Below are 288358 nucleotides of genomic sequence, written 5' to 3'. Positions count from 1 at the left end.
AGCTAGGATTCTAAACATTATAAGGATTCCACAGGCTATGTTAAAATACCATGGCTAGTATTTGAAAGTCCTAGAAGTGGAAGACAAGAAAGCTAATCTGGTGTGGATCTTCCTCTTCCATCCTAAATCCCTGGAGAGTTGCTCAAGATACAGAGGTGAGCGACTCACAGGGGATTTAGGATGGAAGAGGAAGATCCACACCAGATTAGCTCCAAGGGGAGGGAGCTTGTTAAGGGGATTTAAAGTCTACTATTTTAATAACCCTTTGTAGCTCTTTGGAGCCTCTGTTTTCTTGAAGCTCAAAGTATTTTGCAAACATTAGCTCTTTAATCCTGCAAGCAGCCTTGCGAAGTGAGTAGGTGTGAATATCTTATCCCCACTTGAGAACCATGGATTTGAGGAGAAAGGAGTTCCAAATGGTAATGACTGCAGGGTGGGAGACAGGTTCCAGGGGATGGACTAAGTTAACTTGTCATTTTTTTTCTCATCATTCTACCAGAGGAGCAGTGGATGGTGAGAAAAGCATGAGCTCTGGAGCCAGTCAAATCTGGAGACAAGGTCTAGCTTGGCTTTTCTATAGCTATGAGACGTTGAGTAAGTCCTTCAACTTCCGTGAAATTCAGCTTTCCCTTGGGAAAGGGGTTAATGATACCTACCGTATCACCAACTTACAGGATGAGAATATAAATGTAATATGCATGTTAAAGACATTTGAATATTGAAATTCTTAATAAACATATTTAAACATTTTTAAAATTAAAACTCATCAGACATTTGGCACAATAGTCTGTGGGATTTTGTGTTCTGGGAGTGAAGCTCAAGACCCTTACCTTAGATCAAGAGTTGGAAGGAGGGCACAGCTGGGGATGGCTTTCCAGATTCAGGAACTAAGTCCTGGAGACTACACTGGACTGAGCTTGCTAGAGAAACCAGCCAATTACCATGAGCAGAGTTGTCTTGAGATAAAGATTTTAAAAAGCAGCTCAAATCCCACTATTTGGGGAAGGTATTAGGACTATATTCTACCTGGGGATCTTGGAAGGCTTGAGCAGGAAACCAACATCGTCATATCAGCAGTGTGAAGATAGTTCTGGTTCAGCATAGAGAACCAATGAGAGCAATGGTCTTGCAACCCATGGACAAGATAATCTACTGTGGTATGGAAAGAAAAATCTCAAAACATCTACTTACATTTTCTCAATACCATTCTTTTAAAAATTATTTTCGTGTATATATCCTAAAGGCAAATAATATATTTTTGTAGTATATTTATCTACCTAATAAGTGAAATATATTACATATATATGTAAATATTGGGAGTGTGTATTCAAATTTGTTATTGGTTGGGACACATAATTCAAAGTTCAGAGACCACTCACCAGATTAGAAGGGAAGAAATTAAATACAGAATCCCATTCAAAAGTTCTTGCTCCTTCCATCATCTTTCCCCACTGCCACAATGGTGCATATGAATGTCCTGGCCGAGCTCTCAAGATCACCAACAATGCTGAAAAGAGAGGCAAATGCCAGGTTCTTACTAGGCGGTGTTCCTAATTGGGAAATTTGAAATCACTGATGATCACAGAGCTGGGTGAATTGTAAACCTCTCAGGGAGGTAATACAAGTGTGGAGTGATCAGCCCCAGATTTGATGTGCAACTCACAGATCTAGAAAAATGCCAGAATAATCTGCTCCCATCCCACCTGTTTGGTTTCATAGTACTAACAATCTCAGCTGGGATCATGGACCACGAAGAAGCAAGACAAAAACACACAGGAGGGAAAATCCTGGGATTCTTTTTCCTGGGATGTAATATATATTTACAAATAAAATGCCTCAATGGAAAAAAAAAAAAAAGTTCTCCAAGGCATCTGAGAGAGCTAATGCAGGCCTCGATGGAACAGTGGTTTGTGTGGGAATAAGGAAGGAACAATATAAAGAACCTGAGAAAAGGAGAAGAAAGGGCTGAAATTGGTCATTTTTGGACATGAAGAGCAAGTGACTACAGAAGAAAGAAGTACAAACCTGACCGTGAAGTTTCAATCCTTGGCCAAGAGAAGACTGTGAAATTCAGCTTTCAAGTTTCCCTGACACCAAGGAAAATGAGGAAGGTCAGAGAGGATACTGGTTCAAAGAAAAGATTATGAAATCCCCTTTGGCCAAGTAGGATTTTGGGTAAAGACAAGAGAGACTAAGGAGTTGGAGATATAAGGCTGGGGCTTGGAAGAGATGTCTGGCTAAAGGTGGAGGAGCTAGATGCCTCCTACGGAGAGGAATCCCGGATAGAAAGAGGCGGCACAGCAGGAACCAGCTAAATGGGAAGAGGTGTTCTTATCCCTAACCAATATTCAATCTTAAGAGATCCCCCTGTCAGAGTGGTTCCTGAGGTCAGCTGCCATTTTGTGTGGTCTTTGGCGTCTGGCTAATAGTTTATTTCTACAAGTTAATGAACTCAGAGAATATCAGAATTTGAACGGCTCTTTAGAGACTATCTAGTTTATGGTTGACTTGGTTTAAGTGACTTTTTAACATCAGAGTCTTCATATATCCGTATGTGTCAGTTAGGGTTCTTAGCTGCAAACACAATTCATTCTTTCTAGTTTATGGTTGGCTTGGTTTAAGTGACTTTTTAACATCACAGTCTTCATATATCCGTATGTGTCAGTTAGGGTTCTTAGCTGCAAACACAATTCATTCTGGCTAATCTAAGCAGAAAATGGGGTTACCAAAAGTTAAGTAAAAGGATATCAGAGAATCCTTAAGAAGGCTAGAAAACAGATTCAAGGCTGTGCCCACAAAACAAAAATTTTCTTTCTGTTGTTACTCAGCAATAGAAAAAAATGAAGTATGATCCATGCTACAACATTGGTGAACCTTGAAAATATCATCCTAAATGAAAGAAGCCAGTCATGAAGGACCGCATACTGTATGATCTTATTTATATGAGATGTCCAAAATAGGCAAATAGGCAGAAAGATGATTCATAGTTACCTAGAGCTGGAGAGGAGAGTGGATAGAAAGCTGGGAGTTGGCAGCTACAGTATGAGATTTCTCTGGGAAGTAATAAAAATATTCTAAAATCCACTGTAATGATGAATATGCAACTCTGTCAATAGACTACAAAAAATTAGATTGTATCCTTGAAGTGGATTTATTGTATGGAATGCAAATGCATATCAATAAAGTTCTTTTTTTAAAAAAAAGAAAAACACACAATGAAAGGCTGTTGAAAAGGGGGTCATGACTGTCACTGCTACCAGTATCAAACAGAAAATGCTAAGAATTTAGCTTTAATGCAACCTCCACGATCACATCCCTGATGCCGGCTCTGCCTCAAAGACACTCAGCTGGGCAACCACCGGTACCCAAGAAAACCTCACATCTCTGCCACCACTTATGTAAGCACATGGGGTGTCTGAGACTATCTGATTTTCTCAAAATTCTCACTTTCAGTTTTTGTCCTGTGTGGACACATCCCACTGATGAAACCTAGAACGCACTGTGTGAATTAACCATAAAAGACTCTGAAAATTTTAGTTCGTATCACTGCACTTGGAATCAGGAGGATGTCTCAGGAGAAAGGCAACCATAGATACACAAACATCTAGTAGTAGAATATATTAGAGAACTTCAAAATAAAACTTAGTAGAACTTGATAGTTTTAACAGCCCCTCTAAGATGATTTTTTTTTTAACTCTAGAATTAAAAATGCAGCCAAGTAGAGCATGAGAAGAGGCTTCAGAGCCCACCAAACCTGGCTTTGAATTCCAGGGCTCCCAGCTATTTGATCTACATAGGTCACTTAATGTCACTGAGTCTCACCTGGAAAATGACAGCACCAAAGTCTACTTCGGATGATTATTTCCACCACTGAGATAATGAATGTTAAACAAATCTTGGTTTCTGCCAAGAGAAAAAAAACAATCTTATTGTATTTTTTCTGTTGATTTTTATCAGACTCAACTGTTTTCCTGATTTTCATGTTTTCATAATTTTTAAAAGATATGTTATTGATTTATTTTATTCCTACATTGAGCTTTTTCTTAATAGGTGCCCTCTTGTTTCTTGTAAGAGTTCTATAAGCTCAATTGTATAAAAATCACACAGAAAAAATGCAGGAAGTAAAACACTCCAAAATGTCACTATGATTGTCTCTGGTGTGTGAAAGTATGAACAACTCTTTTTTATTTCTTTCTGCTTTTATTACTTTCCATTTTCTTTTGTTCTTTCACAATAGTGAGCATGTACTACTTCTAAAATTAGCTACAAATAATCAAACAAAGAATAAAGCGAAGTTGAAAGCTCCAAGAGATTAGCATATAAAAGAAAAACTAACAGCAACTTCTCCATTAAGTAGCCACTGATGTGCAGAAGTGAGCTTTAATTAGTAGCCTATAACATCATGTGATGGACTAGCTCCAGTCTGATGCTAGACATCTTCTGATCGACTCATGCTGTCATGGCATTCCAGATACTACTCTGTTCAGAAACTAGGGGAACTCTTCACACATTTTCCAGGAGCTTTTAGGATTTAGCAAACTTTCAAGACTTTGTCTCTTAACACCTGGGGTCCAAGTCCCATGTTACTCATGGGTTATTTAGAGCAGGATGATAACTCTAATCCCCTGTATTCTTAGCACTCTCCTTCTCCCTTGTCAAATCTGACCCTCAGGGAACTCCTTTACCATAGACTGTAAATAACCAATCAATGTCTCCCATGCTAGATCCTTCAGGGATCCCCATGAACAGTGATACAACTCTCCTGATTCCAAGTACTGTGCCTTTTTTTTTTTTTTTTCTTTTTTTGAGATGGAGATCTTGCCCTCTCACCCAGGCTGGAGTGCAATGGCGTGATCTCGGCTCACTGGAACCTCTGCCTCCCAGGTTCAAGTGATTTTCCTACCTCAGCCTCCCGGGTACCTGGAATTACAGGTGCCCACCACCACACCCAGCTAATTTTTTGTATCTTTAGTAGAGACGGGGTTTCACCATGTTGGTCAGGCTGGTCTCAAACTCCTGACCTCATGATTTGCCCACCTCAGCATCCCAAAGTGCTGGGATTACAGGTGTGAGCTACCGCGCCTGGTCGTTTTGTGCCTTTTTGATGCACAGTCCTTTCTTAGTTTCTGATGGCCTCATTAGCAGATCTTCTTATGAATAATCATAAGAATATTTGATATTTAAGAATATTTAAGTAAGAATATGTAATAATCATGATGACCTTGATATTTGGGTAGTATTTGATGGTGCAAGGACCAGGATATGGAAGACTAAAGTTTTAGGAGCCAAAGTTATCTAAGTAGCCATAAAGGTCAAAACACTATACCACAATGTCATGGGGTAACTTCCCATGTTTCTATCTGACTTACACACAACTTCTCAGAAATACGTCTTGCTGTATTTGACCATGTCCTTGACCTTCTTGCTGTCTTCTCTTGACTCTATTTCCTTTAAGATTCACACTCCTTAGCATGTCAATGAAGTCCTTTCATGTCTGCTTCTCTTGCTCTATTTCCTGCTTCCTCTCAGTCTCATTTGTCTTCTCCTTCAACCACATCAACATTTTGGCCTTTGTCAGGTACACATACTCTTATCTCTCTACCTATGGCCACAGCTCCCTGTGCGTAAAATGCTTTTTCCTTCTTCTTCACACTCTGACTCACTCAATTCCAACTATTCTGGAAGACTTCCTGACTCCTCCAGAGACAGGCAGAGGCTCTCCTGTTTGTAACAAAAGCACAGAGGCTTCATTCAATAGTCAATCCACAGACATCTGTCTAGGGCCCTAGTGTAAATTCTGCACTGTGCTTCCATGATCCCTTGCGTATTTGTCTATTACAACAAGTGACACACTGGGTATTGTGTGTTTACCTGTCTTCCAGATACAGCCTGGTGACAGGCAGCCATGTGGAATGTTTGGTTAAGACAATGACACTGTTTCCTCTCTTCTCCAGATGCACCCAGCTAGTTACCCATGCCCTCTGTCTCTAAGTACAGCCCAGGACATGGAGAGCATGCTACCTCAGATCCAGCCTCACAGAGCCCTGGGGAAAGCCACACACCCCCATGCCCATCACCCATCACCCATCAGTCTTTCCCACATCCCTTGTGTGTTAGTGCAAACCATATGATTGGGTTTCTATCTCAGTTTCTCTATCAAGCACACTGCTTCCCTACTGCCACTGGACTCTAACTTGCCAGGTAGATCTTTCCAATTCACTTGCTCATGCCAGACTCTCACTGCAGCAAGAGAGCAGAAGTGAGCTTTTGTCTTGTTCCAGGTAGACCAAGGGGTGGCTGGGGTTCCGCTTGCCACATGTTGGGGATTAGGGGCCTCCCAAGTAATGTTGTAATTGCCTGCTCCAAGGGCTCTTTTGACTGTGCACTCAATGAAGCATCACACTGGAGCATGCTCATCTATCCTTCTCCACCCTGAACTGGGTGTTTCTCCAAAAGTAGCATGCCTCTTTGGACCACAGACTCTTAGGTATTTCTTCTGCCTAGGAAGGTTTACTGTCCCCTGGCTTCTATCCTGCCCAAGAAGCTTCCTTGCCCACAGCAACTTCACTAAACAAGTACAAATAAAAAGATTAAAGCTGAAGATTTTTTTTTTTTTTTTGAGACAGGGTCTCACTGTGTTGCTCTGGCCAGAGTGAAGTAGCTTCATAGACGCAACTGTAGCTCATTACAGCCTCAAACTCCTGGACTCAAGTGATTCTTCCACCTCAGCCTCCTGAGTAGCTGGGACTACAGGCACATGGCACCATGCCCAGCTCAAATTGAATATCTGTCATGTTCCAGGGAGAAGCCAAGATGACAGGAAAAGAGGGTGATTAAAATAGTCCCAGAGAAAGACTTCTATGGAGTTTATCTGAAGGAAAGGGGAGCATAAGAGGGGAGGAAGATGTAATTGGTATGAAAAGTTTAAGAGAGCAAAAATGTCAAGGTCTTTTCATGTTTAAATCTGTAAAAGGATTGTCCACACTAGTAAAGCATTTTATGAAAGATAATTATAGTATCTAATATTTATTGAGCACTTAGGATGTGCCAGGAATTCTGTTTAAGATAATTTTCTTATTTAATCCTTACAGCAGCGTTATGAAACAGGTTCTGTTTGTAACCCATCTTTTTAGAAGAAGAAATGGCTTAGAAAAATGAAGATGTGACCAGGCATGGTGGCTCACACCTGTAATCCTAGCACTCTGGGAGGCCGAGGCTAGTGGATCACTTGAGCCCAGGAGTTAGAGACCAGCCTGGGCAACATGACAAAACTCTGTCTCTACCAAAAAATACAAAAACTGAGGTGAGAGGGTCACCTGAGCCTGGGGTAATCGCACCACTGCAATCCAGCCTGGGTGACAGAGTGACATCCCGTCTCAAAAAATAAAAATAAAAATTAGAAAATATCTTCAGGTTAAAAAAAAGAAAAAAAGAAAAATTAAGATGTTGCCTTGCAATTAGTCATCAAAAAGCATAAATTCCAACTATCCATACTGACTTAAGAAAGAATTTTCTAAAGTAATGTTGAGTGAGAAAAGCCAGATTCAGATAAGTACATAAAATATGATCCCACATTAGATTATGAACTTAATAAACCTCTTATCTGTATGTATGTGTATATATTTAAGTACATAGTATACAGAGTAACATGCATACTAGGATTGTATTCAGAAAAGATTGAACCTTATGTATGTTCCTTTTATTTGATTATGCATGAATGAGATAGGAGAAAGTGATGGAAGGATCCACACTAATCTGTTGACTTCACTAGCTGGGAGACCAGAGACAGAATAGGGTAGGAAAAGAGAGCTTTGGGGTTATATACATTTGCATTCATTGGTCTTCTTATGACAAGCATATATTGGCTTCTAAATTTGAAACCACCCAATGAAATGGATGATTTATAATAAATACATATTTTTCCCAAAGTTACACGTTTTTCAGTTTGAACAGTAAAGAATGATCTATGCTCTGGTGATTCCCCTTCACCCAGAACTGCCCAAGATGGTTTGGAAATTCATAAAGCACCTTCAGAGTCCATTCACATCTGACATATTCTCAGCTTCACTGGCACATAAGGCCATTTATATTTTAATTTTAACTTTTTAGAGTTTATGTCTAAGGCCACACAACAGACACTAAGAGAGAAGACTAAATTGTGGCCCAGAGCTTTGGACTACAAATCTAGTGGTCTTGTGTTAACAGTGTAAAATTGTGTAATATAGAAACACCTTTTAAAATATCAATTTTTGGCCGGGTGCAGTGGCTCACACCCGTAATCCCAGCACTTTGGGAGGCAGAGGCGGGAGGATCACGAGGTCAGGAGATCGAGACCATCCTGGCCAACATGGTGAAACCTCGTCTCTACTAAAATAAAAAAAAAAAATTAGCCAGGTGTGGTGGTGCACGCCTGTAGTCCCAGCTACTCAGCAGGCTGAGGCAGGGGAATCCCTTGAACCCGGGAGGCGGAGGGTGCAGTGAGCTGAGATTGTGCCACTGCACTCCAGCCTGGCAACAGAGCAGAACTCCATCTCAAAAAATAAACAAACAAACAAACAAACAAATTTTTAAAATGGTAGCTGCACATGATGGCTCACACTTGTAATCCCAGCATTTTGGGAGGCCAAGGCGGGTGGATCACCTGAGGTCAGGAATTCAAGACCAGCCTGGCCAACATGGTGAAACCCTGTCTCTACTAAAAATACAAAAATTAGCTGGGTGTGGTGGCGAGTGCCTGTAATCCCAGCTACTCAGGAGGCTGAGTCAGGTGAATCACTTGAACCCAGTAGCAGAGGTTGCAGTGAGCCGAGATCACACCACTGCACTCCAACCTAGGCAACAGAGAGATTCCATCTCAATCAATCAATAAATAAATAAAAATAAAAAATAAAATAAAATGGTGCATGAATCAATCTAGTTAGCCCACTGAAAAGTTTTAGTTATATAAAATCTTAAGACATATCATTAGTAAAATTAACCCTTAATTTCCTCTTTGGCTATCACTAAGGCAAGATGTCATTAGTTACCCGGGTAGTGGATCCTTAATCACAGCCTCACACATACTCATTCACCAAACACTTGTTGAGCATCTAACATATGCCCAGCACTCAGTTAGGTGCTGGGTCAGCCTTATAAACTAAACAAACAAACTTCCCTCAGGCATTTGGCCAAGAGCTGTTAATACATGCCTCCAACATTTGTCCTTTTAAAATTAAAAAGGCTATTTAATTAAACATGAATGTTTAGTAACCATAAAAGACTTTTTAATTTCAGAATCATGAATCAGAAAATGCTGAAAAGAAACATGAGTTACAGAAACACAGACTATAAATGAGGGATGGTGACTAGAACTAGCATTTTGGAGTCCTCCTATGTGTGAGATACTTTATAGGTATTATTGTAATAAGTGCTACTGATAACCCTATATGGAAGAGATTATTAGTATTCAGCTTACGCTGGGGGGACTGTACTTTAGTGGGATGCAAAAGAGTTTTCCCAAGATCATAGAGGAACATTCGGAGCCAAGAGTTGATTGAGTATAGACTCATCAAACTATGGAAATCACGGATTGATTTTACTACTTGTCCCTGTTTGCAAAGAAGACTATTTATCTAAATGGCACATCAAGTGTACATGGCCAAGGTGAAATGGTGGTTGAGCATGTCTATCATCTGGGCCATGCATACCAAGTGAAGAAAAAGCAAGGGGGCCCCTTAGCCAGTGATCTACGGCACTTGCTGTAGATCATTTCCAACTAACTGGCTAAGTGACCTGCTTGCTTCTTCTTTACTTGTCTTCCTACAGCCTCCTGCAATGCAACAACTACAGGAGCTTCTTCACATTTAAGTCCTATCAGTTTCCTCCTCTGCTCAAAATGCTCGAGTGGCTTTCAATTTTATTGAGAATGTACACGACTTTATAGCGTCCTACGGGTTCTACATATGCTGCCCCCACCTCCTTGACCGCAGGTCCTACTGCTGTTCCTCTTACTCCTGACTGTGACCCTTTCATTGCATGAACTTGGGTGTCCTAAATGGCACATTTTTAAATTTTTAATTAAATTTTGTAATATATAATTACACATTCATATGCAGTTATAAACCTCCCTGCAGTTCCACAAACACGCCAGGCCTGCTCCAGCCCCGAGGCTTTGTGCTGGCTAGTCCCTCTGGCTAGAAGCTGTCCCCCAGGTATCCAAGTGGCTCACCTCCTTACCAACTTCAAGTCTTTGCTCCAATGTCATCTTCTCAGCAAGGTCCCCCCTGACCACTAAATTTAACCCCACTTACCCCCACTTAGCACTGGGTATCCCCGACTGCCATAATTTTCTCCAGGATCATGTGTCACCTCTGAATCTATTCACTGACATATTTCCATCACTGACAGAAGTGTCTGGCCCATAGCACACAGTCAATAAACACTTGCTAAATTGACGAATAAACCCTCTCCTCAACCCCATAAGAATGACCATTATTATTCCCATTTTAAAGCTTCAGAAGATCCAACTTCTATGTGCAAAGCCAACAACCAGAGAGTGACAGCTAGCACTCAAAACCACGGTGTTCCCTCATGGAGGAAGAGAGGAAAGAGGAGGAAGGAGGGGATATCTCTCTCATATTGGACTCTTTGTTCCACTGTCCCCACTAGCAACTCCAACCAGTGGGGCATTTGTCTTCTGCAGTGACATCAGGTAAATGGGTGGAGACATCCTCTGTCACTGCTTTTGGTCTCTAGGAGCCCAAGCTGGGAAACACAATGCAATCTGTTTTTATGAAAAGAAAGAAAAAAGAAGTGCTAATGATACATGAGAATAATATAGGGATGAGCCCAGAAATCGGAGTGTTTTGAGTCTTTCACGTGAAATGTTCCTTATATGTACTTAATGCCAATACAAAAATTAACACGTGTCATGAGAGAGGATCAGCTCTACCGGAAAAGTTCCTGATTGCCCAACACAAAGTGGCTATGGTTGGGACAGTCAAACTTCCCTGTCACCCTCTGACATCAAACACTTGCCTGGACAGTGAGTACTGAGCACTGACCACTCTAAGCTAAAAATCAGCACAGACTCCAGAGGTCATGCATGTGCTTGTCTGTTTACTGATTTATTTTTAAGCATGATTGTGTGTCTTCTCTTTTCTAGGCCCTGTACTAGGTCCTAAGAATACGGTATCGAAGCAGATTACTGCTTTCAGGAAATTGATGTTATAAAGGGAGACAGACACATAGATAATCGCAATGAAGACCAGATGAGCTTGGCTTGAGAAAGAGAGGGGAGTAAACAGCTGATGCATCCCAGCTCTAGAAGGTTTCTGAAGATGATATTTAATTTAGCAAGGTTCCCTTACCCTTAGGAGGACATGGGTTGGAAGGTCTTAAGAACTGCTACATTCATCTCCGAGGCTGAAACCTTTAAGAAGGGTATAAGGAGGCTCCTGCACTGCAGGTACCTCAAATGGATCTTTGAGAAGCAAGTGGTCTACAGGTACCTGTTGTGAACCAGGGGTTAATGATTAACTAGAGCCAAAGTGTCCACTCTGCCCTATCCTAAGCTCAAAGAATCCCTAACAACATTCGTATTTATTGGACTATGGACTAAGCCCTATGCTAGTTACTTTTCATTTATCACCTAATTTAATTGTTACAACCACTATTTCACAAATGAAGGAACCGAGGCTCATAGAAATGAAAGGCTTTATGCAAAAGCCTCAAAGCTAAAGACGAGATAAGAGTCCAGGATTTAGATCTCAAATCTAGTGCTCTTTGCTCAATACAAAGTCCTTCCTCCTCCCACTTAATGCTGACATTGCTCATAGACCTGCTCTTATTCTTAGCTCTGAAATAAATGTACTGGAGAACTTGGAGCAACACTTGCTGCTATGGGCTAAAAAGAAGACAGAATTTTGTGATTGGAGTGACTCAGGTTCAAATTCCAGCTCTCTTTAACTCCCACTTGCAACCTCAGAGAAGTTTTACTTCCCTAAAACCTGAGATTTTCCTTCTGGAAAACTGACATCTCTGTATTGTGAGGCTCCAGTGGAATAAAGTCTCTGTTATTTCTACGCTTAGTGGGCAGTCAACGTAAGTGAGCAGTGCCTTTCTCCTGGAGAACTTTATGCTAACTTGCTTCTCCAATGGGTCCCTTTTGGGAGACAAATGAAGATAGACAATGACCATATCCCAAACAGTTGTCATCACATCATTCTTTAGTTGGCTTTTGTTGTTGTTTTGGTAATAAATAGGGAAATCAAGCACTATTTTGAAGCTATTATCCTTGAAAACAAACTACAAACTTATTGTTAGAACATTCCTCACAATTTTCCCAGATATCTTGCTAATGGTCATGATAAACCCAAAAGGGACTGTAGACTGCTGCCCAATCCTGCCTGCAAATTAGGCTGATTTCTTTATTTCTTAACAGTTTGTCAGCCATCAGTTGCAAGCCATCCACTGCCATAGGTGCTTGCTTCTGAGTAATTACTAAGGGAATGTGATGATTTCCGGCATGAGAAGTATAGTGTGAGTCCCACTGTAATTACTATGGAATCCATGGGGTATAATTACCCAACTGGCTGCACAAGTGGCATCTGCTGGCACTGCCAGATCATTCTGTCTACTTGCTATGAAGCAGCAGTAGTCAAGCCTTTTTACTGCATAAACTTGAGTAGCCTGTGTTTTTTTTTAATTCAACTTTTTTTGAGATAATTGTAGATTCACATGTAATTGTGAGAAATAATACAGGTACATCCAATGTACCTTTTCAGGAGTTCCTCCCAATGGTAACATCTTGCAAAACTATAGTACAGTATCACAACTAGGATACTGACATTGATACAGTCAAGATACAGAACATTTCCAACATGACAAGGATCCTTCATGATGCCCTTTTGTAGCCATACCCATTTCCTTCTTGCCCCCAACCCCCATGCTCTGCCAACTACTAATCTGCTCTCCCTTTCCACAATTTTGTCATTTCAAGAATGTTAAATAAATAGAATAAACAGCATGTAAACTTTAGGGGTTGTCTTTTCCACTCAGCGTGATTCTCTGGAGATTCACCTACATTGCTGGATGTATTTGTATTTCCTTCATTTTTGTTGTTATAATCCTACAGTTCTCTGGTTTTGGGTGATTTATTTTATTTATTTATTTATTTATTTATTTATTTATTATTATTTTTTTGACGAAGTCTTGCTCTGTTGCCCAGGCTGGAGTGCAGTGGCACGATCTCGGCTCACTGTAACTTCTGCCTCCCAGGTTCAAGCCACTCTCCTGCCTCAGCATTCTGAGTAGTTGGGGACTACAGGCATGCACCACCACGCCCAGCTAATTTTTGTATTTTTAGTAGAGATGGGGTTTCGCCATGTTGACCAGGCTGGTCTTGAACTCCTGACCTCAGGTGATCCACCCACCTCAGCCTCCCAAAATGTTGGAATTACAGGCGTCAGCCCCCACACCCGGCCAGTGATTTTTTTTTCAGGCTCCTTTCTCTTTGTTGTTTAGGACAAAGATAATTTTACTTCTTCTTTTACACTTTGGATGTCCTTTGTTTCTTTTCTTTTTCTTGCCTAATTGCTCTGGCTAGGACTTCTAATATGAGCTGTTGAGAAATGATAGAATATTCTTATAAGGGATTGAATAAAGGTGGAAACTCCTGGAGGCTGATGGAGCCCTGGGGCTGGCTCCCACATCCGTAGCATTTGCCAAGCCTGATGAATATGACCATCATCTTGCTGCCTTGTGGTGTGTGAGTGACAGAAGCCTACAGTTCTGAGGAGTCTAATAGGAATCCATAAAGCTGGGCCCTCTGAGTCTACACCCTCATTGTAAAGATAAGCTGGAAGTCAACTTTACCTCCCTTGCCTCAGAAAGAACTACATGGAAAACTGCATCTCTCACACACTGGTACAGAGTGAAGTGGGGGCAATCTGCCATAAGAATTTACAATCTTAACAAATTTGGGAAGTTAGCGGGGAAGAAAGGAATCAACAATCACAAACCACCCATTCATGGCTGTTTGGCCTAAATTCATACTTACTTGGTGGTCTCAATAACCACAAGTAAAAGTTTATTTTTAAGCACCTATTTTAAAATTTATTTTAAAGCCAGTAGTGCCATCAGACACCTGACAAAAGCAAATACAAATCCTTTCTTCAAGAACTCATATTGTTCCAAATCTTAAAGAATTTACACAGATAAAGTTCCAAAGTAAATGAGCAAATCACAGTAAAAACTCACTAAATGTTTAAGCAATCCAGGCACCATGAATGAGAGTCTTCAGTAACAGGAGACAGCAGAATCAGACTTCAAGTACTAGAAGACAGAATATATAAAATAAATGTTATTTAATTATTTCAATTAAAAACAGGCTTGAAAATGTGTACATGTGATATTAAGACAATTTTTTAAAGAACAAAGCAGAACTTCTAGAAGTAAAAAATATAATAACAAATGACTGTAATATAGATTACACATATTATGTATTGAATTACATGTAACATATAATTTAATTTTGTATTGTATATTTTTTCAGAAAAAAGAGACTATTAAAAGTATAATAAAATGATAAGAGACTACAAATTTGGCTAGATAGTTATAAACGAACCAAATAGAACTTCTAGAAATAAAAAATACAGTCATTAAAATTAGATACTCAATGTATGCATTAAACATTAGATTTAAGAGAGCAGAAGAGAGAATTAGTGAACTGGAAAATGGACCTGGGAAATCACTCACAATGCATTCCACAAAGACAAAAAGTAAAAAATTATGAAAGAGGGGTTAGGGGATACAGATCATAGAGTGAGGGAGTTGTAAAGATTAGAGATAATGGATATAAAGTATCTAGCCTTTAATTGGCACCTGAAGATGGTCAAGAAATTGTAGCTATGATTATTATTCAAGTTTTGGAATGGTTTCAGAGAGTCATACCTCTTATGACATAGAGATTCACATATGTCCAAAAATGTTAAAAAAAAAAAAAAAAAAAAAGAAGAGAAAGATAGTTGTGAATGATTTTCTGAAAATAAAAAAAGAAACAAACAAAAAAAGGGCCCACTCAGACTTCAGTATTTCATAAAGGAGAATGCCATTTTAGTATTGAGACTTGTCTTCTGAGACTCTCTTTATTCATTCCCCATGCCTAACAAATCTGTTTGGTGGTTCAATAATTTATTTAATGGGCATTAGTAAGTCTGTCAGTCTGGTCTCAAAACGCACACACACACACACACACACACACACACACACACACACACACGCAAAACTAGATAGTCAATTCTTAACTCTCTTGTAACCAGAAAATTACATATGAACTTACATGGACCAATTTCTACATGGAGTTGTATTCAGTAACAGCTTTGACCTCTAAAATCCTTAAGAATTTATATGGACCTGTATTCTCAGTTTGTTTGTATGTTTTTACAAAGGAACCAATTCAAGGATTTGGAAGAATCAAACAAATAAAAACAAAATTCTCTCGACATCATTCACTACTCTCCATCTTTCTTATTCTTTCTTCTATTTTCCCCTGTTTCTCTCAGTGCTATGCTGTATTCATTTCTTCATCTTTATCTTTGCCCTTGGGCCACCCCATCCTGCCCCTTGACCAGCTGTGACTACCAGAATTTCTTTCACCACACACAGCCCATTTTGAACTGATCCATGATGACTAGAGATTCCCAAAGCTCCATGTTCCTGATCCTCTGTCATTCCCTTTAAAGGGCAGACACAGGGCCCCCAGTAAAGTGAAATTGTTTATATGATTCACCAGTTCTCATGTTGAATACAATCTTTACTTTGTTCTACCACAAAATCTAATCTACCATGTTAATTAAATAACCCACATACACCAGCAGCCATACAGACAGAACCACAGTTTCCAACATTCAGCACCATTCAAGTGCATCCCTGTGTAGCCTGTTAAGGGAAACTAAGGCTTACAATCCTAAAAGAAGGGGGAAGTTACCAGAGTTCTTGTGTAGGAGAAAGATATACATATCATTGTAAGACCAAAAAAGACTATTATGTGTACCATAAAAGTATACCATGAAATATAAACGTCCAAAAGGTATTCCAACCATTGCTACTTTGTGTGAATTCAAGAATGCTAGGAAATATTATGTCTAGGAATACCTGCAATTATAAAGGACAGTAATTATCCCTGCAACAGTCACCAGATGTTTCATCCTCAGAATTGCGAAAGTTCTTATTGCCACACTCAATTAGCTATGCAGTGACATGGATGCACTCCCTCATGTGTTTCCTTTCTCTGGGGTCACGCGTATGCTAAGGTGACCTAATATAAAGTGTGATTTTGGCACAAAAGCATCACACAGAACATGACCTAAATATCATATTCAAATGCAGTCACATATATTGAGAGTCTACTCACATTCAATCCTTACAACAGCTATGTGAGTTGCCTGCAGTTTTTTTTTTTATATATATATAAGTAAACCAAGGCTCTGACAGTCTAAGTAACTTGTCCCAACCCAGACATACAGTAAGTGTCCCTGAAACCTTAGACCTTGTCTCTCTGGCTTTAAATACTGTACTGTTTTGACTGACCAACCTGGAAATTAAAGCGGGAGAATTAGACTATCTACAAATAGGAAAATTGTGTAGTGTCAAGAGAACCATGCCATTGTGGTCAAGGTCATAGACCTGGGCTGGGTCAATTAGCTTTTCTCTTTCCCAGTGGTTTACACTTTAAATCCTGCCAGAGTTTAAGCAGATTAGTCACAATAGCAACTGAGTAGGAATTTGTGGATGGCTGACAAAATTAATCATTTCTCACGTGTATGTGCCATTTATGCATTTTAAATTTTCCTTTCATATTTACTATCTACATTAAACCTCCAAAATAAGATAAAATAGGTTTTACCATCCTTAATGTACAGATAAGGCTCAGAAGAAGAGTGTACTGTGACCACCCTGGGCCACATAAGTGGTAAGTGAAGGGGACTGGAACTAAAATCCAGGGTCTCTGACTGCAAGCTCAGTGCTCTTCCCACTGGTCCAGAATTGCCATGGATAAGCCCAGACTCTGCCTAGTGCTCAAAACATTGTTTCAAAGCCCAAAGCTTCGAAAGGCAATCTAGGAGAAGAAGACCATGCATTTATATCTTCCCAGTTGATTCCGTGTTGCTCTCCGTGGCCCTGGGGCTCATCTGACTTCCCATGCATTCCCTCCCACCAAAGAAATGCCAAATAAATGATGTCATTTAAATGCCCGATTTCTCAAGTAAGCAGTAAAGGCTGGAGCCCCATTCACACAGCACGTGTGGACATTTGGTGGTTGTCCTCGTCATCCCATGCTCCTTCCCCTCTTCCTAACTCTACATTGACTTCCATAGTAAGGTATTTTGAGTAGAATTAATGCTGAATGCAGACTCCATGAAAATATCATCAAAATAGCCAGTTGATAAGACAAAGCTGAGTATATTCTTATCAAAACAAGGGGAAACACTACCATAATAAAGTCTTAGTAGCATCACAGGACAAAGTTCAGATATTTATAAGATTTTGGAGTCTGACCTAAGATGAACTTTCAATGGGAGAGGCCTAATTAGGATTGGATAAGTATCACAATATAATACTTCAGGATTGGTAGACAATCAAAGGCTTCAAGCTATGATTCAAAAAGTCTTAGAGAGTAAACAGTCATTTGATGCTATTTATTAAAAATTTCAAGTGTGGTGTTTATATAAATTATTTTTGTTTATTTGTTTTGTTTCTTCGGTGGATACAGGGGAGAAAGTTCCTGAAATGAACAGTAAGTAATCTGCAACTTTTATCTTCCTGGGGAAGGGTTCCCTGGAGGAGTAATGCTACATTGATGAAGACAGTGGAATAGCAAAGTTATGTTAGTGAAGACAGTCAAATAGTAAAGTCAGGTTAATGTGGATAATAAGCTGTGTGAGTGTAGATGGATTCAGTCCTGAATCCCATTGCAATTCCCTGCAGTGTGCCCTGATTGACTTAAATGAATCAACATAGTCCATCCCCCTGGTCCCAGTGATTGACCCAGCAATTGGTGCAAGAAGCAATTGAGGCCAATGGAGCCTCATCATTCAGCTGTATGCAAGGCAGAGTTTCTAATATCTACTCAGTTTGAACCTGAGTCTGCAGCCCCACTAGTTGTTGGCAGCAACCTTGCAACCGTAATTTTAAGTCTTTGAAGAGGGCCAGTGTTAATGAAGAGAGGCTGAGAAGGAAGTGAGAGAAGCTTTGTTTCAGTCTAATCACTTGAGCCACCAAATCAAACCTTAAGCCAGCCCTACTGGGACAATATATATATTTCCTTTATAAACTAAGCCATTTAAAGATGAATCTTCTTTTATTTACAATGCATGGCATTCTAATAGATACAGAGCACATATGAGAATTTTTCACATTTCCTACATGTATGACTTTAGAAAAGTTATTTCTTTGCTACCAATCTTGTTTTCTACATCCATGAGTAACAGGATTCACCAATGAATTGGATTGTGAGAACCAAGATAATGTATGCCAAGTGCCCAATGCCTAGGACATAGCTGTTACTCAATAAATGGTAACCCTAGCCATGGCAACTCTGGCTATGACTCTGCAACTAACCAGCTAAGTGACCCAGGAAAGTCACTAATCCTATCTGGGAGGCTGATCATTTCTCTATAATGCTTCAGGATCTTTCGCTGGGTTTTGAATCCCCAACTAACTCTCACATTTCATTATTTTGTGCATTATCTTTCTACACACTAGAATAAATTAAACTGGAAATCCCCCTCCAGGCCCTGCCACATGATTCAGTAAGCCAGTCCTTGAGACATGATATATTGGCATTTGATACCAGCCTGGGTTCTTGGCTGTGAGAACAAACAGGGCACTGAGATAACTAACGCTTGATCACCACTGAGCAGATTCCAAGTAGCAGGTTGGATTTGGGAAGGTGGCTGAATAAATATTAGCCTTTATCACAGCTCAAACAACCCCAACTGCCAAACCGAAGAGTTCTTGGGAAGGAATTGTATTCCCTCTTCCGCTTTGGAGAACCAGAAATCACAATGTAATTTTGTCACACTGCCCAGCAGATAATTCTTTTCTAGCTAGTAAATAAAGGCAGGCACTGCCCTATGTGTTTAAAGGCATCGTATGCCTACATTTACTCTCTCTTTCAGATAAAGAGGAGTAGGGCTGGCTTAACAAGAGATACTTCCAAGAAACTGGAGGTGGGTTTTGCCTTTGACCAGTTGAGAACTTTGGTCATAGGAAGAATCCATCCAGTCTGAAGAATCTGAAGAATTATTCAAAGATACTGCAAAAAGCCACGTCCAAGAAAAAGAAGTTTCCAATTTCATGTTCATGGAGGAACTCCTTTTCAAATTCCAAAAGCTGTGTCAACACAACCAATGGGAGTTGGAGAGCCTAAGCAATCATCTGCGTGATTCAAGTTAAAAATATTTGTCCCTAAATCATTTAGTTGAGGCAAGAATAATCTTCTCTATGAATTAAATAAGCAATCACCTTAACTGTAATTAAAATATTATATTTGGACAGTGCTTTATACTTTTCAAAGTACTTTCACTTATTTCACAATTATCTCATTTTCTAGGAAGGTGAAGAGCAGAGAGGTGAAGAGACCTGTCCAAAGACACAACCATGAGATAGTAGCTGGGATCCAAGGGGTGGATGATGTGGCAGGAATGAGAGAGTGTTTAAAGTTATTTCTAACAGTCAGAGCCAGCATTAAGAGCCTAAGTGCCTGACATCTTGTCTCTCTAGTGCCATGCTGCATCTCACCTCTCTCCTCTAGAGGTGCCATATAGTCAATCACATTACGGACATCAAGGTTTATCAGCGGCACCCAGAAACTGACATCAGGGAGAAGATAATGAAGCAACTTAGTCACAGAAAGGAACTACTGTTTACTGAGCACTTTTTATATGCTGGGCCTCTTGCTAAGCCCTTTAAATATATTAGTGTATTTCATACTGTCAATAGGTTGATGAGGTAGAAATTATTATCTTAATTTAAGCCTTTGCAGGCTCAGGAGAATTTGGTGACTCTGCATCTTCAGTACAATGCTGAGGGTATCATTGCTCTCCAACTTCCAGTTAAAGGTCTCACACTTCCCAACAGGAGCTTGACTAATTAGTAAGGCCAGTTTCTCGCTGGGTCCCTCTCATATGCACCTTTTGGTTGTTGGAATCAGCTGCATCCTGAGCAGTAAGGATGCTGAGGCCACTGAGGAAAGGAGTATCTTTGCCTGCCCAAGTATCTAAGTGGAAGGTCTTGCCCTCGGGGGTACAAGTGGAAGCAGCACAGCTTAAACTCTCTAATGTGATCAACCGAACGTTTGGTGTCAAAATCCAATTTATGGATACCACCTCCAACTTCAAAGGCAAAAGAGCTTATGGTTGGTTCCTGGTTATTTGTTTAAATATTTAGATGTGTATTGCAAATCTCCTATACCTCTTTTTGCCACTAAATCTCCTGTTATCCCTTTCTCCATCCCTCTGCCATACTTCTTGCTAATGTTATCTTCATTTTCTTACTTCCCACTCACTGTTTAGCCCATGTTAATCTAATTTCAGACATAACTCTACCAGCCCGGTGCTCTCCAAGTTCACTGGTAAACTTCCTAATTGGCTAATTCAGTTGGCCCTTTCCATTGGTATCTTCTGGGCCTTTCTGCAGCATAGACGCTGCTAATCAACCTTCCTGAGTTTCTTACTGTCATTAGCTTCCATCCCACGAGCTCTCTCTGGAATTCACTCTTGGTTCTTATTCCTTCTTCACTTATTTTTAATCTCTTTTTTCTGTGATGACCCCTTAAATGCCAGAGTTTCTTAGGTTGTGTGCCTTGTCCTGCTCACTCTTGTTTCTACCCAGTCTCATAGAGCTACCATGCCGTCTAGAAGTTTCGCTTACCACCCGTCTGCGGCGGCCCTGTAGATGTTTCTTAGTTTCGTTTGGTTTGGGTTTTTGTTTTTTTTTTCCTGAGACAGATTCTCACTCTGTCACCCAGGCTAGAGTGCAGTGGTGCGATCTCAGCTCACAGCAACATCTGCTTCCAGGCTCAAGCGAGTCTCCTGCCTCAGCCTCCCGAGTAGCTGGGAATACAGGTGTGTGCCACCATGTCTGGCTAATTTTTGTATTTTTAATACGGGGGGGGGGGGGGGGGCTTCACCACATTGGCCAGGCTGGTCTTGAACTCCTGACCTGAAGTGATCCACCCGTCTCAGCCTCCCAAAGTGCTGGGATTACAAGCCCAGCCTATAGACGTTTATCTCCTTCACAAACTTTTTCATGTGCTCCAGGTGCCCCTCAAAATGCCCTCAACTTCCATATGTTTCATATTAAACTCCTCATGATTGTCCAAGATCTGTTCCTCCTCCTGTGATCTCACTCTCCATGAGCACAATCCACCCACCCACTTTCCCAAGCCAGACCCTTGGGAGTCGTTCTTAATATCCTTTTTCCCCTCAGTGCCTGGTCTGCTGCCACATACAATCAATTATCAAGTTTTCCATATTTTTTCCTCTTAAATGTGTCTATAATTGGTCCTCTTTTCCACATTATATCTGTCCCCATCATGACTTGAAACCTCATCATTTTTGCCTAAATCAATATGACAACCTTCTAAATGAAACTGGAGCCTCTATCCTCTGTTCACTTCAACTCCATCATTCACACAACATCTAGAGTGATTCAAGCATCTAGATATATTTTGAACACACATTATGTGATAGGCATTTTTTCAGTACCAGAAAAAATATATATACGCACATACATACATATATACATATATGTTATCTTTCTCTATATTTCTTTCTAAATATTTTCTATGTATCAAATATTTTCCATATATATTTCCCTCTAAACATGTATTTTGTATATAGTTAAATGTTTTTCTCTATATTTTTTCTATATATATATAACTGTTTTCTATATATATTTCCTCTCTCTATATATATGTGTGTGTGTGTATATGTATATATTCTCAAGAGAGAAAAATATATATTTTTTTGAGAGAGGGAGAATGTCCCGGTTTCATTGATTTATGTTCTATGGATCTATCTGGAGTGAAAATTTAACCATGCAACACCCTTCTAAGATGTTAGTCAAGGCCTTCCATCCTCTCTTCTCTTCCATGTTCCGCATCTCCCCCATCAATGCTACCTGCTTGACACTTAACTCCAGTTTCCTGAACAAACTGTGGTATTTTATAATACCATGTCTTTTCTCATATTACCTCGCCTTCCTCATCACCTCTTCCCAATGACCCTTTAAGTTTCAGTCCAGTTATCATCTCATTTGAGGAGCTGTTACAGTAACAATGCTATGTGATTATCAAAACTATTATATTTTCCTCTTTCTAGGCACATAAGAAGACTACATTTCCCAGCATCCCTTGCAATTGAGCTCACGTGATTAGCTCTAGCCAAGAGGTGGCAAGCAGAAGATACTTGAGTCTCTTCCTGGTGAAATAGAATGAAAGCACTGAACACAGATGTGAAGTCTCTGTGCTTTTACTTCCGTCACTGTGGTGAATTGGCATCCATATGTTGAAATGACATCACAAGACAGAAACAATTAGGGTCACTGAGTCACTGCAAGAAAGAGAGCTGCCCTGGAGAGTCATCTAGAATCACAGCAATCTTCTGTATATTCAAGAAACAAAGCTTTGTTTGTACTGAGATTGGAGGTTGTTATTGCAGCAGAGTACAGCCTATCCTAACCAATACAGAAAATATAGTAGGCAAAATAAGGGCACCCAAAAAAATGCTCATTTCCTAATCTCCAGGACCTGTAAACAAGTTATATCATATGGCAAAGACAAATCAAAGTTGCAGATGGAATTAAGGTTGCTAATCAGCTAATCTGGAGATGGAGAGATTGTTCTAGATTATCTGAGTAAACCCTATGTAATTACAAAGGATCTTAAAAGCAGAAGAGAGAATCAAAAGAATCAGAAAGATGGCAGTATGAGTGGGACTTGGCCCAATGTTGCTGGCTTTGAAGATGAAGGAATGAGGCCATGAGTCATCGAGTATGGTAGCCTCTATAAGCAGGAAAAGGCAAGGAAATGGTTCTACCCTAGAATGTTCAGAAAGGAATGCACCCTACCAACACCAGTCTTTGCCTGGGTAAGGTATATGTTCCACTCCTAAGCTATAGAACTATAAATAATAAATCTGTGTTGTTTTAAGCCACTAAGTTTGGGATAATTTGTTGCAGCACTAATAGAAGACTAATACAGAGGCATTTGTAGACCTCAGGCTCATTCAAGAATTCTCATCTGTTTCCCCATAATGCTCTAAATATATTTTATTAATGTACTTCCCATATCATATCTTGATTATCTCTGTGTGTATGTGTCATTTTCTTCCCTAGAGTGAAAGTTTTCTTGAGGGCAAGAATTAAGTCTTCTTCACTTTTATATCCTTAGCAATAATCTCAGAGACAATCTCCTTGAACAAATCCATGTGCAATACCATATAAAAAGTGTTGCGGTTGCAATATATGCACAGCGGTATAAGAGCAGAAGGAGAGAATATTCTACCTGGTAGGGAGTAAAGAGGCTTCTTAGAAGAGTTAACAATGGGGCTTGTTGTGAAGCCCACAGAGAACAGAAATCACTGTGAAAAGCCTTCAAGCAGGTGAGGTGGAGACTGAAATGCACTAAAGTGTCATGCTCTGTTCTAAAATGGACAATTGCTACTCAGCCCCTATAGATAATTACTTTGCACAAAGGCACAGTTGACTAATCTACTGCTTTTTCAAGATAGGCTGAGAATCTGGACTCTTATGTGAAATGTAAGAAACAAGGTAAAACACTGTGAAAACACACATGCACACACAAACACATACACACACACAAACCTCGTAAGTTTTTGGGCAAGATTTAGCACAATTCCTAAAATAGATCTCTAGGTGAAGAAAACTGAGAGTGCTATTCTAGGGAGAGGGATCAGAATACACAAAAGGACAATGCTGTAAACGACAAAAGAAGGCATGCTCAGGGAAGAGTTGAGGAACCTCAACTCCTAGTCTCAACTGGCCTAGGCTGCCTGGGGAGAAGCAGAAAGAGCTGAGCCTGGTGAGGTTGGCAGGAGTCCCGAACCACGTGCTGCAGATCTCGAATTTCATCATGTGAGCAGTAGATTTTGGGGTCATGAAAAGGTGTTAAGGAGACAAACAGTAAGATTTGTGTCCTGGAATAATCATTCTGGCAATAGGTGGAGGAGAGAACGAGGTAAGGGACCACATGGAAGTGGAGAATGAGAACAGAATTGTAACATGCATTTTTTTTTAATATGCAGCACCAAGTAATACCTTTCTATGGGAACAGCCCAGAATGCTTGTTCAAAACACCAAAAAACACTGTAATAGTCTTTCCAAGTGAGATGAATTCCAATGCCACACTGGCATCATGGGCCACAGCAAGTCTGCAGCCTAATGCAGGAGCTCATTACTAGGTTTGAAAGAGGGAGAGAAAGAGCAAGAGAGAGGGTGAGGGACAGAGAGAAAATGCGCATATGTGGATGTGTTTGTGTGTCCCACAAACTCACTTTTCAGGCCCAGAGTGTCTCATAATCCTTTTGGATGGGAGTCAGTTTTGGACCATAAATCACAAGGGTCATCATTTCTGTAGGGAGATGTTTGCAATGGGTCTTGGGTTAGAAGGAATGTAAATTTTCTGGAAAAAGATGAATAAGCATTTCTCCTCTGGTTATTCATGTAGAGTGCATGGTCCCTCTCCCTCCTGAAATAAAACAGGACTGTCAACTTCACATGCTTCACTCTAGGTTTCTGGGAAGTGTAACGTATCAGGGCCCAGGGAGATATGCCCCCCAGCTGCCTCTCCCTATATGATCCTTGACAATTGGCTATTCTGAGGCACAGATTGTCGGGCACAGGAGAGCAAATCTGAACCACATAGAGCTCAGTGTGATAGGAGAAAGGACCACTTTAGCCACGTGCCTCTCCAGCCAGGACATCCTGAGGCAGAGGGGATGAATGGGTAGAAAGTGAGAGGTTTCAGACATGAGAAGGCGTAAATGTTCTTAAAGCAGACGTTGGCCTAGGGGCTCCAGACCCAGCTCTGCTATTGCTAGCTGTGAGCCTCCAGGCAAGTTACTTGTCTCTGTGTTCAGAAGTCTTCATACATAAGACAACGAACTGAACTGGTTCAGCTTAGAGATTCATTCCATTGGGAAATCTCTATAATCAATGAACCGACCAACCAGCCAGTCAATCAAACCAATGCACAGTCAGTGAGCACTCCCTGAGAGCTGGGCTCTGGCTGAGTGCTAGAATTGTGCTTGGACATTAAATCCAGGGCCTTACCTCAAAGAGCTTTCACTCCAGTGCCTAAGACAGACCAAGCAATGCCTTACAGTTGTCAAAAGTGGCAACAGACACATGGAAAAGGGAAGGGATTGGAAAAAAGAAGTTATTAACATTGTCTGAAGAGTAGAGAAGGGAAAGCCTGGGAAGACTTTCTCAGGGAGGAAAGATATGAACTGGACTTCGAAGGACTAAGCAGAATGACCAGCATAAACAAAACCTGCAGAGAGAAGAGTGCTGAATGTGTAAAATAAGGGAAGATGCCAGCTGTAGCTCGAGCATTCGAGGGGATGCTCCCCTCCAGGGCTGCCCCTTCCAGCCCCACGTGTCCTCACAGTGTCCACTCAGCTGGGGGAGAGTGCACGGAAGAGGAGGCCATAGGAGCTTTCTATGCTGGATTTGGGGACAGCATGTGAGGCAAAAAGAAGGAGTGAGCATAGAGAGCAAAGCCTCTTCTGGTGTCACTACTGAGGGGAATTTTTTTTTTTTTTAGTTCTTTTTTTTTTTTCTCAGGCAGGGTCTGTCTCTGCCACTTGGGCTAGAGTGCAGTGGCACAATCTCAGCTCACTGCAACCTTCGCCTCCTGGGCCCAAGCCTCCTCCCACCTCAGACTCCCAAGTAGCTGGAACTATAGGCCCGTGCCACCACGCCTGGCTAATTTTTGTATTTTTTGTAGAGATGAGGTTTCACCGTGTTGCCCAGGCTGGTCTCAAACTCCTGAGCTCAAGTGATCCACCTGCCTCTGCCTCCCAAAGTGCTGGTATTACAAGTGTGAGCCACCATGCCTGACCGGTCCTCTCCTTTTTAAAAAATTTATTTAATTTCATCCCATTCATGTCCATGCATATACATACATTTATTTGACTTCATAGGTGCAATTTTTTCTTTTTTGGCTTGGCTCCCCAGTCTCCCCTCTTCTCCCCTCTATCACTGTCTCTCATCTCCACAGTCCCTCCCCGAGAGATAACACATCAACAACCCTATCAGACAGGCTCATTGCAGGAAACAGATGGTGTGGTGCACTCAGACAGCGCTCAAGGAGATTTTAATAAAGAGACAATTTTCAAAGTGAGCGCAGGTTAAGAAAAACTAGCAAAAGATGCTGAAGCCACAGCAAATCGCCCTTTAGACCTGAAGGGCCAAAGATAAAGATTATACAACAGGAAGAGAGTGGTCATATGGAGGCCCCCCCGATCTGGAGCTGTGGACTTCAGTAAAGGAGAGGCAGCTACCCGGTGCCACCGTCACTGGCAGGAAGGAGTAAGAGGAAAACACCCTTTTCCCATGCCCTTCCCTCCTTCTCATCTCCTACTGGTAATTCCATTCATGAAACCAACCAGAAACCAAAAGGTATATTGGGCTGTGAATGCAGCACATAAAGGTCAGGTTCCAGGCACACCACCGGCTGGGGCAGGGCAGGGAGTGAATTTGGGAGGCAAAAAGAAAATATCCAACACAACCTATGTGCATTCTTCTTTGGATTTCTTTAGATACCTGTATATTCATATATATATATATATATATATATATTCATATATGTCATACATCATATTTTTATTGTTGTTTTACAAAAAAAAGCAGCATATTACACATTTGCTTATCTTACTTTTCTCATTCACCAATAGCTCACAGACAACTCCTCCAAGTTATCTTATAAAGCTTCATTCACTCTTTTATATTCTTTTAAATCGCTGCAAAATATCCCCTAAGATGAATGTATGATACGTTATTTGGAAATTACCTTATTTGCCAGTTTTTGTGACACTACAAACAGTGGTTTAAGAGTATATTTAAGAGTACATGTATGTGTATTTTTAGTAAAAAATGTCAGAATGCAAGAATACCATAACTTTTTTTTTCAAGTGCTCAAGAAGAACAGACAAGAGGAGGAACCAAGAGCCTAGCACCTGCACTCATGGTCACCTGCTCTAGGAGGCCACCTCATCCCCCATACTGTCATTGCTCATTATCTAGCACCCGTCGTTCACACCCCCACCCCATCCCAAAGACCATGAACTTTCAGAGGTTACAGATTGTGTCTGACCCATGTATGGGCCTCTGCCATCTAGCATAGAACCTGACATATATTAGGCTTTTGATGTTTATTAAATAAAAGAATAAATAAAGCCAAAGAAGTTGCCCAGAACTTTCTGGTTTTCTACTCTGCCTTCCCAGAGTGGGGAAAGCAGCAGGGACTCAGGACTGAGTCTCTGTGTCAGAACAAACAGCTTGCTTTTTGGTGGGACCTTCTCCATGCTCCACTTCTCAGGTCCTGAACTGGACAGATAAGGTATCAATGGTGAAGAGCCACTCAGACATGGAGGAAGGACATGAACTCACCATACAGCATAGACTAGATGCTTCTCAGATACACAGTGGCTGCCTCATTTACTCTCAGGAGGGGAAAAGAAAAGCAAGACTCTGGCTCTGAAAAACCTTTGGAAAGAAGTCTTAGAACAGAACATATTTCCCAGTAACAAAAAAACAGGCTTTCTCTCAGGGCCATGGACTCAAATCCTTCCGTTTGGGTCCATGGCTCCCTCCCTCCCTCCAGATCACCCCATGTAGAGTAGGCCTGTCGTGTCTGTCCCCTAGTGGGGGTGGTTTTTGGCAAAAGTCATTCTTCTCAGAGTTAATGCTTTCAGAAGAAACAAAAAGAAATGACAAAAGTAACAATGATGTCTCTGCTCTTCCAAAAACACAAACAAAAAAAGTTGTTTTCAGTGTTCCTATTAGTATGTGTTTCCTTTTTTTTTTTTTTTTTTTTTTAGCATTCTGATATTTGTCTTTCTGGTGTCTCCAGAAAACCTGCCTCCATTGTGTTCTTCCAGAAAATGTATTTGTCCTTATCCAAAACTGTCAGCAGATTTCTCAGTAGGGCTGAGTTGTTGCCACTGTGATGCGTGGGACTAAGTGAAAACAGATCTTCGCTAAGGGACTGACTTTTGATGGACTAACTCACAGACTGGGATGTGGCCTCCACCACTCTGTGCCCCTGAGATCCCAAGAAAGACAGAAAAAGAGGAGTGACTGCGTGGAACAGGCAATATTGGCAAACACTGGTCAGAGATGATGCCCTTGTGGAGCCAGGCTGTCTAGTGGGGGTTGGCTTAGTCCCTTTGGGCTGCTATGACAAAAATACCATAAACTGAGTGGCTTATAAATGACAGAAATTCTCACAGTTCTGCAGGTTGGGAAGTCAAGATCAAGGTGCCAGCAGATTTGGGGTCTGGTGAAGGCCTGCTTCCTCGTTTATAGATGGTGCCTTCTCACGAGTGGAAGGGGTGAAAGGGGCAAGAGTGGAAGAGATAACGGAGCTCTCTGGGACCTCTTATAAGATACTAATCTTAGTCATTAAGCCTTTACCTCATGACCTAATCACCTCCAGAAAGCCTCACCTCCTAATACCATCACACTGGGGTTTAGGTGTCAACATATGAATTTTAGGGAATACATTCAGTCTGTAGCAGGGGTGGTACATGTGTTTGAAGGTGTGAGGGTAGGGTGTGCTAAATAGCATGGATGGTTCATCCAAGTGGCTTCAAGCAGAAAAGTCAGAGGAAACATCTGGAATCTGATCAATCAGGGAGACCAGGGGAATAACCGGGGAAGACCAACTTCTAGCCCAGAGTTTCTCAACATCGGCACTTCCACGTTTTGGACTGTAACCTAATCTCAGAATCCCATCACTTTTCCCATATTTTTTTGTTAGAAGGAAATCACCATGTCCAGTCCGTTCTCAAGGAGAGGAATTTACACAAAGCTTGAATACCAGGAAGCGGGGATCACTGCGAGCCATTTCAGAAGCTGCCAACCCCAAGGAATTATCAGAGTACCCTGATCTTCAGAACCATTGCCACCAGGAAAAATAGACTCTTTTGTGTTAATGTGTGGACTATGCAGGCAACTACGCAGACTGGCTGCACAAAGAAGAGTTACAGAGTCTTGTTTCTCCGATGTTATCTGTTTATTCGATAACTGTATTTCGAGGTTTATTCGTACGCCTTCACCCTCCCTGGCTTACCTCCATCATGTAATGATCTGTTTACTCACCTGGCTCTCCTGTTTGGCAGTGTCTCATTCACCTCCATATGCCCAGTGGCCAGCTCAGGCCTTAAAATAGAGTTGGTGCTCAGGGTCTGCTGTAAATGAAACTCAATGTACATTTGCCATCTATTGTTCCAGTAAGGAGATGGAACTACCACTTTTCCCATTGGACACAACTTTTTTTAATAAGAAAATTTCCTACTAGAAATAGTGGTATTGGACATCAGCTGGGTGGGGTTCAAACAGAGGAAGGAACTGAACCCTAAGTTGGACACACTTGGCTCAGCCCTTTCTGAATAGAACAAAGAGAATATAAATCCCTGAAGATGAATGCCTCCATTACTGGGATAACCTCTACTCCTAATGGTGTAAAAAGAATATTAAGTGGTCTTGTTTTGTTTTACTTTGCGTTTTTGGAGGAAGTTCTTCTACCCTTGGAGTTTTAAGTAATGCTAGAAAACAATCTCTGTGAAGAATGAGTTTTCCCCATTGCAGTAGATACTTGCACTGACCACCTCAGCCTTCATTTTCACCATTTTCATAAATGAAGAGGTTGGAGACCCAATTTGATGCATTCATTTGTTGAAAAAAAGAAGTAAGGCAGAGGCCATCGCCTTGACTTCTGGTTGTCACTACTGCTTGGAAAAGTTGTGTTTTTCTTGCAGCACACTGCACTGTTCATTTTCCAGGGTCCTGTGTACAGACAAACAGTGGTGGTAGTGCCGGCTTCCTGATCTGACTTCCTGATCCATGAATTACAGCTTGGAGTATCCATCCTCCTGCTCCCTGCTGTCCAGGGGTTGCAATGGTGGTGTCTTCCATTCAAAATCTACCCAGTGCTAGTGGCACACTCAGAAGTAGTAGCTCCCCTGGTAGGTCAGTTCTGTATTTCTTGGAAAGCACCCAAGAAGCCTGTCCTATTCAGCCTTTACAACTATTTTATAAGCATGCAGTTATCAATATTAAACTCTATCCTGCTTAAAATTCCCAGAGTGTTTTCTCTTTCCCTCATTAAAACTTATTGCTATGTATTTAGTCATCTGAAGTCCAGCATTTTAAAGCCTTCTCTCTTGAACTCAAAGCCATTAACTTGCCACTGTCTCTTACTTACACATATATTTAAAGAATGCTAAGAAGTGCAGAGTTTCAGTTGACAGACCAGCACCATTGCTAACTTACTTTCTTGGGGCCTGACTGCCTGATTTGTGAATAATTCTCTTTTGGGCATTCGTACACTTCTACCAGGTTTTCTGTGCCTGAAAGGCAGGGTAGAGATTGTGATGGACTCCAAACTTTAGGGCCATCTCCAACATATGTTTCTGCTGATGTACAAGCATCCTGGAGAACCTGATCTCATACCCCAGGGGGTCCATCAGCCACTCTGTTCTGCCCATGCAGAGAACTGTGTGTAGCTCCACTCTCGGTGTAGGAAGGCATATTGGTTCATTCTTGCCCTGCTATAAAGAAATACCTGAGCCTGGGTAATTTAAAAAGAAAAGAGGTTTAATTGGCTCATGGTCCTGCAGGCATGCAGGATACATGATGCTAGCATTTTCTCAGCTTCTAGGGAAGCCTCAGGAAACTTACAATCATGGAAGAAGGTGAAGGGGAAGCCAGCACCTCACATGGCCAGAGTAGGAGAAAGAAAGAGATGGGGGAGATGCTGCACACTTTTAAACCACCAGATCTTGTGAGAACTCACTCACGGTCATGAGAACAGCACCAAACGGATGGTGCTAAAACATTCATGAAGGATCCACTCCCAAGATCCAATCACATCCCACTAGGCCCAACCTCCAGCACTGGGGATTACAATTCAGCATGAGATTTGGGTGGGGCACAGATCAAAACCACACCAGAAGGAATCTGTCCTGATTAGAGAAAGCAGCTAAATCAATCAGAGCGCACAATCCAATCTCCATTTTTACTGGAAAACAAAGTGTGTCCCAAGTTTCTCGTTGGAAAATACTAAGAATGGACATAAAATTGGGTTATTCTAGGGAGTCAGCAACTCCTAGAGAAAGAACCAGGCAAACCTAAGTTTCAGGCCAGACTCTACCACCTAGAAGAAATGCAACCTCCTGTATGTCCTTCAACCTCTGAGCTCATTTACTCCTTTACAAAATGGAGCTACTACTCTGCTGAGGTAGTGAAAAAATCAAATAAAATAATCTTTCTGACTCCTAGAATCATACCCTCTTTCTGTCAAATCCATCCTGGAAGAATGTAACCCATCATCAGCCTGGATTTTTATAACATGTAAGAATTGGAAAGGACCGGCATGATGCCTTGGCAGAGTTGCCAGGCAATAAATATGTATTAAACTAATGAATTAATCATCAAAAAATGTAATTTAATAATTGTACAACCCCCTGTGAAACTCAAAGTCTTGGGGCAACTCGCCAAAATCGTGTGACTACTTGGTGACAGGACCAGGGATCAACATATAAGCCTCGATTTCCAATCAGTATTTCCTGCTCTGACTCATACTTTATAAAGCCGTAACATTTTCCAAAATGATTTGTAGGCAAAATAGCACTGATTTATGAAAAGTAAATCATAAATTACACTCAAATACTAATTTCTCGGCATCTGAGACCCATTTTACATGGAGCAGGAATTCAGATTTCCTATTGAAAATCACTTCAGGGACCAAGGATTACGGAGCTTATTTCCCAAAAGCACATGTTCCCCCAACTTTAAATAAGATGCTGAGAATGAAGCAAAGGGGAAAACACTGGATGCTGGAATGTGGGGGGCGGGGTGGGGGGAGAAAAGGCCTTTTGTGGTGAGTACTCTAATAGTTCTTTAGAAACTGTCTCCTTTCGGGAAGTGAGAAGAGTCAATCTGAGATCTGGACAAGGACATCCTTAGCGATAGAAAAATATTATGAGTCGGCAACCTGAACTGCCATGATTCACAGCAGAAAGTCCCATTGAAAGCAGCTCTGCAAACACTCTAAAGGAGAAACTGCCAGGTTCAGAGAGGGGGCAACTTTAGAGAAAACTGCCATTGATTTAAGTGAAAACAGTCCAGAACTTTAGGAATAATAGAATCATTGGACTGGCTTATTTCTCTGGTCTGTACTTCATAGAGATCTTCTCCCCGCAACTCCCACGGCAGATTCTCCCTGTGGATGAATTAGGCTGAGTGAGGAGAACAGGATTCTTGCCCATAATTTTTTCAACATATCTAGTTAATTTATCTGTTGATACCACTGTATTATGGCAGTTAAAACACTGCAACACTAGAACAAGCTGGAACAGACTTCATGCATTCATAAAAGCCATGTGAAGACCACATGCAGGAGGCGGTGGGAGAACCGGTCCAGATAAGAAAATGGATGTGAATATTTGCAATTCTTTGCTTAAAGCTGAACACTGAGTGCTTTGGCTGCAGAATCATAAACATTGCAATGGAATTTGGGAATTATCACCTTGTAGAAGCCTTGAGATGGAGATGGCTCAGACAGGTGAATGGCCAAAGCAAATGGGATAAACATCATTTTGTGTTCCTGCTAGGAGGACCCCCATTGACGGAGAGGACATTTGTCACATTCCTCAGCTCTGATTCTACCCATTTTGAATCCATGTTCCTCTAGATCTTTTAGGGAGAAATCAGAGACATTTAGTCACCCTCTGGCTAAAAACCTGAATTTCTCATTTTCTTAGCAGGTAACCTGGATGGATGTCACAAGGCATGGTTTGAAGCTGGAATCAGTGAGTTCCTAGGTTTGTGAGCTTGGGTACAAATCTAAACCTCTCTTCAGATTCCTCATCTGCAAAATGATTGTAATAATCACTCACAGACTTCAAGGAGAGAATGCAGAAATGTTTCTACAACTCAATAGGGAAGCTGTGAATCACAGCTCAGATTCTTCAAACTTGTGTAATATATAAACTTTTTCATATGGAAAAAAAACCTCATAGAACCCTAGAAAGTGACCTCAGACGTGAGACACAGTCTCCATCCACTTCAGGATCTGCAAACTGAAACAAGGACTATCTTGTTTTATGCATTTAAAATAAGTCTTTCCATTTCAAATTATTAACCAACATTTTTAAAAGTAGTTGTTAATGTATAATAGGCAAAATGAGATTAAAGATTGTTATCAAAATAAAAATGTAAATTTTTGAAACTTTGTAACATGTGGCTCTCTGAGAATGGATCATGATAATCCTTGTTTGAGAAACACCGACATAGCAATTAAGAACTGAGATGCAGAAATCAGGATTTTAATCCTGGATTTGCTGTTTACTAGCTGTGTGGTTTGGGGCAGGGAATGTAATCTCTCTAAAGCCTCAACTTCCCATTTTAGATTACCAGGTCCAAGAGTACTGATTAAAGGTGAGAAAACCTCCTGGAATTATATTCTGTGAACAAAATCATGAGAGGAAGAAATTCTAGTCCAGGGGTCTTATAGCAGAAGGTCAGATCTAGCTGTGCAAGCTCCAACAAAGCCCTGGCCCTCACTGAGCCTCAGTTTCCTCTTGGAGAAAATCAAGTGGTAATCTCTGACAAGCTTATCTACCTTGCAGAGCTGCCAGGAGGTCAAAGTGTTTATGCGAAGAAGCCTGCTATGCAAACAGGGAAGCACCACGCAGCCTTGACCACTGCAGCCTTGAACAAAACTTCTCCTGGAAACAGGGGTGCTTAACACTGCTCAAGGCTTAGAAACCACCATTCGTATCTCGCAAATAGAATCCATCTTGAGGTTAGAGTTCTGGTTTATGATCCTCTGTTTCTGGTGCCAGAAATGAGCTCAGCTGAAAGTGCCATTTAACTACCCAGTGCTGGGGTGGGTTTGCTATCAAGGTCCTTTTTATCAGTCAGCTGGCTGTGAAAAGCCAGATACATACTTAAATACACCCATTACCCAGAAGGCCCAGGGGTTCTGCTTCCCAAGGCTCTGGCAAAGCCCACCCTTCTCTGGACGAGGGCAAAATGCTGACAAAGCCGTGAATGAATTCTCTTCTCCCTCCATGGCCGCCGTGCAAACCACTGCACAAAGAAGAAATAAAAGAGAAGCAAGGACAGCCCTAAGTGGTTTACTTGTTCCTTCTCTAACCTTCTTCCACTTACCTTATCATTTTCCACCCCATCACAGAGTCACATGTGACGAGGAATTAGGGCCCATCCAATAGAGCCCAAAGCAGTCTGTTTCCAATGTTCCAGAAATGATCAGGGTACACATTTGATGGATAGTCACCAAATATTTAAGCCCATGCTAGCTAAGGTATTTTCCTATAGGCCAGGAGCTGGGCTGGGGCTTTTTTTGTTTGTTTGTTTTGGGGTTTTTTGAGCTGGGCCGGGGCTTTTGTTTTTTTGTTTTTTTGTTTTGTTTGAGACAGGGTCTCCCTCTGGTTGCCCTGGTTGGAGTGCAGTGGTGCCATCTCGGCCCATTGCAGCCTTGACCTCCTGGGCTCAGCAGATCCTCCCACCTCAGCTTCCCAAGTAGCTGGGACTATTGACACACACCACTGTGCCTGGCTAATTATTTGTATTTTTAGTGGAGACGGGGTTTCGCTATTTTGCCCAGGCTGGCCTCGAACTCCTGGACTCAAGCAATCTGCCTGCTTTGACCTTCCAGAGTGCTAGGATTACAGGGGTGAGCCACCACAGCTGGCCTGGGCTGGGGCTTTGATGCAACATTATGCCTATTTCATCTTTACAATCATCATGAAATATTAGAATTATTATTCCCATTTCACAGCCAAGGAGTAGAGGAGAAACTGATACTCTTGCATAGGCCCTCCCAAATATCACTGTCTGGGTCTACATCCTCTGTTCTGGCTTTTATCACTGTGACTGTGGCTACTCAGAGGGTCCCTAGATAGTGGAAGGATTTTCTTATCCCAGCATCACCCCCAAACAACTGTGTGTCCTTGAACTCTTGCCTTAGCTCTGAGCCACAATTTCCTCCTGTTTAACTTCTGCCTGCATTTAATGTGGTTATGGGCCTTAACTGAGATAATATATATGTAGTCTCTGTATCCCATCAGGCACTGAACACCTGGGAAGATTGTCACTAAAGTCATAGTAAACATGGTAAGCTCTCCACTCAGACTCTAAGTCACAGTATGAAAGAGGCAGGCACCCCACTGATGATGGGGTAGAACTGATGGGATGCCCAGTGGGTGACCAGTTTCAGGATTCCAGCCTGACCACATCCACTGGCCTAACAGAGGACAAATTTGAGTCCAGAATGTAATAATGGTCCACCAAGGTCACATGAGCCATGATGTAGGGTTCATGCATCTCTCCAGCTGGTGTACCTTCTAACCTGTGGGACTCGGGTGCTAGCTCTTTGAATCTCAGTCTCTTTTTACCTACTAAAATAGGGCGAGTAATTGCTACCTTACAGGGCTGTTGTAAAGATTAAGTAGAAGAAAGCATGCGAACACACTGGCACAGTGCCCAGCATGTTGGGGAAGTTCCATGGGTGTTTGTTCCTTCATGTATTGGTCCTGAAAGCTTGGTTAGGTTTGCACACATTCATGCAGCTGCTGTTCACAAAGCAGGATTTCACAAGGGCATAGAACAAGTAGGGCTTCCCTTCCCATGTGTAGATCTGTGGGAATGCTTTCATCATCAGAAATGCTGCTGAAAAGAACCTCCTAAGAAAAGTCTTAAGAGAACAGTCACCAGAGTGTCTGACCCCAGAAGTGTAAGACACCTAGGAACACTGCCTACTTTAACAAACTGCTTAAACACCAGATCAGGCTATGATCCATAACCAAGTTTCAGATGAATGGTGTCTTGGTGCATTTGGGCTGTTATAACAAAATACCTTAGACTAAGTAGCTTACTTATAAAAAATAGAAATTTATTTCCCAGAGTTCTGAAGGCTGGGAAGTTCAAGATCAGTGTGGCAGCATGGGCAGGTTCTGATGAGGGCCCACTTTCTGAGTCATAGGTGGTAGCTTCTCATTTTGTCCTCATGTGGTGGAAGAGACAAATGAGCTCACATTGGCTACTTCTACAAGGGCATTAATCCCATTCATGAGTGCTCCACCCTCATGATCTGATCACCCCCTAAAGGCCCCACCTTTTATTACTATTGCCGTGGGATTTAAGATTTCAACATATGAATTTAGGAGGGCCAAAAACATTCAGACCACTGCAGATGGTTAAGCAACAGCACTTTCAAAAGGGAATTTTGCCATTGCCAGGAGCTGCTACCTTGATGCAGACCCAGGTCTCACCGTCTGGCCCAGCGGCTACCAATTGTCCCTTGTCCCAGGCGCAGAACAGACAGCCAGCCAGCGAGACAAATTGACTGACCTGAGGAGGTAATGCCATCATTAAGTCCAGGGAGAGATCCTCCTGAGGAGGTTTGGGGAAGCCATATTTGCATCTCTGCTCTTACTCTTCTCGATTTCCAGCCAAATTTTATGAGTTCAGAGGGCAGGCCAAACTTCACAGCATGTGAAGAACACAATTGTACTTCCTGATCCTCAGAATGAAGATTGTGACTGTGATTCCAAGTTTCACAAGTTGCTCTTAGTACTCTGAATTTGGTTCACTCACATGTTTGAACACAAACTTAGGGGGTAAAAATAAACATGCCAGAGGATCTCAGGAGATTAATAACATACTGTAGAAGAGATAAAAATAAATAAATAAATAACCACAGCAAGAGATAAAGAGGAGGTGGCATTTGAGATGAAGCATTGAAAAGTGGGTAAAATTTGGAAATATAGAAATAGAAGGGAAGTATACTCTAGGACAATGAAACAACATTAACAAAAACATGGAGGCAGAACACTCAAAAGATTTTAAAGAGTAAGGAGTCTTGATGTATATGGACTGTGAAGCATGTCCTATGTATAGACAACCTTGCTGTACCCTTGTCCATGTAAGACAGCCCATTTATGGCAGAGGATCAGTGAGAACCAGAGTCTGGCAGACACTTCCAGTGCTCACCCATATTTAGCTTGCTTTTTCTTCTGGGCACAAGAAAGGACTCTATTTCCCCACCACTCCTGTAGCTAGGCAGCATCGTCTAATTCTAACCAATGCATTGTGTGCAGAAATGGTAAATGTTAATTCCTGGCCAAAGCAATTGCCAAATCGTAATCTCCAGGACCTCTTCTCCTGTCGTTTCAACTGAACAGGTTGTATTTTCCAAATAGTTTAGCTCCAGGACAGAGGAAGCTGCTCACACATGGACCACTGAATCACTACTTGGAGAGCCAGTGGCTTTGAAAGTCTCCTAGATCTTCAGTAAACTTTTTGCAAGCAAGACATAAACCTCTGGTGTTAAGCCATTAAGGAATGTTTGTTATGGCCACATAACCTAGTTTATCCTGACTAATATAAAGAGTTTCTAAAAAGTGCCCATGAGTCTTATGAAGACCATACTGGACCCACTATGTTTACTTGTTCCTCAGAGAATACAAATCTTAAGCATCATTATGACCAGAGAAAGATACAACTATCCCACTTGTACCAGGCCTCTGGTATACATAGATACCTTCCTAGTTCTAGGCAGATTCTGTTCAAGATAGCAACACTACCAAGGGCTTTGTGGCTTCATTTTAAAGCAATGATGAAAGAAGATATTGTTGACAATCTCTAAAGCTACACTGAGATTTGAATAACTCGAACGATGACCTCATAGCAGCTTTGCATGGTAATAATTACTAGTAAATTACTGAGATTCCAACATGTTAGTGGACATCTTTCAACCTTGGCCTTACACTAATCCTGCAACATCTGGATTATTATCTCCAATTTGCATATAAGAAAACAGGCCAGAGAAGAGATACGACTTGCTTAAGTTCACCTAAGTCATTTAGAGGAGAGTTACGAGTCAAACCCAGATATATCTGACACCAAACCCAAGCTCTTTTTACGAAGCTAATCTGTCTCTTAAAGCTCACAAGAAGGATAGGTAAAAATAGAATCTTACCTAGAATTGTTCATCTTTACTCTAACAAGAAAAATAAAAAATAAAAGAAGTGTTGCAGGGACAGATAGTGCTTGCTAAATCTTCATTTCCTCCTCTGCATTACCCAATTTCTCCAGCAAATAGTCTGAGGCCATATAGCTAGTTTTGGCCAATGAACTAAGAGCAGAAATGACATTTGTTCTTTGCAGGTTGAGGTAGTTAAAAGTCAGTGTGTTTCTTCTGTCTTCTTTGCCTCCGCTTACCTGACATGACACATAATCCAGTTGGCACATCTATAGGACAGAAGAGGACCTCTGGACCGTCCTGATATTGTATGTGAGAAATAAGTCCCATTATATTAAGCCAGGTGCAACTGTCTTTTAGAGACCTATATTATTGTTGTTGCTGTTTTTTACTTACTGGACTAGAGGTTAACAGAACACAATTAATCTTAACGGTTCATTACATATTTTGATCCTTAGTTTTTGCACGACTCACTTTTACTTATTTTAGTAGCCATTTAGTTATTTTTTTAAATGTATGCATTCACATTTAAAACCACCTCTAACAACTAAAATTAGAACTTCCATAATAACCATCTAACTCCATGGTTCCTCTACAAACTCTTTCTCCTCTCTTCTCTCACACAGAGTAACCATCACCCTAAATCCTATATTCTTCATTCCCTTGATTCTCTTAGTATATGGTTTTATTGTATCTATGTGTATTCCTAAAAAGTATGTGTACTTATTAGATTTTGTTTCTAAACTTATAAAAGTAGTGTCATGTCATAATTATTTGAAATCTAATTATATTTAATATTACATTACTAAGACGTATCACTTTATTTATTTTGACTTGTATACATTAAACTTTATTCCTTTTCTTTTCTTAGACATGTCCTGATGAATCTCCTTTCCAAGTCTTAAGTAAATTTATTTAGTTGCCTATACACTTACTATCAGAGGAGCAAAATCTAGAAATACTGCAGGCAAATATGAAGTGGCACAGGACTGACATTTAGACTGGCTTGTGAATGCAAGCTTTATTCTTTCTGAGACTGAATTTGGGGCACAGTTTCCTCCACTACAAAATTGCCACATTTATGCTATCCTTACTGGACTATGGCAAGGATTCAACAAAACAGAGAATGAACAAAGCATTTTATGAATTCTAATATGTCCCATAAACACTATTATGAGTAAGAAGACTCTTTCAATCTGCTTTTTAAAGCACGCGCGCGCACACACACACACACACACACACACTCTGTTCCCTTTTGCAACTAAAATCAACAAATTCAAGCTTATATCCATATTTCTGTTCTGGCTGCCCCATGAGCAATCATCACCAGAATAACTAGCAAATTGGAATCATCCCTCTTCTCTGCCAGATGTCTCCCCCCTCTTCTTGCTCTTTGGCAATTCAGATGATATTCATTATCCATCTTCGAACAAACTGCAGGTGAAGAAGATTTGGAGCTGGATGTCTTTTACTTGACACACTCACTTTTTTTCCCAGTGTGTATGCGTGTAGATGGGATATTGTTTGCATGAGCCATGGTTTTGCTCCGTACAGGATGACTTCCTGCCATAAGTTCTTCTTACAACAGTTGAAAGATAAAGGGCTTTGGAGACAACCAACCTGGGTTTTTATCCAACAGTGGCAGTTACAGGTTTATCTCAAAAGAGGTGCATACATTCTTTGAGTCTCTGTTCTCCCATCTGCAAAACGTATTTATAAAAATTAAATCAGATAATGCAAGTTGAGTGCTAAGAACTGGCCCTGAAGAAAAGTAGATGCTCATCTAAGTGCTAGTTTTCTTGATTATTATTGTTACTACTGTTTTGATGGAAAGTCTCCCTCTGTCGTCCAGGCTGGAGTGCAGTGGCACAATTTTGGCTCACTGCAACCTCTGCCTCCTGGGCTCAAGTGATCCTCCCACCTCAGCCCAAGTAGTTGGGACTACAGGTGCATGCCAGTACCCCTGGCTAATTTTTGTTTGTTTGTTTGTTTGTTTTTTTGTAGAGGCTAGGTTTCGGCATTTTGCCCACGCTGGTCTCCAACTCCTGAGCTCAAACAATCCTTCTGCCTTGGCCTCCCAAAGTACTGGGATTACTACAGAGAGGCGTGAGCCACCACACCCAGCCTAGTTTTCTTTTTTATTTCCATTTCCTTGGTAGTCAGTTTTCTTAGAGACATTTTGGTATAGGAGCAGTGTTACAGTATGATTTAAAATACCTGAGAGAAATTACATGACTTAGCAAAACAATATGATACAATGGCAGAATCCACATCAGAAGAAAAATCACTTCAGATCTAAGAAAGGTTTTGGCTCACTAGATGTTTGTGTTGGCAGAAGTAGAAACGGACAATTTCTTTCCTGTTCCTAGAGCAGAAGCACACAGGGGACTGACACTGCATCTCCTGGATAGTCAAGCTTGGTCAGTGATATCCAGTAGGCAAGACCTTGGTGGAGAGAACACCTTACCAAGTCAACATTCGTGATACTCCAGGAAAAGAAGTCAGCTTCAGATTAAAAGGAGACACTTGTTTTTGTTTGTTTGTTTTTTGGGACACAGTCTCACTCTGTGGCCCAGGCTGGAGTGCAATAGCGTGATCTTGGCTCAATGCAACTTCCACCTCCTGGGTTCAAGCAATTATCCTGCCTCAGGGTCCTGAGTAGCTAGGATTACAGGTGTGCACCACCACACCCAGCAAATGTGTGTGTGTGTGTTTTTAGTAGCGATGGCCATGTTGGCCAGGCTGGTCTCGAACTCCTGACCTCAGGTGATCTGCCCATCTTGACCTCCCAAAGTGCTGGGATTACAGGTGTGAGCCACCACACCTGGCCAAAAGAGGACACATTTTTAAATGCAGGAAAGGAGATGCTACAAGAGAAGGTAGCTCAGATAGAAGGAAGATTGCTTCAGGCTGGGAATGGTGGCTCATGCCTGTAATCCCAGCTCTTTGGGAGGCTAAGGCAGGGGGATCACTTGAGGTCAGGAGTTTGAGACCAGCCTGGCCAACATGGCAAAACCCTGTCTCTACTAAAACACAAAAGTTAGCTGGGCATGGTGGTGTGCACCTGTAATCTCAGCTACTCAGGAGGCTGAGGCATGAGAATCACTTAAACCTGGGAGGCGGAGGTTGCAGTGAACAGAAGAGAACTGCCAAAGATGAGAGAACAGATTAGATGGGTGGGGCCCATGCAAGGATGGCTTGAGCTTCTGAATTCTAAGCCAGGATCTGTGCCACCAGTCTGTAGAGTGACCCAGGTGAGTTTCAAACAGTGGCTTAGGGGAAAGAAAAGTAGGTCAGTAGGTGGGGTTCTTTCAGTCATGGGAAAAAATCGGGCTATAGCTACACAATGTCCAATATGGTAGCACTAGCCACCTGTGGTTATTTTCATTAAAAGTAATTGAAATGTAGAAATTAAAACCTCAGTTCTTCAGTCACACGAGCCACACCTCAAGTGCTCAGTAGCCATGTGTGCTAATGGCCACCATATTGGACAGCACAGACAGAGAATATTCCACTCATCCCAGAAAGTTCTATTAGAGAGAATAGAGCATCAACAAGCCCAGGGCACAAGCCTGAAGCAGGTGCTGGATGCAAATAGTGTCAGCACTGAAAAGGAGCACCTGAGGCAATGCAGCTGTTACCTGAAGCTGCCCTAGCCAAGCCACATTGGGTCATGTGTAGACCCCATAAGGAAAGTCTGTGTGTTAAACAGAAAAGTGAAGGAAGGAGATGCAGATATTATACTTTCACCTCTGCAACAAGCCACCAAGCAGTCCATCCCCAGAGCATCAGTCACCCAAAGGAGATACTTTGTTTCAGTGCTTCACCCATAACTTTCAGAGGAGAACTTTGGCCTCCCCAGCGGGTCAATGTTGGAAGCTGCAGAATAATGGTGGATCTTCCAGCTATGAATGTTTTAGATCTCCACTACATATTCACATTCACCTGGGCATTTTTCTTAGTCATTGCTTGTAGTGAGAGAAACAGTCTTAATATTTTTTGTTCTTGTTACTGATGAGACCAACATCTTAGGGTGCCTGTGTACCAGAATTACTCCCAGCCTAATTCCTGGTCTACATGAAGAGAAATGACAACTCAGCCTTGTAAATAATTTTCCACAGCAATGCTACCCCAGGAGCATTTCTACATAGTTGTCATTACTACCAAATACCTATTCTCCCTTCAGAGCCATCCACAATTTTTCAGCTGTGGGATGGCAGAGCTTGAAAGGGCTTTAAGACTAATTTGGTCAGAACACTTCATTTTCAAAGGGGTAAATCTGGGAACTGGATTTACCAGCCAGTAAGGCCAGAGTTAGATGCCAGGTCTAAGTCCCTTATTAATCTCTTACAGTGCTGATGTTAGAAGAACACAAATATCTACTTGGAGATTCTCCTTCTCATCTTCAAAACTAGATTAGAATGAAAGCCAAAGATAGAAGAGGTGAGAATAGCTAGAGCTCACGGGCCACCCAAACTCAGCACCCTCAATTGAACTGGCCAAAAGCTGCTTTTTCAGTCCAACTGAACAAGCTTCCAGGGGGTTCCTTCTGCATGTGCTGAGGATACAGGATAAACTAGATGCAGTTGCTGCCTGTGAGGATCTTAAAATCCGGTAAAAATAGAAATATACAAGTGCCTCTCTCCTCCCCTTACCTGGCACACATACAAGACTCTGTTTTGATTATGGATATTTATGGGCCAGCAAGAATCTGAGAAAACATTTTTCCATTTTGCATTAGGGTTTGACATCAGACTGCAAGACTAGGGTGAGAGGCCTCCAGGCAGAGTAAAAAGGAGATTTCAGTTCTTGGCAGTTCTGCACTGTTCAGCCTTGTCAGTTACTTCACTTCCAGGGTTGTTGGATTTAGCAAATGCAAATACACAGCCCAGTTAAATTCAAACTTTTCAGATAAATAGTGAAACTTTTTTTATATAAGTATGTCCCAAATATTCTACGGAACATACTTATACAAAAAAATTATGTTTTGTTTATCTGAAATTCAAAGTTAACTTTATGTCCTGCTTTTTTTTTTTTTTTTTTTTTTTTTGGAGACAGAGTCTCACTGTGCTGCCCAGACTGCAGTGCAGTGGCATGATCTCAGCTCACTGCAACCTTTGCTTCCTGGGTTCAAGTGATTCTCCTGCCTCAGCCTCCTGAGTAGCTGGGATTACAGGCACATGCCACCTCGCATGGCTAATTTTCGGTATTTTTACTAGAGATGGGGTTTCACCATGTTGGCCAGGCTAGTTTTGAACTCCTGACCTCAGGTGATCCGTCCACCTCAGCCTTCCAAAGTGCTGGGATTACAGGCATGAGCCACCATGCCCAGCCTGTGTCCTGCATTTTTTACCTGGCAATCCTATTCAATTTCTCTTAGTCTGTTTATTTACCTGTAAAATGGGGATATGAAAACCCTTGCCTGTATAATGAGAATTAAATTAGCTAGGGTATGGGAAACCCTGGCATATAGCACATAATTAATATATAATAGCCCTCTCACTTTTCTAATGATTCACAACATACATCAAATAGGAAAATGAACATGGACAAATGGCTTTCTGGGAACTAGATCAGCCAGGTTTGTAAGAGAAAACAGAAATCCTTTGGCCCAGCTCCTTCACCTACGTGGGGCTCTCCAGTAAAATCTGGAGTGTGCGCATAGAAATGAATGCCAAGGTATATACTGACTGCCTAGAGTAGTATATGAGGGTCTAGATATGAACATGGAGGTGAGACTGCTGTACCAAAAAGAATAGTACTTAAATCGTTGCCTTAAGCCTCTGCTGTGAAAAATCAACCCCCTGGCAACTTGGTGACACCAAAAGATCAGAAACGAAGGGACGAAGAAATGATAAACAGGGCAAAGATGGGAAATAAAATGGTAGGTCCTGGAGACTACTATTCCTACAGAGATAGGCAGTGAACCAAGGGAAGGAGATCTGGTCTGAAGGGAGTATATCTGGGTTGTGCCCTTCTCAAACTCTGCCACAAAAACTTTGATCAGCAAAACTCACAAAGAAGTTTGGGTTCATGCCCATCTTGAGAGATGGATAAGTGTTGTAGAGAGAGCTGGAGCTGCAGAGGAGGGAGAGGTGCTGTCCTTCCTGCCCCTGAGGGACTTTGGTTCTGTGAGCTCATACCATGATGGCAGAATGTGCACAAGTCAGTGTCACAGCTTATACTGAGTTACCAGGCAAAACAAAAGGCCACACTCCTATGTTTCAGATGCGGCCCACCAGTTAACATTTTGGAAAGTGGGAGTTGTATTTTATCAGGTCTGTGTTGTCTTCTTGGGGTCGTGTTCTTTTTACAATAGGTATTGATGTATCTTTCTCGAGTACCCAAGGTCATATACTACATAAAGGCACAATGCCAGCTGGAATAAAATTCTGAGATATGATCAATTCAATCTCTACCTGAAAAACATCAGGCTGGTGGTCACATTTTTGTCTTGAAATCCATTCTGTAATAGTAAGCAGAATTAAAGAAAAGAAGTAGGTGGGAGACATGGAAGAAGGGCTCCTGTTCCCATTTCTGAAAAGCTGCCACTGGAACAAACCTAAAGTTGTAAGAATCATGACTTAAGGCTGCACTTCTCGAAACGTGATCTGAAGACCCCTAAGGTCCCCAAGACCCTTTTTGGGGTTCCATGAGGTCAAAATAATTTTATAACAATACCTGGGAATTATTTACCTTTTTAAACTCTCCATGGGTATTTACCTTTTTAAACTTCCATGGGTGTACAGAGGTTTCTTGAGATTACATGCCACACCTGCAACGATCTAAAAAGGCTACTAAAATACTCCCCACTTTTCCCACTTTATATCATGTAAGAACCCCGTTGTCTTCTATTAAGCTAGGTATTAAAGAGAGCTGCAAAAATGCAAAGCCATCATTCCCACCAAATATTTTTAAGACTCCACTGTTATTTTTTATAAAAGTTTTTATTTATGTTAACATACAATGAACTTATTAATTTTATTCTTAACTGAATTAATATTTTTCTAGATTTCTTAGTTTTAATTTCTAATCAGGTAAATATCAGTAACTATATATCCACAAAAAAACAGAGATGTTTGGGGGCCTCAAGGTTTTTAAGAGTATAAAGGAGTTCAGGGACTAATAAGCTTGATAATCCCTAGTTTAGGGGAAATAAAAAAGTGCATGTAATTTATAAAGAAAATTGGATTGATCTTACCGAGTTGCAGAATGCATTTGTTGGAATTGTTCTGGGTGAACAGGAGGGATGAAAATAAGACTTGTATGTGAAAGATCAACATGTGGATTTCAGCCCAGTAAGAACTTTCCAGTGGTCAGAGCTAAGCAAAGACAAGAGGGATGTTTTTTAACAAGGAGTGAGCTTCCTATCCCTGAAAGTATGTAAGCAGAGTCTGGCAAACCATCTGGCAGAGATGTTGCAGAGAGGAAGCTAAATGGCAAAGAAAGCTGGCATAGGGGTAGGACAGAATGTCTAAAGGGCTTTAAAGATTCCTTACAACCTAATATCTAGGTAAGGAAAGACCTAAACTGATTTTTATAGACGTCAAAAGCCAAGCTTTGTTGGCCCAGTACTAACCAGAGAGTGGCTCCCTTGTCAATACACGGCACTAAAAAGAATGATTCTCACAAGCTGCCTTGTAATAACCCCTCGCGTTTGCAGAGGGCTTTGCAGATGGCAAAATTCTTCATTTGCTTTATTTAATGTGATTCTCTCAACTGCCCCATGAGTTAGATCACAGAGGAGGCTCCAAGAGGCAATGTGTGAATTGTCCAAAAGACACAGCTGGTAAGTGACAGATCCTCCTGGCATCAAGCACTGGTATTCTTTCCAGTGTACCTCAGCTGCCTCCATACTGGCCCAGCTCTGACATCTCTCACTCCTCATGTGGCGTATGTGTAATGGAACTGTTTACCTCGCTTGGCTCTTGCCAAGGTACCTAATGCAATGCTGTTGGTCATGTAGAGGAGTCTCTTACCCCAGCCCTACCACCACCCTAGTAAATTCCTTCCTAGGGAAACACTGGACTTTTGAGAAGCCTGAACTGTTCAACTCTCCCCAGGCATGCTAATGAGTTGTTTTAAGCAGTGTGTGAGTTTCATGTTCAGGAAACCCAGGAGCTCAATGATCATAGCTCAAGTGTACGGAAAGCGAGGTGCCACCCATCTCTCTGCAGACTGCTCTCTACTCACATGTTACCACCTCTTCTGAGTGGCACTTCCACGTGCCTGCAGCCATGCCTCCTTGGGCAGAGATCCCATCAGATTTTACAAGCCACGCAGGGTCAGGCTTGGTGAAAACGTGAATGGGAATGCCCAGAACAATAAAGGCAGCAGGCGGTTTTCCTTGGGAGACGGGGGAGAGCCAAGCCACGTGCTGGCAGCGACGGGGCACCCATGGGGAAGCCACGAGCAGGACAGTAGCTGACACCAGTAACTGGGACTAACTGGGACAGACCTATTGGGATTAGCCCACAGCTTATAAAGACAATTTTTGAAGAAATACTTTGGTTCTGATGACTTTCAAATAGCTCCAGACTGGATTACCAGGATGTGATCCAAGCGAGTAGTAACCATTCTAGAGCAGGGTGCATACAGTTTTTCTGTAAAGGACCAGATAGTAAATATTTTAGGCTTTGCGGGCGCAGTGGTCTTTGTTGCAACTACTCAACTCTGCCACTGTTGGATGAAAGCAGCAGTCAGCAATATGTTAATGAATGAGCCCAGCTGCTTTCCAGTGAGATTTTATTTATAGATACTGAAATTTGAATTTTATATAATTTTTACATGCCACAAAATAGTATTCTCTATTTTTTTTAACTATTTAAAATTATAAAAACCATTCTTAGCTCATAGGTTGCAGAAAAACAGATGAGCTAGGTTTGGCCTGTGGGCTGTAGTTTCTCAGCCTCTGTTTTGTGGCAATGGTTCTCAAACTATAAGTGGTCCTCTTTACTACGGTAAATGGGCCATTGTTTAAAAAATATTTTTAAGCTTTCTCTGTTAAATACTTCTGCAAATTTATATCAAAATTGATCACTATAAAAGGGGAAAAAAGAAAAACAAAAGCTATAAAATGTAAGTCCACTGATGAAATTGCTACCATTATTTCTAATGCACGTTCTCAAGGTAAGAACTTATGTCACTAGGGACTGGACTCACACTTAGAGTGAACCTGTAAATCTAACGTAACTGCTTTCTTGATCTGAAATCAATGACCACATCAGTTATGTACATTATCATCTAGCATGTTGAAGTGCTTAAGGTTTTTGGTTTGCATACAGAGGCAAACAACTCCCCTTCCTGTCTTGTTTACCTGTTCTAAGCAAATCTTTTGTTGCCTGCATCATGGGTTGGCAAAGCCATACTCAATTAAGAGCCATAAGGCTACCATGACAACTATTATGAAAAAGTATTTCTCTGCTTCTACCCCAAGTCTTTCAGTCCCCTTGAAATTTCCACCCACTCACATGGGAGGCCTCATGTGCATCGTACAGGGCTCTGTGGTCTGCTCTTTGCTTCCCTGCCTGCGCTGGTGCCTAGGTCCAGACATCAATCACAGCTTCTATCATTGCCATACCCATGACAGCATGATGCTTGTTCTTCCTTCCTTTCTGGAGATGGCCATTCTGTTCTGCTCTTATGCCACAATGTCCATGCTGCTCTGTACTGTTTCTGACTTGTCTACCAGCCTTCTCAAGCACAGAAAGCCATACACACTAATGCCCTGTGGCTCATTCTCCTGTAGGAATCATAGAAGACCAGTCCTCGGCGTTTTTACTCCCTTGTACTTCAGCTCCATCTGCCTAGGAGGCAGGCTGCCCCAGAAGTGATCTAAGTGGCAGAGCCCAAGCTGTGACCAAACTCCTCAGACTACTCAATGTGTACAAAGCTTGGATGGCCTACTCTATCCTTTCTGATGGTACATTCTTCCACAGGAAGCTCTGGGATTCCTTGTGATAAAATACCTAGTTGGACCCCAAAGGCATGCCCAGGCATTTCTAAATATACTTGAGTGACTATAACTGAGGATAATGCAGGAGTCCACTCAGGACATTGGATTATCCCAGTGGCAAAGAGATCATTTGGTTTGTAAGCTTCCTTATTGGATCCCAGGGAGCACTTACTGGTATACAGAGAGATCTGTGGGGAACAGCAGGCTTGATATTATTTAATCAAAATTTCAACGTATAATTTACATACAATAAAATGCATTCTTTTTAAGTGTACAGTTTGATGTGTTTTGACAAGATGCATACACCTACATACCTAGTAGTCACAACCCCAATCAAGATAAAAAAAAAACTTCCAACAACCCAGAAAGCTTCTCATGCCCCTTTGCAGTCGGTTTCTACCTTCAGTCCCAGCCCATGAAACTAAGGATCTGATTTCTCAGCTCTAGAGTTTAAGGTAAATGGAATCATAGATTCCATTTTTCAGCTTTTTCCAACTTTTTTCCATTTTCCATTTTCCAACTTTTTTCAGCTCTAGAGTTTAAGGTAAATGGAATCATAGATCATCTACTGTATTGTGTAAAGTTTTTTTCACTCAGCATGGTTTTCAGATCCATTCATGTTCTTGCTTCCATCAGTAGTTTGTTTCTTTTCATGTTGAAGAGAATTTCATTTGTATGAATATATCACAATCTGTTTACTTATGTAACAGTTGATTGACATTTGAATAGTTTCCACTTTGGGGGTCCTATGAATAAAATTGCTGTGCATATTCATTTACAAGTCTGAGGTAAGAATATGTATTTCTTTCTTTTTAGATAAAAACCTAGGAGTGGAATTGCTGAGTTTTATGGTAAATGTATGTTCAACTTTATAGAAGAATTGCCAGAGTTTTTCAATGTTCTTTTACCATTTTACATTTCTACCAGCGATGTCTGAGAATTCTGATTGCTCCAAATATCTCACCAACACTTAATATTGTCAGTCCTTTTAGCTTTAGCCATTATAGTGGATATGTAGTGGTATCTCACTGAAATTTTAATTTGCATTTATCTGATGGTTAATGTTGCTATGTGCTTATTAGTTATTCCTATATCTTTTGTGAATTGTTTCTCAAAATTGTTTGCACTTTAAAAAAAATCAGAACTATTTGTCTTCTTACTACTGAGTTGTAAGATGGGTAGGTAGATAGGTAGAAAGACAGGCAGGTAGATACACACACATACACACATACACATCCTGGATATAATGCTTAATTTTTTATGTCAACTTGACCAGATTATGGGCCACATATTTGGCTAAATGATTTCTGGATGTGTCTTTGAGGATGTTTTTGGATGAGATTAGCATTTGAGTTGGACTCTGTAAAGCAGATTGCCCTTTCCAATGTAGGTGGGCACCATCCAATCCACTGAGCACTGAATAGAACAAAAGGCATAGGAGGCCGGGCATGGTGCCTCACGCCTGTAATCCCAGCACTTTGGGAGGCCGAGGTGGGTGGATCACAAGGTCAGGAGTTCAAGACCAGCCTGGCCAAGATGGTGAAACCCCATCTCCACTAAAAATACAAAAATTAGCCAGGCATGGAGGCAGACGCCAGCAAGCCCAGCTACTTGGGAGGCTGAGGCAGAGAATTGCTTGAACCCCAGAGGCGGCGGTTGCAGTGATCCAAGATTTTGGCACTGCACTCCACCCTGGGCAACAGAGTGAGACTCCGTCTCAAAAAAAAAAAGGCAGAGGAAAAGAGAATTTGCTCATTCTGCCTGACTGATTGAGCTGAGACATTGGTCTTAACCTGCCCTTGGACTACGACTTACACCACCAGATTCTTTGCTTCATAAGCCTTCAGACTCATACTGAACTACGTCACCAACTTTCCCGGGTTTCCAGCTTGCAGACAGCAGACTGTGGGGCTACTCAGACTCCATAATCACAGGAGCCAATTCCTCATAATAAATCTCAGAATAACAAATAGTGTATATTATTAGACATATCTATATCTTTATCTGTATCTGCATTTTATTGCTTCTGTTTCTCTAGAGAACCCTGACAAATACATTGGATATAGGTCCTTCATCAGATGTATGTCATATGATTTTTTTTCTAGTATGTGGCTTGTGTTGTCATTTTTAAATGGTGTCTTATAAAGGACAAAAGATTTTAATTTTGATGACATAAATATTTTTTCTTTATGGTTAATGCTTTTTTTGTCTAAGAAATAGTTGCCTACACCAGTGTTGAGAGGGTTTCTCTTATTATTTTTTTCTAAAAGATTTAAAGCTTCACCTCTTATGTCTATGATCTATTTTACATTAATTTGTATTTGTTGTGTGACATAAAGACCAAGGATTTTTTTCATTTTATTCAATTGTTTTAGTCCAATTTATTGAAAAGATTATCTTCTCCTCACTGAATTGCCTTGCTTCCTTTGTTGAAATCAATCAACGATGTATTCTGAACTGCCTAGTCTATTTCATTGATCCTTATGTCTATCCTTATGCCAATATCATATGATCCTGATTATAACTCTATATTAAGTCTTAAAATGAGGTAGAAGATATTCTTCAGCTTTCTCTTTCTCAAAATTGTTTTGGCTAATCTAAGTTATTACATTTTCAAATGATTACATTGGATCAATAGATCAGTTTTAGGAGAATTAAAATCTTACGTCAATTTTTAAAAATAAGGAACACGGTATTTTTTTATATATCTTCTTTAATTTCTATCAGCAATGCCTACTAGTGTTGAATGTAGAAGTCATGTACATATTTTGCTATATTTGTTATTTTATTCTTATAGTTATTGTTATATATTTATAAAAGACTGTATAAGATTGAACAGTAGTGGTAATATCTTTGCCTTATTTCTCATCTTAGAGGAAAAAAATCTAATCTTTCACCATCAATTATTATGTAAGTAGGAGGTTTTTATACATGGTCATTATCAGATTAAGGAAGTACCTTCTATTCCTAGTTTGCTGAGAGGTTTTTTTTTTTTTCATTACAAATGAGTTTTGAATTTTGTCAAATATTTCTTCTGCAAATATTGAAAAAAATTCTCTTTTCCCTTTATTCTGTTAATATGTTAAACGTCTTTACTTGATTTTTGAACTTTAAAGCAATATTATGTTCCTGAAATAAGTCCCACTGGGATATATTGTACTATACTTGTTACATATTGCTTGTTGAATTCAATGTCCTAATACTTTGCTAAGAATTTTTGTGTCTGTGTCTATTAGGAATATTATATAAGGTGCCTGACACTGAAATGAGATTTTCAGTGCTAAAGCTGGGATAAGGCCCAGGAAAACCTAGATTTTTGGTCATCCTAGATATTAGTCTCAAAATACCAGTCCCTTTTCTCATTATATGTTTGACTGGTTTTGGTATCAAGACAATGCTGGACTTATAAAACAAGTTAGAAAGCCTTCCTTTACCTCTTATTTAAAGCATTTTGTACAATTGATATTTTTTTCCTCAATTGTTTGATGGAATTCACTAGAAAAAGCCATTTCTGCCCAGACTTTTCAGATTTTTAATCACTATTTTAATTTTTAGTAAATGTAGGGCTATTTATATTTTCTATTTCTTCTAGTTTCATTTCAGGTAACATGTGAATGGTAGGCATAATGATCGCTTCCCAAAGATGTTAACATCCTGATCTCCAGTACCTGAGAATGTGCTATGTTACATGGCAAAGGGAAATAAAATTGCAGATTAAATTAAAGTTGCTAATGAACTGAATTTGAGATGGCTAAATGTTCCTGGATTATCTGAGTAGGCCCAATTCAATCACAAGTGTTCTTACAAATGAAAGAGGAAAACAAAAGAGAGAAAACCAGAGAGACGGCAGCAAGAAAAAGACAGCTCAATATTGCTGGCTTTGACTATGGAGAAATTGGGCCATGAGGCAAAGAATATAGGTGGCCTCTAGAAGCTGGAAAAGGCAAGGAAGAAAGTAGACTCTTCCCTAGAACCACAAGAAGGAATGCAGGCCTGCTGATACCCTGATTTTAACCAAGTGAGGAACAGTTCAGATTTCAGATCTTCAGAACTCTAAGATAATAAATCTGAATACTGTTTTAAGCCATTAAGTTTGTCATAATTCATTACAACAGTAAAAACTTAATTTGGTGCATTATTAAAGAAATTTATCTGTTCTATGTAAGGTGACAGATTTATTTCTATAAAATGGTTTATAATACAAATTTACTGGTATGAATGTTTGTAGAAACTGTACAGTCTTTTTTATTCCTGATATTATTTGTCTTCCTATTTTTACCTTGATCATTTATGCTTAAAGTTTATTAATTTTCTTGATCTTTTCAAAGAACAATCTTTTGTCTATGCTTACACCATTTCTATTTTATTTATTTCTGTTCTTGCCTTTATTATTTCCTTCCTTCAACTTATTTTGGGTTAATTTTACTCTTCTTTTTCTGGCTTCATAAAATGGAAGTTTAGTTCATTGGTGTAGACTGTTGAAGACAAATCATGATCTCTCATGTTTCTGCACATCTTGCAAGAAGCAGCACTGACTGCCTTGGTTCTACACTATCTTTTTGAAAATAAACGTAGGGAAAACCACCTTGAAAGATAAAGATAGCGAATCCCACCAGAGCAAAAGGCAGGTGTGTCCACTGTTCAATGTAATAAATATAATGTCTCCTTCTGGGGCAAAGTCAGAGAGGCTACTGTCCATTATAAAAGATCCATGTTTCCTGAACTTGAGGTTCTTCTCCTATAACACAACCCACTGCATATTTAGATGTCATTTGGCCCTCTTATTATCACCCTCTGTGAATTGGGATTCAGGGAATCAGTATCAATGCTGGTACTCTAGCTATTGCTCTTGCTGTATATAATCAAGTCCTTTGTCTCTGACCCAGGAGTCTCATGTCTTCTGCCACCATTCAGGAAACTGTGCCAGCTAATTTGTTAGCTTGCAAGTAAAAAAAAAAATCTCAGAACTTTCACAGAACTTACAGAGCTTTCTTCTTCTTTAATATAAACGTTTAAAACTATGAATTTCCCTACAGGTATTGCCTTAGCTGTATCCCACAAACGTTGTTTTTTAAATTATAATTCAGTTCAACACATTTTCTAATTTCTTTGTGATTTCTTTATTGACCCAAGAGTTATCTATAAGCATGTTACTTTTTTTTTAATTGGAGAATTTTCTAGATATCTTCCTGTTACTCATTGATAATTTAATTTTGTTGAGTACAGAAAATATTCTGTAGGATTGAAATCACTTTATATTTATTGAGACTCATTTTGTTGCCCAAAATGTGGCCTGAATCAGTGAACGTTCAATGTGTAATTAAAGGGAAAGTGTATTCTTCCATTGTTGAGTGTAATGTTCTATGAGTTTTATCTACACAAGTTTATAGTGTTGTTTAGTATTTTATAATGTAACTAATTTTTTCATGTATCTCACCAATTACTTAGATAGGAGTATTTAATACTAAAATAACTATGACTCATACTTTTAAAAATTCTATAAGTTTTTGCTTCATAAAGTTCTGTAATTAGGTGCATATACATTTGCAAATATTAGCTCTTCCTGACAAATTTACTCTTTTATCATTATGAAACATTCCTTTTAATCTTTGGTAATATTCTATGGCTTTTTATACTTAGAGTGTGCATGGCACATTTTTTTCATCAATGTCCTTGAGTTAGATTTTGTCCTTCATTAGAATCAAGAGACAGGAAAGAATCGACCAAATCACAGTGGTTCCATAGCCCTTTCTGAGATTTCTCACATGACAAAGCAACCTACTATGTTTTCTTGAGAAGCTGTGTTCAGCTCAATAAGCTGCCATCTTATATTCGCTTTTTATCTTTCTATATCTCATTTCCCTTTCTTCCCTCACTTTTGCTTCCCTGAGATGACAATTCCCAAGAATACATCATTATATGATCTTTGCCTCTGACTCAATCTCCTAAGAAATCCAAATCAATTTCATAGGACCTAAGTTGGGTACACAGTAGATGCTCAGTTGTTCCCTCTCTTCTGTCTTGGTCACATATTTCTTTCTTCTTACACCTCACAGGTTTTTGTGAGGCTCAGTTGAGATAATACATGAAGAAGTATTCTGTGAGTTATTTTTGGGAATAGCAATTATGCTGTGTAAAGCATCATTACAAATTAATTGACCCAATTGGGCTAACCAATCAAGGTGCTTTGCTTTCACATGGTGGACAGGTATCTTTGTTCTTATTCACTGTGAAGAAATGATTGATGTCACTGTTTTTTTTTTTTTTTTTTTACTAGTTGGGCTACCTTGGGAAAGTGGCTTTTCTATTCTAAGCCCTAGTTTCCTCATGTTTAAAATGAGGTAATAAAATCTAACTCATCTCATTGTTACAAGGTTTTAATACAATCATGGGTGTGAACTTGCTTTGTAAATTCTTAAGAGCTATGAAAATGAAAGGAATTATTGTTATTACCAGAAATATAGAAGCTCAATAAATACTTGTTGAATAAATGACTGCTTCTGAAACATAGGACACTAATCCAAATAGTGCCCAGGGTCTTGATGTAAATTAGTCACGCATCCTGATTCTCAATTTATAAATCTCCCTGAGAATTTAAGGAAAGAAAATGGGAAGTAGAGGCCTTATTCTTTGTGAATGCATTTACCATTGCTTCTCTGGATATTGCAAGTGAAGTTCAAATATAAGGTAGCAATAACAATGTTTTTGGAGTGGCAAAATATAATAGAGCCATCTATTGAGTAGGAATAGGAGTGAGTTGTCAACCACTTCATGAATTCCTACTTATAATAACTTATATTTGTTGTTTTTGTACCTTTTGTATCATTTATATTGATGTATCATTTACTTTGCCCAAGAATCCTTTAGGGTAGGTATGAATTTCCTCATTTTCAGTTAAAGAAACAGAGATTTAAAGAAGCCTGGCAACTTCCATCAAATGCCAAAGCTAATAGTTTTTGTGGAACCGATATTTGAAACAAAATCTGTCTTGTTCCCAATATGTACTTGTTTCTCTATATGAGGCTGTATCTGAAAGTATCTAGTCTCTTTTACAACTTTTCTGTTCCTTTTCAAATTGTGCTTTCCAAAATGTGCTTGACAAAAGTAAATTCCTAGAACCCGAGGACAACTACAAAACCAAAATTTAAAAAGACACATGGATTACCCATCAACCAATGGCTCTCAAGGAAAAAATAAAGCATTTTCTTATAGTGTTTGCCCATTTCCATGGTATAAATATTTCCACTGTGGCTGATTGAAGCTACTGGGCTGTCATCACTGAGTGCAAAGTTAGAAAGCGATGCACGCAACTGTTACAACTGGTACCTGCTGGTTCTAGCACACTACTGCTATCAGGTATGAGCTCAGCACTCTATGAAGTACTATGGGGGTAAGCAAAAAATAATGACAGTCTTTGTCTAGCATTTATTTGGAAGGCAAAATGCCTACTTAATAGGGCATTCTTTCATCCCCTTTTATAGCTAGGGAAAAAGGTAGAAGTGTACAGATAAAATCTAAATAGTAATATCTAAGTAATAATAGTAAATATAAATAGTAATAGTAAAATCTAACTAGTAACAGCAATAGTAAATAGTAATAGTAAAATCTAAGTAGTAGTATCAATATTGCTTCCTCTGGGGAAGCAATAGAGTACTACAAATCAAATTGTAAAGATTTTCATAATTTTGACCCAGTAATTCCACCTGTAGGAATTTATCTAACCAACTAATCCAACTAAAGCAAAAACTAACTATTGGAGGCATTCCTTGCAGTGTTATTTACAAAAGCAAACAAACAAATAAAACACTACAAACTGTCTCAATATCCAACAACAGGTAATGATTACTTTAAGCTTTTGTGGTGAACAGAATAATGACCTTCTCAAACATGTCCATGTCCTAATCCCCAAAATCTGTGAATATGTTACATAACATGACAAGAGGAACTTTGCAGAGATAATTAAAGTTATGAACTTTAAAATAGAGAGATTATCGGCCAGGCACGGTGGCTCATGCCTGTAATCCCAGCACTTCGGGAGGCCAAGCTGGGCGGATCATGAGGTCAGAAGATCGAGACCATCCTGGCTAACACGGTGAAACCCCGTCTCTACTAAAAAATACAAAAAATTAGCCAGGCATGGTGGCGGGCGCCTGTAGTCCCAGCTACTTGGGAGGCTGAGGCAGGAGAATGGTGTTTGGGCGCGGTGGCTCACGCCTGTAATCCCAGCACTTTGGGAGGCCGAGGCGGGCAGATCACGAGGTCAGGAGATCGAGACCATCCTGGCTAACACAGTGAAACCCCGTCTCTACTAAAAATACAAAAAAGTTAGCCGGGCGTGATGGCGGGCACCTGTAGTCCTAGCTACATGGGAGGCTGAGGTAGGAGAATAGCGTGAACCCGGGAGGGGGAGCTTGCAGTGAGCCGAGATCGCGCCACTGAACTCCCGCCTGGGCGACAGAGCGAGATTCCGTCTCAAAAAAAAAAAAAAGAACAAAAAAAAACAAAAACAGAGAGATTGTCCTGGGATTATCCAGATAGACCCAATCTAATATGTGAGACCTTAAAAGCAGAAAATTTTCTCTGGCTGGAGCAGACAAATATGTCAGAGGAGAAACGGGAGGGATTCCAAGTAGGAAGAATTTGATGTACCATTGCTGGTTTTGAGGTGTAGGGACCTGCATGCAAGAACCAGAATGAAGCCACTAGTTCAGGGCTGGCTCCAGCTGACAACTAGAAAGGACACAGTGGACCTCAACTCTACAACAGCACACAACTGAATTCTGCTATAATCTGAATACACATGGAAGCAAATTCCCTCCCAGGGCCTTCAGATAAGAACCCGAGCCACTGACACTTGCTCTCAGCCTTGATAGGTCCAGATTTCTGACCAATAGAACTGTGAGACACTACATTTAAGTTGCTTTAAACCACTAAATTTATGGTAATAATTCTTACAGCAGCAATAGGAACCTAATACAGTACCATTCATCCATTGTAAAGATCTTGTAGTAATACAGAGAGCTCTTTGTGATATGATGGTAAGTGAAAAAACAAAGATTACTACATGAAACCGTTATGACCTCTCACACGAAAAATATATGCACATGGAGAGCAAAACAAAAGGAGAATACACAAAGATGGAAATAATTAGAATTTGGAGTGGGATACTTCTTTCCTTATGGGTCTAAGCACCATTGCTTTGAAGAACTTGCATAGGTCTCCCTGCCCAGAGGATTTTCATTTTTTTTCCCAGAGAACTGGCATTCCTCAAGAGGACCGAGGCATTTCAGAGCTGCAGCTGAATCACTGACATCATCTCTCCATGTGCAGAAACAATGACAGAATCAATGGAGAGAATCTGCTCAATGCTACATTGTTCTATGATCTTTTCTTTCTTAAACCTATGGCACCTGCTATCACCCAGCAAACACAGGTGCCAAATAAGTCTACAAGTTCAAATGAATATGAAAGGAAAAATTGGAAGAGGATGATCAGGTTGCTCTTGGCAATTCTTTTCTTCATTTGCAGCTGTGATTTTTCTAGTGTCTGCGGATTATGTTGTGTGACCCAGCAGCTTGCCTTGGAATCCTGATTGCCACACAAACACTGGTGAGGTCCTTCACCCTGGAATGGTGGATGCAAACTGTTTTGGGAATGTTATGTTCCCAGGTGAATAGAATTGAGTCTAATAAAAGGGAAATTTTTCTTTACACAAAATAGTTGAAAGATCACATGTGCTTATTGGTACAGTATATCCAAAATGAGGAAGCCAAATACTGTCTGCTACTGGGATCCAGTGCAGGCTTCCTGGAAGTGGCCAGTTACACTTCCAAACCACACTTTGAAGTGATGTCAGCAAATCACTCATATCCAGAATAGCGTAGTCAGGAAAGTAAAAATTAACAACTTATGATGGGCAAGGCACTATTCCCGGTACTTGGCTTATTGCATTGACACCCCCATTGTACTGATGAAAAAACTCACGCCTGTAATCCCAGCACTTTGGGAGGCCGAGATGGGTGGATCATCTGAGGTCAGGAGTTCAAGACCAGCCTGGCCAACATGGTGAAACTCTGTCTCTACTAAAAATACAAAAATTAGCCAGGCATAGTGGTGGGCGCTTGTAATTCCAGCTACTCAGGGGGCTGAGGCAGGAGAATTGCTTGAGCCCAGGAGGTGGAGATTGCGGTGAGCCAATATCACACCACTGCACTCCAGCCTGGGTGACGAGAGCGAAACTCTGTCTCAAAAAAAAAGGGGCCGGGTGCGGTGGCTCACACCTGTAATCCCAGAACTTTGGGAGGCTGAGGCGGGCAGATCACCTGAGATTGGAAGTTCGAAACCAGACTGACCAACATGGAGAAACCCTGTCTCTATTAAAAATACAAAATTAGCCAGGCATGGTGGTGGCATGCCTGTAATCCCAGCTACTCCAGAGACTGAGCCAGGAGAATCGCTTAAACCCTGGAGGTGGAGGTTGCAGTGAGCCAAGGTCATGCCACTGCACTCCAGCCTGGGCAACAAGAGTGAAACTCCTTTTCAAAAAAAAAAAAAACAACAAAAAACAAACAAACAAAAAAACCAGAGAGAGAAAAAAGAAAGAAAAAGCTGAGACATAGAGAAGTGACTTAGCCAGTCACTCACAGCTTTCTTCACAGGGTTCTGTCTCTGTCTGGTATTTCCATTGCATTATGTTACTTTTCAAGTGAGGGGCCAGGAAATCAAGTCATCTAAGACATGATTCAGCACATGGGGGATGCTTAATGTGGAGAAAGGACACCAAAAAGTCACAGAAAGTGGCCTCAGATTTTAGAAGGGCTGTAACAAGGAGAAACAGGCAGAACTCTTCTGTGTGGCTCTAGAAAACTAATAATGATTGGGTGATAGGGCTGGGGAAGTAGAAGTAATGAGAAAGAAAAATACCTCCTAGCAATGACAGCTAATCAAAAATGCAAGCAGTGAAGGCCTGAGTTCCCAGTTGGTGGCTGGGTCAGTCAAGCAGAGACTGCACCTGCAGCTCTTAGGGCTGCCTCATAGGAGGTGGATTTCTGTGTTAAGTAAGAGGCTTTTCCCACCTCAAAGATGCTGTGAGCTGGCAATTTGTGATTCCTCATTATTTCTATAATTTAAAGGAAAGAAAAGTAACATTTCTTAAGATCTGCTTTATTTCGAGTAACATGCCAGAATCTCATTGTATGTCATCACTTCTCATCCTCACTATACCTGACTCTTACCTTGCCAGATGAGTGGCAAGGCAGACCTCACTCATCTCTATGTCTACAGATTTAAGTGAATTGCAATCAATATTTGCAATGCCTATTTCGATGGCAAGTGTCAAACAAAGAGAATTGAGCACTGAAGCAATGGTTCTTTTCACCAGCTTTCCTAAATGACCTGTGTCCTGGCTGATGCTCAATGCAGAGCCATTCTCTCTTCCAAGAGAACATCTGCTGAACCCAGCAGGGGGACAAAGAGAGGGAGAGAAAGAAGCCAAGATGTAAGAATTATTTTTTTCTAATCTGGGGGATAGAGATATTGAAGTTTTCTTTTTGTTTGTGTTTTGAGAATTTGTATTTTATTTTTGTTTGTGTGTCAATTAATTGATTGCCCAAGATAGGAGTCATCTTCCCCAATAGGCAGGTCATGCTCTGGCCCAAAGGACACAGAGGGATACAGAGTTACAGAATTTCCATGACAATTCTGCTCTCTCTGGCAGGCTGTCAGACCCTTAGCCTGGTTCCCCTTCCTGTCTTCAGCCTGCAGATGCAGCCAGATGGCCAAAGAAAATGGAGAGAAAGCATCTGTGTAGAAAACACTTCTGTCCAAATGTGCAGAGTCATGCGAAAGCAGAGAATGGGGACAGACAGAAAAGAAAGGGAGAGGTAGAAAGAGAGGAGAAAGAGAGAAACTATAGTAGTGGGAAGACAGGGAGAGAAAAGAATGAGATGGCAATGGGAAGGGAGGAGAGAGCAACAGGAGATAAACAAGGATGCCAACCACAGAAGGGGCTAGGGATCAAATGGACAGGGAGAAGCATGGAAATCAAGATAAGGGGAAACCCAAACTAGTAGGAAGTGACAACAGGAGTCTTTGAGGAGAGCCAGGGCTCTGGAAATTAAGGGGAGGTACAGCAGAAAATTTAGAGGAAAGAGGAAGAAGCAAAAGAAACTTACCGAGTGCATGTCACAGGTACTATCTTACTTTATCCTCACTCTAGTCCCATGTGGTAGAGAAAACAAGGCACAGTTATTAAGTCTTGTGTTCAAAATTAGACTACACAGTAGGAACATGAACCAGGGAGTTGGAATTCCAAGTCCAGACTCTGCCACTCCACTGCCCTCCTTCCAAGCATTCTTTCAGGGAGAGGAACCAGTGAAAACCTGAACTCTTGGGAAGGACCCATGTCTCAGTCTGTCCACCAATCCTCCCCCTTAAGTCCAGGATTTCTCCCTGGGACCAGATGGACCTGCCACAAAGGCTGGTGTGAAGAGGTTCTCCTAGCATTTCACTTCTAGGCACCCTTCACCAGAGCTTTCAACTTCTCCATTTAAACCCAGCACCTGATGAGAAAAGCATTACAAGTGAGCAGACTGCTTGCTTCATTTTGCACCTGAGCAGTCCAATTCCTGTTTAGTCAAAGTGGCAAGCATTACTGGCCACTGAGTTTTATCCTGGCCTTTGTCCTCAACTCAATAAGTCATTTTGTCTAAGCTGGGGACCCCCTTGCTCATGCAAGAGGGTGAGATTGCTACATGGGTACCTCCTTTTATTGAGCATCTGCTAAGTGCCTGGCATGGTCTCATTTAAAACTCAGAAGTTTCTTGTAAGGTATTCACTGTTATTTTCTACACTTTAGATATCAGATAAGAAATTAAGGCTTAGAAAGTTCAAATTACCTGCCCAGGGGGCTTATCATCCAAATGGAGTGATCCCTCCATGTTACTCTAAATTGGACAAAGCAGTAGAGGGTAACTGCTTTTACCTGATGAGCAGATTCTAAAGGATTTACGCAAAGAACAGTTGTATTCCTTTCCATCGTTGTCCATTAATAAGCCTCATTGAGTTCTTTCCCTCCGTTGGAATGGAACACTCAGATTGGTCTCATAACTTTTCCAGACACTCTCCCTAGATAGTAAGTCTTCCAGTCTCTTTAGTTTACAAAACAGTGTTTTGTTTTTTGTTTGTTTGTTTTGAGATGGAGTCTCACTCTGTCACCCAGGCTGCAGTGCAATGGTGTGACCTCGTCTCACTGCAACCTCTACCTCCTGGATTCAAGTGATTCTCCTGCCTCAGCCTCCCAAGCAGCTGGGATTATAGGCGCATGCCACCAAGCCCAGCTAATTTTTGTATTTTTAGTAGAGACTGGGTTTCGCCATGTTAGCCCGGCCGGTCTTGAACTCCTGACCTCAAGCAAAACTCTCATTTTAATAATTAAAAAGTTTTATTTAGAATAATAACCAACTTTACAGCCAAGTCTAATGTAAAATCTCTCCCCTCTACCTGAAGTTCAGGCCTGCTTCTGCAGAGGACACCTATAATGGGAAAGGGACACAGTTGCCTTCTCTTGTCATTCTGGCACCAGGCAAGGGGACTTCAGCCCTATCATTTCTACACCAGTGGAAGTCACATACCGGCCTCCCATTGAAGGAACACACACTGTGCCGTCCACGGGCTATCTCTGAAGCCACGCTTATTGGCTGAGGTCTACAATGCCAGCAGTCTCTTAGCATATGCTGCATGGATGACCCCTGGCTTTAAGATACTTGATGCCTATTACCTACCCAGCACAGAGACTGAAGAGTTCTACTTTCACATCTGTTGTATAAGCACTGAAAAGTACTGAAAGACATCCAGCTTTGAAGACATGACATTCATGACTGTAACAATATTATCCATTAGGCAAGTCTGTCATGATTCTACTTAATAAAAATTAGAGCTCATGACCAAATAAGAGCTGGCATATTCCTCCATAGGAAGATACATGTATGGACCACTTGATAAGAGCACTGATTCAAGGCCCAGAGGATCAAGATAAATTTCTTACTAATTCTCAGGCCCCGAGACAGGCCTGAGAATTAACAAGAAATTGGTTGTACTCATTCCAGCGCTTTCCAGGACAAAGATCACTTCAGCCAATGGACCTCAAGGATTATGGCCCCAGTCTCAGGGCTAGCCACATTGGGTGTTGAGGTTGCGGGGAATGAATGCATCAGGCTATCTTAGCTAAAGAAAATATCTTAAAATCACCCATCCAACCATCCTTGCTCTCCGATGTCATGCTCAACAAGTAGACTTCTGATTATTTACTTATCCATCATCTCATTCCAAAACAGTAGTCAGCAATATGGCTGACCAAAAAAAAAAAATTTTTTTTTCAAAGAGCACAACAATGTGTTTCATTCTGCAGTGGTAACTTAGGTAAGCTGGAACTAGATTTCTCAGAATCCCCTTCACTGTATGGTTCCAGGAGAAATTTGACCAGAAGAGGAACTTGCATGGGATGTGGAAGCCCAAGGTGAAGCAGCAGCTATCAATTTCAGAGGTTAGTCATCACCAGATACGCTAGCAAACAGGTGCCCCGAAGACACCCACCCATTCTTACTCTCCTTGGCTAAGCATCCACCTCTTTTGCATCTTGTGGCCCCAGGCTCACCAAAGATGTTTGGCTGCAGATGCACAGAGGTGGTGGCTGCATAGAGGCAACAGTTCCCATCACCCACACCACACTCACAGCATACATAAGACAGAGGTGGTTAGCCAGATAACAGGAATACCATGACTGGAGAAAAACACAGGGTTCCAAGTTTATGAAAACACAGAAAGAAGAGCCATTCTTGATTAGATGTAGAATGCCATAGATATTTTTCAGAGTATTCAGAGGAAAAAGACTTTAGGAATACTGAAATGGGCTGAAAGCATATATCCCCCCATCTCTGAATTCATATTCTGAAATCTAATCCCTAATATGATGGTATCAGGAGATGGGGCCTTTGGGAGGCGATTAGGTGATGAGGGTGGAGCCCTCATGAATGGGAGCAGTTCCATTATAAAAGAATCTCCAGTGTGATCCCTCACCCCTTCTACTGTGTGAGGACATGGGGACACAGAGAGAAGATGACAAGGAAACGGGTCCTCACCAGACACCCAATCTGTTGGTGTCTTGATCTTGGACTTCCCAGCCTCCAGAACTATCAGAAATAAATTTCTGTTGTTTACAAGCCACATAGTTATGGTCTTTTGTTAAAGAAGTCTGAATGGACTCAGGAAAATGCTATTTATAACCGTTCTAGTATTTGGAGTGAATTGTGAGCAGATGCATTAGTAAAGCTGCCAATTTGCTAAAGTTAATAATAAAGATCCTAACACAAAGGCAGTGTACACACAATATAATAAGAATGATGAGGCTCACAGAGGAGGGCCAACCAGCTTTGTGCAACAAAGAAGGAAAACTTGCATGCAACCTGTATAAATTCTAAACATCTAGGCTTACCTGGTTAAGACTTTTTATCCATCCCTTACTGAGGAAGAATTTGGAAAACAGTATTTAAACCTCATTTTAAAAATGATGCACATATGTCTATCACGTGCAAGAAGAAGCACAATGCAGTGACTAGCTGCATGGATTCTCGGGCAGATTTCCTGGGTTCAGAGGCCACCTCTGCCACTCATGAGCTATGTAAAATCAAATGCTCTGTGCCTCAGTTTCCTCATCTGCAAAATGAGGACATAATATTCATATCTCATAGAGACGTTTTGAAGATTAAGTTAATATCTATAAAGCACTTGGGAGAGTTCTTGGCAAGTAGCAAGTGCTATATAGGTCTGTTTGTTCTAGACAAACGTATTTAGTTTTCATTCCACAGTGTGAATCCAACCTTCCTCATGACAACGTTGCTTCTGTCTTCCCAGGTGTAGTTAGAGCCTCTTCTCCACCTCCACACCTAAGATTGTTACAAAGAGGTTTTGCCCTACTCACAATTACTTGCAGGGGATGGCGCTGAGGAAAAGCAAACCCAGGAGAGCAACCACCTTACACAATTCTGCTTTGTAAGTGCTGATCCCCATCCTTCTTGGTTGGAGTTAAGTTCAAGTGGAAATACTAAGTATCTCCAAATAATCTCTCTGGATGTTCTGCCAAGGCCTAGTTTATAAGATCTCTTCTTTTGTCCTGCTAGTATGTTCCACAACTTGCTCCCACACAGTTAGCAGGTATTGCCGGCACATTGCTGCCACTTGCTGTCTATCTCCCTGCCTGTTCCCCTGGGAATCTCAGTAAATCAATCCACCTTCCCTTTCCTGCTGTGAGGCATGGGCAGACTACTCCTCTTGGCTTGGGAATATCTGTCTTCACTTTATATTCTGTCACCCAGGCTGGGATGCATTGTTGCGATCTTAGTTCACTGTAACCTCAAACTCCAGGGCTCAAGCATCCTCCAGCCTCAGCCTCCTGAGTAGCTGGGACAAAAAGTGTGAGCCACTGCCCCCAGGCTGTTTTCACTTTATGATCCCATCCTTGTTGCCTTAACATCCTTTCTCTGTCACCATAGCAGAAGATGCTATGCCTTCCAAGCCGCAAGGATGCTCGCCCACCACCTTGGTCTCTCTGATTTGTATTAAGTTCTGCAGGAAAGTGCAGAGGTGGTTAAGCCATAATGAATGTGTAATCAGAGAGGCCCTGCCCTTCCCTCAGCCCACCACCCCTTGGCAAGCCCACTACCATGGCACTGTGCACCCACAGTGGTATTTGGAAAGAAAGGGGAAGAAGGAGGGGATGCAGGTCACATTTTCACTCATCTCCTTGTCACAGAAAAGCAGCTGGAGGTTGTCAGAGTTCCCATGTGACAACTTTAATTTTACAAATTTGCTAAAATCACACTCTGACATGTACTCATTTGCAAGTTTGAGATGCCCTCTTCATGGCACTGCTCTTCTCAGAGCCCTAATTGATGAAGACACTTGGTCCTAGATGAATTCACTGAGCACCTACTTCACCAAGCCTTGACATGGCACTGTGGAGATGGGCACAGAACAACCACAGGACAACCTGTTCGATGCTATAGGGTGGTGCCCAGCATGATGGGAAGTGGAAGGAGCCAGTGTCTGCTGGATTCAGGGGGGGCTTCCCAGTTGGGGCAGCAGATGAAGGTACCCAAGGGGCTTCCAAGAAGAGATTCCCAGGAGGCTGGTGGATCTATCAGCTTGCTGCTCCATGAAGAGGTCTTGGCTGGATAGAAAGATGAGGGAGTTATCTGCATGATGATAGCCATTGGAATTAGAGGAACTGAAGGCCTGGGCAACTTTAGTCAAAATGAGAGGAGAAGATGGCTGGGCATGGGGGTTGTTGGGGGAGATCCTTGAGTCCAAACACAATAGTGCCCAAGAGATGTCTGTGGAGTGATCACGGGCATGCTTGACAATGGTCGGAAGGAGAGCTCACAGGGGAAGCCAAGGCCCTGCTGGGTGTCTCATCACTTCTCATGAGCCCAGCCTGGGACAGGACATGGCCTATTCCCCTCAGGCTGCCCTGTAGCCAGCCCCTTTCCCTGGGCAGTGACAATGGCTCGGAGCCAGGCACCCCCATTAGCTCTCCCTGCACTCCCTTTTCAGATTCTCCACCATCTAAAAATGTACTGTCCGTCACACACACACACACACACACACACACACACACACACACACACAGAGTTTGGCCTCGGGTTTGGCCCTGTGACAGGAACCTCTGTACCTTGATCCCTGCGCTCCAGTGGAGCTCAGAGCTCAGCTCTTCCCAGAACTTCAGAGAGAAAAAGAACAATTTCACCCCAAGCCACCCCTTGAGACTTAATTCCTTGTCACAGAAAAGAGAAAGAGCAGGCTCAGGCTCTCTAGGGAGTCTGTTCTCCCACCCACCCCGCCAGGCTGTGGCCCCCAGGGGTAGGAAACTTCACCATTTATCCCTGGATCCCCAGGGTTCAACAGGAATGCTCAATGGATGCGAAGTAGGAGCTCTCTGCTATTGGTAACCACAGTGATAGAACGATACAAATTGTGAGCTTCACAGACAATGAGGATGTGGGAATTGGGGAACTATGCCCCGTTCCCCAATAAAATGACTTTTTTTTTTTCCTGGAGTGACTTTGGAGATACATTTGCAGTATGTGACACTTAAAACAGAACACTCGAAGAGTATAAATATTAACACACACCTGCCTTTCCAAGGACATAAAATAGCTTTTAGAATGACACAAAGCCTCCTTTCTGTGCATATTTTGCTCCATAGAGAGCTTCCTAAATGAGCTGATGAATCGAGGTCCAGATATTCTGTCATGTGGCTTAACCACCTTTTTATTTTTTTCTTCCATCTACCCTGATTAAAGCTGAAACATTCCAGGGAAACTTGCTTTCCAAAACTTACACTTCTCCAGAGAGGCAGCTTGCTTTCAAATCCACTGTAAAGCTTGCTTTCAAATCCACTGTAAAGATATCACTTAAAAAATAAAATAAAATAAAATTGAACCAAACGCTCCTGGCGTCTAATCTGACTACAAATTGAAAACTATACTGGTGTTTACGTGGTTTTGGATTTTATTAGGAAAGAGTTGCCCAGCATTAAAAACATGATGTTTAGCTGGAATGGAATTCCAACTCCCCATCTTTCTAGACTCTGGGGAAATGAGAACACCCTGTTTATGCTCTGGGCTGCCATAGGCTCATTCAAGGAGGAGGTGCCTAATGAGGGGGCCCCAGTGAGAATCACAGCTGCCATAAATTTGACATCATGAATTTACATACATAAAACCTAGGTGGTTTCCTACAACCCCTGTTACATAGATATTATCAATCCCACTGTACAGATAAGGAAACTGAGGCTCAGATAAACTAAGTTTCTTGCCTAATAAGACCACATAGGCAGTAAGCAAGGGAAAAAGAATTTACATCTCAATTTGTCTTCACTCATTTGTTAGATGCTTTGATTCATGCAAATTGCTCAGTGGTTCTCAGCTGTGGGGAAGAGGTAAGATTTTGCTTCCTCAGGGGACATTTGACCATGTCGGCAGATATCTATGATTTTTATAACGTCAGGGTTGGGGGGTGAGTTGCAGGTGCTACTGACATTTAATAGGTAGAGGCCAGGTATTAAGCTAAATAACATACGTTGTAGGCCGGGCGCAGTGGCTCACGTCTGTAATCCCAGCACTTTGAGAGGCAGAGGCAGGTGGATTGCTTGAGCTCAGGAGTTCAAGACCAGCCTGGGCAACATGGCGAAACCCTGTCTCTACAAAAAAATAGAAAAATTAGCTAGGCATGGTGGTGTGTGTCTGTAGTCCCAGCTACTCAGGAGGGTGAGGCAGGAGAATTGCTTGACCCCAGGAGGCAGAAGTTGCAGTGAGCCGAGATAGCGAGATAGCGCCACTGCACTCGAGCCTGGACAACGGAGTGAAACCCTGTCTCAAAAATAAATAAATCTCATACATTGTGAAGGATAGTCCCCTACAACAAAGTATCTGGCCCTAAATGTTAATAGTACCAAAACTGGAACCCTGAACATCACTGAACTCTAAGTGCCAGATGAACTTCCCAATGTGTGATTTTTTTTTAATTTTTATTTTTAAAGTTCCAGGGTACATGTGCAGGAGTGATATTTACTTATTTATTTATCTATTTTTTTTTTTTAGGCAGAGTCTCTGTCACCCAGGCTGGAGTGCAATGGCACAATCTCAGCTCACTGCAACCTCTGCCCCCTGGGTTCAAGCGATTCTCCTGCCTCAGCCTCCTGAGTAGCTGGGATTACAGGTGTGCGCCACCATGTCTGGCTAATTTTTCTATTTTTAGTAGAGATGGGGTTTCACCATGTTGGCCAGGCTGGTCTCGAACCCCTGACCTCAAGTGATCTGCCCCCCTCAGCCTCCCAAAGTGCTGGGATTGTAGGCGTGAGCCACTGCGCCCAGCCTAGGAGTGATATTTTTGAAGGACACATACCGATTCTTGTTCTCACAGTCACACCAAGAAAATGAGAATTGCTTGATTGTAGACAAGTTCTGTCATCAATGGAAAACATTACTTACATTTCCTTAAAAATTGTTTAAGGCAGAGGTGGTTAATTTAGATTAAAATATTTTAAGTAGAAATAATTAGAAAATGTTATTTTCCTTTCTCTGTATCAGGACAGAAACTTATAATTCTGGCGACAATGTCATAGATGTCACAGAGCTTAGCCCCAAAGGGTAAGACTGCCCTCTGGAAATTTTCTGGGGAGACCCCTTGAGGGGCAATGAGAAGTCAGGACCACTGATTCACAGTGTCACATTGAGGATGTCTGCAACTGAGTGAGAGAGGGTGAAAGTTTTCAAATGCTTCTTACTGGGATCACCTTTCAGAGGTCCCTGAAGCCAGAGCTTGATGAATTTGGGTATTTTGCAGGAGTGGGGTTGAGTGATTTATTTTAAAAAAGTGAGTAAGAATAGAATCATTGGAACCACATCCAAGAAGTTTCCAGAAATAAGAGATGTAAACAACAGGTGAGGAGCCAATAAATCATGGAAGTGGATAGAAAGGGAGAGAGAGGCAAGAATGAAACAAGAGCTTGATGTGAACATGGCCGAGGCTTGTTGTGTGCTGATTTTAGAGGCACCAGGTGAGATAAACATCAGATGAATAAAAGATAATCCTGCTTTGACTCTGCAGAAGGGTCTAGCAGGTGTCCTCCCTAAAACCCTGGCCTTCTCTGTAATCTGAAGGAGAAAGATCACCACAGTATGAGGCAGAATCCTCATACTGAACACAGAATCAAAGAACAAAGCGTGGCATTGTTCTTTGCCACGCTGCCCAGGGGTATTAGTTCATTTTCATACTGCTATGAAGAAATACCCGAGACTGGGTAATCAATAAAGAAAAAGAGGTCTAATGAATTCACAGTTCCACATGGCTGGGGAGGCCTCACAATCATGGCGGAAGGCAAAGGAAGAGAAAAGGCATGTCTGACATGGCGGCAGGCAAGACAGCATGTGCAGAGGAACTGCCCTTTATAAAAACATCAGATCTCATGAGACTTATTCACTATCATGAGAACAGCATGGGAAAAAACCCACCCCCATGATTCAATTACCTCCCACTGGGTCCCTCCCATGACATGTGGGGATTATGGAAGCTACAGTTCAAGATGAGATTTGGATGGGGACACAGCCAAACCATATCACCAGGCATGGTCATTATAGGGAGAAATGCACCCACGTGTTCACACTCACACAGCTTTGGTGAGCACTCCAGCTGTGAAAAGGTCAGTCTTCAGCTTCATGCCTACCCGTGTGGAGGCCATGTACTGAATGCAGGCCTCTGAATGCAATACCGAATCAACACTGAACTGAATGCAATACTGAAAGGACATGATGTGTCAGAGGCCGTGCATGCACAGACTCAACAAGGTGCACTCCAACCCACGCAGGGCTTGCAGACCCTGGGCAGCAGCCAGTCTGTGCCACACTGTACTTAGCCTGTGCTCTCCAATTTCATCATTTCTGGCTCAAACTGGGCCTGCAATTTTCATTTCTTTATAGGCTTAAGTAATCTATTGCAAATGTCACCAGCAGGCTGTAACGCATTCTTGCCGAGGAAACTGTTCTTTTTCTTCAGCAACTTTCTGGTGGAGGATTTGCTGGGCCGGGCAACTGTTTTACATTAGCTATAATGGTGTTTACATTGGATGCACCGATGTTTAAATCATTGGACATATTTGTTACTAGTAGGAAGGCAGTGGCATTGTTTAGTCCAAGTATGTGGGGTGGGGGAAATTTCTATTAGTATTGATAATATTTTACAAGAGGCCTTGTAGGAATGTTTATAATAATAGCAATGCTGTTTATCTTAACGGGATTATAATGAAGCAACTTTAATTGTATTCATATTAAACATATCAATGTTAGAACTGATGTAATATGTTTAGCATGAATATGAAGGTTGCTAAGTTGGGGGGTTTTGAGATAGAATTAAAGGGCCAGGAAGACAATGGGACATATGGAAAGCATTTCGGGGGTTTCTGTTCTTGTCTAACAAGAAGGATTAGTGTGTTTGCAAAAATACAGTATAAGATGTACGGTGGGTTGTGATGCTAGCATCTGTTTTCCTTACGATAGAGTTCTCTTGGCTTGTGTGTGTGCATGCGCATTTGCTCTCCATTCACCGCATTCTCCCAAAGCCCAAATGTCAGGGATACTTTAGATGCTTTGCAGCTGGCTGACGCACCCAGAGCTGTTTCAAAATGGATTTTGTTATGGCGTATGAGTCCTACATTGTGCATGGGCGGTTATCGAGTGTGATATAGTGTGCACAAGAATGTTCCCAATTCCCTCCTTGCCGTATCCATCAATCTGGCTCTATTAGGGTTGGCAGGATAATGGCTGGACTGAGGCTCTGGACTTTATCTTCAGCTGAAAGAAGTGTCCTAATTATCGACTCATCAGTGCTACCCCAACTCCTGGCTCTGGGAGACCACTGCCAGCTCAGGCCCAGAAATTCTAAATCCTCACAGTCACCAGCCAGGCACATGAAGACTGAGATGCAAGATTATGTCCAGCCCAGCTGAGGAATCACAGCCCTAACAAATCTTGGAAATCAATCTGACTATCCAGTTAGAGGCATTGCTCCAATTTAACCCATCAAGGCTGAGTTTCCTGATTCTTCCCTTCCAGCCCAGTTCAATTCTCCCTGGGTCCCAATGACTTCCTGAAGCTGTATGGGAGAGGCTGGGACCTAGCTCAGGCATGTCAGAAGCCCTGGTTTTCTGTAACATGGGAATAATAACTGCACCACCTCCTTTCTAAGTCCATTGGGAGGATTAAATGAGGGACCACACCTAGCAGAGTAGCTGAAACACATCATGCACTTATTACAGTACTCCCCCATAATCCTCAGAAGATATGTTCCAAGACCCCCAGTGGATGACTGAAACCTGTATATACTGTGCACACATTTCTTTTTCCTCCTTCACAATTATACAGATAGAAGTCCTGTTTTTACCGTAGATCTTAGCAACCTCAACATACAATTTTTTTTCTTTCTCTATTGAGAACTTTCAGCATTTCCCTTAAAGGAAGTTCTTTACAGCTTCTCTTTGTCATATCCAAATTGCCAACATCACTTGCCCTTTGGGGACATTATTAAGTAAAATAAGGTTTGCATGAACCCAAGCACTGTGATGCCTCAACAGGTGATCTGATAACAAATACAGCTCCTAAGTGGCTCATAGCAGGGTAGTGTCCATACCATGTATATGCTGGACAAAGGGATGATTTGCATCCCAGGCAGGACAGAACAGGATGGCATGAAATTTCATCACACTACTCTGAACAGTGCACAATTTAAAACTTACCAATTGCCTATTTCTGGAATTTTCCATTTAATATTTTCAGACTCAGGTAGCCAAAATTGCAGAAAGCAAAACTATGGAAAAGAAGGGACTACTATATTGGCTAAATTAGAAAATGTAGTGGAGCGTCATGGTTTTATAGGAAATGAGTGGTTTAGTTGATGGAGACATCACTAATCTCTAGTAGAACACTCAAATAAAATTTATAAAGAATTTCTCCTTTGCAAAATACTTTTCATCAATATTGTCCTATATGCTTGTATGCTTATCATTGTTTTTGTCTCTATCTCATTTTATTTTTATCTTTTTTGAGACGGAATCTCGCTCTGTCACCCAGTTTGCAGTGCAGTGGCATGATCTCGGCTCACTGCAACCTCCGCCTCCCAGGTTCAAGCAATTCTTCTGCCTCAGCCTCCCAAGTAGCTGGGACTACAGGCAAGTGCCACCACATCTGGCTAATTTTTGTATTTTTAGTAGAGACAGGGTTTCACCATACTGGCCAGGCTGGTCTTGAACTCATGACCTCGTGATCCACCTGCCTTGGCCTCCCAAAGTGCTGGGATTACAGGCGTGAGCCACCATGCCCAGCTACTTTTATTTTTTAAATGGGAGTTCACTATGAACTCCCAGGCTGGTTCACTATGCACAGCTGGTCTTGGACTCCTAGCCTCAAGTGATCCTCCCAACTTGGCCTCCCAAAGTGCTGGAATTATAGGCATAAGTGACCATGCCGGATCCTTTTCCCCATTTTATCGATGAAGAAGCTAAGCCTCAGATAGATGAAATGATTTGCCCACCTGCTTATAGATGATTTTTCTGAATTCCTATGTGCTGGCTACTCAAGCTTTAAGGGATAAGGGTCCCCATCCTACTGTGGTTAACAATTGGCTGACACAGGATTGGACACACAGGTTCTCTAGCTCTATGTGTCATTCCCTTTCTAAGCCACCATGCTGCTTCCCTTCCAGAAAGCACCCCATAGGTATGCAAATGTGGGAGGGGTTTAGGGTGGAGCACATGCATAAATAACTACAGCAGACCCTCGAACAACATGGGTTTAAACTGCATAGGTCCACTTACATGTGGATTTTCTTCTACCTCTGCCATCTCTAAGACAGCAAGATCAACCCCTTCTCTTCCTTCTCTTCCCCAGCCTAATTAATATGAAGACATTGAGAATAAATACATTTATGATGATCCACTTCCACTTAAGAAATAAATACATTCTCTTCTTTATGATCCTTTTTTTTTTTTTTTTTTTTGAGACTGAGTATTGCTCTGTCACTCAGGCTGGAGTACAGTGGCACAATCTTGGTTCACTGCAACTTCTGCCTCCTGGGTTCAGGCGAGCACGTCTGGCTAATTTTTGCATTTTTAATGGAGATGGGGTTTCACCATGTTGGCCAGGCTGGTATTGAGCTCCTGTCCTCAAGTAATACACTTTGGACTGCAAAAGTGCTAGGATTACAGGAGTGAGCCACCAGGCCCAGCCTCTTCTTTATGATTCTTAATAACATTTTATTTTCTCTAGCTTACTTTGGAATTAAGAATGTGATATATAATAATGTAACATACAAAATAGATATTAATTTACTGATTAAGTTACCAAAAAGGCTTCTGGTCAATAGTAGGCTATTAGCAGTTAAGTTTTTAGAGACTCAAAAATTATATGGGAATTTTCAACTGTGTGGCGATTCGGTGCCCCTAGCCTCTGTGTTGTTCAAAGGTCAACGATATAATGTAAAGAACTTAGGAGCCATGAGAGATGATGTGGTGAGATCTGAGAAAAGGAAGAGATAACAGCCAGGGATGCAAATGCCTCATGGAGGAGATGGAATTTCAGCTGTGCTTGGGAAATCAATAGGATTCAAACATGCAAAGGGAGAGAAGGGCATTCTAGGAAGAGGGAACAGAGTGAGCAAAGGTATAGGGACAGGAAAGCAGTAGGAACATGAGAGGTATTGCAGGTGGTTGCCTTTGAACCCCAGTGATGGGTATGGAAAGAGATGGAGTGTCAGGTCCCACTGAGTCCTGGATGTGTGGCAGATCAAAGCAAGCTGAGGAATTTGGTTTTGCTCTTTAAGAAATTGAGAGCTGGCCGGGCGCAGTGGCTCACGCCTGTAATCCCAGCACTTTGGGAGGCCGAGGCGGGTGGATCACGAGGTCAGGAGTTCAAGACCAGCCTGGCCAAGATGATGAAACCCCATCTCTACTAAAAAAAAAATTAGCTGGGCGTGGTGGCATGCGCCTGTAATCCCAGCTACTCTGGAGACTGAGGCAGAGAATTGCTTAAACTTGGAGGGGCGGAGCTTGCAGTGAGCCGAGATCGCGCCACTGCACTCCAGCCTGGGCAACAGAGCAAGACTCCATCGAAAAAAAAAAAAGAAAAAAGAAAAAAAAAGAAACGGAGAGCCAAGAAAGGTTTTAGAGTAGGAGCATGACTTCCATGATTAGAGCTATGTTTTCAGAAAATTAAACTGAAAGCTTTGAATGAAGTGCATGGGAGGAAGAAGGGCAGCCTGACCAATGGCACAGTCATCCAGGCAAAGGTAATGGAGGCCTAACAAGGTTGACAGGGGTAGAAAGGGGCAGAGAATATGCATTCCAGGGAGATGAGAAAAGAAAACTGTGACCACAGATGACTGCTCCCTTGCTCCTTGGAGTCTCGGAGGGGCATTGGCTGCAGCTCTAATGAGAGAGGCTGAAGGAGCAAGCAATGTGTCAGCAAGCTTCAGCCCAAGCATGTTTTCCAAGCATTTCTGTATCTCACTTGGATCTATGCTTTGGAGATTGTATTAGTTTTCTAGGGCTGCCATAACAAAATATCATCAACTGGATGGCTTAAACAATGGTAATTATTTTCTCACAGCGCTGGAGGCTACAAGTCTGAGAACAAGGTGTCGGCAAGGTTGCTTCATTCTGTGACCTCTCTCTGTGGCTTGTAGATAGCTGTTGCTATGGTTTTTATTTGTATACCTCTCCCACCCCCAATTCATATGCTGAAATCCTAATTTTCAAGGTGATGGTATTTGGAAGTGGAGACTTTGGAAAGTGACTAGGTTATGAGGGTGGAGCCCTTGTGAATGGGATTAGTGCCCTTGTAAAAGAGGCTCCAGAGAGACTTCTCATCCTTTCTACTACATGAAGCCACAGCAAGAAGGTGTTGTCAGTGAACTAGAAAGTGGGCCCTCACGAGACACTGAATCTGCTGATGCCTTGATCTTGGACTTCCCAGCCTCCAGAAATGTGAGAAATAAATTTCTGCTGTAAATACCAGTCTATGGTATTTTGTTATAGCAGCCCAAAGGGACCAAGATAGCCATCTTCTTCCTATGTCTTCACACGGTCTTCCCTTTGTACCTGTGTCCAAATTCTCTCTTCTTGTAAGGACACCAATCATATTGAATTGGAGCCCACCCTAATGGACTTATTTTAACTTAATTACCTCTTTAAAGACTCTGTCTCCAAATACAGTCACATTCTGAGAAACTGAGGGTTAGGGCTTCAACATATAAATGTTAGGGGGCCACCATTCAACCTATAACAGAGGAGTTTACAGTTCCATCCTCAACATAGTTCATTTCATATAAACCCACCCCAAGCTAGAGTAAAATAAAGCAACTTCCCAGGCTTTCCTCAATGGCTTAAGGACTCATCTACCAGCAGCAGGAAGAGATAGTAGTAGACAGAAAGTGGGCTCCAGAGCCAGACTGCCTGGGTTCCAATCTCAGCTATTCCATTTATTAACTATGTGACTCTTCAAGGATTACTTTTCTTTCTTTGCCCAAGTTTTCTCATCTGTGAAATGGGATTAATAGTAATAGTCATCTCATAAGTTTGTTATGAGGATTAACTGGGTAAATACAGTTGACTTTCAGTATCCATTGGTTCTGTATCCCCGGATTGAACCATCTGCAGATCAAAAATATTTGAAAAAAAGTAAATAAAAAAATACAACAATTAAAAAAAAAGAACAAGTATTTACATGGCATGTACATTGCATTAGGTATTGTAAGTAATCTAGAGATGATTTACAGTATCCTGGAGGATGTGCATAGGTTGTATGCAAATACTACATCATCTTATACCAGGGATTTGAGCATCCATGAATTTTGGTATCCTCGGGGGGATCCTAGAACCAATCCCCCATGGATACCAAGGTACAACTGTGTATGTAAAGATCTTAGGTGGTGCCTGTTACATAATGTGAGAAAACATTTAAAATGGTCCATTTTCAAGGCATGATAAATGTAAGTACTGGCAGCCAGCCTGCGAATGTGACAAACCAAATGGCTCATGCACCTAGGAGGTCACAATAAGCAAACAGAATGTAGAGGAGGGGTCAGTCCATAAAAGGGAAAAAAGTTTTGTTATTGTGAAATCAAAACTTAAGCGGGAAAGGGGATGGGGTCTAACCTTACAAGGGGTGTAATGAAACTTAGGCAACATCCAGGAAAATTGTAACCCCATAGTACTCAACCAATAAGGAACTGGGGGAGGGACTTGCATGCTAAAAGATAAATTATCTTCTGTAGCTGCCTGTGTGTGCCTGTCTACCAGACACCCGATCTTGCAAGACTATTATTAAAAGTCTCACTTTTGCTGTTCTTTGTGCCTCTAAGTCCATTCTTTGGGTTTCTCACAATAATAAGTGCTAAACACAGGCCAATTATGACATGCATTGATATTCCAGATCCCAGCTGGCATGAGGACAGTAGGCAACTGAAGGCAATAGGCCAGGAAGGATTGTGCCAAGGTGACATGAGATCCAGAAGTTTTCATCAGCATTTTACAAAGTCCAAAGGAATGTGTTCATTTATCCTCCAAAAGGCTGCATGGGCAAAAAAAAAGAAAAAAGAAAAAAAAAGAAAGCCAAAGTCTTTGCCTTGGAGGACATTGGGGAGCATTACTCAACACATTTTTGGTGCTAAATAGCCCTGACCAGGCCCTGGGCAGAAGGAGAGGGCTGGGTACTGATCAGGGTTTCACAGAGCAGGGGAAGCCTGAACAAGTTACTGAGAAGCAGAAAGGCCTGAGATGTGACCATGAAGTTTATTAATACAAACCCACACTGAGCCAGGGGAGCAGGCAGTGAGTGACTACGTTGCGTATCAAGTCAAATCCTGCCTTGTATGGATGTCCTCTCAGGGCCAGGACTAGGGAAACCAGGGTGAGACACTGGATTCAGGCACAAAATTTAAAGGAGTGCCAAAACTCAGTAATCAAGATAAAATAATCTTGTAATGCAGTGCTTTTAAAAATACAAATTGCCAGGCGCAGTGGCTCACGCCTGTAATCCCAGCACTTTGGGAGGCCGGGTGGGCAGATCACGAAGTCAAGAGGTCAAGGCCATCCTGGCCAACATGGTGAAACTCTGTCTCTATTAAACATACAAAAATTAGCTGGGCATGGTGGTGCGCGCCTGTAGTCCCAACTACTTGGGAGGCTGAGGCAGGAGAATCACTTGAACCCAGGAGGCAGAGGTTGCAGTGAGGCGAGATCGTGCCACTGCACTCTAGCCTGGCAACAGAGTGAGACTCCATTTCAAAAAATAAAAAATAAAAATAAATTTTTAAAAATGTAAATAAAAAAATTAAAGCAAAAAATCAGATGAAGAAAATATCAAAATTTTAAACAAAGACAAGATCTAACTCTGTATTTGCATAATGGCCTTATAGCCTAACCCTAATCCTGGGCCTGAATCCCCAAATTATTTCATGAGTCCAGGCTTGCTCTCTGTGATTGTGAGCTAAGTCTTTGCCTCAAGTTGCTTGCTCCTTATCTCAGGGCAGAAACGGTCTTGCTGTTTCTGAGCTATGTAGCTTGAAGAATTTGTTTGGCCTCACCTGTAAAATAGGCCTAGCAGGACATACAAGATTATAGTAGTGCTTAAGATAAAAGAGCCTCGGTACGCTCCTATTTCAGTGTCTGGAAGATAGTTAGCACTCAAAGAATGCTTGCTGGAGGTGAGGAAGGGCAGACGATATAGATAAAAAATAATTGTAGTTAAAGTTTATTGAACCCTTATAATGGGCCAGGCAAGTATTAGGTGCTAAACAAGTATTACTTCATTTACTAAAAGATAATTAAGATACAAAAAAAAATGATCATTAATGAACAGAGGGACTTTGCTGCTGTGGGATACTGATATGGTTTGGCTGTATCCCCACCCAAATCTCATCTTGAATTGTAGCTCCCATAATTCCCACATGTAGTGGGAGGGACCCATGGGAGATAATTGAATAATGGGGGCAGGTCTTTCCAGTGCTGTTATCGTGATAGTGAATAAGTCTCATGAGATCTGATGGTTTTATAAAGGGCAGTTCCCCTGCACACACTCTCTTGTCTGCCACCATGTAAGATGTGTCTTTTTTCCTCCCTTGTCTTCCGCCATGATTGTGAGGCCTCCCCAGCCATGTGGAACTGAGTCTATTAAACCTCATTCCTTTATAAATTACCTAGTCTTAGTTATGTCTTTATTAGCAGTGTGAGAACAGACTAATAGAGACACAAAGGAGTTGCATCAACATAGCCTAGGAATTTGGGATCAATTCCCAGAGCAACTGGCATTGATTGGAGCTAAAGTGTGAAGTGGCTAGGAGAAGACAGGGCAATAGGGAGGAAGGATGTTCGGAAATGAAAAACATGCCAGAAGTCCAGGCCAAGAGGTATAAAGTGCATCAAATCAGCCTGAAGCTCTAGTTAGCTCTCAGGTGAAAGGAACTCTGAGTGATGTGATTGATTTTTAAAGTAAAATCAACCATCATTCACTAAATATTATTTGTCTGGTGGTCAAACTCTTTTCAAAAACTGGATCTGTGGAGCAACAGTCATGCAACAGGCCCTTGCTGGTGAGGGGATGGGAAGTTGCCTCCAGGAAAGGTTTCTGATGTTTGGAAATGAGCAAAGTCAGGAGTGGATTGCATGAGATGAGATAATCAGCAATTGATTGGCAGGGTGCTTGTCTGTGGTGCTTGTCTGCTCTGAGCACAGAAAGGACCTGCTGGCCCCCTGGGCTGGGTGGGACATTTTCATACACTTCAACTCTGAGCCACTAAGAGGTCACCAGCTGTCCATGACTGAGCATGGCAGGAGTGCGGCAGAAAGACATCAGTTTGGATTCAGGTGATGGGAAACTGCTTTGCTGAGAAAATTGGCCTTGAAGAATGAAACATGCAGCTAAGTGGAGATGTGGGAGAGTTTGGAAGGGTTCGGAAGAACCCTGGGTAAGTAGCCAGCCAGAGGCAGCTTATTTCCCTGAGTCGGTCAGGACTCAGGACTTGGGGCCAGAGAGATCTGGGCTAGAATTCCAGCTCTACAATTTACTCACTGCTGGTCTGCTTGCAACCTCAGTTGTCTTATATGCAAAATGAGCAAAATAAGTTGATTTTTTTTTTTAGTATTAAATGAGATCAAGTGAAAAATGCCTAGAACCCAGTCGGTCAATACTCCCTACCCACGGCTGCACGTAGGAATCACCTGGGGAATTTTTAAAATACCAACCCGGGCCCAGTCCCAGAGAATCTAATGGAATTGGTATGGGGTGGGGCTTGAAAGGCATTAAAAAACAAACAAACAAACAAACAAAAAACTTCCCAGATGTTTATTTCATTCGGCCAGGATTGATTAGTCTATCTAACACTGCTAATTAAATCAGTTCCCTTGTCCTACCTCTAACTTTCTAAGATCCCTTAGAAGGGTCTCTCCTGTGCCTATGAAAACCAGAGTGCCTTTCAGACTTTGACATTTTTAAAGATCTAGGGGTTTTGTTAAAATGCAGATTCTGATTCAGTAGGTGCAAAATAGGGCCTGAGGTTCTCCAGTTCTAACAAGCTGCCAGGTGATACCAATATTAAGAGATTATGAGACTTTGCTATTTTATATAGTTTTTTGGCCATGGCATGGTGCTTTTATTAAGACAAGTGATTCTCCCTAGCATGTCAGCGTGATAAAGAATTTTGTAATGTACTTAAGTAAGTCCTTTCAAAATTATGATCTTTCTATTCTTGTCTCTTGATTTTCTTTTTTTTTGAGACGGAGCCTTGCTCTGTCACCCAGGCTGGAGAGCAGTGGCCGGATCTTGGCTCACTGCAAGCTCCACCTCCTGGGTTCACGCCATTCTCCTGCCTCGGCCTCCTGAGTAGCTGGGACTACAGGCACCCGCCACCACGCCTGGCTAATTTTTTTGTATTTTTAGTAGAGACAGGGTTTCACCGTGTTAGCCAGGATGGTCTCGATCTCCTGACCTCGTGATCTGCCCGCCTCAGCCTCCCAAAGTCCTGGGATTATAGGCGTGAGCCACTGCACCCAGCCCTTGTCTCTTGATTTTGTAGCTGTGAAGTCTTGGATCAGGTGCCTGATGGGGAGTCAGAAGACCCAGACTTGCTGTCTGCAGTGTGTATCTTGGGGAAGTTGTTTTACCTCATCTGTAAAATGAGCTTAATTATCATTTACATCATAAGGTCATTGTGAGGCTTAAGATAAAAAATGTTAAATAGATGCAATACATTTTTTTTTAATGGATAAAAGAAGGCCTGGGTGCAGTGGTTCATGCCTGTAATCCCAGCACTTTGGGAGGCTGAGGTGGGCAGATCACTTGAGGCCAGGAGTTCAGGACCAGCCTGGCTAACATGAAGAAACCTCGTCTTTACTAAAAACATAAAAATTAGCCAGGCGTGGTGGCACTTGCCTGTAATCCCACCTACTCAGGAGGCTGAGGCACAAGAATCACTTGAACCCGGGAGGCGGAGGTTGCAGTGACCTGAGATGGAGGCACTGCACTCCTGCCTGGGTGACAGAGTGAGATCTGTCTCAAAAATACATAAATTAATTTATGAATTAATTAAAATTTAAAAAGATAAAAGAGCTTGAAAGTGCTAGAGCACCTAGTTCACTGCCTGGAACGTAGCACTCAAGAAATGTTTGTTGGAACCAGAAAAATAATTTTAGGTCAGTTTTAGTGATGCTCACACATCGTGTGTAGGCATTAAGTGGGGGAAATTGACGTCCAAATTCAGTGGACATCTTCACAAAAGACACAGTATAATAATAATGCAGGCATTTAACTTTGACCTTAAGAGGAGAAAAGATGTCTACCGAAAACCAGCGTAAATGGACCCTCCAGATCCAACAAATTTCTATAAAATTGGAGTACCATTTAATGGATGAAAGAGATGAGGATCCAAGAAATTTTGTAACATGCCCAGTGTTGCACACTCAGAATATGAAGGAGAGCTGGGACGGTGGCCAAGAAAGAAGCCTGGGCATTACACCTGAGGGTCAGAACCACAGCTGGGTCCTCACAGGAGTGGCATGGTACTCCGTATGGGGTGGGACATGCTGCCTCCCTCTACGATAGCTGCTAATTCTAAAAGCTGGTATGGGGTGAAGTGTGGTACATACGAGGGAGCTTCGGAGGGGCAACACACAAAGTGGGGTTTAGCCCTAGGTTGTGGGCTAAACCACTACTGGCCAACACTGCAGGCTCTGCACAGCATGGCGATGATGGCCATGCTTCCAGTTGAGTCTTCCCGGAGAATCTCACTTGATGCCTGTTTTCTTAGCATAACTGTTAGTAGCTCACACTTTTGCTATCAAACATGTCCTGATCTGTGTATAAACCTAAAAGATTGCTCTAATGATAGCACCTTTCAGGCAGAAGACATTGATCTATGATTTTTCTCCTCCACCAGCAAATATCTTCATAAGCTTCCTAAAGGCCAGGCCTGTGTGTCCTCTCTCTGTTTTCCTGGTGCGACTGGCCCAAGTTCTGATGCAGAGTAGGCACACTAGAAATATTTGTTAAATGGTACTATATCAAGTAAGCCAAACAAATTCCCTGGTGCAGAGTTCACCTTCACTATGCCCTCCATAAAGTCATTAATTCTAAATCTCTGACTCTTCCAAGGAAAAGGACAACTGTCCTCAGAGCCACCGTGCTGTGTGTGAGTCAGAGGGGAAGGCAGAAGTGAAAGCAAGACAGAAAGCAAAGAGGTCATCCTTGCTGCACTGGGGCGGAACAACTGCAGAATAGGGACATGAATCCCCTCTTTCTACTGCAAGGGGAAACCCTGGCCTTGTTTCTCAGACCACCACAGCAGCCCAGAGCCCCCTGCACAAAGTGTGTCACATTCACCATCAGCCACTTAGCTGAGAAAACTGCTCTAAGTGCCCTAAGTGTAGCCAAGAGGCAATGGCAGGTTCCTAGGTGAGGAAGAGGACCAGTTGGCATCATTCTGTGTGAAGTCTGACCTTTCTAGATCTTGCTTTCATTCCCCTCGAGTACTCCCCTTGTGTTTGTTGTCTGTTCCTTAGGGAAAGTCCTTCCAGGTTGCTGTCTCTGCAACCTGATGGGAGCGTGCCTCACTCCCTTGCATCACCATTACATTGCTTTCCCCTCCCCAGCTTCTCATAAAGGCCACCTTTCCTTACATCAGTCATTATCAAACTTTAGTGTGTGAGGAGCACCTGGAGAGCCTATTAAATGCAGATTGCTGGGCCTCTCTATCCCTAGATTTCTGATTCAGCAGGTCTGGGGTGGAACCCAGGAATATGCTTCTCTAACGAGTTCCCAAGTGATGTTGATGCTGTTGGTCTGGGGAACAGACTTTGAGAACCAGGGCCCTGGAATCCTCTTCAGGAAAAATACCTCTCCTAGCTGCTGGGCCATTTCCTAAGCAGCAACCTTCCACCTGGCTGTTTCTGTAATCAACTGGGGAGCTTGAACACAACCCATACCCAGTCTACAAGCCATCAGCAGCCTTAGGGACTGCTCATACAATTCCAAAGTGCAGGCAAGGTAAAAAAGCACCGCTCTGCAGCCTGCCTTCCCAAACTTGATCTTCTTCGGCCCTTCTGCCAATCACAGCTGCCCCTCTAACCAGAAATGAGCAAGCCCACTTTCTCTTCCATGTGTTCTCACCTCATTGAAAAATCCGTTAGGATTACATTAATCTTCTTGGGGTAGGGGGTAAGGACTGGTAAGATTACAATTTGTGACACCATCAAACAATTTTCTTCAAATGCCCTTTCAACATTTTTTTTAAAGACACGTTCTCATTCTGTCACCCAAGGTGGAGTGCAGTGGCACAATCAGAGCTCATTGCAGCCTCAATCTCCCAAACAATCCTTCCACCTCAGCCTCCCAAGTAGATGGGACCACAGGTACACGCCACCACACCCAGCTAAGTTTTTTATTATTATTATTTTTAGTAGAATCGAGGTCTTGCAATGTTGCCTAGGCTGGTCTTGAACTCCTGAGCTCAAGCAACCCTCCTGCCTCGGTTTCCTAAACTGCTGGGATTACAGGTGTGACCCACCATACACCCAGCCAATGTTCAACTTTTTTTTAAGGGGGATGAAAAAAACAATTATTTTCTTTTAATACAAATTATATTCAATAAAAGAGTCTCCTGATAATTCACTCCCAAGACCAAAAGAGATTCTATGTTCATTTAAAAAAAGAAAAGAAAAGAAAAAAAAGAGGGGAGGACCAGGAAAGGTGGCCCTCACTTGTAGTCCCAGCACATTGCAAGGCCTCAGTGAGAGGACTGCTTGAGCCCAGAAGTTGGAGGCTGCAGTGAACTATGATTGTCCCACTGCTCTCTAGCCTGGGTGAGAAAGCAAGACCCAGTCTCTAAAAAAAGAAAGACATTTCCTATTTTTCTGTGGTTCTGAAACTACCTCCAGTTGTCTTTTGTGATTTTCTGAAGCAAAGTAACTTTTTGAGAGAATTACTAAAGGGCTTAAATTGAGATAATGAAATGAATCACTAAGATAAAGAACACTACATCAACAAACTCTTTGATTCCAGAGTCTCAGCTGACTGCTTTTGCCTGAGCATGTCAAAAAAATATATGCAGCTATGCAGCTGAAATAGGCAATTGCTAGCAGGGCCTTTTTTTTTTTTTTTTTAAACTTCCACTCAAAGACGTTTTGTCTTGGGTGAGAAAAGGACCAATTTACATTTTGCCAATTAAGTAAAGTGTTGCACCCAGATTTCTAAATAAATGACCTCCATATTTCCAATTCATGCCCAGGAAATTTGGCCCATGGATTGGTGCCCTGGGAGGTGGTCCAGCTGGCCTTCCCTTCAACCTTTGTTGGCTTCCAAGTCATTCACTCCATAACAAGCATTCACAGAGATGGATTCGATAACTGTCTGCTCACCAGAGGAGTGGAAGTTAAAAAAAAAAAAAAAAAAAGGCCCTGCCAGCAATTGCCTATTTCAGCTGCATAGCTGTATCTTTTTTTTTTTTTTTTTTGGGCAAAAGAAGCCATTTGTATATAATCATATTTACAGGAAGTTTAAGAACAGGAGACTTACTCTGCAGTGATTGAAGTCCAAACAGGGGTTATGGGGAGTGGAGTGTTGACTGGGAGGGGGCATAAGAGAGCCTTTGAGGGTATTGGGAGTGTTCGATACCTTGATCTGGTGGTAGGAATGTGAGTGTATTCATATGTGAAAATTCAAATTTAACTCAAAAAAGTAAAATAAAACAAAACCAGCGATTATTTTTAAAGCTACTCTAAACAGAATTTTTACAAGTCCATGTTCTAGAATGTTCACAGCACCTTTGTTCATAAGAGCTCCAAACCAGAAGCAACCAGCTGTCTATCAATTAAAGAACAAATAAATTGCAGTATATTCATACAATAGAATATTTTAACAGCAATAACGAATGAAATCATGATTAAATCAGGTTAAGATGACCTGATGGCCAGGTGCGGTGGCTCATGCCTATAATCCCAGCACTTTGGGAAGCTGAGGCAGGCAAGTCACCTGAGGTCAGGAGCTCAAGACCAGCCTGGCCATCACGGTGAAACCCCGTCTCTACTAAAAATAAAAAAAAAAAAAGAAAAAAAAAAAAATTTAGCCAGGCATAGTGGCTCATGCCCGTAAACTCAGCTACTCAGGAGACTGAGGCAGGAGGACTGCTTGAACCCAGGACAGACAGGCTGCAGTGAGCCAAGATCACGCCACTGCACTCCAGCCTGGGCAATAGAGTGAGACTCTATCTCAAAAAAACAAAACAAAACAAAACACACACCAAAAAACAAACAAAAAACAAGATGACGTGGTTATGAGACAGTGATCTCCTGCAAAGTAGGGCATGTGTCTTGGTCATCTCTGTTCTCAAGTTACACATGGGGCCTCAAACTAGGAAGGGGCCTAATAAATATATATCAGGTTTATGAATAAACTAAATTTTAAATAAACAGAAGGGATGGCCTATTTTTTTTCTCCCTAGAGAAATAGCAATTAGAGGTGAACCATCTAGTTCTGTAACATTTCAAGGGTAATTGCTTGTCATATCTGCAACAAATAGGAAAGATGAAAGTGAACAAGAGACAGAAGTGGGACTACTGGTGACAATTTTCTTCTCTTTTCAAAGGAATGCATTTCCCAAATTCTAAAAGACATACTGGTGACTCAGACATTGTCTATGTCCCATAATACTAAACTCTGAGATACAAAGTATTATTTTACTTTTCTTTGGCAAACTGTCCAGATATTTTCAAATATCCAGATGTTCTTCCTGAAATGACCCAAACAATGCTGTATCTTTGTCACACTGTATTAAGATATTTGGTATTATGGAGACAGAGCTTGGATTGAGTTGTAAATTCAGTAAAGATGGAGCCAAGAGCAGAAACTTTGATCTACTCACAGTACCCTAAACAATGCCTGAGAGATATGGCCCAGAGATGAATCCAGAAGATAGAGCTGAGATGTATGAAGTTATCAAAACCCAGCCATTCTGGAGTGCTCCCTGGTCAGCATGCTTCCACTGATCACCCAGTTATGTGGTGAAGGAGTCATCCTCCCTCATTATTCTAGCCCTTCTTGGACACGATGGATAACCAGCAACCTTTCCCAAAACATGCTAAGCATTTCACACCTCTAACCCTGAGCTTATGCTAACTCCATTGCTTAAAAGGCCTTTTCCCAATTCCTATCCAGCCTATTCTTTCTATCTCAATTCCCCAGATGCCCCTACCTAGAAGTGTTCTTTTTTTTTCCTCTTTCTCAATCTCCTCTCTCTGTCCAAATCCTTCCAAGAGTCAGCTCAAACGCCTGCTCCCTAACAAAAGTGATGTTGAGCTACCCAGATGCCAAGTTGTTCCAACAGTCTCTGCTTCTTATAGGGGTCACATGGCATTTTCTACAATTTAGCGTAACTTTTTATGTGTATCTTACTGCCTTCTACAAATAATAAGGGCTTTAAGGGCAGAATCTATATCTTACATATATTTGTGTTCTCAAAGAAAATCACAGTCAAATAAAATACTGGTTGATTGAATGTGATGATTCTTACTTATGACCTGTGGCCATAATCAGGAAGTCTTAAGTTTGAGGGAACAGTGGAACGAGTTCTGGATTAGGAGTCAGGCCAACCTGATTCCACACTGGATCTGCAACCTCCTAGCTCTTTGTCTTTAGACAAGTTCCCTCAACCCTCTGGGCCTCAGTTTCCCCATCTGTTAATTAAGAGTTGAACTAGAGTTAGTGTCCCCAGAACTGATGTAACAGAATAGAGAGGCTCAATTATGTCAACATTTTCCTTTTCTATTTGGGGCTAGAGATGAGTAATTACTTTGGGATATACCTTCTTTGTTCAGGGAAATGAACCTTCAGTATGCAAATTTCACAGAGATGGAAGTTACAACAAAATTTATTGTGCCTTTTTGACTTTGAACAAAGATGGCACTCCTTGAGAAACTTATTGCCAAAACAGATCCAGTCTTCTAGAAGGAGATGGATCAATTTGCATAAATAAGCCAGGGCCAAGATAGGCGTGGTGGCAGGCACCTGTAATCCCAGCTACTCAGGAGGCTGAAGCAGGAAAATTGCTTAAACCCAGGAGGTGGGGGCTGCACTGAGCCAAGATTGCACCACTGCACTCCAGCCTGGGTGACAGAGTGAGACTCTGTCTCAAAAAAAAAAAAAAAAAAAAAAAAAAAAAAGAATCCAAAAAAGAATCCAGGCTTCCCAAAATTTAAGGTAGGGAAGACCTGTTGGAGTGGGCAGGATGGCCTCAGCCATGACCTGATGGCAAGGTAGAACAACTTGATTCCTCAAATGAAATCATCTTTAGAGTAATAAGGTGTCCACGCCATGAGCAGAGAGGCTCAGCAGAAGAACCTAAGTGTCTATGGGAAGGGCTGGTCTTGTCCTGGTGTGCTCTCAGTGCAGGGAGCTCCCCTGGACCCAGAGCCCCAGACATAGCTGTTCTGCTTTGGGGAACAATGACTGAGCATGAAAGAATCAGAACAAAAAGACTAGTAAAAGCAGAAGTCACCTTGAAAGGGACTTAGGATGGGACTAACAATGGCATGCCAGAATGGGCAGGCCGGTATTCTCAAGAGCAACTTGGAGGCAGGGAAATACAGTGCAGCAATGGTCCTGGGTAGGCACAGTGCTCCTGGATAATTCCAGGGAATGGGACTCTCTGCTAACAGGGCATTTGGGGCTTAAGCAATCAGCTGAAGAACTAGGAAAGATCTGATTATAATCTACTGACTAGGCAACACATGGTAGTTCATGCCTGTAATCCCAGAACTTTGGGAGGCCGAGGCAGGTGGATCACCTGAGGTCAGGAGTTTGAAGCCAGCCTGGGCAACATGGCAGAACCCCCTCGCTACTAAAAATACAAAAATTACCTGGGCATGGTGGCAGGTGCCTGTAATCCCAGCTACCCAGGAGGCTGAAGCATGAGAATCACTTGAACCCAGGAGGCAAGGATTGCAGTGAGCCAAGATCGCCCCACTGCACTCCAGCCTGGGCAACAAAGCAAGGCTCCATCTCAAATAATAATAATGATAATAACAATAATCTATTGGCTAAATATTGGCTTAATATAAAACTCAGATCTGTGTGCTACTCTGTCTCACCTCAGAACAAAAATTCCATTGTCAAATAACTTTTATAATCATAGTTAACTACCTGCTCCTCTTAGAGATCTACCACAGATTTGAGGCATTTGAAAGTCTGAGAACTCTTACAGTAAAGACACCTGTTTAACTTTATTTGAAGTCAGCATTCCAGAAATTTATTTGAACTTAGAGGTCTCCATCATATCCCTGCCCCTTTTCTCATGTAATCCTCAGAATCCTGTAGAACTTGGTTCCCTGGAACACACTTCACAAAATATTAGACAGGGGGATGGCTAAAAGACTTTTTAATGTAACCTAATAAGGATTCTGGGTTCTAGTTTTAAAATTTTTTAAAGGAATGCTAATGCTACAGAAAACCCTTCCTTCTAGTCCCCATTGTGTATTTCTGGAGCAAACGGCAGTGTCAACAGCAGAGAGAATTGAGCTAGAGTCTGAAATGGCACCTGGGAAATGCTTTCAAGGCATGAGTTTGGAAGCCCAAAAGGAAACCTAAATGATGGCAAAGGCAGCACCTCCACCTGAAGCAGTGAGTGGTTGTTCTCAGAACCCATGAGAAGCAGGTCCCCAACAGCTCCCAACCCACACCTTCAGGAGTAGAGTGCTATTCCTACACAGCTCCTGGACCCTGGCCAACGGAAGACAAAGAATTACTTTCTAGATACAAAGATGATTTCCTCCGTAACATTTCTTGGGTGTTTTTGTTTTGAGAAGCAGAGTCTCATTCTGTCTCCCAGGCTGGAGTGCAGTGGTGCCATCTCAGCTCACTGCAACCTTCTCCTTCCAGGTTCAAGCGATTCTTGTGCCTCAGCCTCCCTAGTAGCTGGGATTACAGGCCTGAGCCACCACTGCCTGGCTAATTTTTGTAGTTTTACTAGAGACAGGGTTTCGTCATCTTGGCCAGGCTGGTCTCAAACTCCTGGCCTCCAGCGATCCACCCGTCTTGGTCTCCCAAAGTGCTCAGATTACAGGTGTGAGCCACCACTCCGGCCCTAAGTAAGATTTCTTCTATGTAATCAGTGTTTCTTGTCATGTTGTGGAGTACCTGCAAGTCCTTGAAGATTCCCATTGGAACACAAATTGTTCTTTATTTGCCAGACAAACAATTCACCAAGTATTGATCATTCTATTGCATATTCATGTTACCTCAAAAGGCTAATGAGCTTTTGAGATTTGGGCTTTTAATTTTAAGCCCTTAACTGGAGGTATTGATGAGCAACTATCAGAAATCTCTTGATTTGCATGTTCCCCCATTTCTTGCCCCCATTTCTCTACATTGCAGTCGCAGCATGACGCTTTCCTGAGAAATTGATTCTCTCCCACTCCAACTAGGGGATGTTGATGGGATGGTGGTTCCCAGTTTGCTTGTAACAACAGGGTCTGGTTAAAACAAGATTGGCGGCTTCCTAAAGAGTCTTGGCTCTTCCCTATCCTACAAGTGACTGCAGGGCTGACTTATTTCTACATCCCCAATATCCTTCCTGGCCTGATATGTAAAGGCCCTTGGTCAATGTTTAGTGAACAAAAAAGGGTTTTATCCAGCTGAGACATGAACTCAGGGAAAGGCAAGGACATTTTTTCTAGAACTGGGGACAGGAAAGCCTTTTAGAACTGAGCAGCCAATCAGAGAATACCTATCAGCCAGACTAAGAAGCTGAGTAACTGGAGAATTGAACTTGAGCTGCTTCAGCCATGCTCCGGCTCAGATAAGGGTTTCTTCCCAAGCCTGGGGTAAGGCTGAGACTCTCACTGGGAGTCAAGAGGCTCCAGCTGTCAGGAAAGGAAGGTTGTACTATCAGGAAGCCAGGCAGTGCCTGACATTGAAAGGGGTCCCTCTTAAGGGTGAGTCACCTACAGATTTTTCTATGGGCTCTTTGAGCTCTAAAGCTCAAAGTCCTCTGCCTGTCTGCTGAGAGGGGCTTCCTGACCTTTCTCCCTTCATCCATTCTCTCTCCCCTCTTTCTCTGTTACCTCCTTGACCATACAATGGCAGGTTACAAAAAAGCCGCAAATTCCAAGCTATATGTAGCATAGAGTGGCTGTTTGTCCCAAAATACCACGTCGCTGACTACAGCAAACACAAATTACAAGCTTTATCTAATCACCGTTATGTGACCAGTCATTTTTGGTTTCCAAAAATGACAGCGAGTGGCGTGCTTCTGCAGCTGGTGGTGGCACCCACTTGGGTTTCAGATCTCAAGTGCACACAGATGCGCATGGAGCCCAGCATTCCAAGTGACCAATTCAGAAAGGGAAATAGGAGAGGGAAGAGAGGAAGTACAACTCGCCAGATACACAGACACCACTGCTTTGGACCTCACAAATAAATTATTTAAAATCATCCAATTGCTTTGCCACTGTACCAAAGAGTATGAACACTCATCTGCCAGGCACGCAGTTGAGTAAGGGAGAGCTAATACCAAAGTGGTCATCCAAAGGCTGCGCAGAGACTGGAGAAAATAAAGCTTGTTTGGAAATCATTGATTTAATTTGGGGTTTGGAGTTGTTTGCTTCCTTTCCTTTTCTTTTTGCCAAGAATAGATGGCAGTGGTATCAAGGAAGTGGTGCTAGGCTTGGCTGGAGTCTGGAACCTGGGTTGTCTTAGGACCGTGATCCTAGCACATCAGCCCACTTCTCCGAGTGGCCTTGTGAACAGCGTAGGCTGATCATATCACCCTCCTCCCCGAGTTGATGGGATGGGAAGATGAGGGTGCATGTGAAAGTGGGAGCCATACATGTGGCCCAAAGTGGCCTGGATACGAGGAATTTAACCACGTGCTAGGAGCTAGTTCTCTTTCTACATCATTTCATCATAACCATTCTGACTGCTTCTTACATGTATGTGGGCTTTCAATCGCTAGGAAGAGGCAGAGAGGAGCCCGTGACGAACTTGGCCTGTGATTCAGATTGTCAAATACCACCAGTCAAAATAAACCGGTCTTCTGCCTAGATTCCAGGGCACATGTGCACATGCAGAAGGCATTCCTCTGTAAGTTTTAAATAGCCCAAAGATGTGCTCGAGTGGGACTCTCTGTCAAAATATAAAAGCATTTAGGAAAACAAGGTCCTTTAAATACCTACATTCCTTCATATCAGATAGAAATCGCATAAGACCTCTGTTTCCAGGGGATCTGACTTGCCAGGGCCAGCAGAGGAAAGAAGAAGGATGGACAACTGCACTGCGCTGAAAGTAATAACAATGAAACATGAACGGTCCGAACTCAAGCTGACTTTCACTTCCCTAAACTATAAATAAATCAGCATTTTTTTTTCTTTACTTCAAATCCACGTTTGTCACCTCCCATCCATGGGTACTTTAAGAGAAAGAACTGGAATTTCAGCATTTATCTGTGTAATGCTAGAAAACTCAACTCTCCCCCTCCCCCTGAAAAGAGAGGAGGTTGAGCTGTGGAGGCTTCCTTTAAGCTCTAGCATTTGCTTCTATTGAAGCCACTTCTTTGGCCAGTGGGTTGGAATACGTGGGACATCTATTCCATCTAATTGGTATTGTTCCTTTGTGTCCTATGACACAAAGTGACATCGCTGTCCTTACCTGTCATCATACCTCTTGGAAGCAAATTAATTTCTCACACCTCACATTTATATCAGTGGTATAGTTAACTTCACATCGTCATTTCTCAGACTGTGCCACGCTGAAAAGGGGACAGGACCTCTGGAGCTGAGTCAACCTATGCACCAGCTACAGTACTGATGTCTAACCCCAAAGCAGCTGCTAACAGAAATAACAGTAACAACAACAAACTAGCAATTGTGGGGTCCCTACTGTGTTACACATTTGTACCTAAGGGTTTTGCATCCCTTATTTCATGTCATCTTCAGAACAATCTTCTGATGGAGGTGTTTCTATTTCCATTTTGTCAACGATCAAACCGAGATTTAGAGATAAACTAATTTGCCCAAAACATTTCTGTTTCTTCGGACTGCTAGGAAACTCAAGGTCAAATGTGGTCAAATACAAGTGCACAGGGGTTCGTACTTGTGTTTCTGTCATTTCTGACTCCACTTTTTTTCTCCAGTCCCTAACTTTCCTATTTTATTCCTTCTCATTTTATGATTTCTACTTTTTCCTGTAGTTGTAAAGCAATTTCAAATACTTTTTGGAAAAGAGAGAGATGTAAATAAATGAATGAGATACAGCCATATTCATGTTACCTCAAAAGGCTAATGAGCTTTTGAGATTTGGGCTTTTAATTTTAAGCCCTTAACTGGGGGTATTGAGGAGCAACTATCAGAAATCTCTTGATTTGCATGTCCCCCATTTCTTGCCCCCATTTCTCTATATTGTAGTTGCAGCACCACGCTTTCCTGGGAAACTGATTCTCTCCCACTCCAACTAAGGAATGTTGATGGCATGGTGGTTCCCAGTTTGGTTGTAACAACGCGGTCTGGTTAGAACAAGATTGGCAGCTTTGTGAAGAGTCTTGGCTCTTCTCTAGCCTACAAGTGACTGCAGGGCTGACTTATTTCTACATCCCCAATATCCTTCCTGGTAGTGGCAGAACCAAGATGAGAACCCCATTCTCAGATGCCTGAGTCGGCTACATCACATGTTACCTTGCTCTGGAGTGGACTACTTGCTTGGTGGATGTGCATTTGCAATAGTGAAAAGTCCACAGGATGCCAAAAGGAGACTCCTAATCTGAAAATACCATAGGTCATGTGGGTTCTGGCTGAGGACAGGGTGGGAGTGAGGCACAGGTGGAAATCAGACATGAAATCCTCCTATGGAAGAACTTAGCTCTTTTGGTGAGAGGTTCAAAGATTGGATACCCAAGAGTACAGTCCTCGAGGGAGCGAACCAAGAATAGCTCCTAAATTTTGGTAGAGGCCACCCTTAACATGGCTCAAGGAACTGACAGTTTCTAGCCTCTGTTTAGGAACACAGCCATGACTTTCAGAAGGCTTCAGCCAAAAGGTAGCTCTGCACCTACCTAAAAAATCCATAAGAGCCTGAAAAGAACCATGGACCACCCACAGTGTTACAAGAGCTTCACAAAGGGGCAGAGAACAAAAGAAAAGGACAATAATCTACAACATCCTTGAGTGTCAGTCAGAAACAGCTATGCACATGTAAAGAGACAGAGGAATCCATTTCAAACACATCCACATTTGGAGGGAGCTTAAGAAGTTCAAATGAAGCTACAAATTGTGATTGGGAGAAAATAAAAAGGAAATGAAAATTAGCTGCTGATATTGTGGCAGACATTACGCTGAATGTTTCAGATGCCTTTTTCTCTCATTTAATTAGAATGACCCCCTTCTGAGAGAGATGTAAGGAAATGATTGAGCGACAGGCAGGCAGTGGCAGAGCCAAGATAACAACTCCACCTGAGGTGGGCTGTGCTACCCCTATGTGGTTAAGAAGGGAATTAGGCTCTGGGGGGTTACTCAGCCTGGACAAGCTAGCCGGTGGTAGGATGGGGCTCATCCCTAGACATATCCAATTGTAAAGCCCAGCTCTTTCCATCCAACCACACCACTTAGAACAAACTGCTCCAGGCCATTCTATCCTGACCCACCCAATAATGGAGGCAAGCTTATGTAGGCCCTAACCCAAATATCAAATGATCTCCTTTTAGAACTGCACAGATTAATCTAAAACTCTTAAGAAAAATAAATGCATGAGAACACACGCACAAAAATAATGCTAAAAAAAGCAATAATAGAAGCAGACCATATCACAAAGCAACAATAATAAAAATGTATAATACTTACAGAGTAAAGAACATAAATTTTTATAACGGAAAAAGTCCATGGCATAATTTAGCATGTGATTAAGTCAGCATCAAAACTAACTGGGATAATTAACACATATAAGTACTTATTTTATGTAACTGGATCACAATTTAGAGATAAATTAATTTAGATTACAGCTTATATAAAAAACTCCAAATGGGTTGAAAATGAACGATTATAATGAGCCACAGAAATAACAGAACTGAATATTTAATCATAATTTTAGACGAATATTTGGTAAATAGCAAATAAATAGTGTGTCAAAAGAACAAAAAATTCAACCCTCTAACAACTTCCTGTGAATAAAATGTAACTCTCTTTAATGAAAACAAGTGCCACTGAAGCAAAAAGAGAAACTGTTTTCAAAAACATGGCACAGATAGTTTGACTTAGTGTCTGTGATGTATAAACAGCCAGTATAATTAGGACCCAAGTTGGTAAATATCAATTAACACAAGGACAGTCCTGTAGAAGAAATATATACATTTTAATCCAGAAAATAAAAATGCAAAGTGTAAGGAAGCACTATTTGATACATACTTTCTGGTAGCCCTGTATTTTTTTAGTTTGTTAAACTATTTTCAAAAAATAGTTTAATAAAATATGGAGAACAAACAAGTCTAAAGAGCTAATGTACAACATGAGGACTATAGGCAATAAAATTGTACTTATGTGGAATCCATGCTAAGTGAGTAGATTTTAGCTGCACTTATCATAAAAACAAAACAAAAACAATAGGTAACTATGGGAGATAATGAGTATGTGAATTTGCTTCACTATAGTAACCTTTTTGCTATGTGTATTGCATAACATGTTGTATACCTTAAATAAACATAATATAATTTATTTTTAAAGGATAAAAATAAAAAGTACCAGTCTGGGCAACACGGTGAAATCTCATCTCTAGGAAAAATACAAAAATTAGTAGGGCGTGGTGGCACACTCTTGTAGATCCAGCTACTCAGGAGGCCATTTAATAAACTATTAAAATGAGTCAACTATTGAAATGGGAAGATCACTTGAGCCCAGGAGGTTGAAGCTGCAGTGAGCCATGATCGGGCCACTGTACCCCAGCCTGGGCAACAGAGCAAGACCTTGTCAAAAAAAAAAGAAAGAAAGAAAGAAAGGAAAAGAAAGGACAAGAAAGGAAAAGAAAGGAAAGAAAGGAAAAGAAAAGAAAGAAAAGAAAGAAAGAAAAAGAGAGAAACAAAAGAAAGAAAATAAAGAAAGAAAATTAAAGAAAAAAAAGCAGCTAGATTCTTAAAAAAAAAAAAGTGTAATTATATGTAACAAAATCCTTGACACTCTGTGTACTCTTTGAGCCAGTAAATGGATCCTAGAAATGCATCCAAAAGAAATAATCCAAAAGAATAACATGTTTATACACACAAAATGTTCTTTGTAACATTATCTAAATGAGTAAAAAAGAAAAAAAAAGTTCAAATTAATGACCGACAAGAGTGTAATGGTGAAATAATTGCGGTATAACGACCAGATGGAATATTAGGCAGACATTATAAGATGATGTAACAATATCATGCAGGGAAAAGAGGAGACTTCACAAAGATGAATGTGGACTAAGGTTGCAAGTACACATGTATGTGTGCAAATGGCAGAGAACTGGCAGAGGCCGCACAAAATGGAAAGTTTTACAAAGAAAGAATACGATGAATACTTCCCATATTCTGAATTCCCGTCATCATTGTTCTAATGAAGGTTTAGCCATGACTTAAAATCTGGTTAAACTAAAGCATTGTTGAGCACCAGTGGGATGTAGCAATGTGACTGCAGGTACTTCAGAATGCTCTTAAGAACTCACTGGACCTTGCTGCCCAGGAATACAGTCCACCTCGAATACAGGCAAGAGCACTGCTCCTGGGACAGGAAGATAAGACGGCTTTAAAGGCTCTCAGCCCCTTTTGGAATATGTGTGGGTATTCGTTTTTCAGGGCTGCTGTGACAGAGTTCCACGACTGGATGGCTTAAACCATGAACATGTATTCTCTGTCAATTCTGAAGGCTTGAACCCAGCCACTGATATTCTTTGCTGGAATTGCCTTGAAGAGGAGGTATGAGGATTGACTTAATAAATAATCTCAATGAGGACTTTTAAAGGAGCTCTCTGACTTGGGGGTTGAGAGCTATTGAGTTCTATGATGCTCTATTAAGCCCCTTGGTGCTCTGGCCTCAGCAACATTGAAATAAAATGATCATGGAATTCCCCAAGACTTATAGCTCCCATGACTGATTCTATCCCCCCTTAGCTTTTTGGACTTTGGAGGCTACAGTGTGGGGGAAAAGGTGGCAGAGAGGCATCAGTGTGGGCCAGCATCAGCAGAGGCAGAAACAAAAGTGGGGCATACCCACATTTGGAAAGCCTAGAGTGTTCAGCAGAAACACAGCATTGTTTAAGGGTGACAAAGAAATATTAAAGTCAACTCAAGAATGTTTTAGACAAACTTGAAAAGGCTTCCAGAAGGATATTCTTTTTTCTTTTTTGAGACAGAGTCTCACTCTGTTGCCCAGGCTGGAGTGCAGCGGTGCGATCTCGACTCACTGCAACCTCTGCCTCCCTGGTTCAAGCAATTCTCCTGCCTCAGCCTCCCGAGTAGCTGGGATTACAGGCCCACACCACCATGCCCAGCTAATTTTTTTTATATTTTTAGTAGAGACGGGGTTTCACTATATTGGCCAGGCTCATCTCAAACTCCTGACCTCAGGTGATCTGCCCGCCTCGGGCTCCCAGAGTGCTAGGATTACAGGTGGGAGCCACTGTACCTGGCCTAGAAGGAGATTCTTGAGCTCCAATGGAAATAAAGTTCTTACACTATCTATATAGTTTCTTTTTTCTTTTTTCTGATGAGATGAAATCTGAACTCTATTGCATGCTTTCATGACTTATCCTCAGCCAGTCCCTCTAGGCTCATATTTCCCTAAAACCTGGGCACTAGCTTGACATTCCCTAAATGGATCTCATGACTTAGCACGTCCACGGCTTTGTACATGCTCTCTTTCCTGCTGGGGTGCCTCTCTGACTTCCGTGCCTACAGAAGGGAGAGCTGCTGAGGCCCTGAGCATCTAAGGCCCCAGCTCACATGCCATCCCAAAGAGCCCTCTGTTACACTTCATTATGATCACTTTCTGTATTTTCTTCATTTGTTTATTAAAGTCATTTGATTATTTATTCAGCCATTAAATATTTATTGACTGCTGACTATGGGCCAGGGACTGTGTATAACATGCAATGGCTGGAGACAATGAGCGGATGGATTGTTCTGTGAATTCTCAGGTGGAAGAGTGTTTGAGCTTGTGCATAAAGGGCCAAAGGACCTAACTTGGGTTCCAGGGAAGTAAAACAAAGGACAGTTACAGATGCCATGCCCACATTCCATGGCAGGGAGACTTTGAGGGTCCTGTGTCATGATAGCATGATAGCCGCTGGTTCCCTGGTCAGTCTTCCCTTTCTGCACGGACCACTGCAGCCGAGATACACAGAGGCCCTCGTTGGGATGGGAGGCTCACATCCTCAGCACTGAGTCCAGGAACGGAACAGAAGGCATCTCTGGGCCCAGCCTGTCCCCATCTGCAATAGTGGCCACACCAGGTGGCCTAAACAGGAACACAAAACCTCTGGGAGCAACCTCCTTATCCTCCCATGGGAAGCCCCCCTATATATCCCTTACTAAGGGATTCCAGAGCACCCACTGCTCTGCCTTTTCACATCAGGCAAGTGTCACAATGTGGCTGTGGCAGGTTCCCTTTCCTGAACCCAGTTCCATGTTACAGACAGCTCAGGTCCAAAAGCACCAGGGAAAATTACTCATTCCTTAGCCTTGTCAGGCCCCTCTGTGTTTCTGTTAGATTAGAAGAACTTTTATTTCCTCCTTGCCCCTCTATTTTTGATAGCATATACTTCCTCTATTTGCTGCCCCAATAGTTCAAGCCACCTCCACCCCCACATATCACTTCCACAAGAGAAATAAGCAGAGGTAAATGCACCACTTCTTCCTCAGGTCCCCACAGGGCTCTGCCCTTCCTCCCACTATCACAAATCTCCAGCTCTTGGGATTGTCAGGGCCCCTTGGGACTGTGAGCTTCCCAGGACAAGGCCGCTGCCTGCTTTATTTCTGTCCTATAAGCAGAGCGCGGTGCATAGTAGATATGTGTTTATTAGATATCAATAGGATATAATGAAAGTTGGCTATGCCTTTGTGTTTTGATACTTACCTTGATTTCTTAAAGTGTCTCTGGGTGAATATGCATGGAAAAAGTATGTCCTACATATTCTGTTGCCGTTTTTCCTAAGCTGCAGAATTTCCTATCTCTAGACCTATGTTCGGATGAATGAACTGTTGCACAATAATGATGACAATAATAATAATTTTAAAAAGAATCACAGAAAGGCAAGCCTGGAACATCTCTTAGAAATCAGCTCAATAAAGCCCTATGACCAGATGGATCTTTACACCAGAGGTCTTGTAGTAAGTTTCCGGTAGACATGGGAAGAAAGTGCAAATCTCCAGTCCCTCAGGCACAGCCCTCCCTCCACACACCTCCTCTTTATGTAATCCTCTGTGCAGGATGTGCAGCATATATAGGGGCTGGGTGGGGTGGAGGGGCTTTAGCTGGATGCTCAGCCAAACCAAGAGGTAAGGCCTGCGTACAAGGCCCTTGCAACTTCTTTTATGGAGGGACCATCACTGAAGTAATGCTGACACCCACTCTGGGTCCAGCTCACTGTATATTTGCCTATCTGGTGGCTCCTAGCACAAACTTTCCCTCTGCACTGACCTTCTTCCTTGAAAAGCTCTCCTCCTCCCTCAAAGGACTGAGCCAATGTCAAGGCCACGTTTGCTACTCAGTTCTTGCTCTGGAGAGGCTCTCTGCCTAGGCTTAGGGTACAGTCCCTCTATACCTTCTGACCTACAGGCTCAGCAGTGCCCAGATTCACCAGTGATTCTATGCAGGATGCATGCTATTACCATTAGGACCAAATGTTTGCAAAAGACATCTGACAAAATGTCAGGAGCACATTATCAGAAGGCTTGGTTTTGACAGCCTCTTTGCTTCACTGCCCCAGGGCCACCCCAAGTGAGTGCTTCCTTCTGCCCAAGGAGGCAGAAAGAAACCTGAAGTTCCTGAGGGGAGTTTAGCCACAAATGCAGGAGGAACACTTTCTTCACTGATATTTCAAGATGATTTCACAATCAGTAAACCACCAGCCACATGCAATCACTGGTTGAGAAGCAAAAAGTGCAAGAGTTTGGATTGGAGGAGCATGTATGTGTGAGCATGTGTGTGTGCATATTAAAACACAAAGTAACAGAATTTGAAAGAAATTCAGACAGCCAACAAAATTCCTTGTGATGGCAGTATGGGTTTAGGCCAAAAGAACATGTCTGGGGTAGGGAGAAGAGAGGCTTGTTCAAGTCAAGAGCTTTTGTTAAAATCATCAGATATGAAAAAAGATATCCCCCATGCAAGCACAAAATGTCATATGCAAGCACAAAATGTTATATGCAGGCACAGAATTGTGTTTCTTAAACACAAATAAGTAAATTAATTAATAAGTAAATTAAATAAGTAAAAAATTTGTAAAAAATAAAAAAATTGTAAAAAAAAATAAGTAAATTAAATTAAAGGAAACTCTGGGAATGGTACTGTTATCACCTTCTACATTTAATACTTTTGGGTGCTATGATGTCACAAATTGAAAGAGAAAGATTTTACCAAGGCAACAAGACCATAATTAACAAAGAGTTTTTTTATTTGTTTGCTTATTTATATCAACTCTTTGCTAAAGGAAAAAATATACTTCTAAAGTAGAATTGCAAATAAAATATAGAACACTCAGACACAATTTGAATTTCAGATATACAACAGATATTCTTAAGTATGTCCCAAATATTGCATGGGATATACTTATACTAAAAATAAATAAATAAATAAATAAATAAGACTTTGTTGTGTATCTAAAATTCAAATTTAAATGAGAGTGCTGCATTTTCACTTGCTGAATCTGGCAACCTTATTGACAGGCCTCCAGCCAGTACACGAGTACTTTATTTTGGAAGAATGCAACAATCTCCACCCCTCCCTCAACATTCACAGAACGCCAGCCTGGAAGCTTATCCAGTTCAGTGTTCTCATTATTTTATTTATTTATTTAGCCAGAGTCTTGCTCTGTCACCAGGCTGGAGTGCAGTGGTGCGATCTCAGCTTACTGCAACCTCCACCTCCTGCGTTCAAGCAATTCTCCTGCCACAGCCTCCCGAGTATCTGGGACTACAGGTGCGCCCCACCACACCCAGCTAATTTTTGTATTTTTAGTAGAGATGGGGTTTCACCATGTTGGCCAGGATGGTCTTGATCTCTTGACCTTGTGATCTGCCCACCTCGGACTTCCAAAGTGTTGGGATTATAGGTGTGAGCCACTGCGCCCGGCCAGTGTCTTCATCTTATAGATTAAAAAAACTGAAGTCAGAGAGAAGTAACTTGCTCAAAGTCACACAAGGATTCAGTGGTACAATAAGAATAAAAACTCTCTCATTGCCCCAGTTGGGTTTGCCGTGAATGACAAAGAGGCCCAAGTTACTGTAAGAGCCTTCACCCAGGATGATTCAAAGTTCAAAGAACTCCAGAGTTGGATATAGGTGGATACAGATCCAAGGTGCTTGGGCCTATTCACTTGAAAGTGTTAGTTAAAAGTTCAGGAATCATGAATTGCAATAATGAAATAATACATGAAATCCACCGTATAAAATAAATTAAAACTGTAACTGCTTTGGTTGAATCAAGGTTAGGGTGCAGGCCTCTTGGCCCTCTCTTTCTCTACTAAAGCATCCCAAAATTATCTTCATGGGTTGTCTTGAGTTTCATCAAGTATCATGGAACCACCACTAATGTGATAGAACAAGCAGCAGCTTTGGATACGGAAACTCAAATACTAACTTCTCTGAGTCTCAATTTCCTCATCACTCAGAGAAAATAACAATTACTAATATCACCATGAAATGGCATGCAATAATATATAAGTGCTCTGGATGCTGCAGTGCAAGGTAGCAGCAGGAGTTCATCCAGGTGTTTACTTTTGTGCAAATGAAAAAGAATTATTCAATTCTACTGAGAAACCAATTTCTCTTTCATTTTTTATTATTACTCTTCTTGATCTTAAGGGTGAACTACAACAGGTCCACTGAAGCTTCTGGTAACGGATTCTAAAGTGCTGAGCAGTCAGATTACGACCAAAGCGTCTGTGAAGGCTACTCAGGGAGAAAAAGTTACAGCAAATCTTTGGCCTTCTTTCCAGGTAGCTGGGACTACATTCCTTGCCCAGAAACCTCAGTTGCTGTAACCCCTGGAACCTCCAGTATCTCAGAAGAGGCTGGGAAAAGTCTAAAGCTCTTGGTTTCTGGGCAGACATTTGGATGTCCTAAAAACACCTGATATATAACTGAAGTCTGGGCCTGCTCTAAGGTTACCCTCTGGCCAATCTGTCAGGGGTGGGCTTGCCCAGAGCCATGTCAGAAGTTCCGTGCTTGCTGCAATTATCTCCTCCCCAGATCACCATCTGGCCATGCTCTCCTTTTGCACTGCCCCATGTTGAGATCTTATGGACATTTTCCTCCTTCATTTCAATTCAACATTTGTCATCCCCAAGTAGTCTAGATCCTAGGTTCTTGCCTCCTAGAAAAACAACCCATGGCCCTAGGGAAAACCTGAGAAGCAGGAACCTGGGGGAGTTGACACGGACTCATAGGTAGACTCTTTGTGCATCCTCTGTAAGTCAAGTCTCCTCTTTGATCTTTGGTTTCTATGAAAGAGTATAGACTCTCAAGGAGATTGGGGGAACTGAAAGATGATGGGCAAATACAGAATGACCTGTAAAACACCACTCAGATGTGAGATGTATATTTCTACCAGTAGTGCTGGGCTTTAATCAACTCTGTATTCTCCCATCCTTATGCCTAATACAAAATAACTGATCAATAAACACTTGGTCCTATTAAAGTGAATTCCTGATACTCTTCAGAAGAAAGCATTTATCGGCATACACAAAAAAATTATTGGCATTTCAAATCTTCTGCCTGTTTGATACTTTGAATAATGAGATCCATCCCCTTGCAAGAGCCTAGGAGACACGTTCTTCTAAATGGAGGGTTTACCTGGTTAGAAGTCCTTCTCTGGTGCTGGTTTTCTGGTACACGTGAGTAAAACATGAAGGACTGTATTTTACTTGGCAGCATAAATGATAAGGACAGGACCAGTGTAGCTCAGTCTTCAGTGTGACTGGGAGGAGCTGTAAATGTGCATGGATTTATTCCTCCTCAACAGATCAATTAGCCAAACTTTGTCATGCTGAGAAGCAAATAAATAAATCTAGAAGCCTCTATTGAAAACATGATGCCCTGGTCCCTTAAGTCTTAAACGTCTAATGAAGCCATTCCTTATATACAAAGAATCCTTAAGTGTTATTCTCAGAGGAACATTTGCACTCAAGGGCAAGTATAAATAATACTGCTTTGGCATTTAAAATTTTCCAGTGCACCAAGGACCCAAAGATCTGCTCTTTATAGACATACTTTTAGACGTGGGATGGAAGCGTTCACGAGGAAACTTTAAGGCAGGGCCATGTGAGATAACTATTTGCAAATTCCTCGAATTTTGAGGTTGAGGAACTAGACTGGCAAGAAATATCACTCCTTTAGAAAAAGTTGTGAAAGAAAAGGAGAAATAAAGAACATGGAGAAACCTTGGTCTTGTGCAAGCATTGCAATTTGAGACTCCTCTTAAACTGTGCTAAGGGGGTCTGTATTCCCCTAGTTCCATCTGACAGGCCTGGAGTATCACCCCATTCTCTCCAGAGATCCCAGGCTAATCCTGAACAAAAGACACTTGACCTAGAACTGAAAGCCTGTCCAGGACCACTGCTGGCAATGCCGCCTCCTTGCATTTTTCTTAGAGTTTGGAGAGAGTTTTCTCATCCATGAGGCTCAATTGCTTCTCTCTGTCACCCTGGGAAAAAATATATTACCATGCCCATACCACCAAAAAGAAGACCAGCCATAGCCTGCCTGTGCAAGAAGTGGGGAAAAGCCCATTTGCAATTATGAAATAATATTTAAACTACTAGGGATAAACGGAGTGAAGAAATTTCCTGTCACATTTATGCTTTTGGAAAACAGACTTTCCAGAGAGTAAGCAGAACCAAAACTAAGTATTAATTGCCTAATAGCCACAGTTTTAACTGGATGGAATTTAATGAGTTGCCCAAATTGAGCATGCCTTTTTTTAGGCAAAAGGACTGAAAATTGTTATTTTGATTTGTTTTTCTCAACCAATTCTAGTCTTTTCATTAATCTTTATTAATGGGATGGGTAGGAAATGGAAAGCAAAGAGGATGCTTAAATTCCTTAGAATTAGAGAAATGTGACATGTAAATAAAAGTTCCCCCACTATCCATCTCAACTCCTAATAAAGTCTGTCTTGTTTAGGCAATAGAGTCATTTTTCTCTATTAAGCCGGGCTGCATCGAAAATGTCAGCATGGAATTAGAGCCACTGTGGGCAAAGCTGCATTGTGAGTACCTGCAAATAAACTGCTTTGACCTCAGGTGCTTTTTCTTCTACTTAGAATAGAATGGAGAGGCTGTGCCATTTGCTGTACCAATGTGGGCACGTATTCATGGTGTACACTTCCCCAGAACTTCAGAATAACTGAAGTGCTTACCCAACCCCTGGTTTTACAGATGAGGAAATGTGACTTCAGAGGGTGGAAGGTCTTGACTAGGGTCATTCAGACCATGGCAACTGTGGGCCAGAATTTAAGGCTGCACTTCTAGCTCATATTGTGGTGTGTATGGTGTGGGGGGTGTGTGTGTGTGAGTGTCAAGGTGAGGCTGAAGCCAGAAAAGGATTCCTTAGGGGGTGACACCTAAGCTGGGTGTCAAATGGTGAGCAGGAATTACAAAGGTAGGGCAGGGTCGGGGTAGGAAATTTACTGCAAGAGAATAGCAGTGGCAAAGAGTGAGAAGGCTAGGGTTTGAAAGAATTCCAAGTTCAATTTGGAAATGACTAGAGATTGGGAGGGAGGAGGGCAGGAGCCAGATCATAAACCTTCACATGTATTCTAACCACCTCTACCTCCTTCATGCGAGCTTCTGGCTCCTGAAGAGTGTAGACAAATCCCCACCAGCTGTCTATCCTCATGCTGGGAAACTCACTGCCCTGTCCCTTGGAGTCAGCTGCCTCCTGGCACCAACACCTCTCAGATCTCTAGCTCCATCTGAACCAAATCTCCTTCTTGAGGTCTCCACCCACTTCTCTCCATCTGCTCTTTTGTAGGAGAAGGACACGCTACCAGATATCTAGGGGCAAAGAGGACAGGGAAGAGAAAAAGAAGAAAATGGGGAGGGAGACACTGGGGAGACCAGTGGGGCAAGAAGGAGGTCTGTGCACTCCCATCTGGTTAAGTGACTCACACCTTGGAGGAGCGGTCCCAGCAGACACTGGTGACCCTCTTCCCCTTCAACATTTTCCTTACTCACCAGCAGGGTGGGAGCCAAGGTAACCAAATAAGCTTCAGGCCTATCAAAACTGACGTGGGGAGCAAGACTGAAGTTTGTGGGATTCTTTTCCAGGCTTGTCGGCTGCTCCAACTCAGCCCTATAATACTGCCTTCCACCCCCACGCCAATGCAAGCAAGATGGTCACAACACACTAAGATATGTGTTCAGTACTTGTATCATTGGGTTTGTGTTACTGGTGAAAGATACAAGGAGCTCTCTAGAGTTGATGGCTGCTTCAGAGTGTGACCCTTTATAGAAGCAAAAATAGTCCTGTCCTCATACGTGAATAACAGCACTGTCTTTTTTCACTGTCTTCAATAATTTGAAAAATTTGAGTGGAAGACATTTGATTGCTTTGGAAGAAACAGTTACAAAATACCTGTAATTGCACTGGCTTCATCCATTGCTAGAGGGGGCTAGTGCTGGCTCTCAAAAGCTCAATGTGCCTATCTCTTCTCAACTTAATGGTGAATGATGTCAACTTAGTCGCTTGAAGACAGCCACGATAGGAGCATTTACACCATGGGTGTAAAATGGCAAATACTTCAAATCATTTTTGGAGGGTTGGGGAAGGGTGGGAGGGTATGAGCCATCATGACATTTGTTTCATCTCACTCCTGGGCAGAAGTACACAAAGCCAACACTCAGAACAGAAAACTAAATTCTTTGCACAGATGAAGTGCAGAATTATATTACTCTGGAAGGAACTAAAAAGTAAGAAACACCACACCTTTAATGAGCACTCTTCTGATGACTTTAGAACAAACACAAATCTTTTTTTTTTTTTTCCTTTTGGTCCAGGACAGGGATTCTTTCCAGAGTACAATGATAAGAGAGACCTGAATTTAGAATCAGAAACCATGGGGTTATGTCTGAGCTTTACTATTGATTAGATAAATGTGCTCTGCGTTAGTCTTTTTGTTTTTGTTTTTTTTGAGTTGGAGTCTCACTTTGCTGTCCAGGCTGGAATGCAATGGTGCGATCTCAGCTCACTGCAACCTCCACCTCCTGGGTTCAAGGGATTCTCCTGCCTCAGCCTCCTGTAGCTGAGATTACAAGCATGCACCACCACGCCCATCTAATTTTGTATTTTTAGTAGAGACGGGGTTTCACCATGTTGGTCAGGCTGGTCTCGAACTCCTGACCTCAGGTGATCCGCCTGCCTCGGCCTCCCAAAGTGCTAGGATTACAGGCGTGAGCAACCGCACCCAGCCTGGTTTAATCTTTGAATCTTAGTTTCTACATCTCTAAAAATGAGGTTGACAAACGACTTCCCACTTTATGAGACTAGAACTAAATAATAGACATGAAATATAGAGCTCTAAGAAAACATCAGATAATAAGATGAATCACAGAAGCTGGAAAATGTGAGAACCATCTCACAAACCAAATGAAGAGCTCCTCTCTTAAGGGGAATTGCATTCCTCCAGCTGGATTTAACATTTCTCCATTATTAACCTGGTACTTTCATCTGCATGAGCTGTTGTAATCTGGGCCAGTTCCACAGAAGAGCTGTGAAACAGTCTTGGGCAGGTGAAGAGGCTGCATCACCCTCCTTGCCCTCTCTGCTGGTGATGCTGGTGATGACTCTCTTAGGCACCATCACAGCCTGATGTTGGCAAGGATGGCAGCTCTAGAAACTTCCAGCTGCAACATGCTTAATCACTGGGGACTCTTTAGATTCATTAAGAAACAAATCTAACTGTGCTGTGAACACATTTTCTTTCTCTAAGATCTCTAGAGAAAGAAGTGTCTGTTGCAGTGTTCCGGTTTTACTGCTGCATAGCAAATCAGTCCAACACTTAGTGACTTGGAATAACCATTTTTATACGCTAATTCGGTGGGTTACAGATTTGCAAAGGGAACAGGTTTTACCCTATTCCTCAATGTCTGAAACCTCTTCTGGGAAAACTCAAAGACTAGGGAAGAGAAAGCAGACAGGGACTGGAGGCATCTGTAAGTATATTCACTCACGTATCTGGCTTCCAGGAGGGACCTCATTCCACAGCTGAGGTTGTCATCCAGAGAACCTGCACATGGCCTCTCTGTGTGGCCTGGGCTTCCCCACAGCATGGCAGCCTCAGGCTTCTTCAGTGTCAGCTCTGAGCTCCAAAGGCAAATGTTGCAGCCACAAAGGCAGAAGCCCCCTCCAATCCCTATTCCTGATCTTGATGACCTAGCCTCAGAAGTCACTCAGTGTCACTTTCACAGCATTCTGTTTCTTCCAAGCAAGCTGGGAGCCCTGCCCAGGTTCAAGAGGAGAGAATTAGACTCCACTTCTTGATGGGAAAGTGCCAAGGTTCCAGAAAAACATGTGGAATGGGTGGTATTATTGCTGCCATTCTTGGAAAATACAGTCTCCCACAAGTAGCAGCAGATATTTCTCACTTGAGGCCTTCACCTTTCTACCCATATAAAGAGGATAGATACAGCTGCTATGTCTGGCCCAGGCCTTTTTCACAGAGGTTTGCTCTTTTCTAAGCCCAAGATTGGATCAGGTAAATTATTCCTTCATGTTTTTCCCATTAAAAACATTTTGTAAGCACCCTGGGGGCCAAAGTCAGGACTTGCTTATCTGGAGCCTCCCATCTATATGCTGCTCCTGGCACAGAACAGGACTCAGAATTATTGAATGGGATTATTAGGTTATTCAGATTCTTATAGAATACAATGATGATTTGAATTAGCATTTATATAGTGCTTATTAATGCAGGTACTGTTGTGTTTAGAGATATTAACTCATTTAATCCTCCAAGGAGCATTAAGAGGTGGGAGCTGATATTATCCCCATTTTACAGACAAAAAAGTCAAAGCAGACAGGTTTAATGACTTGTCCAACATCAGGTAACTAATGTTAAATTATGTTTTGACTAAAGCTGCCTCCTTACATATTTTAAGTTCAGCGCAAAGGTTTCTCCATATATCCTGGACTGTACAGAACTGGATGTGGGCTGGGCACGGTGGCTCACACCTGTAATTCCAGCACTTTGGGGAGGCCAAGGCACGCAGATCACGAGGTCAAGAGTTTGAGACCAGCCCGACCAACGTGGTGAAACCCCATCTCTCCTAAAAATACAAATATTAGCTGGGTGTGGTGGCGGGCACCTTTAATTCTAGCTACTCAGGAGGCTGAGATAGGAGACTCGCTTGAACCAGGCAGTTGGAGGTTGCAGTGAGCCACCTGAGTAGCTAGAATTAAAGGTCGCGCCACTGTACTCTAGCCTAGGCGACAGGGCAAGACTCCATCTCAAAAAACAAACAAACAAAAACGGATGTGTAAACAGACTGTAACCTATTCTTGTACTAATTAACTAATTACAGAGTTTCAGCCAATCCAAGGCAGCCAATTGTTTAAACTGTGTTCAAATAAGACAAGACATCCAGCTGTAACCCATCCAGCTGTTTCTGTACCTTACTTCCATTTTCTGTGCATGACTTTCCTTCTTCTGTCCATAAATATTATCCAACGATGGGGCAGCTCCAGAGTTACTCTGAACTTATTCTGGTTCTGGGAACTTCTCGATTCATGAATTCTTCTTTGCTCAATTAAACTATGCTAAATTTAATTTGTCTAAAGTTTTTCTTTCAACAGATAGCATCAGAAGTGGGGTTTGAAGTAGAACTTCCAGCGACCCCTGAGAGCATCCAGTGACCAAGCGAGGTGCTCACTGGGCCCACTGTGTCCATCGCTCTCTCACAGCAGCTGGGAATGGTAAGTTCTCTCTTGGATTTTGAGGCGTCACAGATTTGTGTTTTGAGCTATTTGAGTTTGTTTGAGCAAATTTTGTATCCAAACCGGGTTCAGTATTCCCAGCAGAAATTGGCCTGGCTCTAGAATGAGATTGGATCTGGTAATTAACTAGATTGGATCCAGTTAGAGGCCTAGGTGTCTGACTCGGTCACACAAAAACTAGTAGTAAATGACAATCCTGCAGAAAATGCCTTGGGAACTCTAGCATTCAGAAATTTGCAGAGATTTTGTCTCCATACATCCCAAACTGTACATAACTGAATGTGTAAACCTAAGTGTCCATCAGTGAATAAATGAATCAAAAAATATATACAGGCCGGGTGCGGTGGCTCATGCCTGTAATCCTAGCACTTTGAGAGGCCGAGGGGGGCAGATCACAAGGTCAGGAGATCAAGACCATCCTGGCCAACATGGTGAAACTCCATCTCTACTAAAAATACAAAAATTAGCTGGGTATGATGGTGCATGCCTGTAATCCCAGCTACTCAGGAGGCTGAGGCAGGAGAATCGCTTGAACCAGGGAGTCGGAGGTTGCGGTGAGCCGAGATCGCACCACTGCATTCCAGCCTGGTGACAGAGTGGGACTCTGTCTTAAAAAGTATATACATACACATATATATATCTTTCTAATATATATTAAGATATATACTAATATGGCTTTGGCCTGGTAGTTTGGGAAGGCAAGCAATGAAGGCACTGACTCATTTTATCTTCACAGTCACCCCTCAAGGCCAGAACTATTAATATTCCCATTTTGCTAATATGGGAAGTGAGGCATACTGAGTTTTAAGTAAGTTTTTCAAAGTCACACATAAAGTAACCTATTCTTGTACGAATTATAGTTTCAGCCTATTCAAGGCAGCCAACTGTTTAAGCTGTGTTCAAATAAGGCAGACATCCAGCTGTAACCAATCCTTTTTCTTGTGTGCTTAGGTAGGAATGAATTATTGGCTAAGTTGATCAAAGGGATCTGAAAGCCAAAGCCAAGATTCAATGTAAAAATAATGAGACAGCCAGGTGGGAAGGAGTCCTCAGAGAAACTCCAGCCAGCCTGCACACTGGGAGGAGTGCACACTGAGTTGGAGCCACAGAAGTTCACACGGTTTACAGCCAGGAGGAGCCTGGCCCCTCCTCTTCCTGTATGGAACCTGGGATTCAAACTGCAAGGCAGGAAGTGCACCAGCAGGGACTCTGGCTTTGCTGAGGGCCCGTTTCCCATTCTTTCCCTTTTCACCCAGTAAAACCCTGCCTTACTCACCCTTCAAATTGTCTGCAGGCCTAATCTTTTGTGGCCATGAAACAAGAACCCCATCTTTAGCTGAGCTAAGGAAAAGTTCCACAACAATAGGACCCTTAATTTTTGAAGAACTGAGCTCTCCATCTTCCAGCTATAGAAGCAGAAAACACAAAGTTGGCAAAATCTTAATAAAGATAATTTAAAATTACAGTAGAACTTTCCAAATGAACAACACTGCACTTTAAGAAAGGCATTTAAAAGTGAGGGCTCCTGAAATTAGGCTTATCCAGGAATGCCTAGTGATGGGCAGAAGCTTCTAAAAAGATTCTAATATTTTTATTATCTTTTTAAAAAGGCTTTTTGAAAGGCAAATAGAAAGCTTAAGCAATTAATTGATAAGAAAAATTGAATCTGCTAACTTTTTGGCTTAGTTTCTATTCTGCCCTGAAGGTGAAAAGAAAGTTGGCTGTAGTATTTACAAAAGGCAGGCCCTCAGGTAAAGAGGGCTTAATTATTTTTCAGAGCTATCCATGCTGAGTTCAGGCATAGAGAATGCTTTCCCTGCCCTATTCTTTAATGGGTTTCACCCTGAACTCTGTAATTTTAGCTAAGAAACAGACACTAAGTTTAAAAGTCCACCTATTGAACTAAGTTGGTCTCCAAAATACATCTTTCTGGCACTTAGCTAGCTATTTTAAAACCATTTTATATTTTAAAAAATACATCTATAAAGGAAATCTTAGATTTTAAGATTGACTCCTCTGTGCACTGGGAAGAGAGGGAGGACTGAGTCACTAGAAACTGTGAAAGGTAGATTAGATTTACATAACATGTGTTACCTATAAGGTGATTTTCCTGGCCATTTTAACTGGGCCCTTACCTACACTCTCCTTTGTTGATTTGAGCAAATGATGGTATAATGATTAGGCCTGAAGTCTCTGTGCTTTTGAGATACACGTTTTCTCCTTTGTTTCACCTAAAAGGCATCCGTTTAGAAGTGTAAATGTAGGGTTACATAACTAACAATTACTTAGGACAATGAAATAGGTAATTGGGAAATGGATAGTCTGAATAGAGGAAAGAAAAATTATTTGTAAACTGGCCAATGCAAAACCTTCATGAAAGCTTTAAGATGTGCTTCTGTGTGTCTGTATATCTGTGTGTCTATATATGTTATGTTCATGTGATATTTCTATGTGCTCTAAAATGATACTTGGTAGATAAAGCTAGTTTTAAAATTGTTGGTATAATAAAATAGGAATATCTCCAGAATTGTCAGTATTAAATATAATTCAAACATTTTTGCCTGGATCTACTGATCAGACAGGTTTACGCTGTCTCTAATACATGTTTTAAGGCAACAAAACTGCTGCTTCTATAATATTTTTGATACTTGCTTGATTTATCTGTAAGCTAAAGCTATAAGGGCTGGCTGTTGGGCTCCCCTGAAGGTTTGCACACATCTTACTGGGAGCTTACATAAGTATTTGGTTTTGAGCCTCTGGATACTGGGGCCTGGTCAAGTGGCTATTGTGGGCTTGGGGACACATCCTGTGTTGTCAATGCCTGGGCCACCAGCTCCAATGCAGAGCCAGGCCCAATATGGCCCAGCTTTGCTTCTTGGTTATACTAGGAAGAGTCAGATCCTCCAGGCATTCTCTTTACAGCTCCATCCAGTGTTCTGACCTCTACACCTGCTGTGTAAATTCAGGATTCAGAAGGTCCCTGCCTTTCGTAGCTGTCCCGGGTGCCATGTGGTATTTGAGACTCAGTATGACTGTAGAAGACATTAGGTAGTGTACCTGTGTCATAGTTTGAAGATTCTTTTCAGTAATTTAAAAATCTTAAAGACACATTATGTTAAATTAAGTAACAGATAATCATAAAATGTTTGAGTCATTTCTAAGTTATTATAAAATACTAAAACACTAATTATTAAACATAAGCTTAAGTTTCTATACTTCATCTTATTTTACATCGTATAGAAAAGCTAAATATATTTAGATCTGTTAGTAAATAAAAAAAATTGAGGAAACATATCTCTTTTATTTTTTGAAATGAGAGTCTTGTGTTGCCCAAGCTGGTCTTGAGTTTCTGGCCTCAAGTGATCCTCCTGCCTTGGCTTCCCAAAGTGCTGGGATTACAGATGTGAACCACCATGCTCAGCTGGGAACATATCTTTCTAAAAATTTATGAAATGGTTTTTATCTATAAATACTGATATAAAACAGTTCAGATTACTTCCTAGGTTTTTCACTGGAAATTAGGGTTACTAAGGGTTGAAACTGTAGTTAATTTTAATTGTAATAGTTAATTGTAGTTAAAAGTACGAGATAAAAAAGAAACAATTCGGTATACGGAGCATATTAAGTGAGATACGGACAGAAAGAGGGACACAACAGAGGCAGGTAAGAGCTGCTGCCCTGCCGTAGCCATGACTGTGGTGAACTTGCCCACCAGAAGAATATGAAAAAGCAGAGTGACTTGGTTAAGGGGAAAGCACCAAGATGATGGGCTTTCTGTTGCCTCCTGCAAGCAGAGGGACTTGGAGACCATTCAGCAGAAGCAGAAAAAGGCAAATGAGAAGGAGAACCCAGGCCGGGCATGGTGGCTCACGCCTGTAATCCCAGCACTTTGGGAGGGCGAGGCAAGTGGATTACCTGAGGTCAGGAGTTCAAGACCAGCCTGGCCAACATGGCAAAACCTCATCTCTACTAAAAATACAAAAAAAAATTAGCCAGGTATGGTGGCACACGCCTGTAATCCCAGCTACTTCGGAGGCTGAGGCAGGGGAATCACTGGAACCCAGGAGGTGGAGGTTGCAGTGAGCTGACATCATGCCACTGCATTCCAGCCTGGGGAACAGGGCGAGATTCCATCTCAAAAATAAAAATAAAAAAGGAGAAGGAGGACCCAAGTAGATTTGTGGCTTTGTGTCCAGCCCTCTTGCCGTTTGCCAGTGTGCCTGAAGCCAGTCCAACCGTACTCACATTTCCTCCTGTAGTGCTCACAGGTACCAGCACCGATGGCATTCCCTTTGCCCTGAGCCTGCAGGGCATCTCTTTTGTGCTTCCTTCCCCTGAGGTAGCCTCTCTCCCCCCGGGCCACTCCTCAGGGTCAAGTGGTCTTCCCTTCCCAGTGTTTTTTATTCCTGTGGGGCTCACTCCAAAGTATGAAAAGTCACATTGTAATTCAAATAAATAAATAAAGTGAGATGGGTGTTTTTTGGTGAAGAACGTTATAAAAAAGACATGAGGATGAGTATGTTGTCAAACAAAAAGTAATTTTGTCTCTTTTTGAGGTTATGTAAAAGTTGTTTCAAAATGAAGGAAAATATGCTATAGATAAAACTAAATGAATATAAATGTTGGGGAAAGAAGATAAAAAGAATTATACAAGAGATTATAATCTTATAAGATTGTAAGATATTATGTAAGAGGTTAAAAGAGATTATTTTATAAAATACAAGGTATCCATTGTATGGAAATCTTATTTTTGTGTTCAAAAGCTGGCTGAGATTAGATGTATTTGTTTATGAGGGTTTTTTTTTGTTTTTTTTTAAGAGATGGGATCTTGCTCTGTCACCCAGGCTGGAATGCAGTGGTGTAACCTTAGCTCACTGCTGCCTCCAACTCCTGGGCTTGAGGGATTTTCCTGCTGCAACCTCCTGAGTACCTAGAACTACAGGTGTATGCCACCACTCCTGGCTAATTTATTTTAATTATTTTTTTATCATTATTATTTTTGTAGACATAAGGGTCTTGCTACATTACCCAGACTGGTCTCAAACTCTTGGCCTCAAGTGATCCTCCTGCCTCAGCCTCCCAAAGTGCTGGGATTACAAGTGTGAGACACCATACCCACCCTCTGTTTATAAAACTTTCTTAAAATTAATTTTAGTATTGATAATACACTAATACAAAAGTAAAATTTGATTTTCTTCTTTGAAGAAGGAGTTTGTGAAGTATTAATATGCGAGAGAGCAAAAGAAATATTCTTCACCCTTTAAGTAAACTGCAAAAAAAAAAAAAAAAACAGGGAAGAGAAGGAGAGACAGATTGTGTTTCATGCTGTCTTTATTAGGTCTTTTGATTATTTGGAAAACTGACCCTCCTCTCCATCAAAGAATAAACGTTTTTGCTTTTTAAAACCTTTTAATGGCCAGGTGTGGTGGCTCACACCTGTAATCTCAGCACTTTGGAAGGCCGAGGTGGGCAGATCACGAGGTCAGGAGATAGAGACCGTCCTGGCCAACATGGTGAAACCCCGTCTCTACTAAAAATACAAAAAAATTAGCTGGGCATGGTGTCACGTGCCTGTAGTCCCAGCAACTCAGGAGGCTGAGGCAGGAGAATTGCTTGAACCTGAGAGGCGGAGGTTGCAGTGAGCTGAGATTGCACCACTGCACTCCAGCCTGGGTGACAGAGTTTGTCTCAAATAAAATAAAATTCTGATATATTATCAGTCATAATTGTGCTTATTATGTTAAATTATTGTAAGCCACACAAATAAGCAAATTTTCTTGTCAATTGCATCTTTAACCACGACCATTTTAAGTCTTGTCCACAGTTAATTGCTTAATGCTTACGCATTTTCTGAAAGCTCTTCACAAGCAAGTAAAATTCTAAAGTATTGTATCTTTAAGCAGGTCGGCTCCTGGAAAGGATGGAAAGGACGCTGACAAAAACTCTTAAATACAGATTTCTGATTACTTTAGGATCATTTGGACAAAGAAAGAATTCCCAGAACTCTAATGAAAAGATTGACTGGTTTATAAAACTGCTAACTCAAGCAAGATATTAATTAAATGCCAAAGAAATACTTTGCCAGATTTTCATGTTAAAGCAGCCAGTACCAAAATTATTAAGATATGCAATTTGAATGAGCTCCACAGTCCAAGGCAAATTACCTATGATAACCCATTTAATAAGCAATGCTATGTACCTGAATTGAAGAAACAAAGTTGGTATTTAAGAGGATATAAATCCAATGTTAAGCATGGATTAAGTGCAAATCATTCTTTGCTCAATTAAACCCTGTTAAATTTGTCTAGTTTCTCTTTTAACACTAATAAGTAGCCAAGCCAGGATTTCAACCTGGTGGTCTGGTACCTAAAACCCACTCTCTTAACCACTATACCATAGTGTCCCTGAGTTATTAGGAGCACCTGTTAAATACACAGGCTGTTAAGAGTCCAGTGGTGATTATGTCACCTTCTTGCACTTATTTAAGTTCTTGCCCCTTTCTGAGTGTCCCTGTCTTCATCTGTAATGCCAAGGAGATGAACTAGATTTTTAGGGACCCCCCAGTCCTCCTGTGTGTGCTCTATCTTCACAAGTGGACTAAACCAAAAACTAAACCTTTTATGATGCAAGCTTTTATTGTCTGTTAGGAAGAACTTAATGGAGGCTTTCAAAGGTTATTGAGGACCGAACGTCCTGGGCCAAAAAGCTGTAAACTAGAATACAACATTCATTTCAAGTCATTCATCCTAGGAATGTATGCTGAGCACCAACTGGTGCTAGATTCGGTGTTATCCACTGGATATCACAGTGCATAGGAGCCACACAGGACCTTCCTCATGGAGCAAATAGCCTGGGGGTAAGAGTCAGGCTAAGGGTGGGACCCACCAAACAGACTGAGGAACTACACGGAGATGAATGTGATGCTTGGGATGCCATGAGCAAGCATAGCGACAGGATCTGGCCTTATGAGAAGGATCAAAAGGACATGATTTTTATTTTGTGATCATGGCCGGCTCTGAGAGTTTGTTCTCTAGGACTGCTGAGGGCTCTGCATCAGAGACACAATGTTTTAGGCCACACTGTCTTTTATTGCCATTATATGTTTGCCCAACCTACTCTTATTGCCCGAGTAGCAATGAGAATAGGGCAAATGACCTCAGGGTGATATTTGGATCCCTGCTTCTCATTTCATCAACACTGCAAAACCCACATGACAGCCAGGAACACAACAGAAGGACTGCAAGTGCTTTCCCCCACAGAGCGGCCATGACCAGGCGGCTTTCCACTCAAAAAGGGACCAAAAGAGGAGTGGGCAGAGCTGACCAGGTGGGCCTGCAATAGGGAAGCAGCAGACAGGAAGACGCTACAAATTGGAGCACTCCAGCATGAGCTGCCTGGAGTTGGTTCTAATGTGGCCTGACTGCCCCATCAAAAGATGATGAGGGGAGTTGGTGAAATGTAAACGCCTTCCATTTGTTCCACTCAGGGTGCTATTAGGAGCACACGGAAAGAATTTTGGTGTCAGATTTTTATCCAAAAAGCCTCACTTGGATAACGGGATATTCCGCTTACATAACTTGCTTCTGATAGGACTTCCCTCATATTTTCTTAAGCTCTCCTACTTCAAGCCTCACTCACAAAAGCAAGCTTGTCCAACCCATGGCCCACGGGCCACACATGCAGCCCAACACAAATTTGTAAACTCTTAAAATATTATGAGATGTTTTTGTGATTTTTTGTTGTTGTTGTTTTTAGCTCATCAGCTATGAGTAGTGTTAGTGCTTTTTTTGTGTGTGGACCAAGACAACTCTTATTCCAATGTGGTCCAGGGAAGCCAAACAATTGGACACTCCTGCACAAAAGCAAAGCTTTAGTTTCTTTTTTTCATCCTTTCTGTCTTTCATTTTCACAACAATGGCAGCAACTCCATGTTAAGCTCCCACTGGGTGGAGATGACTCCCAACTCTCAGTACTTCTCAACAACCCTTTGACATCAGTCATCCTTCTCCCCTCATAGCTGAGGCTGCAAAGATTCAGTGACCCAACTGTCATGCATCTGGGTAGGGGTCAACTGAGCAAGGATCTTCCTGAAGCCACAGGCGCCTACCAGCCCCCAAATGCTGTTTTCCACCCCCATCATAAGTGCTACAGAAACTTGAAGACACTAGAATCTTTATGGTTCTCCTGAGCTGATTCAATTTATAGTTCCTGGCCAGGCGTGGTAGCTCATGCCTGTAATCCCAGCACTTTGGGAGGCCAAGGCAGGTGATCACCTGCGCCCAGGTGTTTGAGACAGCCTAGGCAACATGGCGAAACATTTCCTAGCTGGGCTTGGTGGCGGCACATGCCTGTAATTCCAGCTACTCGGAGGCTGAGGCAAGAGAATCACTTGAGCCCAGGAGGCGGAGGTTGCAGTGAGCCGAGATGGCGCCACTGCACTCCAGCCTGGGTGACACAGCGAGAGTTGGTCTCAAAAAAAAAAAAAAAAAGTATAGTTCCTATGTTTAGTCACTCACTACTGATGTTGTTTTTTGTTTTTGTTTGTTTTGAGACTGAGTCTCACTCTGTTGCCCAGGCTGGAGTGCAGTGGCATGATCTTGGCTCACTGCAACCTCCCCCTCCCAGGTTCAAGTGATTCTCCTGCCTCAGGCTCCCAAGTAGCTGGGATTACAGGTGCCCGCCACCATGCCCAGCTACTTTTTGTATTTTTAGTAGAAACAGGGTTTTGCCATGTTGGCCAGGCTGGTCTCAAACTCCTGACCTCAAGTGATCCGCCCACCTCGGCCTCCCAAAGTGCTGGGATTACAGGTGTGAGCCACTGCGCCCAGCCTACAAATGTTTTAACATTGGTTTGAGGACACTTTTAAGTAGTCTTACAGCTTCTCTAAAACTTTTGAATTTTCCCCCAAAAAAGTAATTTTTCTAAGTTTAACTTGGGGCCAGAGTTTAGTTGTTGCTGTTATTTAATATATAGTGGGCTTTTTAACTGATTATCTTGTTGTTTTATTTAGTATCATGAAGAACTTGCTACATCTACTTCAAGGGAATAAAATTATACCAGAATAGATTTATGGAAAATGAAAACAGGAACTGGCAAAGTCAATGCTATTTCACAACTATTTGCTAAAAGAGTTTGCAACACTCGGATTTAGTTGCTTTTTTTATGTGTTTTTTTTCTTTTCTTTTTTTTTTTGTTCTGCTTCAGATGAATGGTTAGTCTGAAATTAAAACATTTTGAATTTGCTAGAATGCTACGTGCCCAACCCAGAGGAGGAGGAGAACTCTAAAAAAATTCAAGTATTCGAAAGCTGCATCTTGCATGAGGCCTGCCCTGCTCCCATTTCTCCTGAATTGGGAAGCTGATTTCTCTGCAACATTCAACCAGCTTGCATTGCCTCTTTAGAGAACAGAAAGAACAATATCTCCTTTTAAAGAGAAGCCACCCCTGCTATCGTATACGGGCTAACCTCTGCTTGTTAATCTATGAACAAACGCTGGTGAACCTCTGGGCAAGCTGAAACATCTCTGAACTTCAGTATCCTCACTTCTTTGACATTTCAGTGTCAAAGAGTTTTAAACTCTGCAGAGCCCAGTGAATGTGAGTAATTGTTACAACTGTCAACACAATTATAATGGAGAATATAACTTAATGTACAGGCACAACTCTAAATGCACCTCCCATGTTTAAATAAAATATTTTCAAAAAAGTAATTCTAATCCTGTCCTGGCAAACACATCATCTATGGTAAGAGTTCATTTTTATGTGTGAATTCAGGAATTTGTGATGACTCAGTCAAGGGCTTGGCTTAAACTGGCCTTTGGTACTGAAGAAAAATAAAAAACTCTCTTTGTCATTCCTTCATTCATTCAACAAACCTACAGTGCCTTTCACAAAGAAGTTTAAGCAAAGCTTTCAGATAAGAAAGGGCTTAAGCATTTTAGAAGCACCATTTATGCAGGCTTTTCACATGATTATTCAGAATAGCTGAGAAACTGCAAACCGTTGAGAGCATAGAAAGGTACATGTTCACTTTATAAATAATTTTGATTCCTTCATTAAAGCGAGTTCCAGGGATTATCCTCATTCACCTTTCTTTCTTTTTTTAATAGAGATGGGGTCTCGCTGTGTTGCCCAGGCTGATCTTGTCTTTAACTCTTGGGCTCAAGTGAGCCTCCCACCTCAGCTTCCCAAAGGGCTAGGATTACAGGTGTGAGCCACCGTACCTGGCGTCATTCACCTTTTAATCCTTTTAGGTCTGCATGAAGAGTTTAAAATTGTAAAGCACATTTTTAAGTTACCTACAATAGTCACCTGTAACTTATCTATCTTATTGTAGACTTTCTCCAATTCTTTGAAAGTAGTAACACTTTACAATAAATGGAGGTGCAGTAGAGGGCAGGACATCAAAGACACACACAAGCCATTTGGGGTGAAGGTGCCTGAAGGCAACCGATTCTCCCCCTTAGCAATGGCCTCTGATTTCTGGAGGGTCTCCCTTTGTTTTCCTGTGGATTAAATCTTAAAAGATTAGGTTCCCTACCAGCCTCCCCCAACTTATTCAGCCAGTAACCTGTGCAGTCTGTAACTCTTAAGAGGTTATTTGGGGGCCAGGCATGGTGGCTCACGCCTGTAATCCCAACACTTCGGGAGGCTGAGGTGGGTGGATCACTAGGTCAGGAGATCAAGACCACCCTGGCCAACATGGTGAAACCCTGTCTCTGCTAAAAAAAAAAAAAGTACAAAAAATCAGCCAAGCAGGGTAGCACACGCCTGTAGTCCCAGCTACTTGGGAGGCTGAGGCACGGGAATCACTTGAACGCAGGAGAGGTTGCGCCACTGTACTCCAGCCTGGCAGCCTGGCGACAGAGCAAGACTCCGTCTTAAAAAAAAAAAAAAAAAAAGAAGATACTTGGTATTTTTCTTGAACCACATGAAGCTTTCTCTTCTCAACCAGGCCTCTCCCCATCCTTGTCTGCCTCCTGGGGTAAGGAATGGGATACACTGGGTGGTGCTTCCCAGCAAGCAGGTGCTGACATATCCTGCTCTTCAGGTGGCCACCTCAGAGGTCAGGAGGAGCCTCCTCCTTGTAAGGACATCGAGAATTACCAAGCAGAGAGAAGTGAGGTAACCAGCGCAAAGGGAATGCAATTTTCTAGATTTCTAGGTTTCAGCTGGGAAACAACAAGGTGCAGGAGAAAACGAGCACACACTCTTTGGGATTATATAGCAGGGTGCTTTATACTGAGCATGTCATTTCACAGCTCAAGCCTCTTAACCTCTGTAAGTCTCAGTTTCTACATCTGTAAAATGGGGATGGTAGTCATTCCTACAAGTTTATTGGGAAAACTAAATGAAGTAAACACTGTCTGTAAAGTAACAAGCACTGTATCTGTACAGAATAGTGGGCCTATGAATCATGGGTAACACCATAGCCCGTTGTAGTCTCAGTCGTAAATACCAATGCAGGCATGAGCCACTAGTGTCTCCCAAAGCAGAGGGGACAATAGGACATGAGCCCACTGTCCAGCGAGCCTCTTATTGTTGCCTTTTTCTGGCACCTCTCTGCCTCTCTTCCCAACTCTGAAGCTCGTTCTAGGCATCATCTGCCTCCCACACAAAGAATCTTCTCCATGTCTTCATTCTGCCTTTCTCTGCAAGTCCTTGTCTGAAAGTTACCAAAGACACCCAATCTTACCTTCAGTGAGCCCCACTCACAACTCCCCGTGGGTGCCCTAGCTCAAGCCCCCTTCATCTCTGTCCTGTGCTGCAATACTGCCTCTTCTCTGATCTCATTGCCTTTACCCCTTCTCTTATCCCAAACTCTTCATCTCTACAATCCACAGAGTTTATCAAGCCTCTCATTTATAATTTCTGAAATGGAGTACACATACCATGTGGGGTGGTCAACCTGATCCATTGAATACAGAAAGACAACCTTACGTTATCATCTCCATTGTGTTGTGTTGTATTGTATTGTATCGCATTGTATTGTATCGTTTTTGTTTGTTTGTTTTTGTAGAGATGGGGTCCCACTGTGTTGCCCAGGCTGGTCTCAAGCAACACTCTTGGGCTCAAGCAAGCCTCCAGCCTCAGCATCCCAAAGTGCTGGGATTACGGTCATGATCAACCACACCCAGCCTCACCTCCATTTTAAAGATGGGGAAACTGAAACTGGGCAAAGTAGTCCCAGCTACTTACGAAGCTAAGGCAGAAGGATTGCTTGAGCCCAGAAGTTCGAGGCTATAGTTTTCCATGATTGCACCTGTGGATAGCCACTGAACTCCAGCCTGGGCAACATAATGAGACTCCCATCTCTTTAAAAAAAAAAAAAAAAAAAAAAAAAAAGGTGGAGAAACTGAGGCATGGCTATGTTAAGTAATTTGCCTGTGGTCACACAGCTGTTAAATATCTGAGTTTGTGCTATTAGAGTTATTCTGGTATCACAATACCACAATACGTATGCATAACTTATTAACAAATATGCACAAATGGGGATGAGGTGCTCCAAATATATATTTTGTTAGAGTTGTGTGATTTTAAAAGTTTGGATTAAATTTAAATTCCTTATCTTGGCTGAGCGTAGTGGCTCATGCCTGTAAATCCAACACTCTGGGAGGCCAAGGCAGGAGGATCACTTGAGTTCAGGAGTTCAAGACCAGTCTGGGCAACTTGGGAAGACCTTGCCTCTACAAAAAATCAACAAGTTACCTGGGCATGGAGGTGCATGCCTGTAGTCCCAGCTACTTGGGAGGCTAAGGTTGGGAGATCGCTTGAGCCCAGAAGATGGAGGCTGCAATGAGTGGTGATCACACCAGTGCACTTCAGGCTGGGCAAAAGAGCGAGACCCTGTCTCAAAAAAATAAAAAAATAATAAAAAATAAAAATCTTTATCCTGGTCTTCCTGGGTTATTAATATGTTCTGACTACTGCCTACCTCTCACTCTTCTAGCAACTTTCCTCCCCTTACAGAAGCTTCATGCCTCCAGGCCTTTCCTGGTGCTGTTATCTCTACCCAGATGCCCTTCCCTCAGGTGAGCTCAAGTGAGATTTGAACTGAAAGGGGAATTCTGTGCTTTAACGGGAAACTCTATATTGTCTAGAGAACACCTTCTAAGTTGCCTGATTCTGATTCCAAGGGAGCTATTTTACAACTCTGGAAATTGTAGATAACTGATAGAGATGCAAAATAATTCTTGTTTAGGGACATGTAAATTCTGTTTTATCCACAAAGGTTTCCATTGATTCCTCTTCCACTGTAAAGGAAACTAGTTTTGTTTTCATTTGCATATTCATTTCAATATTCCTCATGTATACATGTGCTAGTTCTTCAGATTCTCCTTTGAACTGGTTATAATACCTGCCTCATTCTCTAATTAATAAGTTAAATAAAATATTTAACATGCGTTTAATTTCTACCTGTGTGAAAATCATGATGTTAGGCCAAGAATTGTAGCTCACACCTGTAATCCCAGCACTTTGGGAGGCTGAGGTGAGAGGATTGCTTGAGGCCAGGAGTTTGAGATCAGTATGGGCAACATAATGAGTCCCCATCTGTATTTTTAAATAAAAAGAAGAAGAAAAAAGAAAGTCACGATGTTCTCCTTGTTTGGAAATAATTCTTTAACAGACTGAGGTCTGACCCAGAGCCCATGATCTCTGCTCTCCTCCCCTTCATGCAGGAAGCCTTCAGTGAAAACCCACATAGTGTCGGACCCTGTGTTGGGTGATAGGGATCTTCGATGAGTCTGGCATGGTTTCTGCTACCAGACAACTCCCACACAGGAGGCATATGGGGAGGCATAATGACACAGACTGTTTGCCTGGATAAAGGGAGACAGAAGCTGGGAGCAAAGTGAGAAGTCCCCATCCCCAGTTGGGAACACAGAAGGAGTTTCCTGAGAATCAAGGTAATAATTAATATAATGAGTTAATCGCATTACAACAAATTCTAAAACTCTATTCAAAACTATTGGCCGAAATACAATTTTATGTTGAATATTACTTGAATTAAGTGAACTAAACCTTGGCAACATCTGGTTTCTTATGAGATATGTTAGTAATAATACTTGACCTGCACAGTATTTAAAATAATGCTGTATCCTATTCCAAAGAACATACTTCAGGGTTTCCAAATCCCATGGGCAGAACTGATTAGTTGCAGTTATTTAAACAATGTCAATCATCAAACAGCCATCCTCATAAAAAGGAAAATGCATGCATATATAACAATGGATCCAGAAGGCTTTTCTGGACACCAGGCAAAAGGAATGACAGCATATATTTGTCTCTCCACCAAGAAAACCCATTTTATTCATCTTTGTATTTCTTGCCCAATTCATTTGTTCATTCATTCATCCATCCATTCATTAATTCTAAAGTCTGCACCACTGGGGTCTATAGAAACTTGAGGGGATATAATGATGAAAGAAAGGTATAGTTCTTGTCCTCAAAAGGTTTACAGTCTTCTCACAGGGATGGGGTCAGGGCCCAAATATAAATACCCAGAATGCAATTCAATCGTGTTATAAATAGGTTAAATTCAAAGTGCTATGGGAATAAAGATAATAACTTATGAGATAGGAGTGGCCCATGATGAGGCAGATAAATTGTTTCTACCCAGGGGAAGACACAAGACTAGGCTAAGCTTGAAAAATCTGAAACGACAGGTCACTCCTACTTTTAGGAGTATATATGTCATTAAAAGGATAATTGTTATTAAAGACTGTCATTAAAATATAATTTTTGGAGGATTAGAAACATGACTTTTCTAAAAAGAAAAAAAAAAACAGAAGGCAGGCAGGACACACAGTGGCTCACTCCTGTAATTTCAGCACTCTGGGAAGCTAAGGCTGGTGGATCCCTTGACTCCAAGAATTCAAGACCAGCTGGGGTAACATAGTGAAACCCCATCTCTGCTTTAAGAAGCAAAACAAAACAAAACATGACTTTTCTATTTATATTAAAAACAAAACACACACACACACACACACAAACAAGTATCAAAGATTTTAATCAACTCTTCAATTAATAAGACATTAAAACCAGTTCAAATGAGAATTTAAGGAGCTAGGTATATGTGGGCAATGTAATTGTATTAGTCCGTTCTCACGCTGCTAATGAAGACATACCCGAGACTAGGTCATTTATAAAGGAAAGAGGTTTAAATGACTCACAGTTCAGCATGGTTGCAGAGGCCTCACCATCATGGCAGACTGCAAAGGAAGAGCAAAGGCACGACTTATATGGCAGCAGGCAAGACAGCATGTGCAGGGAACTGCCCTTTTTAAAACCATTGATTCACTATCATGAGAACAGTATGGGAAAAACCCACCACCATGATTCAATTACCTCCCACCAGGTCCCTTCCACGACTTGTGGGAATTATGGGAGCTACAATTCAAGATGAGATTTGACGGGGGACACAGCCAAAACATACCAGTAATTAAACAAAACTCACGGAGTTCACACTGCCTGAATTGACCTCCATGGTATTTCAACAAAGCGAGCAGTAGATTCATTGAGTTTGGGCTTTTTGGGGTCAGTTATAGCAACAGTGGTGGAACTAGCAGAATAAGCTGCTGTGCCAAATCTCACTAAGCTGCCTCCTCCCCAGAGCTTTGAGAAGACACAACCTGCATAGATGAGGAAGAGGCAGGTGTTTTTAGGAAACATAAAGACACTCGTTATGACAGACAGGAGATTGGAGGATGGGGGAGATGGGTGGAGCACTATGGAGAAGTGTATGAGTTGTGTTAAGAAGCATGCAGATTCTCAATTCTGGACTTGGATGAAAGCAAAGATACTCCCAGAGGGGTTTTAACCAGAGAGACACATGGTCAATTCTGCATATTAGCAGGACCATGTTGAGGAACAGATCAGAGCTGGAAGATTAGAATCAGAGGCTCAACGGGAGACATGAGAACAATTCAGAGCAGAATGATGAAGGATTACGTGTTTCAGAGAAATACTGAGGTAGCAGCATTCAGAGTCGGTAACCAGTTCATACAGGGAGTGAAAGAGCAGAAAAGTTGAGAATCTTGCTCGGTTTTCTAATGTGGGTGTCTGAACAAGGTGATGCCATTTAAAAAAAAAACAGGCACTGGTTTAGGGAAACGGGTTAAAGATTATGAATTTAGTTCTATGTATAGTGAGCATAACTGGGCTGAGAAATTTCAGTGAACTGGATGGGACCCAGAAGGTCCACTGGGTCTTTGTTTTCATGGTGAAACTACCTTAGAATAACTTGTTCTTGAAAGTATTTGTAGAAGCAATGCATCTGAGGATCTCACCACAACAATTCTGGCATAATTGAAGCTTCCACCACTATTCTAGTAAGTTATTTATGAATAATTGAATATCTACTGTGTGTCAGGCCTATGCTGGGATGCAGAGGTGAGCAACAAGTTCTTTGTCCTCTAAAAGCTCATAGTATCTGAGCCTGAGTTAACAAGAGTAGGTAAGAATGGGGGTTGGGTTGGGGGATGAAAGTCACAGAAAAGAAGAGCCCACCCATCTCCTGGGTAACAGGTAACCACCTTCTCCAGGGATACAAGGTCAGCAGGCCACACAGGTTATGTGCTGCCTTCATCTGATACAAGAAGTCACTCACAGGAGGAAGAGGAGAAAGTAACTAAAAATAACGTGGTTTCTGATTTGAGTATATTGCAACATTCTTTGGGTTGTTTTAAGGAACAAGTGCCTATGTTCTTTCAGGAAGAACTTGGAAATCAGCAAGCATGGGTGATTTGAGTCATTAAATGTTTGAAGCCTAATCCAGGCTTCTAGAAATCCTTCAGACACTGCTCCTACCTAAGCGGAAAACAGAACTTAATTTTCTTCTCCCCTCTCTCTTCTTCTCCTGCCCTAATTCTCTCTCTCATATTTTCTTGTCTCTCTTTCTAGAATGCAGTTGCTAAGAAATAAGTTTATTTCATCCCTTTGCTCTCCAGTCAATGGCACAATGTCACCAAAGTTGCAGGTTTAATATCAAAACTCTTTTTTGTGTGTGTGTGCCATCCAACCAGCTTCATGTTCATCTTCAGCTGCTGAACCCGTCGAAGTCTAGCCAAGCTGATAGGTCAAGTCATTATTATTATTTTTTTTTTTTTTTGAGATGGAGTCTCGCCCTGTCACCCAGGCTGGAGTGCAATGGCGCGATCTCAGCTCACTGCAACCTCCACCTCCCGGGTTCAAGTGATTCTCCTGCCTCAGTCTCCCGAGTAGCTGGGACTACAGGTGTATATCATCACGCCCAGCTAATTTTTTGTATCTTTAGTAGAGACAGGGTTTCACCATGTTGTCCAGGTTGGTCTCGAACTCCTGACCTCATGACCCGGCCACCTGAGCCTCCCAAAATGCTGGGATTACAGGCATGAGCCACTGCACCTGGCCAGTGTCTCAGCTCTTTTAGAGTCTACCCATCTTCTTCAGAAGCCCTTATTATAAGGGGATAAGACTCCCCAATTACCCATCTTTCCATCTTTCAAAAGTTGTCTTATCCATGAAGCCTCTTCCCAAATGGACCTGATCCCTCTTCCTTGAAGCTCACATAGTGCTTGACATCCATCTTTCTCTCTTTCTGCTTTTATAACGATGACCTATATGGACAGTAACCTTCACTGTTGCATTCCTAGTGCCTGGCATAGTTACAGGAACATTCTTCGGCAGATGGAGGAATTTGTCCACTATATCCTCAGTTCCTATCACAGTGCTAACTAGCAGGCTCTTAACAGCAAACAAATACATGAACGTAAACTCTTCTTTTCCCCCACAATCAACAGGTAGGAAGGATTAGATGAGTTATTACTCTATGGTTCTCCTTATTTCCCCGGACCCTTGCACTCAGCTTAGTTTACTATTTTGCACATGGTTAGTACTGGGTACACATTCCAAAAATCATTTTGGTGAGGAATTCTCAGTTTCTTTGCAACTTTTACATAAATCTAAAACTATTCCAAAATACAAATTGAGTAAGACAATTAATTTGATCTTCCTTGGGAGTTGATTTTCTACCAGTGAACCACTGGAACTCTTGGCAAGTTCTTTTTTATAGCTCTTTCCATTGAGAACTCTACCTTTCATTTAACAAATAAATTTAATTGAAAAACATTTGTATAGCACTTATTATGTACCAAGGACCATTCTGGGTCTTTTCTAAATATCTTTCATTGACTCCTCATAATAATCCTATGGCAGTAGTAACCCCTTTCTACAAATGAAGAAAGTGAGGCATACAGAAGTTAGGTAATAGTCATCAGGAGACATAAAACAGCACAAAGTCTGTTCATCACAGGCTGTAATTCCTTTTCTGGGACTTCTTTTTTCATAAGCTGAGGAATGGCTTCATTTCCATTTGGTCTGAACAAGACAGTGTATGGGATTCTGTCACTGGAGAAACCTTGAACAAGGGCAACATTGTATAGCTCAGAGAGAGAGGCTACCAGGTTTGCTTTCCCTGGACACGTCAAGGAAGAAAGAATGATCTTTCTTTCCATTCTTCTGTATATGAAACCAGCTTCATGTTCATCTTCAGCAGCTGAACCCAAGTCAAAGTCTAGCCAAGCTGACAGGTCAAGTCACTACTTTATTCTTTTTTTTTTTTTTTTTTGACGGAGTCTTGCTCTGTCACCCAGGCTGGAGTGCCGTGGCACAATCTTGGCTCACTGCAACCTCCACCTCCCGGGTTCAAGCAATTCTCCTGCCTCAGCTCCCCTAGCAGCTGGGATTACAGGCACCTGCCACCATGCCAGGCTAATTTGTGTATTTTTAGTAGAGACGGGGTTTCACCATATTGTCCAGGCTGGTCTCAAACTCCTGACCTCAGGTGATCCACCTGCCTTGGCCTCCCAAAGTGTTGGTGAGCCTCCAGGCCCAGCCATCACTACTTTATTCTTGCTGGTAAGATTGAGAGATGATTCATTTTTATACCACATATACTACATGTTTTTCTAATTTTCTGGGTTAGCTTGTCCATTCCCAGATGTTTTCACTACCTCCTCTATGCTGGCCACTCTCCCCAAACTCTGTCTCCAGGCTTCTCTTCTGAGATCCAGGCCTGCATATCCCTCTGCCTTGTACAGTGAGGGACCACCATCTCCTGGCCACTTAAGCTATCCCTGTGGTCACCCACGCTGCCTTTGTAGCCTTATCCCCTGCCCCTTCACAGACTCTCTTTCCTGTTACATCACCTCATCTGCAAGGTTCAGATGCCTCTCTTTCCAACCTGTAGCCTATGATCTTCCTTCTCTTCTTCCTGAAGTAAATTCTACACCTTGGTCCATCTGGTGGGTTTCTACTCTTTTATAGCTTATTCCAAATATCTTCTTCTCTTAGAAACCTAGGTTGCAGATAAGTTGCTTTGCTGTTGCCTGACATTGACTGTCAAGTTCACCAATTCCCAATGCCACAAGCTTACTTACAAGTCTGGTCTAAAATGAATTTGTTAGCCAAACATGGTGGCGTGTGCCTGTAGTCCCAAATACTCAGGAGGCTGAGGTGGGAGGATCACTTGAGCCCAGGAGGTCGAGGCTGCAGTGAGCCAAAATTGTGCCACTGCACTCACTCCTGGGCAACAAAGCAAGACCCTGTCTCTAAAAATAAAAATTAGGCCAGGCACAGTGGCTCACACCTGTAATCTCAGCACTTTGGGAGGCTGAGGGAGGTGAATCTCCTGAGGTCAGGCGTTTGAGACCAGCCTAGCCAAGTGATATAGCCCCATCTCTACTAAAAATACAAAAAATTAGCTGGGTATGGTGGCCGGTGCCTGTAATCCCAGCTACTTGGGAGGCTGAGGCAGGAGAATCGCTTGAACCTGGGAGGCAGAGGTTGCAGCGAGCCGAGATCACGCCACTGTACTCTAGCCTGGGCAACAGGCTAATTAATTAATTAAAATTATATTAAATTTAAAAATAAAATTAATCTTAACTTTTCTCAAGAGCTATTTTAATGGACAACTAAACTGCACAGTCTTAAATATATAATTAGATGAGTTCTGACAAACACAAACACTCATGAAGTAAATAGCTCAATCAAGAATTAGAATATTATCATCAGCCCAGAACATTCTCTCATGCCTCTTCTTCCAGTCAATCCCCACCCCACCCCATAAGTAATTATTGTTCCAGTACCTCTCACCAAAGCCTCAACTTGTTTGACCTCAATTTTATATAAATGGAATCATGCAATATTCTTTTCTTCGTTTTGGTTTGGCTTCTTTCACTCAACATGTTTTTCGAGTTTGATCCACGTTGTTTTCTATCTCGGTAGTTTCTTCTTTTTCACTGCTGAGCAGTATTCCATGGTATGAAGATACTGTATCCTGAGTTGGTTTGTCCATGCTCCTGCTGATGGACATTTGGCTTGTTTCCAGTTTCATGCTACTGTGAATAAAGCTGCTGAAAATACTCTTTTACACATCTTTTGTGAGCATATGTTTTTACTTTTCTTAGGTAAACATCCCCTGAAATTGTCTGACCCTCCTACTACCAACTCATCAAACTCATTTTCTATCTCAAATGTTTTCATTGTTTCTCCATGGCTTAAAGTTGCGGTCCAAGTTTTCCTTTTTTTTTTTTTTTTTTTTTTTTTTTTGAGGCAGAGTTTCACTCTTTTTGCCCAAGCTGAAGTACAATGGCACAATCTTGGCTCACTGCAACCTCTGCCTCCTGGGTACAAGTGATTCTCCTGCCTCAGCCTGCCGAGTAGCTGGGATTACAGGTGCACACCACGATGCCCGGCTAATTTTTTACATTTTTAATAGAAACGGGGTTTCATCATGTTGGCCAGGCTGGTCTCGAACTCCTGACCTCAGACGATCCACCTGCCTCGACTTCCCAAAGTGCTGGGATTACAGGCATGAGCCACCGCACCCGACCCAGTCGAAGTTTTTAAGGACCACCCTTTCAATAAAACCATGAGGGAGCCCTAATGAACCCCAACACTCAGAGGAGCCAAGAGATTTTCCCAAGGTCGTTACCCAAGGGACAAAAAAGGACTGGAAGGTAGAGTTTCTGAGCCCAAGCCTACCTCTTTCCCTTCTGGGAAGAATAATGCTGCCAAAAGGTGGGTGTTTTGGGAGCAGCATCAGCTCAATTCCACCTTTGGCAGCTCCTTCAGATTTGCCCACTTTTTTGCTTTTCCTCCCACCAGTATTTCAGAGCCCTCAGGCCATCCTAACAGTGCAGGTTCTACAAAGGGCAAGAACTCCAAGTCCAACATCCATTTATCTGCTTTGTCTTCTTCTTGCTACCCCTGCAAGTAGATACTGACTGGTTTGCTACAGATATTCCGGCATTCTTTGATAATCCTGCCCTGGAGGAGAGGGGCTAGATATTTGAGCCATTCAACTGTAATTCACACGGTGCCAGAATCAATCCAAAGGAAACCTTTGAGTATCTATTTTATACCAGATACAGGGACACAAAGATGGCCAAGGTCTAGTCATGAGCTTCAGGGCACACATGGCCCAGTGAAGGCAAATAGATGAGGAAATACTGCAAACAAGACAGGTCTTGGCACTAGCTGTTAATGGTGAAGGGAGACTTCTTTCCTGGAGGAGTTAAGACTGGAAGTTTTCTTGGAGGTGACAGCATTTGTGGTAATCCTTGAAAGTTGATTTATTAAATTTCTACACTTGGAGATAGAATAGTGTGAGCAAAATCCTAGAGATGGAAGAGTTCAGAAAAGATAATGAAGGCAGTGCCAGGAGAGTGTGGCTGGAGTTGATCATTCAAGTCAATAGTGGGAGGCAGAGGGGTGAGGTTGGCAACTGACTCGGACCAGGCCACTGAGAGTCCCAAATGCTGCCTCCATACAGCTTGACTTTTCCTGATGGGGATCATTAGGCAGATCCATGCTTTAGAAAGATGCTGGAGAGTTGAGAAGCTGGGGTTTAGAGGAGAAAAAAGGAGTGAAGTGTCCCCAAAAGAAAGGTTCAGGTGAGAGATGACATAGGCTTAGATGACAGAAACCATGGTGAAAAAGGCACAAAGGCACTTTTCCCAGCAGAGAAAAAGTGAGGTTTTCAAGGACAGGTGTTAGCAAAGCAGGAAAGAAAATGACTCTAAGGCTGGGCACTATAGGTGGCAACCTCAAGGACAGAAGTCCTCACCATAGAAAGTGGTAGCATCGGACAAGCTTGAGATAAGCGGTGATGGAGATTTGGTCAGGGCCTGCCCTGAGGAAACTTGTACAAGCGTGGGAGGTGAGCACACTTCTTCACTGGCCCCAAAGCAGCAGGCCTGGCAAAGCCAGCTAGAATGTTTTATTTGTTGGTTGGTTGGTTTTTGAGAAAGAGTCCCACTTTGTCACCCAGGCTGGAGTGTAGTGGCATGATCTTGGCTCACTACAGCCTTCGCCTCCTGGGTTCAAGCGATTCTCCTGCCTCAGCTTCCCAAGTAGCTGGGATTACAGGCACGGGCCACCACGCCCGGCTAATTTTTGTATTTTTAGTAGAGATGAGGTTTCGCCATGATGGCCAGGCTGGTCTCGAACTCCTGTCCTCAAGTGATCTGCCTGCCTCAGACTCCCAAAGCACTGGGATTATAGGCATGAGCCACCGTGCCCAGCCTCTGTTTTTATGTTTGTTTGGTTTTTAAGCCTGTTTTGGGCAAACAGTACCTCAGACTCCTGAGAGCCGAAATAAAGGGAGTCTCTCTTGAGGGTCAATCAACCACTGAAACAAAAAAATTGGGAGGAAATATTCTTCCCCTCCTCACCACCCCTCTTCTAGCAGAGAAGGTGACAGCTGGAGAGTAGGGAAACCCAAGTTCAAAAGTCACCATTTAACTATGAGATCTTGAAAAAGTCGCTTTCCACTTTCTCTATGATCCTCGGTTTCCTTATCTGTGTAATGCCTGCCTAAGTGTCCTCACAGGCTTATTAGGAGGATCAAGTGAAAATGCAGGTGAATGCAGTTTCAGAGTATAGAGTGCTACTCAAATATAACATACTCTCTTTCTCATTATTATACTGCTATTATTATATGCTGCCTGCCAGGAGGGGAGAGTTAATTACCTGACCATCTCTTTAACTACGCCAGCACCCAGAAAAGTTAAAACTACCTTTTTTTAATCCTGTTTTGCCCAAGAAAATTTAAATGCACTTCTGTGCCCACAGCACTCCCGCAAGTATGGTGAATGTTCCTAAAACCCACCGGACTTTCTGTAACAAGTGTGTCAAGCACCAGTCCCACAAAGTGACACAGAATGAGATGGGCAAAGATTCTCTGTATGCCCAGGGAAAGAAGTGCTATAATAGGAAGCCAAGTGGCTATTGCGGGCAGACTGAGCCCATTTTCAGGAAAAAGGCTAAAACTACAAAGAAGATTGTGCTGAGGCTTGAGTGCATTGAGCCCAACTGCAGATCTACAAAAGTGCTGGCCATTAAGAGATACAAGGATTTTGAACTGGGAGGAGGTACAAAGACAAAGGGCCAAGCGATCCGGTTCTAAGTGTCATCTTTTGTTTTATGATGAAGACAATAAAACTTTGAGTGTATGTTCACTTCAAAAAAACAATAACAGAAAATTTAAATGTCTAGTGTCTATTGACCGGAAAGAATGACATGTTTTATTGCATTTTTCTCAGTAGCACTTATCCATGAAAAAGAACCATGTCCCTTGGCTTGAGGGTTTTAAGCAAGACTTACTTTTTTTCCTCTTAAAGAACTTCTAAGGATTTCTGCAAACACCAAATCACCCTTGAATTCTTTTATTTCCTATTGATTATCCACACAAAAAAAAATAATTCTGGCTAGTATAATAATAGGCTATACCATTCTGGAGAACATGGAGGATTCATTCAGATGAACATTACTAGAGGATCCAGATAGAGCATGGAACATGAAGCCAAAGGAACCTCATAGGCTCCCCCATCTCATCCTTTGATAGGGGCTCATGCCTCAAGGGGCATTCTGATGGAAGAGGGCTTTTCGTATCAAGGGAGACCACTTCTCATGGAGAAGGAAAACCAGACTATGTGCTGGGGGTGGAAAGTTGTCGGCCGTGTCTGTAACATGGATCTGTGGAACACATACACCCTCCACCATTACCACTGCTAAAGAGACCGTATGGCCCATTCTCAGGGGAACTAAACAAGGTTCTCACATTCCACGAGTTTGTAGAGTCCCTCGGAGTTATTACAAGGCAAGCTGTTGACCATATATAGCACTGCTCAAAAGGGCCTTATTTGTGGGAATTTTCTGTTTAATTGTATTTTCGATCAACAAGAATGTGACTTCATTACTTCAGCATCAATTCAATAAGATTTTTCTGCCTCTTCGTGTCAGATACACTGCCATTAGCCCTGCCCTATACAGCCCTGCCTGCTGCACAGTGCTTACGGCCCAGTGTCTTAGAATGACTGAGTTGAAGAGCAAGATGTGACTATTGAGAGATTTCACAATTTGGAATGCTGTACCTCTAACATGTTTTTTTTTTTTCCACTTGTTTGTTTTTGTAACTCATGGTTACTCTTTTTCCAATCCAGAATGAAATAGAAATTGAGAAATAATCAGGTTAACTCAACCCATGCAGACAGAGAAGCTGGTCAATGAGAACTCCCAACTGCACATGGAGCTGAGACGTTCTGTCCTGCTGCCCACGGTGGTTAGATTAACCTAAACCCATCAGAAAGCTAACCATCCTTAGCCAGCTCAACAAAGACTTCAGCTTGCAACATAGGAAAATGCAGAGCAAAAAATACTATGATAAAAAGAGTTTGGGAGAGATTCAAGGAAAAAAAATGTAAAGAGAGCATTGAGGAAACAGGCTTGAAATCCACATGAAGGACACACAAGGGAATCCTTTTCAAGGCTGAATTGGTGACTAGACCAATTTTACCCTCCCTTAGAAAAACTGGCATTGATTAGTGAGTGTGACTGTATGGGCTATTTGGAGCTTTAGTTTTCATTCCAAGAAACTGGCAGCGTCTCTCACCACGGATCTCCCCAAATTGATGGATGGTAGCAATTATGTAGAGCTATTTGTGTAATGTGTTGTAATAGCAGCACACGTTGGCTGTCACTTTGACCCAGACAGCCCCTTGCCCAACTATAAAGAAACCCCATCACAGAGCCGCCTTCAACAAGAAGCCAAGGAAAAAAAAAAAAATCTTCATCCCACCCCGCCTCTCAAGGAAATAGAAATTTTTAAAGCCTTCGAGAAAACAATGCCCCGTTGGTAGGAAGAGTTAAAATTGGACTTTGTGGTTTATCAGTCCATCTGAGCATGTATATTTCTGCTCATTCCTAGAGCAAACAAAGGTTATTAAAGACTAAAGAAACTTCTTCCACTCAATGGATGTTTAATGACTCTTCACATTAAGGCGACATCATTGGTCCACATCATTGGTCTTGTCTGCAGGGGCATGCAAAGGTGAAACAGAGCCTTGGTGCTCAGGAAGCAAAGTGCCTGGTGCCCTTAAGATGAGAACAGCAATAATAATCACACCTTTCATGTACCGTGTACCAGGCATTGTACCAAGTGCTCCAACACATGATCCCTTATAACACTCGGATAGGACCATCTCCCTTCCTGGGCCCTTGACTCTTCTCACTGATCTTTTTGTTTGTTTTTATTTTTGAGAGAGGGCCTCACTCTGTCTTCCAGGCTGGAGGGCAGTGGCACCATCTCTGCTTACTGCAAACTCACAGCCTCATGGGCTCAGGTGATTCTTCTACTTCAGCCTCTTGAGTAGGTGGGACCACAGGCAGGCACCATCATGCCTGGATAATTTTTCATGTTTTTGGTAGAGACAGGGTTTTGCCATGTTGCCCAGGCTGGTCTCGAACTCCTGGACTCAAGAGATCCACCCACCTCAACCTCCAAAAGTACTGGAATTACAGGCGTGAACCACACACCCAGCCTCTCACTGATCTCTTTACTCTTCCCTGAACACTGGATGTGCTCCTGCCTCGGGATCTGGCACTGTTTTCTCCAAGGACCATTCTTTCCCCAGATATCCAGGTCTCACTCCCTCACTGCATGCAGGTTTCTGCTCCAATATCACCGTATCTGGCAAGCCTTCTCTTGATCACTGCAGGTAAACTAGCAATGTTGTCACCTCACCCCACTTATTTGTCTTCGGTGACCTTGTCACTCCTAACAAATTAGATATCCATTTGAAATTGATCTGGAATCAGGTAGTGGTAATGGTTGCACAACTTTGTGATATACTAAAAACCTCTGAATTACACACTTTCAGAGGGTAGAATTTATAGTATGTGAAGTCTATCTCAACATAGCTGTTTAATAAAATAGAATAAAAGTTGCTGCCATCTTTCTCCCCTGCTGGGAGACAAATAAGAGTTGTTTTTGTTATGTTTTATTTATTTATTTTTTTAAACAAGTTCTCACCCTGTCATCCAGGCTGGAGTACAGTAGTGATATCTTAGCTCATTGCAACCTCCACCTCCCAGGCTCAAGCAATCCTTTCACTTCAGCCTCCCAAGTAACTGAAACTACAGGTGCATACTACCACTCCCAGCAATTTTTTGTAGAAATGGGTTTTGCCGTGTTGCCCAGGCTGGTCTCAAACTCCTGGACTCAAGTGTTACCTGCCCACCTTGGCCTCCAAATGTGCTGGAATTACAGGCGTGAGCCACCATGCCCAGCCTGTCCTAGCTATTTTCTTGAGGTCTAGAGAATCATGAACACAAAGCAGGCACTCAATAAACATTTGCTGAATGAATAAACATGTGAGAAGAAACCTTGAAAACTAAAACAACATTAATTAGCTGCAAGGATGTTAGTGTTTTTATTCCACAGATAATGATAGGTTTCTTCTAGAAGACAGAGCAAGATAACTTCTGGCACAGTTTGTCTGCTTCTCAAATAATTAGTTGGGCTTCTAGACTTTCTTCTTTTTTTCTCTCTATTTTTTTTTTAGTCAACTGCAATGTCATCAAGCTGAGAGAACTAAAAAGAACACTTCATCACATAAATAGAATCAGGGATAAAAAAACCTTATGATCATTTCATTAGATGCTAAAAATTTAAATAAAATGCAACATTGCTTTATGATAAAAGCTGTCAACAAACAGCATATAGAAGGAACATCTCAACACAATAAAGACCATATAGGACAAGCCTACGGCTAATACACTGAATGGCAAAAAACTGAAAGCACTTCCACTAAGATCTGGACCAAGACAAGGATTCCCACTTTCACTGCTTTTATTTAACATAGTACTAGAAGTCCTAGCCAGAGTAATTTGGCAAGAGAAATAAATAAAGGGCATCCAAATTGGAAAGGAGAAAGTCGGATTATCCTTGTTTGCAGATGACACAATCTTATATTTACAAAAACCTTTAGGCTCCACCAAAAACCCTTAGAACTGATAAATGAATTTAGTGAAGTTACAGGACACAAAATCAACATACAAAAATCGATAGTGTTGCCATACACTAACAGCAATCAATCTGAAAAAGAAATCAGGAAAGCAATACAATTTGCAGTCAACACACACACACCCTAGGAATACATTTAACCAAAAAAGTAAAAGATCTCTCACTGATGAGAGAAATTGAAAAGGACAGAAAAAAATGGAAAGATATCCTACATTCATGAATTGAAAGAATTAATATTGATAAAATGTCTGTACTACCCAAAACAATCTACAGATTTAATATAATCTCTATTAAAATACTGGTGACATTTTTTACAGAAATAAAACAAATAATCCTAAAATTTATGTTGAACTAGGAAAGACCTCAAATAGCTAAACCAATCCTGAGCAAAGAGAACAAACCTGGAGGCATCATACTATCTGATTTCAAGTTATACTACAAAGCTATAATAACCAACACAGCATGGTACTGGCATAAAAACAGACACATAGATCAATGAAACAGGGTAGAGAAACAATAAACAAATCCACACACAGTCAACTAATTTTTGACAAAGGCACCAAGAACATACACCGGGGAAATGACAGTGTCCTTAATAAATAGCTCTGGAAAAACTGGATACTCATATGCAGAAGAATGAAACTAGATTTCTATCTTCCACCATACACAAAAATCAACTCAAAATTGATTAGACTTAAATGTAAGACCCAAAAGTATGAAACTATTAGAAGAAAACATTAGAGAAATGCTATAGGACCTTTGTCTGGGCAAAGATTTTTTTGGTGTAAGGCCTCAAAAGCACAGACAACAAAAGCAAAAATAGACAAATGGAACTAAATCAGCTAAAAAGCTTCTCCATAGCAAAGAAAACACTTAACAAAGTAAAGAGACAACCTACAGAATGGTAGAAAATATTTGCAAACTATCCATCTGACAAGAGATTAATAACCAGAATATATAAGAAACTAAAACACCTCAATAGCAGAAAAACAAATAATCTTCCTTAAACATGGGCAAAAGACCTGAATAGACATTTCTCAAAAGAAGAAATATAAATGGAAGCTGGAAGTGGTAGTGTGTGCCTGTAGTCCCAGCTACTTGGGAGGCTGAGGTGGATTACTTGAGCCCAAGAGTTTGAGGCTAGCCTGGGAAACATAGCAAGACCCCATCAAGAAGGAAAAGGAGAAAGGGTAGGGTAGGGGGAAGGGGAGAAGAAGAAAAAGGAGGAGGAGGAGGAGAAATATAAATGGCTTACAGGTATATTTTAAAATGCTCAACATCACTAATCATCAGGGAAATGCAAATCAAAACCACAGTGTGATATCATCTCGCCCAGTTAGAATGGCTATTATCAAAAAGACAAATAATAACAAGTGCTGGTGAGGATGCAGAAAAGGGGAATGCTAAGACACTATTGATGGCAAAGTAGAACAGCCATTATGAAAAACAGTATGGGGGTTCCCCCAAAAAACTAAAAATAGAACTACCATATGATTCAGCAATGCCACTGCTGGATATATCTCCAAAAGAAAGAGAATCAGTATGTCAAAGAGATATCTGCACCCCCCTATGTTTACTGCAGCACTATTCATAACCACCAAGATATGAGATCAACCCAAGCATCCATCAACAGATGAATGAAGAAAATATGGTACATATACACAATGGTGTATTATTCAGCCTTAAAAAAAAAAAAAAAACTGTCATTTACAGCAACATGGATAGAACTAGAGGTGATTATGTTAAGTGAAATAAGCCAGGCACAGAAAAACAAATATTGTGTGTTCTCACTCATATGTATGAGCTAAAGAACAAAAAATGGATCTAATGGATGTAGAGAGAACAGTAATTACCAGAGACTGGAAAGGGAAGCTGGGATGGGGAGGAGGAAGAGAAGTTGGTTAATGGGTACAGATATACAGTCAGATTGAAAGAATAAGTTCTAGCATTTGATATTACAGTAAGGAAATTAGAGTTAGCAGTTATTTATTATATATTTCAGAATAGCTAGAAGAAAATAATTATAATGTTCTCAATACAAAGAAAAGATAAATGTTGACTAAGTGCTGTGGCTCACACCTATAATCCCAGCACTTTGGGAGGCTGAAGCAGGAGGATCACTTGAGCCCAGCAGTTCAAGATCAGCCTGGGCAAAATAAGGAAACCCTGTCTCTACAAATAGTTTTAAAAAATTTGCCAGATGTGGTAGCATATGCCTGTGGTCCCAGCTACTTGGGAGGCTGAGGTGAGAGAATTGCCTGATCCCAGGAGGTAGAGGCTGCAGTGATCATGCCACTGCACTCAAGCCTGGGAGACAGAGTGAGACCTTGTCTTAAAACAAAAACGAAAAGATAAATGTTTGATGTGATAGATATCCTAATTACCTTTGATTATTATACATTGTATACATGTATCCAAATGTTACATGTACCCCAGAAATATGTACAATTATGATACGTCAATAAAAGATAAAAATAAACAAGGAACACTTAACTGACAGACATTTCTTGATTCATACACTGGCTCTGCCAATTATAGTGTATGACCTCAAGTGAAATCACTTATTTCTTTGAAACTCAGTTCCTGGATTTATAAAATGGAGATTAAAACATCTCACTGGGTCCTTATGAGGATGGAATAACAGAATGTACATGGAATAGTCTAGCACTTCTAGATATATAACAGCCAGCCAAGAAATGTCCAGATATCTGCCAAAACATCAGTGACAGATCTTAAGGGGACTCAAACTACAGTTTTTCAGTAGCCTCAAAAAAATAAAATTCATTTCTCAAGAATTGTAAACCTGGATTTCAAAGCAATTAGAAAATGCAATGACTGCCCTTCCACAGGATGTCTGGTTACATCCCACTTCACCTCCCCGTCTTCCATCTTCGTGAATGCTGATTTTTCTACTCTGACTGCTGACTTCCCCTTCCACGCCAAGGATATCACTTAGCACAACAGAGTGGGGACACAGAGTGCTGGTTTTCCAGCCAGACAGGCCTAGGTATGAGCCTGAGATCTGCCTCATTGTAACCTTGAACAAGAAGCTTAGTCACTCAATTTTCAGTTTCCTTATCTAGTCAATAAGAATCATGTATCATGTGCAATTCTCTCACGCACATGCTTTCCCTCTCTATCTTTATCTCTCTCTGTTTCTGTAGTTGAGCTAAAGTGAATGAAGTAACAGACATGCAAATACAATACATATTACTAATAATATAAGTACCTCTGTCCCCTACTCCACTCACTGGATGTCAGCTTTGAGAACTGTTCAGAAATGCATTATTGCATTCATTCAATCATTTAATATTTAATGAGCACCTACTCTGTGCCAGATGTCAGGTTTTTTTTTTTGAGACGGAGCCTCGCTCAGTCGCCCAGGCTGGAGTGCAGTGGTGTGATCTCGGCTAACTACAAGCTCCGCCTCCCCCCGCTTCATGCCATTCTCCTGCCTCAGCCTCAGATGTCAGGCTTTGAGGAAACAGGTTTACAAGATGGATGCAATCATTTGTTCATTCCCCTATGGAGCAGACTCTGCAGGTCCTCAGGTGAAAGAACTCTCTATACTGCCCTCACACCACATTTCAAAAGAAGCGGTAAGATCCAGCTCTTTAAAGAGCAAGTAGCCCACTAGTACTACTTCTTTTTCTTCTCCAAGGTCCCAGGATTCTAGGAATTTGAATTCCTGGAAAGAGAAGTCTTTTGTCTGTCTCCTTGGTCACACAAATAAGCTAAGGCAAACCATCTCTCTAGCTCCCAAGAGATCAGGATTCCTTGAAAAGATGAAATCTGGGCCGGGCGCGGTGACTCATGCCTGTAATCCCAGCACTTTGGGAAGTCGAGGCGGGTGGGTCACGAAGTCAGGAGATCGAGACCATCCTGGCTAATATGGTGAAACCCCATCTCTACTAAAAATACAAAAAATTAGCCTGGCACAGTGGCGGGCGCCTGTAGTCCCAGCTAGCCCGGAGGCTGAGGCAGGAGAATGGCGTGAACCCGGGAGGCGGAGCTTGCAGTGAGCCGAGATTGCGCCACTGCACTACAGCCTGGGCGACAGAGCGAGACTCGGAAAGGGAAAGGGAAAGGGAAAGGGAAAGGGAAAGGGAAAGGGAAAGGGAAAGGGAAAGGGAAAGGGAAAGAAAAGAAAAGAAAGAAAAGAGAAGACAGGACCCCAGTAGAGGGAGCTTCAAAGGATCACCAGAATGATCAGACTCCCTATTCACACTTGGAAACACTTCTTAGCTATTATTAGGAAGAGAAAGGACCTTCATGGATATACCATCTTCATGAACTTTCTTTGCAGCACTGAGGTTTTCTTTTCAAAAAGGAAGTTTCTCTTTCTTCCATGGACCAATAGCCTTTTTGAAAACAAAAGTATTAATCCTCATGGACAGGAAGACAATTTTAAGTTTTGGAGTGCGACAGGCAGGGTTTGACTCCCTGGCTCTCCTTGAAGAAAAAAAAAAAGCCTATGCAAACATCAGGGAACTTTATTTTATTGCTTGCCTTAATTACAATTTAGTGAGAGGAACACATCCTTCTTTCCAGGAGACACTGCCTACCCAGAGCTTGGAAAAGAAACAGAGTCCCCCTCTGGCCTTTGTCATCAACTTTTTGCCTCTTTAGCATTTTTTTTGTTTGGTTTGGTTTGGTTTTTGGGGTTTTTTTTTCAGACGGGATCAGCTCTGTCATCCAGACTGGAGTGCAATGGCGTGATCATGGCTCACTGCAGCCTTGACCTCCCAGACTCAAGCAATCCTTCCACCTCAGCCCCCCCAAGTAGCTGGAACTACAGGCATGCGCCACCACACCTGGCCAAGTTTTTTAATTTTTTGAAGAGACAGGGTCTCCCTATGTTGCCCAGGCTGGTCTCAAATTCCCGGGCTCAAGTGATCCTCCCACCTCGGCCTCCAAAACTGCTGAAATTACAGGCATGAGCTACTACGCCTGGCCCATTTTTAGCCTTGGAAAGATGACTTTCCAGGCTGTCACAATTCCCCGCTGCTAGGTACCATTGTGTATCTATAAATTTAGATGCTTAGATCTGCTTTCACAGTTTGTGCTCACAATGTCTGGATATAACATTTGCTACATAGATAAATTTCTCTCTTAAAAACATTGGATGCTTTCATATCTAATAAATTATTTTACAATGCATCACCAATTGCATTATCTCATTTAATTCTTGTCGCAATTTTGTGAGGTAGGTATAATCCTTATTACAGAGGAAGAAACCAAGACTAAGCAATTTTATAGGGAGTTAGATGAAGATCCAAATCCAGGTCCTCAGATTTCAAGTTCAGCATTTTTCATCGACTCCACAGCTGTCTTACAAAATTTTTCTAAAGCTCTCTTGGAAATTAAATATACGTATATAAATAAATATATATATATAATATATATATAATAAACACATATAACACTGCGCTTATTTTATGGGCAATAATAAAATTAGAAACCAATGCACAGTTTAGCCACAGTGAAACAGAGAATAGAGCTCACTTCTTTTCTCTACCTAGCCGTTTTGCCATAATCTGGAAGATTTAAAGCAGTTTTAATGCACTGAACTTTCTTTAGACTGCTCAGTCTTTATCTGGTGATGCAGAATAAATTCTGTTTTCTACATTTATAAGCGAATCACTGCAAGGCCCAGAGAGTTGGCTGGGGAGTGAAATGATCTGGGGCTCCAACAATAGCCAGGACCACCCTTGAAGGGTGAGGGTCCATGAGGAGTGCCAGTAGAGACACCGAATTCCACTGTGTTACAAGGGTATTAGCACATATATACTCTTTCTTCATGGTTTTTGGCATTAGGTAGCTTCTGGAAAGTTGTATGAAGTCACACGTTTATCAAGTCACTCAGTAAGTAGCTATAACAGGGATCATCCTTTGGGGGAAAATACAGAATTGTCTTTTTCTCCCCTTCTCAACCCACATATCATTGCTCATGATTTTCCCTCTTTCTGCCCAGAAGCATATATTCCTTATTAAATAAAAAAATAAATTAATTAATTAAACTTCATTGAAAGGAAAATATGGCTTTCTACATTCCATTACCTATCAAAACTCAAGTCTAGTGGACTTGGGATTGAGAGTTTCCTACAAGCTATAAGTTAAAGGAGAAGAAACAGAAAATGCTCACAAGACAAAAATAAAGGAAGATGAGGAAGAAGGAGGTCAAATGTCACCTCCAACTCCCTGTAAAATTAAAAGCCATAGATGGGAGAAGAAGTAAAGGATAATACCAAAACTCTTAATATAGCTGTGAACTCCAAATGCTGGCATAGCAGACAAGTTTTAGAAATGGTTGACATTGGTGCTTTGGACAAGGGACTTGCTCTCAGACACATTTTGGAAAAAAGAAGATCCTGAGACCGAAGGGCAGAAACAGCTCTGATAGAGTTTAGATTTGGAATAAGCCAAGTACATATCTAATTGACTGTGAGTTAATCCAGATGAAAGTGTTTTAAACCAGAGAGACAGAGTTTCCCTTAACCGGCAAACTTCTCCTCCCCACCCATCCCCCAGGGAATGGGAGTGGAAGTTCCATTGCAAAATAAGGTCATTTATCGATAAACACAGAATTTATTTTTTTTAAACTGGGACACTTCTGAGGGTGAAAGGGGGCGCTATTAATAATTTCTCCAGAATAGCAAGCATAAATCAGAACTGTCCCAAGCAAACTAGTTAGTACGATCTCCCCAACAATAGAAAACAAAAATGCCTCCTTTTGTGTCTTAGTTGTAAAGTGTAAATATCTACCCCCACTCATTTAGTGTCTCTCCTGGACAAAACACAGTGGGAGAAGGGTAGCCTCTCTAGGGAACACTAGCCCTCTACCCTGCTTTGCAGAATGTGGTAGCCAAACTGCAGGGATGGCTGGAGGGAAGTCACATCCTCAGGCTCTCCGATGGTAAAGGGCAGTGGGAATGCGGGAAGATGGAGACCCCTGCCCACTGGGATAAGGATGTCAGGAAAGGTGCTGAGAAAAAAGGTACCCCAGAGACAGGGGGATCTTGAAATTGTGGAAATAAGAATATTAGAATGGAGGTGAAAATATTTCAGGATGAAAGAAGAGTATAAGCAGAAATGTGAACGGGGGGTCCATGGATATGAACAGGGCACTGCAAGGCATTTATTCTGGCAGCACAGCTGTGTGCAGCAGACACTGGTAATGACCATTCCTACTGCCATTTCCTTCTTCCTTTCACAGAAAACCCAACTTTGTTCTGAGTGACAATGGTCCCAGCTAAAGATATGTGGATCTTCCCGGCTCCATAGTACTCTGGCCGATGAGATCTGGCAGAAGTTCTTGTCCAGGACACTCTTTCCAAAAGCCCTGCTATGAGAAAGCCCTTTACCCATCACTCTTCACCTTTATTTTAGCCCAGGCAGAAGCCATGCCTGGAAGTGCAGAAGCCATCTCATCTTCTGTGAAGAAAGTTATAGTCTGTGAATGGCAGACCAGGAAAATAAAAGGAACCAGGGTTGCTGGTGGCGTACACATGCTGCCATACTAGCCCTAAACTGTCTACCTTGAACTTCCTGTTGCATGAGACGAATATATTCCTTAATTGTTTGTTCCACTGTCGGTGGGACTTTCTGTTATTTTCAGGCAACATAGTTTTAACTAAATAGATGTAAAACGGATGTAAGGCCAGTTGCAAATCAAATAGTGAGGGCCTTGAATACCAAGCCACTGGTCTGTGGAGTGTCTTATATATCACAAATGATAAGTTTGAAAAAAATAAACAGTAGACAAATAGAAATGCTAAGAATCTGAGGACATTGTTATTAAGATTTGTTTTCCATTGTTTGTTTTTGTTTATTGCAAATAGCTGGGGTGGTCAATATAGTCCTTAAAGTCAGCGGCCAATCAAAACCTTCAGAAATACTTGAGTTTGTGACTATTAAATTTTTTTAATTCTAGCATTAACTGAGCACACATTGTGGGCTCGTTTCCACAGTAAAATGAACATTTTATGTCACTACTCTTAAAATGCAAAAGGTTGACATCTGTTCCCATTCTGAAGTATCTTTCTCTGTTGGCTCCTGAATTTCCTGAAATGCATGATTATAGCAGAGTAAAACAGATTTTTCAATTATTATATTCCTGGTTTGAAAAGTTTAACGAGGTTTACATACTCAGGAAGTCAATGTTTGTATACCCTACCAAGATTCAGCTCGGAGAAAAGCATCACCCACAAAGTTCAAAGCTGATAAACAGCAGTAATCAGGCATCTCATAACCGAACCATCTAACTCAAACTGCAACATCTGCTGAAGAGTCTAGAGGAATTTGCTGAGAATGGGCTTATCAACAACCTCTCTGAACACTCCTTTTCTTCTTACTTCCCAAATACACCATGGTCAAGGCTCAGAAGCAAGAATTAACAAAAAAAAAAAATTTTTTTTTTTTTTTTTTTTTTTTTGAGACTGGGTCTTGCTCTGTCTCCCAGGTTGGAGTGCAGCGGTGTGATCACAGCTCATTGTAGTCTCCATCTTCTGGGTTCAAGTGATCCTCCCACCTCAGCCTTCCGAGTAGCTGGGACACTACAGGTGTGCACCTCCATGCCTGGCTAATTTTATTTTTAGTAGAGGCTAGGTCTTGCTATGTTGCCCGGGCTTGTCTCAAACTCCTGAGCTCAAGCAATGCTACCAGCCTTGGCTTCCCAAAGGGTTGGGATTACAGGTGTTAGCCACCGCACCCAGTCAAAGAAAAGAATTTCAAGGAGAAGGAAACACCATGCCCACTGCTACCCTAGTGCCACATCCCACGGCTAAAGGGCATAATCTGCTGTCCAACATGCGCAGCACCATGAAGTGATGTAGACGGCCATTCGTGCATGCCGAGTCTACAGCATTGCCTCCAGATGATCCTTGCAAATTTCAGAGTAAGTGTGGCATGCAGTTGAGGACATACACTCAGAACTGAATTGCCTTGGTCTCAATTCCAGTTCTGCAATTTATTAGCCGTTTTGACCTTGACGATAACAACAATGTCAACCTCACAGGGTTGTAAAGATTAAATAAATTAGCACATGTATAATGTTTGGAAAAGTCCCTGATACATAGTAAATATTTCAAAATATGAGAAGATTAAAGTGGAGCAGTTCTAGGGAAGCTTGGGATGGAGCCCAGAGGTTTGTCTGTTAGGATTTTCCCCCTTGACCCTCCTCCAAGAGGCCCAGCCCCAAAATTTACTCCTGTCTTAGGGAAGTCTCTCACTTAAGTTAACCAGCTATTAGGAAGCCTCTGTGTGTGGTGAGCGGTGATGACTATTTAAGCCTCTGCTATGTTTTTATTTTTGTGAATTCCCTCAACCAATATTCTGTGGTTTTCTACTCCAATCCCCGATCCTAGTTTACTGAGAAGTGATTGTAGCTTTTTCCACTTTCCAACCTAAATTAGTATCATTTAATGTTCTTTAAATAATTCAGAACTATGGTGATAAAAAAAAAGCAAGCATTTCAATAATGCTACATTTCACGATTAAAATTCAACAGGCACACACTTGTATTTAAAACCTCTTCCATAGTATATCTGAAATCTGTGACAGCTTTTCCTGCTCAATATTTAAAAACAGTTTTATCTCCCTTTGAAAGAAAGCTTCCCTAAGGACCAGCTATTCACTGCCAATGTCAAAACAGGTGAAATATGGAAATAGCTCCCACCAGCAACATGTTTTCTCAACATGTTTGCTACACAGCAAAGTGTAGCAAAAAAAAAAAAAAAAAAGGATTGAAAATAAAAAAACCTGGACTTTGCAGACCATTGTTTCCTCTATTTACGATTTGTTATGCAACTTCGCATTCGAAATTTTCTGTCTCCGAAACTCAGTTTTTCTATTTTAAAATGAGGGGCTTAAATTAGAATGATGGTCTTTTCTTACTCCTTCTTTCTTGCCTTCCTGCCTCCCTCTCCTACCTCCTTTTCCTTTCTTCTTTCCTTTTCTTCCTCACATTCCTCCTCCTCTCCCTCCTGCTTCTTTTCCTTTCTTCCCTTTTTCTTTCTTTCAATAGTAGAGACCCCTCCCTCCCCAAAATCCACTGGAGTCACAGTGGATAAGAGTCCTGAAGAAAGCTAGCTCTCCAGGAAAGCCAGCATTTGCTTATGTTAGAGGGCACGAGTTTGGGGAAAGCAGTCCCTCACTCTATGTTTCCGGCCATCTGATGTTTTCTCTCCTTCTGAACACAAGCACGCACAATTCACTCGCATGTTTGGGAAAGAAAGCACTTGCATTCTACACTCAGAGCTGAGAGTAAAAGAGCACAGATCTTAAGATGTATTTGGACACAATGAAATGTGTATGAGTGGGTAGTGTGTGTGTGTATGCTTTGTGGTTATCATCAAGCAAATCCATTACAAGCCAACAAACATTTGCAAACTTTTTTTAGCCTTCGTGATTCTGTTCTCAAACCATTGGCTTATTTGTGGAACTCACTAGTATCTTCATTAGAGCGAAGCACTTCAAAACTGTGTTTTAGGCTTCTCCATCAGCCTTGAGAACAAGAGAGTAAACACAGCATCACTTATCACTTTGGCAAGCTCAACAAACACCATTTCAGAGTGTTAACAGCCCTTAATAAGGACTCTCACTGGTGTTAGTTAAACAAACAGCATTAAGTTGAGAAAAGCAATCAGCGGCCTGATCTCAGTATTGACTGATTGTTATCAGGCTTGGCCTCAGCTGGCTTGGTGCGGTGCGCACGCCTGTCCCAGCACACTGATGAGAGCTGGTGTTATTGGCCGCCTGGGAGGCGGAGGCCTTATTATTAAAACGCTCAGCTGAAACTTGCGGTTGTCAACAGACCTTTGTGTCACTTTCAAATGCCAGAGGTCATCTTGGAAATGGAATTTGAAGATTTAAACATTGGCATGTCTGGAATATTTTCATGACTTACTACATCAGTGGGGCAGAAGTTTTAGAAAAATCCACGACCCTTAGTGACTGTACCTGTGAATTTGTCTCCTTAGAGGGGAGGAAAAGGGTGTATGATCATAGGAAGGACAAGAAGTATTTTAAATGCTTACAGGCAAATAAGGATGTCATTTTAGAGTTGGATCTACTTTCAAAGCTGGGCTACCACTAGCTCTGTTTTAAACAACCTAGAATTTAAACATGTAATGATTTAAACTGTCCATGTTCCCCTTTCCCCACAACTAATGAAACCCCACTCACTTTTCCCAATTTCACCCACAAAACCACTCACCTAGGAAGTTTTCTCCTCACTCCACCTTCCCCGAACTCCAGAAGAAAATTATATTTTATCCTCTAAACTTCTACAATGCAAACATTAGCAGGCTAAGAGTCACTGAGATGCTTGTAAAAAATGCAGGTGCCTCTAATCCAAAGACTGGCAATCCCGGCTCCATATTTCAATCACTTGGGGACAATTGAATAACAAAACAAAAAGACAAAATCTCTCCAGGTGAATCCTATAGCCCAACAGAGTTCAGAACAACTACTCCTGCCCAGAGAGATTCTCATTCTGTTTACCTGGGGTAGGGCTCCAAAATTTTCTTTTCTTTTTTTTTTTGGAGACAGAGTCTCACTCTGCTGCCCAGGCTGGAGTGCAATGGTGTGCTCTGCTCACTGCAACCTCCGCCTCCCAGTGTGTCCGGAATTGGTGGGTTCTTGGTCTCACTGACTTCAAGAATGAAGCCGCGGACCCTCGCTGTGAGTGTTACAGTTCTTAAATGGGGCGTGTCCAGAGTTTGTTCCTTCTGATTTTGGATGTGTTCGGAGTTTCTTCCTTCTGGTGGGTTCATGGTCTCGCTGGCTCTGGAGTGAAGCTGCAGACCTTCGTGGTGAGTGTTACAGCTCATAAAAACGATGTTAACTCAAAGAATGAGCAGCACCAAGACTTCTTGCAAAGAGCGAAAGAACATAGCTCCCACAGCCTGGAAAGAGACCCCAGCCGGTTGCCACTGCTAGGTCTGGCAGCCTGCTTTTATTCTCTTATCTGCACCGCCCACCACCACCCCCCCATCCTGATGATTGGGCCATTTTACAGAGAGCCGATTGGTCCATTTTACAGAGAGCTGATTGGTCCATTTTGACAGGGTGCTGATTGGTGCATTTACAATCCCTGAGCTAGACACAAAAGCTCTCCACGTTCCCACTAGATTAGCTAGATACAGAGTGTGGACACAAAGGTTCTCCAAGTCCCCACCAGAGTAGCTAGATACAGAGTGTCAATTGGTGCATTCACAAACCCTGAGCTAGACACAAAGTGCTGACTGGTGTGTTTACAAACCTTGAGCTAGCTACAGAGTGCCCATTGGTGTATTTACAATCCCCTAGCTAGACATAAAGATTCTCCAAGTCCCCACCAGACTCAGGAGCCCAGCTGGCTTCACCCAGTGGATCTCACACCGGGGCCGCCGGTGGAGCTGCCTGCCAGTCCCGCGCCGTGCACCCGCACTCCTCAGCCCTTGGGCAGTGATGGGACCAGGGGCCGTGGAGCAGGGGGCGGCGCTCGTCGGGGAGGCTCAGGCTGTGCAGGAACCAACGGCGCGAGGTGGGGTGGGGGGAGACTCAGGCATGGCGGGCTGCAGGTCGCAAGCCCTGCCCCGCGGGGAGGCAGCTAAGGCCCGGCGAGAAATCGAGCGCAGTGCCGGTGGGCCAGCACTGCTGGTGGACCCGGCGCACCCTCCGCAGCTGCTGGCCTGGGTGCTAAGCCCCTCACTTCCCGGGGCTGGCAGGGCCGGCCGGCCGCTCCCAGTGTGGGGCCCGCTGAGCCCACGCCCACCCGGAACTCGCGCTGGCCTGCAAGCACCGCGCGCAGCCCCGGTTCCCGCCGGCGCCTCTCCCTCCACACCTCCGGGCAAGCTGACGGAGCCGGCTCCGGCCTTGGCCAGCCCAGAAAGGGGCTCCCACAGTGCAGCGGCGGGCTGAAGGGCTCCTCAAGTGCCGCCAAAGTGGGAGCCCAGGTAGAGGAGGTGCCGAGAGCGAGCGAGGGCTACGAGGACTGCCAGCATGCTGTCACCTCTCACCAGGTTCAAGAGATTCTCGTACCTCAGCCTCCTGAGTAGCTGAGACTGCAGGCGTGAGCCACCATGCCTGGCTAATTTTTGTATTTTTAGTAGAGACGGGGTTTCACCATGTTGGCCAGGCTGGTCTCCAACTCCTGACCTCAAATGATCCACCCACCTTGGCCTCCCAAAGTGCTGGGATTATAGGTGTGAGCCACTGTGCCTGGCCGAGAATTTTAATTCTTAACCAGCATCTTGGAGCAGAGATTCTCAGTCCACATTTGAGCAATGCTGCCATGCCCTTTGGGTGCTAAATGGGGCCTGATAACTATCACATTAACATTGCTTTATAAGGAGCATACATTCTGGAAACTGGGGGTCCTTTAGTCTTCTAACCATTACGATGCCTTTTGCATATATAAGAATGGAGGTAGAAGCTCAGGTATAGATTAATTGATCTACTTCATAAAAAAGAGTGCCAAATGTGTGGGAATGGGGGAGGGAAGTGGATACTGTAATGGAAGAAACTGAGGCCAGCAAAGCTGAGGAAAAGGGAAAGCAGGAAACTCATGACTCTAGCACATGGCCATGTCCTAGAACCAACCTTGAATGATGAAAATGTTGCAGGGGAATGTTGTAAATTGTTTGCTAAGGTGTGCAAAGTAATCTTCCTCCATCTCCCTTTAGAACTCTTGAGTAAAGAGAGGTGCTGGAAGCCTTCTCTACATTGGCAGGGGTGGGAAAAGGGAGGAGGGCCTGAAGAAGTAGAGCAAGGCAATGAAGGACAGCTCACATCTGGCTCACATGTGTGGGCTTCGTCTTCTAACACAGCCTGTTACACAAAACAGGTGTTCAACAAGTATTTGTGAAACAAATAAAATAACTACTAGGAAAAAAGCTCACAAGGAAGACTGTGGTTCTTACCACTGCAAAAGACTGACAGGGATCGAAACAGAAATATCCTTATCAGTTTGCAAATGCAAATCCTGACCTTCTCAACCTCAAGCTAGCACAATGTGCAAATGTTTGCCAAGAAAGAGCTGGCAAGTTTATAGCTTACAGAGTCAAAGAACTATCCGTGTGACATAAGGTAGGCTTTGGGTGTTTGGCTGTTACTGCTTTGGAAAAGTTGGGTGGTGGGGGGAATAAAGGGGGCCTTCAGAATACTGGCAGAACAGTTCCCATGTGCCCTTCGATACTGATGTGCACAGCAGTGGTCTTAAAGCAACTGAAGCAGGAGACATCCATGTGACACCCAGCTGGCTGAGTGAAATTTTGCCCTGAGTTCCATGTGTTTTAAGCCAAAGTCACAGACTTTGCCTGGGGGTCCTACTTACAATTCAGATTCACACAGCTCAACAGCAACTCTTCTGCAAATTATTTTACTTTGATGGAAGCTATATGTATTTCTAAGCCAACAGAATTCTCTTTAATGACTTTAGAAACAAATTTACTTGGACTAGGACTGACTCATAGGGAGACCTAGGGAAGAGTCAGGAGCAAATACCTCTTTCTCTAAGGCTCTTGAGGTAGATATTGCTTTGTTTTCTTCAGCCTAGCATCCTTAACGCCATTGAAGAACGGCTCGTCTCCAGTCTGTGTCATCCCAGCCATCTACCAACATCCCCTTCCTCATCACAGAGTTGGTCATGTGACTCCAGATTAGCCAATCTCGGTGCTCTATGCCTCTAGCAACAGTGATTGGTCCAGGTGTAAGTTGTGTAATCTAAGCAAGGCCAATCAAAATCTTCCCTGGATTGATAATAAATGGGCATTGGGAATTAATAAGCTGGAAAACATGTGAATCTGGAGCTGTGGGTGGCCACAGCCTGTCTACAGGATACAGCCAATACCCACAGGGACTCTGAACTAAGGGGTGAAGAGAAGCTGGGTCCTGATATCACTGTTGGAATCCCTGAATCCAGCTGCACCTAAAGTTGGTCTTGCTGAGTAAATAAAATTTTATTTATTAGTTTATGTTTAGGTTAGTTTTAAGTTGAGTTTTGTTACTTAAGAGTGAAAATGTTGTAATGAATATAATGTGTTTATATTTCAGTAAACTTCATGTAGCAAAACGGGATAATAACTGCAATTATTTATTGAATGCCCATTTGGAGTTAAGGCCTGTACTAAGACATTGACAGCATCTCTCATGTGAACATTCCACGGAACAAATGAAGTCACCTGAGACTCAGAGAGGTTGCTTGACTTTGACAAAAATCACTGAGCTAATCAAAGGAGGAGTGGGGATCCTAATCTAAATTTCAATTTACGTTGACTGCACTCTCTGCTTCCAAAGGAAGAGTGTATAGGGAGCAACACCTCTTTTGTGTTAATTAGCAAGATGTCAACACTTCCCTCCAAAGCTCAGGGCCACAGAATGACTTTTGTCCTACACAAGGCTCCGAGCTTCCAACCGGGCTCCTGAGGGTGGCAGAACCCAGCTCAAAACTCTGGCAGCAACAAAGCCTCCCTAGTGGTTGTTTGGGCTGCCTGTGCCACATGCCAGGGAATCAGTGGAGACATGCTCTGCAACTGACACTCATGGGCCTGAAAGCTGGAGGAAACACAAACACTAAGGCAGTGCATTTCATCCAGGACCTGCCACCTTCTTGGTCCATGGTGAGCTCTTTCAAGCTGAAGTGGGGGAGTCAAGGAGCAGGATGGCTGTGATATATCAGTAACAGGAGTGGAACATATCCAAGACTGTCTCTGCACCCATTCTTGACTAACTTTGCTCATCCTCCTACACCTTCTCCTGCAGTTCCCTTGGAAGTAGCAGGGGAATAACATCCTACATTCCCAAACCCCATTAATGAAAGTGTCCTTTATTTGAATGTAAATTCCCATTCTAATTGTAAAAAAATGCATGATTTCTCTTATTAAAATCCCCATGCCAAGTTTTGAAAAATGCATGGATGTAGCCCTGCACTGCCATTGATTGTCTATGTGACATGGGCAAGTCACATGGTCTCTCTGAGCCTCAGTTACCTCTTCTGAAAATGGAAATCATGCTGCCTACCTGAAGATATCTTAAGAATGAAACAAGGTGATGTGCCATTGCTCCTTCTGCTGCGTGGCATGCAGCAGATGCTCCCTCATTGTAAATAATGGCAAGGTTTCCTGCGTGTTCATGGGAACACAGTTAATGCATGCCAGGCCCTGTCTCCTCTGCTGAATCTTGAATTGCTGCCTATTAAATAGCCAGCTTCTTCCAAATGAGGCCGGAAGTAATTCATAGCTTTTCCCATTTTCCATATTTAATGACTCTGGAATCCCCACAAGTGGTCCTGGCCTGGTTAGATGAGGCAGAGCTACCCCAGGGTCACATAATCACTGTGATGCTAAGGTTAACTATGGGTTAATCGTGGTGCTATCATGATACAACAAGAAATATATTGGATACCATGTAGAGAAGTCTCAGGGCTCAGGCACTGCCTCTCTGCCTCCAGCTGAATCCCCAGAACCACAAGTAGGGTGTAGCTGATAAGGAGATTAGGGACCCTAAACACTTTCTAAGATCGAAGCCTTCTTTGCTTCACTTTCCATTCTGTTAAGGTCTAGAGGTGTATACCACATATGCACGGCTAGGAAGGAGTGGTCACCCAGGCTCTAGACCAAGCTTTTCCAACTTGGGGCCCATGGGCCGCATGCAGCCCAAGATGGCTTTGAATGCAGCCCAACACAAATTCATAAACTTTCCTAAAATACTATGAGATTTTTTTTGCAAAATTTTTTTTTTAGCCCATCAGCTATCATTACTGTTAGTGTGTTTTATGTGAGGCCCAAGACAATTTTTCTTCTTCCAATGTGGCCCAGAGAAGCCAAAAGATTGGACATCCCTGGTCTAGATGATCACAGGTGCACTGAAGTGAAGAAAAAAAAATTGTGTTCTAGAGGTGCCCCATTGTTCCTTGTGTGGATTAATGTAATATTGTAAAATATATATTTAATCTTCCATCCTGTTACTGGCATACAACTCCTAAAATCCTTGGAATCTGCACAGCGATGTTTTTGTATGCTAATGAGTTGACTGATGGCTTGTAGGCCCTAGGTAACTTCAGAATGAGGGCTAGTCACCAAGACATGATTAGAGGGTTAGGACTTTCAGCCCCACCCACAACCTCTGGGGCGAGGAGAAGGGCCGAAGGTCAAGTTGATCACCAATGGCCAATGGTTTAATCAATCAATCATGCCTACATAATAAAGCCTCCATAAAAATCTGAAAGGGCGGAGTTCAGAGAGCTTCTGGATAGCTGAACGCATGGAGGTTCCTGGAGGGTGGTACACTCAGAGAGGGCATGGAAGCTCCGTGCCCTTTCCCCCATGCCTTGACCTATGCATCTCTTCATCCGTATCCTTTGTAATACCCATTATAACTGATATGGTTGGGCTGTGTCCCCACCCAAATCTCAATTTGTAATAATCGCCACGTTTCATGGGAGGGACCTGGTAGGAGGTAATTGAATCATGGGGGCTGGTTTTTCCCATTCTGTTCTCATGATAATGAATAAGTCTCATGAGAGCTGATGGTTTTATAAAGGGCAGTTCCCCTGCACATGCTGTCTCTCTTGCCTGCCACCATGCAAGACATGTCTTGCTTCCCCTTCACTTTCTGCCATGATTGTGACACCTCCCCAGCCATGTGGAACTGAACCATGAGTCCATTAAACCTCTTTCCTTTATAGATTACCAAGTCTCAGGTATGTCTTTATTAGCAGCATGAAAACGAACTAATACAATAATAAACCAGTAAATGTTAAGTGTTTCCTTGAGTTCTGTAAGCTCTGCTCCAGTAAATTAATCACACACAAAAAGGGGTTCAGGGGATCCCTGACTTATAGACGGTCAGTCAGAAGCACAAATAAAACAACCTGGGGCTTTTGACTGGTATCATAAGTTAGGGGCAGTCACGTGGGACTGAGCCCTCAACCTGTGGCATCTGACGCTACCTCCAGGTAGGTAACATCAGAATTGAATTGGATTGGAGGGTACCCAGCTGGTGTCTGCTACAGAACTGACTGCTTGTTGGTGAGGAGAAATCCCCACAGAGTTGGTCACAGGAGTCTTCAGTGGTGATTATTGTTGAGTGAGAGAATTGAAAAAACACTTTGACTTTTTCAGTTTTTTTCTACTCACAATAAGGAAGGTAGCAGTACTGGGAGTCCTCCCAATAAGTATTTCACCAAGATAGAAAAGCATCAAGGAGGCCAGGTGTGGTGGTTCACACCTGTAATCCCAGCACTTTGGGAGGCCGAGGCAGGTGAATCACCTGAGGTCGGGAGTTCAAGACCAGCCTGGCCAACATGGTGAAACCCCATCTCTACTAAAAATACAAAAATTAGCTGGGCATGGTGGCACGTGCCTGTAATCCCAGCTACTTGGGAGGCTGAGACAGGAGAATCATTTGAACCGGGAGGCGGAGGTTGCAGTGAGCCAAGATCATGCCATTGCACTCTAGCCTTGGTGACAGAGTGAGACTCCATCTCAAAAAAAAAAAAAAAAAAAGAAAAGCATCAAGGATAGCAATTTTCAATCTTTCATATATGCTGTGAATCACCCAGGGATCTTGTTAAAATGCAGATTCTCTGGTTCAGTTGGTCCGAGGTTAGGCCTGAGAATCAGCATTTCTAATAAGCTCTCAGTGATGCTGATGCTTCTGGCTTAGGAATTATGTTTTGAGTAGCAGGATTTGAGGACATAGGAAGTACACAGTAGCTGAGCACAATGGCATGTACCTGTAGTCCCAGCTGCTGGAAAAGCTGTGGTGGAAGGATCACTTGAGCCCAGGAGTTCTGGGCTGTAGTGTGCTGTGCCCATGAAGTGCCCACACTAAGTTCAGCATCAATACAGTGACTTCCTGGGAGTGGGGCATCACAGGTTGCCTAAGGAGGGGCAAATGGGCCCAGATCAGAAATGAATCAGGTCAAAACTCCCATGCTGATCAGTAGCGGCATCACACCTGTAAATAACCACTGCCCTCCAGCGTAGGCAACATAATGGCATAGCCCTGTCTCTAAAATGAATAATAATAATAGTAATAATAAAAGGAAGGTCACAGTAAATGCTTGCTAAGGAATTAGCAATAGATAAATTGCTCAATGAACATACAAATGAATAAAATAGGGAGAAGGCACCCAGCTGGTGTCTGCTACTGCTGTAGCAAGATGAAAATGCTATTATCCGAGGCTAGACTGAGGTTAGAGACTATGCTTCCAGCCTCCTATATTTGACATTTATTCCTCCAACTGTTCTTTTTGATTTTGTTATCTCTCTCTCATCAGTGTCAGGGCAATGAGAAGATCAAAGTCACTATATCCGGTGTACCTCCTGAGCTTCAATGTCCATATCTGTAAAATGGGAATAATACTGTCTATCTTGCAGTTGTTGCAAAACTAAATGGCTCGTAAGAGGAATTTAAGAAATGGTTGCTACTGGATATTTTCAAATTAATTAACTTGAAGAGACAACAGATGCCTCTCCTCCACGTAGAAGGAACAGAGAAAAAAAACTGTTACTTATATCTATGTGCTAGCACTGTGCTAAGTGCCTGAATAAATTGTTGAATAAATTGTTTTATAAATTGTTTTGCTTGTAAAGCCTTTTGAAGTCCATAGTGTTATGTCAGTTTCACAGTTGGGGAAACTGAGCCTTAGTAAGAATAAGAGACTTTTTCATCTGAGGTCACAAGGCTGAGTAAGTGGCGGGGACCAGTTGTGTCTGATTCCAAAACCACACTCTTTCCCCACATCCTGCCTCTCCTCCATGCCCTAGTAGTGGGCAGCCTGCCCCTTTGAACACAGTCGTCCACAGTCAAAGGCTCTGGGTATTAGCTGTTAAGGCTCCAGTTCCGACCCACGTCCAGGGCTCATTCCTTGGCTGTGAAGCAGACAGCCTGTTTACATGACACAGGTCTGGGATGGCAAAGTCCTCAGTGCCTGTTTGTCTGTTTTTGCCTTCTCCCCTACTCAGACCTTTGGTGAGTCAGTTATGGTCAAATTCAGGGACAGTTTGTGCCGCGCTCACTCCAATTTATGGGGAAGGTGTCTTAAGCCCTGAAGTTCAGTGGGTGAAAGTGTCAAAGTAGACAGACAGATGACCTCTCACCTCCTTGCAGAAGGGAGGTGTTTGTTGAGCAAAGCATTCAAGAGCATCTTCTTCCCAAACAGGCCTGAATCACCAGCCCCATTTTCCAACCACAGATGTTTTCTCACTCATAGCCAGGTTCCAAGTGGGACAGGATCTGCTGGATTGAGCTCTAGAAGAGACAGAGAGGAAAGAAATGTGAATCTGACATGTTGTTTTCACCACTATAAACCCAGCTCCTTGGCCCATATCCCAGTCCTGCCTCAGAATTCCCCCTCCTACGGTAGAGACAGCTAACTGCTTCCCTTCCATAGTGTAGAACTGTCACTGGGAAGTAGCTGCCATGTCGGTGATTACATTTCCCAGCACCTCTTGCTTCTCGTGAGTGGTCATGTGACCACTTTACACCAATGAGCATAAGCGATGTGTCTCACTCCTGGTCCAAGGCATTCCTTCTCCAACCTGTCTTTTCACATCTTAGGTGAGAAAGAAGCCACAGGAAGAAGGAGGCAGGGTTTCTGACTCACCGTGTGAAAGGTTTCCTGGCAACCAGGAACATCCATATCAACAGCTTGGTGAGTGAAAAATAGTGTTTTATTACTTTAAGGTCACTGCAACTTTTGGACTTGTTCATTAGAGCAGCTACCATTGCTCTCATTAGTATACCCAGGATAGAGATAGGAGCATCGACGCTGACTGGACTCTCGGCACTGGGTGCAGTGCACTGTGCTCAGAACTTCATCACCATCATCTCATGGAACCTTCATGTAATTTTGGCGGTAATCACCCTCCCCATTGTAAACTACAGAAACCTTCGCTCCAGAATGTTAAATTATTTGTTCCAGATCACATGGTTAGGAAGTGGCAGACATAAGATTCAAACAAATTTCTGTCTGACAACAGTTGCAGGAAGTTCTCCCTTTTACACTCTGGTCTGAGTGACAGAGTGAGACCCTGCCTCCAAAAAAAATGAAGGAAGGAAGGAAGGAAGGAAAGAGAGAGAGAAAGGAAGAGAGAAAGAGAGGAAGAGAGAAAGAAAGAAAAGAAAAGGAAGGAAGGAAGGCAGAAATGAAGGAAGGAAGGAAGAAAAAGAGAAAGAGAAAGAAAGGAAGGAAGGAAGAAGGAAAGAAAGGAAAGAAAGAAAGAAAGAAAGAAAGAAAGAAAGAAAGAAAGAAAGAAAGAAAGGAAAAGAAAAGAAAAGAAAGAGAGAGAAAGAAAGACTGCCTAAACCCTCTCACCCAGGTGTGGTACAGACCCCAAAGAAATAGCAGCAGGTTTGGTTGAAGCACCTTTAGAGTAATCAATGTCTTTTTAAAGTGTGTCTTAAACTTGCTGTTGGCAAGTCATAGTGAAATAGAGTTCCAATAAATTTCCCAACTGGGGTGACTCAAAACTATTGAAATTAAATTTGCAAAGATGGTCACATTGCAAGATGTGAATTATGCTGTACTTAGATCCAGCTCACCGAGTACAACTTTAGAGGGCACCTATGACACTGGAGACAACCTTGTACTCAAGTGGAAACATAGTGAGCTTGGAGCAAGAAGCCAGGGCTCTGAGACCTAACACCATGGCTTACTGACTTTGTTACATGTAACTAAGACACACTGGTTACATGTCAAGACACAACATCTCAGAGATGCAGCACCCCGGTTTCTGAACAGGGGTTGGAGTGGAATGGGGAGGTGCTTCTCTATCTTTCTCCCAATGTTGTCAGATTTCCTTGTCTTTTTCATCTTTATGCTCAGACCTCAGCCTCTTTTTTTTTTTTTAATTTTACTTTAAGTTCTGGGATACACGTGCTAAACGTGCAGGTTTGTTACCTCGGTATTCATGTGCCATGGTGGTTTGCTGCACCTATCAACCCGTCATCTAGGTTTTAAGCTCTACTTGCATTAGGTATTTGTCCTGATGTTCTCCCTCCCCTTTCCCCCAACTCCCCGACAGGCCCCAGTATGTGATGTTCCCCTCCCTGTGTCCATGTGTTCTCATTGTTCAGCTCCCATTTATGAGTGAGAACATGTGGTGTTTGGTTTCCTGTTCCTGTGTTAGTTTGCTGGACCTCAGTCTCTTATACCTGAACTATTGCAACAGACCCTGGGAGTAGGGACAGTGTGGTACCAGAGCCACACACCCCTCCTCATTATATCCAGTGAGATCACACTCCTATTGAAACCCAAGAGTTCCCTTCTATCCTCAGGATAAATCCAAGCTCCTCAAATTGCCATTCAAAGTATTCTATGATACAACCTTGACCTTCATTTCTGTTGGATATACCATGACTCCAATTCTTCACCCTATACTGGATCCCATTGGCAAGTCCCACATTTCCCGGGTACCTTCCTGCCATTTCCTGACTTTAACTCCTCCAATGTGCTCTTATCCTAATTGTTATAAATTCAAACTCTACTCACCTTTCAAGGCTGATGTTGGTACAGCCACTTCTAGAAAGCCTGATGTTCACAACTACGATTTCCATTTCTCTCTTAAGAGCTCAGGCGGCAGGTTTTATTGGACTCTGATCCCTTTGAAACTTGTTGTTCATTATTTGATCCCATTTCTTATCTCCTCTCCCAGCTCCTTAGGAAAAAATGACTCCACCTCCTTCATCTTTTAAATTTTCCAGTACCTATAATGATTCTTGGTGCAAAGTCAGCCTTTGGTAAGTTTACTAAGTTAACTCAAAATCATGAGTCAAGGAAAGACTCAGAAAAGGCAGTTGATAAGAGGAGGTGTTAGAGGAAGCCATGCTGTAGTAACAAGTAAACCCTGACATTAATGACTTAACACAATAAAAGGTTACCTCTTACTCTCCTCACAGTCTTTCATGAGCTCGCAGCTTTGCTTAGCAGAGCTCTTCCAGTCAGTGTCAGAGGGATCCAGTCTCCTTCCATCCATTGAGGGAAGCACTCTACCATTCCAAGTGCTTTACTTGTAGCTGTACAGATAAAGCAGAGAAATCTTGGAAGACTGCACATGATATTTTATGGCCAAGTTGGAATTGGTGTACGTTCTTACTACTTGAAGTGTTGTCCATAAAACCAGCAGCACTGGTATTAACTAAGAGCTTATTGAAGTGCAGAATCATGGGCCTCACCCAAAACCTACTGAATCAGAATCTGCATTTCAACAAGATCCCTGAGTGATGGGATGACTCATTATACACACTGTAGCGTGAGAACCACTAGTGGACATCATTTCTGTGCACATTCCATTGGCAAGAACTCCAGCGCAAGCCCCAACCTAACTGCAAAGAAGGCTGGAGAATTTATCCCGTCCTAATACCTAGAAAGAGGACAAAATTTTGCCTGCCATAGACTGCCACAAGCAGCATTTAAAATGGAACAAATCCAGTTCCTCTTCCAAGTCAAGAAAGTCATACAACTCTAAACCTCATCTCCCTGCTATGCAATATCAGGGAGGTTGGAGTGTCTGTGCTGGCTGAATAAGGGACAGGCTGTTTCAAGATGGTGGACTGCAGCAGAAGGCAGGGACTTTAAATATGTATGTAAAGAGATGGAAGCCAGGTGAAAAGGCATATTAAACAACCTGTTAGCCAACAAAGTTGAAAGAACATTTAAACCATGTACTCTGAAGAAAAGAGCTCCCCTCTGCTCCCACCAATAAGTCATCCAACCAAGACATAGGCCTTAAGGAGACACAGAAGCAAAGCCAGACCAATGCACTGCTAATTTTCTGTGAAGTTTTTACCTGTTTGATCCAACTGTTTTCATTATTTCCAGTGGTCATTGTTCCTGGTTCTCATTAGTTGAAATTTTTTTTCATTATTCTGTGAGTATGTTTTTTTTCCAGAACACAAGGATTTGAGGTTCACATACTTTCATCTTTTCTTTATGATTGGTTAATTAACCAGCACTGAGTGGGGAGTAAGGAATAGAGGAAACTTTTAAAAATCCCTTTTCATGTAAATGTATAGGGCACTTAACAAGGAACTTGGAGGTCCTTGGTAATATTTGTACTTGATGGTGTTTTACTTGGAAAATATTGTTAACCCAGCTCTGATCTTAAGTTTTAAAGCATTTCAATAAAATAAAAAGAGAACACATTATATTTCATAATACAAATTAGCTTCATCTTGCATGTGCCAGGCATGGAAAAGAACAACCCTGAAGCGATCAAAATTTCCCCATTAGTACTGACCATCTAACTTTTATAGCAGACCATCACTTCTCCAAACAATGTTGTATGTTTGTTTTTAAACCACCGGGAAATAAATGATTTATAAACTCAATAAGAGAAGAAAACGAATGTATAAAAAATACATATCCCGGAAAGAATTTCTAGTGCCGAGTGTAAATTGGCACTTCATGTCTATTCATAAGATTTAAAATTAGGTGTCAATGTGGTGTTATATAATTCACTTGTGAGCTGCATGGGTGAATGGGTAATGTACATGTGTATGCCATCAGTCATGGGATAATTTCTGTGTTGTTAGAGGATCATATATCTTTTCTCTTTCTATTGCTGTCATTTGTGGCTAATGACACAACTGTCTTAGCCACAGTTAGAACTGTCTTAAAGAACTGTCTCTTTCCTCCATTGGCTTCAACAACTGGGGTGATGACTTCTAAACTTTCTCTCCAGAATCTACCTCACTCCTGAGCTCCTTACTTACATAACCAATTCAGTAGTGGACAGCTCTGTTTCCAGAGGACCTCAAATGTGCATGTGTTAAAAGTAACTGTCCATCTTCTCCCAAAACCTTTCATTCCTTCTTGTAGTATTCCTAAGAATGTAGGAATTCAAGTATTTGCTGAGGGAGATGAGGCATCATTCTTTCTTTTCCTCATTTTCATTTCCACAGAATTAATAGAACCCTTTATATACATTTATGTTTACCACATCCCACTCCCCCAAAAATCTTGAAGTAGCTATTTAAAAAATCTACAATACAATACAATGAAAACAGTCTTTAAAAGTAATGGGAATGGCAAAATTAAGTTAGAATAGTTGCATGAAGCCAGAGGAAGACTGATTCTCCCCAGGTAGAGTAGGAAGTTGGGACACAAATTAACTTGAGTTTTCCACAGGCTAAGTTGGAAACACTTATCAGGGATGTGTGATTCATAATGTCTGTCAGATTAAAAGAAATTCCAGCTGCTCAAGAGGAGCATGATTTTATTACATAACAAAAGCAGTGCCAGCAGAAGTGCGAGGTATGGACTTTCATACAAGATGACCTGGGTCAAATGAACCTCCTCGGCTGCATGCCTTGTCTATTTAACAATAAGATAGTTGACAATGGACTTAGGTAAACACCTTAATAATTTTTTTTTTTTTTTTGAGACAAGATCTCACTCTGTCATCCAGGCTGAAGTGCAGTGACATGATCTCGGCTCACTGCAACCTCTGCCTCCCAGGCTCGAGCAGTCCTCCCACCTCAGCCTCCAGAGTAGCTGAGCTGGGACTACAAGAATGTGCCACGATGCCCAGCTAATTTTTGTATTTTTTAGTAGATATGGGGTCTCACTACGTTGCCCAGGCTGATCGTGAACTCCTAAGCTCAAGTGATCCTCCCACCTTGGCCTCCCAAAGTCCAAGTATTACAGGCGTAAGCCACCATGCCAGCCCTTAGTGAATACCTTAGTTAACTTTCTCTTGAGGACTACCTGGAAAAGACAGTGGAGGTGGGCAAAGAACTACCTTACTTCCACTGTCTCTCCTACTTCTCTGAGTATGCAATTCTAGTGAGCATCCTAAAGTGAAATGTCAATCAAATATAAATCACGTTTACTGAATAAGGGTCCTCTGTGGTCTGCCTTCTGTCTCGTCTCCTGCCCCGTAACCACCACACCATCCACACTTGCTGTTCCTTTCACTGCTTATGTCTTGGCTGTTCCCCCTACAAAGCATACTCTTATACTGTTTCTCTGCCTCATATTCTTAGTCATCTTATGTAACCCAATACTCATTTCTTCTGTGAATCTTTCTCTGACTCCAGTATTGGAAGCTCTCTCCTTCAGGTTCCTACCCTCCATGTACATTTTTTTTGCCATAGCATTTGTTTATAGGGTATTAAGATTTCTTGTTTAGTGGCTGTTACCACATATAACAAGTAAATGTTTCTGTGGGTTGAGAAACTGTGAGTGTTGGTTACCTAGGTGCCACTGGCTCACGGTCTCTCATGAGGTTGCAGTCAAGGTGTGGGTTGGGGCAGTGGTGTCATCTGAAGACTCAGCTGGATGAGGATCTGCATTTGAGCTCACCACATATGGTTATTGGCAGGTCTTAGAAAACTCATTCCCCAGCTCACTCACATAAGCCTCTCCAGAGGGCTCCCTCAGGACTGGGGAGTGAACAATCCAAGCAACAGAAAGAACACTCTACGAAGAAGCCACAATTTTTATAACCTAGTCTTGAAAATGACATCCCATCACTTCTGCTGTATCCTATTCATTAGAAGCAACTCTCTAAATTGAGCCCACACTTAAGAGGAAGAGATCACACAAGAGTGAGAGTAACAGGAGGTGGGGAATCATTGGGGGTCATCTCAGAGGCTGCCTACCATGATCTCCTAAGCAATCCTGCAAATTCAGTCTCATAACTTGCATTTGCAGATAGAACACTGAGGCTTAGTGAACCAAAGCAACTTAGCAGGTGATTAGGTCTGTAGGACTCTCCAGTTTACCTTTCACTGGTCCATGATATATCTTTGTCTCAATGCCTAGCATGGTGCAAATCATGTAACAGGCATTCTAAAAATCAGAGATCATGGATAGCCCACAGATCTTTGAGAGTGGACCTTCAGAGAGTGTTAAAATTTATTTAAGTTCAAGTCCCTTTAGAAGCCATATATCCTCTCCACAGTCTCCTTCACTCCTTATTGTCTTACCCGGGCATAATTCACCCAATTACACTGACTGTCTGGCCCCTGAAGTCATTTGAGTTTGGGTTCCTGCTATAAGTAATTGGTGACAGAAGTGAGGTTTGTCATTCTTCATCCCCTATCCATTCATTCAACCAGCAAATATTTCTTGAATGCTTACTATCAGCTAGGCAGTATGTTAGCCAACTGTGGGGAGAGACTAAACTATTCAATGCAAACAGGTCCATAATTCAGGAAACTTGGTGTGTATGGATCAGCATATGGATGCTTTTTACTTTCTTGTATGTTCAAAAATTTCTATAATATAAAGGTAAAATCAAAAGTGATCCATAAAATTTCTAAGCCATGTTGTGAAAGGAAGGGGTAAATACTGGGAAAATACCTTGTTGAATCCCACAATACTTCTTGAAGGAAGTTTTAATATTTCAGTTTACAGATGAAGAAACAAGTTGATTGAGGCTAGAAGGTTCTGGAGCTGAGATTCATAGCCACATCTGTTTGGATCAAAGCCAAGCATTTTCCCCCACTGAACCACACTGCTAAACACATACAAATGTTATCTCCGCATCTCAAATCTTAAGGCTGCACTGGATTCTGGAAACCAACGAGGTTGCTTTCATGACCACCTAACAAGTGACTCTCAGTCTTCACTGTCCCTTGCTTAACATTTCGCCCAGTTACCTGTGGTGTCTCCCCTATGTTAAGCACATAATGTATGCCAGGCACTGGGCCTTGATATCAATTCACCTTCACAAGCCTCCTCATTGGTATTTTTACCTCCCTTGTCCAGAGAGGAAAAGAGGCTCAGAGAGATGAAGTCATACATCAAGTCATATAGCTAGACAGGGTGGAATTCAGATTTGAATCAAGGGCAGCTGGATCACAAAATGATTGTTCTTTCTGTTAACAGGACTGTCATTTTAGAACCTATGAATAGGGAAAAAACAGAAAATACAAAACTCTAGGCTAGCCATGTGGTAGCTGATTCCTGCTGATTACCAATTAGACCCTCCCCAGATTGTTTGCCCTCTCCAGTCACAGACTTCACATCTACAAAAGAGAGACCTGGTTTCAATATCCCTTAAGGTGGGATTTTCAAACCATAAGTCAGACCCATCAAAAAGTAATCAGATCAATGGAGTCACCACAAACATTTTTTTATGAAACAAAAGGAACAAGGCTGGGCGTGGTGGCTGACACCTGTAATCCCAGAACTTTGGGAAGCCAAGGCGGGCGGATCATCTGAGGTCAAGAGATCGAGACCATCTTGGCCAACATGGTGAAACCCTGTCTTTACTAAAAATACAAAAAATAGCTGGGTGTGGTGGCATGTGCCTGTAGTCCCAACTACTCGGTAGGCTGAGGCAGGAGAATCGCTTGAACCCAGGAGGCAGAGGTTGCAGTGAGCCGAGATCGTACCATTGCACTCCAGTCTGGTGACAGAGTGAGACTCTGTCTCAGAAAAAAAAAAAAAAAAAAAAAGGAAGAAAAGAAAAACCATCATAGTAAAAATGAGTATTGAGTTTTTTTTATGACAAGTATACATACACACACGTGTGTACCTTTGTGTATGTGTGTATGTGCATTGGGTCATGCTGTAAGATCAAGTTCTCACTGTGGATTACTGTCAAGATTTTGAAAGTTACTGCATTAAGGAGGATTCTTTCAGCCTAGGGATTTACGTCTCACAATTGCAAATGCAAACCTAACAGTTTCCTGGAAACTCTATAGACCAACAGAAAGAGGAGGAAGATAGAATCAGACAGATAGATTTTAAGGGTTTTTTTGGTCTTTTGTTTAATGTTGCCCAGGCTAGTCTCAAACTTCTGACCTCAAGCAATCCTCCTGCTTCACCTCCCAAAGTGCTGCAACTACAGGTGTGAACCACCACACCCAACCAAGACTTGGATTTGGATCTGAACTCTTCTATTTATGACTGTATGCCCTCGAGCAAGTCATTCTACCTCACTGGGCCACAATTTTATTATCTGTAAAATGCAAATAATAATGCCCATCTTACAGGGTAATAATGAGGCTTAAATGAGAAAATATAATCACTTAGCAGAATTCCAGGAACATCATAATGCTCAAAATATGTTAATTATAATAATTGTTGATTTAAACATTTTTATTATGACCATTATAATTATTATTTTCAAATTGCATTGAAATTATTTATTTACATATCTCTTCCTAGACTAGACTCATAAAGAAATCCGAGGTAGTCTTTATCATTGTATATTAAAACCATATTGTATTCAATGCAAATTGATTATGTTGACAGTATCTCCAAAGTTAGAACTAGGAGCAGAAGCCTAAAAGACTATTCCACACGCCCCTCAACAAATTTATAAAAGGACTTTCATTCAGTTAAAAGCTCTTTGAGAAGAAAATGCACTGTCTTGAAAAGTAATAACAATGACTTAGCACTGCAAGGCATTTTATTATTATGAGGTGACATCACCCACATAATTTTATTTCAATCTAACAACCACATTGAAAGGGAAATACTGTTCTCAAGCCCCATTTTACAGCATGGAAACTGAAGCTCAAAAAAGTAAAATGATGTGCCTAAGCCATAGAACCAGAACTGTTGACTTTGAGCTATATGTTCTTTCTCTTGTACTGGCGATTGATAAATTTTAGGTCATATGTAAAATTAACCAGGAAACTGGTCAAAAACAAATTGCCAGTTCCCAATCCCAGAGATTAGATTTTGACTCAGTTCTTCTATTATGAAGAACAGGAATTTGCTTTTTTTTTTTTTTTTTTTCTAAGAGGGAGTCTTGCTCTGTCACCCAGGCTGGAGTCCAGTGGCGAGATCTTGGCTCACTGCAACATCCACCTCCCGGGTTCAAGCGATTCTCCTTCCTCAGCCTCCCGAGTAGCTGGGATTACAGGCACCTGCCACCACGACCGGCTAATTTTTGTATTTTTAGTAAAGATGGGGTTTCACCACGTTGACCAGGCTGTTCTCAAACTCCTGACCTCAAGTGATCTGCCCACCTCGGCATCCCAAAGTGCTGGGATTACAGGTGTGAGCCACCGCACCTGACCCGGAATTTGCTTTTCAACAAGCATCCACAAATGATTCTGATCTAGGTGATCAGAAAATGACTATTTCCCTCATCCAGCAATCTCTTAAAAACACAGGTTGAATGCCCCAATCTGAAAATCCAAAATCTGAAATGCTCAAAAATCCAAAATTTTCTGAGCACCAACATGAGATAGTGACACTTTTGCTTTCTGGTAGTTCAGTGTACACAAACTTTGTTTCATACACAAAATCATTATAATATCGTATAAATAATCATATAAATATTATCGTATAAATATAATAATCAATATCATATAAAATTACCTTAAGGCTATTTGCAGAAGGTGTACATGAAATATAAATGAATTTTGTGTTTCGATTTGTATTCCATCCACAAGATATCTCATTACATACATGCAGATATATCAAAATCTGAAAAAACCTGAAATTCAAAACATTTCTGATCCCAAGCATTTCAGATAAGGGATACTCAACCTGTACTCACAAACAAAGGTCTTATTTCTCTAGCCTAGTGATCCCATTTGTACACTTGCCAAAGGCTGTTCTCAGTTATAATGGGCACATAAGGACCCAGGATCTGGAATTCCCAGGCTTCGCTTTGCTAACAGTTTCATTTTGCCTTCTGACCAAGCTTTAGGCCCTACTGCTGACAGTGGTAAGAAAAATGTCTTTAAATCACCTGCCTGTCTGACCAGCAGTGCATGCCCTGAGGGTGGAGCCAGCCTGTATCTACACCACATCATAATGAAGGTGTTGTAGGGGTAAGAGCTCTGAAGCGCTTTGGGAGAGCTGAGATCCATCCCATGGAAACCATCCTCAACTTCTTCAGCCAGAGTTGGCACCCCCAGGTACGGCTCCTATAATCTTTTGTGTACAGCTAACATATTGTTAGTTTACAAGCCTGCCTCCTGGAAAACAAGGTGCAGGGAAGAGAGGGCAGAGGAATCATACCTTATTCATCTTATCTCTCCACCCCTATACTCAGCTCTAGTCACTCAGCAGATGCTGAGCGTGTGAGTCAATGAATCAATCACTGAATGCAGAGCAAACAATACCACAGCAGACTTACTTTTATAACAATGTTGAATAAAAGTTTTCTAGGCCGGGCGCGGTGGCTCATGCCTGTTATCCCAGCACTTTGGGAGGCCGAGGCAGGTGGATCATGAGGTTAGGAGACCGAGACCATCCTGGCTAACACAGTGAAACCCTGTCTCTACTAAAAATACAAAAAAATTAGCCTGGCGTGGTGGAAGGCGCCTGTAGTCCCAGCTATTCGGGAGGCTGAGGCAGGAGAATGGCCTGAACCCGGGAGGTGGAGCTTGCAGTGAGCCAAGATTGCGCCACTGCACTCCAGCCTGGGCGACAGAGCGATACTCCATCTCAAAAAAAAAAAAAGTTTTCTAGCTGCCTATGTCTCATTTTATTAAATTTGACCACCTCTAGAATTCAAAGGTGGTTTGTTTCTTTTTTTAACCGTGATGGAAACATTTTTAATTTTTCTTGGAATACATTAAAAACATAAAAAAGAGCACTTTTTTGAAGCAGAAATGATGAACAATAAACTCTGTGGTTTGTGAGACATGAAACACCATAACTGTTTTGAAAAGATAATTTTCCTGGAAACAATATATTTGGAAACTAATTTGCTATTTCAATGGCCAAAACTTGGCCCGCTAATCCCCAAGAGGAATATGGAATATGAGGCTTTGTGGTACAACCAACAACCAACATTTGACAGAGTGACTTTTCCAAGACAGATTCAGTGCACACAGTGCACAGTTCAATGTTCTGATGGTGTCTTCTCATTCACCCTCTTATGGCAGGAGTATCATTCCTATTTTACAGCTGTAATAACTTAGGTTCAAAAATCACACAGCTAATAAGAGTTAGAGCTGGAATGATACAATAGCTGTCCTCCCGTGATTGCTTTATTTCACTTGGCATAATGTCCTCCAGGTTTATCCATATTGGTGCATACGAAAAGATTGCTTTCTTTTTTTAATACTGAAAAATATTCCACTGTGTGGATTTACCACATTTTCTTTATCCATTCATTCATCAATGGACATTAAGTTTGTTTCCATATATTGGCTACTGTGAATGCTATGGTTTGAATGTCCCTGCCAAAATTCATGTTGAAATTTAATTGCTATTGTAACAGTATTGAAAGTCAGGACTTTTAAGAGACGATAAAGTCATGAGGTCTCTGCCCTCAGGCATGAATTAATACTGTTATCATGGGAGTGGGTTAGTTGTCAAAGAAGTAGGGTCCTGCTTAAAAAAAAAAAAAGATGAGTTCGGTTCACTTTTCTCTCTGTCTTATACATTCACTCACCATGTGATACTTCCTACCAGGGGATAACGCTCGCCAGATGCTGGTATCATGCTCTTGGAATTCCCAGTCTCCAGAACTGTAAGAAAGAAATTTATTTCCTTTATAAAATACCCAGTCTGTGGTATTTCGTTATAGCAGCAGAAAATAAACTAAGCCAATGAATAATGCTGCAATAAACATAGGAGGGCAAATATCTCTTTGAGATCCTGATTTCAAATCTTTTGGATATATAGCCAGAAGTGAGGTTGCAGGTACTATGGTAGTTTTATTTTTTTAATTTTTTGAGGAATCTCCATATTGTTTTCCATAATGGCTGCAACATTTTACATGCAAGATGAATAAGTTCTAGAGATCTGCTGTGCAACATAGTGCCTATAGTTTACTGTATTGTAAACTTAAACATTTTGTTTAAACATAAATCTCATGTTAAGTGCTCTTATCACAAAAACAGGGTTGGAATGCTCACTTCAGCAGCACATATACTAAAATAGGAATGATACAGAAATTAGCCTGGTCCCTGCCCAGGGAAGACATGCAAATTCATGAACCATTCCATATTTTCTAAAAAAAAAAAAAAAAAAAAAAAAAAAAAAAAAAAAAAAACAGCATAGGGGACACAAGAAGACTTTTGGAGGTGATTGATATGGTTCAGCTGTGTACCCACCCAAATCTCAACTTGAATTGTATCTCTCAGAATTCCCACGTGTTGTGGGAGGGACCCAGGGAAAGATAATTGAATCATGGGGGCCAGTCTTTCTCCTGCTATTCTCGTGATAGTTAAACAGTCTCACGAGATCTGATGGGTTTATCAGGGGTTTCCGCTTTTGCTTCTTCCTCATTTTCTCTTGCTGCCCCCATCTAAGAAGTGCCTTTCACCTACCGCCATGATTCTGAGGCCTCCCCAGCCATGTGGAACTGTAAGTCCAATTAAACCTCTTTTTCTTCCCAGTCTAGGGTAGGTCTTTATCAGCAGCATGAGAACGGATTAATACAGAGATGGTTGTTTATTACTTTGACTGTGGTGATGGTTTCATGGGTGGATGCACACATCTAAACCCATCAAATCTTATACATTAAATATGTACAGTTTTTTTAATAGATCAATTATACCTCAAAAAGACTTTTTTTAAAAAAAAAAAAGCCTAGTGGATGTTTCACAAAAATGTAAATATACTTAATATTACTGAACTGTGCACATAAAAATGGTAAAATTTATATCATGTGTTTTTCACCACCAAAAAAAAAAAAAGAGAGAGACGACAAAACAAAGAGAACAAGGTAGAGCTGGATTTCTAGGTCCTTTTGGTCTCAGCCCTATAGACTTCCTGTAACACTCAGGCTATTTGAAGTTCAGCAGCGTCATCATAAAGCGCTTTCAATTAACTCTACCCTAATACAGGGTGATATGGTTTGGCCGTGTCCCCATTCAAATCTCAACTTGAATTTTATCTCCCAGAATTCCAAGGGACCCAGGTGGAGGTAATTGAATCACGGAGGCTGGTCTTTCCCGTGCTATTCTCATGATAGTGAATAAGTCTCACAAGATCTGATTAGTTTATAAGGGGTTTCCGCTTTTGCTTCTTTCTCATTTTCTCTTACTGCCTCTATGTAAGAAGTGCGTTTACCTCCCGCCATGATTCTGAGGCCTCCCCCGCCATGTGGAACTGTAAGTCCAATTAAAGCTCTTTTTCTTTCCAGTCTCTGGTAGGTCTTTATCAGCGGTGTGAAAATGGACTAATATACAGGGCAATGAAAATCCAGGCAGAAAAAAAATGCCTCCTCTCTTCAGTGAACCCTCCTGACCCCTTCTCCAGTCTCCCCTGCCAGATCATTCAATCATAGTTTTGCTTTTTTGAGAAAAAATCTAAAAATGCCACATATTATAAACTGTATGAAACATGTGAAATTGACTGATGGCGATGTCTTCATTATCCTGAAGTCCTAAAGAATTATGGAGCATCAGTAAGATAAGGCTGTAACAAATAAACAAAATGTAGTTAAGAAATAAATTTTCATACAATAAAGTTTGGAATAAGTAGAAACTAAAATAAAGAATAAAGAAAAGTGCCTAATAATCTAATATGCAAAGACTGTGAAGTATTTGACTAACATTTACTTGAAGATACAGATACATATTTTACATATATAATCTATATAATATTATTTCAAATATATAAATATGAAATCAGAGTATGTAGCATGAAATAGTACATCTTTTTGTTTTCCACTAACATTTAAGCAGACACATTTTCTCATGTGTATTCTTCCATTTTCATACTGCTGTAAAAAACTGCCCAAGACTGGGTAATTTATAAAGGAAAGAGGTTTAATTGACTCACAGTTCAGCATGGCTGGGGAGACCTCAGGAAACTTACAATCATGGTGGAAGGCAAGGGAGAAACAAGGCACCTTCTTCACAAGGCAGCAAGAAGGAGAAGTGCTAAGCAAAGGGTAAAGAGGCCCTTATAAAACCATCAGATCTTGTGAGAACGCACTCACTATCACAAGAACAGCATGGGGGAAACCATGATCCAATTACCTCCACCTGATCTCTCCCTTGAAATGTGGGGATTATGGGAATTATGGGGACTATAATTCAAGATGAGATTTGGGTGGGGACACGAAACCTAACCATATCATCATGCGTTGACACAGTCTCCATGGGTTTTACTGGATGCATAATACTTTATCAAAGAAATATTTATTTAATTAATCTTTTTAAACTATATATTTAGGTTATAACTGGTTGTTCACTTCTCTCATGGCAATTCTGTCATGAGCAACTTTGAAAGTAAAGCTTTAATTAGAACATTGAGATACATCCCCAGAAATGGAGTATGAGTCTATTAGGTATGAATATCACACAAATTGCCAAATCCTTTCTGAAATGCTGCAATCGCTTCATCTGCAGTGCATTTTCCTTCACTGTCCTCAGGGCCAGCTTCATAGCAGTGCAACCTGGGCAGCCCCAGAGAACCCTCACTCAGAAGGGCCCCATGTTTGGTTTAATGCTTTGTTGGCACCATCTTGAAATTCTTAATAGTTTGAGCTTTGAATATGTGTTTTCTAAGCAAAATCTGATGGAACATGGGAACATACAGGTTACCAGAATAGATTCAGGCAATCTGTGTGCCCCCTGTTCCCTGCTGCCATATTCACATGGAGTGCCAACCACGCCTCGTGAGCACAAAATTCCAGCAGACCCACAGCATGTAGAAGTTCAGTGAGGTTCAAACAAGTATGAGGTAAGAGTGTTATTTCTAGAACTAGGTAAGCCAGGGGGTCGGGGGCTGGGGGCACTGGCCGTCCTAAGAGACCATACTTTTTATTGAAAGCAGAACTTAACTTCAAATGGCCAACAAGCCCTGTCATATGTTTTCTTGCTTGTGTTACTTTCCTGTTTCGGGCAATCATTTAGCCTGGTTTCCTTTTAGGCCATCTTTACTCATCAGTGAGCCAAAGGTAGACAGCATTGGTAGAATGTTCACATATCAAGAAGTGAATTTAAAACAATTGAGTTAGTTTTGTGCACCACTTATACTGTTCTAGTAAGAATGAAATGCATATGCATGTACAAGCTACAGAACATATAGTTCAAAGGTAATGCAAATACAAAATGTAATTTCAGTAATTCTGCACAGGAGATTGAATACTCTTTCTAAATGAATCCAATCAGTTTGAGGGAGCCAGAGCGGGATTTTACTAGCAGCAATCTTCCTTCTTCCTCTTCCATACCTCTTCTAACTGCCTTCTGGCTCAACAGCAGGCTGATAGCTTTTTTGCACAATCTAATCTGTGACAAACCACCAGGCCAGCTTCTCCAGATAGTGACAGATTAATAGCAATGTTGGTTTGAGGGCTAGTCTTTGGTAAAAGGCAACTAGGCTAACATTTCTTTATTGCTATGTGCTCTATGACTCTTAGGTTCTTTATTTACTTGCTTGCTGGTAAATTTTTACTGCCTTGTTCTGCCAAATATTGTTCGCCTTTGGATTAAGGCCTCATTTCTGAAATACAACTTTTGAACTTTGGACTGCAGTAAAATCACTATTGCTATTATGAGTTGACTCTTTATAAAATTACAAAGTTTTTCAGGATAGAAGTTTGGAGAACAGTAAAAAAAAAAAAATTACAAAGTTTTCCTTCTAAGGACATTATTATAGCAAGAGATTATCTGGTAGACAGTGTGCAAAATCTTCTTAGGCTGATAACCCACAGCCTGGAGAAGAACCAACCTAACCTCTACGGCAGAGGGTGAAAGTTAGAATCAACTGAGAAGCTTTAAAAAGCAAGAATGCCTGAGTCTAACTCTCCAACATTTTGACTTAATTGGTCCTGGGTGCATGCTGGGCACTGAGAATTTTACAAACTTTGCAGGTGTTTCTTTATGCAGCTACAGTTTTGAAGCTGCTTAGAGCCACTGCTCTAATATCTCATCTGTTTAAATTCACAGGAGAAAATACACACAACTAGGTCAGGCAGAATGTCCGCTTCTATATCATCAGGATTCAGCCAATAATTCTGGAGCCCCTACTGGCTGACTAATACTAGGCCCTTTGGGAATTGCAAAGATGAATAAGGTAACTCCTCTGTCTCAAGAAGCTTTCAAGAGATTGGGCAAGTGATGATCAGCAAGCTAGTCTGAGAGAAGAGAGAGTATCTAGAACAAGATATACCCATGAGCCAATAGGAGACTCTACCTGTGCATTGCCTTTGGAAGGGAACTTCTGGGGTCTCTTTACAGAGGAAGTGTTGGGTCAGATACTTGTGCATTAGGAAGAAGAGCAAAAAAAATGGCACTCACATCTGGAGATTTTGTCCAAATCCATCCCAAAGCTTCACCACTAATAAAGGCAAAATAAACTTCACCACTAATAAAGGCAAAACAGAAAATGTTTGACTCAACTTATTTTTTTTTTTTTGAGACGGAGTCTTTCTCTGTCACCAGGCTGGAGTGCAGTGGTGCGATCTCAGCTCACTGCAACCTCCACCTCCCAGGTTCAAGCAATTCCTCTGCCTCTGTCTCCCAAGTAGCTGGGACTACAGGCATGTGCCACCACGCCCGGCTAATTTTTTGTATTTTAGTAGAGACGGGGTTTCACCATGTTGGCCAGGATTGTCTCAATCTTCTGACCTCGTGATCCGCCTGCCTCGACCTCCAAAAGTGCTGGGATTACAGGCATGAGCCACTGCTCCCGGCAGACTCAACTTTTTAATAGTAATGTACTTTTCAACAGCTACACAATCATTGACTATCAGTGCATACTAAATAAGGAAAGAATGATGAGGGGATGAAGATTAGAAATCACTCTTTCCCCAGCAGGTTAAATGAACAACAACAAAATCTGTATCTTTGTCTAGATGTGATGGCTAATCTCATGAGTCAACTTAACTGGACCATGGGGTACTCAGATCTTTGGTTAAACATTATTCTGTGCTTATCTGTGAGGGATTTTCTAGATAAGACTAACATTTGAATTAGTAGACTAAGTAAAGCAGATTGCCCTTAGGCCTCATCCAACCTGTCAAAGCCCTGAATTGAACAGAACAAAATTTGCCTGATTGTCTTCAAGCTGGAACACAGGACTTCTGCCTTCAGACTCAGACTTGGACTGGAACTTATACCATCAGCTCTCCTCGGTCTCAGACCTCTGGACTCAGACTGCACTATACCATCAGCTCTCTCTATAGAACTCAGACTAATACACTATCACAAAAAAAGTTTCCATGCACATTCACGTTTAATTCTCATAACAATCCTCAGTCAAGGGATTGGTGATATAATATGTGTCTTAGCTGGCTCAGGGTGCCATAACAAAATGTTTTAGCCTGGGTGACTTCAACAACAGAAAGTTGTTTCTCATAGCTCTGGAGGCTGGGAAGTCCAAGATCAAGGTGCCAGCCAATTTGGTTTCAGGTGAGAGCCCTCTTCCTGGTTTGTACATGGCTTCGTTTGTCTATACCTAAGTACCTCCTAAAGGCCCTATCTCCAAATACCATCACATTGAGGGTCAGGACTTCAACATATGAATTTGGGAGGACACAAAAATTCAGTCTATAACAGTATGTTTCCCATTTTACAGATGGGAACACTAAAGCCTGAAAAAGTGAAGTAACTTGCCAAAAGCCACCAATCTTATGAATGCAAGAGCTAGAACGTGAGCCAATCTCTCTCTCACATACACCATTCTTTCTACTACAGCCATGCTTTTTATGTTAGCTATTCTAACACATAGCAAGATACTCATCTTTAGAGATAACCAGTAAAGGTCTGAAAAGCTACCAGCCTCGCTAGTTATCTGGAAAGTGCTAATTAAAATGACAGCAAAATTCTATTTTTCACTCATTAGATGGGTAAAAATTAAAAGACTAATACTATCCCAGTGTCAGGAAGGGAGAGGTGAAAGGAATGCTCCTAAATACTTCTTGTAGGATCACATATCAGCAGACTGTGTGGAGGGCAATTTGGCAGTATCTATAAAAATTTTAAATGTGTATTCTCTTTGACCAAGTAGTTTTAGTTCTTAATACCTACCCAAGGGAAATAGTTTCACATGGGTATGAAAAACATCGACTGCGTTTTCTGGTAACAGCGAAATATTAGAAGCACCATAATACCCATTCCTAGGGAATGGGTAAAAGGATCATGGTGCATCCAAACTATGGCATCCTTGAAACCTTCCAAAAGAATGTGGCTGATTTGTATATTCTGACATAGAATGTTTTACTTAGTAGAACAAAACATGTGGTATGTATAGCATAATGTTACTTAATTGATAAAAAAGCATTGTATGTCTATATGTATATAATTTTATACAAAAATTCAGGGACACATACATATCAAACTGCTAATAATTACTGGTAATCATTCTGGGATTGGAACAAAGGGAAAACAAAGAGAGCTTTTGCATTGATGGCACATTGTCTGAAATTCATAGTGAGAATGTGCTCATTATTGTTCATATCATTATAATAAATAAGTAGATACATAAACAATAAAAGCATGGAAATAAAGGTGCTTTTCTTTACACCATTTATTTTACTTCTCTCACTATAATGCTATGGGGTAGACAGATTCCACATCCTAAATGAGAAACCAGAGAGTCTGAGAGGAGAGGGGACTTGTGAGATGAGCCAGGAGGGGTTAGTGATAAAGCTGGGACCAGAACCCAGGTCTTTGTGTTCCAGTTCCTGTGCTCCATGGATGGCACCTTCCTGCGTCATTTAACTTCCACAGTCTTCATGCCATTTTGCCTCTTATGGAAGGAAGGCATCAACCCATTCTTTCAAGGGAAACTTCAACTCTTAAAGAGTTAGATTTGAAAGCTTTTCTTCTCCCTCTTCTGTTTTTTAAACCAGTCTGGATCCAGGGGCCAGCATCCTCCTAATCTCTACTTGAAACCTGCAGGTTCACTGTTGCAAAAGACTTCTCTGATGTTCCGTCCAATTTCTATCCAAATAAATCTCATTTTGCTGATGTCTATAAAGTCTGACTTTATAGCAGAGAGCTCTCCTAGAACTCTGTCTTTAATAAAAGGGGAAAGAAGTGGAACTACTAATTTAGTTTCTTTAAAAGGCATGTATTTTCATGCACATTAAGTCCATCTGTTGGTGAAATGATGCCTTTGCACAGTGTATAATTTGATAAAACCCAAAAGAACTCAGAGCTCCTAGCTTGAAGCAGAAATAGAGAAAGTGGCTGGGAACCTGACTAAAGTGGAGAAATCCACCAAACACTATTTTTAGAATTAAAAACTGATTTAAAAAATTATCCGTCATGGAGAAAGATTCACGTTCTCAGTGTAAGCACCTCTCAGCACATTCGAACCACTTCAGAAACGGAGATCAAAGGCCCTTGGTCTCTGCAGCTCATCCACTGGGGATATCTTTTTCATGGCACTATGCAATATCTGACCATCTCTCTGTCTTCACACTGTCCAGTGGGTCCCTACTGGCTACAGAGAGCTTACAAATTGGCAGCCACATGTTTGTTTGCCAGTATGAAGTATTTTTAAATGTTAAATATTGACAACATTTAAAACTTGGCAGCCCACTTAAAATTCTGATTTCTGATTTCTCAAAAAATCAGAAGATATGGCCATTCCAGGTCCAAATTCTTGCAGAGCATTAATGTGCTGATGCTGAGTAGCAGAAGTATAAAAGAGACATAACTTACTTCCTACTATGCCACAATTCCACCTCCACTGCCTGGCCCCTACAATACTTGAAGTTGCAACACCTGGTCTTAAGGATTAAACTCTAAACTTCACAAAAGGATATCCAAGGTTCTTCACTATTGGCTACTGGTCAGCTTCTACATCTTCAGCCTCTCTCACTTCCCTATTTACTTAATCAATAAACCTTCCTTGATCCCTAGCATGTACCAAGCAGTGTGCTAAATGGATATGGAGATGAATAAAATGCATGCCTCAGTTAGGGCCCCAGCAGATGGCACATACAAATTAAGACAATTTGAGCAGGGTTGGTTGAATGGTAGGAGAACCACAAACATAGTGCAGTACTTTGAGCCTAGAAATTTTGGGACTTTTGTATCTCTAGACCTGAAGAGGGACTTCTCCTACCTGGAGAGAAACTACAACCTTCTGTTGGGAATGCAGTCAACTCAAGATAACCCTGCAGACCAGGCACTTTGGGAAAGATCACCTGCTTTCACTCTCATCTCTACCTCTGGTTTTCTGAGAAGGCTTCTTCTTTGGCCAAAGTCAGAAGCAAAGGAAGGGCGTGCCTCTTGATGCAGTCCAGAGAGGTCAGCTTCATAGACAGAGAGCAGGACAGAGATAGGACAGAGTGGGTCCAAGGTACAAAGCGATGACACTGAGCCAACCCTGCTCTGCCTTTCAAGGAACTCACAGCCTAATGAGGAGACAGGTGGGTCATCAGACAAGGCCAGCATGGTGGGGGCAGTGCTGTGTTAACTAGAATCATAGCAGGCTATAGAAACTCTGGTAACTACCCAGACAGAGGCAACTAACTCAAGACAGCTGAAAGCTCCAGGAAATGGTGAACTCAAAGCTGCTCTAGAAATGACTGAAGAACAAGGAGTTAGAGGTGAGGAGGGAAAGGCGGGTCATCCCAGAAGAGAGAGCATCCCATTGCTCAGGCTTCATGGGCACCATATGCCCAACCCACTGAGTCATTCTGTTCCCCAGATGTTTCTCGCCCTTTTGAACTATATGCCTGTGCACAGACACTGCCCTCTGCTGCAATAGCTTCCCCCTACCCTTTTTGGAAAGTTAAATTCAGTTCAAATTCACCTCTCCAAGCAATTTCACTCCTGTATCTACCCAATAGAAATGTGGTCACACATGCACAAAAAGACACACATTAGAATGTTCACAACAGCATTATGCATGGTAACCAAATGCCTATCAACAGTAGAATAGATCAATGAATTCTTAGGATAGAATACTACCCAGCGGTGAGAATGTACAATCTAAAATTCCATGTAAAAATATGAATAAATACCACAAACATAATGTTGAATTCATTAGTCCATTTTCACACTGCTGATAAAGACATACCCAAGACGGGGAAGAAAAAGAAGTTTAATTGGACTTACAGTTCCACATGGCTGGGAAGGCCTCAGAATCATGGTGGGAGGTGAAAGACACTTCTTACATGGCAGCAGCAAGAGAAAATGAGGAAGATACAAAATTGGAAACCCCTGATAAATCCATCAGATCTCATGAAACTTATTCACTACCATGCGAACAGTATGGGGGAACCATCCCCATGATTCAAATGATCTCCCACTGGACCCCTCCCACAACACGTGGGAATTATGGGAGTACAATTCAAGATGAGATTTGGGTGACAACACAGCCAAACCATATCATGAGTGAAAGAAGTCAGACAGCTTTAACTGATGTACACTTCATAAGGTTTCATTTATAAAAAGGTCAAAATCAGGCAACATCAATCTATAGTGTTTGTATTAGGCTGTTCTTACATTGCTATAAAGAAATACCTGAGGCTGGATACTTTATAGAGAAAAGAGTTTTTAAGCAGCTCATGGTTCTGCAAGCTGTACAAGCATGGCACCACCATCTGCTTGGCTTCTGGTGAGAGTCTCAGGGAGCTTACAATCATGGCAGAAGTGGGAGCAGTCGGTGTCAAATGGTGCAAGTGGGAGCAACAGGTCAGGGGGAAGGTGCCACTCTCTTTTAAACTACCAGATCTCATATGAACTCAGAGTAAGAACTCCCTTATCACCAAGGAGATGGTGCTAAACCACTTATGAGGGATCTGCTCCCATGATCTGAACACCTGCCACCCGGCCCCGCCTCCAACATCGGGGATCACATTTCGACATAAGATTTGGAGGGGACAAACATCCAAACCATCTTGGTGTTAGAAGTCAGGATGGTAGTAATCCCTTAGAGGAGTGGTAGGTACTGGAAGGTAGCGCGATATGGGGGGTTCTGTGTTGCTAGTAATGTCCTATTTTAGTATCTGGGGGCTGGTTGAATGAGTTCATAAAAATTCATCAAGCTGTGCACCTATGATATAATTTTCTGTTTGTTATATTTATTTATTTATTAGTTTAAGTCACCTTCTCAGGGAAGATTTCACAGGTTGTTGAATAACAAGGGCTTCCTGTCCAAAGAGCTCAGAAAACTCTTCTGTAGAACTCATCAAGACATTTGAAAACCACTGAGAAAAGAGCAAGGTCTCAGGAGCCCCACACCTGCCTGGATTTCCCTGGCAATCCTGAACAAGTCCTGTCTACTCTCCACCTGTTCCTTTAATGATGCAGTGGAGCAGATGTACTTCCATTTCTTTTCAGTAATCAGGAGTTTTGTAGACATCAGAGATCAATGGATCATTCATCATTTTCTGAATTTCCTTGCCAACGTGGACAGTCTCTGCTCAGAAAACAACCTTGAAGGCCGGGCACAGGGGCTCACAAGGTCAGGAGACCAAGGCAGGTGGATCACAAGGTCAGGAGATTGAGACCATCCTGGATAACATGGTGAAACCCTGTCTCTACTGAAAAAACAAAAAATTAGCCGGGAGTGGTGGCTCATGCCTATAGTCTCAGCTACTCAGGAGGCTGAGGCAGGAGGATTGCTTGAACCTGGGAGGTGGAGGCTGCAGTGAGCCAAGGTCGCACCACTGTACTCCAGCCTGGGCAACAGAGCGAGACTCCATCTTACCAAAAAAAAAAAAAAAAAAAAAAAAGAAAAGGAAAAGAAAGAAAACAACCTTGAAATAAGCTGGACCCAGGGGCTTGTGCCTGTATTCCCAGCTGCTCAGGAGGCTAAGGTCGGAGGATTGCTTGAGCCCAGAGGTTTGTTGAGATTAGCCTGGGCAGCATAGTAAAACCACATCTCTATAAAATAAATGAATAAATACATATATTTTAAATAACAACCTGAAATGGCTGCAACTCTCAGCTGAGTGGCTCCCAACTTTGTCATCGTGGAGGGACCCTGCTGTGACTTCTTTCCTTTGAGCCATACACACTGCAAAAGGATGCAACCAATAACAACAACAAAGATGTTTATTGCGTAATGATCCATTTGTTTTAATTGAGACAATTATATTAATGCCAACCTAACCTTGTGACCAGCATGAGATAACCAATGTTTCTCCACTGGGTTGTGTAATTCCTGCTCAAAGCACAGTAATAAGATAGTTTAGTTCATCTGGGAATATCCATAATAGGGGTTCAATGTAAGATTGCCATCCTTAATTTTATGATACAGAAATTGACTCAGGAGACCTCATTTATATTTCTCAAACTCCTCAAGGTGGCATTCCTAGCTTAGAACCACAGTAACAGCTACTCATCCCACATACCAAAGAGACTTTGGATTTTGTCTTCAGATATTTCATGGTACTACTTTCCTGACTTCTTTTCAATGATGATCTCAGAGTGATAAGGCCTTTGTGATGCTACGTAAGCCAAGTGAAATGAAATATGATTACTTTAATCATACCAATTGTCTTACTCTGTTTGGGCTGCTAACAAAAATCCCATAGATGGGGTTATCAACAACAGAAATTTATTTCTCATAGTTCTGGAAGATGGGAAGTCCAAGATCCGTGTCTGGTGAGGGCCTGCTTCCTGGTTCATAGATAGAGCCTAGCTCTCTGCGACTTCTTTTTTATGGGGACAAATACTGTTCATGGGGGCTCCGTCCTATGACCTAATCACTTCCTAAAGGTCTTATTTCCTAATGCCATCCCTTTGGGGGTAGAATTTTAACATATACATTTGGGGGGCAAGGGAGGACGCAAACATTCAGATCATAGCACCAATATTGGCTTGCATGTGCTGTTGTTGTCCTAGGCAATTTACATGGGTTAATGCAGGCTGTGGAGTCAGATGGTGTGGGTTCAAATCCCACCTCTGATTCTTACTGTAGCATGAGACTTAACAGTTATTGAGTTCTTTGGATGATCCAATGTATATAATCCATGAAAGAATATGACATATGGTTTGGCACATAGATATATTTAAAATAGTCAGCTTCTAATAGTAATTCTACTTTCTTTTTCTTTTCTTTTCTTTTCTTTTCTTTTTTTTTTTTTTTTTTTTGTGGCAGGGTCTCATTCTGTCGCCCAGGCTGAATTGCAGTGTTGCAATCTTGGCTTACTGCAACCTCCACCTCCCAGGTTCAACAGATTCTTCTCCCTCTGCCTCCCCAGGGGCTGAGACTACATGTGTGCACCACCATGCCTGGCTAATTTTTTATATTTTTGGTAGAGACAGGGTTTCACCATGTTGGCCAGGCTGGCTGGTCTCAAACTCCTGACCTCAAGTGATCCACCCACTCAGCCTCCCAAAGTGCTGGGATTACAGGAGTGAACCACTGTGGCCAGCCATAATTCCACTTTCTTCACAACATTCCTTTTAAGAAAGTATCATGATCCCCATTTTATAAAGGAGAAACTGAGGCTCAGAGACTTGCCCAAGATCACACAACAATTGAATGGCAGATCCAGAACTTTTAACCCTAGTTCTTGTTGATGCCAAAGCCTGACCTATTTCCATGAGTCAGTCCTTCAACCTGGCAGATGTGGGGGCTGAATACCCTCAATAAGTGCTTCAATTCTCTTATAAATATTATTTTTGAGAAAAAATAACATTTTAATTATTTTAAAGAATAAAAAATAAATTCTTAGATAGGCCTTTTGCCCTTGTCATCATTTTTTTCCAAGCTCATTTTTTTATGGACCCATTCAACGTTGTCAGTCCTAATTTTGTGACTGTTGCCAATCTTATATCGGGCTTTCATTAGCCAAAGAGAGCCCTGGCCAAGCTGTGTGACTGTGGGCACCTCCTTCCCTCTCAAAGAGACCTCAGTTTCTTCTTCTGCAGAACGGGGGAATGGATGGAGGCTCTCCCAGCTCCTGCAGCCTGACCTGGAAGCTTTTCTCCTGACATCACTCCAGGGCCTTTACCCTTGTGAGCAGCTCAAACGTTTGACTCCTGCCCTGGCTTCCTGAACTATGTCAGAGGGGAAAGGAAAAAAAGACAGAGAGAATCGAACATCTGTTTTCACACCAGGGCTAGGAACTCATTCCTAAAACATTTCTCATACTTGACCAGAAGGGCATTTCGTCACGAGGAACAGGATTCGTCCCTCACTCTCTGGCTGCCTCTGCACTCTGCTGATAAGACAGTAACAAATGTGCTGATGTGCATTTCCAGGAATCGAAGCTTCTCCCTGACCAGGGCCAGCCCTGCTGTGTTCAGAAGCAGGTGCGAGCACCCAGTGCCCAAAAGCCCTTCCCTTCCCAGGCGAGCTGGCCAAGACCCTGTCCTTGGGGCTCTCTTCCTCCTGCTCAGCACCTCTTTCAGGCCCTGTAGACAGGGATTGGTTGGTTGTGCAGTCACCAATCGCACCTCCTTCTTCCTGACTTCCTGGTTCAGATGTGGGAGAAAGCCCGCCCCCCACCCCACTGCCTGGTTCAGCCATGGGAGGAGCTAAACAAACCCTCAGTCCTACCAATCAACGGCTCAGGGCTTTGCCACCCACTCCAGTAGGACCTTGAACAGGTCTCAATGTCTCTGGGCCTCCATGCTAGCTAATCTTCAAAGAACACTGTTTACCAGGCAGTATTCTAGTTACTTTTGATAGGAATCAATTCCTATTTAATCCTCTCAACAACCTTACATCCCATGTGATTAGTTTTTGGGGTTTGTTTGTTTGTTTGTTTTGTTTTTTTGAGACTGTGGAATCTCACTCTGTCACCAGGCTGGAGTGCAGTGGCGCAATCTCGGCTCACTGCAACCTCCGCCTCCCAGGTTCAAGAGACTCTCCCACCTCAACCACCCGAGCACCTGGGATTACAGGCACCTGCCACCACTCCTGGCTAATTTTTTTATATTTTTAGTAGGGATGGGGTTTCACCATGTTGTCCAGGCTGGTCTCGAACTCCTGACCTCAGGTGATCCGCCCACTTCGGCTTCCTAAAGTGCTGGTGAAATTACAGGCATGAGCCACCGTGCCCAGACCCCCACATGATTAGTTTTATTGTTACCCTGTTTTGCAGATGAGGACATAAGCCACAAAGAGCTTATGTAGTTCACCTAAGAACACACACATCCCAGATTTGAACCCGGGCCTTTGGACACTAGGCGTGCTCACGCGCTGTCAGCAGTCCTTGAACATTTGGGTCTTAGGATCCCTTCACAGTCTTTAAAAGTATTGAGGATCCCAAAGAACTTTTGTTTCTGTGGGTTATATCAATCACCATATTAGAAATTAAAACTGTGAAATTTTTAAAGCTCAAGAATACACAAGCACACGTTCCATTTGTTGTCCGAGTACAACATCATCTCACATCAAACAGCCTCCAGAAAATGCCACTCCAAGCTCATGAGAGAATGGGAGTGAAAAAAGCAAATGACATCTTAGTATTGTCACAAAAATAGCTTTGACCTCAAGGACCCCCTGAAAGATTGTTGGGGACTCCTGGGGTCCCCAGACCACACTTTGAAACGTATGCACTACACAACCTCCATGACCTTGCTATGGCGTGTGCCTTGGAGTAACTCCTCTACCTTTCTCACAAGGTATTAATTCAGTCAGTAAATACTAATTGACCACCGACTACATCTCAGGCACAATGCTAGGCACTAGGATGCAGCGGCAATCAACAAATACGTCCCGGCTGCTGTGACACTTCCAGGAAAGTGGAGGAGTCAGATATTAAGCCAAAATAATCACTCCAATTAGTAATTTAAATCTATTAAGATTATTAGAAAAGAGCAGGACACTAGGGGACCATAACTTAAAGACATGACTCTGTTTGAGCAATCAGGAAAAACTTTCTTGAGGAAGTGGCTTATCTCACTGAGGTTTTGCAAACCATAATTGCGCTTTGCAAGAAGAAACTGCTGATGGTCTCCTTCTAATGAGGGTCTGAGATCTGTCATAACCTCCTTTCTTACAGCATTTTCTGTTCTTAAAACTACCCCAGGTAAATCCTTTCAGTCCAAAGACTCTCAACTGGGGACCCTTAGTTATTTTCAACTCATGATCCTTTCCCTCCCATCATTCAGTCCCAACACAGCTGCTCCCAGTGCATATATACAGTGGTAGAAATCGGTGGAAAGGAAGGGAAGAGGCAACGTGGGGGAATGAAAAGACTCTGGCTTTGGCTTGAGTCCTGGTCTCCATCCCTCTCCTTCCTATTCATGGGACCCTGGCCAAGCTGCTGTTCTAGATTCTCAGCATCCTCAGCTGGACTCATGAAGAGCATAGCATCTTCCTCATGTGGTTAGGATGACTAGTAAGTGGGTTGGCATGTATGAAAACACCCTGCAAATGTAAGATACATAAGGAAATGCACAAATATAAAGTGCAGTGCCAGTACAGCAATAATGACAATATTGAATTAGAATCGGACAGTGAGACATACTGGATGAAACAGCTTTATCTGTGTTGTTCTCAGTTACATGTTGAAATCCATGCTTAAAAATAGGTCATGTCAAAGAACAGCTATAATTGAAAATACATGTTCTTTGAAGGAGGCATGGGTTTTTGTTTTTGTTTTTGTTTTTTGTTTTTTGTATTTTTTTTTTGGTCTGTTTTCTGAATGCAGAACCAGAAACGCAAAAAAACAGCTATAATTTTTCCAAGACAAAAGACTTAGTAATTCAGAGCTTTGCTTTATTCATGTTGTTTATCATTCAAAACCAAACCTTCTTGCAAGATCCACTGGGGTGTTTGGTAAAAGGCACATGGAGCTGGGAGTCAGAAGCGCCGGATTCTCATCCCAGCCCAGCCACTGATTCACTCATTGCTTTTGAACAAGTTTCCTCTCTTGTGTGGGCCCCAGTTTTCACATCTATAAGATGGGCAGGGAGGTGGTGGAAGGTTTTAACTATGTTATTATTTCTCAAAGAATGGGCACAAAGCAGTTGCAGAACCCCTATGAGAGAAGACTTTAGGAATCACAGGCTTAAAAGAAAATCACTAGTAAAAAGGGTAACATGTTTTAACTCTCTTTTTATCCTTCGAATTATATGTCAAGGAGAAATTCTCATATCGGAGCTAGCCTGTCTTTAACAGCTTTCTAACATTTGCTTCTTTTCTCTTCAACCGAGAACACTCCTTAGGACAAAGCTTCAGAAGGCAAGAATGTTTAGCTAGAATTTAATATCATTATTTTGCTATCATCGTGCATGCGTTTTGATTGACTTCTGTTTTAGCAAATGACTCTATTTTTTTTATTAGAGTGATATAAAAGCTTCCTTTGTAAATAAATTGTTTAGTTTTAAAAAGTGATTTGTTGTTTTAAATGTAGCAGGTATTACAAGAAACACATAGCTATGGTGGTAATCGTGGCCATACCCCTCAAGTTTTGGAGCTGTGTGCTGATGTCTGAGGTGACTCCCCTCACTGCTGAGGGTCTAGTCTTAGCCCCTATTTAGTGGCTGTAAATGGCTTGGTCACAGGATGTTCTCACTGTTGTCTGTTTTCCAGGCTCCCTGGGTGCCAAAGTTGCGTTAGACTCTGGGTGAGGGGTACAGAGGTCCAGGTTGCTCAGGAATTTCGTTCTGCCACAGACCTAAGAGCAGCAGGTGCACTCTCTGAGAATAATCCTACTTATAGCAAGGGGAGGGCTCTAGCTGTCATTTCAACTGTATTCAGAAGAAATTACCATAATCATGAGTTCTGGGTGATGTAAGAGTTTATGAGGTCCTTTCTTACATATGAGCTCAGGAATCCTCACCACACACCTCCAACTTTGGTATTATTTCTGACTTCATTTTATCGTTGAGGAAACAAAGGCTCAGAGAGCTGAAATGTTATGAAGCCACACCCCTAGAAAGGGGTAGAAGGAGGACTTTCAATCTGCATCTTCTGCCACCAGAGCTCATTGCTCTTTCCAATGCAAATGATGCTAAAGAAAGTTTGGAAATAAATCTGAAAGACGAAGTGTTACAGCTCACTAAAAAACCCCCAGATAAAATAAGAATAAAAAACGAAATATGAACCCAGATTTTTTTTACAGTGACAAGTATCCCATTTTATGAATATGCTATGTAAATAGTCTCATGATTTATAACACATATCTTGTATCCAAAAAATGAACAACCTGTGGCTAATTGTGTGCATCTATAATATGCTTACAAGATAAATTTCTAAAATTCTAGCTGCTGTGTCAAAAACTGAGTGTACATTTTTAAGCTTCTTGACACTTATTGACATGTATTGCCAAAATGCCCTTTAGAAAGATTGCACCAATCAATTCGTGTCGTCCCTGAGAGAATGAGATGGCCCAAGTCTCTCATACTTCCTCTACTTCTGAGCATTAGCATTACATTTGTAAAAATAGGAAAGAAATGGTACACCAGTTTTTTATTAGCATTTCTTTGATTATTAGTGAAGCTAAATATTTTCCTATGTGTTCATTTACCATTTGGATTTGTATATTTAGGACCTTTATGTTCAAATCAATTACTTACTTTTTCAAAATTTTATACATTCAGGATTCAAAATAAGGGGAGAAAATTCCCAGAAACTCTCTGGGCCTCACTTTTGCTAATTATGAAACGAGTTTTGGAGAAAGTGCTCTCAAGATGCCGTTGGCTCTAATTTTAACCGGGACAGAAGCAACAGCAATGTTGCTACCGTCTGGACATGCTCCCTAGACCAGAGTCTCGGCCCCACCAGCCCCTTCCTGCTTGAGCCAGTAAAGACAGTCCAGGGTGCCAGATGTGCTGGACCACCCCTACTAGAATCAGCACCATAATCTGGCTTCCCCACAGGGACACCCCACCCGTGATCATTTATTGAGACAGTGCCTATCTATTTCATTCATGTTAAATAAAATTGTGAAATCTCTCCTTAGAATTTAAGAAGTAATTTTGCTCATGCTTGTTACTTTCATCACTTTTAATTACTCCTTCCTCTTCTTACATCCCTACCAACACCACCAGCCATCCTGTCCTTAGGAAAGCAGGCATGCCTACGGGGCACTTGCCACGGTGCCATAACCATCTCCATGACAACCAGTGGTGATGGCCTTGACATGACTATAAAAGAATATATCCTCAGCTTATAAGAAAAGAACTGCAAAGCCTTAAGAAAAATCCCATGTCTGCCTTTACAAAAAAGGTAACTGGGAGATTAATTTCTAATTATAGATCTTCTTTAATGATGATGATGAAGTTAGAAAATATTTTCATTTTCTTTTTTTCTTTCTTTTTGTTTTAATATAGACAGGGTCTCACTAGCTAGTCTCGAACTCCTGGGCTCAAGCAATCTTCCCATCTCAGTCTCCCAAAGTGCTAAGATTACAGGTGTGAGCTGCCGCACTTGGCCTTTTTTTTTTTTTTGAGACAGAGTTTCACTCTGTCACCCAACCTGGAGTGCAGTGGTACGATCATGGCTTACTGTAGCCTCAATTGCCTGTGCTCAAGTGATCCTCCCATCTCAGCCTCCCAAGTAGCTGGGACCACAGGCATGTACCACCATGCCCAGCTAATTTTTTTTATTATTTTTTGAAGTGAGTTCTCACTATGTAGCCCAGGCTGATCTTGAACTCCTGAGTTCAAAGGATCCTCCCACCTCAGTCTCCCAAAGTGCTGGAATTACAAGCATGAGCCACTACGCCCAGCCCGTAATTTCATTTTCATCTTGTGTGGATATCTGTTTAAGATGAATTACATTTAGCTGAAAATTTGGTTTTCATTGATCAAATGAAACTGATCATTGCTTGAAAGTGAATATGTAAGCATAGAATGGTAATGAGGAAAGTATTGGAAGTACATACATATCTTAATGTCCTAGAGAGGCGGGTATAATATGTTTTATTTCACAGAGATCTTCCTGAGAAGGAAGACATTGTATGTTTTAACCCATGGCCTCTCTTTATGTCCCATGTCCTATCCTTTCAGCTGGACTGACTCATCCACATATGGCACTCATGGTGGTTACTGAAAGTCAGCTGCAAACAGAGCTGGTCTTAGAGTGCATGGAGTAGCTCCATTCTCTATGTCATCTCCACCTGCTCTCCCTCTTCAACTCTTGATCCTATTCACTGCTCTCCTCTGCTGACTTTCAAAGTTGTGGTGCTCTTCTTGACTGCCTATTGTAGGGTTTCTAGCTTTGCCAGTCCTTGTGTTCTGAAAGCTCTTGATGTCCCAGTCTTCCTAATCCCACCCCACTCCTTGCTCCTCAACTCTCAGTAGGATGAGGAAGGGTAGAGGCCAACGTATTCCTGGTTCCATCTTTGGAGAAGGGGCCATCTGGCATAGCCAAAGTTGAGTCCTCTGCTAAATCACTGCATATAAGCATTTGAACCAAACTGTGGGTTTGCCTAGTGTCTTTTCGAGCCTCTTCAGTATATTTCTGATTATAGATAATTAAATGAGGCCAGGCACAGTGGCTCCCGCCTGTAATCCCAACATTTTGGGAGGGCCAGTTAGGTGGATTATTGACCTCAAGAATTTGAGATCAGCCTGGGCATCATGGCGAAATCCCCCTTTTTACAAAATATTTTTATTTTTTATTTATTTATTTTTTTTTTTAATTTATTTTTTTATTGATAATTCTTGGGTGTTTCTCACAGAGGGGGATTTGGCAGGGTCATGGGACAATAGTGGAGGGAAGGTCAGCAGATAAACAAGTGAACAAAGGTCTCTGGTTTTCCTAGGCAGAGGACCCTGCGGCCTTCCGCCGTGTTTGTGTCCCTGATTACTTGAGATTAGGGATTGGTGATGACTCTTAACGAGCATGCTGCCTTCAAGCATCTGTTTAACAAAGCACATCTTGCACCGCCCTTAATCCATTTAACCCTGAGTGGACACAGCACATGTTTCAGAGAGCACAGGGTTGGGGGTAAGGTCACAGATCAACAGGATCCCAAGGCAGAGGAATTTTTCTTAGTGCAGAACAAAATGAAAAGTCTCCCATGTCTACTTCTTTCTACACAGACACGGCAACCATCCGATTTCTCAATCTTTTCCCCACCTTTCCCGCCCGTCTATTCCACAAAGCCGCCATTGTCATCCTGGCCCGTTCTCAATGAGCTGTTGGGCACACCTCCCAGACGGGGTGGTGGCCGGGCAGAGGGGCTCCTCACTTCCCAGTAGGGGCGGCCGGGCAGAGGCGCCCCTCACCTCCTGGGCGGGGCGGCTGGCCGGGCGGGGGGCTGACCCCCCCACCTCCCTCCCGGACGGGGCGGCTGGCCGGTCGGGGGGCTGACCCCCCACCTCCCTCCCGGACGGGGCGGCTGGCCAGGCAGAGGGGCTCCTCACTTCCCAGCAGGGGCGGCCGGGCAGAGGCGCCCCTCACCTCCCGGACGGGGCGGCCGGCCGGGCAGGGGGGCTGACCCCCCCCACCTCCCTCCCGGACGGGGCGGCCGGCCGGTCGGGGGGCTGACCCCCCACCTCCCTCCCGGACGGGGCGGCTGGCCAGGCAGAGGGGCTCCTCACTTCCCAGTAGGGGCGGCCGGGCAGAGGCTCCCCTCACCTCCCGGACGGGGCGGCTGGCCGGGCAGGGGGGCTGACCCCCCCCACCTCCCTCCCGGACGGGGCGGCTGGCCGGGCGGGGGGCTGACCCCCCCACCTCCCTCGCGGACGGGGCGGCTGGCCGGGCAGAGGGGCTCCTCACTTCCCAGTAGGGGCGGCCGGGCAGAGGCGCCCCTCACCTCCCGGACGGGGCGGCTGGCCGGGCAGGGGGGCTGACCCCCCCCACCTCCCTCCCGGACGGGGCAGCTGGCCGGGCGGGGGGCTGACCCCCCCACCTCCCTCGCGGACGGGGCAGCTGGCCGGGCAGAGGGGCTCCTCACTTCCCAGTAGGGGCGGCCGGGCAGAGGCGCCCCTCACCTCCCGGACGGGGCGGCTGGCCGGGCAGGGGGGCTGACCCCCCCCACCTCCCTCCCGGACGGGGCGGCTGGCCGGGCAGGGGGGCTGACCCCCCCCACCTCCCTCCCGGACGGGGCGGCTGGCCGGGCGGGGGGCTGACCCCCCCACCTCCCTCGCGGACGGGGCGGCTGGCCGGGCAGAGGGGCTCCTCACTTCCCAGTAGGGGTGGCCGGGCAGAGGCGCCCCTCACCTCCCGGACGGGGCGGCTGGCCGGGCAGGGGGGCTGACCCCCCCCACCTCCCTCCCGGACGGGGCGGCTGGCCGGGCGGGGGGCCGACACCCCCACCTCCCTCCCGGACGGGGCGGCTGGCCGGGCGGGGGGCCGACCCCCCCACCTCCCTCCCGGACGGGGCGGCTGGCCGGGCAGAGGGGCTCCTCACTTCCCAGTAGGGGCGGCCGGGCAGAGGCGCCCCTCACCTCCCAGACGGGGCGGCTGGCCGGGCGGAGGGCTGACCCCCCCACCTCCCTCCCGGACGGGGCGGCTGGCCGGGCAGAGGGGCTCCTCACTTCCCAGTAGGGGCGGCCGGGCAGAGGCGCCCCTCACCTCCCGGACCGGGCGGCTGGCCGGGCGGGGGGCTGACCCCCCCACCTCCCTCCCGGATGGCACGGCTGGCCGGGCGGGGGGCTGACCCCCCACCTCCCTCCCGGATGGGGCGGCTGGCCGGGCGGGGGGCTGACCCCCCCTCACCTCCCTCCCGGACGGGGTGGCTGCCGGGCGGAGATGCTCCTCACTTCCCAGATGGGGTGGCTGCTGGGCAGAGAGGCTCCTCACTTCTCAGATGGGGCAGCTGCCGGGCGGAGGGGCTCCTCACTTCTCAGACGGGGTGGTTGCCAGGCAGAGGGTCTCCTCACTTCTCAGACGGGGCGGCCGGGCAGAGACGCTCCTCACCTCCCAGACGGGGTCTCGGCCGGGCAGAGGCGCTCCTCACATCCCAGATGGGGCGGTGGGGCAGAGGCGCTCCCCACATCTCAGACGATGGGCGGCCGGGCAGAGACGCTCCTCACTTCCTAGATGTGATGGCGGCTGGGAAGAGGCGCTCCTCACTTCCTAGATGGGATGGCGGCCGGGCGGAGACGCTCCTCACTTCCCAGACTGGGCGGCCGGGCAGAGGGGCTCCTCACATCCCAGACGATGGGCGGCCAGGCAGAGACACTCCTCACTTCCCAGACGGGGTGGCGGCTGGGCAGAGGCTGCAATCTCGGCACTTTGGGAGGCCAAGGCAGGCGGCTGGGAGGTGGAGGTTGTAGTGAGCCGAGATCACGCCACTGCACTCCAGCCTGGGCACCATTGAGCACTGAGTGAACGAGACTCCGTCTGCAATCCCGGCACCTCGGGAGGCCGAGGTTGGCGGATCACTCGCGGTTAGGGGCTGGAGACCGGCCCGGCCAACACAGCGAAACCCCGTCTCCACCAAAACCAGTCAGGCGTGGCGGCGCGTGCCTGCAATCGCAGGCACTCGGCAGGCTGAGGCAGGAGAATCAGGCAGGGAGGTTGCAGTGAGCCGAGATGGCAGCAGTACAGTCCAGCTTCGGCTCCGCATGAGAGGGAGACCGTGGGGAGAGGGAGACGGAGACGGAGACGGAGACGGAGGGGGAGGGGGAGGGGGAGGGGGAGAGGGAGAGGGAGAGGGAGAGGGAGAGGGAGAGGGAGAGGGAGAGCCGCCTCTTTCTTTTCAATTACTGTGTCTCTTGTCTCTACAAAATATTTTTAAAAATTAGCTGGGTGTGGTGGTTTGCACCTGTAGTCCCAGCTACTTGGGAGGCTGAGGTGGGAGAATCACCTGAGCCCAGGAGGCTGAGACTGCAGTGAGCCATGATTGTACTACTGCACTCCAACCTGAGCAATGGAGTGAGACCATGTCTCAAAAAACTAATAATAATTAAATGCTAAAAACTATATTTCAAAATTATCTTTTAATCTAGAGCTCATTTTCTAGAACTTCCAACGATTTTGTACACATCATTTTCCTTACATTAAATTGTTTTTCTGCCTAAACTAGCTAGGATACTTTCCATTGCCTGTCCAATACACTTCTTCTCCAATAACATACTTTAACATAAATTTTATTTTTATAAAATACACTTCTTCTCCAATAACATACTTTAACATACATTTTACTTTTATAAAATACTGTCTTAGAATTATTCTCTTTTCTTTCATGGAAGCCTCATAAGACCCCAAGAAAAGATATGCATGTCACTAGGCCCATTTTTTCATAAGATTAAGCTTAGGTTCTAGGTAGTAAGCACCTTATGGCTAGAAGGCAATAGGACAATGCAAACCATTTCAAATCCTAAGCTCTTTCCTCCATATCACATAATCTTAAAGCCCAGGCTTTTCAGACAGGGCATCTGGGTAAAGGTTCTACTTCAGGTGGAATTATAGACTCAGTGAAAACATAATAGAGCTAGTTGATTAGCCTTGCTGGCACAGGGACTGGATCCTGATATGGTTTGGCTCTGTGTCCTGGCTCAAATCTCATGTTGAATTGTAATCCCCAGTGTTGGGGGAGGGACCTGGTGGGAGGTGATTGGATCATGGGGGTGAATTTCCCCCTTGCTGTTCTCATGATAGTGCATGAGTTTTCATGAGAGCTGGTTATTTAAAAGTGTGTAGCACTTCCCCCTTCGCCCACTCTCTCCTGTTGCCATGTGAAGGCATGCTTACTTCCCCTTCCCTCCTGCCATGATCATAAGTTGCCTGAGGCCTCCCTAGCCGTGCCTCCTGTACAGCTTGTGGAAATGTGAGTCAATTTAACCTCTTTCCTTTATAAGTTACCTGGTCTCAGGTAGTTCTTTATAGCAGTGTGAGAAGGGACTAATACAGAAAATTGGTACCAGGAGCAGGCTATTGCTCTAAACATACCTGAAAATGTGGAAATGACCTCGGAACTGGGTAATGGGCAGAGTTTGGAACTGTTTGGAAGGCTCAGAAGAAGATAAGGTGATGAGGGAAAGTTTAGAACTTCCTAGAGACTTGTTAAATGGTTGGGATCAAAATGCTGACAGTTATATGGGCAATGAAGTCCAGGCTGAGGTGGTCTCAAATGGAGATGAGGAATTTACTGGGAACTGGAGTGAAGGTCACTCTTGCTATGCTTTAGCAAAGAGACTGGAGGCATTGTGCCCCTGCTCTAGGGATCTGTGGAACTTTGAACTTGAGAGAGATGATTTAAGATATCTGTCAGAAGAAATTTCTAATCAGCAAAGCATACAAGATGTGGCCTGGGTGCTTCTAAAAGCCTACGCTCACTTCCACAAGTAAAGAGATCTTATATTTAAAAGCGAAGCAGAACATAACAGTTTGGAAAGTTTGCAGCCTGATTTTGTGGTAGGAAAGAAAAAACCATTTTCCGGGGAGAAATTCAAGATGGCTGCAGAAATTTGCATAAGATGAGCCAAATGTTAATAGCCAAAACAGTGGGGAAAATGCCTCCAAGGCATTTCAGAGACCTTCATAGCAGCCCCTGCCATCACAGGCCCAGAGGTCTAGGAGGGAAAAAATGGTTTCATGGACCAGGTCCAGGGCCCTGCTGCTCCGTACAGCCTCAGAACATAGTGCCCTGTATCCCAGCCACTCCAGTTGCTGCTATGGCTAAAAGGGGCCAATATACAGGTCAGGCCATTGCTTTAGAGGGTGCAAGCCCCAAGCCTTTGTGGCTTCCACTTGGTGTTGAGCCTGCAGGTGTGCAGACTGCAAGAGTTGAGGTTTGGGATCCTCTGCCTAGATTTCACAGGATGTATGGAAATGCCTGGATATCCAGGCAGAAGTCTGCAGCAGAGGTAGAGCCCTTATGGAGAACCTCTACTAGGACAGTGTGAAGGGGAAATGTGGGGTTGGAGCCCCCACACAGAGTCTCCACGGGGCCACTATCTAGTGGAGCTGTGAGAAGAGGTCCACAATCCTCCAGACCGCGGAATGGTAGATCCACCAACAGCTTGCACCATGTGCCTGGAAAAGCTTTAGGCACTCAATGCCAGCCCATGAAAGGAGCTGAGGGGGCTGTACCCTGCTGAACCACAGATGTGAAGCTTCCCAAGGCCATGGGACCCTGCTGCTTGCATCAGCATGCCCTAGATGTGAGACATGAGTCAAAGGAGATTATTTCAGAGCTTTAAGATTTAATGACTGCCCTGCTGGGTTTCAGGCTTGCATGCAGCCTGTGGTCCCTTTGTTTTGGTCGATTTCTCTAGAAATGTCTTCTGCCAAACACACTAAAAACCCTGATTTCTCTCTGTTCCAGGTTTACCTAATGCCTGTACCCCCATTGTATCTTGAAAGTAACTAATTTGTTTTTTATTTTATAGGCTCAGAGGTGGAAGGAACTTGCCTTGTCTCAGATGACACTTTGGACTTGGATTTTTGAGTTAATGCTGGAATGAGTTAAGACTTTGGGGGACTGTTGGGAAGGCATGACTGGTTTTGAAATGTGAGAAGGACGTGAGATTTGGGAGGGGCCAGGGGCAGAATGATATAGTTCAGTTCTGTGTCCCACCCAAATCTCACGTTGAATTGTAATCCCAGTGTTGGGGGAGGGACCTGGTGGAAGGTAATGGGATCATGGGGGAAGATTTCCCACTTGCTGTTCTTGTGATAGAGAGTGAGTTCTCATGAGTTCTAGTTGTTTAAAAGTATGTAGCCCTTCCCCCTTTGCTCTCTCTCTCTCTCCTGCCACCATGTGAATACGTACTTGCTTCCCCTTTGCCCTTCTGCCATGATTGTAAGTTTCCTGAGCTCTCCCCAGCCATGCCCCCTGTACTGCCTGTGGAACTGGGGCAATTAAACCTCTTTTCTTTATAAATTACCCAATCTCAGGTAGTTCTTTATAGCTGTGAGAAAAGACTCATACAGACCCTGAGAGACCTGCATTTAAGCCACAGCTCAGCCATTACTCTGCACCAGCTGCGTGATTTTACTACATTTATTTAACCTTTTTTGAGTCTAATTTTTCCCATCTATAAATTGGAGATAATAGCACTTCCCTTGTAAGGCCAATGCAATAACTAAATAAGATAATTTATGTGAAGTGCCTAGCACAGTGCCTGACTCCTAATAAACATTCAATAATTCAGTTAGCTCTCAGGTTATGGGACCTTTCACTGAGGTATGCTTGGTAGGAAAGCCAGCATGAGGCAGTGAGAGAACACTGGGTGAGGATAACTGTCTATCACTGCCATGAATGCACTGCATGACCTTCACTACCCTGTGAAGCCTCCCCTGATGGACTTGGGACTCCATTACTTGCACCTTCACGGTATCTCATTTGTGTCTCCATTAAGGTATTGATCACAATGCAGTCATGGTCCATTTGCACTTCTATCTCCCCAGCAGACTTCAAGCATTGTGGGATCAGGGACTGGCCTTCTTTTCTCTCTATTTGTAGGCCTGCTACAGTGCCTAATGCAAGTGCCTGTTTATGAAATGTGGTTGAGTTAATAAATTAATGAATGAAGGTTATATAATTGTGAAACTTCAAGTCAACATCACTCTGCAGAAGCAAGTTGTCCATGGCCTTACTGGTAGCAATCCTCTCAATCTCCTATATTCAAAGTCTCTTCCAGTTCTTAACAGTTTTATAAAACTACTGGTTAAAGGGGGCAATTTTTCATCCTAATAAATGCAAAACCTTAATACTCATACTCCTGGCACAATTTATAAAGAATCATTGACACTGATTAATAGTTCTAATCAAGATTACAGAAGTTTTTAATTAAGCAGCTGCCAAACAAAACAACATAGAATACTAATTAATGAAGTAGAATCTTCTCTCCCTTTTTTCCTGAGGCATCTATCTAGTCTTTTTTTGACTCAGTCTCTACCTCAGTAAAATAAAATACATAAACAAATATTATTTATTGAGCACTTTCTATGTGTTATTCAGTACTCCAAGCATTTTACATATAATAATTTCTTAAGTCTTTATAACAACTTTATGAGGTAGATTTCATTCTTACTATCAACACATCAGGAAATTGATGCACAAAGAGATTAAATATCTTGCCTGAGGTCACTCAGCTAATAAGAGGGCCAGCAGGAATTTGAATGTATAGACATATGGCCTCCAGGGCCTCTGGTCTTAATCCCTACTCAAGATAACATATTATTTTACTCAACATTTAATAATAGCATGCATAAAATGTAAACCATGTCCAAAATTCTTTATTGTGTTCATTCTCACTGACTTCAGCTTCTAAAGGATTTCCCTTAGTATCTCTAGTGAGAGGTTTTATTTTAATTCAGGAAGGCAAAAGGTGGGCTAAGCTCATCTATGCCTCTGATCAGTTGAAGACTCTTCAGCTTTGGACTGATTGTCATTCTGGCCAGGAGCCTTTGGGCAGGGAATTAGTTCTGTCCTAAGGTGGCTGATGAAAAGTGGATTTGGACACCTTCTTTTAGCTCTTCTCACCCTAATCCTGCTCTGAAGAGGAAGAGAAGGAGGGAGAATGACATCTATTGAGCACCTGGTTTATTACCAAAATACATACTTTTGCTAAATTCCTGGCCTTATAACGTTTGCATTATTTTCTCCATTTTATAGGTGAGGGAACTGGAGTTCAGAGAGGTAGAGTGACTTACCCAAGGTCACTCAGATAAACTGTGGCACTGACCACACAACCCTGGTCTTTCTGGCTCCAAAGCCCAAGACTACCTTTCCCAGTGCCAAACGAGGCTTTCCACAGCCTCTTGTTCCAGCAGTGTCCTGAGGGAGGGAGAGATTTGGCCTGCTCATGAGGCTCCAGTCTATGTTTCCATGACAAGGCCATGTGGTCAGCACAATGCAAGTGGGAGGAAGCCTGCATCAGCCAGGGCGTGAATGAGGGCTGCAAGTCAGGAGCTCAGCACCTCCCATCCATCTGCCTTACCTCCCACAATTTAACTATTACCCTCACCGCCCACCCCCAAGATCAGGACAGGAGAGAAGATGCTGGGATTGTATGCGTGCTTCTGTGTTGGCCTTGCAGTGAGAGATGATCAAGAAATACTTAGAAACTCTATGTGCATGCAATTTGGGTACCTCCTGAGTGTGAAGAGCTCATTGATCCCATTGCAAGTATTGGTGGGCCATCAGATGAAAGCTCCAAATTCATAGTCCCCCTAAGAAAACCACCCCATTAAAACACTAATGAACACACTAGCAGGAAGGGAATGGAGGAGAGAAAAGGAAGCAGATGATATTCTTTCAAAACCAAGGATTCCTCAGTAATTCTTTTCCAGGTTTCCAATTCTAGCTCTATGAGAATCATCCACTGTTATCTTGGGGAAGTGACTTGATCTTTCTCAAGTGACTTCGTCTGTAAAAGGGTGGTAGTAATACTCATCACTGGGCATGGTGGCTTAACACAGTGCCCAGCATCCAGTAGGACTTCAATAAATGGTAGGTCCTTTCATTGTCCTTCTCTGTGGAAACAAAGGCTAACAGAACAGAAGTCCTGGAGCTTACAAGAAACTCTAAAAATGAACAAGTTGGAGCCAAAAGGAGGCTGGGAGAGTAGGAATCTTTTGAGCCCTGTAGCATGATGGGGATGAAACTGGTGGGGATGAGGAAGAGAATGAGGCTAATGAGCAGGAAGGGATGGGAATAACCAGGCAGCAGCAGCAGCAAGCACAGTACCTCTGGTTTAGAAGGCTCTGGCCTCTTCCTGCAGACGAAGGGACTGGGGCTCCTGGCAACCTTTGCTGCCTGTCGCACTGTGAGATGAAAGAGACACCGAGGGTATGGGAGGGGGATTGAGAATGAGAAAGGGGCCCCACTTTGGCCCCAGCCTCTAGCGTGACAAGTAAGAGGAGAGGCTCTGGATTCTAGTCCCCCGCTCCCCTGTTTTCTAAGTTATGACCTCCGTAACCCCAGGCAAGTCAGCTTACATCTCTGAGCCTCAGATACCTCATTTGTAAAATGGGCATAATGATAATTCATAACTCAGAATGTCGCAGAAATGGTTAATTGAGGGAAAGTTATGTAAAGCACTTAGTATAGTTTATTCATTTAGAAAACACTCAGAAGTTGTCGTTATTGCTCTTATTATTATTATTATATTTTATCTTAATGATTGTTACAGGGCCCCTGTGAAGTCGCTTTTATGCAACTCTTTTATGCTCTTTGAAAAGTCTCTGTAACAGAATCCCGCATTGTGGCTCAAAATGAGTTAATGCTGCCAAACGTCAAATGGGGTTGCATTCATTGCTATTCACTGGGCCACTCTGAACCTCAGTTTCCTCATCTGAAACCCAGGATGGTCTGGACACTGCAGGGTTATTGGGAGGACTCCACGAGGCAGGAAATGGAAAGTGGCAAGCACCAGGCTTGGCACAGAGAAAGGCTTGAGAAATGGGAGTTCCCTTTCTTTTCCTGCTGGCTTCCTGGGAAAGTGCACAAATCCAGGTTAAGGACCCCCTGGGGCTTCTCTGGTCACCTGACCGGAGAGTTAGGGTGGAGAGCAGGAAGGGGGTGGTGTGATGTGGAACAGGTCAATTTCTTTTTCCCTGTGACCCTGCAGTTTGGAAACACACTCCCTATCTGTAGTGCTATTCTCCTGCCGGTCGGTCCCACCGTGGTCATTCCCAGAACAATGGCAGGATACAGGCCTGTGCTTACGAGCAATGGCATGCAGCCGTTTGAGCCAGGTTGAGTTGGACCAGGCCAAACGGGGCTTATCCTAGGCATAGAGAGGGCCAACAGCCTCGACATCAAATGCAGCAGCCTCCTGCTGCGGCCCTGGAGTTTTCACCTACTGCAATTGTCAGGGAGATCCAAGAGTTAAGTCCAAGGAGTTAGGGAGTTCTTGGAGACCTGGCCGAGAGGTGACAGAGGGACTCAAGGCTCCCTGGAGCATTGATTTGAGGGGCTCCACACTTGCAGATTTCCCTCCCACTCCTATGGGCACCAGTTGGAGTTTGGATTCCTAGTGTACCCTAACAGATCTTTACCAGACCCTATGCTTTCCCTGATGATAATATAATAAGCTGCCAGTTTTTTACTGGCCAATTACTAAGCACAGTCAAATCATTATTTGCAGATTCCATATTTGCAAATTTGCTTACTCGCTAAATTTACTTATAACCCCAATATTAACATGTGCAGTGTTTCGGCATTTTCATGGCTGTTCACAGACAAGCACAGAACAGCAAAAAAAAATAGTTGCTTGATGCACACACACATTCCCAGCTGAGCGAGGCCATGCTGTACCTTCTTTATTTTCTTTTATTTTTTTTTTCCAAGATGGAGTCTCACTCCGTCACCCAGGCTAGAGTGTAGTGGCGTGATCTCAGCTCACTGCAACCTCCTCCTCACGGGTTCAAGAGATTCTCCTGCCTCAGCCTCCTGAGTAGCTGGGATTACAGGTGCATGCCACCATGCCCAGCTAATTGTTGTATTTTTAGTAGAGATGAGGTTTCACCATGTTGGCCAGGCTGGTCTCACACTCCTGACCTCAGGTGATCCACCCTCCTTGGCCTCCCAAATGCTGGGATTATAGGTGTGAGCCATCACTTGCGGCCCTCTACCTTTTTTTTCAGCTCTCATCCTATCAACAGGTGTCCTTTCTGCAGTCTATTTAGTGCCATAAATTTCACTTTTTTTTTTTTTTTGCTTTTATTGGAGATTTTACTGTTTGAAATGGTCTCCAGATATAGTGCTGAAGTGCTGTCTGGTGTGTTTAAGTGCAAGAGAGCAGTGATGTACCTTCAGAGAGAATATACATATTAGATACGCTTCATTCAGATATGACTTAAAGTATTCTTAGGCATGAGTTTAATATTAATGAATCAACAATGATATTAAATAAGGTACCTTTAAAAAGAAACACACATACATCATGGTTATGTATTGATCAGTTGACAAAGATGTTGTGACCAGAGATTTTTCAGGAACCTAATCCTGTATTTCCAGTAAGAGCAATGGCTCACTATTCCAGTAATTCAGTGTTTGCAGTGACTTTATAGAACATAATTGCCTCAGAAAAATGGAATGCCACTGTATTTGTTATTTTATGTAATCCTCCAAACAGCCACGGAAATAAATATTATTGTTTCCATTTTACAGAGGTGACAATTGAGGCAGAAGGAAATGGGCTTTCCTAAGGTCACCCTGCCCAAAAGTGGATTAAACTGATCTGCCTGTAGTGTTTGCATCCTTCCCCCTGCACTGGGCTGCTGTTTGAGGGACTACTTCCCAGAGGGCTGGTGTGGCTCTCACATTCATATGAGCAGGATGTGTGAGCAGGCCCAGAGCACTGAGATACAGCCTTGTTCTCACCTTATGAGGAAACTGAAGTCTGAAGAGAGCAAGTGTTAGATCCAAGAGACTCATGGCGGCTGACCAGAGACCCACTGCAACATTTGCATCCTCTGCCTTTACTAGAGAGTACTACATGAAGTAATTTTGGTTCCTAAAACCTCATTTTGTAAGATTCCCATGAGCCTTTCTTTGGGGGGAAAATACTGACTTGTTTTCTTTTTTCTTTTTTTTTTCTTTCTGAGACAGGGACTTGCTCTGAAACCCAGGCTGGAGTGCAGTAGTTTCATCACTGCTCACTGCAGTCTTGATCTCCCAGGCTGAAGTGACTCTCCCACCTCAGCTTTCCGAGTAGCTCGGACTACAGGAGCATGCCACCAAGCCTGGCTGATTTTTCTGTATTTTTTGTAGAAATAGGGTCTCACTATTCTGCCCAGGCTGGTCTCAAACTCCTAGGCTCAAGCCATCCATCTGCCTTGGCCTCCTATAGTGCTGGGATTACAGTTGTGAGCCACCATGCCTGGCCTGATTTTCTGAAAAAAAAAAAAAAAAAAAAACAAATTTATATATATCAAGCACCAGGCACTTACATCATTTATTCTCACAACAACTCTGAGAGGTACAGGGTATTACCCCTATAATTGTCCTTATAGAAGCTCTGCCCACATGCCTTCATTATTAACCTCTGCACACCAAAGGCTGCTTAACACAAAGTGAGCACATGTAATTTTCTTTTTTTCTGGTCATAAGAGTCTATTTGGCCCAAGCACAGGGCAAGGCAGAGGGCATAGAATCAATGCCCCTGTGAACAGCCCTCTGACATAGTACAGCTTCCTTGCTTCTCTGTTGGTTCAGCCTTTAGTCATGATCCATACCATCACCCAGGGCTCTCCATGGGACTGAGCTCCAGTAGCTTATAATAGCAACTGGCTTGATGATATTTCCCTCCCCTCTGTGTCTCAGATCTAGCAAAATTTGTTGGGGCCTCCTTCCAAATAAACTACCCGCACTCAGATAACAGCTTTCCATCAAAAGGACAATGTTCTGGGAACATGGACGGGAAGTGGTAGTGGTGGAAGCTCTGTTTTTTTTTTCCCATTTATCCTTCATTTCTCCATTATTTATCCTTTATTTCCATTATTTTTTTCATTTATCCTTTTATTTCTCTCAATTTTCATTTTATATATTTTAAAGATTGATATGAGTGAATACAAATTTGTAAATGTTATGTCTTACAACTGAATTGATCTCTTTATCATTAAAAAAATTCTTCTTTATTTTTGGTAATATTTTTGGTAACATTCCCTCTGAGAACTAAACAAGACAAGAATGCCCACTCTCACCACTCCTCTTCAACATAGTACTGGAAGTCCTAGCCAGAGCAATCAGACAAAAGAAAGAGATAAAGGGCATCCAAATCGATAAAGGGGAAGTCAAATTGTCACTGTTTACTGACAATATGATCGTTTACCTTGAAAACCTTAAGGACTCCTCCAGAAAGCTCCTAGAACTGATAAAAAAAAAATTCAGCAAAGTTTCCAGATACAAGATTAATATACACACATCAGTAGCTCTTCTACACACCAACAGGGACCAAGCAGAAAATCAAATCAAGAACTCAATCTCTTTTACAATAGCTGCAAAAAATAATAAAATAAAATACTTAGGAATATATCTAACCAAGGAGTTGAAAGACCTCTACAAGGAAAACTACAAAACACTGCTGAAAGAAATCATAGATGACACGACCAAATGGAAACACATCCCATGCTCATGGATGGGCATAATCGATATTGTGAAAATGACCATACTGCCAAAAGCAATCAACAAATTCAATACAATTCCCATCAAAATACCACCATTATCTTCATAAAATTAGAAAAAAAAATTCTAAATTTCATATGGAAGCAAAAAAGAGCCTGCATAGCCAAAGCAAGACTAAGCAAAAAGAACAAATCTGGAGGCATCACACTATCTGATTTCAAACTATACTATGAGACCATAGTCACCAAAATGGTGTGGTACTGGTGTAAAAATAGACACATTGGCCAATGGAAAAGAATAGAGAACCCAGAAATAATCCCAAATGCTTACAGCTAACTGATCTTTGACAAAGCAAACAAAAACATGAATTGGGGAAAGCACACCCTTTTCAACAAATGGTGCTGGGATAACTGGCTAGCCACATGTGGGAGAATAAAACTGGATCCTTATGTCTCACCTTATACAAAAATAAATTCAAGAAGGAATAAGGACTTAAACCTAAGAGCTGAAATTGTAAAAATTCTAGAAGATAACATTGGAAAAACCCTTCTAGACATTAGCTTAGGCAAGGATTTCATAACTAAGAACCCAAAAGCAAAAGCAACAAAAACAAAGATAAATAGCTGGTACCTAATTAAACTAAAGAGCTTTTGCACAGCAAAAGGAACAGTCAGCAGAGTAAACAGATAACCCACAGAGTGGGAGAAAATCTTCACAATCTATACGTCTGACAAAGGACTAATATCCAGAATCTACAAAGAACCCAAACAAATCAGTAAGAAAAAAACAAAAAATCCCATCAAAAAGTGGACTAAGGACATGAATAGACAATTATCAAAAGAAGATACACAAATGGCCAACAAATATATGAAAAAAATGCTCAACATCACTAATGATCAGGGAAATGCAAATGAAAACCACAATGTGATACCACCTTACTCCTGCAAGAATGGCCAAACAAAAAAATCAGAAAACAATAGATGTTGGCATGGATGTGGTGAACAGGGAACACTTCTACACTGCTAGTGGAAATGCAAACTAGTATAGCCACTATGGAAAACAGTGTGGAGATTCCTTAAAGAACTAAAAGTAGAACTACCATTTGATCCAGCAATCCCACTATTGGATATCTATGCAAAGGAAAAGAAGTCATTATTCGAAAAAGATACTTGCACAAGCATGTTTATAGCAGCACAATTCACAATTGCAAAATCATGGAACCAACCCAAATGCCCATCAATCAACGAGTGGATAAAGAAACTCTGATAATGTTAATTCATTCCTTTTTATGGCTGTATACTATTCCATCATATATATATATATATGGCTGTATAGTATTCCATCATATATATATGGAAAAAGGAATGAATTAACAGCATTTGCAGTGACCTGGATGAGATTGAAGACTATTATTCTAAATCAGCAACTCAGGAATGGAAAACTAAACATTGTATGTTCTCACTGATATGTGGGATCTAAGCTATGAGAACCCAAAGGCATAAGAATGATACAATGAACTTTGAGGACTTGGGAGCAGGAGTTGGAGGGAGGTGAGGGATAAAAGGCTGCAAATATGGTTCAGTGTATACTGCTCACATTATGGGTGCACCAAAATCTCACAAATCACCACTAAAGAACTTACTCATGTACCCCAATACCACCTGTACCCCAATAACTTATGGAAAAAATAAACGATAATAAATTAAACTAAATTAATAAGAATAAATAAATAAAACTTTTAGGTTCGGAGTACATGTGCAGATTTGTTTTATAGGTAAACTATATCATGTTTAGCCTACAGATTATTTCACCACCCAGGTGATAAGCATAGTACCTCATAGGTAGTTTTTGATTTTTTTAAACCCTCTTGATATATCTAAGTAGATTACACCAACACTACAGATGAAAAAACTGAGTCACACAAAGATAAATATAGGCAAAAGTTGCATGGTAGTATCTGGCCTATCTGACTACTAAGCTTTTGCTCTTCTCCTTAACTGCCTTGCCTCTAAGACTCTAAGAAGTTTACTCAGGCCAGGTGCAGTGGCTCAGGCCTGTAATCCCAGCATTTTGGGAGGCTGAGGCGGGCAGATCACTTGAGGTTGGGGGTTTAAGACCAGCCTGGCCAAAATGATGAAACCTCATCTCTACTAAAAATACAAAAATTAGCTGGGTGTGGTGGTGCACACCTGTAGTCCCAGCTATTCAGGAGACTGAGGCACAAGAATCACTTGAACCTGGGAGTTGGAGGTTGCAATGAGCTGAGGTCACACCACTGCACTCCAGTCTGGACAACAGAGTGAGACTGTCTCAAAAAAAAAAAGAAAAAAAAGAAGAAGTTTACTCTCCAATTGCCAACATGCAATGGAGGGCTGTTAGGGGCTGGAACACCTGGTGGGATAGCACTTGCTCTCAAATTCCACTTTGTGGGTAGCTGCAGATGATACCAGCTTGTAAAGCAGGCATATCTGCAGTTTTGTAATCCTTAACGTTAACTATAATAGTCTCCCAGAAGCAGATTCCTGCACTGCTCATTTAGGAGAATCTGTATTAGTTATCTATTGCTGTATAACAAATTATCATAAAACTGGCAGGTTAAAACAATACACATTTATTTTATAGTTTCCATGGGTTAGGAGTCTGGGCATAACTTAGCTCTGCTCAGGGTCTATTATTCTAAATGAAGTAACTCAGGAATGGAAAACCAAACATTGTATGTTCAGGGTCTCACAAGTTGTCAGGCAGGCTGTGTTCTCATCTGGAGGCTCAATTGGATAAGAGTTTGTTTCCAAGATCATTTGAGTTGTTGGGAGAATGCATTTCTTTGCAGATACATGACAGAAGATGCTGTTTTTATTGGCTGTTTTCTGGAGGCCAACCACAGGTCCTAGAGACGACCCGCAGTTCCCTGCCACATGGACCTCTCCATAAGCAGGTCACCACATGGCAATTTGTTTCTTCAAAGCCAGCAGGAGAATCTCCTGCTTCAGTCCACTAAGATGGAGTCATATATAGTGCAATATGATCATGAGAGTAATAGCCCATCATTTTTGACCTACGATGGATGGATTTATTTGTATTTTTATCACCACTATCATTTACAATAATTAATATTATCATTCATCATAATCATGCTAAATTTGGTATCCTGAAATATAGTATTAAGATTCCATTTACCTTTTACATAAAAACCTTCCTTAGTTCTCAGTGCCTATGGAATAAAATCCAAGTTCTATAGCCTGCAATTCATGCCCCCCATCCCTGTTATATTCCTGGCCTCATCTTTGCCCAATCCTGGCTCTTTCCCAATGATGCCAAACACTTTCGTCTCCTTTCCTCCTTTCAGCACAGGTAGCCTCTCTGCCTGGCCTGAACTTTGCTTTCCTCTTGGTCAAGTTGGTGTACATATCTTTGCAAACTTATTGGGAAAATGACCTTTACTCTCCCGGAGCCTGCTCAGCCTCTCCCCTCTCTGGGCTCCATAGCTCTGGGAATGTGCATCTTTATACTGCCAGTCACACCATATTATATAATTGCATCAAGCAGTGAGTTTCAGTTCATCTCTAAATTCCAAGACTTGGTACAGATTAGGTCTCAACAAATCATGCTGAATAAATACACAATTAATTTAATTAACAGCAACTTTTCTTTTATGTCCTCTTCAGGTTTGCAAAGTATATTAAGCTGATGTGGGCAAGTTTGGAGTGAGGACGTTCAGCAAAAGACAGAGGGAACCAGCTGGATGACCCTAGCAGGCCTGGAACAGTTTGGAACCGGACGTCCTCTTCTTGTAGACTGACAGGCTCCGGAAAGAAGCCACAGCTTCTCCGTGGAGCCCTGGGCTCAGCACTTCCCGTATTCACTACTGCTATTCTCAGTAGTCCTCTTCCCCAAAGTCTGCTTCCATATTTTCAGGTCTTTGAATGTTGCAGCCAAACCACTGCTCTAGTTCTGAAAGCAGAACCAAAACACACCCCAGGCACCGTTCCCTCACCGACTTCCTATTCCTAGGGCTCCAATCCCAGCCTCCTACCCCTTCATCCTCTCCCTGCTCCCTTACCCTAGAAGCCACACCCACGTTTTGCGCCCTGGCCTTGCACACTGCCAGCCTCCTGCATGCTCTGAGTTTTCCTCTGGGATTCCTCTTCCAGCCAGGCTTCCTGAGACCCCTGTGGGTCTCAGGAACCCTGCTCCTCCCCGCTCTCCTCCTTGCTGAACCACTTCCCCATTTGAATCGTTAATCTCCTCCTCCCTTTATTCTGGGGGAAGCCTGTTCCAAAAGCCAGTGGTGACTTTCTTGGGTTAAAGGCCAGGATTAAAAATAAGTAGGAGTTACCATTTCTGGCCCCATAGTTCCTCAGGCAGGAAGGAGCCACCAAGGCAGCATGGCCTGACCCAGCACAGAGACTGCCGAAAATGACCAGGCCAGCCAGTCCCCCAGGAAAACAGGTCAGGAAAAGCCAAGGCCCACCAAAGGGGTCCAAGAATGAGTTTCGTTTTGTATGAAATGTAGGGAATATTCAATATGCCCATTTTAGAGGCGATTTCTCTCCATTGTGATTCTAGTTAAAATCCACAACCAGAATTCACAGAAGCAGTACTGGGTGAGGGAAAGATATGAAAAAGCTTGGATTTGAATCCCAGCCGTGTAACCCAGGACAAGGTGTGCAAAACCCTGAGAAGCCAAATTTCTCCTATAAAACGAGAAGGAGAAAGCCCTCTACTTGGGATGATTGAGAATCAAATGAGACAATATTTAGTAACTAGCACAGCACAGAATCCGTGGAAGTCTCGCCAAACAAAGCTAATTACCTTCTCCTCTAAAAGTGTTGTTGTTGCCTTCAGTGGAGGCCCCTGGGAGGTTGTCAGGCTGTAGCACTGCCCTACCTGGAATGCATTTAGTACCTGTACCTGCAGGGCACTGTCGTCACTGCCTCATGGGCCTCGCGGCAGGCCTGCCACCACTCCAGCTACCAGTCCAGCCAGGGTGGTGATAAATGGCCCTGAGCCAGCATCCTCAGCAACTTCAGGAGCTGCTGGGAAGAGGTGGCTTTGATGTCAAGCCAAGGGAAGACGTGTTACAATTATCTAAATTATTCAAGGCCCCCACAAATTTCAGAGAGCTGTAGGTTGCTTGCAGATGATTGTAAATTCCCTGCCTACCACTTCTTTATCACACCAACTAGGCTTTCAGTTCCCTGTCAAGTCCCTCTGTCTTACACCTCAGTGCCTTTGTATGTACCAGAGTCTCTGCTTAGAATTCTTTTTGCTCCCCTGTCACTGCCCAGAACATCCCCCCTCACACTTCAGGTCTCAGCCCCATGGTCCCTGTTTCAGGAAGCCGTCCCTGATGGTTCTTCCCCAGTGTTCTTTACATGTGGCATTTTTGAGTCTGCTATAATCACTCATTTATGTGCCTGGGTCCCCAACAAAATTGAAACTTCTTCGTGGGTAGATACTGACCTTTGCTCACATTCATGCCCGGTGTTCACACAATGCCTGCCACAGAGAGGTTCCCGATACATGTTCATTGAAACTCACTTCTACAACTGTGTGGTAGTAGAAATAACCAAAGCTCGAAAAACTAAAATACCCCCTTTTGAATTCAGGCTGTATCACCAAATAGCTGTGACATTGGTTTGAATTCCTTAGACTCTCTGCCCATCAGTTTTCAGTTGGTAAAATGGAACTATGAAACCAGTCTCAGAGAATGGTTTTGAGAAAACACACACATGCCCCAGTGGGGCCACCTCTGCACAGCTAGGGAGAAATGGAGAGTGGAGCCATTTCACTGACACTCCAGGTCAAACAAGATTACTCATCACCACCTTGGGTGTTGACCTTGATGTCTTACTCTCAGCCTTCTTCCATAATCCAGGCCTGGGACTCAGGAGGGAGTCCAGGAAACAGGAGGCTTCCTGGCCTTTAGTTCAAGGGCAGAAAACAGGAGGACTCTTGGCCAAGGGCAGAGCCCTTCACACAGATCTCAGCCAGATCTTACCTCCCTGGATAGCATCCACAATGACGCTGAAAGGGGAACTTCCAATGGATGCTCTCTTAGGCAAGAATGGACACAGTACCTGGCTCCAAGATGCAGATTCTGGCTGCCATGTTGAAAAACAGGACAGCTGGAAATCTCAAAACAGGACTTGTTTTCCCAAAGCATAAACCTGCATTTCAAGCCAGGACTCTTTTCCTGTCCTTAAGAAGAATGGCGCCATGAGTTGGATATTAGTTACCATAGGTTGGGTTATACTCCAGTAACAGAGAACCACCAATAATCTCAGTGGCTTAAAATCACAAAGGTGTCTTGCTCACAGATTGGTTTTATGGACCTGCAGAGTCCCCAGGACCACCAACCTCCATAGGGGATAGCTCAGAGAGGCAACTTCACATCAGCATGAGTTTCCCCAACAGCCTGGCCAAGGAAGAGCAGGCACCAGAGCCATTAGCCATCACATGCTCCACCTGGACGTCAATGTGGTATCAACTTTGTGTCTGTTTATCCTCTAGAGTATAAGTGCCTTCAGAAATATAGCCATCCTTCTTATTTTCAGTGCTGTGTACCTCTTTATATGTTTATAATTCATTTACACCTCAACTAGAACTCTGAGTTGTACCCACAATAATCCGTGCCAGGTTCTGGGCTGGGTGATGGGGACACAACTATTAACAGAAACAAGCCTCAGCCTCTACCGTCCGTGAGCTCACAGTCTAGAGGGGGAAGCTAATGTTAAACAAACAAACAAACAAACAAACACAAAAAAACTAATTCAATCCTATATAATCAGGGCCATCACTGAAATCCATGAAATCTGCTATAGGAGTGAGTTAACGGAAAAATAATCTTCCCAGGAAATCTTGGAAGGATTTAATGAGGAAGTGATACTTGAGCTAGCTTTTAAAATATATTTTCCCAGGTAGAAGGGATGAGAAGGGCAAAGTCAAGGGCAATAGCATGGACATGGACATTAGGGGAAGTCTGGCATATTCAGGGAAGGGAGAGCTTCATTCTGTGTGTTCCTGGGAAGTTGCGGATGAGATGGGGATGGTGAGGGTACAGAGGGCAAGAGGAGCAGGGCTACATTACGGGGCACCATGTATGTCTGACTAGGGAGTTTGGGTTTTATTTAGTGGGAAATGGGAGCCTTTGTAGGTTCTGCAGGAGGGACGTGATGCTATGGAATATTAGAATCTCACCCTGGCTGCAGGAGAAGAATGTATTAACAGGGGAGCACCTGGAGCCATGGGACTAGTGATAATGCTTTTGAAGTAGACAGCCTCCCAAGTCTCTCTAAAAAGGGCCCTTGGTCTTGGTTCTGTAGCAAGAGGGTCCTCCTGATTTCTACAGATGTGTCTTACTTACGTGGGTACATGTGGATACATATGCACATTACAGGATGTTTAAAGTCCTTCAATATTGATTTGTGTATAAAATCTCTCCAAGGAAGGCAAACAATGGGCAAAACTGGGCTTACCCAGAGTTCAGTATCAAAATTGCAGATGACGGTTGTCAATTTTTCTACAGAGAGCTAGAAGCATTGGAGTCCATGACATAAGACATAGCATCTGTGAAAACAGGGACTGGCCTATGGGTGGATCTCTTAAAAATGTTGATGCTTTCTATTTCTATGAGGAAATCTGCTGTGAGACACTTATTTCATTCTGTGAATGTCAAAATTAGGTGACCTGTTAAGCTCCTTTCTGCTCTGGCAGAGACTTAAGTTTTAAATTAAACTTAAGTGTCGAAGGGCTAAGTGACCCATCCAAGGTTGTACAGAGAGTTATTAGAATCCTGAGATAGCAAGGTCTAGTGGAAAAACATTCAAAGTGGGTTAGTTTGTCTTTGTTTTGCCATCACACAGAAATCCACATATGGGGGCCCTAATGATAAATCAGTTAACTATTCAGATATAAGATTATTTTTCAACTCAATAATATAAAAGTTGTTTTTGGCCAGGCACATTGGCTTACACCTCTAATCCCAGCACTTTGGGAGGCCGAGGCAGGTGTATCACTTGAGGCCTGGAGTTCCAGACCAGCCTGGCCAACATGGTGAAACTCCATCTCTACTATAAATACAAAAATTAGCTGGGTGTGGCAGCACACACCTGTAATCCCAGCTACTTGGGAGTCTGAGGCAGGAGAATCACTTGAACCCGGGAGGCAGAGGTGCAGTGAGCTGAGATTGTGCCACTGCACTCCAGCCTGGGCTACAGAGTCAGACTTTGTCTCAAAAAAAAAAAATTGTTTTTAAGAATTACTTAATTGACTTTATTTATGAAAAGACAAAACAGATTTCCCTGAGTGTAAGTCTTGTGCTGGTCCGTGCTCAGTCTAAGTTGGTGAGAATATTGATGTGTTCAGACAGAATGGGTTTGGAAAGAACAGGTATTCATGGAGGACTCCTCCAGGTTAATTCCTAATTACATCAAAGAGTGTTGTTTTCACCTGTAGCCAGTCAATCATGAAAGAAGGATTTCTATAGAACCAGATAGGGCTAAACATGATCTAGAATTTGGCCATAGGATTCAACAGAAATCTCAACTTACCATCCAGAACTTTTCATGAGTAGCCATAGTGTGTTTTTCAGCTTCATTTTTCTACAATTGAGTCAGGCTAAGCAGGGAAGGTGCTTGATAATCATACCTACCCTCAGGCGCCCATTCCAAGCACATCATAGCAACAGGATGGCCTGTCCTTTGATCAAAATCTGAAAATTTTTTCTGGATTGTTTCATTTCATTTATATCATATATATCAGTCAAGGTTCTCCAGAGAAAGAAGACCAATAGTATCTAACTATCCATCTATTTATCTATTAATCTATCTATCCACTCCTCCATCTATGTGTGTATGTATATACACACATGTATATATACATATATGTATATATGCATGTATGTGTGTATTTGTATGTGTATACACACGTACATATCTCATTTGCCTCATTGAATTGTGAGGCTAGCAGGTCTGAAATCCATAGGCTAGGCTGGCAGACTGGAAACTCAGCCAAGAATTGATGCTGCAGTCTTGAGTCAGAATTTTGTCTTCTCCAGGAAAATTCAAGTTTTGCTCTTAACGCCTTCAACTGATTAAATGAGGCCCAGTTCTTTCCTTTACTTAAGGACAAGTGATTTCCTTTACCTCTTCAAAATACCTTCACAGCAACGTCTAGATTAGTGTTTGCTTAAATAACTGAGCTGACACAAAAAACTAACCATCATGCCAAGTTTCTGCCATTTTTCAAAATCTGTGATTCGACTGGATTTAAGAAAATTTAGTCACACGAGGACAGTACTTTTTTCAGCTGCCATAAGCTCAATACATCTACCCAAATCAGTCACGCTCTTGTTTTTTTCCTTGTAATATTGAGTTTAGTGTGCCCGGATGTCTTGTCACATCAATTAGGAAGCAAAAATGTATGAGTCATGGAGCATGCGGCAGAGTGAATTTTCAAGTCCCCTGAACAGGTTTTTATGACCCAGCCATCTGATTGCCCTAAAATAAACCCAACTGCCATGTTCCGCCTCACCTTTTCCCAAATGCCCCATGGCCTGGAGATGACTCAGGGCCCAAGAATGAAGAAAATAATCAGAATCTCAATCACTTCCTCTATCACATCTTCAGTGAGCCTGACTTACAAAACAGAAACTCTCCAGAAGAATAAGGCAGTGAAAGCTGAACCCAGCTACCTTCTTCTTGGATATGAACAAATAATTATAATATTCTTTCCCTTTCATGGAAGGAGCCCATCTGTGTCAAGGGAACTCAATTTTTCTGCATTTAGCTTGCATGTCTCAGATGCCATGTTGGCAGGTGGACAGCCCTGTTATTTGTTGTGTGCTAGCTAATTGTACAAGATCCTCAAACGCAAAATGAAAAAGACAGTTTGGGCACAGTGGCTCACGCCTGCAATCCCAGCACTTTGGGAGGCCGAGGCAGACAGATCACCTGAGGTCAGGAGTTTGAGACCAGCCTGACCAACATGGAGAAACCCCGTCTCTACTAAAAATACAAAATTAGCCGGGTGTGGTGGCGCATGCCTGTAATCCCAGCTACTGGGGAGGCTGAGGCAGGGGAACTGCTAGAACCTGGGAGGGAAAGGTTGCAGTGAGCTGAGATCATGCCATTGCACTCCAGCCTGGGCAACAAGAGTGAAACTCCGTCTCAAAAAAAAGAAAAAGAAAAGAAAACAAAAGAAAAAGACAGAAAACAGCTAGTTCTAAGGAGAATATGGAGCAACCATCAAACACGGTTGAGAAGCATATAAACCAAGTACAACAATTTTGAAAACCTGTGTATATATACACACACACACCGTAGGAGAGGAATTGCTAGGGAATAAAGTACTTATAACTTTGTAAGTAATGTGTGTGTGTGTGTGTGTGTGTACACATACCCTAGAAGACCTATATATATGTGTGTGTGTATATGTATATGAGACCTATAAGACTGGGGAGGTGTGTGTGTGTATATATATATATAGGTGTACATAGGTATGTATATAGTTGGACACACACCTATATGCATACCTATATACATAGTATTAGTCTGTTCTCCTGCTGCTAATAAAGACATACCTGAGACGGGGTAATTTATAAAGGAAAGAGGTTTAATTGACTCACAGTTCAGCATGGCTGGGGAAGCCTCAGGAAACTTACAATCATGATGGAAGGGGAAGCAAACATGTCCTTCTTCACATGGTGGCAGCAAGGAGAAGTGCCAAGCAAAAGGCGGAAAAGGCCCTTATAAAATCATCAGATCTCATGAGAACTAACTCACTATCACAAGAACAGCAGCATGGGGGTAACTACTCTCATAATTCAATTACCTCCCACTAGGTCCCTCCCATGACACATGGGGATGATGGGAAATATAATTCAAGATGAGATTTGGGTGGGAACACAGCCAAACTATATCATACACCTATATACACACACATACACACCACCCCCAGGAGAGGAATTGCTGGGGAATAAAGTGTTTAAAACCTTGTAAGTAATGTGTATGTGTGTGTGTGTATGTGTGTGTGTGTGTATATATATATATGTATATATATATATATATACACAGACAGAGAGAGAGAGAAAAAAGTCATGGCAAAAACCACAATTACTTTTACACCAACCTAATATATATGAGACCTATAACACTGTGGGGTGTGTGTGTGTATATATAGATATAGATATAGATATAGATATAGATATAGATACAGATATAGATGGATATAGGTATGTATATAGGTGGACACACAGCTATATACATATCTACACACACACACACCCCCATCTCTCTCTCTCCATGTATATATATGGAGACACATGTATATATCAAACAGAAATGCACACACACTGAAATGTTCATAGCGATGTTATTCATAATAGCCAAAAGCTGGAAACAACTCAAATGTCTATCAATAATAGAATGGATAAATTAATATAGTCACACATTGGACTACAATGATGAGAATGAGAATCTGCAGCTACATGCAACATTAGGGAAGAATTTTATAAAATAATATTGAGCCAAAGAAGCCAGGCTCACAAAAAAAGAAGATATTGTATGATTCCATTGATAGAAGCCATAAAAACAGGCAGAACCAATCTATGGTAGAGGAAGTTGACACATGGTTACCATTGAAGGGAGCATAATAACTGGAAAGGGTCAACTGGGGGCTTCTGCGCTGGTGGATTATATTTACTTTTCTTATCACTGCCTAATAAATTACCCCCAAAACTTAGGGGCTTAAAACAACAATCATTTCATTATATCTCATGATTTTGTGGGTCAGAAGTTTGGTCAGGGCTCAGGTGGGTGATTCTTTTGCTCCATGTGGTTTTGACAGGGGTCACTCAGTGGTCTTTAGCTGGCAAATGGGCTGCTTTGCAGGGTCCAAGAAAACTCTCCTAACAAATTTCCTGCTTTGTCAGGGATCACCAGAAGTCTGGGTTCCACTGGAACTGTCAACAGGAGTGCCTATATGTGGCCTCTCCAACATGGCAGTCTCAGAGTAGCTGGACCTCTTATGTAGTATTTCAGAGCTCCTGGAGAGGGTTTCCAAGAGACCCAGGGAGAAGCTGCAAGGTTTTTTATGATCTAGCCCTAGCAACATTTCCGCTTCATTCTATGGTCAAAGAAGTCATTAAAGCCAGTCCAAATTCAAGGGGAAAAGAGGAAGAATTCCACTTCTCCAGGAAAAGGACATTAATATACTTGGAGGAAATGAACTGATGGCAGTCATCTTGGAGACAGGTGACCAGAGGGAATGTTCTGCTTTTTGATTTGGGTGTTAATTATAGGCTCTATTCAGGTTGTGAACATTTATCAACCTGTATACTTCTAGGTGCCCTTTTCTATGTGTATATAATTTTAATAAAATATTGCAATCTAAACAGACTTACCAAGCAGAATAACCTTTGGAACAGACAGGTCCCATTTGGACAGGTCCCATCTCTGTGGCTGGATGGATACTCCTGCTTCACTGGAGTCACATGGCCCCTCAGCATTTCTGTGACCTTGGGTTACATAGGTGTGAAGGTCAGGCCTCTTGCTCTGTTAGGGTCTCCGTTTCAATGACAAAAGAAAACATTTATTTGGATTACTGTGAGGAAGAATGAGACAAATGAAGAGAAAACTTCTGGCATATCCTAGATGCTCAGTAAATGAGCTTCATTTCATTTCAAGCCCTGAGTGCTGCCTCAGACCCTTGACTCCTAGGCTGCCAAGGAAATTAGCAGCTAGGACTTTCTAGAAGTCTTGCCAGGAGTCCAGAGAGAGCTTGTCTTCCAGCCCCCCTTGCTCACCTTGTGAGCAGAGACAGGGGTACATTCTCAGGCACCTGTGCCCTGCAGGGAGGGCCTGGGTCAGAAGCCGATGAAAATAACTTTGCAGCTGCCAGGACTAGTCCAAAGTCCCCAAGCGCAGTGACAAGTGAATCACCTCAACGAACGCTTAGTCACTGCAAGGTACTTTCCACACAGACACATGGAGATGGTTACCAAAGAAATGTCTGCTGGCTGCTCTCACATCAGCTCAAAGAAAATGTTGTTGTAACCTTTACTTTGGAGGGGGAAAAAATAGCATCACTTTCCCTTTTCCTTTCCTTTTCTTTTTTGGAGAGAGATTCATTGGCAACATTGTTGAAGTGGTTGTTTTTATTTACCCTGGAGAAAGTTTCCAGATAGCTCTGAATCCAGAGCTTTGTATATGTAGCAGTCCCTTCAAGTCTTAAGCTCTTAGTGTCTAAGTGTGTAAACAACCCCCTTAGAGGAGACTGTCACGGACCATCCAGATCACAGGGCCTCCCATGAAGCTCCCTGATGGCAAGCAGAGTCCTCCAAGCTTTTAAAAGTCAGAGATGGGAGGTCCAAATCCCTCTGCCCTGTATTATCAGTATAGCCTCAGGGCAAAGGGTTCCAACTTCCTGAGCCCCCTACTTCTTTATTAATAACAATGAAGCTTCATTATGTGTACCCACAAGGTGGTTGTGAGAATTAGATGAGGTGGTGTGCAGAAGCATCCCCAACAATGCTTGGCATTCTCATAGTAGTTGATTAGTTAAAGTAAGTTAATCTCTCCTTCTCTCTCCTGATTCTTCCTTTGTTATTTCTCTTGCTGCCTTTCTCTTTTTAAACTCCCTCTCTTCCTTCTCTTTTCTTCCTTGCCAAACTTAATCAACCCTCATTCTCTCCTATTCTCTCCTTTCCTCTCTGCTGTCTGCGTGTTTTTTTTTCCTTCCTTTTTTGCCTTGTTTTCAAGCCTCACCCCCCCCCCCCCCGCCTCCACACACACACACACACACACACTCACAGCCATCTCTCTGGCTGGTACAGCTTTGGCATAAAGCTATTGAAAGCCAGCCAAATTCTGGTTAAAAACACTGCAATTCTTGGCCAGACTTTCTCTCCTTACAAATGAGGGTGATGTTTCAGGCATGGGAAGTCTTCCCATCCATTTAGGCCCCAGGGAAAAAAATAGCAACGCCTCAGTGTGTGGCCTTAGGTGGACAGCGAAGTGGGGCTCTGGGTATTGACAGAAATAAATCTGGTGTTTCTGAAAATTGTGAAACATGCGCAGTGAATGTGTCATCCCAGCAAAAGTGAGTCAGCTCCTAGGCCGGGGCCCAAATCTGGCCGCATTTGCTTTCTAAATAGAAAGTGTATTCCTGGCCAGCCCAACTTAGCAAATCAGCGGTCAATGAGAGTGGAAAGACAGGCAGAAAAAGAGACATGCAAATGTATACTTTGCAAGAAGGTTACTGGAAAAATCAAATTCTCTCTCTGTGATTTTAAAAAAAATCATTCATTTTCTTCTTTTCTTTCTATCCTGATATCTGCATCAAACTTTCCTTTTCATCATTATTTTACCCCTTCTGGAGTGGCCTTCAAAACTAGGAACACAGCAAAGTTGCAACAAAGCAGCCTGGAGTAATTGGGTGCTGTAAACTTTGGGGTGAGACTGACCTGAGTTCAAATTCTGACCCCACCTTCAACAAGTTCTGTGTGTGTTGTGTTGTGTTGTGTTGTGTGTGCATGTGTATGTGTGTGTGTGTGTGTGTGTGTGTCCTTGGGAAAATTTCTAACCTCTCTGAAGATTTAGTATCACTTTAACCAAATGGGAGAAATCCAGTGGAGGGTAAAGTAGGTAACATCAGCAGTGCCTAGTTTATGGCAGGTGTTTGTCATCTCTGAGTCACCTTTCTCTTTTTTAGGAAGGGAAGTATGAGGAACTCTGATGCCTCTTCACTCCCTAGTTCTCTGTCCACATGGGGTTATCTCTTTTAGAGGGTGTGAGCACCCAGAATATGGGAGCAGCAGCTTTGCCTCTTCCACTCCAGACATAGAATTTGGAGAAAAGAAGCAACACCAGGCTCAGGGCCTTCTGCGCCAGCATCATGGACAGGCAGGGCTCCCCTGCATCCCTGGCAAGCCCAGATGCTAGAATCATGTGGCCTCCACTCTGCCAGAGGAAGTGATGCAACTGCCCATTGGCTTTGGGTCAGCGTAGAAGAAAGTGTCCTGTTACAGCGTGGGCGTGGCTGGCTTCAGGGCTCCAGTCTGGTGCCCTGTTCCAAACCCACAGCAGAGGGGCAAGCAGGAGATCCTGCCTTTGTGCATAGACTGCCTGCTGTTTACCCAGCTTTGTGTACCACTATCCGGGCCCTAAAAAGGGCCCAGCCAAGCAAGTCATCTCTGGCCCTTGGCCTCTCCCTTCTCTCTGCTCCAGCTCACAAATTGCCCTCACTACAAACACCTGTTTCCTTTCTCCCAGACCCTGTGGGGTCGAGCTAGTCTATTGACCTCATATGCATGGCAGGGATATAATTGAACTCAATTATAGTAACTACATCCATTAAAAACCTATGTAATGTTCATTAAGCCGCCTAGGTAATATGCAATTAATGGCATTACCATATGAATTGTGCATTGGGTCAATAATATGCAGATTATATGTAATGTTCAGTGTATGTATTAATTACAGCACATGCTGGAAAAGCACAGCACTCCAAGCTTGCAGGTCTGTCCCAGTTAGAAACCCTTTTGATCTCATACAAATCCTATTATAGAAGAGCCTTTTCATTAATTGGAACATTTGCTTTTTGGCTCTTTACACAAAGATGACTATTGGAGAGAAAGGACTCTGAAGAGCTGGTTAGCGCTAGAGTTGGGTAAACTTGAGAAGCCTGTATTGGAGCTACTGCTGGAGAAGAGCCATGACCTTCAGGGCAGAATTCAGGCTTCAGAGTTCTGACCTAGCCTTTGCCTGTAATTTTTCTGCCAATCACTGCCATCTCCAATGGGATGTCCGTCATCTGGGAAATGGACATAATAGGCCTTGATGATGCCTACGTCACCAGTACATTACATAGATTCTCTCACGAGGGAGACTAACATCCTTTGGAAAGGCAGAGTGGTAAAGGCATTAAGCATCATTTCCATGAAGCTCCCAATGGAAAATTTCTTCACTAAAAAAAAAGAACCTGCTCCAGTCCTCCCAGCCTGACCTTCATGTGGGTAGGTTTGTCCAATAATGCTCAACCTTAATGAGAGAGCACCAGTGATGTCCACCCTTTAAGTGGGGTTCTCTCATAGTTTCTCTTCAGAGTATATTACTGGCATTGCCAGGGTCCTGGAGTTACCATCTCTGTTTTAAAGAATTTGGAAACAGAGGCCCTGGTGAACGAAGAGAGTTGCCCAAGTTCATGTCAGAGAGTGTCCTTGACATGAAGGAGATGACAGAGGATGGACAGAGAGATGTGCATCTCAAGTCCTTGTAACTGGCTTCTGACTCTGCACCCAGCCTTCACCTCCTCAGCTGACACGAACAAATTTCTGAACACTCACACCCATCTCGTTCTTCTTCCTGTTGTTGACTATCAGGAAAGCCCTGGTCATCTGACCTCCAAACCATCTGGCAGTCCACACTCTGCTCTCCGTATAACATTCATTTGAGCATTTGGTGAATGCCAACTCGAGACCAGGCACTGTGCTACACATGGGCTAAAAACATGAGGAACTTATGGCCCTGCTTTCAAAGAGCTCAGTGACAGTCTTGGTTCAGGCCTTGACCCCCTGTTCCTGAAATATGGATGGCCTAATGGGTCCTTTTCCTTGAATTTTACCTTTTTCCAATCCAACCTTCTTATAGCCACTGGAATGGGCTTTTTAAATCCAAAGCTGGCCTGCTTAAATCTTTTCAGGAACCCTCAATGCTTACAAAATAAAGTTGAAGCCCTTCACTTGGCATTCAAGGCCCATCAGGATGTGCCTTTGTTTCTTTGGTTTCCTCTTCTCTACCATCACCATATGCAGCAAGAACACTGGATTTCCCACCCGTAAATCCTTCCCATACCTGTAGTGTGAGTTGCGGCTCCTTATATTAAGAAGTGGAACATATTTCTCTGCCCCTTGAATCTCAGTAGGCCATGAAACTGTCTTTGGCCAATGGGACCATTAGCAAATGTGAAGCAAGCAAAAGCTTGAAAGCTCTTTCTTTCTGCAAGCCCCTCCAGCCACTATGTTTACTAACCTTAGCTAGACTCCTTGAGGATAAGGCCCATGTGGAAAGAGATCTCAGCTGACCCCAAACATGTGGGTAACACCATCCACAACTTCCAGCAACAACTAAGCTCACTTAGACCATGAGAATCACTCACTCAACCCAAAAAATCATTCTAAAAAATGATAAATATTGGTTAAGTCACTAAGCTTTGAGTTGGTTTGTTATACAGCAAAAGCTAACTTACACAAACTCACAATGTGCATGCTGTTTTGTGCTACTCTGCTCTACCCCATACTGTTCCCTTCAATTGGTGTGCAGTTCATCCTCCTCCTGTGCCTGAACACATTTCTGTTCTGCTCACTGAATGACAGGCAGAGAAAGGGAGAGAAATCCCCATAGAAAGAAGAGCATACAGCCAAGTTTGCGTTGGCTGTGCATTCTGCTCTCAATATTCTTAGCCTGTCTTAACAATCATTCTTCTGGGTGGGCATACATGCTTTTCTTTCTCATGAAAAACTGGGCATCTCAGAGCACGGACTAAAACCCACTACCAAGGCTGTGCCTGCATCTGACTCATCACCCTCAAAGCCCTCCTCATCCTCCTTTCTCATTCCCTCATTTTCCTCACTAGCCTGGGAGAGCACTTTGCCCAGCATGGTGCTTGGCTCATCATTAAGCTTCCTGAAAGGACCCACATCATCATCACTTCCTCCATGAAGGCTTCAACAACATCCCAGGCTAAGTTGCTCTGTGTTTCCACCCAGTGCTCCCACATCCTGTTTTGCTTATGGCTGGCACCTTGTAAGGAAAATCTGTTTACCTATCCATCTTCCACAACTCTCCATTCCCAGCACACAAACACTGTCAGTCACCAGCAGGCCTTCTCTATCTTTGTGTCTCCATGCAGTAGAATCAAAGAAAGAATTGGTTGGATTAATTCATCCATCACCAAGGGCACACAAGGGAGCCACGGAGAATTAGAAACAAGCAGCTTCGAGTCAGACAGCTCTGAATGTAACCCCTTTTTTTACATTTTCAGGTAGAAAATCACTTAAACCTTTAGATTTTCAATCACCTCATGTGTGAGTGATGTCAATCAAGGAAAGTGACTGAGACAAGTCTCAGTCATTTTAGGGGTTTATTTGCCTAAGTTAAGGATACCCAGGCTGGGCGCGGTGGCTCATGCCTGTAATCCCAGCACTTTGGGAGGCTGAGGCGGGCGGATCACCTGAGATCAGGAGTTCCAAGCCAGCCAGGTCAACATGGTGAAACCCCGTTTCTACTAAAACTATAAAAATTAGCCAGGCATGGTGGTGGACGCCTGTAATCCCAACTACTTGGGAGGCTGAGGCAGGAGAATCACTGGAACCAGGGAGGTGGAGATTGCAGTGAGCCAAGATCATGCCACTGCACTCCAGCCTGGGCGACAGAGGAAGGCTCCGTCTCCAAAAGAAAAAAAAAAGATACTCAAGAGATAGGTCTATGCCTTTCTCCAAAGATGATTTTGAGGTCTTCAATATTTAAAGAAGAAAGGGTGGGAAATTGAGAAATACACAATTTTCATGTGAGAGGCAGGGAGGGGAAAACAGTCATTCATGCCTTAGTCTGGCTCAGTGAATCTGCATTTTTATGTAAGATAACCTAGGCAATAGGGCAGAGGAAACAATCAGATATGCACTGGTTTCAGGTGGGTAGAGGGATGACTTATAGTTCTATCCTGTGTTGCCACACCTGTGAAGATAAACTATCTATTTATTAATAAATTGCCGTGTTGAGCTTTAACAGAAATGCTTTAGGGTAAAGATCTTGGGGCCCACCGGGAATTTCCTTGTAGCTTTTCATCTTTATGTAGCTTTTCATCTTTGTATCCATCTTATTTAGGAACAAAACTTGGAGGCAGGTTTGCATGACCCAGTTCCCAGCTTAACTTTTGCCTTCGGCTTGGTGAGTTTGGGGTGCCAAGATTTATTTTCCTTTCACGGTGAGCACTATCTAAAAGATCATTGACCGTTGAACAACATAGGTGTTAGGGGCACCAGTCAAAAATCTGTATAATTTTTGACTCCCCAAAAACGTAACTACTAATAGCCCACTGTTGACCAGAAGCCTTACCAATAACATAAACAGCCAATTAAAACATATTTTGTATTTTATATGTATTAAATACGATATTCTTGCGGTAAAATAAGCAAGAGAAAAGAAAACATTATTAAGAAAATCATAAGGAAAACAAAATATATTGACTATTGACTGAGTGGAAGTGGAGCATCTTACAGGTCTTCATCCTTATTGTCTTCACATTGAGTAGGCTGAGAAGGGAGGAGGAAGAGGAGGGGTTAGTCTTGCTGTCTCTTGGTGGCAGAGACAGAAGAAAATTCACATACAAGTGTGGGCAGAGGGATGTGCGCAGCTCGAACCCATGTGGTTCAAAGGTCAACTGTAATCCTTTCCTCATGAGATGGTTTTGAGGAGTCATGAGATGGTTTTGAAGACTCATGAAAGATTATAAGTAAAACTCCACACTCAAAAGCTGGCACATGGGAGAGATTCAAGCCAAGTTCTGGACATCTTCTCCCTTCTCTCCAACTACCCACAAGTTCTCCTGCCCACTTTAATTTTTGGCTCCACCCCTGGCTGTTTCCCTGGATTACAGAGATGTCTTTCCCACACCACATGGGTGTCCTGAGCTGGGAAGAAATGGAGCATCCCCTCTGCTCAGCACCCTCTTGGAGCCTGAAGTTTATACACTTTATCTTAGCTTCCTTCTCCTTTATGAAGAGAAATAAGATGAGGCCTGCTGGTGTGGTTTATGAACTGTAACTCGGGATGCAAATTTTCACTGTTACCTTTCCGAGATGAAACAAAGGCTTTCAGCTGTCACCTCTCCTCTCCTGACCTCACTCTCCTGGAGTCTATAGTTGCAGATGGCAAAAGTCTCTGGCCTGGTTTGGTATTAGAAATGGTGTTGAAAGAGGAGGGCTACTCCATCCTCATTCATTCATCCCATTCATTCATTCTCTCTCACACACACACTCTTTGATTCATTCATTCATTTATGTGTTCTCTACATATGCATGGAGCATGCGTTTTCTGTGCCAGGCTCTGTGCTGGGATCAGAATGAAGAAGCAAATATGACTCAGTTGGTTTCTTCCCTGAAGGAGTTGAGTCCTCTGTTGACTTCTCTGTTATGCGTGTATATGAGAAGAGATGCAGGTCATTGCAATGTGCAGTGTGTCTTATGAGCCTGCCCCGGGACACAAAGGTAGAATCACCTTTTCCATGAAGCTGGAGTGTGAGCATAAAGTGCAATCGACAGGGGCGAGTGCAGAAAGTACATTGGATTGTGGCAATTGTGAAGGGCACTCCAAGGAGCTCTGTTTTTTGCCTCGGGCAAACAGGAACCACTGAAACCCTTAAAACAAGAAATAAATGGGAGCACTCATCTAGTTACTTCTTCAAATGCAGCTTGATCTGCTTCCCAATAGTTATTCCCCAAGAAGGTAGGAATCAGAGCAATCCTACAAAGCATTCCTTTGTATGGCTTTAGCAAATTACTTTATCATTTTGAATCTCAAAATAGGAAATACCAGAATTATTGAGTTTCCTCACTGAGTGGTTGAGCCTTTAAAACGGTTCTAGCCAAGCCGTTAGGTGTGTAGTCTCAGGGGTCAAACCTGGTTTGCCAACTCTGTCATTCTGGGACCACGCAACTGTTGAAATCCCCAGTTCTCCCACCTGTAAAATGAGCATGATCACATTTCCTTTGTTGTTGTGTGAATGAAAAGGGATAATGCATGTAAAAAGATTAGCACAGAGCAGGGCATGGTGGCATGTGCCTGTAGTTCAAGCTACTTGGGAGGCTGAGGGAGGAGGATCACTTGAGCCCAGGAATTTAAATCTGCAGTGAGCTATGATCATGTCACTGCACTCTAGCCTGGGTAACAGAACAAGACCTCGACTCTAAAAAAATTTTTGAATAAATACATAAATAAAAATAATGTTTTATTTTTTGTTTTGTTTTTGTTTTTGTTTTTGAGACAGAGTCTCGCTCTGCCGCCCAGGCTGGAGTGCAGTGGCGCGATCTCAGCTCACTGCAAGCTCCGCCTTCCGGGTTCACGCCATTCTCCTGCCTCAGCCTCCCGAGTAGCTGGGACCACAGGCGCCCGCCACTACGCCCAGCTAATTTTTTGTATTTTTAGTAGAGACGGGGTTTCACTGTGTTAGCCTTGATGGTCTCGATCTCCTGACCTCATGATCCACCCGCCTTGGCCTCCCAAAGTGCTGGGATTACAGGCGTGAGGCCACCGTGCCCGGCCATAAAAATAAATTGGAACAAATAATAATAAATAGGCTGGGCTTGGTGGCTCATGCCTGACATCCCAGCATTTTGGGAAGCCAAGCCGGGCGGATCACTTGAGGTCAAGAGTTCGAGACCAGCCTGGCTAACATGGTGAAACCCCGTCTCTACTAAAAAATATAAAAAATTAGCCAGGTGCTATGTCTCATGCCTGTAATCCCAGCTACACGGGAGGCTGAGGCATGAGAATCCCTTGAACCCGGGAGGTGGAGGTAGCAGTGAGCTGAGATTGGGCCACTGCACCCCAGCCTGGTCCCAAATAGATAAACAAATAAGTAAATACTAAAAAATAATGGTTAGCACAGTGCCAGCACGTAGTAAGCACACAATACATGATATTATTATCTGTATTAATTGATAGGATAACTCCCTGACACATGCGACTCTATCAGAACTGCAAGCTCATTCCATGTTCTTGCCTCACACACTCCCAAAGGTCTCAGGGACCACACAGATTCCAGGCCCATGTAGTGCCCCCTCCCAGAGCTCCATATTTTGAGAAGGAAAGAACTGCCAAAGAAAAATCCAACTGCATGCTTTTCCTATCAAAGAGAAAAACAAAAAAATGCAAAACACTTGCCGGAACACACCAGTTTTCTTCCCAGAACTTCTTAAAATTCTATGGGCCTTTCCGTCATATTCCTGGCCTATGCCTGCCACCAGGATATTTCCCGGCAGATATCGCTGGTGCCCCCAACCAGGCTCCAAGGAGAAGGAAAGGAAGGTCCTGCCAGGTACAGACGTGCCCAAGGCAGAGCTGCGCTCATCTTCTGGGCCTCATTGGCCTGCAGGGAAGGCAGAGCAGGCTTTGGGCTGCATCCAGAGTTCTCAGGAAGAAGCCCTGTTCATCTCCAGAACAGGAGACGTAAGGCTTTCCCACCACCCTGGGCATCCTGCCACCCTGCTCCTCTGGAGAGAGAAGCTCCTATGATCAACCAGAGCACCCATCGCTTCCCATGCCTCCTGGCCTTGTTCTGCTTTCTCATCTGGGAAAAGCCAAGGCTTTGTGCAAAACCCTCTTTGTGCCCTGGGGAGGGGCACTTAATCCTCACAGTGCAGCAGGAAGAGGGTGCTGGACCCACTGCTGGAGCTCCCTAAGGGCAGGGGCTGCTCAGACTCATCACTGCATGATGGGAGCTGACAGCAACCCTCCTAGCACAAATGAGGTGCTTTGAAAATGGTAGCTGCTTGAGCAGCTTATCAAGTTCTGGAGCAGTTAGATGGAAGCAGAAGAGATTGGCCCTCAGTAAGTAGCAACTGGCACCAGGCACTGTATTTTCTCATTTAATTCTCATGCTAACCCTGGAGCTATGTCTTCATAGCTCCACTTCGTAGACAAGTAAATTGAGGCTTAGAAATAACTTGATCCAAGTTGCAGGAGTAGAAAGTGGCAGCGCTGGAATGAAACCAGGTTTTTCTGACCCCAAGCCTCTTTCCCATGACAGCCCCTGCCTCTCTGGAAAGGGAGATCTGGGTCTCCGTGTTGACAAGCCTGCGGCCTGCAGACCTTGCCCACAGCACTATGCCAGGCATGGGGAGGGGGACTGAGTTCTGACCAGGAAGGCAACGCAGGGAGAAAATGCAGAATGAGGACAACAGCAAGTGGCATCGAGGAGCTGGGAGCAGGGAGGCGCAGAGGGCACGGCACAAATGTGATCTGTGAATCTGTGCAAAAGGGCTTTGGACATCCAGGCCACACAAATGCCAGGCACTAACTCCCCTCACCTCTTTGGAAGTCAGGAAGACTCTACACAGGAGGGACCTCTGAAATCCAGATAAATTGAGGGAGTAAAGGAATAATAACAAAAATCAGAGCTGCCATTGATAAATTACCTATGCCGTCCAGATATTCCACTAGGTACTGTAAATACATCATTGCATTTAATTCTCACAACTCCAAGAGGTGAGAGTTATGATTCCCATTTTACACTTGAGAAAATTGGGGCTCAGGTCAGGTCACTGACCCATAGCTGGCAAGTGGCAGAGTCAGAATTTGCACTCACATTTGACTGATTCCAGTGACTGCCCTATTCATAAGCCCCAAAGGCTACAGATACCGGCAGATTATGCACATGAGGAAAGCAGGGTGGGCTTAATAGGAAGAGGTGGAGAGAGCAGAAAACCCCAGAGCATGTGCTTCATCTAAAGGGGCAGCTGCTCCTCAGCTTCAGCCAATTCTTGCCATTTGAGAATGTGGATCCAGTGTGGCCAGATCTTTCCATGTCAAGATAAGCCAGAAATCATTTATATTTCTGGGTGTAAAATCTGATTTTTAAATACTGGAGAATAATGTTTAAATTGTTTAAACACATAGAAAACTAAACAAGTCCTGTCTGAAAGACAGATATGGCCTCAGGTCAACATTTTGCAATCTCTGTTCCGCAATGTGGGGTGGCAGAGGGCACCCCATCCCTAGAGATGTCAAGCATATTCTGAACAACAGACCCCAGGGGATGGTGGAGAAGCAACTGGAGGGGATGCTGCTGAGGACGGACCTGGTAACCTTTAAGATTCCTTCAAAGGTTTGAGACCAGCCTGGCCAACATGGTGAAACCCTGTCTGTACTAAAAAAATTAAAAAATTAGCCAGATATGGTGGCGGGCACCTGTAATCCCAGCTTCTTGGGAGGCTGAGACTTGAGACTCACTTGAACCTGGGAGGCGGAGGTTGCAGTGAGCCAAGATCACCCCACTGCACTCCAGCATGGGGCTACAAAGTGAGACTCTGTCTTAAAAAAAAAAAAAAAAAAAAAAAGATTCCTCCAAAGCTTGAGACTGCATGAATCCAGGAATTGGCAGAGTGGAGATGGGCGGGATCCCTAAGCAAGGCAAACACTATGAGCAGAGGCGTGGAGCCAGGAACAGTCCTTTTGTCTTCATTCACTCCCTATTCTGAAAGCCTTCATGTCTTCCCCCTGTCTCCTCATTTTGGTGATGGCTCTGCCCTAAATCCCTGGCCTAACCATCAGTTGCAATGGCTCCAGGGAAAGGCACCCTCACCGCTTCCTAGACCTGCCTCCAGATCTCTCTCCACCTGCCTCAGCCCTGCCTCTCCTCTCTGAGCCACCTCTCCAAACTCTCATCTTATGTGTAATTTTAGCTACCCAACCCAGGTGACCCAGACGATGGTGGCCTGCCATTTGTCTTTTCTCTTCCAGATAATCCACATGCCCCAAATATTTATTCCCCAAGTACTCATTGCACCCCCACTATCCGTAGAGCTCTGTGCTAGGCATGTAGGGTGCCGCTGGGAACAAGACAGATGCCATTGTCTAGTCCAGTGCTGGCCATGCGGGGACTGCTCAGCAAAGACTTTTGCTAAATGGAAACAAGTGATGATAAAGTGGAAAGACTTTTGACCTCCCCCATCTCTCTGGCTTCAAGACCCTGCATCTCTTCACCCTACAGACACCCAGTCCTGTCGATCCTACTTCCTTACTATCTCTCCCAGGCATTCAAGGAGGCACAGTGGGGAAAAGCCCTGAGGACCCGAGAAGAAGGTAGTTACAGGTGGCATCTTTTCTTTTTTTTTTTTAATGTTCTCACTCCCCCACCCACCATGGCAAAGGTCCCACTTGCAGACACACTCCTCCTGAAGTTGGAAGCTGGCCTTGCCTCTGCCATGGCAGGCAGCCCTGAGTCAGCTGCCAGGACCTGGGGTGGAGTACAAATAGCCCCAGGCCCCTTCAGGCAGACCAAGAGCCAGCAACTCACCCCCTGGGCACCCAGCCAGGCTTCCTTCAAGCCAGGGCCTGAGCACATGGACCCTAATCGGCGAAACCCCCCACCCTTCCTTTGCAAACACCCTTGTGGTCAGCTCAGGGCGGGCCGACAGGCAGAGCTGATCTCCCCCGTGCTCCCTGAAAGCCTCCACACTGAAGGAGCTGGCGCAGGACCGCTCAACCCCGGCCAAGAGCAGCCCGGCCATCTGAGAAGGGCTGGGAGCTGCCCTCTGGACAAGGAGCGGAGCTCCGGGATCTGAATAGGACGCTGACTCTGGTGGACTCCCGCCTGCATGTCCTCCAGTCCTCTGCTCAAAGGCCTGCTCCCACCTACTGCGATTACACACATACACCCCAGCACTCCTGTTTATGCCCCTTATCATGCTTTATTTTTTTATAGGATTAAAAAAAATTTTGTTTTGCCATTTGGCATATCATAATGTATATTATTCATTTGTGGGAAATTCACTAGGATGAAAGTTCTATGAGGACAGCAATCTTTTTGTTCTATTCCCTACTATATCCCATTTCTAGCTGCTAATAGGTGCTCAGTAAACATTTGAAGGAGGAGGAAGGAAAAGAAGGAAGAAAGGGAGGGTGGGAGGGAGAATCTTTAGAGAGGGTAGGTCTGGTTAGCCTTCTTCTCTTCCCGGCTGGCATCTCTCCTTCAGAACTACCCCAGACTGGTGGCCTTATAACCTTTTGGAGAAATGACTTTAGCAGCCACTTTTTAAACTTCCATTTATCCCATTTATCTGGGGCTCACTCTGTGTCAGGCAGTACAGATAGATGATCTCACTTGATCTTCTCAACAACTCTGAGGTCTGTGTCATTGCTTTGACTCAGGCTTTCTCAACCTCAGCCCTAGTGACAATCGAAGCCGACAGGTCCCTATTGTGGAGGGCTGTGCTGTGCATTGCAGGACATGTGGCAGCATCCCTGGCCCCAACCCACCAGATACCACCAGTACCCTTACTCCTAGTGTGACAACCAAAAATGTCTCCAGACATTGCTAAGTGTCCCTTGGGGTGGCAGGCAAAATTGCTTCATTTGAGAACCTCTGTGTTAACTCCACAAAGGGGGAAACAGGCTCAGAGAAGCTAAGGAAGTTGCTGGAGGCCATGACAGAGGAAGGAATCCCACCTAGGTCTGCCTTGCTTCAAAGCCAGCGTTCCCTCCGTTCTGCCAGGCCATCCTCCCTCGGCAGGCAGGGCTCACGGTCCAGGGAACTGTTACTGAGAGGCCTCTGCCCAGCCTCTGCCCAGCCCCTGCCTGTGTCCCAACGACGACAGAGCAAGGCCCCTGACGTGCGAGAAGAGCCTTCCCCAGCAGCCGCCGCTGAGTTTAAGGCCAAGCAGCTTGAAAAACACTTACTCATACCCTGGCCATGACGGGGAAACATCACGAATGATAAATCATATCTCTTAATTATCTGTGATTTCTGAGGCCGGCCAAAATTTCCTTTTCATGACAAATATTTGCTCTGAGATTTCTTTTCCCCTGAAAAAGAGAAGCAATGCAAGGAGATCCCTGGGGCTGGTCTCCCAAGTGGGAATCCCAGCATCTCTGATCAGCCCTCTTGTCCCACCCAAGCTGTCTGGAGCTAGGTTCCTGCCTGGGCATGCCTCTTCCCTCCACGCTCCAAGTAGTAAAATCCCCAGGTTTCTGTTTTGTTTTGTGTTTTTCGTTTTCTTGGAAGGGTGCCTGAATTGGAGATGTTTACTCACTTAAATGAGACCTATTTGAAATTACTCTGAGGGCGGGAGGAAGACAGAAAATAAAAGGGCATAGGGCCCAGGGTGAAAAGGCCAGGGTTCGAGTCAACTTGAAACTGCTGCAGGAAAATTTACCCCACTAGTCTAGCACCTCTTGGCATGATAAGGAGAGTGCCCAGTCTTCTCAGCCCCCATAACTTCTGGCCCTTCACCCTGCGGGGCTCCTTCTAGCTTCATCTTCCCCACTCTTCCCTTAGGGTGAGCCCCTTTACTAGCTTTTAAATACGATTTTTCACAGGTTTTTGTCTTTGCAGTGAATGCTTTTCCCTATTTTCTGCCCATAAAACTCCTATTCCTCTTCCGTAACCCAATATAAATGTCCCTTTCTTTGCCAATCCTTGCCCCACCCCGGGTAGAATTCATCTCTCCCTCTCCATGATTCCTCAGTAGTTTACACAGACATCAGTTTTACTTGGTTTATACTCTCTTGGAGATATGCATGTACCAGGCCTCTGGAGTCCAGGGGAAAAGCTGAGTGGGCGACCAGAGCAAGCCAACCGCCACTGGAGACAGAAAAAGACATTCAGGTTTTTTCGCTCCAGGGCTTTCCTGTCCACCCAGCTTGGTTTTCCCTGGTCCACTAACATGTATGACTGTCCTGGGCGCATCTGCTAGAACAAATTGCAGAGGAGCTTTGCAGCAGTCAGAAACTCTGATCCTATTTTGTTCTACATTCTGAAGCAGGTGACATGGGCCACCACATTCTTCTCTCTTTTCCTTCCTTCCTTCCTTTCTTCCTTTTCTTTCTTTTCTTTTCTTTTCTTTTTTTTTTTTTTTTGGCAGAGTCTTGCTCTGTTGCCCAGGCTGGAGTACAGTGGCATGATCTCAGATCACTATAGCCTCAACCTCCTGGGCCCAAGCAATCCTCCCACCTCAGCCTCCTGAGTAGCTAGGACTGCAGCCATGCACCACCATTCTCAGTTATTTTTTAATTTTTGTAGAAATGGGGTTTTGCTATGTTGCCCAGGCTGCTCTCAAACTTCTGAGCTCAAGGGATCCTCCTGCCTCAGCCCCTCAAAGTGCTGGGATTACAGCCACGCACCACCATGTCAGCCAGGCCACCACCACTTTCTATGAGAATATTCTGGGTTCTGGTTACACTCACGTGCCATTGTCATGAAGCTAGGCTCATTGAAGGCACTTGACCATAGTCCATCTCAATCTCTCTCCTCTTGGCATAAAAATATGGAGTGAGCAGAGTGGGGTGCCTGGTCCTGGCTGAAAGAAAGCAGAGAGCTGATATCCATCTCTGCAGGTCAGCCTCCCACTACAAATTCACAGCCACCCTACTGACTACCCACGAGCTCTGCTGAGACTCAAGGATGCTTCTCTTCTGCTCCAGTCCTAGTGATGAGGGAAGAGCAGGTCAAAAGGCCTGCCTCAGCCACCCAGAGCCAGCTCCTGCCCTTCAACAAATCCTGAAGTGCCACAGCTTATACCCAGAGAGTACCATCATACTTCCTTTGACTTGCACTGCCAATGAGAACCAGCATCTGTGGTCCCTTGCAGAAGCTGGGTTGCAGTTGGTCTGCAGAGCTCTGCTTGGCAGGCAGGCATGATGTGCGTCTGCTGGAGGTAGCACAGTGAGGCACCCTTACTCCATTATCTCCCCAATGTCCTGAGTTTATAAAACAGCAAATAGATCTGGAATGTCACCCCAGTACAATCATTCAGAAAGTGGCTTCAGGACCCACCCAGGGATTACCAGACTGTTATGTTTTAATTAACGGCAGGAGATGAGACCAAGGATGAGGGTGGGTCAGTAACTTAAGGATAGGCAGCAGCAAGCATTCAATGTGAAAGTTAGGAGTTTGGTTGTTAATTCTTTAGACAGTTTGCAGCCAGAAGCAAATTCTGACCTGTCTCAGAAGCTCACCCAGCCGCAAGTGGAAGACACACTTCCAAGGGGGCAATGCTGGAAGCCAGGAGGTAAGAGAAGGGCTGTTGCTGCTGCCATTAGGAGAACTGCCAGAGCCTGAGTTGCTGAACTGCAGAAACTGGGAGGAAGGAGCAAATTCAAAAAGCCTGAAATCCATAAAATCAACAGGACTTGGTCATTTATTAGACTGGTGGTTAAACAGAAAGAGTCATCAAGATGGGTGCCCAGGATTAGGTAACTAGGTGGGTGGTGATAGCATTAGCCAGGGCAAGGAATCAAGCACACAGGACCATTTGTTGGAGACAGAGGAGGTGGGGAGGACAACAGAGAGGTCAAGCATGTTGCTTTGGGTCTATTGAGTTAAAGGCCCCTGGCAACATCCAAGTGAATATGAATGTATGGGCCTAACCTCAGGGAAGAAGTTGAGGATGAAAATACAGCATAGAAGTTGTTAAATCTATAGAAAAAGATGCATCTGCCTAAGGAGAGTGTATGGATACAGAAAAGAGGAGACCTGCAACAGAGCCCTGTGAACTTGCAGCCAGTCAAGAAAGTCAAGAGAAGAGCGAATCATGCAGAGAAGAAAAGACACTCAGCAAGGTAAGAGGCAGAGGTAGGAGACAAGGTGGGATTCTCATTAGAACTGAGTTAAAAGCAGCCAGTACAGCACCTGGCACATACAAGGTGTCCTCAATATTGGCAATTTTCTACCCAACTGGCAGGAATGTGAACAATAGTAACCGTCATTGAGTTATTGAACTCTTTTTTGTTTTCTTTTTTGTGACAGGGTCTTGCTCTGTCATCCCGGCTGGAGTGCAGTGGTGCAAACAGGTCTCACTACAGCCTCTACTTTCTGGGCTCAAGAGATCCTCCTACCTCAGCCTCCCAAGTAGCTGGGACCACAGGTGCATGCCAGCATGCTTAGCTAATTTTTTTATTTTTTATAGAGATGGGAGTCTCACGATGTTCCCCAGGCTGTCTCAAACTCCTGTGCTCGAACAATCCTCCCCACCTTGGCCTCCCAAAGTGCTGGGATTACAGGTGTGAGCCACCGTGCCCAGCCGTATAGAACTCTTACAAGGCCAAATACTAAGCATTTTCCCTGAATAGCTTATGCATCCTTCATAGCCTATTACTGTTATGCCTATTTTCAAGATAAAAGGAATGAAGCACAAAGACGTTCATAAGTGTAGGTAACACCCTAGTCTATAGATGGAGAAGCCGAGCCCAGGGTGACAATGCACAGTTCATTTCAGATAAGTGGCCTCTGAGCACATGGTAAAGAAGCAAGCACAGTCCGCAGGCCCAAACCCCTGCTCCACCTACCAGTTGCTGCTGCCTCTGCAGATTTTCTCCGGCCCTGCTGGGGCGTCCAGAGCACTCAGCACCAAACTGTACAGCACATCTTGACTCCAAGTCAAAGGGCCTAAAAAAAAAAAAAAAAAAAGCCTCCAAGATCTCCTGGCTGCCAAATTGTGATTGCAAAACTACTGATGATTTAACTGTAAATGAATCTGAAACATACGGACTGAATTTCTCTTGAACTACGCATTAAAATGCTCGTTTGATGAAAATAAAGGCCCTGTTGAAAAATTGTAAAGAAAAAAAGAAGGAAAAAACAAGGTGGTAAATATGTGAGATTCAAGGGGGTATGGAAAGTGAGGAGCTGGCAGAGAGAGAACACTTTTGACATCCCCTAAGTGCAAGGCAAGTGAGAGATTTTACAAGGGGACTGTGAATTTCTTCTGCCTCTCCAAGGGGATACAGCTTTGCTGGCCCTGACAGCCATGTGGGGGTGTCCAATGACTGCTGAGGTATGGCAGCTTAAGAAAGAGGAAACTCTATATACGAGATGCTTATGTGCGTCTGTGTGTGTGTATCTGTGTGTGTGTGTGCAGGTAACTGGAAAAGCTGGAAAAGGAGAAATATATATATACATATATATACATATATACATATATATACAGTGTGTGTGTACGTGTGTATATATCTATTTATATGAACCATCTTCGCTGTATTTAGATATAAAGATATATAAATATATTTAGGAGCTGGAAATACATAGATATATAGATATCTTGAGAAATAACCATTCTATGTATAAAATTTAAAGTGATAAATGTAAATATTATACTTACTTTATGTACAAATAATGTCAAGCTTAGATGTTTCATATATTCAGAATATGCATATTCTAGAAATATCTATGTTAAATATATACGCTAAGTATATATCTTTAAAATATATGTAATATATCTAGTTAAATATATCCATGTGTATTCCAAAACCCCAAAAGGAAGGACAATGTGCAGGAGAGCAATGGGTGCTCACAACCCTGACCTAGCTCCAATCTGATTCCCTGGTTGCTGGGAAAAAGCCAAAAATCACTGTTGGTATTTTTTAGGAGCTGTGCTTCCAGTGGCCTCTGGTCCAGTCTGTTCAACTCAAGATGGTATGAGCAGCGGGCTCCGTCAGCAGGCCTGAGCTGGACACACGTGACACCAGTCACCATGCAGAACAAGGAGTTCCTGCCCTTGAAACCCACAGGTCATCAACATCTTTGCATCTGGCCTCTTCTACGACTGGGTATTTTCCAATCATCCACTGCCTGCAACTTCTCTCCCGGAAGTCACAGTTGCCAACTGAAAACTTCCAAAGGGGTGAAGAGAAACCCCTCTCTGAACCTAAATAAAAACAGAGATCACCTTTGCCAGAGAAAGGGCGCCTGCTCAGAAGCTCTGATTTCAAATTATGAAGAGCACAGAGCCACAGTCCAGGCTTAGGAGTGACGCTGGTAAATGGTGGTGGTGGTTTCACTTTGTGTTTTTCCTCCCCAGTAAATTCTACTATCCTGTTTTATTTTCCTTCCTCCTCCAACCCTTTGGTGCTGTTAGGAAATAGTTTTGGGAAACACTTGTTCAAAACACAACAGCAGAAAACGGGTAAGCTGCCAGTAAGTTTTTCAAAAGAACTATTTGGCAGCCCTGAAACAGATTACAACGCTGGTACAAACCTTGACTGACTGCAGGGTTACAGATGTCAGAATCGTGTGTCTTCAGAAATATGCACAACAACAACTGGATTCCCTGTCATAATGCCTGGCCCTACCAACATTGCAAAATGCTGGCCGGCAGAGAGGACAGAAACCATTCGGTCACAGCCTTTTTCCTGAGTAATAGTGGGGTCCTGCAAGCTACAACTCAGTTGTCAATAGGACTGGAAATTCCTTGACTAAACTCATATAAACTGGACCTTTCCATGCATGTCTCTGTCAAAAATGACTTTCTTTTAAGAGAGATCAGTCAGCAGAAGGGAATGGGAATCTGTGCCAAGGCCGCAAAGGGATGAATACACACTGCCAGAAATCTGCCAGTGCTCCTGGCACAAGGCAAGAATTAACCCTTGACAGGGTGCAGGAAGTGAGATAATCCACTGCCAAGGTCCAGAACTCTGATGTGGGAGGGAGACCGCATTAGTTCAAACCTCGGCTCTGAAACTTACTTGTTATGGGGACAACTGAACCTCTCCATGTATCAGTTGCCCCTCCTGTAAAATTGGCATGATAATAATTGTCACTGTATCATAAAGACAGTCTGAGAATTAAATGGGTAAACATGAGAAGGACTTGGTACAATCCCTGATATATAGTAAGTTCTCACTAGATAGTAGTTATTATTTGTGTTGCTTTTTTGTTGCTGTTAGTTTCAGCTCACTACAATTAAGAAGCTACAAAATATGCTTTGCCTGAATTGGCACTAGCAAAAATTTAAGTACAAGAAGTACAAATTCACGTACAAGAAGTGTGTACGTGAATCCTTCTCCTAAGTACCACAGGGATATTTATTCACGATGGTGACTCCACCCAAAATCGCCCTATGCTCATTTCAACTACTTAACTAATTCATTGATTGATTGATTGATTCCTAATCATTTAACATTAGCATGGAGGGATAGCTACTTGAGGAAGATGCAGTTCCTGCTCTGACAGGATTCTTAGTCTACTTGAAGAGATAAACATGGACAGAATGATGACACAAGACACAGTCACTCACATTCTAAATAGGAGGACCCTCAGAAGCCAGAAGAAACACAGGTCCACTGGGTGGCTACTTGTCAATTCTGGCTCTCGAAAGGCACCTTTTCCGACACTTCCTCCCACCCTCAGCCTGGTGTGCACCTGCTTTCCTCAAGCACCCACAGCCTGCAGCTGCACTCCTCAGCCACTGTGTCTCCTCCTCTGGATTGGATACTCCCTGAAGGCATGGCTGCTCCCAGTCTTGTCTACTATTGTGTTCCCAGTGCTAGCTTACAATCCTCATTCAGAGAATGAATATATGAATGATGAGACAGAGAACGAAGAAGGGAATAAGGTAGAGTAGACTGAAGATGATAATTCTGGATTATCCGCAAGAGACCTGTTAGGAGGCAGTAATGCTGGCCTTGGACAACATGATCTGCATAGTCAAAAGACCTCAAGCAGAGAAACAACTGTCTACCTTTAGGCACACAATCAGTCTGTCTTCACCATGAAGACATGTGTCAGTGCTGAGATCTGAGAATCCCCAGGGTGAGCTAGCACTCGGCCAGAGAGCTGCTGAGCTGGAGGTGAACCTGTACCATGTTAGAGTGACAAGTATTGATGTAATAACAGTGCCAATTGCCCATGGAAATGGGCCATCAGGAAACTGGCATAAGCATGACCCATACAAAGTAGCCTCTTAGCTTCATTTTTAGAATCTACCTCCCAGCCTTTCAGCCAGTGGATACCCAAAACAGAACAGGAAAGGAAAGCAATGTTGATAATTAGAGTTCCATGATATTGCCTGTACTATTTCCTTTACATACAGCGTTGGAAGGTAACTAGTATTATTTCTATTTTATAGCTAGGGATCTTGCGGATCAGAGAGGGCAAGTAACTTGTCTAATGACACACAGCTACTAAAACTCGAGGATGGGACTTGAGCCCAGATTTTCTGACTTCAAAATCCATGCTCTTGCTTTTGAATCACGCTGTCCCTCTTCTCTTACGTATTATGATGGACTCACTCTAACTCCCATCACAAGGCATTTGTTTCTCAAAGGAAATCACAAACTGCTTATTTCACTATCATTTGGCAACTGCACACAGTTCTTCAGGGAAACTGGGGAGCCCGGGATGAAAATTCCACCCATGGATTATCTTAAATTGCTTGTGTTTCCTTGAAAAATGCCTGGCACTACCAACAGCTCTGGTATGGTTTCCAGCAGTGACCAGAGCCTTGTTCAACAAGGACGCTCTGATAATTGATTGGCTGTGCTCTTCCTAACATTTGACACCAACAGATGCTATGAATCTGAAGCTGCCATCTGTTCATGACACTCAGGTTTATGGGGGCCTCCAGGGCTTCAACCAGCCTGAAGAATCAGCCTTGGGTCCATTAGGGCACTGCCATGGCAAATCCAAAGCACTGGAGGAATGCTAGCTTCCCAGTGGGAAAGCCTTGGCAGGCTTTGGGATCCTGGGTGTGCCCAACTGCAGAGTGGAAGACAAAGGCTTCTAACAAAGAGGTTGATCCCCAAAAGACACCAAGTGTGTAACAGATGGAAGAGTATTTAGGTGGGTCAATGAGAGCAAGGTAGCAGGAAAAATACCAGCTTTGACCTCCCTTGAGAGACCAGGGAAATGGGGACTCTGCATCTCATGCCCACTGAGCACATCATGCCAGCCACTGAGCTGGACACTTTACACAATCATCTCTAGTGCTCACAGCAGCTCTTTGAAGTTGGAATGACTATCTCCATTTTACAGATGAGAAAACTGAGAATCACAAAGTGAGTTGTCCCAGGTAGTCAACCTCCTATACTATACTCTATGCTAGAGCAAGGACCATGGCTGGTTTTTGCTCAGCTCCGGATTCTATACCTAGCATCAGGCATCAGGACCAGCTACATAATTTGTAGGCCTTAATGCAAAATGAAAATACAGGGTTTCAGGGCTGTTTTTGTTTTGTTTTGTTTCGTTTTGCTTTTTTTAGAAAGGATCTTGTTTGACACCCAGGCTGGAGTGCAATGGCATGATCATAGCTCAGTGCAGCCTTGAACTCTTAGTCTCAAGCAGATCCTCCCATCTCAGCCTCCCAACTAGCTGGGTCTACAGACATAAGCCACACCATGCGTGGCTATTTTTTATTTCTCGTAGAGATGGGGTCTCACTGTGTTGCTCAGGCTGGTCTCTAACTCCTGAGATCAAGCAATCCTCCAGCTTTGGCCTTCCAAAGTGCTAGAATTACAGGCATGAGCCACCATGCCCAGTGGAAATGCAGGGTTTCTTGTCTAACAATTACTAAGAATTTCAAGATGGTAACAGTAGATCATTAAATCAAGCCTGGGACCTTCTGAGAGATAGCTGTGCTCCCATGTTTATCGCAGCACTGTTCACAATAGCCAAGATGTAAAATCCACGCAAGTGTCCATCAACAGATGAATGGTTGAAGTAAATGTGCTACATATACACAATGGAATATTACTCATCCTTAAAAAGGAAATGATATCCTGTCACTTGCAACAACATGGATGGAACTGCAGGTCATCATGTTAAGTGAAATAAGCCCGATACAGAAAAACAAATATTGCATGTTCTCACACATATGTTTGAGACAAAAAAGTGGATCTCATGGAGGTGGAGAGTAGAATGGTGGTTACCAGAGGCTGGGAAGGGTGATGTGTGTTGGGAGGGGGAAGACGAGAAATTGTTTAATGGGTATAAAAATACAATTAGAGGCTGGGCGCAGTGGCTCACACCTGTAATCCCAGCACTTTGGGAGGCCAGGGCGGGTGGATAACCTGAAGTCAGGAGTTCGAGACCAGCCTGGCCAACATGGTGAAACCCCATCTCTAGTGAAAATACAAAAATTAGCTGGGCACAGTGGTGGGCACCTGTAATCCCAGCTACTCAGGAGGCTGAGGCAGAAGAATTGCTTGAACCCGGGAGGTGGAGGTTACAGTGAGCCGAGATTGTGCCACTGCACTCCAGCCTGCGTGACAGAGCAAGACTCCGTCTATGAAAATAATAATAATAATAATACAATTAGATAGTCCAGAAGTGTTGGCTCAGGTCTGTAATTCCAGCACTTTGGGAGACTGACACAGCCAGATCATTTGAGGTCAGGAGTTTGAGACCAGCCTGGCCAATATGGTGAAACCCTGTCTCCACTAAAAATACAAATATTAGCTGGGCATGGTGGTGCATGCCTATAATCCCAACTACTCAGGAGGCTGAGATGGGAGAGTCGCTTGAACCCAGGAGACGGGGGTTGCAGTGAGCCGAGATTGTGCCACTGAACTCCAGCCTGGGTGACAAAGCGAGACTCCATCTCAAAAAAAAAAAAAATTAGATAGAATGAATAACTTCTAATATTCGACAGTGCAGTAGGGAAGTTATAGTTAACAATAGTTTGGAACAATGGTATATTCCAAAATAGCTAGAAGTGAAGAATTGTAATGCTCTCAACACAAAGAAAAGTTAAACATTTGAAATCATGGATGTCCTAATTACCTTAAGTTGATTGTTACACATTGTATGCATGTATCAAAATACCACATGTACCCCCAAAATAAGTACAACTATGATATATCAGTTTTAAAAATGCAAAAAAAGCACATGCAGGAACCCCCCACATGTGGAGTCCTGTGTAACTGCAGAAGTCATGTGCCCATGACACCAACCCTGCCCAGCACCATTTTTAGCACATAATAGCTTACAAATAAGAAGCCTACGGAATAAATGAATGACGAACAATAAAACTGAAAACTAGGTCTGTCTGTTAGATCTCAAATCCTGTCTAGATCTTCGCATCATTCTTTGCCGCCTTCTCCCTAAGTATAATCTCCCTGGTCCCAGTTTTTTTTTTTTTTACTCTGTTAAGAGGTCAGAGCAAAAGAAATGTCAAAACAATGAATGAGAAAGCATTTTAAAATGACGATATTCTGCAAAACATTCCTGGTTTTTCATTTTGTTTTGTTTCAGATATAGGTCTTACTGTGGCTACGTTGCCCAGGCTGGAGTACAGTGGCACAATCATAGCTCATGGCCTCAAACTCCTGGGCTCAAGTGATTCTCCTGCCTCAGCCTCCCAAGTAACTGGGACTACAGGCACACCCCACCATGCCTGGCTAAAATATTATTTTTAAAATGTCTCATTTCCAAGTTTTTCATGTTACCTTAGGTCATGACCCTAGTCAGAAGAAGAGGTGGCATAGGATGAGTGCATATCACCCTGAAATCTAGTAGAGTCCCCTTTAGCTCCCTGACACACAGTACCAACCAGATCCAGAGAGGGGCCTGCTAGCTGTGCACTCCCTTCTCCATCAGCAGCACTGATGATACCTTCTAACCTCCTGCAACTCATCCCGGCACTATTGCTAGCATGGTGCTTCTGTGCTAATGTTTTAAAAGCCCCTTTTTGTCTCCAGGTGGATACAACACTCAAGCACTGGAGTGCAGCGGCATGACCATAGCTCACTGCAGCCTTGAACTCCTAGGCTCAAGCAGATCCTCCCATCTTAGCCTCCCAAGTAGCTGGGACTACAGGCATGAGCCACCATGCTCGGCTATTTTTTATTTCTTGTAGTGATGACTAAGTGGCCTCAGGAACCCAGAGCCTAATTACTGTTCTAGGAGCCAAAAGCACTGGCAATGCTGTTGAATGAATCTGCCTACAATCTGAGGGAGAATGGAGTAAGGGGCAGAGAGAAAATGTTGACAAGGGATGTCAGTTGATAGCTAAGGTTCCTCAGTTACAAGCAATGTGAACCGACCTTCTTGTTCAGGCACAGAACAATGGAGGACTGGAGTGGGGGCAGCTTACAGGAAGGATTCAGTGTTGCTCACAGAATCCAAGGAAGACCAAAACAACAGGCGTTGGGAGAATGCAGGAGCCAGAGAAACTCACAGAAGCTCTGGAAACTTCTCTCTAAGCAGCATTTTTAGACTATTGGTTTAGCTCATTCATGAGTCATGAAATGAATTTAGTGAGTTACCCTCAGTGTTTTCTTTATTATTAAATACAGAGATGAGAAAGAAAGGGAAACGGGAAATGGGAAAGAGAAGGAAAGGGAGGAAAGAGAAAAAGGAGAGGAAAGAAGGAGAGAAGAGAAGAAAACAAGAAAGAAAAGGGGATGGAAGAGAAGTGAAAGAGAAAGAAAAAGTCCAGGCATGGTGGCTCATGCCTGTAATTCAAGCACTTTGAGAGGCCGAGGTGGGCGGATCACAAGGTCAGGAGTTTGAGATCAGCCTGGCCAACATAGTGAAACCCAGTATCTACTAAAAATACAAAAATTAGCCGGGCATGGTGGTGCGCACCTGTAATCCCAGCTAGCTACTCAGGAGGCTGAGCTAGGCGAATCGCTTGAACCTGGGAGGCGGAGGTTGAGGTGAGCTGAGATCGTGCCACTGCACTCCAGCCTGGGTGACAGAGCGAGACTCCATCTCAAAAAAAAAAAAGGCCAGGCACAGTGGTTCACACCTGTAATCCCAGCACTTTGGGAGGCCAAGGCGGGCAGATCACGAGGTCAGGAGATCGAGACCATCCTGGCTAACACGGTGAAACCCCATCTCTACTAAAAAAAAAACAAAAAAATTAGCCAGGCGTGGTGGCAGGCACCTGTAGTCCCAGCTACTCGGGAGGCTGAGGCAGGAGAATGGCATGAACCCAGGAAGCAGAGCTTGCAGTGAGCTGAGATCACACCACTGCACTCCAGCCTGAGTGATAGAGCGAGACTCCATCTCGAAAAACAGAACAAAACAAAACAAAAACCAAAAAAAGAGAGGAGAGGAGAGTAACACCAATCTCCAAAAATGTGTGCGATGAAACCACAAATTTTCTAGTTATCAGTACTACATCTAGCAGGTAAGAATATCTATCAGCATATGTAAACAAAACATTCTGCTTTCTTGAGAAGAAATTTACTAATTAATCGATGTCTTAAACAAACAAACAAAAAACCTATCCAGGGCAACATGAAGAAACCCTGTCGCTGCAAAAAATCAGAACTTAGCCAGGCGTGGTGGCACACACCTGTAGTACCAGCTACTAGAGAGGCTGAGATGGGAGGATCACTTAAGCCTGAAAGTTTGGGGCTCCAGAGTGAGCTATGATTGCCACTGCACTCCAGCCTGGGAGACAGAGTGAGACCCTGTCTCAAAACAAAACGAAACAACAACAACAAAAAGGCCTGGAGTAAAAAGAATGTGGATTTGAAATTGAAATTGGAAAACTAGACTCTACCTCCAGGCCCTACCCCTCACAAGTTGGATGACCTTAGGCAATCACATACTCTCATTACACCTCAATATCTACATAAATGAAATGGAAATAGCACCACATTACCCTAAAGAGTTCTGGTTAAAACTAGACAAGATAATGATGCAAAACATCTAGCATGGAGCCTGGCACCTCATGGGCACACAATATATGCCAGTTCCATATGAATATCACCTGTTACTCTGTAGTGGAAATATAGCTCTTGCATCAGAAAAAAACACCTAAAATACAATCCTGCACTAAATAGACACCCGTGATGTGGCATTTCTTTTGCACAAAGTTGTGGTCTGCTTTGTAGGCAACAGTGAAATACCCATTGGCTTATGGACACTCTATGAGACAACAATTCCAGCCCTGGTCATACACACACATTTGCTCATGCCCCCCACTTGCCTCTAATCTGGTTTCTCTCAAGTGAATAATATCTGCCTTGGCCTAACCTCTTTGTTGCTATGCATACAACCACAGAAAACACTGTTAATACCGAAGCATCCTAGATCTTTCCCGGCACCGTGTATCAAATGGAAGGATTTCTTCCAAAGTCAAAGTTCACCTCACATCTGATGAGTCAACAGGATCCAAATTTTCCTTGGACTTATATTGTACTGCTCAAGTTGCTTGTGTGCATTTATGTAACTTTGCTAGAAACAGTTCACCAATTTCCTCAGACTTTAATTTTTAATTAATTGTTTTTGTATTTCAAATTTTTGAATTTTATTTCTAACTTTTCTGGGTTCATAGTGCGTGTATATATTTATGGGGTACGTGAGATGTTTTGAATCAGGCATGTGATGTGCAATAAGCACATCATAAAGAATGGAGTATTCATCCCCTCAAGCATTTTCCTTTGTGTTACAAACAATTCAATTACATTGTTATTTTAAAATATATAATTAAGTTATTATTGACTATAGTCAACCTGTTGTGCTATCAAATAGTAGGTCTTATTTATTCTTTCTATTTTTTTTTGTATCCATTAACCATTTTCCAACCCCTACTACCCTTCCAAGCTTCTGGTAACCAACCTTCTACTCTCTATGTTTATGAGTTCAATGTTTTGATTTTTAGATCCCAAAGTAAGTGAGAACATGTGATGTTTGTCTTTCTGTGTCTGGTTTATTTCACTTAACATAAATCCTTCCATTTCCATCCATGTTGTTGCAAATGACAGAATATAATTCCTTTTTATGGCTGAATAGTACTCCATTGTGTATAAGTACCACATTTTCTTTGTCCATTCATCTATTGATGGACACTTACATTGCTCCAAATTTTGGCTATTGTGAACAGTGCTGCAACAAACATGAGAGTGCAGATATCTCTTCAACAGCCTGATTTCCTTTCTTTTGGATATATACCCAGTAGTGGGACTGCTGGATCATATGGTAGCTCAATTTTTAGTTTTTTGAGGAACCTCCAAACTGTTCCCCATAGTTGTGCTAATTTACATTCCCACCAACAGGGCATAAGGGTTCCCTTTTCTCCACATCCTTGCCAGCATTTGTTATTGCCTGCCTTTCTTTAGACTTTTTATATGTCAAATAAATCATCTGGGGCTCCCCACAGTCCCCCTCCATTGGCAAAGACGAGCAGGAATCCTCTTTGAAAGGTGTCTAAAATGTCTTTGGTTTGCTTTGCATGTTAAGAGTATTAATGGTCATCAGAAGGTAGACTTTCTTGTGGGAATGTCAGTAGTCAAGAATACCACCTAATGAATTGGACAAAATTTTCAAACCATAATAGATACTTGACAGTATTGTCGATTTGGTTTGCTCTGACTTGGTATGAGGACCTCAAGTTGTACATCATGGTGCTGACAGAATCTGGTTTTAAGCCTCTCAACTATAAGGCTCTCTTAACCAGATGTCCATAACTGCTACCCAAAAGAGCTAATGCTCTGAGAAATGTGGCCAAATCTAACTGCCTTGTCATCGCTACCATTCATATTCCCACTCTACCCTAAACAAGCTTGCAAATCTGCCATGGCCAGCCGACTGTGGTAGCTCACACCTATAATCTTAGCATTTTGGGAGGCCAACCTAGGAAGACCGCCTAAGTCCAGGAGTTCAAGACCAGCCTGGGCAACATTGTGAGACCCCATCTCTTAAATTTTTTTAAAAATTAACCGGGCCTGGTAGCATATGCCTGTGGTCCCAGCTACTTGGGAGGCTGAGGCAGAAGGTTCACTTGAGCCTGGGAGGTCAAGGCTATAGTGAGTCTTAATCACACACACTACTGCAATCCAGCCTGGGCAACAGAATGAGACATTATCAAAAAAAAAAAAAAAAAAAAGAAAGAAAGAAAGAAAGAGAGAGAAAGAAAGAAAGAGAAAAAAAAATTTGCCATGGCCATTCATACTCCTTAGACTGGTACTCATGGCCCTTCATAACCTGGCCCCCCCCAATCTTCCTATTCAGTCTAATCTCTAATTTCTCCTCCTTCCCTGGACTTTATTCGGTAGCAGCATTGATAGAACAGCAGAAGGAACAAACAATCTCCAAATCACAGTGATCTAAGCAATAAACTTTTCCAGCTCACATTAGAGTCCTCTGGGTCTCTATTCCACACAGTCATTCAGGGGCCCTGGCTCCATCCAATTTTTGGTTCTATCATCTTCGTCTTTGGAGTTCTCTTCATTAGGCCAAAGGATGGGGAAATACAGTGTGGGAGATTGCACACATTTCACTGGCCAGAACTTAGTCACGTGGTCCTGCCAAACTACGAGAGGGAATGGGAAGTATAGTCTAACCATATATCTAAGAGGAAAACGGAAAGGGGATTGGTGAGCACACACATTGTCCCTGCCACACACACTAAGTAGTTTGACATCTCCAAACAGCTTTATTTCATGTCCCTCTATGAGGAATTATAAGCATTCACCTCTGGCCTCATCCCTATATTCCCAACTCTTCCAACCCAGGTCAATGCCATTGTCAGCATGAGAACTTCTATTCTTTTTTCTTTAGAAGCTCACCACATCCTCCTACACCTGAGCAGCCTGTTGCCTCCTCCTCTACCCTTTCCCCCGTCACTCACGCCATCACCAACTCTCACCACGGTACACGACAGCGCTCTCTTGACGCTTCTGCCTCCCTGACTAGACTGAGAACTCTAAGAGTAGGCTTATTCCTGCGTGTGCCTCCAGCCTCTAGCACTGTGCCCAAGATATGTTTGGCATTCTGAAAATATAGCTGAATTATGGAAAGAGAGTGAAAGACATGGGTTATCAACAATACATGACATGGAGTCCATGATGATGGAAGCCTCGTCTGGATCCTCTATTCTGAGACCTTTTTAGAATAACCTCAAGAGACTGTCATTTAATGGAGACCTCTGAAAAAGTGTCTTGAAAAAGAAGTAGGGGCCAGGAGTGGTGGCTCACACCTGTAATCCCAGCACTTTGGGAGGCAGAACAGGGCAGATCACAAAGTCAGGAGATCAAGACCATCCTGGCCAACATGGTGAAACCCCGTCTCTATTAAAAATACAAGAATTAGCTGGGCGTGGTGGTGTGCACCTATAGTCCCAGCTACTCGGGAGGCTGAGGCAGGAGAATTGCTTGAACCCAGGAGGCAGAGACTGCAGTGAGCCGAGATCGCACCACTGCACTCCAGCCTGGACAACAGAGTAAGATTCCATCAATAAAAAAAAAGAAGGAGGAGGAGGAGAAGGAGAAAGAGAAGGAGAAGGAGGAGAAGGAGGAGGAGGAAGGGGAGTGAAGAGGAGGGGGGGAAGAGGAGGAGGAGGAGGAAGAGAAGGAGAAAGAGGGAGAGGGAGAAGGAGAAGAAGAAGAAAAAGCCCACCATCACAAGTTTTTGGGAGAAGTGTCCTGTCAACGGCCACTGGCTGGTGTGCTTCAAGGACAATCTTGTGCAAATGGCTGAAGGACCCCGAGAGTCTGGGGAGGTCAACAGCACCTAATGGGAAGAGATAAAGCACTAATTGGCAGGGGATGAGAGGAGCTAAGTGCTTGAGACATGCAAAGTCACACCCTCAGGGGAAGAAGACGGATGTGGCATGGCACTCCCTGAAACAGAAGCATGAGTATGAATCTCAGTCCACAAACTCAGATGGGAGTGAACGAGCATAGTAACTTTACACAAATCAACTTAACTTTGATCCTGAGCTCTTTCCTACCAAAATAGAAGAAATTCAATCCTACTTTGGATCTCTCCTTCTCCCAAGGTTGCGTCAGTGACTCCAGGGTGTCACCTAGTATTAAGGTGTTCAGGAAGGCTCTCTATGGTTATAAGTGGTTTGTCCAAAGCAATTTCTCCTCTGACCACCCCGACCCCTGCCACTGTCCAGTCCACATGACCCCTTTGAGCCTGACACCCTGATATGTGACACAAGCTTCTCTGGATAGGGGAGCTCCACATGTGTTGCCAGCCTCCTGTGTGAACCAAGTAGCTTTTCCCCCTAGGGTCTTACCATATCCCAGGGTGCAGGTCTTGCCATCAGGATGCAGGTCCCTTTGCTCAAAGAGTCCCTAGAGGCCAGGAGCGGTGGCTCACACCTGTTATCCTAGTCCTTTGGGAGGGCAAGGTGGGCGGATCACCTGTGGTCAGGAGTTCGAGACCAGCCTGGCCAACATGGTGAAACCCTGTCTCTACTAAAAATACAAAAATAAGTCGGGTATGGTGGCGCATGCCTGTAATCCCAGCTACTTGGGAGACTGAGGAAGGAGAATCACTTGAACCCAGGAGGCAGAGGTTGCAGTAATCACAAGATTGTACCACTGCACTCCAGCCTGGGTGACAGAGTGAGACTCTGTCTCAAAAAATAAATAAATAAAAATAAAAGAAAAAGAGTTCCTAGAGACATCCTTCTCTCCCCATATCCTAAGTGAATCTCTCTTTCATTTGAGGGATGCTTCTTCTCTCAAACCCTGTATTCCTTGGCTGTACCAGAGGACTGCCTGCAACTGTCAGGGTAAGCCTTTTTTTCCAGCAGTGTGTTCACCTGCCTCTGGCTTAAAAAAATCAAGCTGAATTAATTGCCAAAATTTTAGACCAGGACATTTCACACAGACATCTTTGGAAAGTTATAAGATCTGGTATCGCTGGTACCTTCAGATACAGTATGCACACATCAGTTTGCCCCAACTCCTCCACGATTATTTATTATGTTTGTACCCAGCCTGTTTCCTCTGTGTTTTGCTGACATTTTACCTACCTGAACCCTGCAGGACTTTGGTCTTTCAGCACTTAGCTTAGGCCACAAACCTCCAATCACAAGCCTCCTACTATAAACTTCTGAGCTAAGGAAGCACAGACCTTCTGCATACTTGAATGGAGGAAAATGAAAGATAAAGGAAAAGAGAAAAATCCAGGCAGATAAAAACAAATGTTTTCAATTACCTTGCCTGAGAAGCATTAACTAGGATCCAGTGAGGGGCACAAAAACATGCCTCAGGGATTCTCACATCTGTCATCTCACATCTCTCACCCATGCTTTGAGTGAGAACGTCATTCATAGGCCATTCCCCCTTAGAATCCTTAAATCCCCCTTAGAGCTGGATCTCTAACGACAACTGAGCCACTAAATGTAATGAGCTCATTGGTAGTGAAGCCCATGGGTAGTAGAAAGACTTTACAGGGTGTTGTCATGGGGTTCTTGGTGTCTATGAAGTGCTAGGATAGGGACTGCACACAATCGGTACCCAATCAACAGGAGCTATTACTACTTTAAAAGTCAGAATAGCAGGCCGGGTGCGGTGGCTCACACCTGTAATCCCAGCACTTTGGGAGGCCGAGATGGGTAGATCACCTGAGGTCAGGAGTTCGAGACCAGCCTGGCCAACATGGTGAAACCCTGTCTCCAATAAAAATACAAAAATTAGCTGGGTGTGGTGGCATGCACCTGTAGTCCCAGCTACTTGGGAGGCTGAAGTATGAGAATTGCTTGAACCCAGAAGGCAGGGGCTGTAGTGAGCCAAGATCATGCTACTGCACTCCAGCCTGGACAACAGAGAAAGACCCTATCTCAAAAAAAATAAATAAAAATAAAAACGCCCATAGCCTCCTTTAATTCTCACTATAACCCTGAGTAAGCAGCAGAGATATCCTTGGGTTAGAGATGGAGAAACAAGCCTCAGGAGACAAAGTTAACTTGTCCGAGGTTCCAAAGTTTGAGAGAAGCAGAGAGAAGATTTGGGTCAGATAGTGAAGTTGGAACTCTGTACTGTATCAGAAAGAACCAGTGACCACAGTGGGCTTGGGGTTCCCAGATATTCTAAATGGGGGTTGGCACCAGCCAGGGAGCCCTTGGCACCCTGCAAAGAGAGCATTCAATACAGGAGAGGCAGCCACAAGCAGCCTGGAGTGACCGGTGAAGAGCACAGACTACAGCTGGAGGGCTGAGGTTTAACTCTTCGTTCTGCCTGTTTCTGCCTGTGTGACATGGGGCAAGTTCTTTAACGTCCCTGTGCCTCAGTTTCCCTACCTGTGAAATGGGGATAGTAACAGTATCACCTTCATAGAGTTATCATTTTTTTTTTTGAGATGGAGTCTCACACTGTCACCCGGGATGGAGTGCAGTGGCGCAATCTCAGCTCACAGCAACCTCCACCTCCTGGGTTCAAGCGATTCTCCTGCCTCAGCCTCCCAAGTAGCTTGGATTACAGGTTCCCACCACCATACCTGGCTAATTTTTTGTATTTTTAGTAGAGATGGGATTTCACCATGTTGCCAAGACTGGTCTCAAACTCCTGACCTTATGATCTGCCTCCTCCCAACCTCAGCCTCCCAAAGTGCTGGGATTACAGGTGTGAGCCACCACACCCAGCTAGAGTTATCATTTTGAAGGAGTTGGTGTTTGCAAAGCACTAAGTACAGTGCCTGGTACATAGTAAGTTCTGTATGATTGTTAAATATGTGACCTTGTGTCACATCATCTGGCAAGCCCACACCTTCACACCTGGGTCATGTTGCTCTGTGCCATTATGATGCTCAACTCCAGGTATCAGGCCTGGTGCTCTGTCAGCTTTGGGACACAGGCTGTCTCTGGAGCGTTTCCCTCTGCAAAGCCCCTGTGTCCAGGACTCCTCTTCACCATGCTCCTCCCATTCTTCTCTAAAGCATGGACCCCACTGAGGGCAGGCCCAAAGCTGGGGCTGACTCTTGTTATTAATTCTAATGCAGCATTCAGTTCCAATTACCCCTTTTTGCGACTTGAGTGGAGCAGGACTCACTTAGCAAACAAGAAGCACAGGAAATGTTTTTGTTTTTTGTTTGTTTGTTTTTAGAGACAGAGTCTCGCTCTGTCACCCAGGCTGGAGTACAGTGGCACGATCTTGGCTCACCACAACCTCTGCCTCTTGGGTTAAAGCGATTCTCCTGCCTCAGCCTCCCGAGTAGCTGGGACTATAGGCGTGCAATACCATGCCTGGCTAATTTTTGTATTTTTAGTAGAGACGGGGTTTCACTATGTTGGCCAGGCTGGTCTCGAACTCCTGACCTTGCGATCCGCCTGCCTCGGCCTCCCAAAGTGCTGGGATTACAAGCGTGAGCCACTGCGCCCAGCCAGAGGTGTTTTTTGACATATGGGAGATTCCGCAGCTGGAGAGACATTGCGAGAGGCTAGTTAGGAGGCAGGGGAGAAGGTGCAGGATTTCTTAGGCTGACATGGGGCATCCACGCAAGCATCAGGGGGATGTGAGAATGGACTTACAGCACAAGAAGTGCAGCGGGGAACAGCACGGCGCTGGTGGGCATGATGGGGAGCACAGTCTTCTGAAAGAAGACAAAACTGCCATGGGAACAAAAGACTCTTTGCAGAGGTGTCAAAGCCTGAAAGACATAGGCAGGTGTCTGACTTCCAAGCCAGGGTAGACCCAGGAGCTGGCAACCATAGGGACTATGGGGATAGAGGGCACTCTCTGCCTGTCCCCAGCCTTCCCATCTACTCTGGTGCACTAGTGGTTTAGACACTTAGAGCAAGGTTTTGAACATCAAGTTCACATAGACAATACTTAAGACGCAGAGCCTTCATGCGCTAGCTCTGTGACCCTAAGCAGGTAGTCTCTGGCCTTAAAGAATTGCTGTGAAGGTTCAGTCAATTCATCTAAGTTAAGCTCTTGGCAGCACTGATCAAGTTAAACATAAACTATTATAGTTATTGCTCTGGTGAGGGCCTCAGATGTGGGGCTTATCTTCTGATTTCCTTACCTCAGCCAGCTGAGCTTCCTGCCTCTGGTTTTCTCTACTTCCAGTGGTTTCTCTGGGCGGTAGACTCGCTGCCCTCTCTAACCTGGTCACAGGGCTCCTCTGCCTACAGTCTTAGAGTGGCTTCTGGAAGATACTGCATCTTGGCAAGCCCTTGTGTCTACTGCTGTCTCCGCAGGGAGCACCAGACTTCCTGATGAACCCCAACTCATCCTTCTGAGCCAGTTCTAAGTTCTCTGCCTCCTCCAAACCTTCAGTGATGGCTCTTTGTGATGTACTAGAATCAGCCAGTACCTGCCAGCCCAGCACATACCTTGATTAATGCATTGATCACACTCCCCTACCATTATCCCCTTCCAGTTTGGTTCTTACTACATCATTATCTCCTTTCAGACAGTATATTATGACCTTTATGCACTGGGCCTTCACATCTCCAGCACTGGGCCCTTTCATCTCCAGCGCTGGGCCCTTTCATCTCCAGCACTGGGCCTTTACATCTCCAGCGCTGGACCTTTACTTGTCCAGCACTGGGCCTTTACATCTCCAGTGCTGGGCCCTTACATCTCCAGAGCTGGGCCCTTTCATCTCCAGCGCTGGGCCCTTTCATCTCCAGCGCCGGGCCCTTAACATCTCCAGCGCCGGGCCCTTTCATCTCCAGCGCCGGGCCCTTACATCTCCAGCGCCGGGCCCTTAACATCTCCAGCGCCGGGCTCTTTCATCTCCAGCGCCGGGCCCTTACATCTCCAGCGCCGGGCCCTTACATCTCCAGCGCCGGGCCCTTTCATCTCCAGCGCCGGGCCCTTTCATCTCCAGCGCCGGGCCCTTAACATCTCCAGCGCCGGGCCCTTTCATCTCCAGCGCCGGGCCCTTAACATCTCCAGCGCCGGGCCCTTAACATCTCCAGCGCCGGGCCCTTAACATCTCCAGCGCCGGGCCCTTAACATCTCCAGCGCCGGGCCCTTTCATCTCCAGCGCCGGGCCTTTACATCTCCAGCGCCGGGCCTTTACATCTCCAGAGCTGGGCCTTTACATCTCCAGGGCTGGGCCCTTAAATCTCCAGCACTGGGCCTTTATATCTCCAGCGCTGGGCCCTTCACAACTCCAGCGCTGGGCCCTTCACATCTCCAGCGCTGGGCCCTTCACGTCTCCAGCGCTGGGTCCTTCACATCTCCAGCACTGGGCCTTCACATCTCCAGGGCTGGGCCCTTAAATCTCCAGCACTGGGCCTTTATATCTCCAGCAGCAATATAAAGCCGAGGACCCAGCAAGTGTTCAGTGAGTATTAGTTCAATGAATGCACGAGTGAAGGAATTACTAAATGAATGAATGAGTGAATGGCTTACTACTTGGCTTCTCCCTAAATTCAGCCACCTTTCCGGCTCCACAAGGATTGCCAGTTTTTCGTGTAGCCGAGACACAGGGCTTGACTTTTGGGGGTCTTGGCTGCACCTTACCCTAAAGACTATGGAACTCTCATCATTTCTTAGTGATGCTGGTGAATTTCCATTGTTTTTGTCCCTAAAAAAATAATCTATAAAAGAGAAGTGGTCAATAAGATTGTATTTGGGACTATGGTATCCAATTTCTTTGCAGTTAGAGAGCAGAATGAGTTGTTTTTCAAAAGTCGGAAATGGCCTTTAGACATTAGAAGAAGGTCCCCCAAGGAGTGACTTTCCTGTTCCCAAAGGCACTTGCCCCCAACAGGGCTGCATGATGCCGTCTGTTTGTGGCCCAAAGCTGCAGCTGCAAACCTTTGATTGTCTCTCCAAACAGCTGCCTGACCATCCGGAGAGAAGGCAAAGCCAAGGCTTTGTACTTTGTGTCATGTGGATGAGAGCCTGTGTCCCCCCTGGCCTGGCTGGGCAGGTCATCTGTCTCCAGCATGGAGTGGTGTTTGGTGTGGGAATACAAGCAGCAGAAGCCAAAACAAAAGAAATTATCACCTACTCGGTGCTGAGGCCCTCACCATGTGCTGGTCACTTTATATTTGTGATCATACTTTACCTTCTCAAGTAGAAGGGGTATCTGATAAGATAGAGGGTCAAATCTCCATGTGTCAGATGAGAAAATTACAGCTCTTTAAGGAAGTTGCCTGAAGCCTCACAAGTAAATAATGAGCACACGATTTGAACCCACACCACTCTAGCTCTGAATCCTACATTCTTGGTTCTTTCCTTGCAGCCTCTGGAGAATTTGATGAATTCTATGCATCTGAAAGGCCTCCGATGCTTAAGACCTTTTTTTTCTTTTCAAGTCTCGAACATTTATTGAACACGTATATGTGCCAAGCGCTATTCTCAAACTGCCCCATGAGGAATGGACCACAGAGCTCCATTTTACAGGTGAGAAAACTTACTAGCCAGATGAAAGAAGATGCTTTCCTGGAAAAATGACCTCTGCTAGGCTGGAGCACAAGCAAATCTCTGACCCCAAGGAAGGAGAAAGAGCAAAGACAGAGCTAGTTCACAACACACATGTTTTTGTCTCCTTCTCACCAGCTTGTCTTATCTGCCCACACTGCGGCAGTCAGGTCTGGAGACTGCAGAACACTGGAGAAGGCTTTTTGTCTGCCTTCTCCAAATCCTTCCCCCATGACTAATAATTCTTGAGGCACCCCAAGAAGGTAAATATTGTTCTCCCATTTTTCCAGATGGGGAAACTGAGATGGGAGGATGAGCCTGAGACCACACAGGAAGCAAAGCCTACAGCTTCCAAGATGAAGCATGGAATTCCAGACTGAGGGGCTTTACAAGTTCATCTCTCTCCCTACATCCAACTCAGTCTGCTCCTACAACAGATCCCACTGCCAGAGAGACAGTAAACAGGCACTTTTACTTACCACAAAGAGAGGCATGGACCTTACTTTGGTGAAGCAACTGGGGGCTCTTCGTAGACAGTTTGGATTATAATCTTTTTTTTTTTGCTTTTGTTTTTGTTTTCGTTTTTGAGACGGAGTCTTGCTCTGTCACCCAGGCTGGAGTGCAGTGGCTTGATCTCAGCTCACTGCAACCTCTGCCTCCTGAGTTCAAGCGATTCTCCTGCCTCAGCCTCCCGAGTAGCTGGGATTAGAGGTGTCTGCCACCATGCCTGGCTAAATTTTTATTATTTTATTTTATTTTATTTTATTTTGAGACGGAGTCTCCCTCTGTTGCCAGGCTGGAGTGCAGTGGCACCATCTCAGCTCACTGCAACCTCTGTCTCCCGGGTTCAAACGATTCTCCTGCCTCAGCCTCCAGAGTAGCTGGGACTACAAGCACACACCGCCATGCCCAGTTAATTTTTGTATTTTTAGTAGAGACAGAGTTTCACCTGTTGGCCAGGATGGTCTCGATCTCTTGACCTCGTGATCCACCCACCTCAGCCTCCCAGAGTAATTTTGTATTTTTAGTAGAGTTGAGGTTTGGCCATGTTGGCCAGGCTGGTCTCAAACTCCTGACCTCAGGTGATTCACCCACCTCAGCCTCCCAAAGTGCTGGGATTACAGGCGTGAGCCACCGCACACGGCCTGGATTGTAATCTGTAGAGTTGTGTGAGGTAGGATTGAGGTTGAGAGTAAGGATGCGCAGGAAGATTGCAGAGCTGAGGCCGTGAGCAGCTCCTTATTCTCCATCCAAGGGGAGACTATAGACCTTCATACGTGAAGGGCTTCTTTGACAAAAGTAAATTTTCAAAATCCAAACCTCACCAAGCAACTCCCATTTAAAAAATCCTGTAGGCTTGGGCGCAGTGGCTCACGCCTGTAATCCCAGCACTTTGGGAGGCCGAGGCGGGAGGATCACCTGATGTCAGGAGTTCAAGACTAGCCTGCCAACATGGCAAAACCCCATCTCTACTAAAAATACAAAAATTAGCTGGGCGTAGTGGCAGGCACCTGTAATCCCAACTACTCAGGAGGCTGAGGCAGAAGAATTGCTTGAAATGGGAGGTGGAGGTTGCAGTGAGCTGAGATCACGCCATTGCTCTCCAGTCTGGGCAACAAGAGCAAAACGTCATCTCAAAAAAAAAAAAAAAAAAAAAAAAAAAAGAAAGGAAATCCTGTAGGGCTGCAGCTCACTCCAGTTACCCACAGGATTATGCCTGAGCAATGCAACCAGACCCCCCAGTCTCCCTTGCCAACTGCCTCAGCCTCCCTCCCTCTACTCCTCCACCAGAACACTGCCTTCAATCAGGACAAATGGCTCGCCCACCTTGACACCCTCCAGGCTGTGAAGTGACCTGGTATCTTTGCTGATGCTATTCTCATCACGGAATTCATAGCCTCCCTTCTCCAACTGGAGGATGTGTCATCAAGGCTCAAGACTGACGCTTGAACAGCCCCTCATCCCATGACACCAACCTAATGCACCATCCGACCGCCATCATTACAACCCAACAGAATCCACATCCATCACTCTTGATGCTTTTCACACACACAGGGTCTCTCCACTGTGGCATTTAACACTGTAATTGTTACTTCATTGGCCAATCTCCCTAGACTGTAAGTCCTTAGAGGCAGAGTGACTAGATCCAGTCAGATTCTAGATGTCTTTCACCAGCACAAGGTCCAGCACTGGCTCCGCTTAGTGAGCCTGCTAAATGGTTGGGCAAATGGTCCTTTTCTCATGGGTAAACAGAGATCAAGGATACTTCCCTCTCTGTATGATGCCCACTTTAAGGATCTCTCTGTCCTATTTCTTACAACTGTATATGAATCTACAATTATCTCAAAAATTTTAATAAATTTAATCTAACATTAAGTTAATTTAAATGTAATTAATGAAAGGAGTCCTGTACATTGGTGCCCGCTCTCCTGTGAAGCCCTGATATATTTCTGTTGCAGGAAAAAGAGATCCCCACACCCCACATCATGCCCTGACTGCTTATCCCCCAACTAAAACCTGAGACCCCTGAATCTGGACAAAGCATTCTCCTTGGAAGTGCTGACAGCTTGCATCGAGCTTGTATTTACCAGTTTTCATTTTACTTGCATTTTACCCAGTTTGATACTGATCCTGGGGGCCACTGTGTGTCCCGTGGTCAGGGCCAATCAGAAAGGCTGGTGGGTTCCTCCCTCCAGTTCTACCTGCTTCCACTTCTTCTCTTTCCCCGCAGCCTGTGAGTGAGATTTCAGCATGCCTTGTGGTTAATGTCTCAAAGGTTTCCTGAACACTGACTGTGAGTCATGCTATCTGACAACCACTAGGTGTTCAAAGAATAATAAGACACATTTCTCTCCCATGAGGGTCATACAGACTCATGTGGAAGAGGAAGGAGAGAGCAGGTGACTCCAGCAAATGGATATGGATCCATTCGTATTAGATTGGTGCAAAAGTAAGTGCAGTTTTTGCCATTCATTTGGCAAAAACCACAATTACTTTTGCACCAATTTATATATTTTACAAGATGCTATGAGAGGACAAGAGAAGGCAGGAGGACCTAAACCTGACTAAAGATGTCAGGGAAGCAAGTCTTAGAGCTGAGACTTGGAAGATATTCAAGGACTAGGCAAGGAGACAAAGTGAGGAAGGGCTTTTTAAGGAAAAGGATCAAAAGGGCAAAGACCTGGGTCAGCACGGCCATTTCTGGAACTCCCAGGATGCCGGTACAACTGGAGCATGAATTGTAAGAAATAACAGTTAAGAGAAAACATCGAGACAAAGGCAGGCAAGGGCCAGATCATGGACAACTGGGAGATGCCTTTATCAGGAGTTTGGATTTCAAACTTGAAAGTGAATGAGGAGAAGAAATTAATGGTGTAGCTCTTAGATTAAAAAAAAAAAAAACAAACATTATCTGGAGATGTTGGTAAATCAGTCTACATGATCCCATAAACAGCTGAATTTGACCTGAGTGCTGATTAACATAAGTCACATGATTTCTTATACTCTCCATACGTTGCTGGGAGGATATTGCTTAATAGAATTGCTCTTCTGGATTGCTGGGGCTTAAACATGTAGGAGACACAGGTGAATTGCTGTAGCTCCTTAGCTATAAACTCTCCAAATGGAGTAATGGGGTGACTCATGGTAAAAGCATTTCTGCCATGGAGCAGTCTCTTGATATTGCCCTCATCGCCAAGAAAAAGCTATGTCCTCATGGCACTCGGCCAGTATATCCGGGCATCTGTTCAGCAGATGCTCTTCCCTCACACGGGATGCAATTGGCTTCATTACTTCCTGGATCACTCTCTATTATGGGAACTGCGTGTAGGGGAAAGGACACACCTGTGTTCACATCCCAGGCCTACCACTTACCAACTGTTTGACCAATGGCAAGGAACTCCTGAGCCTCCGTTTCCCCATTTCTAACATGGGAATAAGCACCCTTACCTCAGAGTGTTGTTAAATGACATAATACATGGGAAGTGCCTAGCTAATTAGAGATTCTCAAACAGAGAGAGATGGGTGTTATTAGTGTTGGGGGCCAAGTGTTGTTTTCAGCTCAGATCTTCAAAGAGGTGGAGAGGGAAGTGCTGAGGATCTCAGAGTCAAGATCTCTCCTAACTGTGTGGCTATACATCATCTCAGGGCATGCAGTGCTGGGCCAAGGAGAAGCTGGCAAGTGCCTGATCTTCCTGGCATGAGCACCGCCTTCCTCTGACTGTTTGGCTCACCATTCATGGGGATGACTGCCCATGCCCAGGAGGACACTTTCATTGCTGCCAAGGACCTTGCCAAAGGACCTGAGTTTGAAAGACTGAAGGGCCATCCTGGGAAGACAATATTTGCACAAATCCGTTTAGAAGTCCAATATTTCAATCCAGCCATTTCAGTGAGGGACAGAAGGAACTATCTCCCAAATGCATGGCAAATAAACTCAACCCAGGAGGAAAAGCAGAGAAAGAAAATTAATGCATATCAAGTTACCTAAGAAAATTATTACATATCAATTACCATTTGCTTAGAATCTACTTTATGCCAAGTATTTCCACAGTATTTCATTGATTCATCATAGAAGCTCTTTGAGGTAGGTCATATTTCACAATTTTCATAGGCATGAAAACTGAGTCAATATACTCCTATACTTGTATATTTCCTATACAAGTTATTAAGAAAATATGTCCCATATCCCACAGCTATGATGCAATATAATTGCCTTAGGATTCTAAGAAGGCTCCATCGTAGCCCTAAATTAATTTTAAATCCTGATGTCAGGGGATGTTAAATACTTTACACAGGAAATATAGTGGAGCTACAAAGGTATTCTCAACAGACAGTGATTATTCCTGCCAATCAGGACTCAGATGCTCTTTCTAGACTTACAACAAAGAATGGCCACCCTGAAGCAGGACATATTTTTCCAGCATGAGTGTAGCCCAGTATGTTTGATTAGAAAAAGGCAGCTCCCACCTTCATTGTCATTGCAAGCAGTGGACACAGGCAGCACTTTAGAAGGCACATTAGAGGCAAAATTCAGCATCCACAGAAATCAAGTGATAAAGATGAAGCATTTTCAGCATCTCCTTTGAGTAAGTTCCTAAGAAAAGACTACGTATTGTCTATGATGAGTGATAGACTCTGAAGCAAGAAGTATGTGCCTTGGTATCCACTGCCTATGATAAGATGGCATGGAGCATAGCAGAGAACTCCTGGGAGAAGAGTCGCAGTGGGATCAGAGCTGACTCCCACACTGGGTAAGCTCCAGCTACCGAAGGGCAGAGGAGAGAGATTCTAACATCAGTGCCTAATAGGTAGTCCTTGTAATTCCTTGACTCTATATTCATGTAGAAACTCTATCATCCTCCTTAATATCATCCTCGTTATTATCATTATCATTACAGAGTATGGACTCAGTCTCCCAATCATTATCAACAAATCCTCCAGTCACCTTCCTAAAGTCCTAAGTCAAAGAACTACTCTAGATACTAGTATAAAAGATTCCCAAGCTGGGCGCAGTGGCTCACACCTGAAATCCCAACACTTTGGGAGGCTGAGGTAGACGGATCACCTGAGGTCAGGAGTTCCAGATCAGCCTGGCCAATATGGTGAAACCCCAGCTCTACTAAAAAAATACAAAAATTAGCCGCGCATGGTGGTGCATGCCTGTAATCCCAGCTACTTGGGAGGCTGAGGCAGGAGACTTGCTTGAACCCGGGAGGCGGAGGTTGCAGTGAGCTGAGATCGTGCCATTACACTCCAGCCTGGGCAACAGAGCAAGACTCCCTCTCAAAAAAAAAAAAAAAAAAAAAAAAGATTCCAAGATTCCCAGCTTGGAAAGACTCTACCTGACTATGAAAATCAAGATTTTGGTGCCCTGTGCAAATAAAACCAGATACACAATTCTCCCAGAGACATGCTTTTTTGTCTCTGGCTATGTTGCATGTTACTCCAGGATTGTGCTGGCCTTTTCGAGTTGGGGCAGACATGGACCAGGTGCACTGCTCAGATCTCTCTTAGAGAAAGAACTTGCCATTGTGCTGCATGAGATAAGGTAGCTGATAGTGTCTTGCCATAACACCTTCAGGATGTACTCAGCTTTCAAGCCAGGACCACCTTCCTCCTGAGCATCCTCTAGCCAATGGCTAGTCCTCATGCCTGGCCATTTCTGCCTAATATGGGACTCCTTTAGCAGGCAGTCATTGTTCTGGAGCTCTCATTTGGGTTGGCAGAGACTTTGGGAGACCTGAATTGAGGTCTGAGGTTCTCCTTGTCATGGTCTGAAGGCTTTCCTTGCCCAATTCTGCTTCTCGTGCTTGTTATTTAACGCAAGTGACATTGCTCTCCCCAATAAACTGCTTATATTTCTAACTTCCTCTCATAAGCTGCTTCTCAGAGAACCCAATTGACAAACATATCTTATCTTAGTCTGACAGAAGAGAAGAACTCAAAAACTTTCTTTGCCTCTTTGGAGATTTGTCTGGGCAAAGGAGTGATCTGTGACTCCTGAGGCTTTTGAGAATGAGCTGCTACCATCATGAAAAGCATGCATATCTGTACATGAACTTCTTTGGTAATCTGGTGATACCTACAGACACCTTCTCAGATTTGGTCAGACCAAAGCCAGCAGGATTGGATTGAAGTTTGCCCAGTACCTGGAGTCATGCTCAAAGGACTTGTTTTTGTTTTTTGTGTGTGTGTGTGTTTTGTTGTTGTTGTTGTTTGAGACGGAGTCTCACTCTGTCGCCTACGCTGGAGTGCAGTGGCGTGATCTCGGCTCACTGCAAGCTCCGCCTCCAGGGTTCACGCCATTCTCCTGCCTCAGCCTCCTGAGTAGCTGGGACTACAGGTGCCCGCCACCATGCCAGCTAATTTTTTGTATTTTTTGTATTTTTTTTTTAGTAGAGATGAAGTTTCACCGTGTTAGCCAGGATGGTCTCGATCTCCTGACCTCATGATCCTCCCGCCTTGGCCTCCCAAAGTGCTAGTATCACAGGCGTGAGCCACTGCGCCCGGCCAAGGACTTGCAATCAATAGGATTGCATTCGGACAACAACCAGAGGGACTAAACACTTTGACATAGGAGTGGTGGCCTAAGTCACCAGTGGCATTTAGTCTGATAAAGAGAAATTTTGGAAGGAAAAGGACACAGAGATAAGGCTACTATGTAGAACAGGGGTTGGCAAAGATATCCTGTAAAGGATGATACAGTAAATATTTTTGGCTTTGTGGACAGATGACTCATCTGGTCTCTGTCACAGCCGTACACTCTGCCATTGTACACAAAAGCAGCCATAGAGGATACAGAGATGAATGGGTGTGGCTATGTTCCAATAAAACTTCATTTGCAAAAACTGGTAGGTGGTCAGATTTGACCAGTCGGCCATAGTTTGTTGACCTCTGATGCAGAAAAAGGAAAGTTGGAGGAAAACATTTACTTAGAATCTACTTTATCCCAAGCATTTACACAGTATTTCATTGATTCTTCATAGAAGCTCTTTGAGGTAGGTCATATTTCACAATTTTCATAGGCATGAAAACTGAGTCCATATACTCCTATACTTGTATACTTCCTATACAAGTTATTAAGAAAATATGCCCCAAATCCCACAGCTATGATGCAATAGCCTTAGGATTCTAAGAACTCTCTATCATAGTACTCCCTGGAGAACAGCGGGGGTAAAATCTACATCTGGCATGATTCACCACCCTAGTGATAACACATAGTACATCCGTAAGGGTCACCAAGTTCCGGACGCATCCTGAGAAATGTGAAGACTGTGATTCTAGCAACGAGGAGGAGACCTGGGTCACTGGGTTGAAAGATGTGATGAGGCAACATGTGATGCCCATTCTTGATGGAAACAAACCAGCAAAGGGTTTTTCTCATTGTTTTAAGTGCTTTTAATGAATTGATTCATTAACCACAGAGATATTTTCCACAGCACCACTTACTGCCGAACTTTCTGCCAAGAACAAGGCCAAAGGCAAAGATCTCCGGACAGCTGCAGCATCAGGGAAGATTGATGCAGTTATATCATCCCCCCCACCCCACCCAGGCAGAAGAACTGCTTCTCCCCCTCCCCTCTTCCCATCCCATTAACTTGAAATATATCCCTTGAAGGCTTCCCCATATTAAACTATCCAGCCAAACACCAGATAATGACTCCCTTCTCCACAGCCTGTCCACACTGCCATTATCACATCTTTTTCTCCGAAAGACCATCCCGACATTATTTATCACTGTACCCAGTACTCAGAGAATGCCTAATACACAGACTCACTCCATAGTGAGTTAAACTTCATTTAAATGTGCCTCATCCAAATGCATTCATCTGTGTTTCTTATTTAACCCCCATGGCAATCACTGAGCAAATTATCATCTCTTATTTTATAGATGAAAGAAACCAAGGCTTCAAAAGGAAGCTACACTGAAGCAGAAAGAACTAGTGGTACCCCTGGAAGCCACACCTGCTCTTCCTATGCTCCAGGGCTCTGTGCCATTCCTGCAGCTTGAGCCAGGAGGAATGTTTGCAAGGATACCAGCCATTTTGCCAATGTGCACAGTTTTTCTTTAGTCATTACTGGAGGAGACTGACTTTCTTCTGTTTCAAATATCTAAAGATCACTTTCAGAGCAAACTGAGAGTAAACTAACTGGATGGGCTAATCCTACCTTGGATCCTCCTCTGCCATTTCATTGTTAGAATCAATTTCTGCAGGAGTATTTCACATATTTTACTGTCAGTGTCTCTGCAAACCCAACACATTATGGAGGAGAGAGCAAGCCTCTGAAGCCAGACACACCTGAGATTAAATCCTGGTTCTGCCATTTTATTAGCCATGTGACTTTAAAAGGTTACTTAATCTCTCAGGGCCTTGATTTCCTCATCTGTAAAATTGGGTAAGAATGCCTACTTTGTTTTATTTGTTGTTGTTGTTTTGTCCGGTTTGGGGTGTTTGTTTGTTTGATAGAGACAGTGTCTTACTCTTGCCCAGGCTGGAGCGCACTGGCATGAGTATAGCTCACTGCAAAGATGCCTACTTTGTAGGCTTGTGGAATTAAGAAAAATAATGAGCCAGAAAAAAATATTGTTTAAATGTTTATATAGATGAAATATATAGATGACATATGATAGATAGATATAGAGATGATAAATGACGATGCTGATAGATAGATAGATAGATAGATAGATAGATAGATAGATAGATAGATGGCAGCATGTAACATTAAACTTATTTTGTAGCCTAAGAAATTGAATATTAAGAGTTTAAGAAAAGGAAGAATAATAATACCCTCCATAAACACCTGGCCTCTTTCTGGATGGGAATCTGAGACTGAGATATTAAAGAACTTGCCCAAGGCCACACAGCTAAAAATTGGCCAAGTCTCATTGCACATCCTGCACTTGCACAGTGCCTGGCATGCACTAGGCATTCAGTGAGCCTTTGCAGACTAATTAACTGAATGCATAAGACATGGCCTAAAAACTAGGATGTAATTCAAGAGAACAATTGTCTGGCCTTCTTCAAGCAGTGCCATTCTTGTTGTCTCTTATTTGGATGAGAAATGTTACTTGAGTTTTAGCGACCACAGTGGGAATTATCTCCACAGCCCTGAGAGCTAACTCAACCGATTGTCTACAACCTTCTCACAAAAGAGAGGCCAGGGCTCAAGAACACAGGAATTTTAACTGCTCCAATGACTAATCTTTAACAAGTGAGGTCAAGTTTTCTTCTTGCCTTGAGAATATTACAGAAATACATTTCCACATGGTGATATTCAATGTACCATCAGTTCTCATTTGTTTTAATGCTATAAAATTAGGTTTGGTTCTACAAACACGGAGAACCATGATTGCATAATAGAAAGAGCACTGGCTACAGAGTTAGGAGACATGTGTTCAAATTTCAGTTTCTCTGCACTCTGGGTGTGAATCTCAGCCTCTTTGCCTCTGTTTCCTCATGTATAAAATGGAAATAGTAATACTTGCTCCTCTCCATTACAGTAGAGAGGATTAAGCAGGATCATGTATATTAAAGTGTCTGGCTTAATGATTCACACATAGTAATTGCCTAATAAATATTTATTCATTTAATGGAATGTTCGTGCAGTGTCTGGCATATTCGAGATGCACAATAGGATCCTATCCAATTAGTTCAAATCTAGCCTTATACCTGAGTCCATAGAAGGTCCTTAATAGGTGTTTTCATTCACTCAATGGAATACTTACCCAATGGCTGGCATGGTAGTTGTTTAATGGGCATTCATTCATTCAGTCAAATTCTAGTGCAGTGCATACAATTTAGTCAGCACTCAATAAATGATGGCTGAATCCAAGTAGGAAAAATGGAAATTTGTTCATTTAATGAGATTTTGCAATCCCATAAATATTATATGTTGCTGCCAGTGCTTTACAAAGTGAATCAACCATTCCTGAAATGTTCTCAGCTTATGCTTATTAACAAACCATTGTAAACTATTTTTCAAACATACAGCATTCCACGAATGTGTCATAATAACATTGGCAATGCTAAGCACCCCCATGACCCCAAATAAGTGGCAGGAGTATACAATATATGAATTAATTTAGAATACAGAAAGGGATCCATCTTTACAAAAAGATATGCTGCTGCACAATTCCTTCTATGTGTGTCCAAAGCTCATCTTGACAGTTGTTCTGGCAGTTCATTGAGAACTTGGGCCCCAAGGGAAAAACCCCATGTGTAGGCAGAAACTATCAGGAATTAGAATTACATATATGATAATGTGTGCATATATGAGTCTGTGCATATATATATAATATTTTTAAATAAAGGATCAGTCTTTGAAAGTTTTGCTTTATTTAACTACTTTACAACAATAAAGCAGTCCCCTGGGAAAAAGGGGGAGTGGCTTTTAATAGTATAATTTCTCCTTTCAGAAGCCACATTCTCTAAAAGGACCAGCAAGCAACAATTTTAAAGAAAGGAGAGGCCAGGCACGGTGGCTCACGCCTGTAATCCCAGCACTCTGGGGGGCTGAGGCGGGCAGATCACCTGAGGTCAGGAGTTCGAGACCAGCCTGGCCAAAGTGGTGAAACCAGTCTCTACTAAAAATATAAAAATTAGCCAGATGTGGTGGCCCATCCTGTATTCCCAGCTACCTGGGAGGCTGAGGCAGGAGAATCACTTGAACCCAGGAGGCAGAGGTTGCAGTGAGCCGAGATCGTGCCACTGCACTCCAGCCTGAGTGACAGAGACTCTGTCTCAAAAAAAATAAATAAATAAAAGAAAGGAGACAGATATCCTTTCAACAGGCACCTGGTTTCTCCAGTTAATTGGAAGTCCAAGAGGGAGAGCTTAACTCTGCATGATTCCTTTATATAGCAGTTGACATTGAAGTTTGGTCCTGGAGAGTGGATGTGAGTTCTCCAGGCATTCCAAGTCTAAAAGGGAAAGTGGAATGTAAGATATGGCAAGGAGATTTGTATGGCTGGACATCAGGTGTGATTGACCCAGGGATGAGTAGCAACAAATGATGCTGAAGAGGTGGACTAGCTGGGAGACCTTTAATGCCATGGAATGGAGTTTAGACCTTACTCAGTGACATGTGAGGAATGTTCTATTTATATCTCATTTACAACACTTATCTTCATCTGTCTTATTTTAGACCTAATTGCTTATTGTTTTTTTTTTACTCTACTTCCTTCTTCTAGTCTGAAAATTCCTTGAGACCAGGATGTGTGTGTTTGATGCTGTTATTAATATCTTTGCATCTAGTTAAGCACATTACCCATAATAAGTACAAAACAAGTTCTAATGTAAATAAAATGCGGTGACACCCTTCCAGAAGTTAATATCCATTGCCTATTATCTAATCCTCCTTTATATACAATCAGGGTAGCAGTTAGGAATCAGCGCAGGAAGCAGAAGCCCCTCTCAGTATTTTAAACAAAGGACATTTAATACAGAAAATGAGGTGTTTATATAATCCTTGGAAGGTTAGAGGACCCATTCTAGAGGACTGCTGGTTCAGTGCACACCTCCAAAGCCAAGATCAGAGATCAGAACACCGTTGCTGCTGCTGCTACTGACTTAAACAACTGATGCCTCTCACACTCAAAAAGCCAGTGACTGCATGACACGCCATAAATTTGTGTCAGTCCACAGACACGCATATGTTTATAACCTCACTTGCCAGCAGCAATGACAACAGGACCATGGCTTCCATCTCACTTCCAACTTCCAAGGCTCCTGGGAGTTCATCTCATTGGTGGAATCTAATTTGCTTCCAAAACTCCAACTGCAAGGAAATCTGAGAAATGTAGTTATTTGCCTTGCAGGCTCTGTGGTAAAGAAAGGACCATACAAGCTGGTGGCAAAAGATGCCTGGTTCTAATCAAAGATATCCATACAGTCAAGATTGGTTCTGATTATTGCCTGCTTCATTCACAAAATATATTCTCTTTTTTACTTATTTATTTATTTTTATTTCTCTTTTTGAGACAGGGTTTCACTCTGTCACTCAAGCTGGAGGGGACTGGTGAGATCATGGCTCATGGTAACCTTGACCTCCTGGGCTCAAGCAATCCTCCTGCCTTAGCCTCCCAAATAGCTGGGACTAAAGGGGCATGCCACAATGCCTGGCTAATTTTTTTTAATTTTTGTACAGACAGGATCTCACTATGTTGCCCAGGCTGGTCTCGAACTCCTAGCCTCAAGAAATTCTCTTGCCTCAGCCTCCCAAAGTGCTGGAATTACAGGTGTGGGCCACACCACACCCAGCCCTAAATATATTCTCCTTTAAAAAATATTCTTTTAGCCTGGATAAAAGCTCCTAGGAGATAAAAGATGATTTTTAATTCATCAGCTTTATTGAGATATGATTGACAAATTGCCTTATTTTTTAACTGAAATGGTAAGCACTTGCTTTTTTCTCCTTCTCTATCCTCTTCCTCTTTCCTTCCTTTCCTTTTTCTTCCCTTTTCTTTCTGAAAAATTCAGTCCTAAACTATTAGTTAGGACAAAGCCATGTCTATGTTTGGCATGGAAAAGCCATGGTGGTTAACAGCAGGGTGTCAGAGCCTGAGCCTACAGAGGGGACACCTGGCACATGGTGCTATGTTTCTAGCAGGGTCAGGAGGGAGTTTGTATAGGGCACATTCTGGGGTGGGGTGTCAGTGCCTAAGCAGGGTGAGAAAGATGTCCATATGAGGGAGGAATGGCCCAAAGAGAGGGAGTTGGCCAGGCCTGGTGGCTCATGCTTGTAATCTCAGTGTGGTAAGAGGCTGAGGCGGGAGGATCACTTGAGGCCAGGAGTTCAAGATCAGGCTTGGCATCATAGTGAGATCCTATCTGTATAAAAAAAAAATAAAAATAAAAGAGAGGAAGTTAAAGCCTAAGAAAGGTGAGGCAAACATACATGTGTGGGGATGGGTGTCAGAGCCTGAGATAGGGGAAGACGACTTGCGTGCAGATGGGGGTAGTGGCAGAAAGGGAAGATAGGTTACCTTCAGGGGAATCAACTCATAAATATGACTGGGCGAGGTGGCTCATGCCTGTAATCCCAGCACTTTGAGAGGCCGAGGTGGGTAGATTGCTTGAATCCAGGAGTTCAAGAACAGCCTGGGCAACATGGCAAAACCCCATCTCTACAAAAAATTTTCAGTGTGTTGTGGCACGTGCCTGTCATCCCAGCTACTCAGGAGGCCGAGATGGGAGAATCACCTAAGCCTGGGAGGTTGAGGCTGCAGTGAGCCCTGATGGTGCCACTGCACTCAGACCTGGGTGACAGAGTAAGACCCTGTCTCAAAAAAATAAATAAATAAATAAGTAAATCTATTAAGGATAATGGAAGCTAGGTTTTACACAGTGGGACAAGGGAGTTATAAATATGGAAAAGGAGAAAACTAGAATGAATTGTATGGTGTTAGTCTGGAATTGGAACTACGTGTGTGAACTTACTATTTTCAGTACATATGTAGAAAGAAAGTATAGAAAGAACTATAGATATAAATGTAAGCCTCTGTGTGTGTGCGTGTGTGTGTGTGTTGTTTATTTGCTGACTCTGTCCACACCAAGGACCTGAGAACAGCAACACCCTGAAAGCAATGAGCACATCTAGCACCCAAATCTTAGCTTTCAAATAACATTTTGAACTAAAAGGAACCAGGGTTCCTTGGAGAAATGGCTGATTCCAAGAGTAGGGCAGGGAAAGAACAAGATGAGCCTGGAGCATCTTGTGCCAGAGAATGAGGAGGGACTCACAGAATGATGGGGACATGTCAAAAGGACACAGAGGCCGGATTGGAAGGACTCCCACTGGCCGAATCTGGCACACTTTAAACATCAAAATAGATCATGATCGCAATGGATTATAACTCACGGACAAAATAGGAAACCACAAGTCCATGCTGACAAACAACTTCAAAAGTGAAAGTGTGGTGGAGAACAGTCTGCATTATTTCAAAATTACCTCCCTACAAAATCACAACGGGGAAAAAGAGTGTAACTTTCCAGTGGATAAGCCTGGCAGATGTCACCTTAGGAAGTGAGTGTAGTGAGCATCATCAGTAATGGGACGAACTGGGATTCCACACCCTGCGATGGGAGGCAACGAGAACAGTGCCGCTTCTGCACTATCCCTGCCCAAGATGCATAACTGGAAAAGTATCATGAAGACACATCGGATAAACTCACACTGTGAGGTGTTCTACAAAATAGCTGCTCATGATCTTCCAAAGTGTCAAGGTCATGAAAATAGTCAAGGACTGAGAAACTGTTTCATGCTACAGGAGACTGAAGAGACATGACAACTAAGCACAATGATTCTAAGCAGGAGTCTTTCAGGACTGAAAAAACGTTATGAGGCTGTTGGTGAAACTTGAATGGGGTTTGAGAATTAAATAATCATATTGTATAGATGTTAACTTCCTGATTTTGATGGTTGCGTTATGGTTATATAGGAGAATATCCTTGCTTGTAGGAAATACTCACTAAGTATTCAGGGATCCTAAGCCATCAGACTGGTAACTTATTTCCAAATATTTTAAAAGGAAAAAAATTTCTTTGAATTGTACTTGCAACTCTTCTTTAAGTTTGTGAATATTGCAAAGTAAAATTTAATTTTTAAATATAAGTACCCAAATTTCAGGAAAACTCAAGTGTATAAAATCAATAACCAAAAACCTCACCAGTCTCACAGCTTCAAACAAAACTCCATTTAAACTATCCAAACAGATGAGAATCCTTCTTTCTTTTCACATTAGAGCTTGGAAATATAAAATGAAATTCTATTGATAAATTTTCTGAAACATGCAGTATCCCTGGAGGCTGCATTAAATATACATATCTCCAACCTTCCATTGTCTTATCATAATGGATGAAAGGAAGGCTTAGTTAAGAGTAAGAAGACCCAGGTCTGATTGTCATGTTTGCCACTTCTTAAATATGCTACTTTGGGCAACTGCTTAATCTCCCTAAGCTCTAGTTTCCTTAACTATAAATTAGAGATAATAATATTTACTTCACAGTGTTGTTCAGAGAATTTAATACAATAATGGGTGTGAACCTGCCCACATAATGATCAGCATAGGAGTACAAAGTTTTCTGTTTTGTTTTTAATTCACAACAATTTAATCTTATATAACCCAACAAGTTCCTCTGACCCTGACATAATTTCTCCTGCCTATAGCTAGACACATTTGCTATTTACTCATCCATTGTCACTCATTTTTGCACTTAATGTTTGACAAATTGTTATTGAGAGCCTACTATACAGAATACTGTGTTCCAAGTCAGAAATAATGAACTCCAAATTACCTTTTTTTCAATCCTGCAAAGAGGCAGACGCAATGAAAAACAATGCTTTACATACCGCTGTGAATTATGAATTTAAATCAGTTTAGTAATCCAACCAAGGGTGTGTTTTCATTTCATTCCCTCTCTCTTATTGTAGCTATTGAATTCACTCACTTCTCCATCACATACATATTTATTTTCCAATGAATTCTGAAAGATTTCCAAGGTAGAGCAAGAAACGGGGAATACAGCTGACGTCTGTCTCCCCGTGGGAGTTATGTCACTCCTTGATTTAATTCCTTCTGACATTTTCCCCATCATACTTTCTGCTCTTCATCAAAATACATCCCTCTCGAAAAACAAATGTGCTTATTGACTACCCATGACAATCTTGGAAATGGTTGCAACTGTTCATGTGTAGGATTAAAAAAAAAATTAAAACAAAACAAAACAAAAAAACCACAGGCAAACAAAATCTAGAGACCTGTGCCATAAGGTCAGATGAGCACGAAAGGGTTGGTTAGTCCATCCAAAGTCTCAGGGGTTTAGGCAAGCTAGAGGGATTTATTTTCCATTTTTAGGCCATAGGCAATTTTGTTTGCTTAAGCTTAATTGTTCCCGGATACTGAAAGGGTACAGAAGGTAACTGCATGTTTGATTTTAATGACTCTTTTGGCGTTGATTTAACATCCTCACTGAAAAAAAATTACCAAAACACATACGTGCAAAACAGGCAGAGTTTTGGGTTTGGTTTTGTTTTCTGAAAAAATTCCCATGGAGGTGAAATGCAAGTAAATCCAGCCATGGAGACATGCTCCTTATGTGTGTTGACTGGAATCACAAAGAGACATGGGGCCAGACACCACGCGCTTTCTGTTTGTCAGAGCAGAGCTGACTTTCCTGCAAGAAACAGTAGCTATGCCCTCAGCCAGCCAAGGAGAGAACAGTCCATCCACATCCTCCCTGCTCCTCCATCTTCCTCTCACTCCCCAACTCTCTGCCTCCACTGTGTTTGTCTGAACTGGCTCTGGACAAATGGCACAGTACCGGGGCCACCCACCTCCCCGACTTCCCAAAGACAGAATAATTTTAACTGGCAGAAATGTCGCAGAACTTTCCAAAGTTCACAAAATCAGCTACACAAATTGTGAAATAACTGGTGTGTGGCAGCATCAAGTCATGCAGTCAAGATCCCCTTGAGGGAAGGAAGCCACCTCCACCCTGACCCAGCCTGCACCAATGTGCAGTCACGTCTGAGTCTGTGGGAGACGTGTGCACCTATAACCTTCCCATCCATTCACTAATGGCCTCACCTTGGTCCTTATCTTAGTACCTGGGACAGTAAACCTCCCAAAAGAAACTCTCTCCTCCCCAGATGCCCTGCTCCATTTCTTTCCACCTCCCTTTCCCCATCTCTTATGCCCCGCCTCCTCTCTCCATTTCTTTTTTCAGGGTCCTTTTATTCAGCTCTTCCTTTATAAGTTGGTGTAGCACAGGCCTCAACCCCCTGAACTCTTCTAATTTCCCATATTTTCTCCCCCAATTGTTTTGTAGCATTAGAGAGAGAAAGCAAAGGTTTTGCAACCCTGTACTGCACTGTCTGTTCCTATTATGTCCTAGAGAACTTGAGAGGACAATAACACTGCTACAAGTCAGAAAGCATACTGAGTTCTTCATTCATTCATTCATTCATTCGTTTGTTCATTGATTCATTCATTCATCCCCTACTCTGCACCAGGCTCTGTGTTAGATTCTAGGGAATCATAGAGGCATTAGGGAGGGAAAGGGAGAGCAAAATGCCAGCCCTATCAGAATCTTTGGAATAAGATAAATACATTTTGAAAACATCATGTTCAATATTATAACTTAATATTTAACAAAGGAAAGAGATGTTTCTATTGTTTCTAATACAAATCACTGAGGGCAAAGCTTGGCAACACCTCCTTGGTGGTAGAGACATATGGATGATGCAGTGAATCTTAGCTGGCCCAGCATTATGTTTGCCAAAGAGTGTAGGCCCCATGTTTTCAAGTTGAGAAACGCTTGCCCTCAATAACCTCATTCACTCCCACAGCTTCGATTATACCTATAATCTGACAACTCCCAATGCTCTATCTCCATCCCACATCTCTCCATGGGGTCTCTGACCCACATATGGACTGCTTACAGGATGTTTCCACTTGAAAGTCCAAACCTCACAGCTCGTCATCTTCCCCACACCCTGCTCCTGTCTGTTAGTGTCGCCACCCTGAGCCCATCACCCAGGCCAGGGGAGGGGAATACCTCCCTTTTTCTGGTTCCTCCCAGGTAGTGGTCACCCTGCAACATCTTACATACCCATCTTCTCCTCATTGCTGCAGACAACTTGCCTGTCTCAGGATCTCCTTCCAGGATCTCTAAGGAAATAACAAACTCCAAACTGAAATCCTTGGCTTCAATCCTTCCTGCCTATCTTCCAGACTGGAAAACGGCCCATCCAAAATACAAGTCTAGGCAACTCACTCACTCCCTTCCTCAAAATACTTGAGTGGCTCCTTGTTGCTTAGAGAAGAAAGTTAACTTCCTTAGAACAACCATGGAAGGCTCAACACAATAGGGCTTCATCCTACTTTCCCTGCTTCTTTTCCTGTGAGTCCTTCTTCAAATTCTACTTTCCATCCGCCATATTCCTCCAGCCCTCTACTTGCCTTCCCACCTGCAGACTTTTATGCACAGTTTCCTCTGCCTAGAATTCCTGCTCCTCACCCGGCTGCACAGTGAACTGCTACACTTCCTGCAGAACCCAGTCGAGTGTCACCTTCAGTGTAGAGCCTTTCCAAAGTCCTCCACGTAAAAATAATGGTCCCCTCACTGTTCTTTTGCTGTACTGTCTGCAAGTTTCTTTAAGCCTTTACCCGTTTGTAAATTTAATGAGTTGGTTAGTGTCTGTCTTCCGCTGTGGATGATAACCTCTTTGAATGCAGGAGCTGGCGCAGCATATACATCTATGTTTCCCCAGACTTTAACACAGAGCCTGGTGCAGAGTAGGGAATGAATGAATGAACTCAGGGTGCCTGCTGCCTTGTAGCAGTATTATTGTCCTATCAAGTCCTCCAGACACAATAGGACAGACAGGGCAGAACAGGGTTGCGACATCTTTGCAACCAATATTAGCTATCTAATGCTACGATACAAATTACTCCAAACCTAGTGGCTTCAAAAAGCAATCATTATTTGTGATCTCACTGTGAATTTGTTTTTTAAAAAATATATTTACCAGTTTATTATAAAGAATATTACAGAGAATACAGATGAAGAGATGTACGAAAGAAGAGGCACAGAGCTTTCCTGCCTTTCTCAGGCACACCACCTTCCAGGCATTTCCGCATGTTCGACTATCAAGAAGCTCTTTAAACCTTGTCCTTTTGGGTTTTTATGGAGGCTTCAATATGTAGGCATGACTGATTAAACTATCGGTCATTGGTAATCAAATTAATCTTCAGCCCCCCTTTCCTCTCCAGAGGTTGGAGATGGATAGAAAATTCAGACAAGGCCTATGGGAATCAATGCTCACTTTCTCATCATGTTTGAAGCCTCAACTGGAAGACTCAAAGGCTGGAGGCTGGAATTATCTGAAGACTCATTCACTCACACATTGATATTGACTGTTGCCTGGGTTTAGCTGAGGCTGTCAGAATGGTTTCTCCACATGGCTTCTCCATGTGCACTGAGACTCATCACAACATGGTGGATAAATTTTTAGAACAAGCATCCTCACTTTGGGAGGCTGAGGTAGGCATATCGCTTGAGCTCAGGAGTTCAAGACCAGCCTGGGCAACACGGTGAAACACCGTCTCTATTAAAAATACAAAAAGTAAGCCTGGTTTGGTGGCACACACCTGTGGTCCCAGCTACTGGGGCAGCTGAGGTGGGAGGATCGCTTGAGCCCGGGAGGCAGAGGTTGCAGTGAGCCAAGATTGCACCACTGCACTCCAGCCTGGGTGACAGAGCCAGACCCCATCTCAAAAAAAAAAAAGAACAAGTGCCCTAAAAGTGAGAAAAATAACAGGTAGAAACCATATTGCCTTTTGCAGCCTACTCTTGGAATTCATGCAGCATCACTTCTACCACATTCTATTGATCAAGGCGTATACAAAGTTCCACCAGGTCCAAGGGAAGGAACATAAACCATATTTCTTGATGGAAGAGTGTTAATATCACATTGTAATAAGAACTTGTAGGACAGCACACACATTGGTGTGGCCATATTTGGAAAATATCTGCCACCATCTTCTTCAACAAACATTGCCTTCTGCTATTGCTTGAGTGTTAGCCTTAATCCCATGAGGCTTTGCAAGCACACTGCAAACATAACCCAAAGTGGCTGCCCAATTTTGTCATGGACATTTCTGTTTTAACTCAGATGGGAGCTTTCCATCTAATTAGGCAGAGTCCCATACCCTTGGTGACATACAGCTATGGTAGGAGGACTGAAAGAAATTATGTAGGATCCATTTATAGAATTCACTCACAAAAGCCTGGCTACTCTGTACCAGGTCCTGCAGATGAGTCGGATGCAGCCCCTGCTCTCCAGAAACAAAAACACTGCATTCAAAGCCACTTCTCCCCATCCCCTATCATCTTTGAAGCAACTTAATGTGCTTTCACTTTTTGTTCCTCGTTATCTGAAATGTTGGTTTCATACGCAAAATGGGCCCTACAGAATTTCCAAGTTATGCCTGAGTCCAGGGACAAACACAATCTAGGCTTCTGAGCCGAGGCCATCTATTGCACAAAGAAGAATTCAATAACCACCATAAAAATAAAACAGAAAAACATTATTAGCAATTAGAGTATGTAGATACTACAGGACTCCTTGTGTGAGAAAATTATAACCCAGGAGCCAAACCCTGCTAGCAGCCTGCTTTTGTAAATAAAGTTTTATCATAGCACAGCCATGCTCCATTGGTTTAAGTATGGTCTATGGCTACTTTGACATAGCAGAGTGAAGTGATTGCAACAGAGAACCATATGGCCCCACAAAACCTAAAATATTTACTGTGTAGCCCTTTAGAGAAAGCATTTGCTGACCCTGTTCTTGAGACTAAACTAAATCTGTTTACTTGCTTATATAAGTCATAGCAGCTGCCTTGTGTCAGGTATCACCTATATGCCAGGCTCTGTGCTAGGAATCCCTACACGTCCTATCATTAAACTTTACATAGACCCACAAGGAAAATATTATTATCCTCATCTTGAAGATAGAGAAAACCACAACTTAAAGAAGTTGAAAGATTTGCACACAAGCCACAACTAATAAGTGATGGAATTCAAACCCAGGTCAGTACGGTTCCAAAGTCCATGCTATTTTCTTCATACCCTTCAATAAATGCACAGGGAATAGACTCTTCCACTTCTTGGCTGCCTGGGTGAGAAGGAATTGCTATCCTTGCTGGAATCTAGAGGCTGCTGTGCATGATGATTAGCCTTAGGAATCTGCACTCGACCATAACCACTTTTCCCAGATGACTGTTTGCAGTGGAGATTATTTATCATCTAGGGAGGTAGGGATCGCAGAGGGTGCCCCTCAAAGCCTTTGGAACTAATAGAGAGAGATGGGCCACTACACCCCACAGCACATGCTTCCCACCAGCTGAGACAAGGGACTTAGAGCCACAAACTCAGAACTAGAGGAGACTCCACCACCTGCCCCAGAGCTCCCCGACTAGAGGGGTTGCCCAGTCCATCTGGAGGATCAGAAAGAGCCAGTCACCACAGATAGCTTTTATTTGGACAGCAGCCACTGCAGCAATGAAGCTCCATGGTACTTGCCAAAACTTGTAAGTCTCCAGTTCAGCTGAGAGCTGTGCCACTGAGCCTACGTCTGCATTCTCCAGCTCCAAAGGGTTGGCCTCCTGACACGGGAGAGAGAAGTGTTTTAGGGGCACAGGGTTTCAGAACCAGAACAAATCTGCCCAGACATTCCCTGAGAATTCACGTCTCCCATCCTTATGGGCACTGGGACCCAAGACTAAGTTCTGCTAATAAAAAGAGGGGCATTGCCTACAGTTTGCAGAGGGGCTTATTGGAGATTGCTATTTTTTTAATTATCTCTCATTCATTACACACATAGTTATTGAGCACCCACTATGTGTCAGCTCTAAACATTGAGTATAATGTTTTCTCAAAGAGAGAAAAATCCTTGCCCTCAATAATAGTGACTGAATGCTTATTTCATGTAAGGCACTTGTCTAAAAACTGTACAGGTAGTACAGGCAGATACATTTGAAACTCACAGCAACATTATGAGGTAGGTACTAGCATTGTCTCATTTCATAAAGAAGAAACTGAGGGACAGGAATGTTCAATCATTTAACAAGTACATTATATATGCACACATCTACAGAGCCAACTATACTAATATTCACAATAACGAGAATGTATATGGTTAGAGCCCTAAAGTTTTTTTTTAATTCTTTGCCATACACATTTATCAATCATTTTACATCATTGCACCAAAATGGCTAAGAGGGCCATTTTGCAGATTGTGAAGTCATGATGGAATTGAAGTGATTGCCCAAAAGCCAATTAGAGTATGTAGCAATAATAGCCAGGTATGGCTATTATTCCAGCACTGTTCCCTTTGACAGATTGGGCCAAGAGATCCTGGAGGTGCCTTTCAGCTTTAGAACCCTAGGGATCAGTTTCAGTGTGTCTTCTCTTCTACCTTGCTCCATGTCTTCTCTTCCACCTTGCCTCATTAGGAGTCTTGCCACCATACCCAGGTGACTTCCAGCAAAAATTAAATATCTGCTCAATTAGTGCAAAGTAAATCTAAAAACCCGACCACCAGAAGGTGAACAGTCAAAAAGCCAGCCTTCTGGCTTCAAGGTCACCCTTAAATTCACTTTAACCTTCAGTGCAGAACTGCCTCAACCAAGTCACCAAATCAGTTGTATTAATAGCTGTGGGTACAAAAAAGCAGAAGACTTGCTCAGCCTCTTGGGACTAACAAGCAAATATACAATATCTTAGCCAGGCACGGTGGCTCACGCCTGTAATCCCAACACTTTGGGAGGTCGAGGTGGGCAGATCATGAAGTCAGGAGATCAAGACCATCCTGGCCAACACGGTGAAACCCCATCTCTACTAAAAATACAAAAAATTAGGCCAGTATGGTGGCACATGCCTGCAGTCCCAGCTACTCAGGAGGCTGAGGCAGAAGAATCGCTTGAACCTGGGAGGCGGAGGTTTCAGTGAGCTGAGATCATACCACTGCACTCCAGCCTGGGTGACAGAGCAAGACTCCATGTGTGTATATATGTGTGTGTGTGTGTGTATATATATATATATATATATATATATGTGTGTGTGTATATATATATGTGTATATATATATGTGTATATATATGTGTATATATATATGTGTGTGTGTGTGTATATATATGTGTGTGTGTGTATATATATATATATATATATATATATATATATATATATATATATATATTTGACATTACAACGTACTGAGTGCCAGACTGAATTATGAGCAAGAGAAAGAAACACTAGCTCTGATGGGACTAAGCCTGGGCCCATAACACTATTAATACTACCAAACGCTTGTTTGAGCTGTGTGATCTTCAGCAAGTTACTTAACCTCTTTATGTCTCAATTTCTTAACTGTAAAATGAGGACAAAAGTCATATTTTCCTTGGAAGTGTGTTGAGAGGATTAAATGTTAATACACAGAAAGTACTTAGAGCAGTGCCTGACACATCCTGAGAGTCATTTGAGAGCTATCATTGTTGAATGTTCACTGTGCACTAGGTCCTGTTCTAAGTGTTCATGAACCACCTACATGATAAGGACTCTTACCGACCCAATTTTATAAATGAGGAAACAGAGGCACCAAGAAATTGAGTGATGAGGTTACATAGTTTTTAAGTGCTGGGGCTAGGATTTGTTCCCAGGTAGTTGGACTTCTGAGTATGCACTCATAACATAATATAATTCTGCCTCAAGACCCTGCCATGCTGACCCAACAGAGAATAACAGATGCATTATGACAGGTGGTTATTCCAGAAGACATAACATTGGAGCTGGGCTTTGGCAATAGTTCATATTTATAAGAAGCTGGGCAGAGAGAAGTGTTGCTGATATCAATGAGTTTTCTGGCAGGATTCAGGGGCATGGATTTGGAAGTTAGAATCCCTAGTCTGCCATTTGCTAGCAGCATAACCTAGAATGAGTTGCTGCATGAGGAAACACGTCAGTTTCCTCACATGGAAAATGGAAATGACTATTCCTACCTTGAAAGGCTGTTGCACGGATGAAATGAACTCACAAAAGTAAGCACTTGGGATGGTATCTGGCCCATCAGTGGGCAGTAAGTGGAGGCTATTTCTTCCTTATTTTGTTTGTCTTCAGCTGCTTCAAATCACTCTTCTTTCACCCCTTCTTCCTCCTGCCCCAAATTACTACCTACCCCGCATTCTCTTTATAGGACATTGGTGGTTAATTTCACTTTGCCTCACATAATTTGCCCAGAAAATACTCTCTTAGTTTTCCTCTTCCCTTCTGAGACCTCTTTCACCATTGTCTTTTCAGGTTCTCCTTCCTGTGTCCATCCCTAAACAGTTCTATGCATCCTACCATTGACTATCTCCCCTCACTCACTTTACACGTGCTTCTGAGAAATTCGTGCATCTCTATTCTGACAACTCCCAGATCTACACATCCTGAGCAGATCATTCTCCTGGGCTTCTGACCCACATTTCCATCTACCACCTCTGCTTGCATATCCCAATCATACTTGTCCAAATTGGAGCCATCCTTTTCATCCCCAAACCTGCTCTTCCTCTTGGCATCCCAATGTCAGCAACTGGTACCATCAGTTGCCCCATTGCCCAAGCTAGAAACTGAATCCTCTTTGCATTCCACCTCCACATCTGATTAGTCACATAAGATTAATCTTATTGATTCCACTTCTTTTGGAGATTTTCTTTCTGCCCCTGCCTCATTCAAGCTCTTGCCATGGCTTTTATAGTTTAGAGATGGCTTCGTAACACAGCTACCTCTCTTCAGCTTTTGCTTTCCTCTAATCCATCCTCTCCACCAGGTTGGCAAACTTTATCTGTAAAGAGCCAGATGGCAATTACTTTAGACTTTGCAGGCACAGGGACCCTGTTGCAACTAAGCAACTCTGCCACTAAGGTGCAAAAGCAGACATAGACATATAAATCAATGTGTGACTGTGTTCTAATCAAATTTTATTTACAAAAACGAGAGCAGGATGGATTTGGCCCATAAGCCATAGTTTGCAAGCTCTGTTTGACATTACTGCCGAAGTGGTTTTTCTAACATGACTAAGGGCCCATTTAATTTTCTTGTTTAAAAACCTTCAACAATATGTCAGGGTTGTCAAGATAAATACCAAAACGCTTAATAAGCTTACACAGTCTCTGATCTCGTCTCTCCTTCTTCTGTCTATCCATCACATGCTCCCCACATTTCAACCTTTCTCAACTGCAATAGATCCTAGAATCTATTGTGATTTTTTTGTTTCTCAGCTCTATGCGCTCTACACATGCTGATCCTTTTGTCTGAAAATGTTATTTATTCTCTTTATTCAATTATCAAACTGGCATTTATGGCTCAAGATTGAAGTTAAGTCTCTTTTTCTATTTTAAGCCTCCCATCCCACAACTAGGGAGAATTAAGTACTTTGAGTGCTATGTATTTCTCTAACAAATTGGGAAGACTTTGATGAAACAGTATTATCCTACCCATGTCACTTTTTTGATAGCTAAAGGAACCCTCACTTTACATAGCAGGAAACTGAGATATAGGGAACTCATGTTACCAACTCAAGGTCACCTAGCAAAGGAGGATCTATACTGGAGTCAAAGTCTGGAACACATGGATCTTGAATCCAAAACCACTCCACACTGAAAGTCAGAAAGACTTTTATTTGTCTGATGTCTACCCAATGCATAGCACAGAAATAATATTGCTAGTTTTTCTCCACATCCATGTGAGCTTTCAACAATAGAACAAGGAAAAATCAGCTCTGTATGGATCCTCCAGGAGAAACGGTGTGCTCTTTCTCTTTTCTCTTATTTTCAAATATTCTGGGTAAGCTGGTGAATGCAGCCTAAAGGACCCAAGTGTTGCTGTTGCCCCAGCACTGTGAAGAGACTTCTTGGAAGTCCCTAACTAGGCGAATGGGTCCTCTTCCATTGTTGGTTTACTTTTCTGGTTCCTTCAGTGAGCATCCTTCACAAAGTAAGTCATTCTGCAGACAAATGAGTTTTCCTGCCTTATCAGTTGTGCTCACAACACAATGAACAATGAAGCTCATGATCTCCATGGTGATCATGTTTCATTGTCAGACACTCTATAGCACGGGGGTAAACATTGCATGTTGCAGTTAAGATACTGGTTGATGTGAAAAGACTGAAAAGGGAAACACAAAACTTAAAGTTCTTTATTTTTTCTGAAGAAATAATCCAGAATTGCCTTGATTCCCATTCAGCAATGGGCTAAATGTTTTTTAAAAAAATCCTCCAGGTTTGATGGGTTCCCAGGAAGAATGGCAATATCTCATCTTCAGGCACTTGGCTTTTAAATTGAAGCCTTCAAGTTCTCAACTGAGAACTGACCTTGGCTTCTTGGCCTGCCATTTCTACAGAATTCTTGGCCAGGGAGCTCTACAGGATTCTAGGATTCCCTTGAGACCTTTAGAAGTTCTGCAAACAATGAAGTGTTCTCTACTGATTGTTGAAAGTTTATACTATGTCCTCTTGATTTCTATGTTGGATTGCAGATAAGATTTTTGTTTAAAAAAATAGTTCTACTGCTTTTTAGAAAAAATTAAAAATAATACCACTGCATTCAAATGGACAGGTTAAATTAATGGATCTGGAACATACCTAGAGATCAAGTTGGACTAGATCTGTAGATTACTTGTACTAGTTTTGTCAAGAAATAATTTCAAATACAAAAATTAGCCAGGCGTGGTGGCAGGCACCTGTAATCCCAGCTACTTGGGACGGAGAGGCAGGATAATTGCCTGAACCCAGGAGGTGGCAATTGCAGTGAGCCAAGATAGTGCCATTGCACTCCAGCCTGGGCAACAGAGAAAGACTCTGTCTCAAAAAAAAAAAAAAAAAAAAAAAAAAGAAAGAAAGAAAGAAAGAATTTCAGAAGCAAATAAAAACCTGGAACTGCTTGCAAGATAACTGAGCAACAAGCCGTTTTTAACTTTCTACACCACCCAGCGGGTACCACGTACCAGGAGCCTAATCACCTCTCCCCTGGTCTTCTCCTTGGCTCCTAATATCTTGGGCTCACTTATCCTGGTACTGCACTCCACCCTGCCTATTGCATCTCCACATTCTCCTCACTATGTGTCTTCCCATTTGAGAGCTGACATTTGCCTTTGATCTTGATGCTCAGCCTCATCCTCTCAGAGACACAGCCTTAGCTTGCCTTAAACACAATGTGGGCTTTCTTATATCAGACACATCTTGCATCTCTCCACCTCAGGCTGCCTTAGAGGTGGCATGGATTCCAGGTCTACTCAGCCCCTGAAATTTTGCTCTGCAAATTAGGACTGGACAGGTCCCATTTAGCATAACAGTCCATGAGGAATACAGTCATTTGTCACATAACATTTTAGTCAAGAAACCAAATGTACAATGGTGGTCCCATAAGATTATAATGGAGCTGAAAATTTCCTACTAGATCTAGTAACACTGTTGCTGTTGTAACATCTTAGTACAATGCATTACTCAAGTGTTTACAGTGATGCTGGTGTAAAAAAACCTACTGTGCTGCCAGTGGCATAAAAGGATAGCACGTAAAATTATGTACTTGACCTAATACCTGACAATGATAATAAATGACTGTGTTACTGGTATATATAATACTACATGTTCTATGATTATTTTAGAGTGCACTCCATCTTATTTAAAAAATTAACTGTAAAACAGCCTCAGGCAGATCCTTCAGAAGGTATTCCAGAAAAAGTCATTGCTATCACAGGAGATGATAGTTCCATGCATGTTACTGCCTCTGAAGACCTTCCAGTGGGACAAGATGGCGAGGTGAAAGACAGTGATATTGATGATCCTGACCCTGTGTAGGCCTAGGCCAATGTGTGTGTTTGTGTCTTAGTTTTTAATGAAAAAGCTTTTAAAATAGAATAAGAATTAAAATGTTAAAAATAGGAAAAAATGTATAGAATAAGAATATAAAGAAAATATTTTTATACAACTGTACAGTATGTTTGTGTTTTATGCTAAGTGTTATTACAAGAGTCAAAAACTTTTTTAAAAATTAGAAGTGCATAAAGTAAAAATATCACAGTAAGCTAAAGTTAATTTATTATTGTGAAAAAAATTTTTAAATAAATATAGTGTAAAAGTAAGGATAATGTCTTAGATATGTTTGTATACATCATTCATTTCCCAATACCTGTATGACCTCCCTGGAATTAGCACAGCTTAATATATATTTTGATATATACTTTATGCTCAAAAAGTGATTGGTAAAACAATAAACATGAGGATGAATGACAGATATAAAAACTCATGCAGGGGCCGGACATGGTGGTGGCACATGCCTGTAATCCCAGCACTTTGGGAGCCCGAGACGGGCAGATCACTTGAGGTCAGGAATTCAAGACCAGCCTGGCCAACATGGCAAGACCCCATCTCTACTAAAAATACAAAAATTAGCCAGTTGTGGTGGCGGGTGCCTGTAATCCCAGCTACTATGGAGGCTAAGGCAGGAGAATCGCTTGAACTGGGGAGGCTGAGGTTGCAGTGAGTGGAGACTGCACCAATGCACTCCAGCCTGGGTGACAGAGTAAGACTCCATCTCAAAAAAAAAAAAAAACAAAAATCTCATGCAGGTACAAAGAAGAGAGTATTTATTGTTAGTAGGGATATCAGAAAAGGCTACATGGAAGAGATGGAATAGGAATTGAGCCTCAAGAAATTACTAGACATGTACTTAACAAAGGAAAGAGAGGAAGACATTCCAAGAGAGGGAATAATGTGAGCAAATTGATGATGGGTAAAAAATTGGAGGCCAGGAAATCTTTCTGGTACAGCTGCCCTTTGTCCCTCTCCAGCGGACTAAAGGAGAAGATCCAGACTAAGAATCAATGTGAAGTTGGAAGAGGGAGACACTTATAGATCTTTGGGAAATGACTCTATGGGGCTTTACTTCTACAGGAAGAGAAGCTCAGACATCAAGACAAGGGGACTTGTTGAAAATGTGGAATAAAAGAAGTGGAATCAGATCATCAGGTGACCTGAATGCGAAGGCATTGGCCTTCTAGAAGAAAACGCTGTAAATTCAGATGACAAGGAGGTGCTGTGGTGAACAGGGACTCCAACCAAGGAAAAATTCTCTCCACATTTTACAGGCATTAAAGGCTGGTGAGGAAAGCTGTGTTCTTGGCTGAGGTTCTTATTCAGCTGATTACAGAGAGCAACACATACATGCATGACTAACAACCCCATAATAGGCCCTTCCTTTTGAGCTGTAATGGGAGCCACACTGACAGATGTGATGGGTGTTCTCAGCAACCCTCGAGGAGTGACAACTGCAGCGCTCACTTACAAAAAACAGGTGAGACTCACTCTTGAAATGTTCTAGCTGTTGGCCTGTGAGTGGGCTGGGTTCCCCAAGCATCCTAAACGTTTCCTCTGCCCATTTGGAAGGGTGATCCTACCATCTTAGCTGGGAGACCCTGTGAGGGCCTTCCTTACCTCCTTTTGGAGGCTCACTTTTCATATCTGTGAAATACAGGTAACATCACAAACAACTTTGAAGGGTGAATGTGAGAAAATGATGAGAAAATAGATGCGAAGGTTCTCAGGAAACTAAGAAAGATTAATAAATGTCAAAGGTTAATCCTATTTTTTACAAGCCAAGAACTTTACCTGGCATTCATTTCTGCATATTTCTGAGAAAATATGTGGTCTGCTTCTGTGCAAACCATCCAAAGTGTAAGCATTTTTTTTTCTTGATAAAGAATAACTTCTTCTCTTAAAAGGGAAGTGATGCTTTGCAAATGGCAAGCACATCAGAAATTTTGAGTATAGTCTTCTCAATGCCTCTCAGAGACAAAGGATAGCCCACCAGCATCTGCGACGGCTCTGAATGGGCAGAAGGCAAATGGAGCTGACCACAAGGCAAGGAGAGAAGGCTTTGCAACAAAGTCCTCTCCAAAGGAAACCACCAGTGACTTGCCACATCTCTGCAAGAGCTTAGAAACTAAAGAAAAAATGAACAGCTCAATTTCTTTTTTTTTTTTTTCTTTTTTTTGAGACCAAGTCACGCTCTTATTGCCCAGACTGGAGTGCAATGGTGCGGTCTGGGCTCACTGCAACTTCCACCTCCCAGGTTCAAGCGATTCTCCTGCCTCAGCCTCCAGAGTAGCTGAGATTACAGGCGCCCACCACCACACCCAGCTAATTTTGTATTTTTAGTAGAGACGGGGTTTTACCATATTGGCCAGGATGGTCTCGAACTCCTGACCTCGTGATCCGCCCACCTTGGCCTCCCAAAGTGCTGGGGTTACAGACGTGAGCCACCGCACCTGGCCTCAATATCTTAACATGTGCAGGCTAGGGAGAGTTTAACAAAATTTGTTTATTTGTAATTATTCGTAAGATTGATTTTTCTTTGTGACGGTATCTTATGTTCATGAGTTTGCTTAGAAAACACTTTCACTCTCATTATTTTATATAATCCTCACACCAAGCCATGCAGCTAGATAGTATTGTTATCGTTATTATTCCTTCTTAAGAGCTGAAGAAACTGAAGCTCTGAGGGACATGCGATCGACAGCAGGACTGTGATGCCAGAATCCCCAGTCCCCAAGGGCAGGACCCTGTCTTCCATCCCTCTTAGTGTCGGGTCTGTTGCTCCAAGCAGAAGGCTGTACATGCTTCCTAACTGAAGTATCTTGTTTGTTCCTGTGTGTATTCATTCCACACATACATGTTGGGCACAAATAAACGTTGTCGTGGATAACGACAAATTCGTATGTGAACTTAACTCTGCTTAAAACCTAGTGGGGAAAGGTGTGAGGGGAAGGAAAGGCAGGAGCCCCACAACCCTTTAGGATCAGCACTCCTGTAAGAAGAAGCATAAGCAGATCACAGTAGCTGAAGAAATTGGATGAGTCACCGTTGTCTAAACCAGTGGTTCTCAAACTTCTCTCTGAAGTAGGATTAGGCCTGGGCCTTGTTGTTTTTCCAGAGTTCCCTAGGTGATTCTGATAGTGACCAAAGTTTAAGTGACCACTGTTCTAAGTGAACTTTCCTCAGGGATGAGATTCCATAGGTGGTGACTCTGAATTTTTGTCTGCTTCTTCTCTGGCACCAGTATGGGGAGCGGGGCTTCCAATAGAGGTCAGTGGTTGACCTCTGCACATCGAGGCATTACTCCCATGTGAATCCACAGGACTCAGTCAGGGTTGCCAGGCTCTAGCTTAGGACTTGAGGAGGGGGACAGCGACCTGGGGGAAAGCTGGCTGGGGTGCTCTGTCCCTCCAGGGAAGGATATTGTCCCAGCAGCACTGTCAGGACGCCTTGCCAACACACACTTTTGCTCTTTAAATAGGGCTTTGTTCAATGAACATTGACTAAGCTGCTCTGGTGCTGGGGCAGAACCAGAGATGAATCAGGCAAATGTACCTTCAAGGACCTCCCTGGTTAGTGGGAGAGACACACACCTCTAATATAACTATCAGAAGTGCTGTAAAAAAGACAGGAGCCCTGGGAGGGAACACTTCAGTCAGCCTGGCCAGGGAAAGCTTCCTAGAGGAAGTGACATTTGAAATGTCAGAGTCCACAAAGCAGGGAAGGGGAAGCAAGTTCTCAGCAGAGAAAGCAGCTGGTGGCAAGGCCAGAGGGTGCCTGGGAAGAGTGTAGCTAGGAGGCTGGTGTAACAATGAGGCAGGATGTTGGGGACAGAGAAGAGGAAGGGGTGGCCAGATGAGAGGGTCCTGGAGCCCCAAGCAAGAGAGTTGTCTTAATTCTCCACAATGGGGAGCCTTCCCTTTCTCCTTACCCTTTGTTTTCTTCTCTGCCTTACTCTCCCCTTTAGGAGGTAAACAAAGGAGGAAGGGAAGGGGATGCAGAGGGAGAAGGGAGAGAGGAAGAGAGCCATTCCGCTTCCATTTTGGTTGGCTCCACCTTGAAATGCTATTGCTGTGTTTTATATGGAATTAGTAAGTTAATGACTTCTGACTCCATGAGAGACATCAGTGCTGGAGCTTCAACCCAGGAGGGCTGGGCTTAGCTCTGGGCACAGTTTAGGTAGGTCCAGTACAGCCTAGACTAGCGGTTTCCAACCTCTTGATCTCAAGGGCCATCCCTCACCTCCCGTGACGTTACTTAGGCTTTCAGTGCCTGTTGATTATGAATATACAAAAGGAAAAAAGCCAGCTGTTAATTCAGGTGCACTCTAGAGTAAACTTGCATTCGTTCTAGACAGTAGGATCCATACACATCTAAAAATCTGTTAGTGTGCAATAACTTTCATCAAAGGCCAATAGCACACATTGACAAACATTTGTAACATATGTGATAGAGCAAGGACTAATGCCTTTTATATAAAGAGTTCTTACAAATTACAAAGAAAAAACTCAACAACTCAAAAGGAAAAAAAAGGAATGGGCAAATGACATTAGCAATGGTGTTCACAGAAAAAGAAATAGAAATGTTTTAACTTCCCTCATAATGAAATATACACATATATATGGAATATATTATATATAAATATATATATAAGAAATATCTTTTTAAAAAAAAAATCTGGTAGAGTAGCAAAGACTAAAATGAAAAGGTGTCAACGGGAGCCACTTTCATCCACCCCTGGGAAAGTGTTAATAAGAACAAATTATTTGGAGGGCAATTTGACCACATCTATCAACATTAAAATATACTGTATTACTTGACACAGAAATTCCACTTCTAAACATTTATTCCTCATATAAAATCACACATGTTCTCAAAGGACATCCAATAAGCTGGATTCAATAAGGGGCGATCATAATGCTGCTTTATTTTTGCTCACCCTGTGAACTTATTCACTGGGTCCCTTATTTCCAAAGAGCAGTCTCTGTAATTTAAAAGCACACATTCCAGCATGTTTGCCAGAACTCTGAACAAATCTCATTTGAAAATTTCTCCCTTCTTCAGCCCAGGTCTGCTTCAAACTTAAATGCCAGCTGTGGGGGAAGGGGGAGACAAGGTTGTCCCCCCTCTTCCTCTCACCTCTTCACCCTCAGTATCTCCCTACCTGGGACAGGACCCAGAAAAAGAGGAAATAGGGAAGGGGGCAGAGCTTCCCAAGGCTGGTCCTGCTGGGAGCCGGGGATGCTGCCCTCTGGGCTGGGTGGTGTGTGTAGGTTCCCCAGGCATTCCGCCCTTGGGAACTCACTGGCAGTCGCCTGAATGCAGTGAGGCCTCCTCCTGGCTGCTGCTTTCTGAGTCTATCTGTTGGACTGTTGGGCTTCCAACAGTCCCTCCTCTGCCTTTCAAAGGGCGCTGTCAGGAAAAGCCCCATTCTAGGTGGCTCTAGTCTATCTCTTTCCTGCTGGCCCCTTTTTGGTTCCCAGACAACAGGGCTTTTTGCTCTCCTCTGCTGGTGGACGCTCCCTTGCTCCCGGGAGGAGGAAGGGTGTTCTCTCTTTTTCTCTCTCTGTCACCTCAGGCCAGCCCAGCCTCAGCTTCTCTTTCCTGGTCTTAAGCTCCCAAATTCAGGTTCCAGGGACCAACGCTGAGCTCTCCCTTTCAGGCTTTCTCAGTTGGCTTTCTCCAGCCGACCCTCTCCTGGGAGATGAGGGTGGGGAGAGACAAAAGACACTGTGACAGGATTCACCAGAGACTGCCTCCCCTCCCAGCCTCTGAAGGCTGGTGTCAGGCAAAGGATGGTCCATGCTGGCAGAATACCAGGGCCTGCCAAGGTGGTCTAGCACCTCATTTAACATTGGGGAGGGAGATATTCAAGTACCTATTGTATGGTTTCTAGCGATTTGCAGTCTCAGCCGGAAACTGAGACTTAAAGAGTTCCATTTTAACATCCTGTTATATGTATATGCCACACACATCATTTACAACATTGTTTATAATAGAAAAAAACATAACCTAAATGGGCTGGGCACAGTGGCTTATACCTGTAATCCCAGCACTTTGTAGGCTGAGGCGGGTGGATCACTTGAGGTCAGGAGTCCAAGACCAGCCTGGCCAACATGGCGAAACCCCGTCTCTATCAAAAACACATGAATTAGCTAGGTAAGGTGGCGCACGCCTATAATCCCAGCTACTCGGGAGGCTGAGGCAGAAGGATCACTTGAACCTGGGAGATGGAGGTTGCAGTGAGCTGAGATTGCGCCACTTCACTCCAGCCTGGGTCACAGTGAAACTCCATCTCAAAACATAAAAAATAGCCTAAATGCCTGGTAAATCACTTATAGAACAACCGCACCATAATCTGCATATGTCATTATAGGAAAAGCTCTATGTGATATATTGTAAAGTTAAAAAAATGCACAGTGTAGCACACCAGGGCGTCCCATTTGTGCATGAATGTTTTCTGAAGGGGCATTTTATTATATACTTGATTGTATTTGCACAGAAATTCTGGAGATGAGACTGAAAATCGGCATGGTAAGGAGACCTACTACTCATTGTATAACTTTTAATACTTTTTGAATTTGTGTCATAATACATGAGTTTTATAACTCTAAAACCTATTATTAGGAGATAAACAAATATAAACACAGTTTATTGTGTTCCTTTTTAGAAAGCATTGGCTTTATCCACAAAAGCAATAAGCCCTCCAGCAAACAAAATGGAAATATAAAAGGAAAAAAAAATCTATAGAAAATACCTATAAAGAATATAACGGAGGCAGGACGCAGTAACTCACCCCTCCAATTCCAGCACTTTGGGAGGCCAAGACAGGAGGATCACTTGAGCTCAGGAGTTCAAGAGTAGTCTGGGCAAAATAGTAGGGCCCTGTCTCTACAAAAACAAAAGCAAACAAAAAAAAAAGTTTTAAAAAATTAGCTGGACATGGTGGTGCATACCTGTAGCTTTAGCTACTCAAGAAGCTGAGGCAGGAGGATTGCTTGAGCCCAGGAATTCAAGGTTGCAGTGAATTGCACTACACTCCAGCCTGGGCAAGGACCTGAGCAAGACTCTGTCTCTAAAAAATAAAAACAGAAAAAGAAAAAAAATGAAAAATATATTTCCCACAAAACTTTGTTAACCCCATCTTCCATCTTCCAAAGGTCATACAAGGTAATCACTTTATACATTTTCTTCTAGATATTTCTCTATGACTTTACAACATGTATAATTTTTCAAACCAGAAATGGAATCACATTATACAGAACGTTCTTTTTATTTTATCCCTTTTTTTTTTTTTTTTTTTGAGATAGGATCTTCTTCTGTTGCCCAGACTAGAGTGCAGTGGCATGATCACAGCTCACTGCAGCCTCAAACTCCTGGGCTCAAGTGATCCTTCTGCCTCAGGCTCCTGAGTAGTTAAGACTACAGGCACATCCTACCACACCCAGCTAAACTTAATTTTTTGTAGAGATGTTGCCTTCTTATACTGCCCAGGCTCAGAATGTTCTGAAGCCTTTTTTTTTTTCCACTTTAAAATAGGCCAAGCGCAGTGGCTCATATCTGTAATCCCAGCACTTTGGGAGGCTGAGGCAGGAGGATTGCTTGAGCCCAGGGGTGTGAGATCAACTTGGGCAACATAGTGAGACCCATCTCTACAAAAAATTTTTGTAAAAATTAGTCAGCCATGGTGCTGTGCATCTATAGTCTCAGCTACTAAGGAGGCTGAGATCAGAAGATCATTTGAGCCTGAGAAGTTAGGGTTGCAATGAGCTGTGATGGTGCCACTTCACTTTGGCCTGGCAACAGAGCAAGACCCTGTCTGAAATAATTAATTAATTAATTTTTAAAATAAAAGTAATGTAGACCCAGCGTGGTGGCTCACGCCTGTAATCCCAGCACTTTGGGAGGCCGAGGTGGGTGGATCCCGAGGTCAGGAGTTCGAGACCAGTTTGACCAACATAGTGAAACCTCATCTCTACTAAAAATACAAAAAATTAGCCAGGTGTGGTGGTGTGCTCCTGTAATTCCAGCTACTCAGGAGGGTAAAGCAGGAGAATCATGTGAAACTGGGAGGCAGAGGTTGCAGTGAGCCGAGATCACGCCATTGCACTCCAGCCCCAGTGACAGTGTGAGACTCCGTCTCAAGAAAAAAATAAATAAATAAGATAAAAGTAATCTAAAATATTCCTTGGACAAGCTTCCAAGTCAGCACATTTAGACTCACTCCATTCCTCTCAACCTTTGAAACAGTATACCTCCGGCCGGGGGCGGTGGCTCACGCCTGTAATCCCAGTGCTTTGGGAGGCCGATGCGGGAGGATCACGAGGTCAGGAGATCGAGACCATCCTGGCTAACACGGTGAAACCCCGTCTCTACTAAAAATACGAAAAAAAAAAAATTAGCTGGGTGTAGTGGCATGCACCTGTAGTCCCAGCTACTCAGAGGCTGAGAAGGGAGAATGGCGTGAACCTGGGAGGCGGAGCTTGCAGTGAGCTGAGATCGCGCGCCATTGCACTCCAGCCTGGGCGACAGACCGAAACTCTGTCTCAAAAACAAACAAACAAACAAACAAAAACAGTATACCTCTGTACGTCCCCAATATTACAGTTTACTGGACCATAACTTGACACTGCTGCCCTTCTAAGCCATGCTACAGTGACCACTCTTACACACACACACACAAGTTTGCACACAGTAATGACATTCTCATGTGTTAGATCCCTTAAGTAGGACTGCTGGGACATTAGCAATGTTGACAGATCCTGCCAAAATTCTGCATAACTCTTCTCCCTGCCGGCCCCTTTCACTGCAACCCTACTTTCTGACACTGACTGAAGCAATGGGAGCTACCTTGTTGACACAACTTATAAACCACACTGAGCGACTCGTGACCTACAGGCTGGGACTCACTGACCTACATCAGAGCTTTTTTATCCCAGGCATAACTAGTCCTGAACCAATGCGGTGGAATAAGATAGAGGAAAGAAGCTACACATAGTAGCTCATGCCTGTAATCCCAGCACTTTCAGAGGCTGAGGCAGGAGGACTATTCAAGTCCAGGAGTTTGAGACCAGCCTGGGCAACATATTGAGACCTTGTCTCTCTCTTTTTTTTTTTTTTCTGAGGTGGAGTCTCACTCTGATGCCCAGGATAGAGTGCAGTGGCACAATCTTGGCTCCCTGCAACCTCCATCCTCCCTCAAGTTCAAGTGATTCTCCTGCCTCAAGCTCCCAAGTAGCTGGGACTACAGGCCCCTGCCACCCTGCCCAGCTAATTTTTATATTTTTAGTAGAAATGGGGTTTCACTATGTTGGCCAGGCTTGTCTCAAACTCCTGACCTCAGGTGATCCACCCACCTCGGCTTTCCAAAGTACTGAGATTATAGGCATGAGCCACCACGCCCGGCCAACCCTGTCTCTATTTTTTTTTAAATTTTTAATAAAGTTTTTTAAAGACAATGTTATATTTCTATTATACAACCACAGATTAAATTAGAAATGAAAAGTAAAATTTCTGCATCATCATCACTAAGATGAAACATAAATCACCCTTGAAATGCCTTGCTTCAGCTCCAGGGATACCCCAGACCCCTTGTAGGATCCCTGTCCATTCTCTTTTGCCCTTAGATAACCATGCTGCAATTCACCAACCTTGTGGAAAAGTAGTCAATAACTGGGCCAAGGAAGGTTCTGGACCCCACGTGAGAAAGGGAAGAGAGCCGCTTGAGAAAATGGTCTGTGAGTAACAAGACTGTCATCAAAAATCTTTGAAGGGCTGTCCTGTAGAAGAAAAAGCAGACTAAAATGCAGAATAGGAGCAAAAGTTCAGAGCAACAGGCCCACAGGTTTTTAAGCTAGACAAGAGAGAACTTCAAAACTATGCAGAGCTTCCAGGGAAAACATGCATGAGCCAAAACCAGAATCAATTACCTCCATAGAAGACCCAAGGGCAACGTGCGTGGCTCTACAGAGGGCCAACGGGTGACAGATGGTGATGTGCATGGCAGCCTGAACAATATTGTCTAAAGAAGTCCAATTGGCTGTCACTGAGGAGCCACAGCATTCTACATTTATTTTATTACTTTCTATGAAATCCACCTACTTCAGAATTGGGCCTATGCCTTTTCATTTCAAAAACCTGATTTGGCCAGCTGTGGTGGCTTACACCTGTAATCCCAGCACTTTGGGAGGCTGAGGTGGGTGGATCACCTGAGGTCAGGAGTTCAAGAACAGCCTGGCTAACATGGTGAAACCCCATCTCTACTAAAAATACAAAACATTAGCCAGGCGTGGTGGCATGCACCTGTAATTCCAGCTACTCAGGCTAAGGCAGG

At 42.9% G+C, this 288358-nt stretch overlaps 4 long non-coding RNA genes and 6 pseudogenes across 8 annotated transcripts, besides 24 other annotated features; 9 read left to right on the top strand and 1 right to left on the bottom strand.

Annotated features, from left to right (window-relative positions):
* On the top strand, positions 1430–1844 carry RPS15AP27 (ribosomal protein S15a pseudogene 27; annotated as a pseudogene).
* Positions 18740–18884: an enhancer, noted in NCBI's record as "145 bp 9:110708974 sequence used in MPRA reporter constructs". NCBI's record gives its function as "activates a minimal TATA-containing promoter with rs10979122 allelic activity by MPRAs in UACC903 melanoma cells {active_cell/tissue: UACC903}" and the evidence as "EXISTENCE:reporter gene assay evidence [ECO:0000049][PMID:36423637]".
* Position 18812: a transcriptional cis regulatory region, noted in NCBI's record as "rs10979122 or 9:110708974 MPRA-significant variant associated with a GWAS melanoma risk locus at 9q31.2". NCBI's record gives its function as "allelic transcriptional activity by MPRAs in UACC903 melanoma cells {active_cell/tissue: UACC903}" and the evidence as "EXISTENCE:reporter gene assay evidence [ECO:0000049][PMID:36423637]".
* Positions 24731–24875: an enhancer, noted in NCBI's record as "145 bp 9:110702983 sequence used in MPRA reporter constructs". NCBI's record gives its function as "activates a minimal TATA-containing promoter with rs1888618 allelic activity by MPRAs in C283T melanocytes {active_cell/tissue: C283T}" and the evidence as "EXISTENCE:reporter gene assay evidence [ECO:0000049][PMID:36423637]".
* Positions 24731–24969: a biological region, named in NCBI's record as "melanoma risk locus-associated MPRA allelic enhancers 9:110702889 and 9:110702983".
* Position 24803: a transcriptional cis regulatory region, noted in NCBI's record as "rs1888618 or 9:110702983 MPRA-significant variant associated with a GWAS melanoma risk locus at 9q31.2". NCBI's record gives its function as "allelic transcriptional activity by MPRAs in C283T melanocytes {active_cell/tissue: C283T}" and the evidence as "EXISTENCE:reporter gene assay evidence [ECO:0000049][PMID:36423637]".
* Positions 24825–24969: an enhancer, noted in NCBI's record as "145 bp 9:110702889 sequence used in MPRA reporter constructs". NCBI's record gives its function as "activates a minimal TATA-containing promoter with rs12380282 allelic activity by MPRAs in C283T melanocytes {active_cell/tissue: C283T}" and the evidence as "EXISTENCE:reporter gene assay evidence [ECO:0000049][PMID:36423637]".
* Position 24897: a transcriptional cis regulatory region, noted in NCBI's record as "rs12380282 or 9:110702889 MPRA-significant variant associated with a GWAS melanoma risk locus at 9q31.2". NCBI's record gives its function as "allelic transcriptional activity by MPRAs in C283T melanocytes {active_cell/tissue: C283T}" and the evidence as "EXISTENCE:reporter gene assay evidence [ECO:0000049][PMID:36423637]".
* Positions 31228–31397: an enhancer, noted in NCBI's record as "experimental_104396 CRE fragment used in MPRA reporter constructs". NCBI's record gives its function as "activates a minimal promoter by MPRAs in K562 erythroleukemia cells, with activity observed for both the introgressed and non-introgressed 9:110696474 variant alleles {active_cell/tissue: K562}" and the evidence as "EXISTENCE:reporter gene assay evidence [ECO:0000049][PMID:34662402]".
* On the top strand, positions 46527–46639 carry RNA5SP293 (RNA, 5S ribosomal pseudogene 293; annotated as a pseudogene).
* Positions 81492–81631: an enhancer, noted in NCBI's record as "active region_28755". NCBI's record gives its function as "activates an Ori minimal core promoter by ATAC-STARR-seq in GM12878 lymphoblastoid cells {active_cell/tissue: GM12878}" and the evidence as "EXISTENCE:reporter gene assay evidence [ECO:0000049][PMID:35858748]".
* Positions 90466–90565: an enhancer, noted in NCBI's record as "active region_28754". NCBI's record gives its function as "activates an Ori minimal core promoter by ATAC-STARR-seq in GM12878 lymphoblastoid cells {active_cell/tissue: GM12878}" and the evidence as "EXISTENCE:reporter gene assay evidence [ECO:0000049][PMID:35858748]".
* Positions 90596–90695: an enhancer, noted in NCBI's record as "active region_28753". NCBI's record gives its function as "activates an Ori minimal core promoter by ATAC-STARR-seq in GM12878 lymphoblastoid cells {active_cell/tissue: GM12878}" and the evidence as "EXISTENCE:reporter gene assay evidence [ECO:0000049][PMID:35858748]".
* Positions 92234–93117: an enhancer, noted in NCBI's record as "OCT4-NANOG hESC enhancer chr9:110634669-110635552 (GRCh37/hg19 assembly coordinates)". NCBI's record gives its function as "activates a minimal SCP1, AML or CMV promoter by ChIP-STARR-seq in naive H9 embryonic stem cells {active_cell/tissue: H9 hESC(naive)}" and the evidence as "EXISTENCE:reporter gene assay evidence [ECO:0000049][PMID:30033119]".
* LOC101926973 (small EDRK-rich factor 2-like) lies at positions 111268–115101 on the top strand (annotated as a pseudogene).
* On the top strand, positions 130649–131053 carry RPL36AP6 (ribosomal protein L36a pseudogene 6; annotated as a pseudogene).
* On the bottom strand, positions 152550–230706 carry LOC105376208 (uncharacterized). Of its 3 annotated transcripts, XR_930229.2 has the most exons (7): positions 230613–230706; positions 212954–213114; positions 167200–167275; positions 158671–158835; positions 157374–157897; positions 154981–155131; positions 153358–153758 (listed from the first exon to the last, which is right to left on the bottom strand). It is a non-coding gene; the product is annotated as an uncharacterized LOC105376208 (long non-coding RNA). The 3 variants fall into 3 exon arrangements; XR_007061720.1 differs by lacking the exon at positions 230613–230706 and adding an exon at positions 221142–221383 and having other exon boundaries at positions 152550–155131; XR_930228.2 differs by lacking the exon at positions 158671–158835 and having other exon boundaries at positions 153358–155131.
* On the top strand, positions 153591–153889 carry RN7SL659P (RNA, 7SL, cytoplasmic 659, pseudogene; annotated as a pseudogene).
* On the top strand, positions 165633–204616 carry LOC105376209 (uncharacterized). Of its 2 annotated transcripts, none has more exons than XR_930230.3 (3): positions 165633–165712; positions 167220–167277; positions 204216–204616. It is a non-coding gene; the product is annotated as an uncharacterized LOC105376209 (long non-coding RNA). The 2 variants fall into 2 exon arrangements; XR_930231.3 differs by lacking the exon at positions 204216–204616 and adding an exon at positions 171653–171730.
* RNU6-1064P (RNA, U6 small nuclear 1064, pseudogene) lies at positions 167658–167761 on the top strand (annotated as a pseudogene).
* Positions 180590–181089: an enhancer, noted in NCBI's record as "500 bp enhancer 40 fragment used in low-throughput reporter constructs". NCBI's record gives its function as "activates both an SV40 promoter and a TATA-containing promoter in K562 cells {active_cell/tissue: K562}" and the evidence as "EXISTENCE:reporter gene assay evidence [ECO:0000049][PMID:23512712]".
* Positions 180767–180911: an enhancer, noted in NCBI's record as "145 bp enhancer 40 fragment used in the MPRA reporter construct; PK_construct_4255". NCBI's record gives its function as "activates an SV40 promoter by MPRA in K562 cells {active_cell/tissue: K562}" and the evidence as "EXISTENCE:reporter gene assay evidence [ECO:0000049][PMID:23512712]".
* Positions 180831–180848: a transcriptional cis regulatory region, noted in NCBI's record as "GATA motif; enhancer activity is lost when this motif is scrambled". NCBI's record gives its function as "necessary for full MPRA enhancer 40 activity {active_cell/tissue: K562}" and the evidence as "EXISTENCE:site-directed mutagenesis evidence [ECO:0005528][PMID:23512712]".
* Positions 209376–210575: an enhancer, noted in NCBI's record as "CDK7 strongly-dependent group 2 enhancer chr9:110517211-110518410 (GRCh37/hg19 assembly coordinates)". NCBI's record gives its function as "activates an origin of replication core promoter dependent on BRD2, BRD4, P300/CBP, MED14 and CDK7 cofactors, with strong dependence on CDK7, by STARR-seq in HCT116 cells {active_cell/tissue: HCT116}" and the evidence as "EXISTENCE:reporter gene assay evidence [ECO:0000049][PMID:35650434]".
* Positions 209943–210237: an enhancer, noted in NCBI's record as "tiled region #9178; HepG2 Activating non-DNase unmatched - State 10:DNaseD". NCBI's record gives its function as "activates a minimal TATA promoter and a strong SV40 promoter by Sharpr-MPRA in HepG2 cells {active_cell/tissue: HepG2}" and the evidence as "EXISTENCE:reporter gene assay evidence [ECO:0000049][PMID:27701403]".
* Positions 213485–213584: an enhancer, noted in NCBI's record as "active region_28752". NCBI's record gives its function as "activates an Ori minimal core promoter by ATAC-STARR-seq in GM12878 lymphoblastoid cells {active_cell/tissue: GM12878}" and the evidence as "EXISTENCE:reporter gene assay evidence [ECO:0000049][PMID:35858748]".
* Positions 213626–214353: an enhancer, noted in NCBI's record as "NANOG hESC enhancer chr9:110513433-110514160 (GRCh37/hg19 assembly coordinates)". NCBI's record gives its function as "activates a minimal SCP1, AML or CMV promoter by ChIP-STARR-seq in primed H9 embryonic stem cells {active_cell/tissue: H9 hESC(primed)}" and the evidence as "EXISTENCE:reporter gene assay evidence [ECO:0000049][PMID:30033119]".
* Positions 225680–226180: an enhancer, noted in NCBI's record as "H3K4me1 hESC enhancer chr9:110501606-110502106 (GRCh37/hg19 assembly coordinates)". NCBI's record gives its function as "activates a minimal SCP1, AML or CMV promoter by ChIP-STARR-seq in primed H9 embryonic stem cells {active_cell/tissue: H9 hESC(primed)}" and the evidence as "EXISTENCE:reporter gene assay evidence [ECO:0000049][PMID:30033119]".
* Positions 226310–226809: an enhancer, noted in NCBI's record as "H3K27ac hESC enhancer chr9:110500977-110501476 (GRCh37/hg19 assembly coordinates)". NCBI's record gives its function as "activates a minimal SCP1, AML or CMV promoter by ChIP-STARR-seq in primed H9 embryonic stem cells {active_cell/tissue: H9 hESC(primed)}" and the evidence as "EXISTENCE:reporter gene assay evidence [ECO:0000049][PMID:30033119]".
* Positions 226810–227311: an enhancer, noted in NCBI's record as "H3K27ac hESC enhancer chr9:110500475-110500976 (GRCh37/hg19 assembly coordinates)". NCBI's record gives its function as "activates a minimal SCP1, AML or CMV promoter by ChIP-STARR-seq in primed H9 embryonic stem cells {active_cell/tissue: H9 hESC(primed)}" and the evidence as "EXISTENCE:reporter gene assay evidence [ECO:0000049][PMID:30033119]".
* Positions 230707–231022: 316 nt separating the features above from the next.
* Positions 231023–232142, top strand: LOC124902242 (uncharacterized). The gene is made up of 2 exons (XR_007061719.1): positions 231023–231100; positions 231691–232142. It is a non-coding gene; the product is annotated as an uncharacterized LOC124902242 (long non-coding RNA).
* A 16555-nt stretch (positions 232143–248697) lies between these two features.
* LOC105376207 (uncharacterized) lies at positions 248698–261116 on the top strand. Of its 2 annotated transcripts, XR_930225.3 has the most exons (4): positions 248698–249027; positions 249934–250094; positions 258505–259010; positions 261031–261116. It is a non-coding gene; the product is annotated as an uncharacterized LOC105376207 (long non-coding RNA). The 2 variants fall into 2 exon arrangements; XR_930226.3 differs by lacking the exons at positions 258505–259010; positions 261031–261116 and adding an exon at positions 250403–250533.
* Positions 260966–261135: an enhancer, noted in NCBI's record as "experimental_104366 CRE fragment used in MPRA reporter constructs". NCBI's record gives its function as "activates a minimal promoter by MPRAs in K562 erythroleukemia cells, with activity observed for both the introgressed and non-introgressed 9:110466736 variant alleles {active_cell/tissue: K562}" and the evidence as "EXISTENCE:reporter gene assay evidence [ECO:0000049][PMID:34662402]".
* Positions 265253–265422: an enhancer, noted in NCBI's record as "experimental_104360 CRE fragment used in MPRA reporter constructs". NCBI's record gives its function as "activates a minimal promoter by MPRAs in K562 erythroleukemia cells, with activity observed for both the introgressed and non-introgressed 9:110462449 variant alleles {active_cell/tissue: K562}" and the evidence as "EXISTENCE:reporter gene assay evidence [ECO:0000049][PMID:34662402]".

The sequence above is a fragment of the Homo sapiens genome, chromosome 9 (assembly GCF_000001405.40).
Source record: "Homo sapiens chromosome 9, GRCh38.p14 Primary Assembly".
NCBI lineage: Eukaryota > Metazoa > Chordata > Mammalia > Primates > Hominidae > Homo > Homo sapiens.
The sequence above is the reverse complement of the archived record's forward strand: the minus strand, read 5'-3'. Positions and strand labels throughout refer to the sequence as shown.